The sequence below is a fragment of the Eretmochelys imbricata genome, chromosome 6 (assembly GCF_965152235.1).
Source record: "Eretmochelys imbricata isolate rEreImb1 chromosome 6, rEreImb1.hap1, whole genome shotgun sequence".
Classification (NCBI taxonomy): Eukaryota; Metazoa; Chordata; order Testudines; family Cheloniidae; genus Eretmochelys; species Eretmochelys imbricata.
The window spans coordinates 70,540,614-70,807,029 of NC_135577.1; the positions used below are offsets into that span (position 1 = coordinate 70,540,614).

The 266,416-nt window shown below is 45.1% G+C and overlaps 2 protein-coding genes across 11 annotated transcripts; both read right to left on the reverse strand.

Annotated features, from left to right (window-relative positions):
* Positions 1-5,223: 5,223 nt before the first annotated feature.
* On the reverse strand, positions 5,224-121,464 carry MAPKBP1 (mitogen-activated protein kinase binding protein 1). The gene is made up of 31 exons (XM_077820265.1): positions 121,348-121,464; positions 84,570-84,661; positions 53,313-53,375; positions 51,457-51,514; positions 47,992-48,162; positions 45,032-45,169; positions 43,886-44,068; positions 43,127-43,144; positions 42,440-42,600; positions 39,445-39,634; positions 38,608-38,754; positions 37,486-37,670; positions 37,249-37,340; positions 36,711-36,836; positions 35,444-35,514; positions 34,877-34,998; positions 34,091-34,166; positions 30,535-30,646; positions 29,825-29,888; positions 27,224-27,349; positions 21,147-21,295; positions 20,531-20,580; positions 19,210-19,446; positions 16,841-17,010; positions 15,019-15,164; positions 14,336-14,515; positions 13,158-13,236; positions 11,263-11,573; positions 9,148-10,188; positions 6,117-6,202; positions 5,224-5,517 (listed from the first exon to the last, which is right to left on the reverse strand). Exons 1-31 carry the CDS (start codon positions 121,462-121,464, stop codon positions 5,224-5,226), a joined length of 5,055 nt encoding a protein of 1,684 aa, XP_077676391.1.
* A 30,822-nt stretch (positions 121,465-152,286) lies between these two features.
* MGA (MAX dimerization protein MGA) lies at positions 152,287-247,256 on the reverse strand. 10 transcript variants are annotated; one of them, XM_077818844.1, is made up of 26 exons: positions 247,136-247,256; positions 227,279-228,428; positions 218,423-219,350; positions 217,965-218,052; positions 217,675-217,770; positions 210,100-210,231; positions 209,339-209,437; positions 207,731-208,380; positions 205,356-205,716; positions 203,998-204,221; positions 203,005-203,151; positions 202,489-202,561; positions 200,479-200,999; positions 198,340-198,637; positions 190,123-190,758; positions 189,199-189,495; positions 186,449-188,169; positions 175,143-175,220; positions 171,135-171,259; positions 169,792-169,843; positions 168,243-168,425; positions 166,102-166,213; positions 162,864-163,097; positions 162,193-162,372; positions 160,456-160,608; positions 152,287-156,953 (listed from the first exon to the last, which is right to left on the reverse strand). In XM_077818844.1, the coding sequence occupies exons 2-26, from the start codon at positions 228,340-228,342 to the stop codon at positions 155,644-155,646; spliced, it is 9,762 nt and encodes a 3,253-aa protein (XP_077674970.1). In that variant the 5' UTR covers positions 228,343-228,428; positions 247,136-247,256; the 3' UTR covers positions 152,287-155,643. The 10 variants fall into 10 exon arrangements, 8 of the variants coding, with proteins under 8 accessions (XP_077674970.1, XP_077674969.1, XP_077674973.1 ...); XM_077818843.1 differs by having other exon boundaries at positions 189,199-189,498; XM_077818847.1 differs by lacking the exon at positions 190,123-190,758 and having other exon boundaries at positions 189,199-189,498.
* Positions 247,257-266,416: the final 19,160 nt, after the last annotated feature.

The following is a 266,416-nucleotide window of genomic DNA, read 5'->3' on the forward strand; positions in this document are numbered from 1 at the left end:
GAGAAAGGATTTGAACAGGGGTCTCCCCAATCCCAGGTGAGTGCTCTAACCACTAGGCTGCAAGGTAGGCAGCAGTGCCTCTTCCTCGGGCTGTTTTGCATGGAGTTAGGCACCTCCCTAGCTCATTCTCACAAGGGGTCAGACTAGATGATAGTCCTGGTCCCGTCTGGCCATAAACTCTATTAAAGATGGGTTTGTAACAAATTATCACATTTTTATTGAAACTGTTTAAGACACAGAGTACAAATGAATACAGAGTTAAAAACAGGCCCCAGACGGGTGCCTCACAGTGCAAAAATCCCACAAACATAAAACAGTTTTTTTCCAAATAATTAAAAAAAAAGACATTTTAAAGATTTAATTTGTTTTTGCCTAAAGCCAAAGTATAAAAAAAACACACATTCATAAATAAAGATTTTGTTTTTGTGTTTTTAAAACGGTGGAGGAAAAAAGGTAGTGTTGAAAAACACGGGTAAAGAGTTCTTTGTCTGGTGCCTATGGCATAACTAAGACATGCAGAGTGGACATGGCTTGTTCCTAAAATTGCTGCCCCATGCATCTTTGTCCATGCTTTACAGCAGGTTACCCACACAAATATGCAGTCCAATCCGGTACATTATTTACAACACGCAATCCGGAATTCTGGACATCCTAGTCTTATCTACATCTGCTCAACAGCACTCCAGGGCTGCAAGAAGTCTTGTGTTTTTGTTTTTTTCTTCTAAATGAGGTTTTTATCATTTAATTTCCGGGACACTGCACCCCAAGGGAAAAAACTTACAAATGCAGGAGTATACCAACAGCGTTTAAATACCTCCTCTTCTGTTTTTGATTTTTAAAATGTACTTTAAAATTGAAAGTTCATACTGTTTCAACTCCTTTGGAGAAATATACTGCTTCCTCAGAGATTTGATGAGTGAGGAGAGTGCTAAAAGACCTGCCCCAACCTTTACTTGGGAGATTCCTCAGAAAGGAGACTACCTGAGAGAGAAAGTGAAAGAAATGCAGGCTCTTGTAAGAGCACCAGCTGTGCGTCTCAATGTTCGGCCAAAAACATGAGTTGGCTTTAGAGGGAACTAAACACAAAGGATTTGCTGTCTTGTCAGATTCAAGTACTTTCCACAGCACCACCCTGTTCACAGGTCTTTGTGCATTGTCCTAAGAGCTCCCTCAGGAAAAGTAACACAAGTTACAACAAGATGAGAAGAAAAAACTATTGTCATTTCAACCAGGAACATCCTGATAGGAGGGATGGCGTTTACGCAAAGAGGACAGAGTGGTAGGCCCAAATTCTTTAAAAGTTTTTGCTAAACAATAATTTCCTTTAATACGTTACATCCGCACACACACAAATCTATAAGGGGTCCAGGCTCCAAAATTGCCTCCTCCCACAATCTTCTTCACTTGCCAGCCACCAATCATTGTTCAGGATTTCTCCTGCCAGACTATGGAATGACCTATGATGTACATGCAGGTCAAATGTAAGCAGTGCGGCCTGCAGCTACCAACTGCACTATCTTGTTGAGGACTTTATGCTCCCTTTGTTCTCAAAACTGGAATTTTTCAGCACACTTCCTACTGCCAGCAATGGGAAATCATGAGGGAATTGCCATATATATCTATATATCAACTGAATCAAGTTTTCTCTCTGCAACACTTTCTCCCTTCACCCCTTCTCACCACCAAACTTGGGATATCACTTTGATTTATAGGTCTTTAGCTTCACAACTCCTCTTAATGCTAAATCTTAAGCAAATGGTTGAGGTTACATACCTTAACCTTCCCACACTTTCTAAGAAACAGCTGTTTACATGGGAGCAGGTGGGGAAAAAAGGGGCTCAATAAAAAGGCATTAAACAAAACAACTACCCCACCTATTCTTTAATTCACACCTCTAAACTCAGTCCTGGTTCTACTTCCCTGAAGCCCTGCCTCTGCTGCACTACATCTTTCATACCCCGTCAAGGCCTTTATTGGCCAGCCTGTGTTCTTGAAGCCAAGCCTATTTCTATTCCTAACACTATTCTCCTGGAGGCCCTGACTCTGCTTTCTAATTATTTTAAAGCTAAACACCCCACAGATTCCCCGCCCCCGCCCGCCGATCTACTTGCTTGAGCCTGCCCCTACCACAATTCTAACTAGACACTTGCCCCGTTTGCGGTTTTCCCACCTACACCCAGGACCCAGGCAAAGTCCACAGCCAGCACGCACAAAAATCCTATTCATCTTTTTTTTTTTTTTTAAATAAAAAAACCTCACTCTCTGTGAATTACTCTGAGGGAGCCGTATCTGACACTATTGTGAATCCTGATAGCTGCTGCTTTTCACCTACAACAGTCCGAGGTACGCCATGGATTGGATTACTGTATCTAACAGGAATGGCTTTGGGGCATATTCTATTCATTCCAACCATCTGCTCTGCAGCATTCTTTCCAATCCGGTGTCACCACCTCATACTTTAAATACAAATAATAATAAAGTGGAATCAATTCTACAAGGGAAGGCATATAAAGAACCCTCAAACCACTATTGCCGGTACCAGAAGATGCCTGGGTTGAAGGTACTGCTATTTTACCTGAGTGTCTGTGCCCCAGTACCAGCAAGAAACCTCCTGTGGACTGGCACATACGTTTTCACAGTCTGAAAGTGAAGGGAGAATAGCTGGTTGACCCACACAGTCAGCCTGACCCAGACTATCCCCATCAGAGAACCAACAGGATTGCCATCTCACATTCCATTCGTGAGCATCCCTGCCCCCTCCATCTAAGGAAGTTCCCAGAGATCTTCACTTCATTCCTATGCAAACAGCTCCTTTCCATTTGCCATAGATGCTTCCCACAAAATCCCAGCTCACCATAACCTTCAGCACAACACAATGGCGGGAGGGGACTAGAAGCCCAGCAATCTGAGGTTTAAACCTTGAAGTACAGTATAACTCTATTGAACTAAAGGTCAGAGAGGACACTTGAAATGTTTGGACAGATAGAGTCAGATGACAGGAGGAACCAGCTGAAAGGCTCTGAAAGGGCTTCCTACACCTGAAGTCACCAATTCTGTAGCTCAACGAACTGATGGCTAGCCAGCAAGCTCAGAAATGGCTGCCCTGCAAGTCCCCAGCCCTGGAGTTCAACAAACAGATGGGCCAGCTGGCCCCAGACCAGCCAGTCATGTAGAGAAAAGGCTGCACCACAGGTCCCCCAGCCCCAGAGTGCAGCAAACAAATGGGCCAGCTGGCCCCAGACCAGCCAGTCATGTAGAGGAAAGGCTGCACTGCAGGTCCCCCAGCCCCGGAGTGCAGCGAACAGATGGGCCAGCCTGGCCCCAGACCAGCCAGTCATGTAGAGGAAAGGCTGCACTGCAGGTCCCCAGTTCCCAAGTGCAGCGAAGAAAAGCCAGCCCCATTCCAGAGAACCACAAGACCAGAATGATGGCCAGCTTGCCCCGAAGCAACTACAGAAAAATCTACTTCAAGTTCATGACCACGGAACACAACTTTGGAGGCTGGCCAGCTTTAAAGGACCTTTGCTGATGCCAGCCAACATTTATATCCAGGGCTAGGCTAGATACTAGAGTTTCACACCCTGGGACTGTTCTGCTCTATGTTTTTTTAAGAGGAAGACTGAAGGCAGAGAAAGAAAATGGAATAATCTCCCTGGGTAGCCACCTGCTTTGATATGGATTCCCCTACACCACATCCTATTTTACTAGCTTACTGATACTGACCAATAGCAACACTGGATACTTGTAAGCCATGACAATAAATACATTATTGCCAGCTTGGAGAAGTCTGATAAGGCAAGAAGGCTATTGCACACACAATCTCACAGGGGCAAGGTTTTCTATTTCTCCATCAAGAGACGCATAAAGGGGTAGGGAAAGGATGGGGATAGTTACATCCCACAATATCCGATACTGGCTGCTCAGCACTCCCCGGAGATCATTTTCTGTAGTCCGTTAGAAAATGTAAAGTATTCTCTGCTCCCCTGGAAGGTTAAGAATATTCTGTTTTCCAGGTAGAGACAGTGAAACCTATTGACGGTCTTTCCTACCAGGACAATGAAAGCATCAAACTGGAAGGGAGCAGCAGTTGCATGGGTGATCACTCTGATTGAGGGCTTCACTCAAAGAGATGGAGGCCTTGCCTCCCACTTAACTTCTCCCAATAAAATCATTCACCTCCAACTCACCCCCTTCACCACAGTCTCATTAGAATCAAGAGATCAGTATCCAATTCCACTCTCAGAACATGGCTAAAAGGAATTTTGTAGCTGTCTTTTCATTTTCCTACATTATTTCAACCTTTTTCTTTTTAATGTTTGATGAAAACCCAATCTCAAGTATTTGAGCACAGATAAAATGCCAAAGCTCATTTAAAAAGCCACAATGTTCTTGTTACATAATCCCCACAACTTGATCCAAGGGGTAGCAAATCGTCCCCCCTCAGAAGAGAGTGGAGGTAAATTATATCCCAGACCGTCTTTGAAACAAAAGGAAAAGCCAACAGGGTCGTCATCACAACAGCAGGATTACTGCAGGAAACAAGCCAGGGATGGGAAAAGGAAGATCAGCAAGAGAGGTTGCAGCAGAGAAGACCAATTTGGTAATTGCACAGACACTCCAGCCTGCCTCTGCTGTTAGGGGTTACTATAATACAGAGATTGTGTCTCGCGGGGATACGGCAAAGGAGAAAAAAATTGTTCGTTTGAAAAGGGAAGGAAATGGCCACCAAATACTCGTGAAAAGGTTAGCGCAAACATCAGAAAAATAAATTAATAAATAGAACGTTTAAAAGTCTGCCTTTGGATTCTGATGAAGCCCTGGGAGGGAGTGATTGGCTTCATCCAGGCCCCTTTTGTTAGTCAGCAGTTCAGAGCTTCTTGGGCAAACTGAATTTATTTTTTGTTCTTATGGGAGATGCCAAACATCTAGCTATGGACAGATTTCCAAACAACTTCTCTACACTCCTCTTTCCAGGCTGTGTTCACAAACTGGAAGCTGAAGAGTATTGGGGAAAGTTATTAAAACTGTGGCCAGCACATTGCTAAAAACTAGGAGACACCTGTTCTATGGGGCTGAGAAGATCAGTTTAAAAAGGTCTCTCCCTCCATAGATCAGGGTGGCGACAGCACTTGTCTGAGGCTTCCACTGTGGTGGTCCTCCTGGGATTATTTCTATGGAGCTATCAGTTTTACTCAAAAAGTGTTTTTTCTGACCGCCACCCCTTCAGAGTTTTTTGTCCATGCGCCGTTCCACAGCTTGTAGTAACAGCTCCGAGTACTGTTCCAGCAAAGCCAGAGTCTGCTCATCCCCAAAACGCCTAGGACTGGACAGGGCAGCACCACTTCCCTCATTCAGCGACCTAATGGCATCGTGTGGCTTCACCAGCACCTTCTTGGCCCTTTGGAGCTCTTCTCCTTCCTTCAGGGAGTCCAGTTCTTTCTTCATCACGGAGAACGTTTCCGTTAGGAGGCCAGCAATCTTATCTTTGTCAGTAGAAGACTCCATGTCCATGGATACCTGAGAATTAAAAAAATGCAGTTAGTATTTAAACAAGACAAAAAGAAGGTGTTCTCAACCCTTTAGGGCCATTGAGAGCCATAAATGTGTCTAAGCAAAGGGTACAATACACTGCTCTAAGTATAGGGTCTGCCTTAAAGTGGTATTGGAGGGTGCATGTGTGCTCACATAAAGAGCCCAGCTCCTACTGCATATCATATTTGCTAATCCTTTCTCTGGGCATTAAAGGATTTAAGAGAAAAATCAGAGGATAATAAAACTTAATATTTCAATCGTGCTTTATATTTGAAGCCCTGTATAAATATTAACTGATCCTTTCCATACCCCTGCGAGGGAGTTACTGTTTACCCTTAGTTTACCGAGAAGACAATCAGGTACAAAGATTAAATGATTTGCCCAAGGCAATATGGCAAGCCATTGAATAAGCCAGAATTAGACTCCAGGAGTTCCTGACTCCCAGCCCCAAACTCAGATGCTGCCTTTGTCACGAGAACACGATCAGAAGAATGCCTCAATCCATCAAGCGTGTGTGTGTACTTAACTCTTGAGGTCTAGAGACAAGCTGACTGATTGGCAGACCAGTGTTTGAAGTCACTCACCATGCGGTAAAGGTGAACGGCCTTGCGCATGCTGTCCTGGAGCTCAGATACAACATGTTCACACTGCTCAATGCTGATGCGACGTTCTGAAGAGGGAGAATAAACAAAAGAACTAAGCCAGGAACATATCCCAGTCTCCTAGACCACCCCAGCCCCTGCACATTTGTTAGGAAATCCATCTGTAGAATAACCACTTCCCCAACACAATGGCTAATACTTATTTTAAAGGTTGCGTGTGTGTTTCATTCAACTTTTAAACGAGAGGCTAAACCAGACTGGCTTGAGCCATGCATTGTGTAGGCAAGCACTGCGCAAGCGTCCCTCACATACCTTTCCAGAGATGGTCCTCAGTTCTAACATTCCACACTCCCACTTTTCCAGTCTCAGCCTCTGCAAAACAGAGACTAACTGCCCTGATTTCTGTCACTCAGTGTGGTTTTGTAACTGTGGATAAGCTGAGGCCATCAAAGCCTCTTTCATTTGTGACCCAAGTCAAGGTCTCCAAAGGCAAAAGGCATTACTAACCTAAAGTCCCACTAAGCAGCCCCCAACTCCTCTATAACTCCATGTACTTCTCTTTACACCATCTTCAGAATGAGACAAGCATCTGATGTGTTATGAAGATGAATTACAATGAAGGTTGTTTTAAATCATCAAAATGTATTGCAGTTGGGGACCAAGGTAGAGCTGTCAAACAGCACCCATGAGAATGGGAACTGTACTTTTCAACAATACATGACGTTTACCATTACATTAGAATTATAAAAATACCAGAAAAGCACAACTTCAGCTATACTCTTAATATCCCCTATTAACCCAGCTGTCAAACAGCTGAAGGTGGGCAGTCTTTAAACAACACAAATAGACAGACACACAGGCATAATTGCAGCTATTATCTCCTGCTCTGAAAGGCACTGGACAGACTCCTTTAGTTACCTAGAAAATAAAAAGTGGTCATAAGAACATTGTAACTCTGTACTTCTAAACTAGAGATGCTGTCCTTTGAAAAGCTGAAGGGGAACCTAGCCACAAGCATCAAGATAAAAAAAAAAATACATGAAGAACAGATAAGCCAGTGGCATATGCTGATGCTCCCAGACAGCATCTCAGATCCATGCATTCTTCACCTCCTGAATCACCAATAGTTTGAACACAGTGGCTTCAATTTTCTTGTCAATGATCCTTACTAAATTAGAAACAAAGCTAAACCCTTTCTGTTCAGCACCATTTCTGGACTTCTCCCATGATCTTCAACTTATGTTGTCCTCCTGCTCTGTGAACCACCAGCACAAAGAGAGGCTGTAAATGTAGTAAAAATGAATGGGCATTTTCAGCTATAGGCTCTCAGAGGTGGAGACAGTACCTCTTCAGAAACAGACATAGGTCAGTTAACATGGTAACGACAACAATATTTAGTACTTCTACAACACTTTCCTATATCTAGATCTCACAGGACTGTGCAAAAGTAAATATCTTTATCTCCACATTTTATAGATTCTATTTATAGAAGGGAAACTGAGGGACAGAAAAGTCAAGTCATTTCCCTAATGTTACAGGGTGGTCAGTAGCAGAACAAGGATAAAAACTTCAGGTCTCTAACCCTCATTCTAATTCCCTATCCAGTAGATCAAACTAAGCTGCTGTATTAACGTCCTTTTACAAAGTGCTTGCTGTATATTACATATAAATAAAAAAATATGGCTGTATGAGCCTTTTATCATTTCCCGTTTGCTTTTTTTTTTGGTGGTGGTGATGGTGGTGGAGGATTTCTAGCTGCAGATCTGTGTCTCCCTTACAGATCTTGGGCTGAAACTTCCTGTGAACTGACCCCAAAAGTAATGTGACCTTTGCTCTGACTCTCAAATCTAGAAGAAAAACAAACACACCAGTACAAACAGCTGGTCTGTGACATTACGGTTGTAGAATCAGATTCCATAGCTCCAAGTAGGTGCTAGCTCTTGAAAAGCCCAGATATTCTCATTGTTCTGAAACTTAACTACTGTATAGTATTAAACTATACGCTCTTCAGGCCTAGGACCATGTGTCTTGCTGTAGATGTGTGTAGCATGCCTAATACAACACTGGGCTTCAATCTAGATCAGGGCATTTAGGCACTACTAAAATACAAAAAAAAACTCCACATCTAGATAAAAACCTCTCTTCACAAGCTTTCAATGGATACACTTTTTCTACATTTTATTTTATTTTTTATTTTTTTGATTGCCAGGCTTTGTGTGTATAAGAAATGAAGCTTTCCTTTTACAATCCACTGCTTCCATCAGACGGGTCATAACCATTGTTTGTAACCTCACAGTTCACCGCTGTAGAGAGGAAGATAGCATTACTGAAGGACCCTGACAAGCAGAAGATAATAAAAGGAGACTTATTTCCCTACACAGCTTGGTTAACAATATTGGGAAAGAAGATGGGTTAAGAGTTTGTCTGACCTGTCAGACAGTCCACTGCCCTGTACACTGTCCCCGATGACAAGTTAAAACAGCCAGGAAAGGGTTACGGACTACCCCACCTGTCACATGACATAGCAATGGATTCAAGGGAAGAGTATCCCTTCTTTCTGGAGAACAACAGAGAGGCAAGGGAAAAGTCACTGGGGACTGCAGCCACTGTGGAGAACGGAAATTGCTTTGATGTTACCCAGGAGTTTTCTATTGAACCAACCGATTGTGCCCTGAGGGGAAGGCCACAAACAGACTGGGGCATGGCATTAGTTCTTTCTCGGGCTGAGGAGTAACCCTCCAGCTTACTCCCTCCCATTTATAAATAATTCAGAAGTTATAGTTTATTAACCCCACACCTTTTTCTTCAACCCAAAAGCCAGCAAGCTGAGAATCCCCACGGTGTCTATATGTGTGTATTACATTCCACCTGCCATTCCCTTTAGGGAAACTTGGATGCTACCAGATCTGCAGAACATTCGGCTGCTATCTGACTAAACATGACGTAAGACACAAGACAGAGAGGAAACAGAAATTCAAGCCACAGTAAAAGATGTTAGACTGAAATGTCTCACCATTGAGGGGGTGACTTATGGAACGAGACAGGTGCAGACAAGACGAGACAGGCCAGAAGCTGGACGTAAAGAAATGTGATGGAATCGTGAAGCGGTTCACAAAGACAGGAGACAGAAGGGGGAAGAAGATTAGAGATGGGTATCCGTGCACACCTGAGTTCTGTGCCGAGGCAGCCACTGTTGTGGGAGACCTTGGCCTGATGGGGTCTAGTGGGCAAAGTCCAAGTGGGTTGTCTAGCACACAGCTAATGCTGGAGAACCTCTCTCTGTGTCTGGGCAGTGTGCTTTCAGGAGACCTTGGGTGCAAGCCTTCTGAAAACTCTTTCAGTTTTGGATTAGTGATCCCTGGCTCATCCTGGCGATCTATCCTCAGTGCTGGATTCTCCACTGGGCTCTCTTTAGCAGGTCCAACAGATACAGCAGTTTGGCTCTCCCTCTTGAAGGCCCGTCCCTCAAGAAGAGAAGATTTCTTTTTACAGACCCCAGCAGGTGACTGAGGAGACTCTGGTTCAAGTGCGGTTTTGGATTTGGTGGTGGGTGAGAAAGAAGCCAAGATGGGTCTGTCAGGCAATGGTTTGGGGATGTCAAGAATCAAGTGGGCGCGGTTTGATGATGCCAACTTGCTGTGAAAGGACTTGGGTGATGAGCAGCTTACAACTTGCTGAAGGGCTGGCTTCCCTGGGACATTTTCTTTTGTAGGTGGCTTGTTCTTCTCAGTCTCTGCTGTGGGAGTTATCTGTATCTTCTCAGGCCCCTGTGGGCTGGTCCTCTGCTCAGTCAGTGTTTCAACAGAGTCACCAAGGCATAGATTTTCCCCTACAGAGATGCTGCGTGACACCTTGGCCATGAAGCTGGTTGTGGGATTCATGTAGGACTTTGATTTTACAACCTTACTGTCTTTGACCAGCAGGGAGCTGGACCCATCCATCTTCAGCAGGCTTGCAGACAATGGCCTGCAATGATTAGGTTTTGGATCCTTCTCAACCACTACTAGTGTCTGAGGACGTTGCCTGATAGAGGATATCACTCCTGGACTCTTATCTGCAAAAATTAAACAGACAAACGTACAAAACTAGATAAAGGCTGCAGTGAACTGTGCAATCAGAAAGAACCACAACTGTACCAACCTATTAACTCCAGCTCAGCTTCTGGAACAGAGGTATTTAGAACGACTGCAACTGTATTAATGTAGCCGGATCTCAAAGATGAGCTCCTCCCCCTCCTTCACTCCCCAGAGGCACTGTTGCTTATCTTAAGAAGATGACCTTCCCATAAGACCTGAGGCTAGAAGACCTTAGAAACTAGGATTTTTAAGTGAGAGAGGAAATCAGAGGAAGCAGGTTAAAGTCCTCATTTCTCATCTCTCCTCAGCCTACTCATTTACATAGAGTACTGTGGTTTTAACAAAAAATAGTGAATTTAGTGTTGGTGAAAGGGCCACCTTGTTGCCCAGCCAATGTGCCTTAATCCTGACCTCCTCCTGACCAATTCTGACCTACTGCAACCAGCTCTGAGCAGAGAGGAGTTCTTTGTTCACGGCTCAGTCCATTCTTGGCCTCCCTGTTGAGACTGTTAGACAGTGCTAGTTATGAGGATGGCGGCTGTACACTGAGGACTGAGGGCTTGGCCAAGAATGCTGACTCACTTCACAATGGACACAGATTATAGAAATTTCAGGATGTTCAGCCTTTGCTACGGCAGCTTGGCCAACCCACAAAGTCATTAGTTCGGCATTTCCAGTTCACTGCCACAGGGCACTTCCCTCCCCTTGACAGAGTGCACCAATGATGACAAACATTGACTTTTTTTGTTTGGTCAGGGTTTTTTTGCTTTCAGTATTTCAGAGTCAGAACGAAAGTTGAACACTACCCCCACCAACCCCTCTATTCCTCCCACTCATTTGGAAGGCCAGCTAAGCCAATGATCCTGGCCAGAGCCAACAGTTGGTGGAAGCCGCAGACTCTGCTGAGTAATTAAGAATATTTTCCTTGACAGACCAGAGCCTGTAGCTCACCTACCACAAGAACTATGATTAATTTACATCTCTACTAAAACTTAGTCCGCCCACCCCCATTTACTCTTGGAGTTACACTGCAGTCCCATCCACTTCCTTACCATCGTGAATGAGGTCATGAACTGACTGGGACTTCCTCATCCCCGCATTCCCAGTACCCTCTGGAAAGGGTGCGATAACTCTTCCAGGTCCCACAGCAAGCCTATTAGTCTCCACTGCTGACTTCCGTTTTCTTTGGGTGTAAATGGACCGGTAACAATTTACACCATCCAGAAGGCTAGCATTCTCCAAGGCAGCATTATGATGGCTGTTCCCATTTTTCAGCAGGTCGACAGAAACCTTCTTTGATTGGGCTGAAGCCTCAATGGGCTTTTGATCCAGGATCAGATTTGATGAGGAGCGTGACAAACGCCTACAGAGATAAGGCAGAGATAAGACTCTCAAGGTGGCAACAAATGAATCACAAATCAATAAATAAATAGATGGCGTTGGGTAAAGAAGTACAAACTTATTAAGCCAGCTTCTCAGGGGCAAAGATCTCGGTAAATGGAGAGTGAAATGTCAAACTAACCTGTACTGTCGCCACACTGGTCTATTTTTCCCCCAAGGCAGTACTGGTCTCAAAGTATCCTATCCTGGGTGATACGATGAGCATTAAGTACCACCCATAGCCCTGGGTCAAGTGTTTCATGGAGGGACTTGGCAGGAAGGCAAGCCAGGAGAGAAGGAGAGATTCTATCAGGGGAGAAATGGGTCGGGTTGGGTCAGGTCAGGACTGGTCCCTCCCAGCTCAGTTTGCCAACACCAAAAACCCTCTCTCCTTCCACGAGAGTGTTTCCCAGAGGAACCCCCAGCACATTTGGTGATTGGTCAGTCCTGGTATAACACACATCAAAGCTGGTCAGGATCTTATGGGCTGCATGTTTGGAAAACCTTTTGCTCTCCTTAGGTGAAAGGCACTAGAAGTACCATCATTTTCATTTTTCCTCCAAGGCAGGGGAAAGTAGGGTTGTCCCTAACCCCAACAGGCTCTGCTCCACCTGACTGGATTGGCAGTTGGGCAGACAAAAACCCCATCACATATTCATGAGCGTATGCAGATTACCCTACAGCTGCTTTAAACTGGACTTTTCTGGAAATCTCCCAGTTTTGCTGTGGCACCACTGTAGCGCTCCTAAAACTAGTAACAGTAGAAGCGCTAGCATCAACCATGGTGGCACAATGCCAGTAGACGGTGAGTAACCCTGCCATGAGCAGGGGTACACAGTGACAAGAACACTAACAGTCAGTCTACGCTACCTCTGAGGTGGAACCTGCACTGCCACTTAAGCAATGGCAGGAGGTTTCTCTAAAACCCTTAATGTGGACACAACCTGTGAATGCTAAAGGTGAACCTAGCTCCGTTTTAAATGATGCTGTCAAGTCAATTTGAACCCAAAGTTTAGATAGAATCATAGACTTTAAGGTCAGAAGGGACCATTATGATCGTCTAGTCTGACCTCCTGTATATTGTGATGTTGTGTATATTAAAGCTTTTATAAAGCCAATCAGTAGACGTGTTTACATTATTTTTGTTTCATTTTAATTTCAATGGAAACAGTTAATTTTAGAGGAAATAAATTCCCCTGCAGTGTTTATAACCTAGACACTGAATGGAAACCAGAAATGAAGCTGATTAGGAACTGACTATAAACAAAAACAAAACTGACTAGCACATTTTCATTGTCCAAGCTGAATGAAATGCAGAAAATGAAACCGAACATAAATGTTGAAAAGCAAATTAGATAAGCAGCAGCATTGCTTTAGGCCGATGTAGAGTAGCTAGGATGATACAGAATGGACAATCTGATCTGTGACAGTTTGCAGCCACCTGCCCGGTCCCCATCCAAAGAGACCACTGTGACAAGGTATGTCAAACCCAGAAGGCTGCTGGCATGTTTTAGACCAGTGCCCAGGAAGAACTCTATTCTCATTACTAAAAAAAGCAGAGTTGTACCTGAGGGCTGGGGACTGGGAGAGAAAGCGAGAAGAAATGCTGATATTTTCAGTTCTCTCCAAGGTCCTACATGATCCACCTATGGATTCAGGAGGAAATGTGTAAATTATACAAGATGCAAACATTAGGACAAATGAAGTTTTTTCAGATGAATTCTAGAAGGCGCTACTCCATTTCAGAGGAGATGTAAGAACCGCTTGAGGCAATAAGACAACACAGAGAATTAATTTTATCTCCTGCTGCCCTTTTCTATTCTACTCAGAACATCACAATTCCCCAGCCTCAAACTATACTAAAAGAAAGAAGGGTTTCCTAAGGACATTGCTCTTCCTTTCCCCATAGATTCTTCTTATCCTGTATCTAGGCTCGTGGGAGACAAATAGACCGCATGCAGGGACGATGCTAGCTACAATCATTATCATGACTAGCAAGCCACTCTGATCCCTGAAATGACTGATACAAACTAAATATCTCTTTTTCCAATTTGATGTCCTCATTCTCGCTCTCTGCCCTGCTTCTCATCAGTCTTTTGTGACGTTTGCTATGCAAATATGCACCACTAGAGGCCACCCCATCTTATTATACAGACGCACTTACCACTTAATTCATTTACATGGCAAAGCTAGAGATGGGACAAGAGAATGGGACTCCAGATCCCAGGGACAGTGCTTCACCAGGTCAACAAGAACAGTTTCACAAACCCAGTGTTTCTCAACCTTTGCGTGCTGGTGACTCCCTTTGGACTTAAAAAAAAATTCGTGACTCCCCACCCCTACTAAGACTTGAAAAGATAGGGGACTGAAACTGCCGAGCCCCAGCTCTGTGGCCTGGGGCTGGGGCTGAAAGCCCAAGTCCACGACCCCCTTAAACCATCCCACAACCCACCTGGAGGTCACAAACCCCAGGCTGAGAAACACTGCAGTAATCCAAGAAACAAGGATTCCTTTCTATAGCCACATTTCCTTACACACATTCAGAGACCCTTTTCTTTAGGCCTTTCTACTTTGCTTTACCTCTACCACCTTCCCACCACACACAGGCAAAGTTCAGCAGTTGTAAAGTGTGAGCCACAGCAAGACAGAACCTTTGGGGTCTACTTGGTTTTATAAAGCAGATGGGTCTGGAGCTATCAAAATTTCATCAGGGAGAAAGTTCTTCCACTTGGTTTGAAGGCGTACCTTTTTCACCACCATTGACCAGAGTCTCGAAATGCTGCTTGAGGAACTTCTCCTGATCTGGAGTTTTGGGGACCTCTCCCTCCAGCATGCTAGTGCCTGCATCCTCCTCGTCCTCCCCATCCACCTGTTCCTCCAGGTCTGAGATGCCATCCACACTGAGGGGCTCTGTGCTCTCAGAATCTGGAAGGATGTGGCAAATAATGTACAGTCACAATAATGTCTGCATCCCAGCCACAACTGAACATCATTCTAAGAAGCAGTTACTCATGAAGGTGGCACATTAAGGACTAAGGTCAGAGCACACGCAAATCAGCATTACTGCCATTAGGATGCAATTCCCAGATGTACAATATTACACAGGCAGCACAGCCCACAAGGACAACAGCACAGAGTGGTCTGACTGTGCAGGTAGTTAAGGGAGCAGGCAGCAATCCACTTCACCCCTTAACCCTTCTCAAATGTATTCAGGGAAGTGCATAATCAGAAGTACCTGAATCTTTTTATGGTAATACCAGGGTGAGCTTTACTTTAATAGGAAAGTAGCATCATCCTAGCTCCCCAAAGATCACATCACGTCTTTGAGTCCAGTTTGCCACCAAGCCCGGCAGTGAACGATCCCAGTAAGTTTCGGCAGTGTTCCATGTGGTGTGAAAATGGGCTCATATCATGTATTGACATCTCACCTTCATTTGGATGATCTGGGCTGGAGAGGCGACTGCTACTGTAATCTACAGAGCAAGCACTGTCAGGACTGTGCTTATCAGGGCATCCGTTGCTGTGGTAACCTCTAACTAGCTTCCCGGGGGGCAGCGCTTTTACCTGGAACTCACTACAAGAGAGACAGGAAGAGTACAAACTAGAAGAGTTAAAGATTATAATTTTTATTATAATAATTTAATTATGATAATCCAGTTAAATATTATAATTTTTAGAGTCCTTACCTGTGTTAGTAACACCTTTGATTATTAAGGAAAAAAAAGTCATTTAAAAATTAAGTTTATTTCTTTTACCATTTATACAGTTTATTTTTGCATTTCATTAGGCTTGGACAGGAAAATCACACTGGTCTGTTTTACTTTCTGGTTATACTCAGTTTCACATTTTGATTTTCAGGCACTAACAGAGCTGCTGTGGTTGGGTTTCCAACACTGCAAGAAAATGAATGCGCTAGTCCATTTGAAAAAAAAGAAGGGGTATTTTCCATAACATTCCTAGTCACCGATTTTGTAAACTCAATTTTTCCAGAATTTGAGGCCTAAGCCAGTGTCTGTCTTTCCACACTCTTATGTCCTGTTTCTCTGAGGGTCTTAGTGTTGTGAAATAAAGCAGATTCTGAGGACAGCAAGACTGATTTTCATCAGTAAATACTGCATGGAAGTCAGCATTAGAAGATTCGAATCCTTGCTCTTGTCCCAGCTCCACATCAACGAGCAAGGCCAATGGTATCCTTTCGCCTTATTTGTGAAGATTACAGTGATCCATTTCATGGAATACTTTGGATTCAGCCCAGGCGCTAAGATCTGACTTGGAACATGAAAGTCACCATGACAGATATTTACTGTAAAATAACTGTACAGAGATTAGCCCTGACAGCTTGCAAACGGTGTGTGCTTTGTAACATGTCCAATCTGTATCCAACACCACCACAGGCCCCCCCTTTCTAACATGCTGGAACTGCACATGGGCCTGCTCTGTCTAAATATTATTACTATAAAATTAAAAACATAAATAAAGAGAAACTGGGGTGCGGGCAGGCGGGGGGGGAGGGGGATTAAAAGTTTCAGCTACATAAAGTTGGCTTGCACTATTCTTTGAGAGCTCACCAAAAACTCACAACCGTTACTCTGTAGTGGAACAGGAGTAGGGGAATTAAACAGCTCTAAGTGGAAGGAGAGGGAGTGTTATTCAGAAAATGAAATGGGGGAGTGAGGGGATACAAGGTGTAAAGTGGAATGGTCTAAAATAGAAAGGAAGAAGAGAAAATGGAAGACAAAAGGTCTTCTCAGTCTCTCTGATTCCATTTAGCTGATGTAGTCCAGCTTCCTGCCACTATGCAGTCATCGCATGAATGTTCATTAGTTTTGTCCATCCTGGTTTTAAAATGTCCCAAACAATAGGGTTTCTACCACATCCGTAGGGTGGCCATTCCACAGCCAAATACACCTCCACCATCAGGAGGGTTTCTAGCATAAGATTTTCCATTACTTAAATTCAACCCACACAAGGGAGGAAGAAAAAGAGAGGTTCTTCCAACTTGACTATTTTAAGGAGAAATTGGAGGAGTTTGCTGACATGCATGACTTGCTTGCAAGCAGAGACACTTTTACTGAACCCTAGGTTCAGCTCCCTTTAGAATCAGGAGTGCATTAGTAAAGTCCTTAACTAAACATGTCAGCATCGAGCTGACAATAAATCACCTCACCCAAGTTACCACAGCTGCAGACAAGGAAAATAATGCAGCAGTGGCTTAGCTATATACAAAAGAGATTGTTTGGTTTTTTTAACCTGCTACTGTCGGTGGGATGGATCTCATCTTGTTCAGGGTAGATTACACATTCCTCACTCTCAAAGGGCTCCAGTTCCTGAGTGAAAACCCCCTCTTCACAAGACACAAGCTGAATCATTTGGGGTCGGACACAAGACCGGCTGTCCTGAGGAGCTATGGAGTCTCCAACCTGGTGCAGAAATATAGAAATAGTAGAGGTTACTAGTGTATTTCCTTGACGTCCGCAGGGCATCTTGGGAGTTATACAGTGCTCACTACAGCAAAGGGTGCAATTAGAAAACAGCACTTTTTCCATGGCCCTGTCCCATCTCCCCTCCTACACACAAACATACATGCCCCATCTGACAAGGTCAACCAGCTATTACACACATTGACCTGGATTCTCTTCTCATTTAGAATCATAGAAGATTAGAGTTGGAAGAGACCTCAGGAGGTCATCTAGTCCAATCCCCTGCTCAAAGCAGGACCAGTCCCCAACTAAATCATCCCAGCCAGGGCTTTGTCAAGCCAGGCCTTAAAAACCTCTAAGGATGGAGATTCCATCACCTCCCTAGGTAACCCATTCCAGTGCTTCACCACCCTCCTAGTGAAATAGTTTTTCCTGATATCCAACCTAGACCTCCCCTACTGCAACTTGAGACCTTGTTCTGTCCTCTGCTACCACTGAGAACAGTCTAGATCCATCCTCTTTGGAACCCCCTTTCAGGTAATTGAAGGCTACTATCAAATGCCCCCTCAGTCTTCTTTTCTGCAGACTAAATAAACCCAGTTCCCTCAGCCTCTCCTCATAAATCATGTTCCCAAGCCCCCTAATCATTTTCATTGCCCTCTGCTGGGCTTTCTCCAATTTGTCCATATCCGTCTGTAGTGCGGGGCCCAAAACTGGATGCACTACTCCAGATGTGGCCTCATCAGTGCCAAATAGAGGGGAATAATCACTTCCCTCAATCTGCTGGCAATCCTCCTACTAATGCAGCCCAATATGCCATTAGCCTTCTTGGCAACAAGGGCACACTGTTGACTCATATCCAGCTTCTCATCCACTGTAATCCCAGGTCCTTTTCTGCAGAACTGCCACTTAGTCAGTCGGTCCCCAGCCTGTTGCAGTGCAGGGGATTCTTCCATCCTCAGTGCAGGACTCTGCACTTGTCCTTGTTGAACCTCCTCAGATTTCTTTTGGCCCAATCCTCCAATTTGTCTAGGTCACTCTGGACCCTATCCCTACCCTCCAACATATCTACCTCTCCCCCCAGCTTGGTGTATCCACTTATATCAACAGCAGGAGTAACTCCACTGAAGTTAGGTACCAGCACAGAATGATCCATCGTGATCCAAGTAGTCTCTGGAGCAAGGTAATTCACTGCTTACTAGGACCTATAGTCCTCACAGGCCACAGCACTGTGTTAAAGATAAACTCAACCACAGGCTGCACTAGAGCTCTGTGGGCCTCAGGTGACATGCAGGTCAGCCATTCCTGGAACTGAGGAACCATGGCTCAATGAAGGGGAGTGTTCTAGACCAAAGGTGAGCAAACTACGGCCTGCGGGCCACATCCGGCCTGCGGGACCCTCCTGCCTGGCCCTTGAGCTCCCAGCTGGGGAGGCTAGCCCCCAGCCCCTCCCCTGCTGTTCCCCCTCCCCACAGCCTCAGCTCGCTGTGCCACCTGCACTCTGGGCGGCGGGGCTGCGAGCTCCTGCCGGGCAGTGCAGCTGCCAGTCCTGTTGCTCTGAGGTAAGGAGGCAGGGAGCAGGGGGGTTGGACAAGGGGCAGGGGAGCAGTCAGGGGACAGGGAGCGGTTGAGTGGGGCAGAGGTTCTGGGAAGGGGGGGTCAGGGGATGGGGAATGGGGGGGGTTGGATAGGCGTGGGAGTCCCGGGGGGGTAGGGGTTGGGGATTGCAAGGGGGCAGGGGTGTGAATAGGGGGTGGGTAAGTCAGGGGACAGGGAGCGGGGGCGGGGGGGTCAGATGGGGTGGGGCCTGGGAGGGGGCGGTCAGAGCAGGGCGGGTTGGATTGGTCAGCGGTTCTGAGGGAGGCAGTCGGGGGTGGGAAGTGGGGAGGGCGGGGTGGATAGGGGTCGGGGGCCAGGCTGTTTGGGGAGGCACAGCCTTCCCTACCCGGCCTTCCATACAGTTTCAGAATCCCAATGTGGCCCTAAAGCCAAAAAGTGTGCCCACCCCTGTTCTAGACAGAGGTCACCTGGCTACCTGTAATAGATTCAAGGGAAATAAAGTGCAGGAAATCAAGCAGGCATTTACTACGTCAGGCTCAATTCCCATTGGCCAGCAGCGGTCAAAGAGCTCTAGGAAGGCTCCTGTGGAAAATCTTGGGTTTCCCATTGCCTATACGTTGAATCCACAGCCACTGTTACCTTGCTGACATGCAGAGAGAGATCAGCATGCTCTTCTCTGTCATCCCCATTGCTGGTCTGGGACAGCGAGTCTCGACTGGGGGATCGAGAGACTGAGAAAGACTCCAGCTGGCGCAAGTCCAGCATGGATTTAACTGTCATCTCTATGTTGCTGGTTGGCTGGGACCAACGGCCCCGCTGCCGGGGCATCTTGTTCATTGCAGTCTCTGAATGTTGGATCTCTGCAATCTCTTTCGCCTGGAGGAAGTCAAAAGAAAAAGATAAGAGCTTTGGAGGTAAAATTCTGGTTATGGAGAAATAGAAGAGAATACCAAGGATCAAGTCAAAATAGCTGTCTATGCATCCTCCCGAACCCAAAGCCCCTCAGTCATACAGAAAACTTTAGTTATAAGAGACTCATAATGTGAAGATGATCCAAGTGCACCCTCCTTGTAACAAGATTTAATTAACCAAAGAAACCAATTCAAAAGTTTTCATGTCAAGATAAAATGGATAAATTTCAACCTCAAGCGACGTATCCTTATAGAGGCTCATTATTCAGGGCTGAAGTGAAGGAGCATGATACCAGAGGTAAAGAATTGCCCCAAAGGGTTCTAAATATATATGGAAGAGTATCCAGCCTGTGTGAGCCGCTGAGAAACCACAAGACCCTCCAATATAGCTACTAGATGTATTTGTGTAAGGCGGTGTGAAAGCACGCAAGTGCTGGGTCTCGTGCTATTAGCACAAACCGAGACACCGAGACTGCTGCACTCAATAGTAACAATGGGTAAAGAGGTGGATTTATTATATGTACTAGGATTTCCAGCCAGATCCTTTTAACATTTTAAAAACTCTCCTTCACATCCTATCCTGCACCGACAATGGGACTTACTGACTAGATGATCCAGTACAGTTAGATCTATTCCAGGATTAATTTTTACGATGATCATGTTCTACAAAATCATAGGCCTCTGACTGCCAGATGCTGGGACTGAATGACAGAGGATAGATCACTCAATAACTGCCCTGTTCTTTTTTCATTCCCTCTGACCCATCTGGCACTGGCCGCTGTCGGAAGACCGGACACTGGGCTAGACGGACCATTGGTCTGACCCAGCATGGCCGTTCTTATCCTCTAGCCACAATCAGCACATGGTTGTGCTGGACACTTCCTCCCAATTGAATGCTTCCTCACAGAATGGCCACAGCAATGGGATTCCTGCACTGGGAGATTTCTTATTGCAGTATTCCTACCATCAATCAGAATTAGTAGTTTCTGGTCTCCATAGATACTCCTCCTTATGATGAGAAGAAAAATGTTAAAGAATTAGTGACTCACCCTCCTCATTTCCCAATGGGAGAGGCTTCTTGAGAGGGAAAGGTCTGGATCTGGAAAGAGAAAAAACTATATCAGGTTGGCATCCTGGCCAATAAGGCTATTTTATCCCCCTTTCTTTCCTCTAAAGCCTCATGGCTACTGCATTTTCACTTGTGATACCTGCCTCCAGTAATGATAACTCCTAGAAGCAGGTATGGCAGAAACCATTTGAAGACTGGATCTGGTTTCTTCAGGCTTCCACTGACCTCTGTGGCTTTCCATTGAAGAATCAGAAGCCCGAGGAGTCACTAGACTAATAGCCCCCATAGCTCTGATTGAAAACCTCTTTGGCCAACTGGAATCAGTAAGAACCCGTTGAAAATTCTCACCTGAAATTTCCATTAGGGAAGTCAGAATCGGCCTCTCTCCAGCTCAGCATAGGCAAGCATGGCTGTTGATCCCCCGTCTGCTCCCATCCCCAAAATATTCTTTTGGTATTTCTCTTCCTGCCTGCACTTGATTGTCACCTTCGCTATTCCCATGTCCCTTCTCTGACCCATACAGCCTCACAAGTCTGCCGAGGCTCAAGTCCCCTTCCCTTTTCTCTGTTCATGCCCCTTTCCTTTCCCATTTATACCTGAGTCTCTCTCAGGGTTGCAGTTGGATTGAATTTGGAAAGACTGTAGCCCATTTAACTCATCTTCATCATTCCCTTCATCTTCACCATCTTTGTCGCTGTCTGATGAAAGCACTGGCACCGGTGATAGGATAGAGGTGGATTCGTGCCTGGGATGAAGGAATCAGAAGGAACATTACAGTACATCGTAAGAAACCCCCATACGCAACCTGGTATTCCCACTTGACACACCCATCATACAGCACAATTAGCAAGGTGTACCAATTTCTCCACACATTTCCCTGATCCTCCTGCAAAACCTGACTTTGAGCCACCGTTCAAGGTATGCACCATGCAAAGGTGCGAAGAAATAGACCAGCCCAGAGGCAGTCCAGCATGTTCATGTGTTAGGAAGAGGTAGAGAATCCTGATTAGAAATGCACTCACTAGAGCTGAGCAAAGTAAAACTGTAGTTTCATCTTCCAATTTAAACTAATATTGAACAGTAATACTGCAGATAGCCAAATTTAAGGTCCAGATTGTCAGGACCTATTTAAGAGAGAGAAACAATTTCCTTTGTTGGAGCATACTGTGCAACATAAACATCACAAGATGTTCCTTTTGATGGCAGTTTGACATTTGAGAAACAGACGGATATTGTTGTAAAGAGACCAGTTTGATTCCTGGATGCAAACCCAGTGACCTCGTGTGCACAGCTCATGCACCATAACATATCCATGCTGTAGTGTCAGCCTGGGGGCACACTGAAGGATGTCAAACATACCTTGAATAAATCCTTAATCAAAATGGATAAGGGAAGCATTCCTGGCATGGATCCCAGAGGCACCCCAAGCATAAATTTCCATCAACAAAGGATTTATGAGCACAAGAGACGTTTTCCCCACTCAGTCAAATTAGAGCGGAACCAAAATCAACTGAAGTAACAAAGTGCAATTAAATAAATTAAGAGCCTTCAACAAATCAGTCAGCACAGCACCCACACTGTGACCTTGCGTAAGGGAGCCCAGTGTAACATTAGCAACCTTTACAGAGGGCTGTGGGTGGGTGTCAAGTGCAAGACATTCAGGAGACAAAAATAACTCATCTATCAAATACAGAAACATCTGGCTAGGGACCAAATTCTCCTGCAATTTACAAATTTCAGGCAGTACTAAAATAGGATCCTCTATACAATGATGGCACTTTAATTTCTATTTTATATGGAGATGTAGAGGGATCTTACTCACACCTTTTCAGATGACTTTCAATATTTTAGGAGTAGGGTGCAGAACAGAACTGAAAGTTTTCTTAGTAGATTCTTCCAGCAAAATGGTCCAATTGCAGATTTCCCTTCTCTGATTTATCCATCTGCGCCCATCAGTCTCTGCATCTTTCCTATTGATCTCCATGTCTCTCCGTTCTGTCCTTCTCAAGGCTTTGTGCCTCTTGTGCCTGAGCAGTGACATCCTGCCAGGGCTCATGCATTATAACACCTTTTGTGTATGTCCACACTGCAGCTGGGCACCAGTCTCCCAGCCTGGGTAGAGAGAGACTAGCACCAGTGGGGGCTCAACCTAGTGCACTAAAAAGAGCAATGTGGATGTTCTGGCTCAGGCTGGGAGTCTGAGCTCTGAATGCTAGTGGGTTGGGTGGGCTTAAGCGTCCAAGCTCCAGCCTGAGCCAGAACATCCACATTGCTAGTTTTAGCATGCTAGCTCACGCCCCACCAGCAGGAGTCTGTTCACACGGGTTGGAGACCTGCTCCCAGCTGCAGTGTAGACATATTCCAAGCGGTGATCCTGTGGTTTATACCACAATGTACAATTTTTTAAATATACTGGAGACAATGCTACCTTTTATGCACTGGTAGGTTTGATGGTGGTTTTTCTATTTGGTCCATCAAGGATTTTGTTGGCATTTTTTTTTTGTTTTGTTTATCAGGTTTTTTAATAACATCACTAGTCAGATATCTCAAACTTAATTGATTATATTGTGTGTCAAGTCACGGCTACTTTTTGGGAGATTCTTGGGCATACTGGAGTTGGTGGGAGTGGGGAAGGGCTAGTAGATCAACCAGAATGGATGAAATTTACACACACAAAGCTACACCAAAAGGTAGTCTCCATTTGACAAATATGGACTGACAAAATTAGTAGGGAAAGAAAGGACATATTCAAGCCTTTTCAGAAGAACGGAATAATGGGATGTAAATAAAATTTTAGAACCATGAGAGAGGTCAATGCAAACTGCACACAAGCTATCAAACACTTTATCAGGTTGGATATGTCTAATGCAACTTTAAGTCTTTGTCCTACATTATCACAACAAACCTTACTCTCTGGACATCCTTCTCTGTGCCCAACTTTATGCAGCCACTTGTGTTCTTCAGATATACTCCCATGCCTGGTCACTGTAGGTAATATTTTCAAAAGCACCTAAGTCTCATTGACTTGAAGTTTAGGTGCTCTTGAAAAGACAGACTCCCAAGTCATTTGGGTGCTTTGGAAAAACTATAACCTGTAATGTCTATTTTACTTGTCCAAACCACACACCGAATCACAACCTTTATTTCTTTCACCCATTTTGCTCTCCATGCCTTCTTCCACGAATTTTGAACCCTCTTCTTGACCCTCCTCCCACTCTTCTTCCAGCAGCCCTATATGAACCCTAATCTTCCTCTCTAAGTAACAGTAAAAACAAATCTCAAGATAAGTGTTACTCACTTAAAGCAAATTATTTTATTCCTCTACTCTTGTTCTCCTCCCTTCCTCCCCTCATCCAGCATTTACCGTCTCTCAAATTTATCATCCAAACTTGGGTCCTGAACATGCAGCAACTCCTTCCCTGGGGGTGGCCCTGTGCCCATTTGAAGTCCCATTGATGTTAATGGGGCTCCCTGCAGGTGCAGAAATCCACCAACTCAGTTACGGGATTGGGGCTTCAATTGTAAGCTCCCCGGGGTAGAGACATAGTCTTTGGTCTGCAAAATAACTAATACACCATTGTAACAATGCCATTTTGTGTTCTGAAGTTAATTCATACTTAAACAAAGGAGGCGGGGGACGGAATCTAAGAACAAGTGACTGTTCTTATAACAGACACACTTTTAAATGTTTCAACACTGAGCCTGTGCTGCTTGCCCCCTCAGACCTCAAGGACACATTCATCCTGTTACAACACGCTTAGAGGTAATGGATGCAGAACACACTGGCAGTTCTGTACTTCCTCTCTCAAAAGGTCTGTGGGTTGAAAGCAGACCCCTTTGTAATTATCACAATGGTATTGATTAAAATGGAGTTATATTGGTGTAAAACTGGAGTAACAGTAGTGAATCAGGCCCTGGTCTTGATTTTACATCAAAAGCCTGTCACATTCCTAGCCATGGGAAATACCCAGCTTTCCTGGAATGCACCACTACCTCATAGAACATTTGACAAGGGGCTATCAATTTAGAATAAATCCAAGGACAAACGGTGCTTCTCTAGAGCACATACAAACTCTTTACACTGGTTTTAGAAGCACTAGCCAAAATTAAACCAAGTTTATCTCCTGCTATTAAAGATAGATCTTCAATAAAATCATACAAAAAGGGGATTTAAAAATACACTCTGCTAACACATGCATCTATAATCCCTGAAACTTTCCAGAGTGAGATCAGTGTAAAACCTCTCTTCCAAATAACTTGGGACCAGGTGCTTTCCAAATAATAAAACAATGCATTCACACCAAAAATCAAAATATATTAAAAGCCTCTATGCAACTCCTAGTATGAAAAACAAAAATATCTCAAAAAAGCCCATAATGCACCAGCAATATGAAATGAGCACAGGCTACATTTCCCCATCAAATAAACAGCTCAAGTTAAATGGGGAGAACACATCAGCAATTCTCATGTCCAGAAGGAGAACCCAGAGGGATATTGCATGCAGTAGAGAAAACAGCAGCAGCATAAAAATGAAATGGCTCAAAGGAATTCATTATCACATAAGGTGGGGTGCAGAACAATAGGATTCCAGGACAATAGTCAGTGAGGCCAGTTCACAAAACTGCCAGTCGCAGCTGGATAGACACAGCATTATTTTAGATTATAAATCTTCAGCTCACCACTGCCTAATCAGTGCTCTCACTTCTCCAACTTTCTGACGCTCTTTTTTTGCTCATTCACCTTGGGACACTCTCAGAACATGGAGGCATTACACCAATTAGCTGGTGAAACAGATCACCTCCCTTGCTTCCTACCAAAACTGTAAACAATACAGCTCTGAAAGGAGCCTCACAAAATAAATACGTATCCCTGGGGATGGAGCATCTTAATGCTTCTGTGGACCTTGTACCTAGACCACTTATAAGACAATACTCTTACACCTCAAGAAGCAACCCAGTTCTATACAGCCGGTTATGCGCAGATTCTGAAGGCAAAACAAGAGCAGATATTACATATCTATAAAACATGGACTCTTACTCAAGACCCTCAGCTCCTCTGCTCCACACAGTGACTCCGGACCAATGGGCTATTCCTTCAAATTCAGCCAGCAATCCAAAATGCTCTGGAACTGTCTGCCGATATCCAGTGACCACACTGACAGGTCGAAACTGAAAACAAGCTGTAAGCTGACCAACCTAAAATGTTCCAGACTAGCAAAGAGGTCACCAAACAAGTTTTCCAAATTGCTTGTGCTGGTGTGGCACCCATTCAAGCCTCCAGCAAGAGAATGTGACAGAGACAAGTCTCACCTAATGCCGAATGAAATGGAGCGTCCGACACAGACTGCGCCTCAATAAGGCAAAGTTGCAGCTGCTGGAATGATAGAGAGTCTGCTATAAAAAGCACATTGCTTTACAGCTCTAGCATTTTGGCTAGAAAAGGCTGCTTCATGGCTCAATATTAAGGCATCCCAGAATAATTATTGCTTGCATGTCGGACAGGAGATACTTCAAGAAAAGGAAACCTTAGTCCATGCTCAGTGAAACTATGCACACAGACTTTCCTCCTGCCCACTCTGCTCCCAAAGGGAGGGGAAGGTTCTTGTAATTCTTTCAAACAACCAGTCTGGCAAGACCTTCATTGCTTTGGCATTTTTATATCCAGATTTTAACTCAGAGAGTCATTCGAGGAGGAAAGAGGGAAAACCCAAAAATCTTTATGGATCCAATTCTATTTTGATACCATGTGAGCCTGCTCAGGGCTGCAGATATTCCCCTCCGCCACCCCGCTCTCCCAAATTAATGTCCGCACATAAAGCCACATATTTTACACTGAACTGATCCACAGACCTAAAAGCCCAGACAGTCCTCCCAGCTGAGTTTGTTCTGTTTGAAACTCAGAGCTCAGTACTTGAGTACCATTGTTCAGAGGAGGATCACTGGATAAATTTAGATCTATTCCAGAGTTTCCAGTTTGTGGGGTTTATTTTTAGACACATTTTGTTTACTGTAAGAGCAAAAAAATCTGACTAGCCAGCAAAAGTCATTCCTTTGGAATGATATCTTTTAAAAGTGACCCTCCCTGAAACTTCCGCTCCTGGGGCTAAGTTAACAATGAATACAGCAGATCTTTAGGACCTACCAGTGCTTTTCACAAAAAAAAAAAAAAAAAAATCAACACTGCAAAAAACATATAAATGGCAGGTATTTTTCAGTATGTACCTTGCATAAAATCTAGCGGCCAATGTTTGACAGGGTGGGTTTTTAACATAGACCTAGAGCTCTCTAGCCATAAATTACCAAGTTCTTCTTGACAGGATGTTATGTACCTGTCTCAGTATTGCTTTGAAAAGTAGATTTCTGACACCATGTTCAGCATTAATAAAAGAGCTGTGACATTCAGTACAGATTACAACACAGAATGAAGCGATGCTGGATGTACCCTGCCATTAGATCATAGAGAAGATTTTAAATCCAAAAATCCAGAGATGCAGAACAAGCAGTACAAAAAACCAGTGTAAAGCCAACAAACAACAAAAGCAAGAGAAGCTGAAAAAATACTCTTGATGAGGAATAAGAACAACCTCCTGCAGTAAACCCAAGTCCACCTTTAAATGTCCCACACAAACTAATATCTAGCCCCCACAACTGTTCTCCCTCTCTGCACCCCTCACCTGATAAGTCCAGCTGTCTTGTGTGGTGGTGATTTCTCCACCTGCTTCCCTCTTTGCTTCATGTCAGCTAGCCGCTGCCGCATGCTGATGGTCATCTCAGAACTCAGGCGCCAAATGAAGATACAGCTGGAAGTGAGGAAAGAGTGAACAAGTTATGTTTCCTTTCAGTCCAGTGTCATTAATATTCTCCATCAGTGAGGCTAAGGATTTCCTTTCTGGTTTTGGGAACCAGCCTAAAGGGAGAAGACAGAGCCCAGTGGGCACAACTAGAGTGCATCGTACTTTGGAGACAGACATGTAAGGAAGCTCTTCTCCCACCCCTGGCCAGACCACATGAAGGCTCTCAAGCTGCAGGGACTTTTCTGTTGACAAAAGATGCTCTGAAGCTCCTCTTCTGGGGATGTAGGTAAGATTTTGTATATTTGTTAACTTTTGTATATAGCACCTAGACGTTACGGCCGTAAGTGCTAAAAAACCCTTTAAAGACACAAAAACTATGGGGCTTCTCAGGCTGGGGAGCATCGTATCCTCACAGCATGTCCAATTAGCAGGGAGTAAAATTACCTGCATTTCACCGATGTTCAACCTCTTCTCAGTGCTGAATGATCCTCCCCTCTCCCCCGCCCCCCCACTAATCCGCTGGGTCTAATTATACAGAGGTAGAAACAGGGAAGAAATGGTACTGTCATTAACAAAGGGCTACACTCCTTTTGGCCCTAAGCGGGATTTAGTAGGGTTCCTAGATCCCATCAAATGCCAGCAAGCTGGTATTCCAAGGGGGTGGTTGTAGCCTCCTTCCAGGCTACAAAGAAGTTCGCTTTGAACTGTCCAACTATGACTGTTTTAAAAAAATCCTGTTCTTCTTATCTCAAATCAGAGGCGCTTGCAACCACCACTGCAAGCACTGGTGCCCCATGATTTTTCTGGAGGCACAAGTTGGTCACATTTTTAAAGTGACAGCACTTATATGTCACACCTAGTTGCAAAGGTTATGATCTAGTATAAACTTTGTAGAGGGGAGCCCAGCCTATGAAGTTTGGATCTAGAGTCAAGCTTTCCCAAAGTTTACACAGGATCCAAACACACATTAAGGTTCACCTGATAATGAACTGATGCCTGTACCGTCTACGGAGCATAGGTGTAACAAGCAAGAAAGATGCAAGAAACATTGCTAAGTAAGTGGGGAGCCCATTCTACACAACCTGAAGTTTCCAAATTTCCTAGAGTGTAGCCTCATGTAGATGCCATTAGGGTAACACAATCCTATAAAAAAATCTTGGTACTTCTATGTACTGGTGACTAGAACTGGTTGAAAAAAATGTTGACAAAACTTTTCCCCATCGAAACATATTGATTTCAACAAAAGTTTCATTAGGAAAGTTTCTCAGGTCCTCAATGGAATTTCTGGTAGTTGGGGATCTCACCTGAGATGTGGGAGCCCCAGGTTCAAGTCCTTGCTCTACCAGATTTGGATCGGGGACTTGAACCTGCATCTCCCAGGGAAGTGCTCTATTCTGGAGTTGGGGTGGGCATTTCTCTCTCTCTCTCTCTCTCTTCCCGCCCCCTCTCCCCCCCCCGTGAAATTTTTTCATGGAAAAAAATCACAATATTTCATTTTGGTTCCATAGGGGAATGAAAAATTTCAAAACCTCAAAATGTTTTGCAAAATGGAGAAGTTTTGTGGCCAGCCCTAGTGGTGACTAGATTCAGGAGCATTGTTCTGAGTTATTGAAACCGTGCACATTTACACAGACTTCTCCTGAACAATGGAAACTCCCCAGCTAGTTTTTTAAACAGCAGAGTCAAAGTTATGAGATGCTGCAGCCAGAAGCTAAGGCAGTGGTCTCCAAAGTGGGGTGCGCGCACCCCAGGGGGTGCACAAGACCATCCCTGGGGGTGCGCGGCAGGAGGAGCACCGCCGGCACGGCGACAGCAGCGCTCCCGGACTTTTGATTTTTCGGTGGCACGCCGGCGGCAGCCCGGCTCCCCCCGCTCCATCTTCGGCGGCATGGCAGCTCTGTTTTTTGTTGGTTTTTTTTGCTTCCCTAGAGCTGGCCCTGGGGGTGCACGATCCAAAAAATTTGGAGACCACTGAGCTAAGGCACCCTTGGGCTGGCCAGCTGCATTCCTTCACAGGGCAGCTCTCTCTCTCTCAGACACAAAAACAACAATAGTTATAATTCCGGGATGTGACATCAAAAGCATGAATTACAACTGAGAAAGCAGACCCAGCCTGTTCATGAAGTATCCCATTAGGGCAGGTCAAACCTAGAGGTAACTCATGGGCAATATCACAGAGTTTAGGGACACAAAGCTCTGCATAATCTTGCTCCGCCTGCTACTCAGCTCCAATCTTCTCCACAGCTCTGCCCACTAAGATTTCCTGGGATGTGTAACACCTGTGTGGGATCCATGAAGCACAGAGATTGTTTTGGACATCACAACACACCCATCACAACATTGCGATGCCCTGAATGTGTGTGCTCCACCTTCTTTGCAGAGGCGGTTTAACTCCTGCATGAAATGGCACAAAACCACAGGCTGACATTCTACTAAAGGAGGAGAGGGAGTTAATATCACAACAGCAAACCCTGTGCTTACCTGTCGCCAGAGACAGAGATCAGGTGTTTGCAGTCATTACTGAACTTCATCCCAGTTACAATCTCTGTGTAAAACAGAACACAAGAACAACGCCTCTTGAAATATGCCACTGTGCAGCACAGATCATTGGCAAAATGGATTTGCTGGGCTCAGCTCTGTACTCAAATATTGATCAGATCCAACATGTTTGCATGGAGCAGAGATACCCAAATTCCCCTATCACATCTAGGTGGTCCCTCTAGGTCAGAATTAAGATTTATTGATGCATAATAGTGTGTGACAGCCCACGACTGAATGACCATGAAGAATCAGCAATCAGCCCACCTTGGAAAGTGATCCTTCAGGGTACTGTTGAGATGTATTGTACAGAGGATTAGGATTCCCTGGAAAAGGAGTGGCTGGTTTATAGTCCGTTTGACGTGGCTGATAAACAGTAAAACGTTTTGCAGAATTTTTATGAGATTTTCAAAATTAAAAAAAAAAGTTGGAATTTCAATAAATATTTTTGATCGTCAAAATTTCAGCCAGCTCTACTCCTGGTCAAAGAAACCCAAACATTTCCAAGGTTGATTTTTTTGTTTGTTTTTTAATTGAAAATTGAATCATCAATTAGAAGTTTCATTCAAAATTCAGAAAAATGTTGACCAGCACTATACGCCACAGTATAACCTGCAGCTGAAAACGCATTGGCTGAAGCTTCTGCAACTCACCTGAGTGCCCATACATTGTGGCCACACACTCTCCGGAGTAGAAATCAAAGATGGAGAGGTTCTTGTCAGAACAGCTAGTTGCAATGTAGAGACCCGAGGGATCAGTCTGCACCTGGTTGAGGAGTACAGGAGGCAGAACGGGCTGGTGAGAAAGTACCTTAGACATATGCACAAGAAATGCCCAGAATGCCAGAAAGAGGGGCACACGCACCGCAGAAAGAAAGGTTTAAAGTCACCCGAAGCCCTGTACTCCAAAAGGGCACCAGCATAGGTGCTGAAACTAGGGGTGCTGGAGGTGTTGCCACACCTCTGGCTTGAAATGGTTTTCATCTAGTTCCCTGAGTTGAGGAAGGCCAAGTAAAACTAGACCATCCCTGACAGATGCTGGCTCACAAGTTCTTTAAAACCTCCAATGACAGGGATTCCACAACCTCACTTAGAAGCCTATTCCAGCGCTTAACTATTCATAGAGTAAAAGTTTTTCTTAATACCTAACCTAAATCTTCCCTGCCACAGATTAAGCCCATTAGTTCTTCACCTACCTTCAGTGGACATGGAGAACAATTGGTCACCATGCTCTAATTAACAGCACTTCACATATTTGAAGACTTATCAAGTCTTCCCTCAGTCTTCTTTTCTCTAGACTAAACATGCCCAGGTTTTTTAAACATTCTCTCATAGGTCGGGTTTTCTAAACTTTGTAACCTTTTTGTTGCTCTTCCCTGGACTCTCTCCAATCTGTCCACATCTTTCTGAAAGCGTGGCATCCAGAAGTAGTCACTGTACTCCAGGTGAGGCTTCACCAATGCCAAATACAGCAGGACGAATACCTCCCACATCTCACATAATACACCCCAGAATATTTGCCTTTTTCACAACTGTATCACATTGTTGACTCATATTCAATACGTGATCCACTATAATGCCCAGATGCTTTTCAGCAGTACTACCACCAAGCCACTTATTCCCCATTTTGTAATGCGCATTTGATTTTTTTCCCCTATCGATAGTAATTTGCACCTGTTTTTACTGAATTTCATCTCATTGATTTCAGACCAATTCTCCAATTTGTCACAATTTTGAATTCTAATCCTGGTCTCCAAAGTGCTTGCAATCCCTCCCAGCTTGGGGTCAACTGCAATTTTGTAAGTATAGTCTGCACTCCATTATCCAAGTCATCAATGAAAATATTCAATATCAGACCCAGGACAGATCCCCATGGGACCCCACTAAATACATCCTCTCACTTTGACAACAAACCATTGATAACCACTCTTTGAGCAGTCTTTTAACCAGTTATACACCAACATTATAGTAATTATAGATAACATTACTCTCACCCATGCCCCTACTCAGCTGCCAAACCATCCAGCAACCTTATGACAAGGCCCCCAACCCAACCCACTTGTCAAAACTATCGCAAGAATTACATCTAGCCTCCTTCCCAAATGCCAAAATCCCCCACAGCACCCCAAACCCAATCTGAGACTAAAGTTGATGGTCTCTGAAGGCCCCCACCACTAACCCCCTTTAATTACTGATTTGGGGTCCACTATTTTTGGCTGATCCTGGTTCCTTTAAGGTTTAACCCTATCCCAGGCCCAGAAATTATAGTTGGGAAAGTTACATAAAATACCAAATCTCTCCAACACCCAAGATCCAAGCCTTCAACATGGAAACTAGCCATAAGTTTCGTGCTGTTGGGAACTTGTCCTAGCTAATATCATCATCAAACCTCCAGTTTACACAATTCCATATTGCCTGATAAAAAGCAATGCAATAAAAAAAAACTCAGGTGACTTGTCAACATGTCAACTGCTGGACTTTTACATTTGCTATGTTACCCTCCCTGCATGCTCGGTTCTGGAGCTGTTACTACATGCATGCTTTGACAAACTTTTGAGAAGCAAGAATACACAAGTCTCAGTTTGGGGGAGGGTGTGGTGTTGTTTGTTTTAAACTACCGGTAACAATTTTGGTTATTCTGGTTTGGTCAATGTTTTTCACAGGGTTCTCTTTTAAAATTCTAATTCTATATATGATCTCAGACTCCAAACAAGTTTAAATACCAGAGACAAGCATGATTGCCCAGTTACACAGTTACCTTCTAAAAAGTAAAAAACGGGCTGAAAGACGGAAAAATCCTTATGCTGCTATACTTTATTAGTGCTCAGTAGTACAGCACTCTCTCGAGGTCAGCCGAAGCAAATATTTAAAAAAAACAACAAAACCCAACATCAGTAATATTTCATTGTTTGGGGCTGCAAAGAATTGAGCACCTAATAAGATAGAGCAGCCATTTTTCATTTTCAGTGCCTTGGTTTGTAAGTGTAGTAGGGATGGGGGAACTATAGCAATTGCAGATCAAGTGTAATTACCTGTCTGAACAAAAGCAGAAAAAGGTGAATATGCAGGCATCGCGTTTGTCAGGAGAGGCGCAGGGCTAGGAAACAAGTGGGCATGGGATCCCAGGGTAGAGGTGTACTGGGCAGAGGTGCACACTCCAGCATGCACAGAACCTGCCTACACAGCACTGGGCTCTAGCGGCGTTCCAAGTCCCTCAGGACAGCAGGGTGTTTCAGCATGAGAGTGGCTGGGTTTAATCTATCCCTAAGCCTCTCATTTGTCTGAAGATCTCTTCCTTGGCGGCACCCTCTCATTTCCTTGGTTTCACAAATTTCTCATAAACATTGAATGCCAGCAGCTGCAGCATGTAATCGTAAAGCAAATAAATACACGGGCTAGAATGAGCTCTTTCCAAATGGAGCTCGGGGAAAAAGCAATCACATCCAGACGTCCCAGCAATGGCCAAGGACTACAAGGGAAAACAGAGCCAAGGCAGGAGTCCAAAGACTGCCTTGTATGTAGTATGACACTGCCGGCAAGTGCCTCCAGAGCCAACAGGAGCAAATGCCTTTGGTTCTTGTAAGCACCACATACGCCAAATTCTCTTCTGTTGTATATTGGTGCAAGTGCATTGAATTCAATGGAGCATGGCTAATTTAAACCAGCAGAGAATTTGGCCCAGTGTATCACTTGAAATACAATGAGAGAAATTAAACAAACACGTATTCATTTATCCTCACTTTGGACTGAATTAGCCCATGTGTGTTTACCCAGACTGTGGATGGGGCGTGATAAGGGCTAGTATTTGCGGGTAGGTGCTGGGAGGGATCTTTGAATTGGATTTCACCATTAGCTAATTGTTTTATGCACGTGGGATGAGGAGCAGCTGCTGCCTGAGTATTTGTCTTGGATACAAATGAATTTGTAAATGAATGTCTTGGGTCCCCAGAGCCTAGGATAGGCAGTTTTTAATATAAACTAGATATCAAACAACAAGAAATTCATGAATAAATGCTATCTATAGTCCACATTTGCACTTCAGAGGGAAAAGTTCATACACCAAAATATCCTGGATCCATCCCTCACTTCCCAGAGTACGAGATTCAGCTCCAAAGAGCCAGGAAAAGAAAGAGAGAACAAGGTGTGTGTGGGGAGAGGGGGAACTCATAGGGATGGAGGGGTGTCATGCTTGAATTTCTGGAGATCTTACTTTAATGAGAGTGCCGTCTTCACCTTGGGAGCCCTTGTACAGCTTCTTCTGCTTCCCACTGCTTATGTTGAAAATCCTGAAGGCGACACAAGCCAGAACTCATCACATCCATGCATAGTTCTCTGCTTTTTCTCACAAGCCTCCCTCCCCTCCCTCCAGGACAGGCCTCTCGCACAGTCACTGTACGGAATGGAGTGGCAGGATGTAGGGTAAGCGGCCACTTTAAGGGGAGCAGAAGTATGCCAGCCATAATTCATAAAGCTCATAACCATTTAAGTGATTAAAGAAATAGCCTGGGAACTAGCATGGTGGCCCAAAGATCACGTTATTCAGTACCAAGTCCAAGATCTGGGTTTGAATTAACGCTCTTTCTTGATTCTCATACTGGTACAGTGAAGAGTATGGAGCAATCAGAAGAGAGGGAAATGAACCTCCTAGCACTTAATGACAGCTATTGGCCATATATTACGAGTGACACTAACCAAACTCTACTCAGCTGTCCCAGCAGTAAGACAGCTGTGGCTAGGGGTGCTGGAACAATTTGTACAGTGGGGGTGCTGAGAGCTATTGAACCAAAGTGTAAACCCTGTAGTATATGATGGAAACCACTTAATGCTAAGGTGTGCAGCAGCAAACTAGTTCCAGTACAGATGGCTGTGGCCCATTCATTAAGAGGCAGGTTATATTTAGGAGCAAAGCTTCCATTTAAGCAGTGATGCAACCCAGACCACCTATCACTGCCCAACTCCTGGGAGCGCACCAAAATCCAACCACATATGAACCAACCTGATGTTACGGTCTTGACAGCCAATAGCAGCATATTTCCAGCTGGGGTCCACATCCATGTCATACAAAGTGGTCTTCCTAACGACGTGGTGTGTCCGGGTAAACCGGACCCCGTCGCCCGTCTGAGCACAGGGATTAAAAATTAGTGAAAGCCACGTAGTTAACTAGTCATAACAAACTTTCAAATGGGCATGACTTCCCCAAAAGCAGCTAGCCTGCATAAGCAAACCATGCCTTACAGTGACTCCTGCTGGGAGAGGTGGTGATTGGAGGTGCAATGAAGGTCTTCCCACAGCCAATGCTCTTGCACCATTCCCTACGATGACTTCTGCTGGGAAGAGGAATGGGTTCCCTAACCATTCCCTGCAGTGACTGCTGCTGGGAGAAGTTGGGACTGGAGCAGCTGTGCACTTCCTTGTGGCTAGCATATCTAACAATCTCCTATACTGTCACATTGGGAGAGGCCGGGACTGGAATAGCAACAAACACTGCACGCACACCATTCCTTGAAGGAGCTTCTCGGTGCAGAGATTATAGAAAAGCATGTGATGGCTATAACTAAGTTACCTTCTGTGCAGTACGGAAATAGACACTCTTATCCGCTCCACAGCTGATCATTCGCACCTTCCCATCGTTGGCTGGGAGAGAGAGAAAAACAGAAAGGGGTCAGTAAATGAACAGGAACCCAACAAGCAATGGAGGAGATTATGTTCTATTTACCCCATTCCTACTTGCCTATGCCTGCCCCCTGCTCCTATAAATCAGCCCTGCAGGATGGCACACAGAACAGCAGAAGCCCTCTCTTTCCTAGAGAAGGAACAGTCTCCACCACCACCAGCCCAGAAGGCACCCACAATGAATTCCACATAGGCTTCAGTGAGCAAGCAGACCCATCACGCAACCAGGTAGATATTTGATTCTGCAGCGTCCCTCAACACTTCAATATCATTGTAGTGGCATTATTCTCTGGACACTACGCACTCCCTGCTGATGTGGGTAGAAAAGGTAGCTCTGAGAACAGCCCAGGAACATATGCTGCACTAACTGACCAATCCAATGTTACAGTTCTTTCTTATTGCCACTCCCACTTCTGCCTTTGAAAGACCAGACTTTCCTGCACTGCCAAAAAATAACCTCCTTAGAAACCAACCGGAGAGCCTAGAAATTGCTTCGCACTCAGTGTGCAGAAATGACAATCTTTCCAAATTTAGTTAAAGGGGCCACATTCAGTCCTGATAGAAAATGGACATAACTTCAGCGTCAGTGAAATTGCACCTACATGCACCAGGGTCGAACCTGGCTACAGGGCTGAAATGGTAGTCATCGGTTACTGCACTGCCCTGCCCCCTGAGAGACTCAAGTACAATTTTCAGTCCCTGCCTGCCACTCCTCCAGCCATCAGTAACTAAGAGAGCTGTGAAGGCACAATGCTCTGCTGCTGAGCGGCATGAGGCACTCCATCCCCCCACAGTGACCACCTGCCCTATATTCTCGGCCAATTAATGCTGGTACTGCTACATTTTGAAGAGAACTTCAACCCAGTCTCTCTCAGCCAGGAGAACAGGAATGGGGTGTAGGCATTTGTGATGGGTTTAAAAAAAAAAAAAAAAAAGATCATTAGAGAATGCGACTCTCCAAAGAAATATGGAGGGAAAGGATAAGGTGATTCTGACCTTTCTAGCTATGGAAGGGGAAGGAAAGGTAGCCTGATCTGTCCAAGTGATTAAAAGGTTAAACATATCTACCTGCGAACTTCACAGCTGTTATGGGAGAGGAGCAGTATTCCTGCTGATCTCACTCCCGCCAGTACAGAGGGGAGTACAGGATCTCTTACCTGCAAACTTCACAGCTGTGATGGAAGATGAATGCTCATCTAGTGTCTGCTGCAGGCTGTACTCTCTCCCAGCATCCAAGACGTGGATCAGTCTGTCCCGACTAGCTGATGCCAGGAGCTTCAACCCTACCAAGGATTTTACAAGAGGGTGAAACCTTCACTCAGAAGTAATTTGCTCCTTTGGTCACGGTTTTAAACATCCTCTCAAGTTAGGCTACAGAAGATCATCATAGATTAGTGCAAGTAAACAGATGTGCACAAGGAAACGTCCTCAGGGTTTCCAACAGTGATAGAGGAAGTAATGATCTGTGTCTACCTGCGTCTACCTAACAGCAAGATGAGGAAGTCTGCTTCAAACTTAGGACCTTTTTTGCAATGCGAATGGCCTCTACTCCGCGAGCTAACGGAGCAGATGATCAGTAGAGCGTTGTTACACATGATGGTCAGAATGGAGTCATTTAGCAACACATACACAAGTCAGTACATCATAAGGGGTGCACAAATAATCAGTGGGAATAAAGGCTCTGCCCTATTTTACCTGTGTCAGATTTGGAGTACTCCAGGCAGAGGATCTCCGAGTCATGGGCTTCCACCTTCAGCATTTCCCTTAAGGACTGCAACTCATGGATCCTGAAATAGGACACAGATGGATTTCAGTGTGAAAGTGGAACCACAGAGTGAAAAATGAGAGACACAAACTAGTCTTTATGCCTATGCCTATCTCCACCCCCACCCCCACCCCATCCTAACTCTCCTCCAGAAGCCCTAGGGATACCTGAGAGTGCCTATCCTGTCGCCCGAGGCCAGGTGCTCTCCATTGGGGCTCACGCACAGTGTGCGAATCCCAACCTTCGTGTCCAAGGCCTGGATGTCAGCCTTGTCTGCGCTCCCGCCAGAGTTGTAATCAGTGTCCAGCAGGGCCTGAGTGTTGTCATCCACATAGATGATTTTCATCAGGTCCTTGGAAAGAGAGAAGGGGACAGTGAAGTATCGAAGCAAAGCGCGGCAGGCAGACTCCTCCTGAAACTGGAGCAATGGCCAGTCTATTCCTTTCAGTGGCAGTAATAGGCAATGTGTCCCATCTGGGAGGGAGGCCCACAGCAGCAAGCCACTCAGCAGTGACGGGGAGAGATAAGTTGAGTGGGGAGTCAGCACAGCAACGTCATATTATGGCCCTTCTACAGGAGTTGGACAAAACAAGCAGCCTCGGTGCTGGGAACAAGCTGCATTTTCTGTGTCACAGACAGACACCTCATGGCTAGACAGTACCAGAATGGGGTGTGGTGGAAACGACTTCAGGTGTTCTTTAGTGATAATGTGAGATGAGCCAAGTCATCAGGAATCTCTATTGCAAAATAGGTAGGAGTCTATTACACAGTGTGCAGATTGCTCAGAAAGGGAGCTGGAGAGTTGGGTGGTGTAGCAGCTCTCTTAGGTCACATAACCGGTACAGAAGCAAATTGCTTGACCCAACCACTGAGCTGCATGAGATTCTTCTCCTTTAACGTCACTGTTTATACATAGTGAGGAAATGAGAGTCAAATGGTTCTGAATCCAGATGCCCAATTTCCATACAACACCCTTTCATCAACCCTGACAATTAGAAGCATTACGGAGCTAGGAGCACAGAGAGAAACAGTTACACTGTCTTCTGAAGCATTTGAGATGAGACCCTCTGGAAGAGACCAGTGTTGGTGAAACATTGAACTGTTCTGGAATATGAAATCCTAAGACTCTTACAAAATGCTATTATTTATCTCTGCCCCTACATTTCCCCAGGTCTGAGTAACTTCCCAAACACACATCTCCCCTTATGTGAACTGTGGGCCCTAAAGTGGACACTCATGTGTAAAAGGGAGAAGGAAACCAAAGGCCACTGCAGAGTCTGGGGTCTTACATTGCTGAGGATGTTCCGGTGCAGAGCTGTGCCATGGATGTTGGAACTCTCTGTATTCCACAGACGGATGGTGTTATCAGAAGAGCACGTGATGAATGAACTTGGGGGCAGGCAAGACTGATTGCTGTCCTTCACTTCAGGATACACCTAGAGGCACATAACAAACAAACCGTAAGTGAGACATCATTGTGCCTGGTAGTCTAGTTACCAACAGCAAGTTCCAAAACAAGGCCAGACCAGATAGCTGCTCCCTCTGTATCAAATAGGTAGAAGAGGACAACAGAAACTCGGCATACCTAGAATCAATTCACTCTCATACTGGCTGGAAAATCACAGCTTCATGTTCATTCCAAATAAACTAATGCTGAGTGGAGTTACTTGGACATAGATGGTCCCTTGAATAAGACCCTCTGCTTTTTTCTAGCCCAATGGGAGGGGAGAGAGCCAGAAATCCTCACCACTTAACAGAGTCCAAACACAGAGCATAAGAGGGCAGCGCTGGACTGTTGCCACAATCATTTGGTACTGGAACACAGCTGGAGTTATCTCAAAATTTGATCCACGAGGAGAGGTTAGTTATAAGAAATACAAAAATGCAGAGGAAAAGCCCCTGCCTGTTCCCTTTTCACATGGTCTTCCCTCCATTTCTGACCAGTCATGAAAAACTTGTGCTCTTGCATGGTGTAAGTAACTCCATGAAGTTTCCTATCTCCCCTTCACAAACACACCCCTAACTACACGGGCTGGACGCAGTCTTTTATTGGGAAATACAGGCAGCCCCCATCTTACGCTGCCCCTCACCCCAGTACGTGGGCACCATTCCTAGCCCGTCATTACCTCAACACTCCACACACAGGAAGAGTGGTATAAGGCAGAATAAACCTTGCCCACTTTCTTCGGGTCCTTGACATCCCACACATAGAGGCTGTGGTCATTGTAAACACACGATAGCCACTGGTTGGTAGGGTCGAAGGTCAAGGCAATTGTATCTGGATACTTGGCATCCACCATACCAGAGAAGAGACGGCTGTGCAAAGACAGGACAACAGTAGGGTTAATTTCTGTAGCACTGGGGTGAGAGTGTGGACACAAGACTTGAAGCTAAAATCCTCTGGGAGGGAAGAGTTTGGCGCTAGCCAGAGGAAGGAGTATACAATGGTGTAGTGGTAGAGTGAGTAGTTGGGGAGGTAACCACAATCTGTGAGGTGGAGAATCTGCCTCTTGTGCCAGTCTCTTTCCACACTAAAACATAAAAGTCCCAAGAGGGGGCTGAACTTCCTACAGTGGAGAGGCCAGTAGGACTGACTGCAAGGCTTGATTCCCTTTACTTCACTCTCCAGCTATTCCATTCACAGCTCAATTCAGACTCTCGCTCTGCAGCATACTGAGAAGTAGACAAGACAAGGGAGCCATCAGATCTTTGGACTCCTAGTCCTTCCCAGTGCAGACACCTGGGAGCAACGAAGGGAAAGAAGGGTGTTGCTGGCAGCGAAAGGCCGCAGGCACAAACAGCTGGAGTTAGAGGTAGCAGTGTAGGCAGCAAGAATTCCTACTTGTATTCTAGTCTCCCAGCTGCTGGAGGGAACAATAAAAGCTGAAATTAAATGGAGTAAAATTCCTGATGGAGGAGTCCTGGTGCATCACACTGCTGTGCAAAACCATCTGAGATTATAGAGCCAGGGAAACTTCTGGTTTCAGTGACATTATGAAACCACCTTCCCATAGAAGGAGAGGGAGCAACCAACCTCGCTAGTTTTAAAATGGAGATTGGTGAGTTTATGAACAGGATTATTTGACTGGGTTGCTTGTGACAGCAGGAGACTGGATTTGAGGATCCAGAAAGTCCCTTCCAGTGCTATGTATTCATGTTTCTATGATACCAGGGCCATGTTGTGGGACTGAAGGAGTGGGATTGCAGGGTTAGGGTGCTAGCTCACAAGGAGAGAACCTCAAATGGTTGACATCAGACAAGATGCCAGCGGTTTGGTTATTTTTTACAAGCCTCTTTGCTCTGCAAAATTGGGCTGGAAGTCACATGAAAACAGGCTCACTTAGCTCTCCAGGCCTGAAGTTAGGAAAAATTATTTAAAAATAAAGAAAAATTTTGTGAACATTGCAAAACCTCAAATAAAGGTTCCACTCAGTTTCAGCTCTAAAACCCAGGTGTGGATACAATTAACCTCCCCTAGCATCAATCTCATTAAGAACCAGAGCCCAGTGCAGATTTAAGGAGGAGGAGACCAGAGAGCTGCTCTTAAATGCAGTAATTGTCATGCTGTGGTTAGAGCAGCAGACAAGGAGTTAAGCGATCTGGGTTTTATTCTGAGCACGACAACAGAATTGCTATCTGGCCTTGGGCAAGTCGTTTCTCCTATCTGTGCCTCATTCTCCCCATCTGTAAAATGGAGCTCACACGTACTGCTCTCATAGAGGTGTCGTGAAAACTGTTCGCAAAGTGTGTGGAGGTTGCAGACACCTTTATAAGGTGGGCACCTACTATCCTATCTTTACAAGTGGAAAAGGTGAGGCACAGACTGATTAAAGTGATTTAGCCAAGGCCAGGAGTCACTGGCAGAGCCAGGATTGGAGTCCAGGGCCTCTGACTAATCACTTGATCAAACTGCCCAGCCCAAATATACTCTGCTTCTACTGCAATGTCCTAAAATGCTCTAATGAGCACTTGTAAGAGGAGAAGCTGAATGTTCTGGGCAGAAAGCAGCTGGTGTCCAACACCCACTGTCCTCTGCTACAGGATGGTGGGGCAGAGGAGACAACATAGGATTCCACGGGAGTACAAGAGCAGCGTGGCAGCTTTCCATTGAAATGCATGTTTGGGTCAAAAACCACACCACAGACTGACATGTGTCCCCTCTGGACCCCCCAGGAAGTAGGATTAACGAGAGCCCACAGGGGCAAACATGACCATGTCAGTCTTGACCAGAGGGGAAATGGCAAAACTGGGTGGGAAAAAATCCATGTCAAACAATGACCTCAAAATAAAGTGGGGCTACTCCATCACCTCGGGGGTTCCCCAGGGCCCAAGCAGCAATATGCTGTCATTAATTGATATCCCCAATTACGGGAACATATATGCTTCCAGACCAAGGGGAAGTATATGAGCAGTGAATCACATTTCAACTAAAGGCATACGCCATCACCACAGACAAAGGAACAATTCATTCCAATATCTACATGTCCAGTATGAACCCCTCCCACTGCGGGTCAGAGCAGTTCATTAGACAGCCAGTCACTGACATGCCTAATCTAGCTGGAAAAGAAAAGTGTATGGGCTGTGGAAATGTCCATTTCCTCAGGTTGGATCCCAGAGGATGTTTGTTTCAGAGTAGTGCTGTAGGAAGGCAACAGAAGATCTGGTTGTGCTCACGCATTTGCAAGCAGGGAAGAGTGAAGGGCTCGCTCCAATTTCAGCCTCCACCGACAGAGCGATAATCATGCATAAAACAATTTACCTAGGAAGGGTCCACTCAAAGGCCAACATCTGCACTTCAGAAAGTGATACTCCTTTTAGCCAGTTTTACAGCAGGAGGCAGATAGGGGAGCAATGGGGACAGGAGAAGACAGAACACACAAGACAGAGGGAAGAAAGACTAGAGGGACAGGCAGGAGGTTTGAGTGCCCAAGGACAGCTGTGGAAAGCAAAACATCCCATGGAAGCCTGTGTATCTCTTATCAATGCCACTTTATAGTAAAAAGGAAAGTTTGCTGGAGGAAGAACCCTGGGATGCAAAGCAAAGGCAGGATCACAAATCGTTACTGCACCTGCTCTGCCCATCCAAGCTTCTCCAGTCTCCTACCACCCTTCCTATGGTACCTGGCTTCAGTGACGCTGGCAACATCCATTCCCAAGAAGTGCGGCTTCGGTAATGTAGTGACGAAGTGAAGATTCAAAGGGTTAAAAATCCGCACCGTGCCATCAGCGCAGCCACAGAAGATGTAGTCATGGTTCACAGAGATGCAGTTCGCCACAGTAGTCTGAGAAGGACACAAAATCAACCAAGACAAGTGGGTCTCTCTCTCCAAACTGCCATGTAAACGAGAGAGCATGAAGCACTCAAGATCAGAAAGAAGCGAAGTGGAGTGAAATGAAGTCATACAGTTTAAGGAAAAGCCTGAAATCTGGATTTCCTCTCTGAGGAGCATCAAGCCAAGGTCTGCTGCAGGATCTGCTCAGTCAGTCAGGAAACAGCGCTGAGGGTCCGCTCCACTCAGCAAATTATTCATGCAGCTCGATAGATCTCAGGGGAGCTATGTGGATCTACACCAGCTGGGGATCTAGCCCTGAACGTTTATTACCTTGTACTCTTGAGGGGAGATGTTCAGCATCATGACTGGGATGCTGCAACTAGACCCATAAAAGTGCATGGGCGTGCTTCCTGGTACAGAGGGGGCAAAGGTGGGAGAAATGGAATTGTTCTGCTTGATGCTGAGATTTGTACAAATGACAGAAAATGATGGAGAAATGGGGTGAGGTCTAGGCAAACACTTCATTCTAACTTACTGTGAAGCTGTCTGTGTTCTGAGCAGGAGTGAAAAAGGCAGATTTTAGAGCAGAAAGGAAAGAAGAAAAGACACGTTTCACTTGGGGAAGCATGGAAAGATTTTTCCCTGGTGTGAATACCCTGGATCCATCTTGCTTTACAGTTTGGGTTTTCTCCCTTTAATTGAATATTCAAATCTTTGCCAACAGGCCAGGCTGGTGGTCTTGCAGCAGTATAATACACTACCCCGACGGGGAGAGCTGAACTTGAGACTCTGGCAGAGACTTTTGCTTCTAGGAGGGCAGGGGGCACTGGAGGGGCAGCTTGTGCAACCCCTGAGGGGATGGAGTGCCTCACACACTCTGCTGCTACCCCATCCCCCCTCCCTAGACAACTCAGGAGTGACATTTATGGGTTCTCAAAGAAAGCCACACCCAGCCTTCCCACAGCCACAAGGACACATCACAATGTTAAGCCTTGAGGGCAGAAGCTTTTCAGGAATTAGAGGATCTCCTACGTAAAATCCCTTTCCCAACTGGCCTTTAAGCAAAAGACTCCATTTCTACCCCCAGGCTCTGGTTTCCCTACCACACACCACTGCTTTGTGCCATGCTTTAATGGAAAAAATTAAAAATCATAAAGAAGCAGAAGTCTCCTGCTCTCCTCACATGCCAGCAACTCTCACTGCTGGCAGCAGCTTGTGGCCTCAGGCTGTCCCCACCCCTTCCTCCTCCCATGTCAGTGGGCACTGATGTACATGGAGCAGACCTGGAACTCACCCTCAGCTCCACCCACTTGTCGAGCAGCCTCTTTTCATTGAATTCACAGAGGAGGCCAGAGGAGGTGATGCAGAAAGTACTGTCTGCTTTTTTACCCCTTCCGCATGCCACATCCGTGAAGAAGTTGTTCCTGAGCTCCCCCAGCAAACCAGACCGCCCTAGCAAGGGGACTGTGGCATTCACCTACCAAAAGAAATAACCTGTTAAGAGAAAACACTCCACACTGGAGTAGAGAGTTATGAGCGATCTGAAGAGACAGGCTGTGATGGGGTCACTTGCTGCAGCTCCACTGCTTGTAAAATGTATCAGGACCATCAACAACAGCAAATCAATGAGACAGAGCTACTTATGTGTCTGCCATTGGCTGACACAGGCCAGTTAGCCAGTCACAGGAAGAAACCTTGGGGATAGTGATGCCTGGTGTTCCCTGATGATCAAAACAAATCTGTGACTTGCACTGACGTATCAGTGTCAATGGAAGATTCATGGTGTGAAATGCGAAAGGCTATCCTTGAGTGGATGCACCTTTGCAATATAGACAGCCAAAGTACCACATGGGGATTTGGCCTCCCAACAGCAGCAATAGAAGCCACTACATGACACTTGGAAACATGCCCCTCGATATCTCAAGTCACACATGTCCAAATCAAAGACCCAAGTCCCTGCAGTGTGAGGGGCCCAGAGATGGCAGCCACAGATATGAAGAACCATTGCCACGAACAAATGGACGTGCTGTTGAAAAGCACCAATGCCCGGGTACAACAGAACCTGATTTGGCTGCCATGCACAGAATCTATGAACCACCTGCACTGGCATACAGGAAACCTGGGTTTGGGTGCCAGACACAACAGGCACTGGATAATGGCACACTGGAGGTTATGTCTTGAGAGTCAGTCAAAGACTAAAAAGAAAAGGAGGACTTGTGGCACCTTAGAGACTAATCAATTTATTTGAGCATAAGCTTTCGTGAGCTGCAGCTCACTTCATCAAAGACTAAAGCCGCATCACACAGGAAATCAAAGATCAATTCTGAACCAGAAGCTCCTGTTTCCCACAGACTGTGGAACTAACTTATGCCATTATAAAAGCCACAAAGGCCCCCACTCACTGCTTCTTCTTTATACATCTCCTGTCCCCAGCTCTCACCTTGGAGGTTTTGCTGTCATCCAGGTACCAGAACTTGATGTGGCGGTTGCCAGCTGTGACGAAGTAACTGCAGTCCTCTGAAAATGACACCGCAGTCACTTTGCTGGACACCTTGTTGGCCGCCACCACAATGTTTTTCTGGAAAGACAATTGTTTCAATAGCTCAGGTGTCTTGCTCAATAGCCTGCTTATAAGAAGGCTCATTTCAGCTACAGGTGTTATGCACGGTAGGCACAGATTCAAAGTCTGTCTGAACACAGGCTGGGAGGATGAACCATCTGCCAAACCTTCCACTACTTATGGTGCTCTGGCAGTTTGGACATCACACTTTTACATTCAGTCCTGCCACTACATTGTCTCAGCCACATAATGGTTCTCGGGTCACTAGTGCCTACAGTAACATGGTCATCTGCACCTTGGCTATTTCATAATCACAGGGCACTCGGAACAAAAAACATACTTCTCTTTCTAAACACTGAAAGCACATGAGGCCAACACTGGCTGGAGCTCTTCCAGCCCTAGGGCAGCAATGGGGCGCAGTGCTCGAGATGGGCAGTAGGTATTTTCCACAGGGAAATACCATAACTCTCTCCACCTGGGGAGTGGAAGAGAAGTTATAGGGCAAGAGAAGAGGTGAACATGCTGCTTCTGTCCAGCCCGAGGGAAAAGAAACAGAGCAGCTACACCTGCTGTGATTCTCCCCTTCGTGCGCATCAAATAACTGGGGGAAGAGGAGGAAGGAAGGGGTTATTTTCTGAGTATAATGGTTAGATTACAGGGGTTCCCTCTCCACGAGCCTGGTGCAGGAATATTATTTCCAGGGATTAGCGGCAGAGGGGGGATTCAAAGATCTTGCCTCTCTCTCCTCTCCCTTGTGGGTTTAAATTCTTGATCTATTTCCTGCAGTACTCAGTGGTCAGCCAGACACTCACTCTGATCAACATTTCAATTTCTCATTCCTCCCTCAGAAAATCATGAGCCCAACTTCCCCCTTCCTTCCACTAGCAGCCCTCCAAACTAGCCCGCCCTCAGCTCAGAAGTCATCTCATTCGGCTCAGAAGCGGTCTCATTGCAGAGGGCTTGTTGGAGGTCAGCAGCAGAGCACTGTCAGAGGGGCAGGGGCGTGGAGAAGGCTAGACTGTGCTACCAGGAGCAAACCAGCATTCTTGGGCCCAGACTCCAGGGCCTCTTGCTGAGCTTCCCCCCCAAACAGGAAATGCTGCCGGAGCCCTCCCTGTCCTCACCATCAGGGTGGCTGCTGTGGCCTTTCCCCATCTGGAAACTAGGGAGCACTTCAGACGGCACTTGGTTGCTTCAGCTTGACCTAACATCTTGGTCAGTCTCCCAGACTGCAAGACGGGGATATCACAGCAGCCATTCCTATGACCCTATGCCTGAGGAATGGGTGGTCTTATGGTTAAGGCACTGCACTAGGACTTGGGAGATCTGGGATCAGTTCCTGATTCTGCCACTGATTTCCCCTATAACTTTGGGCAAGGGCTCTGGAAGATGTGCTTTAGTCAAACACAAGTTAGGCTTTAGTCAAACAAGTAATTGGACTCAATACAAAAGGTAATGGTGGAAATTTAATGGCCTATGACAGACAGGTCAGACTAGATGATCTAGTGGTCCCTTCAGGCCTTAAACTATGAATCTATGAAAAAAAATCTCTCAGTGCCTCAGTTCTCCATCTGTAAAATGGGGATAACAATACGTCCCTTCTCCTGCCCTGTCTGTCTTGTCCATTTAGACTGTAAGCTCTTTGTTGCAGGCACTGACTCTAATTGTTTTTTGTACAGCATCTGGCACAATGGGACCCTGCTGTCAGTGGGGAAATCTCTAGGCACTACTGTAACATAAATAATAGTTGGAAAGCAGAGACCATAAAAATCTTGATTGTCAAGGTACAGCATTAAATCCCAGCCTCTCTCTACATTACATCCATCTTCAAATCATTATTTTTGTGTGCCTCATTGAGAAGAACTTGAAGACTGAACACTGGATTTTCAGTGACCACAAGGACGCCAATGTTTTAATGTTAAGTTACTTGTCTAGAAGAAATAGATGCAGGACAGAAACACTAGCTGATATAGAAGATGATCATGAAAAGACAGAATCTGAACCATAGAATGAGAAAGGTGATGAAGTGGTTAACAATATTTCAAGGGAACATTGACCTACAGCTGCATAACATGAGATTAACAGATATGGGTATAAAAAAAAATTTAAGATGGCTCCCAGAGAGGACTGGTTACCTGCAGAGGTAGAGGGAGCTGACTCAAACTTGTGAGAATGTGATTGTCCAGTTCTTTTACTAACATGGAGGTCCCCCTAGCAGATACATGTTTATCATTGTCATCATCAGATACTTACATAATGCTGTAAATTCACACAGTGCTTTACAGAAGATAAGGCAGGACCTTTATTCCAACATAACACTGCCCCTCAAGTACTATTAAGGCCACTGTAACAGTCATAATTGATCATCTCCATACACTCACGGTACTTTTTAGGTGAGTATCTAGTCCCCCCTTGCCTCAGTTTATAATGTTTCCATCTCACAGAATAAAAGCAAATTGTTCTCCAGGGTCTGTAACATGGATCCCACAACCAAAGTAAAACAGATTCCTGGTTTGTGAGAGTTCCCATTCCCCCCTCCACAATCTTAGTTTGAATCAGTTTCCAACAGTCCTCTGGAAAAAACACAAAGAGTATGACAAAGCCTAATAGCCTTCTGACTGGCCAGGAAGATGTCACATATTGGTGGGAACAATCTAGCACTAGCTCCTTGAGGATGTTCTAGATGACCCAATCTCCATCCATTTCTAACTTGTCTGATTTTATGAATGTCAAAAGAAGCAGGGAAAGAAAGAGCTATAACCAGATTTATTCCCAGACCATCTCTGGCCTTGCACAACGTGGCTTTTCCTACCAGTAAGCTGATCTTCTTGCACACTTACCTTCCATGACCACACGTTGACAATCATGTCATGCTGGTACCCCACAGAGACAATGTATTTGGAGCTGGGGGAGAATGCCACACAGGCCACGCCATACTTATGTTCTTGGAGCTCAGCCACCTGGGCCCGTTCAGCCACGTCCCACACCCGAACGGCTGGCATGTGCCCACTCTGAAGGGGTGATTTGGAGACAGAGAGCAGCGAACAAAACTCATAAGGCTAGTTGCGATGGATTCAGATACGCAACATCCCCATACATTTTTTTAAGCACACACAACTTGGAAGTGAATTCAGGACTAGATCACAGCTTAACCCTTAGGCATTCTATGGCCATTTACAGCAGAAGTCAGAAATCTAATGAATTTCCTGATTTCAGAAGATAACTGAAAGAGATAATAATAAAAAAAACCCAAACTAAGAAAGCGGATCAACATTTTTCACACACATCTCTGTTCTCTGTAATAGAAACCAGTAACACATGGTGACCTTTAGAGGTCTCAGTCCAGGTCCCAATGCAGGTGTTCACATCACAAAAACCGACTCTGTCACACTCATTGGCAATTTTTTGGGGGGAGGACCACAGGAAATTAGCAATCTTCTCATTCCAAAGGTAGTCATGCCATGTTACGTTTGAGGCACATAGATAGGGCAATGTCTGGGGGGGAAATGCACTCCCCTTCTTGCTGCACTTGTTCTGTGGATAAACAGTCTCTACGGATGTGAATGCAGCACCTTTTGCCAGCACTAAGTCTCCCTGAAAAATCATTTATTTAGTTATTTAAAAGTACTCTTTATTTTACAAGACCAGCAGAAATCCTTGCCAAGTACATGATTAACAGGGAAACCCTATTCAACAGCTTCCTCAAGATTTCACATGGAAGCCTGTCAAAAAGTAGCCTGCAAGATAAGATCTCCATGGCAGCAAGGCAAAATGGTGTCTTTTCCAGTCAGGGTAAAGCAAGTCACTTGCTCACGTGAAGGGGTGGCATGCCTGATTGAAAATCAAAGCCTCCGAAACACAGAATGCAAGACAGTTAATTGTCTTGCTTTGCAGCTTTACATAGAATGTGATTAGCCTGGAATAGCACAGCAGTCAGATTTTAATTTACTCAGCTCAGCTTTCACCCCAAATGACAGAGTTCTGTCCTCAAGGTTACAGTCAAGATGGTACAATAGTCATCAGAGCTACTCTGCAAAGCACTTACACGAGTTAAGAAACCAACCTCTAGATCTTCAGCCCCCGGAGACTTTAACAAATTGAATACACTTTAAATAATTGAGTAGATGCTACCATCAGTGAGCTCTATCAACTCCCATGGGACAAGCAATTTATTCCTCTATGGAAAGCTTCCATCTCCTCAGCATTTGAGATACTCAGACCAGAGCTAACACATATGGAGGGATGAGGGTCAGCCTCTGAAGAAAATCCAGCCATGCACCAATTTAGTGTCACTAGGCAGAATCGGCACACTCAGCCTGCGAGATTCAGATACTTCACAAGCTGAACACTCTTTAGTCAGCTATTACCAGTCCATACTAACTGCAGAACTTCCGAAGCAGTACTAAGGAAAGACTGAGAGCTGCCACCAGCAGGCGGCACTACATGACAAGAGAAACACTCAAAATTAATGCTTTTGAGAGGACCCACAGAAATGGCTGCAGAGCTGGTCAAAAAGGGTAAATTATATGCTGCAAAACAACTCAAATGAAATGAAAATTTGCCATTTCATTCTGAATTTTGCAGTTCTGTTGTAGTTTTTCTGCAAAAGTTTCTAATCAAAAAGTTGTGTCAGTGGGAAAATAACCACTAAAGTTTTTATTCCGCCCTTCCACCCCTCAATGGTGGGGGAGGGGAGAAGTGAAAGTGGTGTTTTCCCCACCAAAATAAAAAGGAAAAACTTTTCAAAACAAATCTGAATTTTCATTTTGAAATTTTTCATTGAAAAATGAAACGTCAACTAAAACAAACATTCTTTTGGTCAAAAAACAAACCCATAAGGATAATTTTCAGCCAGCTCTGCTCTGTAGGTATAACCCAATGGTAAAGTGTCTTTTACAGGTCCTCCTCTGTGCCTGGTGCATAAAGGGAGAAGCCTGTCACAGCCTAACTAACAAACTAACTTCACCAGCTTGGTCAACACGCTGGGGATTGAACCAGGGACATTCAGAGCTTAAAGCACGAGCTGCTACAGCTTGCGCCAGAGGGCTCTAGCTGAGGGAGTAACAGACTTGTATTTAGAGCTGGGTAAATAATTGATTTTTCAGTTTGATGGCTAAATCAAACCAAACCAACAAAAACCCTCAAAAATTTTCAGGGGGGCGGGGGAAGGAAGGAATCGTTTCATGTCCAAATATTTAATTTGACCTGAAATGAAACATTTTGTAAAAGGGTGTTTTACCCTTTTGTGGTATTATTTTAATTAAATTTAGATGACATTTCATTTTGAAATGTCATTTTGAAGCAAAGAATCAAAATGTTTTGACTTTTTCAGAATTTTCCCCTCTTTTTTGGTCTGAAACAATGAGCTGAATTTGACCAACCCTGCATTTTTCAGCAAATAAACTGTTCGCCGAAATTTTTTTTACCCACTTCTACTCATATCCTCCAAGAACTGGGCACAGAGAGGGACTGGTGACACACACATTCACCAGTAACTTACAACGTACTGGAGTCAGATGACAAGTAGTCATTAGAGACACATGACAGCAAGCTGAGCATGACCAAAAGGGCACAGGGAGACATTTGTGTGTGTTTCTAGCATCTAACAACTGCAAATTCATTACATGTACAGTGTGCACCTTGCACTTCTAATGCAGCACAGACCCCACAATACAGCCATCCTTGTTCTCCCTTTAAGCACCTTTGAAAGGGGAAAGCATGCACTGCCAAACCCATGGGAACTGGCCCCTTTATCACTGCTCTGGAAACTCCATTCCACAGGTACTTTTCACTCTCCACTATATTGTTACTGTCTTGGCTCACCCCCTGAAATCCTAAGGGATGCAACCCTAAACTCAATCCAGCCACTAGAAACTTCCAGTCCCCGTCCCTCACTTCTTCCCCTATGTTAATAGGTAGAGCAGCACCCAATATCCTCAGCGAATCTCCACCCTGCCTCTGGCAAAAGGAGTCTGTCCCAGGAGATTGACAGAACATTGGAAAACCCTTTCAATATGAGCTTAAGGAGACAACCAGTGACGAGGTTGGTTAATGCTAAGATGAATCAGTGGGTGAGAGCCAAAACCACATTTCCCCACATAAAGGCAGTGCAGAGGCACAGTTAGGGTCGCTCTTTGGATATCATAAGGGCCAAAACCCTGCCAAAAAGGATACAGGATTTAATTAAACCCAAGTTTCCCCCCCACATTGTCCATTTCCCGCTCTACAGCAGCCACACTTCTTCCCAGCCTGCAGTGGGATTGCCTGCAGACATGTACCTGTTTTAAACAATTTTCAGCACTTACCTCTCCAGTAACCAGGTACTTTCCATCAGGGGAGAAAGCAAGAGCTGTAATCGTCTTCCTAAAACAGAGACAGGAGGACACTGTGAGGTGGTGCCTGTATCTGGTTTCAGTTCTGTCTATCGTGAGGGGAGAGGGTGAGCAGATGTCCTGATATTATTGAAAAACGAAAAGGAGTACTTGTGGCACCTTAGAGACTAACAAATTTATTTGAGCGTAAGCTTTCGTGAGCTACAGCTCACTTCATCGGATGCATTCAATGGAAACTACAGTGGGAAGATTTATATACACAGAGAACATGAAACAATGGGTGTTATCATACACACTGTAACGAGAGTGATCAGGTAAGGTGAGCTATTACCAGCAGGAGAGCGGGGGGAGAACACAACAAAAACACTACCCCAGGAACCTATCCTTGCAACAAAGCCCGTTGCCAACTGTGTCCACATATCTATTCAGGGGACACCATCATAGGGCCTAATCACATCAGCCACACTATCAGAGGCTCGTTCACCTGCACATCCACCAATGTGATATATGCCATCATGTGCCAGCAATGCCCCTCTGCCATGTACATTGGTCAAACTGGACAGTCTCTACGTAAAAGAATAAATGGACACAAATCAGACGTCAAGAATTATAACATTCAAAAACCAGCCGGAGAACACTTCAGTCTCTTTGGTCACTCGATTACACTCCTAAAAGTGGCAATTCTTCAACAAAAAAACTTCAGAAAGACTCCAATGAGAGACTGCTGAATTGGAATTAAATTTGCAAACTGGATACAATTAATTTAGGCTTGAATAAAGACTGGGAGTGGATGTGTCATTACACAAAGTAAAACTATTTCCCCAGTTTATTCCCCACCCCCCCCGCTGTTCCTCAGACGTTCTTGTCAAATGCTGGAAATGGCCCACCTTGATTATCACTACAAAAGGTTCTCCACCCCCCACCCCCGCTCTCCTGCTGGTAATAGCTCACCTTACCTGATCACTCTCGTTACAGTGTGTATGGTAACACCCATTGTTTCATGTTCTCTGTGTATATAACTCTCCCCACTGTATTTTCCACTGAATGCATCCGATGAAGTGAGCTGTAGCTCACGAAAGCTTATGCTCAAATAAATTTGTTAGTCTCTAAGGTACACAAGTACTCCTTTTCTTTTTGCGGATACAGACTAACACAGCTGCTACTCTGAAACCTGATATTGAGACAGTCCCAATATTAGGGGATTTGTCTTATACAGGACCCTACTACCCCCCACCCCATCCTGATTTTTCACACTTGCTATCTGGTCACCCGAGGGCATGACTGGAAAGAGGCCCACAACACATGTAATAACTTGACAATGGTTTTGTTTCCTCACAGGGTGAACACATGGATTCCCTGCAGCCCAAACCTCTTGCAGGCACAGAAGGGGTTTCACAGCTATGGGCTTATGGTCCTTTGGCCCCTGCCTGCCAACAAGAGGACCAGGTGTCAGTCAGTCCTGCTCCAAACCAAGGCTTCAGCCTCAGGGAAAGAATAATGCAAGTCCCACGGAGTTCAAATATAACATCCTCCATGTCATTCCTTACAGCAATTCTGCATGGGAATGTAGTATTTATGGGCTTTTCCCTCGTTATCATTGCTACAACTTTCCCCACAGTAACTCATGTTAAGGAGGAGCTAGGGTTAAATTAGCAGGTAACTCCTCCCCACAGCCACTAGTCCGACACAAGTGAGTTTAGGACTCAGTAGCTCTGGGCACCTTTATCCCCAGAGACTCTTATAGTTTGCTAGAGCCAGAAAGAGGACTCCAAATTCACATCCCAAGTAATACGAGGCCAGCTGTCTGTGTATCTCTGAGTTTCACTCACCTGGAGCTGTTTAGAATATGGTGTTGCTTATTTTTCCTAGGGTTGAAGAGCACGACAACACACCTAGAAAGAGAACAGAAGAACAAAAAGAAGTTGACAGGACAGCCTGTGGGTATCATAACATGTTCTATCCCCTTGTCCTTGGCAGGAGAATCAACGACAGCCTGGCACGTCTGTCCCACCTCTACCCAGCTAGCTGAAAAATACAAAGGGAGGTTGGGGGATAATCACAAATCACTCCCCTGTAGAGTGCCATAAATAATCACCTTTCCAGGGACCGTGAGCCCTGAATCTCTTAACACTCACAAGCTAGACAGAAAGAAAGGGAAGAAAGGCTGTGTGTGACAGCCCCATGATTCTGTCCCATTTCCCCAGACGTAAGAATGACCCTACATTCTGGGCACCAAAACAGGATGTCTAGACCTGAGTGGGAAGGTAGGGAGCCAGGAAAGAGGGGTAGCATGAAGTAGAAGAGCTCTCAGAGAAAAGAGCTGGGCTTCTCCTCTCCAGAGACTTTCAGCATAGCTTTCCATCAACCGTATCCTGCCAGACACTGCCATTAGCCATTCAGATTCTGCCCTCCCCTCACCACCGCACCTTCATCCAGGCCCTGAACGTCAGGACAATGACATGGACCCAGACAGGAATCACCTTCTGTGTGGTGTGGCTCTTGCCTGTAACACAGACAGGACAGAAAAGGCCTCAGTTTGGGCCAAGAGGTCATTAGCCAGTCAGAAAACAAGATGCACAGTTAAAGAGCCCATTCGCTTTGGAGACAAATGAAAAAATAAATAGCTTCCTCTGGGGCTGTCCAGAAATCAGCCAGCAGGAGGAACTCTAGAAACAAACAGCTGTGACCTTCGCCCCACGGTAATCAATATAATCACCTCCACCACAGGTTCACCATTTTGGAGGAACAGGAAAGGGGAGATTCTCCCAAATTTACTGACAAAGCCAGGAGTCTCACTCTTAGCATGCCGTGATGACTCTGCTGCCACACAAGTCTGGCTATGATCCGGGATACATTCTTTCCCCTTCCCCACCCTCCATCAGTGAAAACCCTATGGATCATTTTCAACACAGGGCAGAAGAGAACGCAACTCTGCCAGGGCCCCATCACATAGAAGCAAAGGAACCAACCCTGTGAAAACTCATGCTCTCAGAAGTGAAACACATGCTGCTGCCCAGGAAAAACAACAATTCTCAGTGACAAGATGATCCTCCCTCCCAACTGGTGAGCAAACTGCATTGAACTGTACAATCAATGCCTTCAAAATGATTAAGGGGCTGGGGCACATGACTTATGAGGAGAGGCTGAGGGAACTGGGCTTATTTAGTCTGCAGAAGAATGAGGGGGGGATTTGATAGCAGTCTTCAACTACCTGAAGGGCGGGTTCCAAAGAGGATGGAGCTCGGCTGTTCTCAGTGGTGGCAGATGACAGAACAAGGAGCAATGGTCTCAACTTGCAGTGCGGGAGGTCTAGGTTGGATATTAGGAAAATCTATTTCATTAGGAGGGTGGTGAAGCACTGGAATGGGTTACCTAGGGAGGTGGTGGAATCGCCATCATTAGAGGTTTTTAATGCCTGGTTTGACAAAGTCCTGGCTGGGATGATTTAGTTGGGATTGGTCCTGCTTTGAGCAGGGGGTTGGACTAGATGGTCTTCTGAGGTCTCTTCCAACCTTAATCTTCTATGATTCAAAGAACTCAGACTCAGCAGGGTAGCTCCTGATAACTGCATATCTCTCTTCCCCATATGAATACCCCTCACACAGGGCTGCAACATGAGGGGGACCCAGTTCAAGGGCTGTAGGGACTTGCTGGAGATGGACAAATCAGCACTTGTGACATCCTTTGTCTTAGAGAGAGGAGTGACATTGACTTCTCTCATAGAAATATATCGCTTCTACTGTCTCCTGGCAAAAGCCCAAAGTGGAGGCAGCTGTAGAAGGGGGAAACAGTCAGGGAAAGTTGGGTAGGTCTGACCGTGGCTCCTCTCCAGTATTTGAGGATGCATCACAGCATGAAGAGAGTCCTCCTCCCCACAAACATGCAGGGAACACCTCAAAAGCTTCACCAGTTTTGCAGTGTTGCTACTTAGCTGTGTTGCACCCTATAGCTCCCCCCTCCACTGCTGTGCCATTAGGATGTTCGGCAATACATGACTCTCAGGTTCAGAAAGGCCTTGTCTACACCAGGGATTTCAGACAGGGCTGACTACACTAGTGCAAATCATAGCTTATACCCTGCCTGTAACAGGGGTTTGCACCAGCGCATGACCAGCCATCCATGTCTGTCACGGGGGAAATCCCTGGGGTAGATATGGCCTACAAATCAGAGTAAGGAGCATGGTACCAAATGCTGAAGAGATATTGCTGTTTCATTATGAAGCCTACAGCATCGGCTCACTCTACAAATGTCGCCAAAAGCCTCATCCCAATAGAAAAGACAGAAGTTCTCACATATGAGCTTTTAAACAGAACTAAGCGAGCCTCACTGTCACACCATTGGGCTCACGCAAGAAGAACTTTACAGGGATGTCCCCCTAATCTGTTTTTTTTTTTTTCATTTACCTCAGCAGCGGTAAGGAATCCCCTGCCATGAGCTTGGCGCCAATCGGAAAAGGCTGCAGACACAGCATTTCTCCAGGCACTGGCATGTCGTAACAAATTCTTGCCCGACCCATGCCGTTGCCTCTCACTTGGTCTACAGGGTTGCCCGTCAGGAGCATTACAAGTTATGAAACAGAACAGACACCATAGAGAGGCACAGACACTCCAGCACCTCAGGCCCAATGTTGCTGACTGATGCCGTCTCACCCAGTTAACATCACTGCCTCATAGCAGACACCACCATAGGGCACTGAAGTTTTAACCTCCAATTCACCAGCTTTCTAAATTCAGCTTCCTTCATTAGAACTAGTGCAAGTTTCCACCCAGTGTTTTCCCCAAAGGTAGCCTGCGTGCCTGCTAAATGTTCTAGCCATGCCCAGGTAAAATACATCTGCTGTGCTGAACATACAGGCATTCACCAACATTTACTGGTACGTTAGTGGGGCAGTTCTAATAGTACAGGTAACCTGGTCATCCAGCAGTGAAAGTATTCTTTAGAGATTTAGTTAAGAGTACAAAGCATCAAATTTAGCACGACCAGTCACTCCAGTTTCAGGTCTGATCTACTCTATTTTATTTCTGCAGGCTTCATGTAAAGAGGCAGGTGGTCTGTGACCCATTAACAATTCAGGGGAAGTTAAGCCCTTCAAATCATGAGCTATGAAATAGTACATTAGCAGATGGGAAAATCTGTGTAATCCTCAGCTTCCAGGCAATCAGAAAAAATAAAAAATCCCACTCTATGAAGCAAGGTAGGTTTAATGGACCAAAGTTGTTCCTTGCGCAACTCAGAAGAATTACACCTGGGAGAATTTTGGTCCATTAAGCTTCAGAAAACATTATGGAGAATTGAGGGTAGATGCGATATCCAGGTAGAATCATTTCTGTGCAGCAGGTTTTTTAATATTAAGTTCCTTTGTGTTTTATGACTAGGGACATTTGCATGAAAACAGGACCTTTGGGTATGTCCACACCTCAACCACTACAGAGGCATCAGCGTAGACACTACCTATATGCCAACAGGAGGGGTTCTCCCACTTGCACAGGTGTTCCACCTCCCTGAGATGTGGTAGCTAGGTTGACAGAAGATAACACTTTCTACACCATGGGTTAGGTCGTCATAGCTACGTCTCTCAGTGGTGTGCCCCGAGAGACGCAGCTATGCCGATGTACATTCCCAGTGTAGACAGCCCTTTGTGTTCTCTAAGAAACAATCTAAAAATTAAAGACATGCAAGACGACGCCATGGTCTTCAAACCAAGCAAGCAAATCTATAAATAAAGCATTTCCTAGAATAGCTCAGCAAATGGGTAGGATCCTGGGTTTTGCAGTATTCTTAACTTAAGCAACTGAGCCCGCAGTTACTTATAAACAAACTTAGGCCTTACACCTCCAGAGTTGGCTATTCCCAGGGCGTCTCTCTGCAGGACTTCCTGTCACTCCTTCTAGCTGTTTTCCCTCATCAAAGAGGCTCAAACTCCTGTGCTGAGGCTGAATCCCACCACCATGCCAGCCTGCCAGGGGGAGTCAGCCAAATAGTTTCTGACCTTCAGACAAGGGTGTAACATCTTACAACCAGTCACAAGCAGATTTTTTTAAAATAACTCTTAAATGTAATACATGAAAATATATGAACACATGCCACACCCACCCAAAAACACCACTGCCAGTTAACAAGGAGCAAGACATATCCTGTGGCTACACTGCCAGAGGGCTGAATTTCATTTCATGGCAGTCTTGTCACACTGTTCTAGTTTTATCAAGACTCCACCCAACTTTTAGGTTGTTTTAACCAATAGGATTGCAGTACGCAAATAAACCAACGTTAATTACATGGCAGCGACACATGCTACAAACACAAGCCAGGAACTCCTAAATTCTAATCTGGCTCTCATTCTGAATCTTTCTGTGGCCTTGGGAACCTCTCTAACCCTCTCTGTGCTAGATTGCTGCATCATTTCAAAGGGTAAAAGTTACAGTTAAAAGAATAAATTGTGCTAGCAAAGTTTACCTGTTCACCGTGGCCACATTTACCCTCCTGGTTTCTGCTACTCAGTTCAGCCTGCGTCCACACTGCAGTCCCGCCAACCCTTGACGTGCAGTGCATTACAGTTTTGCCGAGGCCTCATGTTCAACAGTGTCTGAAAAAGCTTCCCAAAGCAGGGTTTGTGGGAGAGCCTATAAAGTACTGTGGGATTGTGCAATGTATTAATAAAATATATTGCTCAAGTCAATATAGGAAAATAGAAATTGCTCTACTGGGACAGATCACTGGTCCACCTAGTGCACTATCTTGTTTCTAACCCACACAAGACTACATGAACCTCATGAATCCTGAGATAGATCACTCAAGTTTGCCCTAGTGACTTTTACTCTGTCAACAGTTCACAAGAAGCTTTATATGAACATTGGTTTTATTATTAAATACACAAAAGCCTCCACCTAGCCTTCTGCATGCTTTGTTTCTGTAAGATTCTGTTTGTTCAGTGTTTTGCTACCAGTGGGTGGAAAAAATAGTGCTGATATTTTGACACTTTGAGCCCACTTCAGCTGGTCCAAGTACATCAAACCACCACTTTTCTAGTGCCCTCCTCAGTTGCTGCAGAAATTAAGCCTTGAAATTAAAAATTAAAAAAAATAAAAAAATCCCAACCAATATATTTCTAAAGAAAACTTTCTAGGTCCCAATGAGAGTTTACAAATACAGACAAAACAAACAATAGTTCTGAAAGGGGCTTGCACTGTTTCCCTGCAATAGAGTACTTACTCTGGTGCCTCATGAGAGTTTAAAAGGTCAACATTATTAACTAGTTCACTGCTGATCATTTTAGCAGAAGCATCCAGCTACTCTGCAATTGTGGGCAGAGCTCACATAGATTAACTACATCATATTTTCCTCCCAGTCTGAACCCTGTTTTGCTGTCAAAGCCATTTATGAAACTATTCACTGCTGAGTGACAGGATTATTGCTGCCTAAGTGATGTCCTAGCCGATCTAGTATCTAGTTCCTTTGCATACTGAAGCTATTGGCAATAACATGCTCTTGTAAAGATTTTATTTCTAGGGCAACTGTGCCAGACCCTCAACCCCGCATTACACCATCCTAGTGACAACATGTAATCATGAACTGTGGCTTTAAAAAAGAGAAATCAGAAGCTGGCTTTGGAATCTCTGATAGATCTAGTGTATGAGGCGTTTTGTAGGTGCCTTGTTTTATTCCAAAGGAGCCCACCTGCAGAGTAGTAATTGGTTCTTGCTGCAAAGGGGAGGCAATACATCTGTGTTACCATCAGACCCTCCTCCAAGGCTCTTGCAGAGAAGTTGAACTTTCTCCAGCAGGGATGGCAGGGAGCCACTTTGGAGTAGCGGGTGTGTAAGTGGGAGACACTTTGGAGAGTTTTCCTGCAGCATGTTGCAGACAGGCCCCTTAGCACTGTGCATACTCCATGTGTGCTAGGGATCAGTGCAAGGAGGGTTAGCAGGAAATCTACAGAGAAGAAGCAAGCACCTCCGGCAAAGGGAAAAAACAAGGAGGCAGTTTCTCTAGGCTAAATTTAGGAGTGGAATGGAAAGGAATCAGACGTCAATATCACATTTACACACAGCATCTAACTCACTAAGTCACCAGCACTCCCCCCCACACACTCTCTCTCTCTCTCTCTCTCTCTCACTCACACATACACACACACACACACACACTCACACTTTCTTCTTCCTCTGCTCATACTAGTCCCACTTCTTGCTCTTCTTCCCAAATCCCTGTCTCCCTCGGTATTTCACTTTCCCTCCCATCTGTTCCCCTGACCCATCTCTCTAGTCTCTTCTGCCCCTTCCCCCAAATCTCCTCCCCTTCCCCAGTAAGCTAATAAAAAGCAGATTTTTGTGAGAAGTCTGTTTTCTTCCTCCCTCCCTGCCCACCCCCCCACCCTCCCTAGGGGGTATGAAAAGATTAAAAGTCAATTATGGAGTTTCTTTCCAAAGCTATTCATCAACTCTGCCTTGCTTTATCTCACAGGACAGATGACTAGAGGCAGAGTTCATGGGACAAGTTCCTCCCCAGTCCCTCTCAATCTGGGCCATAAACTGAGGTGGCAGAGAAGAAAGCAAGCTCCATTCGGATACCACTCAAACCCTGGCTAATCCTGGCTCCTCTTTCTAAATATTATCCCCCCGGGGCCCTTACACATTCCTGCAAGAGTAAATGAAGAGAACAAGCGGCCCCACCAACTTCTCACTGGTCACTTCCATGACTTCTTGCTCATTCACTGCTCTTCCAATCATGCCCATCTTCCCCCGCCCCAACAAAGTAGAATAGTTTCCTAATTCACAAAACACATCCGCAAGCCTTGATGAGAACCAAACCTTTTCTCCCGGTGCTAGTTGTCAGGGGAATCTTGATCAGATTAAGATGGTGTCAGTAAAAGCTGGTGATAATTTTCCATGTGACAACATTCCCTGCCAACAAATGTCTTTAATTCATGGCCAACGCTGTGTGGGGGTTAGCTGTGATGGGACGTGTCAGTGGGGAGGATGTGCATGCACGTCACATGTGAAATACCTATTAATCTATGTCAATGAAATGAATGGGGGTGGGGGGAAGATCTATGGCAAGATTAAGACATGAATGTCACAGCATGAGAACAAGGAGCCCTGGAGATCATTGCATCATACCGTGGCCAGGCAGATTTGCTGGAGGAGAATACTACCAGGATGGTTGCAGCCACAGAAGGGCTGCAGTTAGATTCAGGCTGCGAACTTCAGAGAGACCAAAATAGATTCGCAGGAAACAACAGCTAAATAAGAAGCCCAGCACAAAACAAAAGGGATTTTAAAAGTTGCTAAACTCATAAATTGGAGATTACACATTATTAAGCATGAGCACTGTGTGAACTAGGACAGTAAGGCTCCCAGTGGGAATTTATTGTTTTAAAAGCCTGGATGACACGCCAAATGTGCAGGACAAAGAGCCAGAGAACATCAAAGAGCAGGCCCTGCTCCATCTTCGCCATATCTTCTGGCTGCTTCTCCCAGTCTGCCAGCATCATCTCAGCCTTGTCCATGCCCCAATCTCCCTCAGACACTGAATTAAGGCAGGTGAGGCAGAGATCTAGAGCTGGGAGTCTTCAGCACATTGACAGCACCAAAGCCCAAACTCTCCTCACTAACTTTCCTAACAGTGCTGGCAGGAGGGGAAACCAAGATGGAAAGCTTTGGAACTCCACATAAGAATGCCATTAGGGAAGAGGAACAACTCCCCACAACTCCCTTTGAGAACGCTCAGGGAAGAGCCGTGCAACCACAACAGAGCAGCACCATCCACTCTTGCTGCAGTCAACTGGTCTACAGACCACTCCTCATGACCAAGCCTAATGAAAGCCCCACCACTCCTATCTGGAAAGGGAGAGTCCACCCATATCAGCCATTCTTGGCCCAAACAACTTGGGTCCACCAGGCGGAAGGGTTTCAATCAGAACGTCACTATGTTTGGCCACAATATACATCCAACTGAAGGTGGCAAGCCCACCATTCCATCATTCCCCATCATCATAACCAGGCAATGCACGACCAAACACAGAAGATATGCCTTTTTATCTTGGGCGACATGACTTTTTAAACTTACATAAAACACTTGCTTTTTAGAAGCAGTCCCAGGAACCCCTTTCCCTTCTCCTTTAGGCACCTCAGATGACTGCCCCTCCAGCCTTGCAGGGACCCTCCTCAGCAATGCCCACACATGTACACCGCCCTTCCTTCACCAGCCCTACCACTACAAAGAGCTTCTCTCAGCAGTGCTTCCAGTCTCGAAGGTAGAAGGAAAGCTGGAAGGAAAGAAAAAAGCACACTCGATAAAGCTAGTTCCAGGGGAAGGCAGAGCAGAGCTGATTTACAGGCCTTGCAGGGATAAGTCCTGAAAAGCTAAGGGCTGACTCTCCTCTTTCCACTCTCCCTGCTTCTGCAGAATCTGTATAGCTCATCTTCTCTCCCCATGAGTTCAGATATTTCCAGCACAGGGGTAATGGAAGAAGGGGAGGATTCCACATGGTTTCTCTCTCTCTTCACCCCAATTGGCAGGGGTACCATGGGGGGGGGGGGGACACAGCCCCCTTCCCCCGAGTTTCAAACAGGAGGTGTGGAAGCTCCCAGGTGGAGCTCTCAACTACAGCACAGTATTAGGCTATGTCTACACTGGCAACTGAACGACAAAACTTTTGCCTTTCAGAGGTGGGGTTTTTTTTGTTTTGTTTTTAAAAACACCACACACCCCTGAAAGACACGAGTGTTGCTGATGACAAGCGCCGGCGTGAACAGCGCTTTGTCAGTAGGCGCGCTCTCCTATCAACAACGCTAACACCACTCGTTGGGGGTGGAAATTTTTGTCGGCTGCGGCTACACTGCATGACTTTTAGCGGCACAGCTGTAGCAACACAGCTGTGTCACTAAAAACTGCATAGTGCAGACCAGCAGTTCTCAACCAGGAGTCTGAGGCCCCTTGGGGGGGCTGCAAGCAGGTTTCAGGAAGTCTGTCAAACAAGGCTGGCATTAGACTCACTGGGGCTCAGGGCAAAAAGCCAAAGCGCAGCCACTGTGAGCCCTGCCACCCAGACCTGAAGGTGAAGCCTGAGCATCTTAGCTTCGCAAGGCCTCCCCCGCCCCCATGGTGTGGGTCTCCAGGCAATTGCCCTGCTTGCTACCCCCAACGTCAGCCCTGGCTTTTATATGCAGAACAACAGCGGCTGTGGCACAGGTGGGCCGTGGAGTTTTCACAGCATGTTGGGGAGGGGCCACAGAATGGAAAAGGTTGAGAACCCCTGGTGTAGACATAGCCATAGTGTGAAATGTAAGTTCTGCAGAGGAGAGGTGCCCCTGGGGCAGGGAGTCAGTGTTTTGTTTACAAACAGAGGCAGGGTGATTAAGGTAAGAAAGGGCTGGTGATTAAGATAAGGATCTGGAAGTTTAGCCTGTAAAACAGGAATCCCTGGGGAAGTGGGTGGTTGGGAGGGAGGAGGGGTTATTTTAGAGATAACACACGGGATTCAGAAAAAATACAGCCAAGCCCTCTGAGCCAAGGTTACCTTCAGAAAAGGGGGAGGGGTTTGGGGGCATAGGTGAAAAGAAGGGCCCAAAACCAAGGGAAGTGGTACAGAGAAAAGTTCCTACTCTACCTGTTTCAGCGTAGCAGCCGTGTTAGTCTGTATTCGCAGAAAGAAAAGGAGTATTTGTGACACCTTAGAGACTAACAAATTTATTTGAGCATAAGCTTTCGTGAGCTTTCACTGAATGCATCCGATGAAGTGAGCTGTAGCTCACAAAAGCTTATGCTCAAATAAATTTGTTAGTCTCTAAGGTGCCACAAGTACTCCTTTTCTTTTCACTCTACCTGTGGTACTTATATGGCCCCACCATAGTATCTGAGCACCTCACAAGGTCTAACCCATTTCTCCTCACAGCCCCTCAGTGAGATAGAGCAGGGCTGTTATCCCCATTGTACAGATGGGACACTGAGGCATACACAGACTAAATGCCAGATTTTCATAAATATTTAGGCACCTCGTGGAATTTTCAAAAGTGCCTGGGTTAGGTGCTTTGTAACTCCCACTAGATGCCTAGCTGCACCTTGCCTAAAAGGTTTTGAAACTCTGCCCTTCAGGCACTGGCCTGAGGTCATACAGGAAGTCCATGGGGGGGGAATAGAACCCAGGTTTTTCAGGGCTAGCTCCCTATCCAGCAGACCAGCCTATGTCTCTGCTGCAATGCAGCAAAAAAGAGGACTCTGGTAGATGGGAGCAAAACCAAGGTGGCCAGTTCTTTGAGACTACAGCAAACGGTCTCAGGAGGTTGGGATGGATGTCATGGTTGACAGAATGAAAAGCAGCACAGAAGTCAGGAAGGATGGAGAATGAGAGTCAGATGAGAGGAGATCACTTAACTCCCAAGGGGTGGCAGGTTCTGCCACATGCTGAGTTGTAGAGCAATGGCTGCTGTGCAATTTTACATTTTAATGGAAAACCATTTTGTCAGGTTATTTTTTGTTTTGAGTTCGAGAAAAGGAAGGAATCAGAAAGCATCATAAGTATCAGATGTGTTTATGCCTCAAATTCCATAACGAAGAACAGAAATTGCATCCACAGAGTCCATAAAGTTGATGATTATTGTCATGATTTGTATTATTGAATGGCTACCATCTGTGTGCTCAGCGCTGTTCAGCATATGCCAGAAAATGTAGTCCCTGAGCCACCGTGTATGAAATGTGCAGCCCTGGATAAGATGGCTTAGTTATTTAAGTATGAAGTGTATAGTTATTAAGCACGTGTTTATATCTATGAGTGGAGGCGATGATGGCAACAGAAGTTTTACTAGATTAAGGACTAGAAGATTTGACCCTCCAACTTTCTTTCAAGAGGAAGAGCTACCCAGAACTCCTGTACTTGTTTATTTTCCTTTCCTGACTGCAGTGACCCTGATATACCTCAGAAGTCTCAATTTTTTTCCTCAACTTTAAAAGGTGGAATTTTCTTGGTGTTTGGTTTTAAATATTCTCCTGTGAGAACGGCAACTCAATCACTGTAGTACTGTATCTAACAGCCTTCTGGAAAGTAACTAGCCTTTAAATAAAAGTAAAAGCAGTGTTGCCAGCCCTCATGATTTTGTCATGAGCCTCATTATAATTATTGTTTTCATTAAAGCCCCAGCTCCTGGAATCAAGTGGATATGTGACGATTTCAGCCTTCATTCTTTAAGACAAATGAAGTTTCTAGTCCTTGCGGCTGTGGAGAAAGCTTCAAAATGTGACCCCAGTGCACCCTAAAGGCTCAAAAAGCAGAAAGCAAATAAAAAGAACCACCAGATCTGTTATTTTTACGTAACCTCATGATTCTAAAGCCAATCTCATGATTTTTGGAGAGACTGATTCATGATTTTTGAACATTTGGAATTGGCAGTACTCCTATTTAAGGTCAGCTTCTAGACATTTGTAGTGAGTAAAGCCCCTGGAGTCCCAGGCAGGTGCAGTATAAACTCACGGGACCTTGGCCTAGCAGGATGTTTCCCAAGTTAAATGATCTATTCCAAGCTTGGTGAACTGCAAAAAGTGACAAAGTCCTCTAGATTTTTCTACAGTTGTTCCAACTGTTGTATTTAAGAGTTAGTAACGAAGAAAGAATATACATTAAAATGTTAAACCTAACCAGTGTCCCTTAAGTGACTTGACACAAGATGTGAGAACACACAAGTATTAGAGCTGAGTCGGTCTAATATTTATTTAAATTCTTTTTTTTTTTAAATATAGGAATTAGATACTATCAGCTAATTTCCAAGTTATTATCTGGAAAAAAAAAGCCAAAAAAACCCCAACCCTAGTTTTCAGGTGCCTAAGCAGCCCCTGGAATCATGGTTAAAGTTGTCCCCCCTCCCCACATCTGAAATGGCGCCCCTGCTCATTGGTGAAATGTTCCTTGCTCTGCCAGACCACAGGATGGCACTCTGCTGACTTCCCTAATTTAGGCGGGGTGAATGGAATAGAAATTGCTCCCTTTTCCCTCATCTGCCAGATGATTTGAGCCAGAATAAAGGCACCATGCAATATAACAACTGTTTCCTTCTGGAAAGCCAGGAGTCTGAAAAAATGAAAGACGCCTGGGTGTTCCTGTAAAGTTCAGGCAGGTGGAGAGCTACACTCCCTGTATCAACATTACTATTGCCCCCGTTGCTGGAGTGTTTAAAATCTGTACATATGTAAATAGCTAGTTATAGATAAGGTCCTAGAAGATGGTGTTCAAGAATATATAGCACAGTTCCTGGGTTTTGTAGAACCAATAATAAACCTTCCCTTTATGCACTGCAAATGGATTCCACTGGCAGTTCTTAGCAGTCCCTAATGAAGTGCATCCATCAGAGACTCTCTCTAAGTACACGCAGCTACGCATCTGACTTCTGGGTCACAACCAGCAAGTAATGGATATTCAGATGTGAGAGAAACAATAAGGAGCCCGGTGGTACCTTAAAGAATAAACAGATTTATTTGGGCATAAGCTTTTGTGAGTAAAAATCCACTTCTTCAGATGCATGGAGTGAAAATTACAGATGCAGGCATTATATACTGACACATGAAGAGAAGGGAGTTACCTCACAAGTGGAGAACCAGCTTTGACAGGGCCAATTGGATCAGGGTGGATGTGGTCCACTCCCAATAACACATGAAGAGGTGTCAATTCCAGGAGAGGCAAAGCTGCTTTTGTAATGAGCCAGCCACTCCCAGTGCCTATTCAACCCCAAATTAATGGTGTTAAATTTGCAAATGAATTTTAGTTCTGCTGTTTCTCTTTGAAGTCTGTTTCTGAAGTTTTTTTGTTCAAGTATAGCTACTTCTAAATCTGTTATAGAATGTCCAGGAAGATTGAAGTGTTCTCCTACTGGCTTTTGTATGTTACCATTCCTGATGTCCGATTTGTGTCCATTTATTCTTTTACATAGCATACATATTCTTTTACATTTGACTGTCTGGTTTGGCCAATGTACATGGCAGAGGGGCATTGCTGGCACATGATGGCATATATCACATTAATAGATGTGCAGGTGAATGAGCCTCTGATGGTGTGGCTGATGTGGTTGGGTCTTCTGATGGTGATGTGAAAGAGTGAGAGAGTCTCCCTTCCAGCCCTATAATAAACAAATGCTGTCGTGATAACAGAGCTATAAGACAACAATGCCAAGTGGTTGTGAGAGTTTCATAGTAATCACCCAAGGAGTGGTTTGAGATGCCAATTGTACCCAAGGGTGGGGGAGGGGGGTTATAACCATAGCCTTAGGCACTGAGTTTGCCTGGATTAGGTGTCATACATATGAAATAACACTTTAAAACTGCCTAGCTGTGAAAACCCCTAAGAGGATGAAGTGGAGACAGAGGCCACGTTCCCCATCCGCCACTGAAGTTTTAAAAAGTCAGACAGAACAGATGGCCAGTGAAGAATCTCAGAGAGCAGAGGTAGCCTCCCCAGACCTGAAGACCCAGGGCCAGGGAGTAACCCAGCTCTGGCCCTGGACATGCATAAGAACCAAAAAACCATTTAGGAAAACAGACTCAGAATCCACACTTTTCACAAAACAGATGCAGGAAAGAAGTCAAGTCTAGACAGTTGCAAGGGCCTGTCTCCTGTATGGTCCATTGTACCCATTTGGCATGAGACTAGTGAGGGGGAGGCTCGTACCGGAAATTGCCTTTCTAGCAGAGCTCCAAGATAGGTAGGCACCTTCTCCAGAAGGCAGAGGTCTGTACCAGGTTGGGGTTGTGTGGGATATGGATTAGGAGTGGTGGGGACCAGAGGGCATAGAGAGAGAGAAAGAGAGAGAAAGGAGGTTGGGGAAGGCACTGAAATTTAAGCCAGTTTAGCAGCTGAGAGTCATTACAATTCACACCAAACTGAAAACTTTATACGCTTAAGGTTTTCAACATGGAAAACCACCTGGTTTTAATTGTAATGGCTCTTGGCTGCCTAGTCCCTTCAATCTGAATGCCTCCACCAGGGCACCCACCTCAAACCCCCTCTTCTCCCTTCAGAAGTCCCACTGTTGTTCTTTCTCCCAGTCCTAGCCCCCTCCCATATCCAGCAGACCTGCACCTGCAGAATAAAAATGCTTCCCTGGTGGAGCTTGGAGCAGGCCACTCCATACTGCTTGCAAAATACCCCACCTCTGAAAGCACTGCCTGCTCCCCCAGAATCCATCAGCACATAACTCTCAAATAGCCACTTGCCCTGTGGAACTGTCGAACCACACAAAGCAGATAAAGAGACAGTGAAATGTTAAGAGTTAGATAAACCTAAATAAGGAATTATGTGGCAATTTGTGTGGCTGCATTATTCCAGAGGACACAGGACAATGATCCTACACATACACGTGCACATAAAACACACACACCCTCCTGCACAGAGATGAAGGAAAAATATCAAACAATAAAACTTGCAGAAATGTGTTTTCAAAACTTAGTGCAACACTTACTCCCTCCCCACTTGAGGTACTACTTCAGAATACCCACTCACAGGGCCATTGCAAGGAAGGGCGACCGTTGGGAGCCAGAGTGATGGACAACCAAAAGACAGGAAGAGTCAAGGCAAGGAGGACCACCCAAGCATTCTGTGTTGGGAGACTGAGCAACTTGCTTATAGAAGAGAGAACTGGGAGGGTAAGAAAGGGAGCCTCGGGCAGACCTGTACCGGTTCAGATGCTGTTGAAAAGGAGGAAAGCTCCACTAGCAACAAACAGCAAGGATGTGACAAAGCAAAGCCCTGACAAGCTCGACGCCAAGACTCCCACACTCTGCCCTTTCTAGGAGGGTTCCTATAGAAATTCTAAGGGCTGTGGGTTGGATAGAGCATTGTGCTTTCGGATCACTTGGAAATCTACTTGCCTCAATTCACTGACGATTTCACCCAGAGTTGAAATTATAATACACGCACCACACACCGGGTTAACAAGCCTCAGTCTTTACAGACCTACCAAGATACCCGCTTCAGGGACCTTGGAAGAGCACTTGGCTCCCAGCCCCACCACATCTTTCACAGCTGTAGTGCAGCAAGCAGACGATCGTCAGAATGTATGTTCTTAGCAGAACGGCTGGAAATGCAGTTTCAGGGTGAGAGACACTCCAGTGGTGGCAGTGCCCAGGTGAAGGAGGGAGAAAGTGAGCAGAGCGAGGGTGGAGGATGTGGTGGAAGAGAGGGAAAAAGCAAAGGGAAAGATTAAAATTGGGGTAGAGGGGAGACAGTGGCAAGGGGATGGGGATTACAAATAAATCTACCACCAGGCTGCAACCAAATTCAGGGTTCCCTGGGAGACAGAGTGACCTCTCCCCAAAGGGAACCACACAGAATCCCAGCCACCCCTCTGAAGGGAGGCACAGAGTAGGCTTCCATTTTGCACATCTGGTTTTGGGTTTCCGGTTAGCTCTGGGCAGGTTTCTTATCACTCTGCACAGATCTGTAAGCTAGAGGAGTTTTCCCTGAACTGAAATCCCGAAGGAAAACATGTCCTGACTGTGAACAGCGAGCCTACGCCTCTCCTGTTCCAACAGCAGGCATGGCCAGGGCATTGTGATTTATCAGCATGGGGACACAAGGGAGAGGGTTTCTTTGCAAAATAAATCAACTGGGGTGTGGGGGAGGGGACATCTCATTGCAGGTGCCTCCTGCTGTAATCGCTTTACCACTAGCAAGCAGTGCAGTCAATATTAAACAGGCATCCATCAAAAGAAGACTTACAAAGAGGAGTACAATTTAATTTTCTCCCTAATTTAATCTAATTAACCCTTGCAGGGAAATGGCTAGGGATGGAGGGCTGGCTTGGAGCCCCCTTCCTGCAACAATCTCCCTCCTCACCTCCAAGAACCTTCAGTGGCAGAGTAATTAATGTATGTTGGCAATCCCCTCCAGGATCCAATCACCCCATTTTGCTCTTTATTCCACACTCCGAAGCGGACAACGAAAGCCCCACTGCAGCAAAGAAACTAGAGCAGCCCTTCCCCCTGAATGCCTCAGTGAGCATTATTCCTGCAGTAGCTATGCCCCAGCATCAGAGGCAGAGAGGATCAGCTCCCTCAGAAGCACAGAGCCACAGAACCACTGGCTAAGAACAGCCCATGGCTTCTGAGGAAGGGGAGGATCAGAAAGCAGCCCCGATGCAGTGACACCTTTGTGTATTATAGGATCAACTGTGTCAGAAGCTCAGCTATCCAAGACACCACCTTTTGCCTTGTAGCGTGTGTACATACCTGTCATATGCAGGCAGAGTATAAATAAAATGCACAACTTCTTAGCACTTCTGTTAGCAAGGGGGCTTCCCAAAACATCTTGTTAACAGACATCCCCTTGCAGCAGAAAGCGAAAGCCCACTACCAGCTTCAGTGCCAGATCTTCCAAGAAAAGGAGAGAGACTCTGTTGTTCACACCTGGTGGGGGGGGATACTTGATTTGGGTTTTATGCATTAAGTTAAAAGCCTGCCATCTATGTCAATGTTGCAAGGAGACATCGGGCTTGTTATGGGGTTCATAGGGAGGGTGGAAGCTCAGCTCTGGCAGTTGGCATCTCTGAGTTTTATCCCAGACTTGGCCAGGTTTCTTCTCCTCAGTCTTATGCAAGCTTAGAACTTGGCTCAAAAGCAAGTCACGTTGCTGCACCAGGCACTGGTTGCTAGGAGGCATAAATACCCAGAAGATGCCAAATTCTTCCCAGGTGGGGAGAAAGCGGGCCACTACCTGTAATTAGGCAGTTTAAGACATTCCTATTCAACTCCACCCCCACTCACTCTTCCTTTCACAAGCAGCTAAAAAACCTTGGAGACTGCAGAGCATCAGCTGCCTTACTGAGAAAAGGCCTCTTGTTCCACAACAGCTGAGACAGTCCAAGCTTTGCAAATGCTGCTCTTCCAGCCAGGGGAAGGAAATGCACATGGGCATGCAATAGCTTTCCAAATCTGCCAATGCTTCCTACCTGCACTGCTTCACTCCACCTTGTATCCTCATTAAACAAAACAGCTGTGCTTGTTCTTTTACTGCCATCCATTTGTACAGATACTCAAATGAAGCAAAACAGTACAGGCTGTTTGTGGGGGTGGGGAGGAGGATGGTATATAGTACCCTCCATTTAGTTCATTCATTTACTAATTGGGTCAAAGCCTCAGGTAATAAATTGTTTGGGTTAAAAGTAATACAAACTTCCCACCAAATTTTCTTAATCGGTTTCAATCACTGGAAGCAGATGTGAGTGGACAGTCACTACTCCTATTTACTTAAATGACAAATGGTGGGGTGGGGGGGAGAATACAATAAGAGCCTAGGAATGACCCAAGTGACAATTAAAAAAAAAAAAAAAAAGACTACAATAAAAGCTGTGCAAATTCTAACATTGTGATTGGCATAATACACACAACCACATGCTGTGTGAACTAGGATATTTACCCAGCTGGTCAAATGGACACAATATCAAATGCTCATAGGGGAGCAAGTAGTAATCTCTGTATTTGGGTTGCCTGTCACTTTCCACTATAGAAGATTCCTGTGACTTTTGTTTATATTAGAGGGGTAGCCATGTTAGTCTGTATCTGTAAAAACAATGAGGAGTCCTTGTGGCACCTTAGAGACTAACAAATGTATTTGGGCATAAGCTTTCGTGAGCTACAGCTCACTTCATCAGATGAAATGGAAAACACAGTAAGCAGATATAAATATACACCACATGAAAAGATAGGAGTTGCCTTACCAAGTACGGGGTCAGTGCTAACGAGGCCAATTTAATCATGGTGGATGTGGCTCATTCCCAACAGTTGACAAGAAGAGGTGAGTATCAACAGAGGGGAAATTATTTTTTGTAGTGACCCAGCCACTTTGTAGTTGACTGCATTTGCTCCAATCCCTCAGACAAACACCTACAGGATCTCTATCAAGCATTCTTAAAACTACAGTACCCATCTGGGGAAGTGAAGAAACAGATTGACAGAGCCAGAAGGGTACCCAGAAGTCACCTACTACAGACAGGCCCGGCAAAGAAAGTAACAGAACGCCACTAGCCCTCACTTACAGCTCCCAACTGAAACCTTTCCAGTGCATCATCAAGGATCTACAACCTACCCTGAAGGACAATCCCTCACTCTCACAGACCTTGGGAGTCAGGCTCCCTGCAGTCACTACCCCCAGACCCAGAACATGGTACCAGCAACTCATCCCCCTCTGAGATAACAACCTTCTTCAGTTACCAGCTAAGTTAGTCCTGTAGCTCGACCAGTTGTGCTGTGGTTCTGAAAGTTCAATGATGCATGCATGATGTGGCATGGAGGAATTTTTTACAATTACATGCCTTTACTTTTTTTACGTTAAAAAAAAAAAAACACTAGGAAATTACATACAAACCCCCCTATGTTTAAAGAATATTGTTTAGGGTACAAAGTCAAGCACTTGGGAAATGCAGAATTCAAGTTGCCTGTACAACCTTGATTTGGCCCCCTGGTGCATATACATTATGAAACAGTCTTTACATGATCACACACTATTTTTTCCACAAGGCCCCTGCCTCCTTCAGCACACAGGATGGACACACCAGGAGGGCAAACAAAGATTGTACAGGGAACTGTAAATCTGGCATTTCCTAACTTTTGACTGCATCCTGAATAGTTTTTATCCATAGTTTCAATGAAAGCGATAGGAATTAGCTGAACTGAAAGAAGAGAAAGGCACTGAAGTGTAATGTCCCCTCAGGTACCATGAGCAACGTAGTACTGAAGTGTGCAGTGTAGACGTGGCCTCCTTGGCAGTGTGATATTGTTGCCTACTATGCAGAGGACACTCCAAGTTGCTGCGTCTAGATGTGGGATTGTCTATGCCAGGGGTGGCCAACCTCTGGCTCCGGAGCCACATGTGGCTCTTCAGAAGTTAATATGCGGCTCCTTGTACAGGCACCGACTGCGGGGCTGGAGCTACAGGTGCCAACTTTCCAATGTGCCGGGGGGGAGGGGGGCTGGCTCACTGCTCAAACCCTAGCTCTGCCACAAGCCCTGCCCCCACTCCACCCCTTCCCGCCCCCTCCCCTGAGCCTGCCATGCCCTCGCTCTTCCCCCCACCCTGAGCCTCCTGCACACATGAAACAGCTGATTCGGAGGTGCGGGGAGGGAGGAGCTGATCAGCAGGGGTGGGAGGCACTGGGAGCAGGGCGGAGTGGATGGGGGCGCTGCTGACGTATTACTGTGGCTCTTTGGCAATGTACATTGATAAATTCTGGCTCCTTCTCAGGCTCAGGTTGGCCACCCCTGGTCTATGCTTTCCCAGTGCCTAATAGAGATGAGGAGGAGGATGGAAGTGAACCTGCAAAGGCTCACTCCAGGTATGACAGAAGTGAGGTCAATAGGCAGAGGAAGCGTTTGGGGGAAGTTTGCTGGCACAACATGCCTTCTACTTGGAGTTGGCGGGGGGGGGGGGGGTCCTATTCAAGCGTGCCACACACCTTGCAGTTTCAGGGAAGGAGCCACATTAGAACTATTGCTACTGCTGGATTCTCAGACAGTAACCGTGGGACGTAGTGCCTTTTTTCATCTATGTTTGGCCTGAGGCTGCAACAGTCCCTCTTTGATGAGGGCCTCACAACAGTGATCCACGCCTTTATAACCTCAGGCTGGATTACTGCATGCTACCTTTGAAAAGTATCCAGAAGCTCCAGGTAACACAGAATACAGAAGCTTGTTTCAAGTGGGGTGTGGCACCGGGAGTTCCAAATACCAGTGATTTAAACTCTGCCCCAACTAGCTTTTCACTTCTGTATGAAGTTCCAGGCGTAAAGCCCTACATGCTCTGAAACCCAGTCACCCACAAGATTCACTTCTGTCCCACCATAGCAGTCACATTGCACTCCACTGCTCATACTCTTTCTTCCTACTCCGTACAGCCAGTGGCAACGAATTCTCAGTGAAGAGCTCATGCCCCTAGAACATGCTCCTTCCAGCAGTGTGACAGCACTCAGGTTCCATAAGCTTCAGTGTACAGTGCAAAGAACAATCTTTTTGGTCAAGCTCTGACTGTCTGTTTAGTTTACTAAGTGGTTTGATTCCCCCACCCCCCGCTTTTCTGTTGTGCAGTATGGGCGTTGTTCTGGCCTTTAAATTGTAATGGTGATACCCCATTCTTTTGTAATTTAGTGTTTAACAATTTACAGCACCCAGGTGCTTGGCTTAACTACACATTTTTAAAATAAAGCAGCCCTTCAGAAGTGAAAAGGGGAGATTGATGGAAAATGGGAGAGAATCGGATTTTAAAGACTGGAATCCATTTTCCTACTGGCAGTCAAAGTGATGAGTTCTTCCAGCAACATTAAGTGGTGAATCCCATTGCTTCTTTCACACCTCCGCCCCTTTTAAACTCTGCACTGAATGAGACAACAGTTAAAGTGGACCAATTCACAGTGGGTCAGAAAAGCTGTACTTCTTTCTGGAGGGCTGCCTTCCAGTGATACAGACTCTAAGCTTCAAATTAAAAAAATAAAATGAGTGTAGTAACTCAAGCTGTGAAGACAATCCTAAAAATAGGAACGAATCATAAACCCAGGCAGAAATGTCTGCTCACATCTGCAAACAGGCTGAAACAATAGCTTAGAGAAGTGTGAAACTGTCCCTGTTCGGTTCAAGGGGGTCTAACAAGGCAACCACTTACTGCTAGCATGCCACCTTGCGTCTAGGTCAGGGAAGGCAGCTCTTGCTATGTCAGGTGCCCCCTTACTCCTTCCTCGCTCTGCAATAACCTTTCTTCTGGCCAGATCACCATTTAGCCCACCCCTTCCGGGATCACAACGTTCATGAAGACAACTGTCCACATGCCATCTCCAGATGGTTTTATGCCCCAACTTGGGCTCTGTGCCATTATTCCAGGGGCTGGCAAGGGAACCCAGGGCCCCCACTACACCAAGTTCCAGCCAAGGCACCCTAGAACCAGCAATCCAAGTCCTCAGTCCCTCTTGATATTTTCCTGGGGTTCTTTACTGCTTCTGGGTTCACCACTGGAGCTCAATCTACTTCCCCTTGGCTACTTTGCCCCTCCTACCCTCTTGCCAGACTCCTTGCTGCAGGACAGGATCTAGGGCTTATGCTCCCCCTGGACTTGTCCCTAATGGCATCCCTCATCCCGGGGAGTGCCTGCAGCCCCTTCCCAGGCAACCTCATTCTGCTCTCAGCTTCTTGGCTTTATAATACTGGTCCAGCCCTTCCCAAGCTGGGCTTCACTCTCAGTTAACCCTGGTTCTCCTTCTCTCAGGTGATGCCAGGTGACCTAACTGGCCTCTCAGGCCCTCATTAATCCTATCAAGGCTGGTATGGGGTGCACATCCCATCACAAGGTCACTACTCAGAAGTCTAATGACGGCAATTTAAAATGTCAAGATTCTTAGCTACTTCTCCGGGATGATCATATTATAAAGATCTATTGTGAATAAAGCCCCCTTCTGGTATCCCAAGCGGGTCAAGCTTGGCTAGTGGGCAGAACTAGAGAGAGTACTACCCCCCTTCCCCCATGCCCAGCCCCTGGGCAGGGTAGAGGGCAGGAAAGCAGACCAAGGCAATTTACTGTGAGTTGCTTTTCCTTCAGCATGAATACACTCCCCTCTCTCCACTGTCTGTCTAAAATGGGTGGGGGAGGGGAACTGAGGAGGTGGAAAACAAATGTTCCAGCTTCATTCCAACAGATCTATTTTTCCAGGGGGAGTTCGGCCATTTATCATCTTCTTGGCCAGAATCAGACAACGAAACCTTGGGTTGTAGCTTCTTGGCACAGAAAAACAAACAAAAAGGTGAACCCCAAGCCCAGCTGCAGAAATGACTCTTCACTTTAAACTGCATTAGTAGTCTGAACAACCCTCATCTATTAGCCCTCCATGGTGCCAGCTGAGAAGTCTCCCCAGATGGTGTCTAAGAGCACAACATCCCAAAGCCAGGGATTATTTCACAGCAGACCAGAGTCCCTGCAGGTGGGCCTAACCTCTCCAGAGAAGTCAATCCTCTTCAAGGGAAGGAGGATGAAAACTGCCTCTACTGCGATTGGCGTTCCCTTGAATATCTGAAGGCAGGGTTGTTGCCATCTTGGAATGCATTCCTAACTCAGGTCTTTACAGGCCACCATGTTCTGCTCAGAAAGGAATCTTAAAACTTAAGGCCAAGTACTGCCTGCCTCAGGAGCTTGGGCACAGAACAACTGGAGATTCTTCCCCTGAAGAATTGCTCGCAGCACACAGGCTACATGTCAGGAGAATTCCTGCACCTTTGAGGACAGCCCCAGTTCTGTTTGAGACCTTGAGCCCGTACTCCCTTGCCATGAACTTTGTGCCGTCATTTCCACCAGTGCAAAATGCTCTCACGTCAGAACGGTGGGATTTTGCACTCCTTTGCACATGTGTACATGACTACACAAGGTGCGGGGCCAGAGAGATTCAGGCCGTTGTTTGTGCCGAAGGTATTTCTAAGGCTTCTCTCAGTGTGTTGTTTAAACTCAGCAAACAAGCTCTGTTGAGGGAAACTATCCTCAAGGGGGACAGGAAGGCTGGTCACCTTATAGTTCGGGGTTTAAATGATCTGTTTCCAGACTATGCTTCCAAACTGGGAAGAAGATGCAACAAATGTTGGGATGTCAGAAATAGCTATGGGTTATGACACATGCCCCAGCGTGTCTGGCCTTATTGCTAGCTGATTTGGGTGAACAGGGGCATATATTCAGATATACAGAGATGCCTCAAGTCTGATCTTCCCGGAGCACCCCCCGGGAGAGGGTAAGGATAGTTCAGTCTCCAAACCCATTTAAAGCAGATAGGCCAAGGATTAACTGTTAACAAGTTTACCGATTACAGACACTCCCCAGGTTATGCAAGACCTGACTTATGCAAATTCGCACTTACGGAAAAAGTTCCGTAAGCTAGAAATAGGTGGGGTGGGGTTTTTTTGTTTTTGGGGGGGCTCTCTGGAACAGAATGATTGTGTAAGTCGGGGAGCATCTGTAATGCCAACTGTGATGGCAGTGTGCATTGTGCACATTTGTTCTTTGGAAGCCACCAACTCTACTCAGACCCCTATACAGCTATCACTACAAACCTGGACCAAATTTGAACCGGGGGGGCATGAAGTCTCCTGAGCCAATTACCAATCAATGATGGGATGTGCCTTGTCTGGATTACAGCTTGTTAGTGTTCCTCTGTCACTCCATCCATTTCCTCTCCAAAAATCCCTGTACTGGCAATGCCAGAGTCCCCCATCAAGGTTATGCAATAGTTACCTTCTATTTGGTTAAAGGGCATTTTTTCCTGTATGACTGATTCTCTACTGTGTTGCTTGTTGTACAATTAGCTATATACCAGGGAAAATCATGGTTAAAATATTCCAAGGGTTTCCAGATGGGGATCACTGGGAACTGCTCAGCCTTACAGGCCTGTCTATATGCAACTCAGAGAAGAATTTGGGAGGAAACCAATAACCACTGCTGAAAAAAAACTTCACCCTTTCAGCTTCCAGTGGGATTTACCACTCAGTCATTTGAGACAGCTCCACACGTGCTGAGCAGATTTCTGGCTGGAGAAACGCTGACTGTGGCTGATTCACTCACCCTCCCTCCCCTTAGCTGTGACACAGACTGCTGTCATCTTCCTGTTGGTTTATAACCTGTCAGTCACCTCCCTAGATTAGTGGGAAGCAGATCTTGCATGGCCATGACCCAGGAGGGTTGTCCAAGTTCAGGAGGTTTGCACGGAGTAATCCATGCCAAGCAAGAGGGAGAGAGATTTTGCCCAACTCACTCCTTGCAGAACCCAGTCTGGCATGTGAGTTTATCTAGCGAGAAAATCCTGCACCATCAGAGTCCAATGCTCCTGGAGCAGCAACGACAAAATGAAATTTGACCCAGGAGGGCACATGGCATTCCATTGATAACTATGGGACACCAGCTCCCACCTCCAAGGAGTAATTGTCATGCAACATAATTCTAAGGTAAAAAGCTGAAACAAAAGAAGCTTTGCTCCTATCCAAGCAGCTTTTATAAAAAAGCAGCAGCAGCGGAGAAGTCTTAATATTTTCCTCTTATCTTAAATCTTTGATCACATGACACCCTCATTTATTTCCTTCCCATCTGTGAACACAGAATCATGAAAATGTAGGTCTAGAAGGGACCTTGAGACCCCCTGCACGGAGGCGGGACCAAGTAAACCTAGACCATCCCTGACAGGTGTTTGTCTAATCTGTTCTAAAAAACCTCCAGTGATGGGATTCCACAACCTCCCTTGGTAACCTGTTCCTGTGCTTAACTATCCTTATAGTTAGAAAGTGTTTCTTAATATCCAACTTAAATCTCTCTTGCTGCAGATTAAGCCATTATTTCTTGTCCCACTTTCAGTGGACATGGAGAATAGCTGATCACCATCCTCTTCATGACATTTGAAGACTTATCAGATCCCCCGCTCAGTCTTCTTTTCTCAAGACTAAATATTCCCAATTTTTTCAACCTTTTCTCATAGGTCGGGTTTTCTAAACCTTGTAACATTTTTGTTGCTCTTCCCCTGGACTCTCTCCAGTTTGCCCACATCTTTTTCCTGAAGTGTGGTGCCCAAAATTGGACATAGTATTTCAGCTGAGGCCTCACCAATGCCGACTAGAGCGGGACAATTACCTCCCATGTCATACATAAAACACTTCTGTTAATTGCAATTGTATCACATTGCTGGCTCATATTCAATTTGTGATCCACTATAATCCCTAGATCCTTTTCACCAACTGACTGCCTGCTCAGTTATTCTCCAATTTGTAGTTGTGCATTTGATTTTTCCTTCTTAAGTGTAGTAGTTTGCACACGTCTTTATTGAATTTCATTTTGTTGATTTCAGACCAATTCTACAATTTATCAAGATCATTTTGAATTCTAATCCTGTCGTCCAAAGTGCTTGCAACTCCTCCCAATTTGGCGTCATCCGCAAATTTTATAAACATACTCTCCACTCCATTATCCAAGTCATAGGGGGAGGGATAGCTCAGTGGTTTGAGCATTGGCCTGCTAAACCCAGGGTTGTAAGTTCAATCCTTGAGGGAGCCATTTACGGATCTGGGACAAAAATTGAGGATTGGTCCTGCTTTGAGCAGGGGGTTGGACTAGATGATCTCCTGAGGTCCCTTCCAACCCTGATATTCTATGATTCTATGATTAAGGAAAATATTGACTAGTGTTGGACCCAGGACAGACCCGTGCAGGACCCCATTAGACATGTCCTCCCAGTTCGACAAGGAACCATTGATAACTATTCTAAGCATCAATTTTCAACCAGTTGTGCACCCACCTTATAGTAATTTCATCTAGACCACATAACCCTAGTTTGCTTATGAGATTGTCATGTGGGACTGTGTCAAAAGTCTTACTAAAAATCACCGTGTATTGTGTCTACTGCTTCCCCACTATCCCTAGGCCAGTAACCCTGTCAAAGAAGGAAATCAGATCGGTCTGGCATGATTTGTTCTTGACAAATCCATGTTGGCTATTCCTTATAAACCTATTGTCCTCTAGGTGCTTACAAATTGATTGACTGATAATTTATTCCAGAAATTGAAGTTAGGCTTTCCATTTCCTGCTCATGTGGACCCTATCTCTCCCCAGCAGGCCTCCTTCCTGGAATAGCATTCCACGGTGGAGGAAACCAAAGCTTTCCTGTCAATGCCATCTGTGCAGTCATCTCCTCTTCCTCAGCCACTGGGGTCTGCCCCTCACATCTTGTTGATAGTACAACATACTGGTTCTTGACCTTGATGGACAGGGGACCTGGGAGGGGGTGTGAATCATTGTCTAGTGACCACCTCAGGCAGCAACCAATCTCCTGCCCACAGAGCAGCCAGCTCTCCTTCCTCCTGGTGCTGCCATAGTCATCTGTAGTTGGCTAGCATCCTCCATCCCAGACATCTTCATGTGCATCCTGTCAATGAAGTCTTCACAGGCCCAGATGCTATGCAGAAGAGCCGCCAGCTCCTGCAGCTCTCTTACCTGCTTACTGAAGGATTCCACCTACAGGCACCTCCCACACCAGGTGGTTACACCTACCTGGCTTTCTTCAGCAGAGACATGCAGGCCACATTCCCAGCAAGTCAAGACCAGGTAGAAGCCTCTGGGGGCAGGATCCCTGTCTGGCCAGGGTCCCACCGGTGCAGGCAGAGGAAGAACAAGCAGTGTTGTTGGCAATGTTTCATTTTTCTCCCACTGCACATTCATCCTTGCGGAGTATCTATAAGCTAAAACCCTATTTCCCTGCCTTTCTCTGCTGGCAAACTCCATTAGTCTCTCTGCTGCTCCTGCCACTGGGAGCTGAGGAACCTGGGTAATTCAGCATCTGCACAGCTTCCGAATGAGGTTTCTGGATCATTTGTTTAGTGAATTTAATGCACGTGCATCTCACAAGCCGAGGGTCTATGTCTGCATTAGCTAAGACAGATTCTGTGAAAGCTCCCAGGGTAACTCGTTCAACACACCTTGATATGGAGGAATGGAACAATGAATTACTCTTTTCTTGAGCAGAAGCTACCAAGCATACAGAGCTATGCTGGTTTGTTGTTTTTTGCTCTTTTGGGTGGAGAGGATGGTAGATGTGAGAAAATGTCCAAGTTGAGACCCGCTAACTCAATACACTTGTCACTCAATACAGCTTTGAACTCAGCTTCCCCAAAGATACAGTGTAATGTGTTAACCCATGTGCCACTCACCTCTGTCACTGCAGCAGCCAGTTGGTAATAGGAGCTAATAGGAAAGAACAAGCTGATTAGATCATAGCAGTGCTTCTTACTTACTAGGAGACAGTGTTTAAAAACCACAGCGATTTGAACAGCACAGAACTTTACTACCCTCTGCCACAGGCTACCCTGGGCAAAACACAAGCCTACCAGAGTGCTGTGAACGCTCCCTGGCAGCTTGGCTGCTCCCTTGAGCAGGTAACTGAGTTGTCTGAATGGAGCAGAGGTTCATGATGACTGAGCCAAGAAGAGGGGTCAAGAGTGGATTTTTAAAAAGGAGAAGTAAAACGAGTCACTCAGTCACGCAGCCCTATAAGCTTTTGAAAAACAAACACCAAAGAGCTGACTCAAGTCATCGGAGCATCTGGCCTGGAATTCAAACAGACAGATATATTTTCCCCCTTTCAAAACATTTTTTTTTTTTTTTTACACTAGCCATCAGTAATCTCAGAGGATTTTCTTAGCTTTGTTTCCCTTCTTGTTTCCAGGAGACAGAACCACAGTGAGCTACTGCAGAAAGAGAAGCCAGAATGAAAGAGGGGCAGAGGAAACTGTCGGGAGACAAACCAAAAAGGGAACCAAAAAACAGGGTCTTGCCGGCCAAAAAAAATCCAATACGTTTTCCCCTTTAAACTGACAGTGCTATTCGCCGCACAATACACCACGCAGACATAGGTCAAGTTAAACTAGTCCGAGCTTATTTCACTCACACTCTTGTCAGCATAAGAACAAGAAGACAAGGATGGCAGATGAGAGACCTTCCAAGAAACAAGAGAAGTACATCCCCCATCTATTCATGCCTCCCCAAGCAAGACCATTACCAAAGGGTTATCCTAGAATATCTGCCACCTTCAGTGCATTTAGCCCCTACACACAGGCCCCTGGAATGGAGTGAAAACATTCCACCTAACAAGAGCTAGACCAGGAAGAAAGCAAACACGTACACTAGGGGCTAGAAGGCTCAGTGGTGAGTTAAGGAGGCTCAGTAGGGTCTGGGATGGGTTAAGGAAAAAGGCCAGGATTCAGATTCCACAGTAAGAAGGACCCAGAGGCAGGCAGGCAAAGAAAGGGAAGCTAATGGCAGCGCAGAACACAGCTGACCGATGCAGCAGACCTGGTGGGGGGGATTGGGCTTCCTCTCTCAGGAGGAAGGTCAAGGATGCAGCAGTCTGTTCTGGTCAGAATTAGAATAAGTGTGGTGCTTCCAATGTGGTCCCTAGTGAAAGCACAAAGCTGCTACATAATCGGTCCCTTCGGGTAGGCCACATTGGAAGAGTAGGGGATTTGCATCTCAGGCCTGGGATACACCAGCACATTTGTACAGTATTGAGTACACCACTGGAATATCTGGAGTGCAGGTGAGTGCATATTGGAGGTGCAAACCAGCTGCCTTATGTATGGCTCTAGCTAGTGAAATCAATATCAATTTGAAAAGCAATAACATTCGGCAAATTCAACCAAACAAAAATAAGATCAAGATAGTGATGCCAGGCTCCCTGCAAGCTGCCCAGAAGGGAGAAATCCACTGGGAATGAGATTGGAAAGTAATAACAAAACAAACTGAACTCGCAGTCCAATTAGGTCAGCACACTATTCCTCTTATGTGTTTTGAACCCATAACAAGCACTAGGGCAAACTAAGCACAAAAGATGGTCTTGACAGCCCCAAATCACATCAGCATCACAAAACAGCCAAGCCATGGCGTGCAAACAGCGATGCAAATAAACCATTCACGTTGCTAAACACACAGCTGGCACAGGCCATGCGTTTCTTGCTAAGGACCTATGGTGTTACCATAGTAAGTACAAGGAGTCCTATGCAAAGGTCTAAAGAACTGAATAACCTTTTAATTACCCAGAATAATCCCCACGTGTCCTTACATGTCTGACAGCACTGAGTAGGCTGATTCTTGGCATGCACGAGCTTCTCACAAGAGAGCACTAGCAACAAAATTAGTTTATTTTATGCTGGAGAAGAACCAAAAAAAACCCTAAGCTTGCTCTGCTTCTCTCTCTCATATCCCCCTCTTCAAATGCCAATGTATTCAGTGTTAGAAAACATTAGGGGGAGATAATATACATTGGAATCCATTTGCCTGGGTTCTGTGGGTTTAAAGGTGAAGGACACGGATCTGTACTTGGGTGCAGATCTCAAACTGCAGTCAGTTTAAACAAAATCATTTTTTTAAATGAAGTAAAGAGACATCACAAGACTTAAACAGGTTCCAGAGCAACCCCAGGACTTCTGCATCACAAGATGGCCTTCACACCATGAGAAGGCAGGCAATTTATGTTTACCCAGCTATGTTTTCCCTCAGGCCTGCCTCTCACACCCAAGCGAAGCTCTTATGAAAGCCCTTTTGCCTTATTATTTATATAGCAACATATGTTTACAAGGTGTTTTACAATAGATAATAAACGATAAATACAGAATGGAATCCCAGTCCCCAAGGGCTCCCAGCCTTAAAGGGCATGAATGACAGTACAGCACAGAACAAATGGGAGCAGCTAGTAGTCATCATAGCCAGGAGGAGGCTTCAATGGAACAGATGGATCTTATCTAGCAGACACCGGTTCCCCAGCATACCTGGCTCTTGAAGGGCCCATACATAAAAACCAGAACTCCTACTATAAATATATTGTATAATACAAATTACACTTCTAGTCACCCATACCCAAAACTTAAAAATTCACTTGCCAATGGCACCCAGGAAACTCTTGTGAGCGGGCAAGAATAGGAGAGAGCAAAATTTCAGGTCAGGTCCATTGCCTCCACCTATTACTTTAAGCAACAGTGACAGAGAGAGGACGCTTAAATTTCATTGACTTGCATCTTGCATGCTCCTACATGCCATCTACTACTGCTCTCCCAAGTTCCTCCTTCCAACTCCACTCTGGGTCCCCTCATCTGACTTAGACCCTTTTCTCTCCACACAAATTGCTCTCACCAAAGTCTCCAATTGCAACTTTCTGGCTAAATCTCAGGCCTAATCTGCCTTGGTACTTCTGTTGCATTTGACAATGTTCATCATGCCCTCCTTGAAATGTTTTCCTCACTTGGCTTTCATGACTCCATCCACTTCAGCTTCTTCTCCTATTTCTGAGGCACAAGTTTCTAGATATTGCTATCTCATCAAGCCAAACAGGCAGTTGCCTTCCAAAGAAGACTAGCTGGGCATGTCAGAGGTCATCTATATCTTCACACAAAACACAACTAATCTGCAGCTAATGTAGAACTCTGGTAAACGGAGGTTAGAGGTATTAGAAATGTGTGGGACAGTTATCAAAATATGGGCTAAAATTTCAGTGGAGACAGGGATTCGGTAACTAGTGCTTTGTCTTAGTGGATCACCTTTACAGCAGAGTAACCAGTCAAATTAGAAAATACTAAGTATTCTATGTTCCCAGATCATAACATTCAGGGAAATCTTCTGCTGATTTTGTCTGCCATTGCTCTGCTCCAGAGTACAGCCATTATAAAATAGATAAGATCAATATCATTACTAGTGTTAGGAGTCAGAACATAACCATCCCAATTCCTCAGTCTCAGTAACAATAACCGTATTCCATTTAAATTTACTGACCCTCTTGTGGCCAATAAGACAAGATAAAAGCTGTTTTATTGGGGAAATATTCATAAACAAAAAAGGCCACCGTGCTAAGGGGGCACTGTCCTTCCCAGGGGATCTGAGCTCAGTTTCTCAGGAGATGTGATGATATGAAGGCAGAATGCCCAATCTCTAGGTGCAGAGGAAGAAAATGTCTAATTATTCTTGAGTAACCTACTGTGACCAACCTTCAGAGCAGCATTTATAGGCTCCCGAGAGACCTAACCTCCTTATCAGGATAATATTGCGGGGTGGGGGGCGATTAGGGAAAAAAAAGGATGGGGGGTGCATTCCAGAGGATACCTGTAGTGAAGCTACCAGTGTAGTCAGACTGGATTTCTCTCTCCATGTCTGGGTGAAGAGCACAACGCCAGACATCACAGAATACATGCAAGAGGGTTATTCCATGCTACAGTTGCCATCTCTTAGAGAGCATCACTATTAGAAACACTGAGTTGAACATCCATTGAGTTATGTGCACGTTCAACACACTAGAGAATCTAATAAAAACGCAAGGCATTCAACACTTAGCTGAAAGTATGAGGAAGAAAAGCTGAAAAGAATCTAATTAAAAGATGTCAGTGAAAATGCAGTCCTTCTAACAAGCTATTAAACCAATGTTGTTGAGAGGAGTCGTCCTCACATTTTAGGAGACTACTTAGTGAAAATTAACAGCCTCCTCACCAAAGACTGTATTTGATACATCAGTGTAAAGATACAGTATTTATCAGGCAGGGTTAAGCTAAGGCCTTTCATGACGTGCGCAGTGACTCACCCTGCTGGATATGCGACAAGGCCGGTCCTGGGGTCGCAGGCTAATCCTCTGCCTCCCGACACAGTTATTCCTAACACTTTCTCCAAGGTCACCTAGTGCAAAAGGAAAACAGAAAGAGTCATGAGTGGCACTCACAGATGGATACATACGTGGGTGCCAATGGATTGCCTCATGCTGGCATTCCGAAACATGGTTCCCAGAGGGCAATGAAGAGAGCATCAAAAGTCACTCAGACAACATCCAGTGGAAGAGTACTGCCACTTTTAGGGATCCCAAGGGAGACCTGTAGAAAATGTAAATGGATTTGCAAATGCAAGCATCCCTTCCCACTCTGTAAAGTTGTTGTTTGCAATATCTGCTTTTTCCAGCCAAGGAGATTGGCTTTGGAAAGGAAAGAAACAGAACAGGAAACAGCCACTTGAAGGCTTTATGAACCCACCAAGACTTTGTCCTTTTGCAGAACCTCCTCTTTGAGGTTCTGAAGCATTCAGAGAGCTTTCCCTTACCGCCCTTCCCCACCCGCCCGCTCCTCTAATCATTTCCACATGCCTCTGTACTGCTGGGCTCCCACTGGGACTAAAACAAACGCTGGCAAAGAGTCTCTAGCCTGGTGGTGCAGGCTCAAGAAGTTCCTGAGTAGGCATTCAAACTCTGGGATTCACTGAGGTTCTGCTTTCACCTGAGGCTCAAGGCCACTTGTCCAAGGCCATAAGGGGATCATGTGGAACAGAACCCAAGATCCAACTAGCTCTCACTCCTGCGTTCTAACCATCAGACAAGTATTTCTCAACTTTCTCAGGGTGGCGACCCCTTATTTGAAGTCAGAAGTTCATATGACCTTCTCTTACATTTCTTACTCTTTTATAGAGGATGTATCCATTATAATAATGATAATCCTATATAAAATATAACTTCTTTGACTTCAACTACTACATTTGACATCACAAACTATGAAGGTTTTGACCGCCCCAGAGTTAATCTGGAAATTTGATTTTTTTTTGCTTTAGAATTGTAATAAAGTTTTCAATACCTCGCGACCCCCACCCACCCTCCCAACTGCCTTTGGTAACACCACCACCACCACCCCTAGTGGGTCGTGACCCTTCAGTTGAGAAAGATAGCATATTAGATCTTAAAACTGGTTTCCTTTTTAGAAATCTTTTTTAAAATGAATTTCATGCTTGTGAGGACAAAGTGACACAATGCTGAAGGCTGGGCCTTCTCAGTCAAGGGCCAGAGAGGACTTGAGAAAACCCTTCAGCTAAACTTAAGTCTGCTGTCCTCTCTGGTGTTCTCCTGACTGAAGCACAAAATGGTTCTCTTTCATTTACAGTTCATGCAATCTGGTTTTATTTATTGCATGTTATATGCATGTGTTTTCCCCAGCATCGCCATCCCTGCCAATTCTTGATTTTGTTGGGTCATGTTGTCTTCTGGTTTTGATTAACATAGTTTGAGTATATTTTGATATTTTGTTAAATATCCAGAAGCCTTCAGGCATGGGCGCCACGTAAGAAGTTATTATTGCAATGAATACTATGATCATCAATAGCTTCCCAGGAGATCAATGTCTTGTGCTCATCCAGACAACAGGATGCACAATAGACAGAGGTAGGGCAAGTTTTCCAGTGCCAATGTGCCCAACACAGAACTGAAGGAATCACCTATATGGTGGAGAAGTGTGGTCTCTTTATCCTTGAGTTCTCTGCTCAGGTTCCTAGAGAGGGTGCCAATAGCAACGGTGGATTTTGTGATATAGCTACAGCTTCCACAAGGAACTGGACTGAGACCCCACCACCTCGTTTCACACAAGCCACCAAAAGACAGCAGTTCCATAACTCATGGCTTTCTCTGTATTCAAGCTGGTGACCTAGAGATGGAAGATTTCATATCCCAATCCCCACAGCCATTCTATCCTCATTCTTGCAAAATGAATCTCTCTTTGGAAATGTGGCTTTTACAAAACTGTAACTAAATATGGTTATTAAATAAGAGCACACTATTAAAAATGCATCTATAAATCCACTAGCAAAGCAAGAAGACAGCTTTGCTCCAATTCCATTTTCCTTTAAAAAAAACAACAATGTACTTTTGCTTTGTTCAGGTTTGTTACAGTGGCTTCAAAATACACAGCAAAATGCTTTTAAAATTCTGACTGGAAATTAATTACACACACACACACACACACACACACACACACACACCTCCAGCACTGAAGCGCAGATCCCCAGCTCTCTGCCCCTCCAACTAACAGGGGTTCAGATCCCTAAGTAGATTGTTCTCAGCCCCAGAGATGGTAGATGGAAAGCAATTTACATCTCTCGCAAGTGATCCCCATCTGGCCAAGACTCCAGCCTTGTCTCATTATGAAAATTACCCATTGCTGATAATGGGCATCAACTGAGCAATTGCCACTTAGCGCCAGGTGCAGCCCAGGCTGCTTTTAATCACGGTTTCCAAAAAGGCAGCGTATACACTATTTGTCCAAAGCCAAATAGTACCTACGACAGACACACATGGTCAGCGATGGGTAATTTTCCCAGTGTAGACAAGGTTTCTGAGCAATACGTTGATAGGCCTTCAAGGAACTACATTCAGCTTCACAGGCTGGGGAGCATGGAGTTGGAAGACTCTTCCCACTCCCAGCTTTTAAGGAAAAAATGAACCAGAGAGAGTGTTACTTAAAATCTGTTCAGTCACCGTGAGCTCTCACTCTGCCCTACACCTCCCCCCAACCCCCACTCCCACACAGCCCTGTAGCATCACACTGCTCTTCCTCGGGTCTTCCTCTCCCATATGGAGTGTTGCAGACACCCCAGGCAGCTGTGTAACATATGGCAGGCTTGAAAATGCTTGCAGGCAACAAACAGGATTCAGACCCAAAGGGGATGCCCAGTCCACATGTTCCCGCAAAATTATTTTCCTGATGAAAAGCATCTTCTCCCCTCCAGCTAATCACACACCCAACTCTATTCCTTCCTTTAAAAAGGCAGAACTGTTGCTGAGGGTGTGATAGTTGGTCTTTTTACCACTGTATTTAGACCTAGGGCTACAAGAGGAGCATCCCGTGAAGCAGGAGCCCAATTTTCAAAGCTCCACAATTAACTGATTTTTAAAAATTGACTCCTCTCACCTCACCTCTCATCTCAGATCCAAAGCCTTTGCATATAGGAAGCCTGCTGCCATGATTATGATTTGCAAGGCAAGAATTCATGAACTCATTTAACAAGCAGAATCTTAGAGATGCTACACAGCCATAACCTTTCCTTTTTCAGCTTCACTTATTGCAACACTCCACTATCCCCCAGACAAAAGGAAGACTGTAATCACCTGTCTCCAAGTCCCAGTTAGACCTGAATAGTGTGAGAGTGAGGTGAACCTAAGATAGAAGAGTGGGGGTAAGGGTGTGGGGGGCACAGAGTTTGCATTCAGTGTTGGAAACTTGGGGTGTAGTTCTTCCATGGGTCCTTGAGTTGACTTCCCTTTTTGAACCCACACTTGTCATTTACACACATCAGTCCCCTGTTGGTACCTGGTATCAGGTAGTGGACACCTAACTGGCACCTGCAGATAATTACAAGATTGAGTTGCAAAGCTGTGCCTGAATAATCTGTGCCCTCAAACTATAGGCCCAGAGGGGAGGCTAGATTTTAGAAGTCGAGCCCTTTGCAGTCATGACATCATACTGTGGAGGGCTATTAATAATACCGGCATTTCCATCCAAGGATCGCAAAGTGCTTTACAAGTGTTATTGAATTTAGCGACATGCAACACTCTTACGGAGTTCAGGTTAGATTACACCCATGTTCCAGAGACCGAGAGATTTCCTTAAGTCCAATTATTTCAAGTGTGGATGCCTAAAACTGGGTACCTAAATCCACACTTAGGCACCTAAAACAGTGGCCAGATTGTCAGATGTACAGAGCACCTCTCACTTCACTGGGGAGTTGCAGGTGCTCAGTACATCAGAAATTAGCCCACTTTTTCCAGGTGCCAAAATTTCAGGCACCCGAATTTGAAAAAGTTTGCCTCAGTGGCTTGCCCCACGGTCACACAGCAGGCCTGGGTTCTACCAGATCTCCCATCTGCCACTCCTGTGCTTCAGGCCACACATTCATCCTTCACCTCTGCTGAATCCTCAGCCCCAGCAGCTGGTTAGCTCTCACAGCTATTCTAGCCAGCAAAGTAGTGCTGTAAAGAGGCCAGCACGGCGGCCATCTCAGTGCCGACACAGCACAGTTGCAACGAAGTTCCACCTGCTGGAACCCTAGCAGGACGTCCAGGAAAGGAAGCTCCCGTTGCTGAGCTGCCATAGCCGGCACTCTCAGAGCCCTGCAGAAAACAGCCAGAGCTTTCCCAGTTCTCCTGACCAGGGAGAACCAGCCGAACACTGCAATGCCCAGGCAGTGACCAAGTGGTCTCCAGGCCCCTCTGCTGCACCAGCTCCCTGCTCAATTACTGACAAACCTCTCCGAAAGACAGGTCTAACTGGTCAGCTGCCCTGAACAGGAAGAACAATCACAAACAAGAAGTGTGATGGACAGCTCCCAGAGAGGGGTTTTACCACTGGCTCAGGGAAGCTGAGGCCAGGTTGACACTACCGCGGGCGGTTGCTTTAGTGGGTCTAGTAAAGACCCACCAAATCACCAGCAGATTGCTCTCCAGTCAATCCCTGTACTCTACCCCCAACCAGAAGAGTAAGGTAAATCGACAGGAGAGTTTCTCCCGTCGACCTTCCATGGTAACTCGACCTAAGGTACGTCAACTCCAGCTACATTATTCACATAGCTGGAGTTGCGTAGCGTAGGTCGACTGACCGCGGTAGTGTAGACATAGCCTGAGACACCAGCCACCGGCAGTTGTTGCTGCATTTGAGGGCTAGAACAAAATGTTAAGTCCTAAGAATAACCCCAGCTGCCCGACTCTCTCCCACATGCTGTGTTGTGCCAGCCTTGGCATGCTCCCTTTGGGCTTGTGTGCACAGCAACATTTATGGCCAGAAGTGGGAGAGGCACAAAATGTGGTCTTGCTTCTTACAGAGGGCATCAGCCGGTGTTACAGAACCAGTGCTACAGGCTCTGACTGGGACCCTACCATTATAACACGCTCCTCCACCACAGTACACACTGCTGTGTAGATCCAAAGAAGCCAATCAAGCCAATACTATGGCTGAACCTGAGACGACTGTGTCTGAGCTGGGGCTTGCAGAGATTTCCTCTCCATTGTGAGCAGGGACTTTCCCCCCTGAGAACCACATCAGTCAAGCCATGCTATTGAATCCTTACCTCCTTCCTTGCACCTCTTAGGCCACAGGATGGCAAGAGCTGTGTTAGGATCATACTGTGGTCCAACCAGTGGGAGTGTTCTACAGCATAGCTTGATGGCCACTGTTCTCAGGAAAACAGAACCCTTGCCCACACTGGTCAGGGAAATCGTCTGTAATAGACACTCGTAGCATGGTTTCAACTGTAGGTTGGACAATGCCTTCATGTTGCTTCCAGACTTGATAGAAATACTACAGCAACACAACTGATGCTTGTCACATCACTCATCCCAACACACAAGCAGGGAACTGACTAGGAGTCCAAGAGCAATTTTGCCTCCCCCCTCCATCTCCCCAAACACCAAATGGAACTCTTAACTGCACTACTGTTAACCCACCAGGCTAGCCCCATTTCCAGCCTTTCAACGCCATCCACATCTTCGGAGGCCCATGGAGCTACACATTCCCCATGAGAGCAGAGCTATTCTAGTTCAGAAATAAATAGCTGGAGAATTTAAGAGGAGGGAGAGGAGCTGTGTCCAACACCTCAGTACTTGAAAACGGCTCCCAAGAGAAGAACATCGTGAAGTCAGCCACAGCTAACACACCAACAACCAATTCCTCAAGCAACATCAACCAGCAGCTTACAGGAGTCAGTAACTTAGAAAGGCCACTCCCAGTGATGACAGAGTCCATCACATACCTCAGCCATTCCGAGAGGGCAGCCCAAAGCTAAACAATGGGTAAGAATTACAACTGCTCTAAGGACTTGTCTATAGCTGGAAATTAACTGAAAGTTATTCCAGAGCAATTATTTTGCTACAAGTTAGTCTGGAATAGTTATTCCATTCCAGAATAGCTATTTCAGTCAGTTTCCAAGAGTAGACAAGCCCTTAGTTAAAAGCCTAATGTGGGCCAAGAGATCTACAGTAATACAATTAATGGTTTTAGTCCATTTCATTAACTAACAACGTCAGGCGAGCAAGACAAGACTACATCCTTCCCTGTCAATACATCACCTGCTCATCTAATTCACTTAGCGGTACATCAATAACGTATTGGCACAGCCACATGCGTCTATGAGAGAAGTGGACATAGAAAAGCCAGCGTTAAGAAAACAGTGACGGAACTTGGTCATTGAATTTTGGAAAGACTAGAGCATCTTCACCAACAGTGCAGCAGTTGTCAATAACTAGTAGCTGTTTTGTCTGAAGAGTCAATATAGAATGAATTTTTTTTTTCCCCCCTTACAAAAATCAAGGCTAGATTTCATGAAAGCCCCAGTTGACATGACTGTTCCCTCTGGATTCTGCCACTGTAGCTTTCAGCACCATTACAGTCCTGAATTTATTTGGAATGTTGCAACACAGCAATATGACATGAAGTTGTTGACATTGGGGTGTGATGACACATGTGAAGATGCATCTTGGCCATGCATGGACAATCAACAGCTGAGTACGCACAGGCAGGAGTGCGCTATGGAGGCTACATTCAAATGGTGAGTGCCAAGCCCCAAAGCTAGCCCAGCTCTCAGACCACCAGCTTTCTCGCCAGCCCCCCAAACAGTGCACAAGTCCAAGTGTGCGTAACCATCAGGGACTGGTGCATACCACACAGCCTCTGATCTACTGTCTGAACACATGCTCTGATCTCCTGTTACTGCTGCAAAACAACAAAGGATTGAGGTATTCCACTTACCTCCGCTGTGCTTCGTTTGGCACATTAAACATGTAACACTAATTACAGTGCGTTGTTCTGCTTAAGGGGTTGTCAGCATTTCCATTGTAAAGCCTTCATTTCAGGGGTTTACAGTACAGCTGTGAAATATTCTCTTTGGGCTGAAGCTTGATGTGCAAAGGTTTGGCCCCAGACCAAGTTTGTCTGTTTGTTTGCTGTTGAGTGTTTGAGGTTTCTGGTTTTGGTCTCAAAGGTTTTTTTGTTTTGTTTGTTTTGGGGGGGGATTTAAGGAGGGAGCTATTTCCAAGTTATCAGAATGCAAAACAACAAAAACCACACTGCTCCACTTGATTTCCTCCTCTCCCAGCCACCCCCTTTGTTGATGTGTTCTAACTTTAACAGCTTCATCTTAGAGCCATTTTAAACGTACTTAACTCTATAAAGCTAGAGGATCGTTTGCCTTCTCCCTGCTCTTCCCCAACTATAGTTTAACTTGTTTTTCCCTCTCAGAGTCCAGTGCTGACGAAATGTTCCGGCTTGACAGGCTGAAGACTGAAATCCCTCTACCCCAGAGGAGGCAGAACAGCAGGGCAAGCTCCCACACACCCACCTTACTAATATACCTCAGCCCTTCCCAGGGTGGACCAGTCTCCAGAGCCCATTCAAACCTTGGTCATCTGACATTGTTGTCATTTGTCCTGCTGGACTCTTTGTGAACACTGACCCTCTAGGAGTCGCACTGGAACCAGCAAATTTGTTTCACACAGGCCACCATGCCGACCTGTTGCAAAATTTTGAACACTTCCAACCTCTGCTCTGTTTGAGCCGGCATTCATGAGATGAAAGGCTTCTTATCCCATTTCCAAGCCACTGAGTCAGTCTCCACCTCTCTGAAACCTCTCCACCTTCTGTTTCCTTACCAAGTAGGAATAATAATTCTGTAAGGTTCAAAGCAGCCCGGATATTGACATCTTCAGTCAGTGATGGCGGTTTGCAAGGTCAATTTGTTTGGTTACCAAAATAGCCACAATGCTCTTTTTGTTTTTAAAACCCCAGGGAACACAGTCCCACAGTCTAATTACATGCCTAACGCACCTTGGAACCACCATGGCAAGGGCTGTAGTGAAGTTACTTGGAGACTTGAATCATTATAACGCACAAAGCCATTATATTATAAATCCTGCAAAAAAGCAGGAGGTGGGGGTGGAGATGGGCTTCTAATGGAAGCGCTGACAGAGTCTCAGTTTAATGGCTCTGCCAGGTGCCAAGACAACGTGTGCGCGTGGGTGTGCGTTATACAGAATACATACAGGCTATAGAATGGAGAGCAGCACAGAGAGGGAGGCGGAAGGCAGGAAACGTGAACAAGCTAGCTCCCTATGGATTTTCTTTCGACATGCACCCTCCCAGTCTCTCTCCCCTGCTCTCCCCACACACCACACTAGCCGTTTCAGTCCCATTCCAGCTGTCAGGATCACATTCCTGACCCGCCAGCCCCAGCTGTCTGGGGCTACACTGCTGAATCTGCACTTTCCCTCCCCAAGAGGCACCTGGAGTAAAACAATCCCATACACAGAGTCTCCCAGCCCTCAGGGAAGGGGAGGGGGCAGGGAGAGTCTGTTCAAAGTGCCTGTGTCAGGAACCAGATAGGGCGTTCAGAACAGGTAGCAGCAAGCAGCTGCCCCCCATTGCTCTGTGAAAGAAGATACATGAGGGTCAGCTCCCTACTGGCTTCTGAAGCACGGTGTAGTAGCCATTAAATCACTGCCCACAAGTCCCAGTTTCTCTGTTTAACCCAAAGCCGAAATCTCCATCTTTCTCCACTCCTCACCCCCACACTAATGCCTGGGGTCTAATTTCCCTTTAAAAATAAGTGCCCTTCCTCACCCCTGCAGGCCTTATGCTCCTGAGAAGACATGGGGAGCCCTAGGGTGACCAGACAGCAAATGTGAAAAATCGGGATGGGGCGGGGGAATAGGAGCCTATATAAGAAAAAGACCCAAAAATCAGGACTGTCCCTATAAAATAGGGACATCTGGTCACCCTAGGAGCTCCAGGCTCTCTTTGCTTCTCCCACTCAGCTAGAGTCCTTATCTGCCTAACTGCAGACCCAGGGCCTGAGTTGCAATAAGCTTCTGTGGGATTTGTCAGGCCCTCATGCTGGCCTCTCGAATCTCAGGACTTTCAGAGTGGAAGCTGAAAAGGCGACACTGACCAGACTAAGGGCTTATCTACACATGGTTACTCTGGAACACCTATTCCGTGGGTTAAGATAAATAGGAACAAGGCTCCCTTATTCTGGAATAAGTGTGTCCACACATGGAGTTAATCAGGGATGAACAAGTCCTAAGCGGAAGGAGAGAGAGGTAGATCTCATTTAGGCAGACTACAAAGAAGACAGTTCTTAAGCTCTTGGGACCCACGGTTGTCCAGAGCCACTTAACGTCAGGAATATTTTATTTACCCAATTTTTTTTTTAAAATAAAACGTTCCCTTTATGTTATTTGTCATATGGCAGAGAAAGGGGATGGGGGCAGATCTAGGTTTCAGGCTTTTCAATTTCTGGCTGTAAAGGGTATGGTGGACACTCATCCATTCATCTGAGCTAGCCACCACAGTGCAATAGTGCTTCTCTGCCACTGATATCTATCTGGTCTATCCTTGGAGCCAGTAAAGAAGCTGATCCAGCCTTCCACCAGTCTGAAGTTTGGTAAACCATTTCCAGGAGGGCAAAGTGCAACTGAGTACTTCCAGTGTTCCCCTGACTGTCCACATTCTAGCAGCTTCTGTCCCTGGAACCACTTCTTGCTGAAAGTGGGTCAGGGCTGCTAACCACCAGTCTGCTCCAAATTCAATCACTAAGATCAGAGGTAGGCAGAGAAAGTGGTTTTGGAGTGAGAACGAAATGGAAGTAAACGGGATTCCCAAGGGCAATGTTTCAGTTACTCATAAAGGGATTTGGATTAATTCAGCAACAAAAGGGTCTGAAAGTGTAAGGGGGCATTGTTTATCACAATTAATCATCACTTCACAGGAAGGGAAGGCCCTTTCCACAGTCATTTTCCTCTGTTTCACACAAACGTTAGTCATCACAAGAAGTGAGGAAAAGAGGACACAGAAAACAGCCAGGAAGAATTTGAGCAAAGGCTGCACAAGGCCCTACCAACACAGTTCTGCAAATGCACCATCCCCCATCCCAATCCCAGTCCTGGGCCTACTCCTAAACGGAGAGGGATGATAGTTAAAAGTTCGTTATGGAGACAGACATCAACTGTAGGCCACAATGAGAAGCAACTCATTTCACTTGTGACAAGAGAGATTTTAAAACACAGGCCTCTAAAGGGGAAAAGACTATTACTCCTCATGCTACCTTAGTAAGGCAAGATTCAATGCTCAATTCCAGAAGATGACCGCCAAACTCCATGCACATGCAGACTCCCAAACGACTATGAGGACACACTGAGAAGGAGTGCTCAGAAAGCCCTCATTACTCCTGACCCAGTACACTGTCCAAAAAGTCCATTCCACACCAGTAAGAAACAAACTGCATAGGCCCAAGGAGACTGAAAGGAGCTGAGATACTTGAGAGTGAAATCAGAGAAAGAGAACAAAGTCCCAGCCCTGGAAAAAAGAGAGACAGATTGAGATTCAAAGCTATACTTTCCCCACTGCTCCTCCTCACCTCCCCCCATTTATTTTAGACAGGAAAGGACCAGGACACTATTTGCCATGAACCAATTTTTTGGTGGGATGTAACTGACTGTTGGAAGTAATTGACTGTTGGAACTTTGTGGGCAGAAGGACGAGAGAGAATGAGAACACACATGACTGCAGCCAATGGGGTGATTCTAAAAGGCGCTGTCAGCACTCACGTGGGATGACCTGCATAACTCATTGCTGGCTTCCGTATTTATGAATAATGTGGGCATCCCAACTCCATGCCAATCAAACCCGCACACCTCACCACCATGTGTCCTGATCTATCACATGTGGTATACGCAAACTCTTTTAGAGATGGACGAGTTTGTTTGTTTTTTTTAATTTCTTTTTTTTTAAAAAGAGGAACATCTGTATCTACCCTATAAAGCCAGGTGCTTTAATTGCCATGAGGCTAACTGAGCAGGTCTTGCAGAGAAGAGAGCAGCTGTAAATAATCAATTTAAGACAACTCTAGAAGAACCTTAACAGTTTTACTATTCACAAAAACCTTACAGATTTAAAGCCCGACATCTCAGGAGCTTCAAGGAACAAAGGCGAGTTCTCTGCCCCACTGGAAAGCTGAGAGCTCGTCTCCATTCATTGGTATAAGCTCCTGCCTCAAACAATTAAACTGGTCCCGGACTGACTGTCACCTGCGCTACACCTCAGCCCAGTTTGATTTGGGGGAAGGAAATGTACATCTGTATCTATATCTGGAAGGGGAGAATTAGTGGCATTTTACGTACCAGGTTAACTTAAATAAAAGAGTGGCGGCAGCTTAAAGTTTCTCAGGGGTTGGGAAAGCTGGAATAAAAATACCAAGATCAGAGATCAGGTGAGGCAATCAAAGATGTGCGGAGAAGGCCATTTATCACATGAATTGCACCGCTTGTGGGGGGAGGGGCGTTTGTTTCCAGTTAGCACTGAATCCTGCCATAAAGATAGTGTGCACAATTATTAGTTACTATTTGTATTTCAGTAGCACCTAGATGTTCCCCATTGAGGTCATAGTGTGAGGCACCAACACACACAAGTATTAAGGAACAGTCCTTGACTTGAAGAGCTTGAAATTAAAGTAGACAAGAAAAAGAGAGGACAGGAGGGGAAACAGAAATATAAGAAGAGCTGCAGTGACTTGCACAAGGTCACCCAGCAGGCCAGTGGCAGAGCTGGGAATAGAACCCAAGTCTCTTGAGTCCCAGTATGGTGCTCCATCCATTGGGCCAAGCTGCACATCTCCAGCACTTAGAATCACAGAAATGTAGGGCTGGAAAAGACCTTTAGAGGACATCTAGTCCAGTCCCCTGCACTGAGATAGGACCAAGTAAACCTACACCACCCCTGACTGGATGTTTGTCCAACCTATTCTTAAAAACCTCCAGTGACAGGGATTCCACAACCTCCTTAGGAAGCCTGTTCCAGAGCTTAACTACCCTTATAGTTAGAAAGTTCCTAATGTTTAATCTAAATCTCCCTTGCTGCAGATTAAGCTCATTACTTCTTGCCTTACCTTCAGCGGACATGGAGAATAATTGATCACCATCCTCTTTATAACAGCCCTCAATATATTTGAAGACTGTTACCAGGTCCCCCTTCAGGCTTCTTTTCTCAAGGCTAAACAAACCCAGTTTTGTTTTGTTTTTTTAAACCTTTCCTTATAGGGCAGGTTTTCTAAACTTTTTATCATTTTTGTTGCTCTCACCTGGGCTCTCTCCAGTTTGTCCACATCTTTCTTAAAGTCTGGCGCTCGGAACTGGACACAATATGCCAGCTAAGGCCTCATCAGCATTGAGTAGAGTGGGACATTTACCTCCCATGTCTTGCATACACCACTTCTTCCCTTGCCTTCAGCCAAAAAACAGGCCCAAGACAAGTATAAGAAAAGTGCTTCCAAGCAAAAGCAAAGGAAAATAGGAGAGAGTTTAATTCCACTCACTTTTCCATACATCTTTCAGATGAGTGGTGAAGAGGCCCCAAGCACCCATGTGCCCTTCTTTTCAAATCTGTGTGCCTAAAGTTAGGCACTTAAGTCCACCCGAAGGTACTTAAACAAATGGTTTTCAAAGGTGCTGAGCTCCCACAGACTTTAAAAGGTGTTCAGCACTTTCGAAAAACCAGGCCATTTATTTAGGTACCCCAGAACGTAGTTGGTTTGAAAATCTTGGTCAGCGTCCTGGACAAATAACACCACCTAGTATTACATTCTGCCTCCTGGGATATTCAAGGGGACCCACCACCCTTACCAGCTTTGCCTGGATCTCTGCAATCCTCTCCTTCATTCTCTGCCCTTTACCCTGCAGAATAAGCTCCTTACAGAGGAGGCCTTATAATCAAGTGCCCTTTGTATGTCCAAGAATTAAAGAGCTCTTCCCGTCTTCAGTGCTCAGTGTGCATGTTAATCGAAAGAGCTCTCTGCTGTCAGCTGGAAGGAGATTGTGTGCGACAGGAAAAGCATTACCTAGAGATACAGAAAATGTCTTTAAAAGAATGGAGCAAGCACTGACTTCCATTGGTCCCTCACCACCATCCCCAGTAGTGCTTTCCAAATTCTTCACCTGCAGCACGATGCCCAGATTGTTCCAGCCTGAGGATTCCCCTGCCAGGCGTAGAAAATTCCACAAAATCTCTACGTGCCAAACCAGGGACATAGAGTATGTGATATTCTGTTCTTTCAAAAACTGCACAGCTCTAACAGGCAGGCCCTGACCCACTGTCCATTGAAGTCAATAGATATCATTTCATTGACTTCAATGGGGTTTGGATCAGACCCTAAGAACAAGTGAGAAATCAATTTTTTTTTTAAACCCAGGATCAGATGGTTTAGGTTTTGTTTCATTGCCCCATCTAAAAAATATGTTCATTCTTCCAGGCATGCTGGACACTATAATTTTCAAGCCCAGGGAAGAACACAGCTGGAAGCTTAGCAGGTACACGGGCACAGCTGCTGAATCGAGAATCTCTGCTTCATAGACTATTCTGTTTATGACCTAAGCAAAAGGCAGCCATTACTCACAGAGCAGCGATCTGGAACTCTTGACTTGGTTTGGATCTTCCTAACAGTCTAAATTTTTGCCGGGCAAATGAATCCATCATCTCAAAATAGTTCCTTACAAATCAGCAGAAATAAATCATCTGTTCAGATGCTCACAGATATGCAAATATGAATAGAGAATACACAACAAAGGGAGACAAAATTAGAGAGAGATAACCACAAGTCAATCCTGAACGATCATTCTCAACTTGCTAAATAGCTTGTTTATTCCACTTCACCCCACATGCTTTGCATTAGATTACTTCCTCCTACGACTTCTTGCAAATGTGTTTTAGTTTGTTCTCTTTAATGAAAATGAGTAAGTAAATGACAGGCACAATAGTTCAAGCAAGCCAGTTTATATGAGGACTTAAAAGGGGACCTACAAAAGGAAAAAAATGCACTAGTCCCCATCTCACTGATGTATTATGGTAGCCTGGAAAAGGCTCCCTCTTCACTCCACTTGTTTGCTTTGTGTAGTATTTTTAACACCATAAACACAGGGCTTGTCTACCCAGGAATCCAGGCTATGGATGACTTGACAAACAGTAGGATCATGAAATACAAATACCAAGGAAGTGAAACCTGATCAAGAGGAAGTGATTTTTATTCAAATTTTTTTAAAACTTGTTTGTGTTTAACATCCAATTCCTGATATTTCTAAGGGTAGGAAAAACCCCATTATTTTGAGGCCTTCTTATACATCGGAAAAAATTAAAGATGGGCATGTGCCCAATTTCCATCTCTCCTTGACAGATCACTATTTTTGCTTTAAGTTTTTAGTTCTCAGCAAAATTATTCTGCTGAGAAGGTAGAAAGAGGCAGATTCAGGAGATGCAATCCTAAAAGCATCTTACATTCCTGAAGCAGGATTTGCTTATAAATATTTTAGATACACCTTTCCATAGTGACACTTATTTGTCAGGGAGTCTGGGTTTCCAAAAGGTATGCTCTGGTCAATATACATATTGGTAAATACCTTTCCTACTCATCACAGGGCCATTTTGCCTGTTTAAAATAAGGACCATTAGAACTAGCAAAAATATTCAAAGAACACATTGTAAATCTGGGTTGTGACATCTAAGAATGTCTGTAGTTAAAACATCTCAATCTTTTGGAAGCTGAACCTATCCATTGCTCTGGTGATCATATTTATGCTGTATTTCACAATTTCTAGAATCACGTTGAATATAGAAACCTAGACAGAGGATCTCTATACATCACTGTACCTTAATGCTTAGACCAAGGGTTGGTAAACTTTTTGGCCTGAGGACCACATCAGGGTTCCAAAACTGTATGGAGGGCCAGGTAGGGAAGGCGGTGCCTCCCGAAACAGCCTGGCCCCTGGCCCCTATCCGCCCCTTCCCACTTCCTGCCCCTTGACCTCCTGGGACCGCCACCCTCCCCCAGGACTCCCCCCATCCAACGACCCCCGCTCCCTGCCCCCTGACTGCCCCAACCCCTATCCACACCCCCGCTCCCTGAGTCCCTCCTGGGACTCCCACACCTATCCAACCCTCCGTTCCCCATCCCCTGACTCCCCCACCCCCCGGAACCTCTTCCCCATCCAACTGCCCCCTGCTCCCAGTCCCCTGATTGCCCCCCAGGACTCCCTGCGCCTTATCCAACCCCCTCACTCCTGGCCCCCTTAACATGCCGCTCAGAGCACCAGGACTGGCAACCGCGCCGCCAGGCCAGAGCCAGCCACGCCGCTGCACAGTCTAGAGCACCGGAGCAGGCTGGTGGCTCTCGCAGCCATGCTGCCCGGCAGGAGCTCACTGCCCCGCCGCCCAGAGCGTTGGCAGCACGGCAAGCTGAGGCTGCGGGGAAGGAGGGACAGCAGGGGAGGGACTGGGGGCTAGCCTCCCCGACCGAGAGCTCAAGGGCCGGGCAGGAGGGTCTGGCGGGCCGGATGTGGCCCGCGGGCCACAGTTTGCCTACCTCTGGCCAAGACAATAGTAAATGGTGGGATACTGGTTTTATGCTTACTGGTTCATGAACAAGGAGAGGGTGCAAAGGTAGCTCCTCCATAAATTCTGTAGCTCAGCTGGTTATCCAGGGAACAGCTATAGTATTAAATATGGCTTATTATTTGTCAGAATAAATCAAAGAAGTGCAAAGTATATATTGCATTTATTGCAAGTGTTGCAGCAGGATAGGAAGAAGCAAAATACAAACACTTCACTCGACTGAACTTTGGAAAGACTCAATAGCAAGTTAGTCAAAGGTGGACAAGTTCTTGCACCTTGAGGCTTAGGAAAGCATGTAAAACTAGGGCTGCTCTTCGCACATTAACTGTCTCTGTGCTGCTAGCTCTGTGGAGGACATTTCCGGTATTTCCTTTGGCAGCAAGATACTTATCTTTGAACTTCGCTCTGTTACCCACGGTACAAGAGACCACGTGACAGCAAGCTTAGCCGGTATCCTCTAGGGTGGCTGCCACGTGGAAGGTTATGTAGGCGGACATTTCTACTGCATTGTTTAGCATGACACACTAGGTGACACTAGAAGCCCTAGGAGTAGGGTGACCAGACAGCAAATGTGAAAAATCAGGATAGGGGATGGGAGAGTAATAGGAGTCTACATAAGAAAAAGACCCAAAAATCGGGACTGTCCCTATAAAATCAGGACATCTGGTCACCCTACCTAGGAGGCCAGCCACCCCAATTTTAGAGATCACCTCAGTTGTGTCATGCGTATTCCACAACCCCCCCACATTCTCTGTGGGACAGTTAGGGACTTGAGTCTCCCACATCTCAGGTGTGCACCCTAACCACTGAGCTATTTATATGTGACCATACCCTAAGGGGTGGTCTAGCAATTCATCTGGTTGCAGTGGGGAAAATACCTCAGGCTACTGTGAGGAGGAATTCAAAAAGAATTCAGCTGCAAGGTTAGAATTAGAGAGCCCCAGGATAGCCACGCAAAGCACAGATCGCAGGTTGTGGGATACAAAACTCTACAGCAAACCTCATGGGATTCCTGACAAAGTCCCCTCCCCCTTAGGGGAAAATGGGTTTGTGCAACCTTCACACTTTTCCACAGGGAATAGAAGCTATGGCCCCAGAGAGCCTACCCTTTACACACGATTCTCTGGGGCTCAGCCTGGTATTCCAAAGAACTGTGTTGCCATTAGCAACACTTCCCACCCCCACCCCAAGACAGCAAGCGGAGTTGACTCCAAAGGACTTCCTACACCTGGCAAGGGAAGCCTACTATATTGGTGCTACCCCCTTTCTTACTCCCCCATCCCAAACACACCGAGTTGGGGGCTTTTCCACTCCTCCATGCATCCCAGTGAAAGGAAGCAAAGGAGCCAGAACTATTTATACCAACAATTTTATTGCAATGGTTCTATAGCATATAAAAAAGGCTCCATGGTTTATTTCCAGCCAGAAGTAACCCAATGCTGGTGTACATATGTTTCGACCACAGTGACTGGAAAGAGCGTCCCATAAAGGCTGTTACTCTGCAATTCCACTACGACTGGTGTGATTACTATCCTTGCAGAAACACAAGCTGTGTTAGAAAAAAAAAAAAAAAAAAAACACGTCCAAGGCTCTATCTACACTTAAATCTCTGCAGCACTTCAGTGTAGACACTCACTACAGTGGCAGAAGGGGTTCTCCCATCAGTGGAGTTAATCCACATCCTCAAGAAGCAGTAGCTAGGTCAACAGAAGAATTCTTCTGTCAGCCTAGCACTGTCTACGCCGGGGGCTAGGACACCTTGACTACATCGTTATGGGGTGTGGATTTTTCACACCCTGAGAAACGTAGCTGGGTCAGCCTAACCTGGACCAAGAAGCTAAATAAGTCACTTGCCTGAATACCACTGACAGATTTCTACTCCAGCCCCATTGGTTTCACAATATGGTAGTTAACAGTCAGTTCTTGTCATTTGTAACAAAGTTCTGATTGCCAAGAGATCAAGCAGGGAGGGCCAGGTTGCGTGACCACAGAGGGGCAGATCTGCAGTGCATCATGTTTGCAGTAACCCTAAACCCTTAAAACCCAGGCAAACTGAAATGAGGCGCTTTACACCGCTAATTATGGGCCAAATCCTGATTCTACTGAAGTCAAAGACAAAACTACCATTATATCAGTGGAACCAGGATTCAGCTCAACAGCTATAAACTTCCACTAATAGGAGAAGTAAAACCTTGGGGCTTTTCAAAAGCACTCCGGATAAGCCTAAGTCTGCTCCCATTTATGTTACTGGAAAAGCTCCCACTAACTCCATCAGGTGCAGCTGAGGGAGGAGCCAGTTACAGACATCTAGTTCTAACCCAGTTCCATGGTGGCACAGCATACTTAAGGGCAACTGTCTGCCAGCCAGGGATTGCTGGAGCGAAGTAGCCATGAATGGCATCATTATGCAGATCATCCCAAAGGAAGCCAACAAAGCCCTTTTACCACATCATCACGTACTCTGCATATTAAATGTATTTCAGAAGAGTTTTGGAAAGTAGTTACAGATTTTATTGGTACTGCTTTACACATCCTTCTCCCTAAAGAGCCAGTTTACACGAGTCAAACAGTACAGGACTCCAAAAAGGAGGAAAGTTACCTTCTGCTTTTGAAGGGCAAGAGAGGTGATTAGCAAAGTTCAAATAGCCAAGTCCAGATTAGCAAGCCAGTGGGTAGTTTTGGGAGTGGCTTGATTCAAGTCTAAGATGCCACTTGCAAATGATTGAAGCAGGCCTGGCTTTGCAATGTGGTCCATAGTACACGACTGGTGTCCACAGTCACACTGTGCATTGTCGCTCATCTTCCAAAGGCATACGAGATGACAGCATCTGCCATGCACTGTTCTAAAATGGTTCAATGGGGACCATTATTTCCAGGGTAGACTGAAGCGTGGAAGTGCTTTTCTGGGGTTGGCAGTCAGGTGTTTGTGGGACATTAACATTATCCCAGAATTCTTTCCAGTGTGCCTCAGGATGGAATGAGGACACTGTAGCCTGATCCCAAAAAGGCTTGTGAGATTTCAGACATGTCTTCGGAAGGTGCCAGCAGTTCTCAGTTCAAGCTAGCCACGGTTGGACTGTGCTCATGACCTGCATGTCTCTCTCTCCAGATTCTGGATGAGGGGTATATGTGCCAGAGTGAGCACCAGTTGACCAGGTGTTGATTTTACCATTCCAGGTCTGATTCTCATCATGACACTAGGCCACACATCCAGAGATTGGCACGTGAGCTGCCCACCCAGACCAGTGCACAATAATCAGCAGCCATGCGTAGCAGTGCTAGAGTTGCTGTTCGCTGTAGCTCACGAAAGCTCACGCTCAAATAAATTGGTTAGTCTCTAAGGTGCCGCAAGTCCTCCTGTTCTTTTTGCCAATACAGACTAACACGGCTGCTCCTCTGAAACCTGTTCAAAGTGTGTGCACATCTGCACTCCACGTAGTGCCTGCAGGTTTTCGGGCAAGGTTAGATCTTGCTTTTAACCTTTTGTGCCTGTTTTCTCCAGATGGGTTTAAAGCCAAGCTTCTGTACAAGGCTACAGGTAAGCACTTCACATAGGGCATGTTTCGGACCCTTTGCCCACAAAGGTGACGAAGTGGTTACTTGGCAGCCTGGTTGTCTAGGCGACAGGCTATTACCAAGGTTCTGGAGGCGCTGGGGAGGAGCTTTCAATATTGAAAGCATTCCACCATTGAAGCTGGAAGGAAGAAAGGCGAGTTGCAACAAATACGTTTTGGTAATCTCTAAAAATTACCTTAAAATAATCTTTTCTATACCATGTTACAATCATAAGGTCAGGGACCTCAGACTTCCCAGGGCTAGAAGCAAGGACTGCATATCCCACCGGAAAGCAGCGCACCTCCCCTATCCAGGAGTATGAATCTCCCATCTCTACCCTTGCAAGATATCCGTGTGGTTTGGTTTTGTTTTTTAAAATGGTGGCTGTTCCAAGCTGCTCATGGATTGTTAGCAACAGTCCCACGCAAGATAGATCAGTGGGCAGAGTACAGGTGAAGCAGTCAAGATGACATGAAGATGAAGAATTACATGGACATGTGCATGATTATATATATATATCTCATGCACACACACACACAGTGGATTAAATGAGCTATCATCATGTACAGGACCTGATTGTGCAAACACTTATGCATGTTCTTAACTTTATGTCCATCAGCTTGAACAGGACTATTCACATACATAAAGTTAAGCACATGTGTATATGTTTGCAGGACTGGGGCCATAGTTTGCATCTCGGTTATTTTTTTTTTTTTAACTGGGATCAGAATCAAATTAAGTTTGTAAATATTACATACATGCAACAATATTATAAGCCACTCTGCAAGTTAGTGAAAGTACGAGAGAGCGCACGTGTGTCTATTTTAAAATACGAGAGAGAGAGAGAACACCTACTTCCTCTGAGTTTATATATAAAATACATTTTTTTCTGGTCCCATCATCCACCCAAGGCAACATCATCCACCAAGCAACACTGTTTAAATATCCTTTACAATCCAGGATCCTGCTTGGCAGCTGTTTACAGCTCTTTCCTTTCTGGGGAACTGGGTAGAGGTATCTAAATTAAATCACCCTGGAGAGCAGCGTGTGGGACAGAACCCAGGCAGGCAGACAGACCTGGAGACCTAGAAATAAATCCCCTCTTCCAGACAAGGGACTGCATCATAATAAGCATTCTTTCTGCTTCTAAGAGGCAGAGCGCTCATTCTGAGAGTGGCACCCTCCTGGTTTCAGGAAAATCCATGCTCCCCAGCAAGGAGAATCATCCACTTGGACATTTTATAATGGATTTGCCTTGTAGCTCTTCCTTCTGCCCTAACTGCTTCTGAGGCTTAGGCTGATCGCTGATGATTTACAGTTCTGCTGTCTCCCCAGCATGAGAGCTCCCAGGCACAAATAACCCCAAATGCTAAATGCTACACAGATAACAGGCTCCAGGCCCACAGCTCCTCTCCGTGCAGCCTGGGCCAGCCATATCAGCTCTGTTCTGCCTGGAGAATTACAGCACTGTTTATACTGCCTTAGCCTCTGAGAGGGTGGTTGGTGAAGGAGTGTCGGGCCGCTCCTCCCAGTAAGATGGGAGCCTGGGTGTCAGAACAAGCCATGCACAAAGGGGGGAAAAAACAAAACAAAACAACACTCTCCCATGATTGCCATCAGACCTTTAGGGCGTAAGTGAGGCATGAACTGCGGAGTTTCCCTGGTTCCTTTAAGTCTTCTGGAAACAGTAACATAAGCAAAGCCACAAGTCTCCTTGCAGTGAGCAACCCTTCTCTTCCCATTGAGATGCCCCAGAATTCTCTATGGTCAAGTAATATCCCTGCAACCCCACATTCCCTCAGGAGTACCCCACACCTGCCCCAATAGCAAATTCCCCAGATCTTCCTTTAATATTTTACTTGACTGCGGGGGAAACTCAGCTGTCAAGTCAGGACAGCAGAGACAGTGGGTGGGTGGGAAGTGTTTTTGCTGCAACTTTAGCCTTTGTTACCAAGAGCATCACAGGTATTTTAGATAAGCTATTACCAGCAGGAGAGTGGGGTGGGGGGAGAGAAAAACTTTTGTAGTGGTAAACACTCATTTTTTCATGCTTTGTGTGTATAAAAAGGTCTTCTATACTTTCCACAGTATGCATCCAATGAAGTGAGCTGTAGCTCACGAAAGCTCATGCTCAAATAAATTGGTTAGTCTCTAAGGTGCCACAAGTACTCCTTTTCTTTTTGCAAATACAGACTAACACGGCTGTTACTCTGAAACCTTTAATAACATTGTCTATCATGACACAGAGCTCACCTCGCCTCTCATTCCACACTGCTCAGTACAGAGCCTGGGTCAACAGAATTAAAAAATATTGTGTATATAATATATAAAGTGTATATAATCTATTTTAATACATGAAAATATATTGTGTATTGTATATACTCAAATACACGCACTGACGTGTGTTCATGGAGGATAGGTCCATCAGTGGCTAGTAGCCAGGATGTGGCTAGTAGCCTCTATTTGCCAGAAACTGGGAATGGACGACAGGGGATGGATTACTTGATGATTATCTGTTCTGTTCATTCCCTTTGGGGCACCTGGAATTGGCCACTGTTGGAAGGCAGGACACTGGGTTGGATGGACCTTTGGTCTGAGCCAGTATGACCCTTCTTGTGTTCTCATGACGCTCGCTCTCTCTCACAAGTGGCCTTCAGCTAGGCCAGCCACTCTCAGGAAGAACACTCCCGCCCACAACACACAAACCACCACCCAAACCTGGAGAGTAGGGAAGAGAAAGGGGGAGTAGGGGCACATTAATGGGCTTGTTTACACTAACATTTTTTACCTGGAATTAATTGATAGCTAAGGTGAACCACAAACTTGTGTCTGGGGAGTGTCCAGACTAGACTGCACAAACTTGTTAACCACCACAGTTAATTGGCAATCACTTCACAATACACCAGCCCCATGTGCATGTGTCCCCCAGCCCGTGCAGCTCAGCATTGTGGCACTGCTCCAATGTTCCACTGTGGAAAAAACCCGCACATTTGGGCTACATTCAGTGGCGTGTAGGGTGTGTGTAACTACGTGCAGCAGTCTGCGTCCACACTGCAGTGTGTAGCTACCAGTTCCAGTGAAAGGCTCTGGCAGAGGCAACTTGGCAGCAGTGAAAGGTCCAGCCTCCCACCCTGCCAGAGCCTTCCCACTGCTGAAGCCTTTCCCTGCATCGGGGAAGGGCTCCAGCAGCTGGGAGCTGGCAGAGCCTTTGCTCACTGCCTCCCCCTGCCAGAGCCTTTGCCCGCTGCCTGAGTCTTTTCCAGGGAAAGGCTCCAGCCGCTGGACACTACTCTGTTAAAATCACAGTGTAGTCGGGGAGGCAGGGCTCGGGCGAGTAGAGAGCCTTTCAGGCGTCTCTTTACTCTACTTGCCTAAGCCGTGCCTCGCTGTCTACAGTCCTATTGATACGTGTGCTCGGGGGCTACACAGGCTGTGCACTAGACACCCTGAAAGCAGCATGCAGCTCCAGACACACCCTTAAAGTCCCGGATCCTCCCACTGAGACAACACAGCCCAGGGGCCCTTCAGATCCTCCCCATTTAGACAACACAGCCTGGTGGGGGGACAATGGTCTCCACAACAACAGATTATAATGCCACAAATCTGGGGACTTATATGAGTCCATTTATAAGCCGCAGCAGCAGCAAGGAGGAACACTTCCAAAACAGCAGGTATTCCAGAGGACTGCTGAACACCCGCTGGGAAACGTCTTTTGCAATAACCACTTGCAAAAATATCAACATGTAAAAACAAATTACAGTAGTAGGAAGTACTTTCCCCATAGTCCCATCTGCACAGTAGATGTTACCATGGTGGGGGCCACAGTTATAATAAAGTAGTCCCCCGGCGGGGCTTGGCCTTGCACTGTAGCTAGGAATTAAATTTGTAAGCACATTTAGCAGGTATGTCGCATGGGAGCAGTTATCCTAGTATTACTAACATTCGAATATGCTGTAGTGTGGATAGGCTCCCACGTTAGCTACTAGCCGTCATATTCGTCCCAAGTAGTCAGGGAAAATAAAACAATAAATCAGACCACAAGTCACTCCATTGACAGTTGTGTTCACACTAAGTTCCTGGGTACAGAAATTCATTCTGGGTATCTTGGATAGGCCCCGTTCACAACTAAGACATCCTCAAACACTATGCTCTCTACATTACACTTGCAATAGACCTGTTCACTTACTGTATTTGTCAGCAACAAGTCTGCCTGCAAAGGTTGGAAAATTATTTACTTCGTAACACAGACGAAACGGAACAATCTTCAGCCCCATTGCTCAAAGCGAGCTGAAACTTAGCAAAGCGAGTGGTTGTGGGCCACCCACACTAGCAGACAAACCATTTCCAGCAACAAAGCAGGGAGACCAGTGGCTGACAAGTCATCTATGTATGCAGTCAGGGGTGGGCAAACTACGGCCTGGGGGCCACATCCGGTCCTTTGGACATTTTATCCGGCCCTCTGAACATTTTGTCCGGCCCTCGAGCTCCAGCCGGGGAGTGGGGTCAGGGGCTTGCCCCACTCCATGCGTGCTGTGGCTCTGCGCGGCTACCGGAAGCAGCAGCTTGTCCTCCATCTGGCTCCTATGCGCAGGGTCAGCCAAGGGGCTCTCCGCATGCTGCCCCGCCCCAAGCGCTGCCCCTGCAACTCTCATTGGCTGGGAACCACGGCCAATGGGAGCTGCAGGGGTGGCACCTGTGGATGGGGCAGTGTGTAGAGCCGCCTGGCTGCACCTCCATGTAGGAGCTGGAGTGGGGACATGCCGCTGCTTCTGGGAGCTGCTTGAGGTAAGCGCTGCCTGGAGCCTGCACACCTGACCCCCTTCTGCACCCCGACCCCCTGCCCAGCCCTGATCCTCCTCCCACCCTCCGAACTCCTTGGTCCCAGCCCAGAGCACCCTCCTGCACCCCCAACCCCTCATCGCCAGCCCCACCCCAGAGCCCTCACCCCACCCCCCAGCCCGGAGTCCCCTCCCGCACCCTGAACTCCTCATTTCTGGCCCCACCCCAGAGCCCGCACCCCCAGCTGGAGTCCTCACCCTCTCCCGCACCCCAACCCGCAATTTTGTGAGCATTCATGGCCCGCCATACAATTTCCATACCCAGATACGGCCCTGGGGCCAAAAAGTTAGCTGCAAAACCACTGCATACAGGGGTGGGCAGTGTCAGGCCCAGGATATTAGAGAGACAAGCTGGGTGAGGTAATATCTTTCACTGGACCAACTTCTATTGGCGAGAGAGAGAAAGAGAGAGAGAGAGAGAGAGAGACAAGCTCTCGAGCTTACACAGAGCTCTTCTTCAGGTCAAGAGCAGCTCTGTGTAAGCTCAAAAGCTTGTCTCTCTCACCAACAGAAGTTGGTTCAATAAAAGATATCACCTCACCCACCTTGTCACTCTAACAGTTGTCTATGACAGCTGATTTGCGTACATGGCCATTTTCTGCCTACTACAGAATCTAACCATCAAGGTGATGCTATTGAGTGATCACACCAATGTGTAACCTTGATTTGAGGGGAAAATAGCAGCACAAAGCGAGGCTTATCATTCAGATCTAAACTACAGTCAAACTGCTCACAGAGGGTTCAGAGGTACATGAACAAACCGAGGCCTCTATATGTTTGCTTGGTCTCTGGAACATTTCACAACACACCCAAGTCAAGATGCTGGCTATAAATTAGGTCCAGAAAACCATTCCCGGCACGACCAGCGTGCCCTGCCTTTACCCTTCTCCCCTCTCAGCCACACAGTGCCAGGGTATTTGCACTGCTGATTGCACATAAAATACATCTCAGCAGCTTAACGGCAGAGCTACGCAGCACAATCTGTGGATTATCAACTAGGAAGATTATCCTCCCAGTGCTGGAAAGAGATGGATTCCCAGTTCTCAAAAGGAGCTCAGGGGTTCATGAACAACGGTGTCCAGTGGGAAACTGCACACGTGTATATAAGAATGAAATATTTGCCAAGATATGTTGTTAAAAGCATTTTATGCTGTCCTGAGCCCCAACAATTCTAAAATGACATGTAACAGCTCTAACAGTGTCCACAGCCCCAGCTATAAGGGCTTTGAACCATTTTTTGAAAACGTAACTTGGACACTGTTTAAACATGGTTCCAGTCAACCTGGTTTCCAATGACTGCAGATATAGGCTCCAAAATGAATGGCCCCAACTGAGGCTCAATCACAACTTTTGACAGACCATTTGAAAACAGCCGGGCTCCGTTTGTGTTGGCCATCCAAACAACATTTGAAATTACTTTGTCTGGGGCAAGGTGTAAACCAATTTAGAACAAACAAAATACTGAGCATTTGTATAGCATTTTATCCATAGACCTTGAAAGATATTACAAGATGTGGTAAAGTACCATCTTTATTTGACAGGTGGGGAAACTGAGGCACAGAGGGGAGCGAGCCAGCCAATGGCAGATCTGGGAAAAGAACCCAAACTTCCCAATTCCCTGATCAATACCCAATCCGTGGGACTATGCTGCTTCCCTTGGTTCAAATCCCACTTTAGACAGGGCCCCTGAAACCCCATCTATAATGCAACTATAACCACATTTGGGGTACTTCTTAAAACTAGTTAGAAATGGTGGTGAAGACTGGACTTATGGTTTTCAGGGACACGATTAGGTCCCATTTAGAGTAAAACTTGGAAACTATGTAGTAAGCAAACCATAGGACAATCAGACTGTAACTAGGTCCCCTGACTGTATTAAGAGTTATAGCACAGAAGAAGCCTAAACCAATACACTACTCCCCTATTTAACCCATCCTTCCAAAAAACGGTAATACCAACTCTCCCACCCTTAGGGGGACCGCCTGCATTTTAAGGAAATAATAGGACAACCATATGAGAAACAGACTGCCCTATATTTTTGAGGGCTGGGCTGCATTTAAAAGTTTTGCCAGCAGAGATACTTTGGTTCAGAGTGGAAAAAAAAATAAAATAACCACACTCACTACTGACAAGCTAGACCAACAAAAGCCCTAGACCTGGTCTATGCTACAACTTTTAGATGCAGCTAGTGTAGACACCGTTATATTGTCAAGAGAGTCATTTTGCCAGTACAGTTTATTTCAGGCAGGTAACTGGTCTCCACTATATTGGCAAAAGCACTCTTTTGCCAGCACAAGCTCTCTCTCTCTCTGTTAGGAGGCATAATTATACCAGCAACCCCTTTCTAGTGTAGATAAGGTCTAAGACAGCACCTTCCAGCGTCATCCACGTACTCTGTTTACTTTGGTACCATCATCACACGCTTATACCACAGTGCATGGCCCGTTCCCAAATTACTGCTGACAAAGCGTGCCCTGCTTTGACACTGAGAACAAGCCATTGCCACCAAATAAGGAGACAAGCCTGACTAACAGAAGGCTTTTCCCTCTGGAAAAAAAAAAATTCTATTATTTAACATTTCCATGATGACAGCGCCTAAGAGTCTCAGTTAGGTCACGCGAGGCATTGTCGAAATACACTAACTGTAAGGTTCCTAGGGAAGGGACTGTCAGTCTAAGGCCCCGACCCTGCAATACTTCATGCACATGATGCTTAACTTTATGCACTGTAAGTAGCTGTATTGGCTTCAATGGGATTACTCACAAAGCACAAAGTCACACATGTGTAAAGACTTGCAGGATCTAGGCTTAAAAGACCCCTGCTAGCCCGTGAGAAGAGTCACTGGTGGTAGTAGCACCGGAAGTGCTGGAACGGGCAAGGCTCTCCCGGCCACTAGCATGCGAATTAGACCTGCTCCAAATCAATTTGGGGAATGGTGTTAAAAACACTGCCCCGTCCACCAATAGGAAATTTTTACCAAAACATCCCTTCTATAAACAGACCTTTACAGGCTGTTGGTCCCTTACACCATTCATCTTCATCAAGTGTCAACTTCAAAGCCTTCAGGGAACATTTAAAATCTAACGCTATTATGCACAGGAAATGTTAAGCACAGCCACTTTCAATGCTGGCTGCCCTCTTCTTCTGGGCTCTAGAGCGGGGAGGGGTTTTTGGAAGGGTCAGGAGCCATTGTTCTCCACAGCTTCTAATCAAAACCAAATACAAGGAGAGAGGTTAAACCAATGGGTTCCTCCTTTTATTCATCTCAGAGCTCCAGAAAATGGTTTGCTCTCAAACTGAACTGATTCTGACAAGTGGTTCTTTTATCAGAAACTGTTATATGTGCCTGTTATCAAGACATTAGTTAATGTTGTGACTAGATTTCCATTATAAACCCAAATTTCACCCTCTTACTTCCAGAAGAAAGAGGCTTTCTGGCTGAAATTTCTCATGAGTGCTCTCTGGCCAGAAGAGAATTTTGGGGGAGATTTCAGAATAATCCAACAGGGTGTTAGGAACATAATTATTTTCTAAATAAAAAATTGTTTTCATTCTTGCAAAAGTCATACCCTTTATTACGGCTGGAATGTCATGTATCAAACTCCATTGAGCTAGAAATTCCATGTTAGTTAGCAACCATTGGCCTCATTGACCAATGCCACACTATGTTGGGGAATGTGTGGGATTGACTTTCAGAGCCCCTAGCCTGGAAACACTGCATCAAGAGCAGTCCATAGCCTCATCTACAGTACCATTTCCTGTAAAAGCTTCACTTTCCATTGAGGTCGTGGCAAAATTACAAAGCTTACATTAACAAGGTTCCTGGGACTGCCTCTGGCCCTCCAGTCTAATTGATATGCCTCTTGCTGTACTTGATATTGCTGAAAACCCATCTCATTGACGGCTCCCAAATTGTTAAGATCAGTGAATCAGGGTTACCAAAGGTGGAAATTGAGTTTTTTTAAACATCCGTGACCTCACACAGAAAGGGAGCTTAGCCTGGTGGTTAAGGCAATAAATTTGGCATCAGGAAATCTGGATTCAATTCCGAGTTCTGCCACAGACTTCCTGTAGGACCATGGATCTTAGGAACGCTGTGTCTCAGCTCCTGTAATGTGGAGATAACAATTCTGCCTGGTCTATTAAGTTCTTTGAGATAGGGACCATCTTTTACTAGGTGTCCATAAAAGGCTCAGCACAATGGGGCCTATGGGGTGCTACTGTCATGCAAATGATAACATTAATGAAGCTTTAGAGAGCTGTGTAAGCTCAAAAGCTTGTGTCTGTCACCAACAGAAATTGGTCCAATAAAAAAAAAATTACCTCATCCACCTTATCTCACTAATATCCTGGGACCAACATGGCTGCTTCACCACTGCATGCAATTAATGAAGCTTTGTCTACACTAGCATGGGCTGTGGGGGGGAAATAGGTCACTGGTGCACCACACAGCTCCATCAGTTGTACCAATGGCAGGTGCGTAGACAGGCCTTCAGTATTTTTACTATTATGCGGTCTAGAGGTGATCAAGACAAGGTTAAATGGCCCTGTGGTACTGAAATTCCCAATCCCTGCCTCCAAATCTCCCACTGCTGTTTTCACAAGTGCTAACATAACAGTGGGAGAATTGCTGAGCCAGGATGTGTGCCAGCCTCCCTGGAATTCTCATCTTTCAAAGTGCAGAGAACAGGTTATGTCTGGGGAAAGAACTCCATGAGCGGAGGGAGGTTCTGGTGACTGGCACTTTGCAGGAACCCTGGAGGACTTCATAAGCCACATAGGAGGCAGATGAATCAGACACAATGAAAGCTTGAAGCGGATGACGCTGGGGGTTGATTACTATTACAATAGTACTGAAATCAGAATGCCATTCTGCTAAGCACTGTAAAACACATGGTGACAGCCAATCCCTGCTTTGAAATCCAAGAACACTGGCTACATTTCAACAGCTGGAGAATCAATATCATGAGGGATAGTGCACTCAGCTCAACTCCAACCGCTTCTTCCCAGAAGCAGTTTGGCCAAAAAGCGGTGTAGTCTCATTCCACTCGAGTGCAGACACCGCTCTATGATATAACATGGTTGGGTCCACACTACGACTAACAGCCCTGTATGACAAAGGGTATCAAACATGACCCAAGCCCACCCCTCCTTCAGTTGGCCTTGCATGTATCTTTCTCGCTTTTTGACCAGGTCTCTAGCAGAACTGAAGGTGCTGAACTCTTTGGAACCTGTCAGTGCCCCAGTGAGACAACAACCGAGGGAGGCAGGGGCTGTATTTTACATCTCAGGCTCATTTTCATAGCACAGAGACCACATTTAGGACCTGGCAGGCTCCAAACAGTTACTGTGGTGAGCACCAAGACTCAGCCCAACAGCCAACACAGCACCTGGGTTGTGAGGACCAGGCAGAACCTGTCGAAGTCTCACAAGCAAGGTTATATTTCCAAGTTCCACACTCTCTCCAAATGCCATTTGACGAACATAAAGGAGATATACAATCAAACAATACATGGTTTAAGCTCTGTAAGAGATCATCCAGGCAAGAAGTGTGTGAGCACCCAGAGCATGTAGCAACCATTAAAACCCACACAGCAGATGACCCTGTTTGTGTATGTTACTCATGCTCTCTGCTCCTCACTTGTTAACATGACATCCCTCCCTTCCCCTAGCAAGAGGATCTAATCATGGATCTTACTGACCTTCCTCCCAGGGTAAATACAGGACATTCCGGGAAACCCAGCATGGAGAGCATGTCCCCGGACTGGTATAGAAGGGTAACCGTACCCTAGCAACACAATCATTGTCCTACAGGAAGGACTACATAGCTACTTTCCAAGATCCAAAGGGCAATATCTTTTCCGTATCCAGGCAGAATCCATTCGAAAGTGCGGAGCTCCTACAACTCCACTTGAAGTAAATGGGAGTTGCAGATGCTCAGCATCTCTAGAATCAGACTCTTATTCTAACTGTAACAAATGCACAAGTTTGTTCTACTGCCTTGTATCTTCCTTGCTCCAGGAACAGGAAGTGATCAGTGCTGGAGTTCCCTAGCAAAGAAACATTGTTATTGATTAACCTTGCACTCCCCCTGTAAGTACAAACTGTGTTTGGCTTTCACCCTGCGTACCCCAGAATTTCAAGGTGGTGTATAACAGGTAGCACAGAGAGGAGAAATGTGCATGTAAAAATGTTAACACAATGTCAACTACAAGCAACACGTATTTATGGGTTATATCTAAAGGAGGCAGCATGGGCCAGTAGATGAAGACCCAGCCTGGGAGCCAGGAAACCTGGGTGATATTCCCATTTCTTCTGTTGACTCGCTCTGTGGCCAAGGGAAGTCACCAAAGCTTGGTTTCCTCATCTGTGAAGACGGGGCAATGACACTTACTCACCTTTCTACTGTGCCTGGAGATCTACAGATGTGCCATTATGAGATTTATCAAAGACAAACACACAATTTCCTTTCGCCTCTCTCCTGTGCGGCCCAGGCTTCAGAAACAGCTGACTATGTTCTGTGGATCTTCCTTTCTAGGTACAGACGTCACCACGACATGAACATGCAAAAATTTACTTTGGAACAAGCAACACTCTTGAGAAGGCATATACGTCCTTTACAGTATTTGGATGCAGCCAACAAGCAGGAGCTCCCAAACTTGGGCTCACCCACGTCCTCCCTGGCCAAACTTGACCACGACATAAGCTTGACCCTCACCTTCCTGAAGCAAAGACTAGGGGGGAAGCTGGTCTCTAAGCCCCCACTTCATTCCAGGCCTCCTTATTCCATTCATACAACATTCCAGAATCATCTGCACAGCCAATGGCAGGGAAGAGGAGCTGGTGATGATGACAGAATGCAAGGCAAAGAGCTCCTTCAGGAACTGAAAGCATAACCCCAGGGCATGTCTACACCACTACACCACAGGCACTACAGTGGCACAGCTGCAGCTATGTCACTGTAGTGCTGTAGTGTAGATGTTTCTTACATTGATGGAAAGGGGTTTTCTGGCACTGTAAGTAACCCAGCTCACGAAGCAGCAGTAGCTAGGTCAGAGGAATTCTTCTGTCAAGGTAGCTGCATTTACACTAGGGGTTAGATTGGCTTAACTATGCACTCAGGGGTGTGAATTTTTCACAGCCCTGAGCAACACTGCTAGATTGAGCCTGGGTCTGCATGTAAAATTTAAATCAGTGTCACTCCGGATGCCTGCCAGGAACAAGAGTCCAGGATTGTCTCAAACAAGCTCTCTTCCGTTGCAAGACACAGAGCCACTAGAGACCAATCCCAATGACCAACTTGCTGTCTAAAATACCGTGCATAGGGAAGTCAGTGTGGGCTGCTGCAGGATCAAGGCTTTGTCTCAGGATTTAAGAGGAGTCCTGTCCCCAAATAAACCCCCACCGGCACTTAGCTGGACTTCAATCATTGAAAGAAGCATTACATTTTTAAGCATTTAACTTTCCAAGGCCTGGTCTACATGCAATTTTTGTACCAATTTACAAATATTAGTTTAGAAATAGCTCGAATTCAAAAGATTAACACCCCCCCCTTTTCCCAGGGTGGACACAGTTATACCAATATAAACGTGCTTATGCTGGTATAGCCTATTCCCAACCATTTAAGCACCTTTACACACTGGTTTAACTGCAGCCACACTAAGGATTTCACCAATTTAACTATATTGGTTTCTAACCAGATACACATAAATTGGTACAAGAATTGTGTAGACCAGCCCTAAGATACCACAGCGATCAGTGCATTATAGTACAGAGACAGAACATACTGCTGTTCTAACAGGCCTAGAGATCTATATGAAATCCTCTGTTCAATTAATAGGTTCCCTCACTGCCCTGCCAATGTTTCTCTCAGGGATCATCAGTGGAGATAGGTGGGAGTTCAACCCCCAGGCCTATTCAATGCTCAGCCTCTCTGCTGAAATTTCTAACAAGGGTGCCTACTGCAGGGGAGGTTTTGTGGACAGCCAGCCACTAGAAACTGGACTAAGACCAACACACTTATTTCAGATAACTTACTAGCCAGCCAGCAGTAAAAACTTGCATTCACTACACTCAGTGACTTGGAGATGAAATGCTACATATCCTAGGTCTGGGCTTGTTAATCTCAAAGAAGGAACTCAACAAAGGGACCTAAAATGGAAGCAGGGGAGGAGAAATGGAAAAGGTGGCCTAAAAGTAGAGTTACTAAACAAAAAAAAACAAAAACAAAAGTTAAATTCATGATTTTGACAAATGAGGGCTTCGTGTTTTGTTTTTTCTGCTGTTCTGGTTTGGTTTACAAACAGTTTTGCACAAAAAAAAAAAAATAAAAAAAAAAAAACCCACTACATCCCATTTTTCAACCAGTGCTGCCTGAAAGAGTTTTCTGTTATTTTACCTTTATTTTATCTTTTTTTTCCTAATCTTACAAATATCAGGACTATCAAGTTGGTCTTCCCTGTTTCTGTGGGAAGTCTCCTTGGAGGACCAGGGTACAAACACGTCCTCTTTACAGAAGAGACAAGGGAGCTACAGATTTAACAAATAAGTCTTTTCCCCTACTTGTTTGCCAAGCACTTGAGTTTTAAAAGTTATCAAGCTATTTGTGTTTTAACAACATTCTGACTAAAATGTCCTCTCTTCCAAAGGCTTGGATTTTGCTTGCCTTGGTACTTGTGATGTCATATTCCCAATAGTTCACTAGCTGTCCATAGAATTTTCTACAAAAAACAGCATAGACAACGACCTTTCACAACACCCACCCCCACACAGACACCCCACACACACCTTTTAAGCATTCATAAAGCAACAAAACCAGGTCACAAATCCAGTTTTTCCTTTTTTTGCAATTCCCATTGAGCACACTGCAGGTTGTTCACACCCCTCCTGCAAAATGTTTATTTGTACTTGCGCCCACTCCTCCTCTCAAAGCAATACAGGTTTCAGCAGAGCAGTCCACTCACAGCCGGACCACTTTCAGCACAGGATTATAGGTCTGTACCACAGATTGGAGCCAGCTGGCACAAAGCTTCTCCTCCTCCTCCCGCTCCCCTGATCTATTCAGACCCCTTGCACAGGCATCTCTAATCACCTTCCAAAGCCCTGGAGACAAAGAAGGTCCCACACCAGCCTGGGAGGCCTCACCCACAGCCCTAGCTATACTTAGCAGATGGCACGGCCTCCCCTCATTGGGAAGACCACAGCACTCGTATATCAAGGCAGCTGTTTGCTGCAGGTTTTTACCAATTCTAAAAGAAGTTGTTGGAGGGGCTTTAAGGACTCAGCAGAGGAGATGTGGAGCTGAAGGGATCTCACTTTTCTCCTACACCTAGTATGGTCGTCCCACGGCCCTTTGGGGATATTGGTTGGTAGCTCCTCCATGGGACTATGAGCACGGGCATGTACCTGGCAGGTTCACGAACTCCCCTGACACTGTCCCTTTTGTGGTGAGAGGGAGACCCTGGTGCATATCTACATAGAGTGTGTCAGGTTCCAGCCCTCTTCCAGCTCCTCCAGACCCTCTTATGAGGTTCTGGCTGCACTTTTCCCTGCACTTCCTGCTCTATGCACACTCCATCCCTGGTCCCCCAAAAATCACAGGATGTCCTCGCCATTCATCACTCCAGGAGAAGGAAGCTGGATGTGGGGGGTGCTCTGTGACTGTGAGGTCTATTTCCATTCCCTTGTCAATTCATGTCTCCAGGCAGAGTTCCTCTGGGAAGAATCCAGTGAGTCTCTGGATGCCTTTGAGAAGCGGTGGGCGCTGTCAGGGGTTCTCTGCTCCGTGTCCCACTCTGGATCCCTCATTATTAAGCTTTGACCTCACTCTTTTGTCATCCCCAGAAATCACTAGTCGCCTGGGCTCCGTGGTTCTGCCCTCTTACCTGAGAGGGGCAGGCCTCCGCCCACTCACCCCATACTAATAGTACACCTAGTGTGGAAGGTGTGGTCTCTCCTTCCAGGTATGGGACCAGAACAACAGTCCTGCTCCCTCATACATAAGCATACAGCATTTACTAGAAAGAGTCGGCCAATCACTGACATAAAGCCCGTACACCACCATACTCTGGTGTTACTTACGGCTTTGCAACAATACACATGATCACATGGCATGTAACCCTTTGAATGCTGACATTTTCCAGACTGCCCAATGTACAAGTGCAGAGAGTTAACTGTCTCCTGGGAGCAACCTTGCCTGTTATCTGGAGGAGGTCACTGGACAGTGCACAAACAAGGGACCCATTTAGGAGTTACATGTTTAACACCATCATTCAATGCCAATGGATTTACAGTTGCGCCTTCCAGTAGAAGGAAGGTGCCTCATACAGCTTTATGGTGGTAGAAGTTGCTTGTTACCTCAGGAAGGCATAAGAACATGCATGTGGCAAGAGAAGGCATCTCCAGGGATACATACAGGAAAGCATTTCCTACTGGACCTCTGACAAGGGACCACATCCTGTTTGCCTGTGTACCAACAGTCCCACTGAAGTCAGGCAAGGAGACGAAGTTCAAAGTCAGATTAATTACACCAGAGGGCAGGCACACCTACGCCATTTGCCCAGAGCACTAATATGTAGCATTTCAGGACAATAAATTGCTTCCACTCATGTTCTCCCCACAATGAGGAAGGATCAAGGAGATGCCACAAGAAGCAACCCCTACTGCCTCACACAGTTGTTTCTCTGCATCTCACTGACCTATTGCACTGATGCACTTGTTAATAAGATACCAAAACCTAATTTAATGGTGTGGGATGAATCTGTCATTCCCTGCAGGGATCAGACAACTCACAGTGCAAGTGCATTGGCAGAAGTACCTCACAATACTCAACTCAGAAGGATACAATGAAGCTCTTCTGAAAGGGCTGAACTGGTACAAGGGTGTGGCTAGAGGTTTACCAGCAGCCGCTTCCAGCTCTGAAAAGGACCAGGCAGTGTTCAGCTGAGCCTGGATACCTTTTCCATTTACTGAAACTGAATCCCAAGGGGTACAGCACACGTGTCCTTTTTTATGGTTTGAAAAGTTAGCAGTGGACACAGACTAACCAAGAACTCCTCGTCAGCAGATAAAAAGTGTGGTCCATCGGCAGGCATCAGAGTCCAGTCAGGCTGTTCTGAATGCAGCACATACACCTTATACACAAACAGAGAGGACTCTTCCCCCAAACAGTTGGGAGGAAGCAGAGTACTGTTTATCCTATAGCGATATGGGGGAGGAGAGGAGAGAAGAGAAGAGATCAGAATTGGGCTTATTGGTAATCAGCAGCTACCAGAGAAAGCCCATCCCTGATCCACACTTTTAAGAGCAGGATTTCGCACTGGGGCAAACTTGACAGAGAGAAAACATTTAAACTAATTTACTTCACCTGCAGTTGTATGGGCCTTCTTCGCTTCTGTGGCTAGATTTTTGAAGCTGTTGCTTTTCAACAAACACAATGATAACACTTTTCATCCAACAAATTTCACATTTATTAGTGATGCCTCACAACAGGGAGGACTAAGTGGCCTTATTTCATAGATGGGGAAGCTGAGGTATGTGAAGCTTAAGTGATTTGCCTGAGGTCATGCAACGAGTCAGTGGCAGAGTCAGGAATAGACGTCAGTCCCCTGACTCACAGTCCCCCCTGCTCTAACCACTAGGCAATACCGCCCAGCCTGGTTTCTCCTTCTGTTTGACATGCAATTAAGTTATCATCCTCTTTTTATGACATCAGTCAATTCCAGAGGAATGCTTGTTTCTGTCACGAATTCAGCCTCCTGACTTTACTGATACCAAGAGGAGAATGGGCCACGAGGAAAAACTCCTTTCCCCCATCTCCCCCCTCGCCTCCCCCCCCCGGCTTGTTTATAAGCTAAAACATCCCTGAAAACTATTCTTGCTACTTTTGTTAATTATAAAAACCACACAAAGTAGGGAAAGTTAGTTCAAGGGTTCTCACACTTCTCTGGCTCATGGACCACATCTGAGTAGAGAATAATTTCACAAACATCTCCTCTCTGATCTGTCATCTTCCATTTCTCTCCCATTCACAATCACATAAACATAGGCACCAACTTTTCCAGGCGCCAGTGGGTGCTCACCCCGGCCCCGCCCTCTGCCCCACCCCACCCCAACCCCTTCCCCAAAGTCCCCACCCCAACTCCACCCCCTCTCTGTCCCTGTTAGACTCCTTCCCCAAATCGCCGCCCCAGCCCTGCCTCTTTCCAGAGCGCACCGCGTTCCCCTACTCCCCCACCTCCTTCCCAGCGCTTGCCTCCACAAAACAGCTGTTTCGTGGCAAGAAGCGCTGGGAGCTAGGGGGAGAAGTGGGACACATAAAGCCCTATGGCACCTACAACAATTCCATGCATATTTTTAGTATTTATGAAACAAGGAGGAGCCAGCCTAATGGGACCAGGCAGCTCTCTGTGAATGACCAGCAACAGACCATTGACCAGAGCGTAGGAACTACTGGACCCATTTAATATTCCCCCCAAAGTAAACATTCTTAACATGATTTATTCTGAAGCTGCTACATCAGTTACATCCAAGCTGTGCAAATACAGTGCTTCCGTAGAAGTGACTTGGACTTTAGTGAGATTCAGAGACACAGTTAAGGTCCTGTTTAATACAAACCAAAACTATGCTCCAGTTGTACTGGGGGATACTGTCATAGTAGGCCAGGTGTCCCAATATGGCTGTATTTTTAGCAGACAGGGCCTTAGGAAACAAGGTTAAATGTGTTGCCAACACATCACTCACTCACCTTACTGCTGATGTCCTCTCGCTTGCTTCTAGGCTTGCTCCTTCTCAATTTAATGGATGGGGAGCGAAGCAGGTTTTTTATTCTGCTTGTTATCGTAGATCCTTCAACCGACATCATGGCTGGGTGAAGGGAGAGTATCACCCCACTCAAAAACAAACTCCAGTAAATCAGCCCAACTTTGTGGCCAGGACGCCCACGAGCTCAGGGCCAACTCACGCTCCTTCACATGTCTCTCACTGACTCCGTTTTCTGGGGACTCCCCACTCTGCTTCACCAGAACTCGTGGGCTTCTGGGCCAAGGTGCTCGAGTATGTTTTCAGGTTTCTCCTTTGCAGATGCTAGAGCATCAGACCAGCTCTAATCTAAAACACAAGGATTCATGGGTCAAAAAACCATCCCCAATAAATTGTACTTTTGTATTTCTAGGGAATGCAGAATGAAAACCAGACACCATATAAGTCTTTGTGGGATATGGATGGATGGGGTATCATTCATTCATGGTGGCAAAGAAGTTTTTTAAAAGTTGCAAATGACAATTTTGTATTTATTTGTAATTTACAAATCTAAAGAGACACCATTTTGATGCGTTTGACAAGAGAAATTTCAGGATTTAAGTACAGTATTAAACACAGATACTTTGATCCTGCAGTTGGATCCAAGCAAGCAGCCCTTTGGAACTCACATGGAGCCCATTACAGTCAGCAGGAGTTCATCCACATACATCCAATTGCAGAATCAGTGCCACAGACTAGTGCAGAGGCCAGGGACCATTTCATTTTCTGTGGTTTATAGGATGCAGAGCATACTGTTGGTGTTTAAATAAACAATAACAAATACAAACTATAAGTCACACTAAGGTACCAAGAGTAAATAAGAGACAGACTGCTGGTGTTTTTAAAGCTCCCATAAATTTACCTCTGCTTTTTAATATACTGTACGTTATCTAAATATAAAATAAAATATTACACACACACACCCCTCTATTTATAAAGGAGGTTAGCAAGGAATCGTGACTGCTGGCAAGGATTAGAGATCTCAAACCAAACCTTCTACACCTTTGCCCAAGCCACCGAGCTGGAGGGGGTGGGGGGAGAGACTCAAGTCAGGTTTCTAACTGAAGTAGTTTGCACTAAAATATCCTCCTCGCTTTCATACAAGATGGGGGGAAGGAGGGGAAAGAATGCTAGAGTCAGCAAGATCGCGAGCTCTTTCAGAGCATTGCCCACTCATTATGCAGAAATGAGATTGTGGGGACGGGGTAATTTGGTTCGTTTTAATTAAATCAAAACGTTGCCACCCCAAAAATAAAATGAACTTTTCAAGCAGGCGGTTGCACGGGCCGATTTCTATTACCTTGGTGCAGCAGGAGCGGTGTCTGCTGGAGGGGGCGGGGGGCAGCAGGGAAGTGCGATTAAAAAGGATTTATCCAAGGCTCTGTCCATCCAGCCAACCTTCCCTGAAAGAAAAGCCAGCTCCGAAGTCGGCGTCCCTGGTGTCACGGCTTTGCAGGCATCGGCACTGGTACACGGGGAGAGGAGGAGCGAGACCCAAACTGCAGCGAGAATCCGGAGTTCGTCACCACTTCGGAGAGGTTTTTAAAAACGCGGGGGGAGAAGTGCGGGGAGGGGATGGGGGAGGAAGATCTGCGGCTCGGCTGGCGAATTTCCCCGCAGCCCGTAACGGGGCTGAAACTGACCAGAGTCGCTGCCCCCAGCCCCCTGCTCCGTATCCTCCCCCCGGGATCCGATCGCCTTCCCCGGCTGGCTCCAGCGTACCGCCTGCGCGCTCAGCTGTTTCCGCTCTCGGAGTTCCAGGCTGGCTCCCGCTCGCATCCCCCCGCGGCAGCCCCAGCCTGTGCGGAATCGGATCGTCTCTGCCCGCAGCAGCCTCTCAGCGCTCACACACAGCCCCAGCCAGGCGGCTTCGCTGGGCTACGGTGGCTCAGGCAGATCAAAACGCGAAACTGACAGACCCAAAAGGAAAATAAATAAATAAATAAATAAAAGGTCGGGGGAAGCTTGAAATTGCAGAGAGGGAGGGCTGGGAAACCCCGCAAAGGCGAAGGCTGGCGCAGAGGTTGGCGGGCTGCAGAGCTGGGGGCGGGAGCAGCGGGCTGGGATGGGCAGAGGAGGAATTAGAGAGCGATTGTTAGATCTCCAAGGGAGAAGCAATCTGTACTTCACCCTGGGGGTGCCTGATGACGCCTTTGCAGGCCATGAGCCCGGTCTGTTCTGTTCTCTATAGGGTCTTATACCACGCGCATCTTCTAGTAGGGCACTGTGCATTGCATCTGTCAGGGGGGGTTGTTCACCTCCAGTTTCCCAGACCCTGGCCTCTGCCTCAGCAGCCAGCCTCCTCACTGCCTCCCATTCAACTGGGCACGATTGAACCCACCAGGGAGCTTGGGCTGTTATCTGAGAGAAGGGGATTCCACCCCTGTGGGTATCATGCTGCCCCAGCTGCAGCCAAGAGGCTCAATATTAGACCAGTCAGTGCTTCATTTGTAATGAAAGAGGTGCTGCGGGTCAAGCTATTTTTGTACTTTCATAACTGAGGTGCCAAACCTAGAGGTGCCGGGGCTCAGCCCCAGCAAGCCCTGGCACAAAATAAGTGCTGGAGCCGGATGGTAGTTGGAAAGGAGAGGAGAGGAAAGTGATCAGGAACAGTCAGCATGGATTCACCAAGGGCAAGTCATGCCTGACCAATCTAATTGCCTTCTATGACGAGATAACGGGCTCTGTGGATGAGGGGAAAGCAGTGAACATGTTGTTCCTTGACTTTAGCAAAGCTTTTGACACCGTCTCCCACGGTATTCTTGCCAGCAAGTTAAAGAAGTATGGGCTGGATGAATGGACTATAAAGTGGATAGAAAGTTGGCTAGATTGTCGGGCTCAATGGGTAGTGATCAATGGCTCCATGTCTAGTTGGCAGCCGGTATCAAGTGGAGTGCCCCAAGGGTCGGTCCTGGGGCCGGTTTTGTTCAATATCTTCATAAATGATCTGGAGGATGGTGGGGATTGCACCCTCAGCAAGTTTGCAGATGACACTAAACTGGGAGGAGAGGTAGATACGCTGGAGGGTAGGGATAGGATACAGAGGGACCTAGACAAATTGGAGGATTGGGCCAACAGAAATCTGATGAGGTTCAACAAGGACAAGTGCAGAGTCCTGCACTTAGGACGGAAGAATCCCATGCACCACTACAGACTAGGGACCGAATGGCTCGGCAGCAGTTCTGCAGAAAAGGACCTAGGGGTTACAGTGGACGAGAAGTTGGATGAGAGTCAACAGTGTGCCCTTGTTGCCAAGAAGGCCAATGGCATTTTGGGATGTATACGTAGGGGCATTGCCAGCAGATTGAGGGACGTGATCATTCCCCTCTATTCGACATTGGTGAGGCCTCATCTGGAGTACTGTGTCCAGTTTTGGGCCCCACACTACAAGAAGGATGTGGAAAAACTGGAAAACGTCCAGCGGAGGGCAACAAAAATGATTAGGGGACTGAAACACATGACTTATGAGGAGAGGCTGAGGGAACTGGGATTGTTTAGTCTGCGGAAGAGAAGAATAAGGGGGGATTTGATAGCTGCTTTCAACTACCTGAAAGGGGGTTCCAAAGAGGATGGCTCTAGACTGTTCTCAGTGGGCGCTGATGACAGAACAAGGAGTAATGGTCTCAAGTTGCAGTGGGGGAGGTTTAGGTTGGATATTAGGAAAAACTTTTTCACTAGGAGGGTGGTGAAACACTGGAATGCGTTACCTAGGGAGGTGGTGGAATCGCCTTCCTTAGATATTTTTAAGGTCAGGCTTGACAAAGCCCTGGCTGGGATGATTTAGTTGGGGATTGGTCAGGCTTTGAGCAGGGGGTTGGACTAGATGACATCCTGAGGTCCCTTCCAACCCTGATATTCTATGATTCTTTGATTGTATGGTGCCTGTACAGCCTGGGCTGCAGGCAGAAGGGGCGGAGCCGGGGACTAGCCTCCCCAAAGGGGGCCTCCACCCACCACCCATGCTCTGCAGGTACACAAGGGAGCACAGCCAAAGTTCCAGTCCCTGCATTCTCCTAAACACAGGGATTGCTGCCTGCTGGTGCCACTAGGGGCACTAATCCCCTCAAAGTGGGTGGGGAGGCAGGAGAGCCATAGTCCCTCCCACCAGCACTGGCCAGGAAGAATGGCAACGAAAGCAGGTGTATCTAGGGCAGTGATACTCGGACTGAGGCTCAGGAGCCGCACATGGCTCTTTAATGTGTCTGCTGCAGCTCTTTGCAGCATGTGATACCTAGGGTGTAGCAGTGGATTCACTCCTTCTGTGTGCCTGGGAGCTCAGAAGAGCTTGTGAAACTCCACACTGCTCCCGATTCAGGGCTGTAGCTAAAAGCCACAACAGAGGCCTAAGGGAGGGGATAGGAACCTACATTACCTGTGATGAAAGCAGGGGTAAAAGGGGTGAAACTCTACTAATGCCCTGCTTACCATGGCTCTCCCCCTCCCTCTGCCGTACCCCCATCCTATCTCTTGGGAGCTGTTCCTCCACACCCTTCTCCCTCCCCATCTCCTTTGATGGCTGCCCTCCTTTTCTCTTGCTTGATGACTACTTTGTTCCATCTTTGGTGGCTCCTGTCCAACCCTGGGTGTTAATGGGAATTATAGCTCCTCACTGAAAAAAAAAATAGTGAAAATTTGGTGAAGTCACTGGGATTACTCACACTTGTAAAGTTACGCATGTACAAAAGTGTTTGCAGGATCAGGGTCTTAAAGCTGGACTGGTCAAAACTCTGTCCCTACTTTAGGTAAAAGTCCTGCATTGACCCCAGTGAAATAACCTAATATATCTTTTCAATCTCTAATTTCTATGATATCCAACCACATTGGATAAGCAAATTAGCTGGAAGTTTCGGCTATAATGACCATATTTGTCTTCTGTTTTGAACACATCAAACCTGTCCTCCGCTCTCTACACTGGCTTCCTATAGAATATTGAATTGAGTTCAAGGTCTCAGTCCTTAACTTCAAACCATTCCATGGCCTGGGCTTATGACAGCTAAAAGATCCCCTAAAGCTCTGGGATGAAGACTGTGGTCAACAGCACACCTTTCTGACACAATGGAATGCTCAACCCCAAGGGTAAAGCTCTACTGTGCAGGAGACAGAACTTTCTTGGGGGCCATCACCATCAAAAGCCACCTCATCTTCCACTCCAGGGCACATTTCCTTGATCTGTCTTTTCTAATATAAACACAGCAATTGGTATATTTTAAACCAAAAAAAACCCCCTAAAACCTACCAAAACAACACACTCCACTGCACATTCCTCTCCCCCCAGGAAGTGGATGAGAGAACAAACAGTGGGTGACAGATGTGTAGCCATTTTGCTTAATGCCCTAGTGGAAGTTACTCAGATATAAGCAACTGATGAGTGATGGTATAAGAACTTGATGAGTGTGGTATAAACTTGAAGAGAACAAAACCACAAAATAAAAGAGTTAAAATGTCAACATTTTAACCATCATTAGGTTTCAGTGTGAATAGCCCATGAACTTCATATATCATAGAGCCGCAGCTTCAGTCTCTACAGACTAAGAAACACACTCCTATATCATTCAGAATGTTTTCTACACAAGCAGAAGAGCTAGACTCTATTTATTTAATGAAAGATTCATTTATATGCTGTGTATGCCTAAGGACAGCCCTGGCCGCACTGCAGTAGCATATCTAAATCTAAATATTTTAGGGTTTGGATGAAATATTTTGGTTTTGGGGTGGTCAGTTTGACAAAAAATATCTACATTTTCCACAGAAAGCAGCCACTTTGTGTGTGTGTGTGTGGGGGGGGGGAAGTAAAACAAAAACAATTTTCCCCAGGAAAACACATTCAGTTGGAAGTTTTCAACCAGCCCTACTTTCATCTACTTTGGTGGCACACTTGTATAACAGCCTGACCTACTGGTACAGGCGTGTGTGCACTGGGGATTGTGAACCACTGCCAGATGAGCACTGTATCTGAGCTCTGCCTTTGAAATCGTGGGGGGGGAGACTCTACAGATCTACTGTTTTCATTCCCTCCCCCCAAAACTGTGATAGATTGTCATTATTTTGTAAGACGAAACAAGACTACCATGGCATGAAACTTTGTAACTGCAATAGGGCAGAATTTTTTTAATCATATAAAGCACAGTACCACAGTGGGAGGTAGGGAACATATCTTTCAACTTTCAAAGGCCCAAACATGGCCCACAACATGTGACAAAAATCCAGAATGAGGAACACACACTAGGCCTTGTGCAGGAAACTTAAAATGCTGTGGAACTCCTCACCTTAGTGTAAATAACTGTGGTATGTATGAGTAACAGTGCCTGACTGCACAGGAGAGGAAAAATTAATAATAGAGATCAGAGCTGCTGCAAACAATTAAAGCCCCAGTCCTGCAAAGATTTATGCATCTGCTTAACTTTATCCCCTGTGAATAGTTCTATTGCAGTGAATGGGACTACTTACAGTGGCCCAGACCCTCAAAGGAATTTAGTAACCTAACTCCCACTGATTTAAATGGGAGTATAAAATTAAAGATCTGCATGACTCTTTGCGGGATTGGAGCCTGCTATTGCATATACAACTATAATGTTTTTCTAGGACCTCAATTCCATGAGTCTTTATTTCTGATGTAAATAATCTCCAACAATAAAGGAGGGGGTTGCCCAATTTGTGTGGAACATATGCAAGTTTGGGACTAGAATGACTGATGCCTTCAAAATGGGCGTCAGCTGAGATATTTGTTTGGGAGAATTTGTTCAAATGCAATTAAGCCTATTTGCTTCTTTTATTTGAACACTGAGCACATGCAAAATGCAATTTGTGATTGGCCCCCCTGGCATGTGTTTGTAAAATGGTTTTTTTTAAAGGTGAATTGCATCTCCAAACAGCAGTGGAGTTTTAAGTCCATTGAAAAGAGACTGGTTGAGTGGGGGGTGCTGGAATTTCTGATATTCACTTTGCAAATATTTTGAAACAAAACGCAGAACTTTCCCAAATGTAAACAAACAGCCAATGTAAAATTTCACTCGGTTTCACCAATCCATCATCAGTACAAGAATTTTTCTGAAATTTTTAAATTAAATTTTTTAAGGGATTTACCACCCCCACCCCTCCTTGCGGGTTTTGGTAATATAATGGCAGATCAAACAGCTGGGATACCAGCCTTACTCCTGGATCTTACTTACTGCAGCGGGGAAACAAGCAGAATCACCAACCTTTTGTTGGTCTTTTAGGAACTGAAGTGAAAGGTGTATTTCACAACTAGTGTATCCTACAAAGGGCTGGATTTCCTGGCTCTGACATAAAAACTGTGAAATGAGAGTATGAAAGTTTAAGACCAATGTAGAACTCTTGCACCCGTTTTAACAAATAGAAGTGAAGTCAAGGGTCTGAGCATTACTTCTGATGTCAGAATCCTGCCATCCAATAAACTGTGCATAACTGTCTTGATATTAAGTGAAATGGGCCTATACTTTTGGAACACCCAGGATCAATTGGCAAACCCACCACTCAATCAAATTGCTCCTTCTGATGCCTTTCTACCATGGTGCTTACAGGAAACTGCCTAATGACAGTGATCAAGCAGATGGCCTGTTGGAGATTGATTAATTATCTCATACAATAGCCTGTAAATTATAAACATGTGTAGCTTGTGAAACCACAGGAGCCTATGATTTTTAGCCTCCTCTTCTTCTAACACCTCCCATTGTGTGCTATGCCCATGTGCTACATCTTGTCTTTATTTGGACTGTGCACTCTCCAGGACAGGGCCAGGTTCTTTTATAATATTTTTGTCCAGAGCACAATGGGTCACCAATCTTGATTGAGGTCACTGGGTGCTAGAGTAATACAAATGACAGTAACTATTAGAGGCAGTGGAATTTTGATTTATTTAGGGGGCCAAGATTTTCAAGTAGACCATACAAGCTTACACTGCCCTCACCTACAGGAAAGCATGCCATTGTTTTGCCTGCAAAGCCTACTGCTGAGCCCCTTGCTCAGCCCTGACACGCTCCCTAATTCCCTTCCCAGCAGGGACAGAGGGTGCTTGGTGCACCCGGAGCACTGCCAGCTCCGTGATTTGACGGCGCTCCGGCAATAGTTGGGGGTTTGCTCCTGACGTCGGTGGATTACCTGAAAATCTCAACGTTCAGTTCAGAAAAGGGCCTTTTTAGCCCCCAGGGTTCTGTGTGTGTGTGACCGCTGCACGCTCGCAGACTAGAACACTGCAATTGCCTCCACCACCTGTCTGCTAGCTGGGAGAATGCTGTCTTGGTTATCGCTGGCTGATTTATGACACTTTGCATCTGAGCGGACCATGAAAAATGTGCTTAGACCGAGGGCCCATCTACACTGTCATCTTCAACGCCAAGAGATCGGGACACACATATAACACAGCTGGTCTTATCTATCTAGACACTAATGAGATGAGAGAATTATAAATACAGAGACAGGTAGAACTCAATCGGGGCATGCTCATGGGCACATCAGTCCTTCGCCATAGCACATTTGACTGTTTAGACAGGCCCTAACTCTCTACACCTGGCCAAACACCCAGAGTTTTCTTTAACCCTTATCCTAACACAATCTGGTCCTATCCACACACCCTCATTTTATAACCTGGCTGGGCCCCAGTGGAGTAACAACTGTACTTAAGTTCATTGGTTTTCATAGTGTGGTTATTTGGGACCTTAGACATTGGACGCTGACCAAAATAGTGATGCTTAAGGTGAGGTGGTCACTGACTCCTTGTAGGAGGCCAGGGCTGGAAAACACACAGAAAGGCTAGGTCTGGGATGGGAAGGTCTCTGGCTCGACTGGGGGAGTCCCAAGCTGAAAACTGCCTCTGGGGACTGTTTAATTGAACTCATGGAGATGGCATCTGAGTAAGGCAGAAGGAAAGCTTCCTGAATACCAGCACCAAGCTGGAGGTCTGTAGCTGAGCTATCCTTTATCAGGCACTTCGGGGAAAGGAAAGGAAATTGCCCAGTGTGGTACAAGAGCCAGAGGCTGTTCCCTGAGTGAGAGGTGTTGGGGACAACTTCTCGTAGGCGCACATAAGGACCACTTACCGGTGCTATTTAAAAACATTTATTTTCCCTCCTTTTTCCTGGGTTGCACCAACTGCAAACCAACTCATTGTCCCATTTGTCCGCAGTGGTGCATCCCAGGAAAAACAGGAAAGCAATGCAATTTTTGCCCCAGTGAAGATACCCCGTGTGGAAAGTGGGGTTCTGCTTTCTTCCAGGGGCTGTTACCAGGTGTGCTGCAGCTGTGCTCCAAGGTGAAACTCCCCCATACAGAAAGCCAGCCCACGGCCTCAGCCTCACTTGTCCTTTGGGGGGCGGGCAGCTGAACCGTAGGTGTGGCGATGGTAGGAACGCCCAGGGCGACGCGTTTCACCCACTTCTGTGCATGCTGCACCATAAAGCTCCTCACGCTGGCAGAGGTAGCTTCAAAACACACAGGCTGTCCTGAGCACATGGTAGCTGAAGGGAAGGGGATGTGCAGATCTCTGACTGATGCTGAGGTATGTAAAGTGGACTGGTTGTGTGACACATAATGCCTGTTAATCACCCAGCACGCAGGAACCTGGGTATGGTGCTATTTCCGTCCATCATGCAGTGTGAGGGAATCACACAAATGGCCCAGCCCTTTGACCAGCATCTGTGCCTTCTTGACCTTCCACCACATTCTTGCTAGCCACTGAGCCATGCGCCTTGCTCTCGGTGTTGGTTGTGGTCAGAACAGGACTCCCACTCCGTCCCATGTCAGAACAGAGCGCAGCCAGCTGCGCTCAGCTGAGTACACTAGACATAGGGTTTGAACCCAATTGCTGCTGTTCTGCCAATTCTCCGTACTGCCAGCAGGTGCATTGCACCCATCTATACAATTAAGTATCCTGGCAAATGCATATTTTCTTGCAGTGAATGGAGCGGCTGGGCCTGCAGTAGCAGAAGCTGGAACTTTTAAGACATTGCCATGTCAATTTCCCCTTGCCAGGTCTGGGCACGCTGGGCTCCAAGGGACTTCTGCTTTAGACAGAGATTCTGCAGTGTTTGCTGCCTGCTTTAATGAGGACAATGGCCCACAGGACACATGCTTTCTTGTGTGTGCTCATTTCCCCCATCCCTTGTTTGCCAACCCATGCTGGGAGGATGTTGGCCATAGTGTACATTGTTTTCCTATGAGCGCAGTCTAGTCATGCATGTTTCTAGTACCTACTTAGCCCATAGTTTTGTAATTGACCTTAATAAACATGTTTACTCCATTTCCCTTCATCCTGTGCTTTCCAGGTCTAGGGAACAGTAATTAAGGAGAACAATGGCACATGCGTAACTGCTATAAACCCAAACTACACAATGAGCTGGCTGCTGGAGTTCTGGATTTTCTTCCTCTTTAGTTGTTTAGCACCAGCAGCGTGCTCCGCTGTCACACAGCACAGAGTGAGACTCCATCCCTGCCCTGTGAGACTGACAATCTAGGAGCTCATTACTCAGGCCATAAAGTTATGCGGCTTCCGGCCACCCAAATGCTTTTAGTCGCTATGAGCTAGTGCCAGAAAAATAAAAGGACTGTCTATCGCTTCACTTACCTAAATTGCCATCGACAGCCCTGCCTCCATTTGGAACATGCCTTTAATGAGTATTGCACAAACCCTACTGCTGGCAAGCAAAAGCAAGGCACAGCTCATGACAGTGGTGTCACCAGAGGTTTACATTGCACGAGTTGAAGCACATTTGTTCAGATCAGTTTTCACAATATATTAACTGGGATTGCAATAGCCACAGGAGCTAAAGTTAGCTGGGTGCTGATTTGCTACATTACCACAAATGCCATCATAATCTCACTCTCCAGCAATAAGGATCGAACACAAACATCTGAAAATCAAATGGTTGAAAGCATGCAAGTTATATTTGTGATGTTTCCTATATCACACTATAGCAGGGCTTACCTGCGCTGGCTTTGGACCCCACCACTGCCTCAGTTTCCCCTTCTTCCCCCCGTAATCAAACTTCATGTGGTGTTTTCAGAACCTGGTTTAGTGAAATCAAGTTCTAAATATAAGAGGTCTTCCTCCCAGCCTCTTGATGAGTCACAAACCCTGGCATGGGGCTCTTACAGGGTCCCATTTGAGGCTTTCATCCTGTACACCTGCTCTTCCCCATCCACCCTGCGTAGCTGCTGCCAGCTCCCCACAGGCTTGCACTCCCCCTAACTCATGCAACCTGCCTGAGCCTGCAGGCACTTTATAATCCGTAGCCCCGTAAGACGTCTGAGTCTTACTCCCAGGACTTCAGTTGGAGCTAAAGGAGGCACAGGTGGGGCTAAGCCACTGTCTTTAAAGGGCCAGACTTGGAACAGGTGCACTGAGACATGTGTGTGCTCCAGAAGCAGAGCCCTGTCACAAGCCCCCATTGCATTTGTCCCTACAGGGGACAAGCCATACAGAACAAATGGGTTCCCGTAACGTTCAGGGGCTGGACAGCACTGGAACTGTTTGTTTCCCTGCACACTAATCGCCAGTGTCAGTGTGACTGGGGTCCCAGTGGAGGCCAGCTCTGGTCACTCAATTTGAGTGAACTGCAAAACATGGGACAGACAATCCCCCGAAAGCTGGTGGATATTCCAATACTTAGATTTACCAAGCCAGCATAAAACAGCTTCTTTATTACTTTTCTAGTTACTCAGAAATCCAAACAACACAGTTCCCTTAAAGTGATCCAGCCTCAGGCCTCCATCCAGGTACCTAAGTCAAATATGATGATTTCTGAAAATCTTATTTCATCATATAAAAAAAAAGGGGGGGGGGTTCTACCAATCCCAAAGGACCGGACACATTACCTCCCAGGTTAATGAATGTTTCAGATCTTACCCAATACATGCTACAGCCAACTCTTATTAACTAAACTAAAATTTATTAAAAAACAAAAGAAAGAGTATGGTTAAAAGATCAATATACATACCGACATGAGTTCAATCCACTGAGGTTCAAATTCATAGCAGAGATGGTGAGCTCTGTAGTTGCAAAGAGTTCCTTTAGTTCATAGGTTATAGTCCAGTGTCCAAATATCATATTCGGGGCATACCAGCATAACTGGGACCTCAGTCTGGCGACTCAAACTTCCCTTGATGAAAGCTTAAGCAGATCTGAGATGACAGAATCAGGACCCAAGGATCTTTTATACAATTTCATGTCTTTTGACAAATTGGAGTTCAAAAGGTAATTAGCATGACTTTGAAGGAGGTCCATCACTGGTACTTAGCTATAGAATTAACATAAGGCAATTTGCTTGTTCCTCCACCATTCACAGATTATTTGTTATACGTTTCAAAGAGAGATGAATACCGAGATATCCTGTGTTTACAATTAAATTAAATGATAGGATGTTCTTTTGACCTCTGAATTATCAGAATACAGCATAGACAGGGACTGTTGATTACATTGTCGACTCTACTCATACATATGTAAATAAACAAAAACACGAACATGATCTCCCCACATGTCTTTTGAGGGTTATTTATTTTGCAGGATGTTTAACCCTTTCTAGCCAGGCGTCACAGTCAGACTGTCACAGTGTGTCTACACTGCAGTTAAATACCCACGGCTGGCCCATGTCAGGTGACTCAGGCTCGCAGGACACTGGCTCCAGGGCTGTAAAAGTGTGGTGTAGACGTTCAGGCTGGAACCTGGGCTCTGGGATCCACCCACCTTGTGGGGTCCCAGAGCTTGGGCTCCAGCCCGAGCCTGAACGTCTACACTGCAATTTTCCAGTCCCTCAGCCTGAGCCCCAGGAGCCCAGGCCAGCTGTGGGTGTTTAACTGCCATGTAGACATACCCGCAGTACCATCTGGGACAAGCACGTACTGTAACAGTGCTGACAGCACTAGTCCCCCTGCTTCCAGGAAAGTCCCAGCTCCTCACTGAGCCATAAGAAAGAGGAGTTGTTCCAGGGATGCAAAGCATGAATCTGTCCCAGAGGAGACCGGGACCTGAGCCAGGCTTGGAGATAGTCACAATAAGAGCATTGTTATTTTGCAGTGGGGCTGAGATTTTCAAAGAATTTAAAGGGAGGCAGGTGCTCAGCTCCTATTGCCTTTCTGTGGGGGCTGAGCACCTAATTACTGCAGGCCCCTGGGGAAATCCCACCCTCATCTTTTCACCAATTCATCCTTTTCCTCCTTGTTTGTTCCTCCTTGAAAATGCACAAAATGCAGAGAACCTTCTCTAACACTGTCTTGCAAAACTCACTGCCAGCATGAAACATCACCTTTGCTTAGCCACGGCAGGAGAGAACAGGACAGATCTTGGAGAACAGTTGCCAGTAGGACACACTATACTAAATCTGATCCAAGCAGGAGAAGACAAACATGAAACACCATATGGTCCTGTCAGAGTAGGTGGGTGCCCTTCCAGACAAGGACAGAGAGACACATCCCAGGACAGTGCCCTTTGTGAGTCTGGTGACAAAACCCAGGGTCAGATCCAGGACAGCACTTTCCATATATCTATCCCTACAGCACTCAAGCACATGCTTAACTTCAGGCATATGCTTGTTGCCTTTGCTAATGTGCTGTTAGGACTGGGGACACTTTCCTGAATTGGGGCCAAGGTAGGCAGCAAATAAAGGCCAAATTCAAGAAAACGCAGCCAGGTAGTCATCCGACAGGAGGACAGATCAAAGGAAGGGCAGACAGGACACTGCAGCCAGATCCTCTGCTCACGGGGAGCAATTCCTCAGGCACCATGGTGTTGAGCATAAAAACTAGACTGATAAGACAGAATTCTGCAAGGCAGAACAGCCTACACTAACATTTCAGAAGCGAGGAAAGGAATCGAAGTGGAAGGCTGGCTGCCCTTGGGACAAGGATACACACAAATGGAAGTGATGAAAAATAAAAACAAGGGGCACAGCAAATAAATAAAGCCAGCAGCGTGGCACCCAAACTATTACCCGAAGGATCGATATGACATAAGGAAGGCTGGCCGGTCGGTCACAGTGGCCTAAGAAGGAGCTCACAGAACAGGTATCAGAGCTTGGCTAACATCTAGGAATAATTGCTCAAATCAAACACTCCGTTTGCTTCCGTTGTCTCTACTTACTGCCAATATACTAGGGAGCAGGTTGACAGGAATGCTCACAAAACCAGTGAGCTTTAGTGGACTCATATATTTGAACTCAGTTTTAGATTTGACGGGAAAAGTAGATTATCAGTTAGTTACCACTGCTGTTTTCATTTTTTTTCATCACAATTTTCCCTGGTATCTTGCAAAAGAAGAGGAATTACATCCTCAAGGAAACACAGTCAAAATGGCTTTCATTAACATTCGTAACTACATGAGCTATGGTCAGCCAGTCAGAGGATGAGGACCAATACTCTGTGACCAATCACAATCAACCAACCCAACTCTAAGTTAAAACACGTAACTCAGATGTTTGCGCCCTTGTTTTAATAAGTGAAAACTTATGACAAAAACATTGCCAACATTTAGCTCAAATACTGTGAAAAATGTCAAAAAACTGCTGCCGGCCTCAGTTCAAAACCAGGCAATTTCTAACAGTGCATCTCTTCCCCATGAATATTTCACCCAACTCTGTACTGTATAGGCTGCTGCTGCCATATGCCAGAGTCAGAAGCATAAAGGGAGGGAGCTGGATTCTGTTGGTGCTCGTGATTCTTTGAGAGCTATAGCATCTCTTGCAGCCAATCCCCCCTCATACTAACTGAGAAGTACTTGGGGGCTTGAGGGCAGGACCCTGGAGACATGCTTGTGAGGCTGGCAGGCCAGGTGCCAGCTCATACCAAGGCCCCTAGATTTCAATGAACACTGACAACTGCACAGCTGGAAACCAGACTGGCTCACCTGTGTGTTAGAGCTGTGAAAATAGATATTAGGTTTTGTAAGAATGTGTTGAGCGTTTGGACTTTAGGAAATGCTTGTGAGTTGCTGCCTGCATTAATTTGATTTATAATATCTGTAGCCTATGTTATAAGGTAATATTTAAGTGTTTGCTTTGTAACTACGAAAGGGCTTGCTATGAGACTGGAAAACCCCCCAGTCAGGAGAGAAGCATTACCAAGTCTGAAACACTAGTTTACTACACGAGGTGTCATCTCCTGCCCAACAAAAGCAGGCCCATAGACACCAGATGAACCATTGTGGAACATCAGTGGACAAAAGATTGTTGATTGCTCCCCCCACGCCCAGTAAACAGGGACAAGCCCTCATCCCATCCCAGTTTGAACTCTGGGGGAAGGGAATAAAAACCCCTGACCAGAAGGCACTGTGTCACTGTGCTGCTTGGAATTCAAAGAGGGCAATATTTCTAAGCATACTCAGGGATCCCCGAGCTGGTTCACTTGGGTTAGCCCTAAAGGATTTACAGCATTTGCCCATTACAGCAGCTTCTATTACTTTTTCAAACCTAAGATATAGCTTATTTGTGTGTGTACGTTTACCTGCTTTAACCTTGTAAATAACTCATTTCTTTTTCCTGGTTAATAAATCTTTAGTTAGTTTATTACAGGCTTGGCTACAGGCGTTGTCTTTGGTGAGAGATCTAGGGTACAACTGTCCGGGGGTACATGGCTGATCCTTTGGGACTGGGCATAACCTGAATGTTGTGATTTTTGGTGTAAGGGACCATCTATCACAAAGGCAGGCTTGCTTGGGTGGCAAGATAGACCGGAGCGCCCAAGGGGAGTGTCTGTGACCCCATGCCAAGGCTGTTACAGTGCTTGAGGAGTTCACACTTGATATTTGGTTGGTGAAATCTAAGTACAGAACTCACAGCCAGTCTGGGGTTTGCGCCCTGGTCTGTAGCAACCTGCCCTGAGCTTGGTACCCCATTCTTGAGCCGCTCTGGACAGTGTGACTACACTGCACCCGACAGCGAGCCTCCCCGCCCAGTGCACAGACTCACCATAGCACTCTAAAACTAGCAGTGTAGATGTTGGGGATGGGGCTCGGGCTCCGAAGCCTGGGGGTGGTGGTGAGCTTGAGAGCCCAAGTTCCAGCCCAAGGCACGACGTCGAAGCCCTATCTACGTAGCTATTTTCAGAGCTGTGGCTAGAGCCCTGCTAAGCACAAGTCCCAGCCACAGTGTAGACAGACCCTGGCATGCCTCCAGCCAATGGTGTTGTGGTAATGCAGGCGGCTGCCATGGCAAATGCTCCAGTTAGTGAATTCCTAGGTGTGAGAGCCTTGGAGCCTGAACAGATTGCTGGTGCGGTGTGTACGTCTCTCATTGTTCAGGTGGCAATGAGTGACCCCCTTAGGCTTAGCCCTGCTGTCTGAGCCACTTTTCTGCTACTGTCTCATGCCTTGGGACCAGCTGTACACCAGCAGCTCCAGGCTGGGAGGTGTGTGAAAAGGAGCTGTACACACACACCTTTCAGCCTGCACTGTGTGCTCCACAGCCAAGGTGCTGAGCCCAGACTGTACCCTCAGCGAGGGATACAGCTTGCTCCAAGGTTATTGCTTTCGGGCGCTGGTTGCTGCTGCTGCTGACCGTCCGCCTGGCCCAGCTGCATGCAAATCAACTTCTCTTTTGGTCATGAATGTGCCCGTTGTACAGGAGTTTTCAGTGTAATTATTGTCCCCCTTAGTCAGCAAAGTTTGTGAAGCTGGACGTTTTCCCTGTGAGAATCAGACAATGAGGCCTTGTCTACACTAAGGAATGGGATTAAACAATTCCCACTGGTGCTCCCACTGGCTCAGCTGGTCTGGTGGGAATTATTTTCTAAACTTCCCTAGCGTAGACTAAGGCAAACAGTGGTTGGTTCGAACTGATTGACACGTATCTCAGCGCTGGGATATACAAAATCTAGAGGGCCTGGGTACAGCAGAGATCCTTACTCCTTTTCCCCCATAAAATTTGAATTATGCTAGTTACAGTCAAGTTGGGCAGCAGCTTTTAAGCATGGTCTCACCACCCAGTGAGAAGAGGGAGGTTTTTTGTTGTTGTTTTGATTTCCTTAATACGGGCATACTGCTCTTCTTTGTAAAGTGCTTTGAGATCTATTGACGAGAAGCATTGTATAAAAGCTAGGTATTATACATTATTAATTATTATTATTATTATTGCACAACCCTTGCTATAGGCTACCCCAGTCCTCCATACCTGCAAGCAAAAGCCTATTTCTTAACTCAGATTATAACAATGTTAGATCCCGTCTACATTACAACACTCTGCATCAGGGAAACCAGTTGGAATGCAGGTCCCCTCCCCCTGCAAACAGTTAAATCATCTTGTAAATATATATGAGCCTGTGTTTGAATTGTGTCCCTGAACTGTGCCAGCACTGGCCTATTCAAGATTAGATGGGCCTGTCTCCACCTAGCCAGTGCCCATCTCTAGACAGTACCAGTTGTAAGTGGAACCAACCACTAGATCCCTCTTGATCCTAAGCCAACTGGGTCTAGGCAGAGCCAGGTCACTGTGCCAAGATCTGGCCCTCTAAGGGTACATCTACACAGCAACTAGACACCCATGGCCAGCCCGTGCTAGCCGACGTGGGCTCAGAGGGCTCGGGGTTGTGGGGCTGTTTCATTGCTGTGTGGACTCCCAGCTCTAGGACCATGTGAGGTGGGAGAGTCCCAGAGCTCGGGCTGCAGCCCGAGCCTGGAAGTCTACACAGCAATGAAACAGCCCAAGCCCCACGAGCCCGAGTCCAGATGCAGATTTTTCTGTGCTGTGTAGACATACCCTAAGGGTACATCTACATTTGAGCTGGGGGGGGGAGTGATTCCCAGCTCACATAGACATGCCCACACTAGCAAAATAGCAGTGTGTCTGCAGTGGCCCTGGCAGCTGCTTGGACTAGCTGCCACCCTAAGTACAATCCTGCCCAACCCCCTGAGTACATATTCAGGCAACTAACCCAAGCTACTACCCATGCCATTGCAGCCACATTGCTATTTTTAGGTACTAGCTCCAGCAGAGCTAGCATGGGCATGCCTATGCAAATTGCAATCACACAACCCCCCCCAGCTCAGATGTAGACCTACCCTAAGGCACACACCCAAGTACAGATCTCCTGTCTGCCATGGGACATGAGGTGCTCCAGCCCACCTACCTTAATCCCCAGATTCAGTGCCTCAATCCTCCCGAGCCCCTTGTTGCTTATACACAATCCCTCAGAAGTCCACCTCACTGTGGGCACTCTGAGCTTCTTGCCTAACCCTGTCAGGGACAAGAAGGCAGGCAAGCAAGGAGCACATGCTTATCCAGGGAGTTCCTTAACCACGGTCACTTTACTCTTGAAATGACCAGAGCTACAGCTCTTTGCAGAATAACAGTCCTAAGAGGCAACCCCCCTTCGCCGAATCTGAGTTCAGTTCTTCCATGAGTCTGAGATCTGGTCAGCATTTCAGGCTAGGCAGAGTTTCTCCTGCCTTGTCTCTCTCCTACCCGCTATCCTGGCATATGGCAGTGGATGGCTTCCCTTCAGAGAGAGCATTCTCCCTTAAATATAGTCTCCAGCCCCATTGGCCATGTGCCGAGGCAGAGAATTCCCGCCCCTTCCCTCAGCCAGACTTCTGTGCACAGAGCTCATTCTTCTTGTGCACAGGTAGGTAGTTGAGAGACAATCAGGGTCAATGGCTCTTTCATTGCAAATCTTCTCCCAGGTGTCCCACTCCCCTTCTGGATAGGGCCATGTCTGGAATAAACAGCCTTGGCAGGGCCAGGCTGGTTTTACAGCACAGAATGCAAACCGGCAGTTGGCACACAAAATGAAAGACTCAAAACAAAATGGAGTTCACACTTCAGTGCAGACATATTCCCCTATATCATGGAGCCATTCAATGGTATACAGAATCATGCTGTAGTCTAGCTCCAAAACATGATTTTAGGCCAGGGTTAGGTCTTGTGTATGCAATCCTTCTGCCAGGTGGAGTCGGCAGCAACAAGGACTGGGTTCAATATCCAGGGGTCAATCTTAACAATTCAATTCAGAACTGGCTCAGGCCCCCACCCAGTAATCTGGGAAAATTACACACCACCCACTGGGCACCTCTAAGAGGCAATGCTTCCCCTCTCACAAGTGCAGAGTCTGAGTGCAGAAAAGAAACTTTTAATAGAAGGAAGGAAATAACCTGGCGTTAATTCGGGAAAACACCACAAGCAGGATTCATGAGCATAAAACTATGGGCAAAATACCCACCCCAGAGTACGTTGGGAAGTGTCTTTTGCCTCAAGTTCTTGAGTCCAAGCAGCAAAATTTCCTTTAACGTGCCCCTCCCTTTTCCCTCCACCACACCCCACTCACAGTGGTTGTCCTTGGTCAGTGAAGTCCCAGAGTTCAGAGGTGCATCTGTGTGAGTTCACCTCCCATGCTTGTGGGGTGGGGGGAAAGGCACCTTGCTCGCTCTGCTGTCCAGGCACTTGTTCTGACATCAACCTCCCTGCTGACGGTTCGCCTCTCCGCTTCATCGGCCGTCACCAATGCACACCATCACCTTCTGCTGCCACCTGCCTCTCTACTGTGACCTCAGTGGGTTGGTCTCTTGAGGTTCCACCCAGCTCTCAGTGATTTTCAGCTCTTAGTGGGGGAACCTCACTGCTGAAGCAGGCTGGGCAGAAACCCTGTCCCACAGCAGATGATTTCAGCTCTAGAGATCACTTAACAAAGCAAAAAGATTCCTAATGGAGCCTTAATTAGCTCTCTCTTTGAACAGTGGCGAGGGGCAGGTTAAGCAATGCCAAGGACTCTTAGGCCATGTCTACACTACCATTTATGTTGGCAAAACGTATGTCGCTCAGGGGTGTGAATATTTTGCCCCTCTACGCATCATAAATTTCTCTGGCATACGTGGTAGTGTGCACAGCACGATGTCAGCAGGAGAGCTTTTCCTGCTGACATAGCTACCGCCATTTGTTGGGACTGGTTTAATTATGGCAGCGGGAGAGCATAAAGCGGCTACACGAGAGATCTTAAGGGTAGCACCGCTGGACCGGTACCTGTGCCGCTGTCAGGTCTCGAGTGTAGAAATAGCCTTAGGCAGAGCCCACGCCTCCAGGCAGGAACACCTGTCCCCACCCCCTCTTACCTTTCACAAGGGTCTGAGTCCCCTGCTTCGCCAGTTCAGTTCAGTTGAGGGGGACCCCCTCATTCAGGCAGGCTAAGCACAGTTCTGCTGCTCTTTACCCATACAATAAGGATAACATTTCATGACCCCACCCCACCCCCACTCAGAAAGTGATTTGTAACCCACCACTAGCCAAAATTGGTCACTTTGGCAACACAGCTCTGTCTGCTCATACCTAGGCAGAGTGGGTACGTTCATGTAAATACAGACTGGTCCTGAAGCTTCCCCGCTCCCCCCGCAGCTCATCACTAGTTGTCAAGGAAAAGCTCGTTCAAATCTTGCTTACATCTACATAGCCAGGGAAACAAATCATGGGAGATGCTCAGCATTTCTCAGCGTATGGCCTCGTGCTAGCATGAACCACGTTCCTAGAAAAGTGCCAATGACGTTTTAAATCTCAGTGAGGTCAGGGCCCAAGGCTTTCATTGTGTTTGACAATCGTTTCTAGCACAGCTATGAGCCCTGCTGTGGAAAGGCTAAAATGACTCCTCCCATTGCTGGGAACTGGGAAGAATGTACATAGGTGCAACAGGAACCATTAGCAACAAGATGGACAAATAAATAAGGAGCCTTTACTAGGTCATTTGGAATAGGAGCCAAGTGTGCACACACCCAAGCGATGTAATAACTGCAATGGCGGGATGCCAGCATAAGTTAGGTTGACATAGTTTTGTAGTAAAAAGAAAAGGAGTACTTTGTGGCACCTTAGAGACTAACCAATTTATTTGAGCATGAGCTTTCGTGAGCTACAGCTCTGAACTCTAGGGTTCAGATGTGGGGACCTGCATGAAAACCTCCTAAGCTTATCTTTACCAGCTTAGGTCAAAACTTCCCCAAGGTACAAAATATTCCACCCGTTGTCCTTGGACTGGCCGCTACCACCACCAAACTAATACTGGTTACTGGGGAAGAGCTGTTTGGACGCGTCTTTCCCCCCAAAATACTTCCCAAAACCTTGCACCCCACTTCCTGGACAAGATTTGGTAAAAAGCCTCACCAATTTGCCTAGGTGACTACAGACCCAGACCCTTGGATCTTAAGAACAATGAACAATCCTCCCAACACTTGCACCCCCCCTTTCCTGGGAAATGTTGGATAAAAAGCCTCACCAATTTGCATAGGTGACCACAGACCCAAATCCTTGGATCTGAGAACAATGAAAAAGCATTCAGTTTTCTTACAAGAAGACTTTTAATAAAAATAGAAGTAAATAGAAATAAAGAAATCCCCCCTGTAAAATCAGGATGGTAGATATCTTGCAGGGTAATTAGATTCAAAAACATAGAGAACCCCTCTAGGCAAAACCTTAAGTTACAAAAAAGAAACACAGACAGAACTAGTTATTCTATTCAGCACAATTCTTTTCTCAGCCATTTAAAGAAATCATAATCTAACACATACCTAGCTAGATTACTTACTAAAAGTTCTAAGACTCCATTCCTGGGCTATCCCCGGTAAAGACCAGCATATAGACAGACCCACAGACCCTTTGTTTCTCTCCCTCCTCCCAGCTTTTGAAAGTATCTTGTCTCCTCATTGGTCATTTTGGTCAGGTGCCAGCGAGGTTACCTTTAGCTTCTTAACCCTTTACAGGTGAGAGGAGCTTTCCCCTGGCCAGGAGGGATTTCAAAGGGGTTTACCCTTCCCTTTATATTTATGACACGCCCCCCAAATCTCAGCTAGGTTGAAACACTGGCTGGGATTTCTTCCTGGAACTCTAGGAAAAACAGAGTTAATAAGACACATGCATCTCTAAATATACTACCAAGTACATAAAGACTAACAATATTTTGCACATCTCAAGGACGATTTTAACCAGTTGATTCTGGGAAACTTTCACGGGAGAGTGCATCAGCCACTTTGTTAGAAGCTCCTGAGATGTGTTGGATGTCGAAATCAAAATCTTGGAGAGCTAAACTCCACCGAAGAAGTTTTTTGTTAGTTTCCTTGACGGTGTGAAGCCACTTCAGAGCAGCATGGTCGGTTTGCAGGTGGAAACACCGTCCCCAAACATATGGGCGTAGCTTTTCCAGAGCGTAGACAATGGCGTAACATTCTTTTTCAGTGACTGACCAGTTGCTTTCCCTCTCAGACAGTTTTTTGCTGAGAAACACTACAGGGTGGAATTCTTGATCAGGTCCTTTCTGCATTAAAACTGCTCCCACACCACGCTCGGACGCATCTGTGGTTATTAGGAACGGTTTGTCAAAGTCTGGGGCCCTTAGTACAGGGTCAGACATGAGTGTCGCTTTAAGCTTGTTAAAGGCCTTCTGACACTTTTCGGTCCACTGAACAGCATTTGGCTGTTTCTTTTTGGTTAGGTCTGTCAGTGGGGCAGCGATTTGGCTGTAGTGCGGTACAAATCGTCTGTAATAACCGGCCAAGCCTAAGAAGGATTGAACCTGTTTCTTTGACTTTGGGACAGGCCACTTTTGGATAGCATCCACTTTGGCCTGTAGGGGGCTGATAGTTCCTTGACCCACCTGGTGTCCAAGGTAAGTCACTCTGTTTAGGCCTATTTGACACTTCTTAGCCTTAACAGTTAGTCCTGCTTCCCTTATGCGCTCAAGGACTTTTTGTAGATGTTCCAGGTGGTCTGCCCAGGAATCCGAAAATATGGCCACATCGTCAAGGTAGGCGACTGCATATTCTCCTAATCCCGCTAGGAGACCATCTACAAGTCTTTGGAAAGTGGCAGGTGCATTTCGCAGCCCGAAAGGGAGTACATTAAATTCATACAGCCCGAGATGTGTGATGAAGGCTGATCTTCCTTGGCAGATTCATCTAGCAGTACCTGCCAGTACCCCTTGGTTAAGTCCAAGGTAGAGATGAACTGGGCCCATCCCAGTTTCTCTAATAGTTCATCTGTGCGTGGCATTGGATAGTTGTCTGGGCGAGTTACAGCATTTAGCTTACGGTAGTCCACGCAAAAACGTATTTCCCCATCTGGTTTGGGAACTAGAACCACTGGAGATGCCCATGCACTTTCAGAGGGGCGGATTATACCCATCTGTAACATATCTTGGATCTCCCGTTCTATAGCAGTTTTAGCTTGAGGAGACACCCGGTAAGGGTGGACCCTAATTGGGTGAGCATTACCTGTGTCAATGGAGTGGTATGCCCGTTCAGTCGGTCCTGGGGTGGCTGAGAACATTGGCGCGTAGCTAGTGCACAGCTCCTGGATCTGCTGTCGCTGCATACGCCCAAGGGTCATGGAGAGGTTCACCTCTTCCACACCACCACCACATTTCCCTTCGTAGTAGACACCTTCGGGCCACTCAGCATCGTCTCCTCCCTGGGCTGTAAACTGACAAACCTTTAATTCTCTGGAATAAAAGGTCTTAAGAGAATTAATATGGTACACCTTAGGCTTTCGGTTGGAGGTGGGGAATGCTATGAGATAATTAACAGCTCCCAGGCGCTCCTGGACCGTGAATGGCCCTTCCCACGATGCTTCCATTTTATGGGCCTGGAGCGCCTTTAAGACCATGACCTGGTCTCCTACTTCGAAGGAACGCTCTCTGGCATGTTTATCGTACCAGGCTTTTTGCTCTTTTTGAGCATCCTGTAAGTTTTCTCTAGCAAGGGCTAAAGAGGTTCGGAGGGTGTTTTGTAGGTTGGTTACAAAGTCCAGAATGTTAGTTCCTGGAGACGGTGTAAATCCCTCCCATTGCTGCTTTACCAACTGCAATGGCCCCTTAACCTCATGGCCATATACAAGTTCAAATGGGGAAAACCCTAAACTGGGATGTGGTACAGCTCTGTAGGCAAAGAGCAACAGCTGCAACACTAGGTCCCAATCATTGGAGTGCTCATTTACGAATTTACGTATCATGGCCCCCAAAGTTCCATTAAACTTCTCCACCATGCCATTTGTTTGATGGTGGTAAGGAGTGGCAACCAAGTGATTTATCCCATGAGCTTCCCAAAGGTTTTTCATAGTTCCTGCCAGGAAATTAGTCCCTGCATCTGTGAGGATGTCGGAGGGCCAACCTACCCTGGCAAAAATGTCTGCTAGTGCCTGGCACACACTTTTAGCCCTGGTGTTGCTTAGAGCTACTGCTTCCGGCCATCGGGTGGCAAAATCCATGAAAGTCAGTATGTACTGCTTTCCTCTGGGTGTCTTTTTCGGAAAAGGACCCAGAATATCCACAGCTACTCGCTGAAATGGAACTTCAATGATGGGGAGTGGCTGGAGAGGGGCTTTGACCTGGTCTTGGGGTTTTCCCACTCTTTGGCACACCTCACAAGACTGGACATAGGTAGAAACATCCTTGCCCATTCCCTCCCAGCTCACGAAAGCTCATGCTCAAATAAATTGGTTAGTCTCTAAGGTGCCACAAGTACTCCTTTTCTTTTTGCGAATACAGACTAACACGGCTGTTACTCTGAAACCTGTCATAGTTTTGTAGTGTAGACATGGTCTAATTCTGACCTAGCTTTTTACAGTGATAGTTAATACAGAACTCTCCTGTTAAGGTTGTCAGTTTTGTGTAGGTTTTTTTTTTTTTTTTTTTACAAATTATGGTTTTACTTTCTTAAAATAAATATTTAAGTGGGTGTTTAAAATGGTTTGCCATCAAATCCACAGCTGGCCTTCTCTGCAGCTCTGCACTCCTAGAGAGTGTGAAGGATCTGGTGGATACCGTATATTATCCATTATTGCTGTTTAATATTGATATTAATGCAATGGCCAGAGGCCTCTTTCAGGACTGAGGCCCCTTTGTGCCAGGCACTGGACAAACGCATACAAGGGCATGCTCCTTGCCCAAGAAAGCTTATGACCTAGAGACAAGCGATGCGCTATGGATTGGAGGATAGGGGTGTGATCGTTAGGTATGTTATCGTTAAGTACACATGTGCACTTCTGTCATTTCTTCTACATTTTACTATAAACAACATGTATAAAATGCCAGCTAGCCTCATCTGCCCCTCAAGCCATCACTGACCCCTAATAGGGATCGCTGGAGAGGGGTTGAAGGAGTCGAGGGTAGGGGCCTCACAGGTCAATTCACAGTGGCTGCTCCATACATGAATGGGGTAGGAAAAGGAGCCATTGGAGTGAGGTTATAGCAAATTTTGATAGCCACAAAAAATGGTCTAATTCTTGTCTCTCTTTACAAACCCCATACTGCCATATGGTTAATCGATTAGGTTCCAACCCCAAATCAGGAACCCTAGGCCCTTGAACTTCAGTTTGCTAATGGTGCCCTCTTGTGGTAGACATTGAGAACTACATGCCCTTTTAATGCTTTAAATCCCCACCACAAAGCCTAATCTTGTGAAATGTCAACCAGTGAGCATAATAAGATGTGCCAAACATACATGTCTGGTTGCAAATGTTGCTCCAGGCTCAGTTTACCCTGCTCAGTGCAAAACAAACACATTTTAAAACATCTTTTCCCTACTGTTCAGCTATGGTTACTTCCCACAACATGCTGCACCACGGAAATATGTTCAGCTTTCTTCTTGAGCCCACTTACAGTTCACCGGCCAGCTGGCCACCTGCAGTGCTGCTCATACAACCCAGAAAGATTTGCTTTCCTCAGCCCCAGTAAGAGCAGCACTCAGGCTTCTGGGACATATTGGGTAAGGTTACAGACTAGATGGGAACTCCTCTTGTGTGGAATCAGCTCCCTGATCTTTGTTTCCCAACAGGTTTCACACCCTGTGAACTCTCACTCCTCCCTTTCCCCAGCCCTGATTTAATCCCACCCCTTTCCCCATCTTCCCAAAATCCCGCTGCAATTCCTGTCCCCTCCCTTTTCTAGCTAGCTAGCTTGTCATGCCACACTCATCACCATGCTGCAGCCTTTGAGTCTGGCTATTAGGCCACAGTGCACTGCTAAGCTGCGGGGGCTCTGTTTCTCCCCACAGAATGCCCCGAGACCCTGTAGGCTCCTATCTGAAGTGACCCAATTTCCAAAGGTGCACAGCACTTAGCTGCTGAGCTCTTTAGAAATTCTGGTGACTCCATTTTTTATGTGCCCAAATGGGAGCTGAGCACTTTTGATTAAATCACGGTGTAGCAAGGCTCCCAATGAATCGAGAGATGAAACTGACGCTGGTCTTAGTCCCCTCAAACTTCAGGAGAGTTTGGATCAGACTCAGGATCTGACCTTTATTCCTGGCCCGTCATTTGTAATGGGCCAAAGCAAAACCCAGGATTCAAACCCCTGGGCTGTCAGGAAATTTCACCTTGGACTCCGCAGCTCCAGCTCAGCAGTAATTTAAATGGGAGAATGTAACAAAGCCTGCAGCCCAGACTCTAGCTGAACTGGGTCTTTCGTTGGTTTACAGAGATTCCCGTTCACCCCGCTGGGTGGTGATTGGCCATCAGCCTGTCTGTGCGAGCAGGTGGGGCGGAACCCAGTGTGTGCGCTGTGTCAGCCAAGCCCCAGAGCAGGACTCAAGGACTGCTGTGTTTAATAGGGAGCACCTAAAAGAGGCTCAACGGTGGAGGGACTATGCTGACTCATTGGAAGCCAGTAGCTTGTTCTCAGAATATTCCAAAGAGAAAGTTCTCGATGCCACTATTCTGATAAAAAAATACTTTAAAAAATGTTGCCATGTCCCTTCCTCCTTCCCTTTACAGACTGAATAACATCTGTCTTTTTCTCCATCCATAGTGAAGATACTGCAAGTAGTCTCCTAACGTCCAGTTGTCAGAGTGCTGGCCATGGAGTTTTACTAGGCAGTTCGCAGCCACCCTCAACTTCCATAGAGATTTCTCTTGCAGAGACTAAACTTCCAGCATGTGATGATGTATCATCTCAAATCAGGGGCATCCTTCCGCTCCCATGAAGAGAGATGGATGCATATTGGAACCAGTCATCTGTTTGGACTGCATCTCCGGATCAAAGACGACGGCAGCTGCTTTCTGCTCCATTTTATGCAGAACACATACATCCCAGATGGAAAGCAAGCTGCTAATATAGGATTTAATTAGTCAATGTTTAATAATACCGTAGTATCTAACTCTTACATAGTGCTTTTCATTCATAGAACTCAAGAGTATCAATGGCTCCATTTTACAGATGTGGTAACTGAGGCACAGGGATGTAAAATTACTCACCCAAGGTCTCCCAGCAGGCCAGTGGCAGAGCTGGGACTACAACCCAGGCTTCCTGCCTCCTAAAGGATTAGGCGCCTCTATCCCAAGCTAAGCTTCTTTTCGTTGTGACAGTGTTACTGTGTTTTCGTTTTAATGAGCGAAAATCCGTGCCACTTGCTGTTGACCTAGCAATGCCACAAACTAAAGTTCATGATAGGAGAGCTGCTTGTCAGTGTGATGTGGGGAAAAATGGATCATGGCATTGCTGAAGGAAAGTGGCAGGAGGAGCAGATTGATTAGACAGGAGAAAGCTGAACCAGCTGAATGCAGAATTAGCAAGGCATCAGCAATGCTAAGCAAAGGAAATAAAGAAATGCTACAACAGTGCAGTGGGAATTTGAGTTAGATCATTAGCTGTGAGTGCCATAGGCGCTCCAAGAGCTGTTGCAGTTTTTAATTGACCACAGGCAGCTCCCCGCCCCAGCTAACCTCCACTCTGCCTCCTCCCCTGAACGTGCTGCCCCACCCTGCTTCTCCGCCCCCCCCCGGCGTCCCACAAATCTGCTGTTCGTGCGGGAAGCTGGGGCAGGCTGAGAAGTGGGCTGCGGCTTCCCGCTCAGCCCCAAGGAGGTGGAGGTGAGCTGGGGCGGGGCGGGGCGGGGCGGGGGGGGGAGCATGAGGAGGTAACCCAGGGGGGCGGGGCCCCAGGGAACCGCTCCCTGCCCCAGATCACCTCTGCCACCCTCGGCCTGAGTGTGAAGCCGCAGCCTGCTTCTCAGTCCTCCCAGGCTTCCAGCCGAACAGCTGATTCATGGGAAGCCGGGGTGGGGAGGGAGGGGGAGGCTTGGAGAAGCAGAGCAGGGCAGCGCGTTCAGCGGAGGAGGCAGAGCGGAGGTGAGGTGAGCTGGGGCCAGGTGGGGAGCTGCTGGTGGGTGCTCTGCACCTACCAAATTTTCCCCGTGGGTGTTCCAGCCCTCGAGCACCCAGGGAGTCGGCGCCTAAGGCACCACTTTTGATGTGATCAGTGGAGGGAGCGGCCGCTCCCCCTGCTCCCGCCCCAGCTACACTCCCCTGCCCCTAGGAGCCAGAGGGACCTGCTGGATGCTTCCTGGGAGCCGCCCCAGGTAAGCACCGCCGGGACTCCCCACCTCACCAGGTGCCTCTGGCTCTTGGGGTGGGGTGACTACCCACTACATTGGCCCACGAGACCCTCCTACCCGGTTCTGGGGGCAGTCAGGGGACAGGGGTGCATGGGGCAGGAGTCCCGGGGGTAGGCAACAACCCCCTCGTGGGGTGAGGAGGGAACCCGCTGTTAAGATTTTGGGAGAATCATCACTGGTTCTAAGCAAGTGTCACAGGACAGACGTCCCAAGTCCTAATGGGGAACTGCTCTTTGTCCATGGGAGATGCGTCAGTCGATGTGTTGGGGAGAGGAACGAGGATTATATTTTCACAGCACTATTGCTTTGCTTTAACTAAAGGGAAGACTGCAGAAGGAAGCGTTCAAGGCCATATCCTGAGTAGAACAGCTCATCACAGGAGTGCTGCCTACTGCCAATCCAGCAACTGAAAAAAGGTCAAGCCCTGAGCATTGGCACAGAAGTGAACAGCGTGGAAAGTCTGCCATCACAATGCTTTTTGACAGAAAAGAGCTTTGTCAACACAGCAGAAAGTTTTGCAAGGAAAAAAAACCAGCCATTTAAAAATATTTCTTTTTCCTAAGAAAACCCAAACAATTCAAAGAATTTTTCTTTGCAAGGAAAAACATTTTTGCAACCGGTTCTAGTAAATAATAATATAGGGCATGAAGACTGATCTTCCCATGCTTTGGGACAGTAGCTCCATGGGACTTTTTAGGCCCCGAAATTTACTTCCTCCAGCTAAGGGTTTGAAATGTGTGAAAATTGTGAAATTAACTTCTGGGTAACAAATAATGAATTCTAGTGGATTGCTGAATAATTTATTTTCATCCTACTCTACAGTCAAACTGGGTTTTCTTTTCTTTTCACCCAGTTCTTTTCTTTTCACTCCATAGTTTTTCCATTTACATGGTCACAGCCTTATTAAAATGACTGGTGATATTCAAATCTCTTCCAGTAATTGTGTCAACCTTTGGCAAGGATATGAGCTGTTGTACCTAATATTAAATTAGTATTTCTGGCTAGAGTCTGTGATGGGGTTTTATAGGCTCTTTGGATCTCAAGGGAAAAATCCTTCCGGGCTGAGAGCTCTCATCATGAATTGACCCTGAGGAAGAAACACCAGTTTCCCTGCTTCCATTACAGTAGCTCAGAAGAGACTAGGGATAAAAACATGAAGTTTGTTAGATAGGGCTTGGGAGCTGCTCTCTGGACTTCTTCACTCCCACCCAAAAAGATAGCAGCAGGGTAGATAGCCTTAATTTAACTAGTTTAACAAGAGCCACCTGCCAAAGATCCCTTAAACACAACCTTCAGTCCATACTGGTTCTGCACGAACCGGAAAGCAAAAATCTGGAGTTTTCTCTACAGGGCTCGTTTAAGACAGGTGCTGTTGCTCCAGAAGGGTTCCTCTCTGAGCCCTAAAGGACACTGCAGTATAGCCCATTAGAATGACAAAGTTAGCAGAGCCAAATGCAGCCTCATTTATACATGATGTTTCTGAAGTCCATACAAGCGTGGGACATTGTGACTCAAAATGCCCTGATCTGCAGGATGCTCGGGGCTGGAAGTAAATATGGAAAGCTACAGGGCTATGGACAGAAAAAATGAACCAGCAGACAGACTCCAGCACACTGCAAGAGTGCAGGTAAATGGCAAGGAAAAGAACGCTTGACCTTGAGGCTGAGGTGGGAAAGGAGCGGAAGAACAGAAGAGAAAAGGAAAGCAAGAGAACAACAGATGAGACAGAAAAGAGCACTGAGATAACAAGGAGCAAATAATAGTGGAAATTGATAGGACAGAAAGAGGAGAAAAATAAGATACATCTTTCTAGTTTATTCATTTTCTTGTGTTTAATAAGTAGTGTGTGTTTTTAACTTGCATATATAAATGTAGTAGTCTTTGGGCTTCTGAAAAGCTGCTTTTGCTGCACTTAAATCCCATAAAATTTAGGTATTCCTGGCTGAGGACAGACTATTATTTCTAATGGTTTGCTGCTGCAATGGACAAGCCAGCCATTAATGCATCTGTCCACGCCAGCAAGACAAAACAGTCAAAACAACTGAAAACAGACTCTTAAAAAAAAGAGCATCACTGTCCCCCCTGCTTATATTCTTGCTCTAATCTCTCAATCTCTCACCCCAAACCATTTGTTTTTAATTTTTTTTATGCAGTTCGAAAAAATGCTCACATCATCATGTATACATCAATATCTGTACCACTGCAGTAAAACACAACAGTAGAGAAGCAAAGCCTCCTTGGAAACTGTCTGATCAAATCTTTAAGACTTTCCATTAACAAAAACAATCCCCTTTTATATGAGAAGTTGATATTTGTTTCTGATTTATTGGAGAAGCAGAGAGATGAAAATTAAGCCCTTTGGGAGAAGGACTATCTTTTTGTTCTGTGTTTGTACAGCACCTGATCCATGACTGGCACTCTTAGGTGTTAACGCAGTACACATAAAATAAATACAGAGTGTGAACTATATTTAAAGACTAAATATTTCTAGCTTTGTTGGTTGTGCAATTCCACACACCACCACCAAGGCAATTAATACTTTATTATTCATCCCATTCTCCCTCCCAATAATAAAAGCTTCCAAAGCCAGTCCCTGGTTGAACTTGATTGGTTTTATTTTAGTTTTACATTTCCTCTCTCTCACATACAGTCATTGAACAGTCCCGTACTGTTAGATTTCTACAAAAATATCAATTTTTCAAAAGCTGAAAAGAGGGAAAGATATATTTTTAATATATAAAAGGAAAAAAGCTAAATCTGACATTGCATTATATTCTTAAAAACATTTGTCTATTTACAGACATGTCTAAAAAACCAAACAAAATTTCCAGGATACTTGGTCTAGTGAGAATGTGCTCTTTGCAGGGGTTTCTATTGTTCTCCTGATTCCAAAACCCACTCGCTACCAAAGTAACACATTCTTGCATTATTGTCTCTTAAAAATAGTGTGCATAATTTCCAAAAGGTTTGTTCCCAACCAGTTGATTTGGGGGCTGTGGGTGGGAGGGGATTCGACATTCAAAATGATAGTGAAATGCAAAGATGGGATGTGAGGGTTAGGAAAAGCAAAGGCTAATGAGCTTTTCAAAGGGGCTTTGTTGCTTGGCAGAACCTGCCAACATCTTTCTTGGCTGTGTGCCTATTGGTTCTTTTGACTTTGGGGTCTGTTCTCAGCTGACTTACTGATAGTTTTCTGGCATCAGGCAGGTCAGCTTTTATCTCAACAATATGCTTTTGTTACAGCAGGCATTCCTGACTGCCCACTGCCAAACAGTAAATATATATCTAGGCATTTTCTATCATCTTGCCCCTCAAGGCAGAAGGGTTATTTTAAAAGAGTGTTTGAGTGACTTTAATGCTATCTGTGTCCCATGAAATGTGAAAGGCATATTTTTCTTAATGTACAGACATGGATTAATGCACACTTAATTATAACACGAAAGTGAACAGCAGCCATTTTGGATCAAGAAGCGATAGGGGCCAGAGAGGAAATTTAGTGGCTTTTTTGTGTGTGTGGCACCGTCAGTGCAATGCTGATGGCTGTTTCACACAGCAAGGAGTTGAATTTAATGGCAAATCAAACTGTCTTGGGCATAATGACAAGCAACCTCAGCCAATTTAAAATACCCAGGGCCAACCTCTCAGGTACATCAGTGTGTAAATCTGGTGTAACTCAACTGAGATCAATATAGTTACTCCAGATTTATACTGGTGTAAATGAGGTTCGGATCTAGCCTTTAATCTCTAAGGAGTAGATGTAAACATGTATTTATAGGCTAGTTCCCCTTTATAAGGCATTGAATGATATCCGTAAGGCTTTGCATGGCTCTCATACTAACCCACACCCTCTTCTTCAACCCTTTAGTGCAGGAAGGAGATTAGCATTTATGATACAAACTGAGGTTAAACTGTAAAATATGCAAAGGCAGTAGAAGTGACACACACCTCTCCAACTGTTTTCCAAAATGCCTTGTAGAATCCCAAGGTGAAGACATCTCCATTACACAGTGTCTGGAGCAACTTTATGCATGCCCATCTTAAGAACCCTTTCTTTGCTCTGAAGCCCAACAGGAAATTGTAACAAAGAAAAGGAAACAACACAAGATATACATACCCAGTGACACAGCCATTCTAGACACAGGTCCAGAAGCTGCAGCTTACTGTATAGGGCATACTTTTGCAAATGTAGAGTTTGACGCTGCTTCTGAAGAGTGGAAGATCATCACTTACAGCACGTGCATGTGACTGTCAGACACAGGCACAGCCTTGGCGCTGGGAGAGATGGAAGCTCCCGCAATAGTGCATCACGGCGGGGTGGAAGGGGTGGGGTGGATCACTGGGGGCACGTGGAATCCCAATTTCTGCTGCTGAGGCATTAAGAGCAGGGATTACATTCCTAAATACAATTATGCAAGAAAGGCAAAATGCGCTGTTTTCCAGATTCTACACAATTTTCACAGCAGTGATTTTCACTTTTGAGGAGCATCTAAGAAGCCCCTGAAGTCCACCATAATTCCTATTATTTACAAACTAGATAGGAAAAAATCATTTACACACATTAACAAATAGTCTCTTCTCGGCTGAAAATTTCATTCTTCAAGGAAGCTAAGAAAACAAAAATTGTGTACAAAAATATAAATATCTTTACAGTCTGCAGGCCCTTCACTTCCAACATCTTAACATTGAAGAGTAACTACAGTTTATTGAATAAGTGGTGGCAGAAGAGAATAAAAAATACATCTTGTGATTCAAATACTGCCTGATTTCCCTGGTAATAAGCATTTTTTGTTTTTTTGCTATACACATCTTGCGTAAATGCAATGAGAACCTCTGAGTACCTTTCCTGAATTCATAAAGAAATGGACAGTTTGGAAGGACTCGTGCATACGCACGCACACACACATACTTTCATGTCCTAATAATTCTGAAAGGGTCACTTCCTGTAAATGTCTTCGAGGTGTATATGTCTTCAAGAACCATGAGGAAGGGAGGAAATAGGGAAGGAAGGAGAGGAGAATGGAGACAAATGACACTCAAACTACCTCAGCGATGCTTTTAAGGAGTTAGCAATCTGGTACTCAGGTGGATTTCTCCTGTCTGAATCTGTTCGTTCTGGATGCAGTCTCATTCCCAGCACGCTCAAGGAAGAACATGGCAGGGTTTTCTCTTTTTAAAATTAGCTAACTAAAAAAACAACACTGGGGTGTTGCAATCATCACTATGAAAATTTCTTTCTTCACCTTAAAATGGGAGTTTAAGATTTCATACGGAAATGATGTGGGCAGAAACTACCAGAGAGTCTGAGCAGGAAGATAATTCTCACTCACTGAAGAACGGAAATTTTTGACATTAGCATTCTGGGAAATCTATCCCTGACCTCCCATTCCTCCACCCAAGGCAACCAGTCTGAAAAAGCTTGCTCCAATCTCATTTACACAAGCTCATTACATTTTGTGGGCTGTGCACAAACTGCAGCTGTGAACACCCCTGCTTCTGCATAGATACTTAATTTGGCTGGTACAAACACTAGTACTCCTGATTTCTCCTCATCCAGAAACAACTGCATCTCTGTTAGGGTATGAATCTCTCAGTGGCCCGGGTCCATCAGACCTCTAGTTTCCTAAACTCTTTGTGAAGGACCCACTGTTGGAAGGATACCATATGCCCAGCAATGGTAATACATCATCATCTTTCTTTCTGGGGGATGAACATCCAGAACACAATAGTGAGGTAAAATTTATGTTAGCACAATTAAAGTTTCATAGCATTGATTTCTCAGCTTGGGGCCTGCCCTCAGTCAGAAGAGTGCACTGATACCGTATTTTCTTTACAGGGATATAGGAACAAGTGTCTGGAGACAAGGGAAGATGTTAAAACTCAAGATACCAATTCCTTTCATAGTCCAAATTGCTCCAGATTTTCCTTTCGGTCTCTAAAAAATCCAAGTATTTATTTGCCTGCAGAATTTGAAGGCAAGGTCCCAATACTGTTCAATTTTGCAACCACAGATGCTAATGTGGGCATTATTTTACTGTCCTGTCCTTCCAGGTCAGTTGCAGGTAATTTAGTTTTTAAACCAACGGGTGCCAGTTTTGCAACTACAGGTGCCAATACTGGCATCACCTTGGTACTCTGCCCTTCTGAGTCTAAAGGAAGATTTGCAACTTTTAACCCAAGTGGTGCTAGTTTGGGCATAGGCCTCCACAGTGTGTCAGTGTTACCAGCTTCTAGATTAGTTTTCATCTGCAGGATTGGAGGAGACACATTGATCTCTGCCAGGGGATCTAAGGTTTTACCACTTCCACCACCAGTTACTGAAAGGTTGGCAAGTGGGTCCTTCATTTCAGAGCCTATCACTATCTTCAAAATATCTGCTTGAGATGAAGGCTCTGCAGAGTTCCTCTCACCATCAGTAAGGTCGTCATCTTCCAGGTGAAGCAGGAGGGGACTTATGGAGCCACTACTCTCTCGAACTTCAGAAAGGCCCTTGAAACTGCTACCCAAGTGACCAAACTGGAAGGAGGCTCCAGCTGCAGTGGTCAGTTCACTGGCAGTTCCCCTCCGAGTTTCAGAGTCTTCTGGAGAAAAGTCTGAGCTCAGGGTACTGGGCAGCTCTGACATGCCAGAAGTGTCATCATTCAGCTGCTGATTGAGAAAGGCAATTTCATTGAGAAGTGAAGTGAGGGTTTCATCAGTGTCATCACTCTCCTCAATGCTGCCCAGTAACTCACTTGGGTCTAGTTCTGCTTCCTCTATTGCAGAGGCTACCTTCCTCAGTTCCATTTCTATCCTGGAGTCTTTGAGATCTTTAACCTTCAGCTTGCGGAATGGAGAATCCTTTGGCTTCAACCTTTCCCCTCCCTGATCAGTCTCTTTCCTCCTCCCCTGGCTTCCAAGAAACTCTCCAATGCAAGACTTTTTAGCAAAGGACTCTGAGGAGTCCTTCACACTGGGTACATTCCGAATCTGTGGAAAGCTGTTGTCTTTATTTTCAAGGAAAATTTGTGTGGGCCCTGTGGCACTTCTTCCATCTCCACAGCTGTCTCCAGGAGATGCCTTGTTTTTTTCTTCTGAAAGGATGTCCTCATTCCGCCTACTTTCATGAGGTCCTGCTTTCAGGGACGGCTCAGATGTCTTGGCACCAGCACCTGGGGTTACATGAGAATTCTTGTTTCTATTCAGGTTTAAATTCACACCCCCTTCAGCAGCCAGTGATGTCACATTAACAATCTTTGGCATCATGAATGAGTCTTCACTCTCTGCAATACCAAACAAAGCAAAACTCATCAGGATCACTGGTGACTGAAGCTGAAGACAATCTGCCCCCCCCCAACAAAACCACCCTTACAAAGAGTTTAAAGCATCTGCTGAAATAGAGTGTCTTGAGCAGTTTGTACCTTCTTTTTTACCCCTACAAACTTAACATTCAATCCACTCTGAAGAGTGAGTCGTATAAATAATATGAAATCCCATGATGTCTATTGTCTAGCAGAATTTTTGTTTTTCAGTTGAGCATGTTTGATAGAGGTTTTCCCCCCTAAGGCCAACCCTTGCAAACTCATCTTAGGATCTTTTCCCATCTGTCAGTTGACTACCAATAGTAAAAAGAAAAGGAGGACTTGTGGCACCTTAGAGACTAACAAATGTATTTGAGCATAAGCTTTCATGAGCTACAGCTCACTTCATCGGATGCATGCAGTGGAAAATACAGTAGGGGGATATTATATACACAGAGAACATGAAACAACGGATGTTACCATACACACTGTAATGAGAGTGATCAGGTAAGGTGAGCTATTACCAGCAGGAGAGAAAAAAACACCACCACCTTTTGTAGTGATAATCAAGGTGGGCCATTTCCATCAGTTGACATCTCAGGCATTGGCACCCTGACAGCAGTATTGTCTGGCTATGTAGACTCCCTCCTCAGGCCCTATGCTACCAGCACTCCCAGCTATCTTCGAGACACCACTGACTTCCTGGAGAAACTACAATCCATCGGTGATCTTCCTGAAAACACCATCTTAGCCACTATGGATATAGAAGCCCTCTACACCAACATTCCACACAAAGATGGACTACAAGCCGTCAGGAACAGTATCCCCGATAAGGTCATGGCAAACCTGGTGGCTGAACTTTGTCCTCACCCATAACTATTTCACATTTGGGGAGAATGTATACCTTCAGATCAGTGGCACTGCTATGGGTACCCGCATGGCCCCACAGAATGCCAACATTTTTATGGATGACTTAGAACAACGCTTCCTCAGCTCTCATCCCCTAATGCCCTTACTCTACTTGCGCTACATTGATGACATCTTCATCATCTGGACCGATGGAAAAGAAGCCCTTGAGGAATTCCACCATGATTTCAACAATTTCCATCCCATCATCAACCTCAACCTGGACCAGTCCCCACAAGAGATCCACTTCCTGGACACTACTGTGCTAAGAAGCGATGGTCACATAAACACCACCCTATACCGGAAACCTACTGACCGCTATACTTACCGACATGCCCCCAGCTTTCATCCAGACCACACCACACGATCCATTGTCTACAGCCAAGCTCTAAGATACAACCGCATTTGCTCCAACCCCTCAGACAGAGACAAACAAACACCTACAAGATCTCTAGCAAGCGTTCTTACAACTACAGTACCCACCTGCTGAAGTGAAGAAACAGATTGACAGAGCCAGAAGAGTATCCAGAAGTTACCTACTACAGGACAGGCCCAACAAAGAAAATAATAGAACGCCACTAGCCATCACCTTCAGCTCCCAAATAAAACCTCTCCAGCACATCATCAAGGATCTACAACCTATCCTGAAGGACAACCCATCATTCTCACAGATCTTGGGAGACAGGCCAGTCCTTGCTTACAGACAGCCCCCCAACCTGAAGCAAATACTCACCAGCAACCACATACCACACAACAAAACCACTAACCCAGGAACCTATCCTTGCAACAAAGCCCGTTGCCAACTGTGTCCACATAAATATTCAGGGGACACCATCATAGGGCCTAATCACATCAGCCACACTATCAGAGGCTCGTTCACCTGCACATCTACCAATGTGACATATGTCATCATGTGCCAGCAATGCCCCTCTGCCATGTACATTGGCCAAACTGGACAGTCTCTATGTAAAAGAATAAATGGACACAAATCAGACATCAAGAATTATAAAATTCAAAAAACAGTCAGAGAACACTTCAATCTCTCTGATCACTCGATTACAGACTTAAAAGTTGCAATTCTTCAACAAAAAAACCTTCAAAAACAGACTCCAACGAGAGACTGCTGAATTGGAATTAATTTGTAAACTGGACACCATTAACCTAGGCCTGAATAAAGACTGGGAGTGCATGTGTCATTACACAAAGTAAAACTATTTCCCCATGTTTATTCCCCCCCCTGCACTGTTCCTCACACGTTCTTGTTAACTGCTGGAAACGGCCCACCTTGATTATCACTACGAAAGGTTGTTCTCCCTCTCCCCGCCCCTCTCCTGCTGGTAATAGCTCACCTTACCTGATCACTCTCGTTACAGTGTGTATGATAACACCCATTGTTTCCTGTTCTCTGTGTATATAAAATTCCTCTACTGTATTTTCCACTGCATGCATCCAATGAAGTGAGCTGTAGCTCATGAAAGCTTATGCTCAAATACATTTGTTAGTCTCTAAGGTGCCACAAGTATTCCTTTTCTTTTTGCGGACACAGACGAACACGGCTGCTACTCTGAAACCTACCAGTAGTAAGAATTCTGCAGACAAAATTCAGCCCTCAATTACACTTGTGTAACCCTGTATTTTCAGGCTATGTCCCTCAGTGCCACGTGTGCAATTCCTCCTGTTTTCAGTGGATTGACACAAGCAAAACTGATTGGAATATAGCAAACAATTCTTCTGGTGATACACAAGACAGAAAATCCTCACACAGTCTCTCTTAGCTGTGCTTGCTCTCCAGAAGCAGAAGTAAAAGCAATATATTTATTCATTTGTCCTGAAGTCAGTAGATATAACTACTACAGAGCAGGCCTATGTAGAGTGCCACTTCTACATTAATTTTTAGAATATTGATTAGTTCATTCTAATTAATAGTGGAATTACTGCCATCATTCACTAAGCTAAGTTTACCAGCCTCTCCTTTTCCAGAGCTTCTTCAGTGAAGAGGAATTTTCTAAAGTGGGTTGGTGAAAGCCATGTAATGCTCGCTGCCATCAAGAAATATTACTGTATTTGCACAATAATCTGCTGTACACTGCTACACTGGTAGCATCTGCTTTGGATTCCAAAACAGTTCCGAAACACGGCAGTCAGATTTTCCCCAGCCCTACATCTGAAACTGACCTTTTCCTTTCCTCCTTTGCTCCATATGCCCTATTATATGGGTATCTCCAGTAAGATGGCGAGTGGTCGTCTCTTGGAGTTCTATGCACTGGATGACAGGAAGCTCTACTAATATAAACATCCACTATCTCTGCCTAGACCCCATGCACAATACTTCTGTCAAATGGTTCAGCTTTAATAGTGTCAGACATGAGACTTCCAAGATGGCTCAAACCTTAAGTGCTGCTGAATAGGAGGTCAAATAAATGCCCCTGCCCCCCACACATAATTTTACTGAGAGCTACAAAACCGTGAAGGTGAGATGCAATGTTATTTACTATCCTGAAGAAAAGCTGAACCTAAATATTTGCAAAGAGAGCTTTCCATACCCCCAAACATAAGGATTTGTGATTGAAGAACTTACCTGAAGCAGGTTCTGCAGCTGTTCCTACAGCGGGGGGCACTGGGTTACTGGCAATGGTTGACAATGTAATGGGAATGGCTGAGTTAGTGAGGATGCCTTTCACTTGGACAGGAACTGTTGAGCCTGGTAGCTGAATCATCACGGATGCAATACCTTATTTGGGAAGAAGAGCAATTCTTTTTTAGATACCGGCTCAAAAACAGGAAATACAGCACTACAGCTCCATGCTGTATCTGATACTATACTACCATCTGAAAGCAGTCTATGAAATGGTTATCTGATTGTTCTATTTCTAATACAAATCAGCCCGATACTCTCCCTTCTACACAACATTTCAGATATTTTTCCTTTCTCTTTCATTTGGAAATACTAACATTCAACAACAGATTCTATTTACCTGATGATAAAACCATAAACAGCTCAATTGACTTGGTTAAGATTTTGGTTGTATAATCAAGTACAGTAACTCCCCGCCTAACGTTGTTTTGATCTTATGTCCCTGCTCAATTACAGAACATGCTCCATTTAAAGTTGTGCAATGCTTTGTCATAATGTAGTTTGGCTGTCTGCTTTGTCCACAGCTGGCAGCTCCCCTACGCCCCCCCACAGCACCTCCCGCCTGCTGGCAGATGCCGCGGATCAGCGCCCTCCCCCTCCTCCAGCCCGCAGCAATCAGCTGGTTTGTGGCATTCAGGAGGGAAGGGGAAGGAGCAAGGACTCGGTGCGCAGGCTCCTCCTCCCTCCACTGCCTCTTGAACGCCACAAACCAACTGATTGCTGCGGGCAGGAGGCAGGGGAGGGAGGGGGGAAGCTGCGCACGGAGTCCTCGCTCCTCCCCGCTCCCTCCTGCCCCCTGAACGCCGCAAGTCAGCTGACTGCCGCAAGCAGGAGGGAGCGCGGAGGAGTGAGGACGTGCTGCGCAGTCTCCCTCTCCCTCCCCTGCCTCCTGCCCGTGGCAATCAGCTGGCTTGTGGTGTTCAGGAGGCAGGGGAGGGAAGGGGAGCCTACGCGCCATGTCCTCGCTTCTCCTCACTCCCTCCTGAATGCCACAAGCCAGCTGATTGCCATGGGCAGGAGGCAGAGGAGGGAGGAGCGAGGACGCAATGTGCAGAGTGAAGGGTGGCGAAGAAGAGGCAGGTTAAGGGTGGGGGCTTGGGGCAAGGGGTGGAGTAGGCAGGCCGAGGGTTGAGCCCCCCGACCCCTGACGCTTGCAGAGTAGGGGAAGCTGCCACTGCTGCTGCACAACATGCTTCTCCTAGCTTACAGCACCTTCAGCCTCCTTGCCTGCCTCATTGTCTCCAGTGCTAGTGGGCTGTTCCTGTGTGAGGTAAGGCAGGGGCACCGCCCAACTATAGTATGTATGTACTGTATGGCAAAAAACAATTTCCCTGGAACCTAACACCCCCCCCCCACATTGACATTCATTCTTATGGGGAAACTGGATTTGTTTAACATCGTTTCACTTAAAGTCGCATTTTTCAGGAACATAACTACAACGTTAAGTGAGGAGTTACTGTAGCTCTGTTTTATGAAACACGTATATTTCCGTAAGAATCCACCACACTCCGTGAAGTTGTGAGAATACAGAAAGAATGATATAAAAGGACACTATTGGTGAGGCACACGCCTTCTTACAGGAAAAAATGTTATTTTTATAAACTGAAGTGCATAAATGAACAGAGATACAGATTCAATACCAGTTCTTACCTTCCAAAACCTGCTATCATGTGACTTTACCTGGCTGTGTTGTCACTGTGTTGCTGGCAACTTGAGGCTTTAGCTCAGCTTGCAGGAGTGTAGAAGGAACAGTGGCTACCTGTCCTGGCATCAGGGGGCTCTTCAGTGTAAGCACTTGCCCTTGTGGAGTCATCACTAGGCTGGCAGTAGTTAATGTAATAGGAGAGGATGTAGTCTCGACTGTATAAAAACACAAATATAAATCATACGCTGTAAGTGATATTTCTGACACTGCATGCCAAAAGGCCTTTAACCAATATAAACTTACTAGTGAACAGCAGTTCTCTTTTGGGTGAGTATCAATGTTGGTGTCCTCAGCCCACTTTGCTCAATTTGGACAATTTTCTTGGCTACAATCGGCTAGTAACTGGCAAACTCAGATTATCTTAATTCCCCCATGTGCAGACCTTAGACCCCACATAACCAATCACAGAAGTAGTTAATGTGATTTCTGTAAACTGCCAGACTCTCTTAGACTGTACCTTAGAACGTACAATATACATAACATACACAAACATTCTTGTTTTAATACTTCACCTTTACTTTGTATTAAATTAATAAATTTATAGCAAGATGGCTACACAAAGCAGGCTGCTATTTCCCACCCAAGAGATCCAATGATATATGTTTGATCTAGTTGCAAAGGGAAAAATATATCTTTCCCAGCCTACCGGCAGCCTGGCCTCCTTTCCTGGCGAGTATCAATGGCTTCCCCCGCCTATTTGTCACAATCATTTGTTCCAACTCTTTGGAGGAAGTGGAGGATTCTTCTTGCTGTCTGCTGGGCTTGGTGGACACAACAAGTTCATCTGGCTCAACTTGTTTCCTCTTCTTTTGTGCTTCTACTGCTTTCTGTTTGGCATAAATATATTCTAGCTTCTTCAGGACCACCTCTTCTGTCTTACCTGTAGAAAGGTTAACAGAGACAGAGAGTCAACATGTCTTCAGATTCTATTCGCTTGCAGGACTAAGAGTTGGAATGGAACCACGCAGACCCAGCAGGTTAACCCCAATGCAAATATTTTGGTGGGGGTGTGGGGGCGCAGCAAACCCCCTTCAATCTCCAAAGAACAGTCTAGAGCAGAGGTGGGCAAACTACAGCCTGTGGGCCACATCCAGCCCGCGGGACTGTCCTGCCCAGCCCCTGAGCTCCCGGCCGTGGAGGCTAGCCCCCAGCCCTTCCCCTGCTGTTCCCCCTCCCCCAGAGCCTCAGCGCACCGCACTGCCAGTGTTCTGGCCTGCTGCTCCTCTCGGGCAGCGCAGCAGCATGGCTGGCTCCGGGCGGGCGGTGTGGCTGCAAGCTCCTGCTGCTCTGAGCAGCATGGTAAGGGGGCGGGGAGAGGGGGGGCTGGATAAGGGGCAGGGGGTCCCGGGGCAATCAGGGGACAGGGAGCAGTTGGATAGGCATAGGAGTCCCTGGGGCGCTGTCGGGAGAGGTGGGGGGTTGATAGGGGCAGGGGGTCCCGGGGCAATCAGGGGACAGGGAGCAGTTGGATAGGCATAGGAGTCCCTGGGGCGCTGTCGGGAGAGGTGGGGGGTTGATAGGGGTTGGAGCAGTCAGGGGACAGGGGGGGTTGGATAGGGGGTGGGGTCCCGGGGGGCAGGGGTATCAATAGGGGTTGAGGCAGTCAGGAAGCAGGGGTGGTTGGATGAGGCAGAGGTTTTGGGGGGGGGTGTCAGGGAACAAGGGGGGTTGGATAGGCATGGGAGTCCCGGGGGGCCTGTTTGGGGGTGGAGGTGTAGACAGGGGTCAGTGCAGTCAGGGGACGGGGGGATTGGATGGGGGTGGACTCTTGGGGGGCAGTTCGAGGTGGGGATCTCAGGAGGGGGCAGTCAAGGGACGGGGAGCAGCGGGGGTTGGATGGGTCGGGAGTTCTGAGGGGGACGGGAAGTGGGAGGGGAGGACAGGGGGCGGGGCTAGGCTGTTTCAGAAGGCACAGCCTTCCCTACCCGGCCCTCCATACAGTTTCGCAATGCCGATGTGGTCCTCAGGCTAAAAAGTTTGCCCACCCCGGTCTAGAGCACACCACAGAAACAGGAAAATGTATCAGCATTTACCCAAAATTTCCTTTCTTCAAGGAGAAACATTAGATCTTAAAATTGGTCTTCAGCCTGTCTGCAGCTTTGATAGACAGAACTCAGACCTAACAACCAATGGCCCAGGGATATATGTCCCTCCCTGATGGACAGGTTGCCAGCTGAGAACTTTCACAGCTACAATGAAAACTGTGTTGTCCTTAACTATGAATACACTGACAGCTGGGCATGAGAACATTATTTACTTAGCTATGAATGGGGATTCTTCATCTTACCCAAAGTTGTTCAGATCTGTTGATCTTACTATTCAAAGAAAGGAAAATTTTAGCGTAAGCTCATATAATTTTTAATATTACTCAGATCAGTAAGATCCACAGACTGTACAATGGGATTTACAGTGTGTAAATACAGTGTGTAGGTACGGTGAGAATTTACCTAGAAATTTAGCTTAATACATGATCAAAACTGATATAACTATACCCAGAAAGACGAAGTGGGTGAGGTAATATCTTTTATTGGACAACTTCTGTTGGCGAGAAACACAAGTTTTTGAGCCACACAGAGCAGACCGACACAGCCACAACTACACTATATATAAAACTGTACACAGGCTGTTTCCCAAATCACAGAGGTACTATATAGTCAATACCATCCTTCCAACTACAGCAGCAGGGGAGGCTTACCTGCCAGCTCTGAGGCATATTATAAAGGACCAGGAGGCTGTCTTGCAGATTTCTTCTTAAGAACAGTATGTCTCCATCCAGAGGCATATACTGCATTTACGGAGTGTGACCAGAGTTCGCTAAAAGACAAATTCTTTCCCTCATATGGCTCAAGTATATGCCACCTGATCCACCTAGACATGTAAGGTTCTGAAAAACGAACACTCTCTCTTCCCTGCTTACACCCAACAGATAGACTGCAAATACTGAGCTTGATTGCTTTAATGTTTTACGTTTGTCTAGATAAATTTTGTGTGTTAGGTGGACATCCCATATGCCACAGCTTTTCCATGAGGCACAATGGTTTGGGACAGAAGGACTTTAGTCCTATCACCCATAACTTATGAAATATGAAGTTGACTTTACATGCCTAGATGAATATCAGGATCATCCTGAGAACCAATTTATCAGCATGGAATATGCAATACTTGTATTCTCCGGACCGTGCTAATTCCATATCCCAGCTGTTATCATAAAAACCAGTAGACAGTTGATAGTATACGGACAGAGCCTTTGGAAGGTTGAAAGGATGTCATGAAAGGAATTAGCAGCAGACTGATGTCCAAAGTTGAAGCCCTGTGTTGCAGTTGAGGATATAGGAGAAAGGCTCTTTGGACAAAACTCTATTTCTAGAGGAAGTGAAATATTCTTCTCTCTGGATATCCCAGTGCACTGGATACTAAGATCCTAAAGCTCTGCAGCAGGAAGGTATGTCCACACTTCCTTTACCCGTGGAGGTGAAACAAAAGTAGCAGGCTCTTCAGCAGGAAGGTTGTTTCCCTGAGCCAGTGATTGACAGGTCTGAGTTCTGTCCTCAAAGCTGCAGATGAGCTGAAGATCCACTGTAGAATCTTTGGCCCTTGCTGCTTGAAAAAATAAATACTTCCTTTTCTGTACTTATGACACTGTACCTTATATTATCAGAAATACACCCCAATCCCAAATCAGTCTTCTTCTTCCTTAGAATCTATGGGCAGATTCTCAAAGGTATTTAATGGGAGTTAGGCACCTATGTATCTTTGAGGAGCTGACCCTAAATCTCGTATCTGCACATTCTACCACCTCTGTGTATAACCACTAATGGCCACCCCACTTCCTCAAGTCCTTTTTTTCACTATTCCAACCACTATGTCCCCTTAAACCACCTCACCTGAAAGTGTGGATACTTTACGGATCAGAATGTCTTGTTTGCGAGTCAGTAAGTTCTTCTGCCCAATCAGTTTATCTGCCTGATCAGTCAACCCCTGGATTTCTTCGTAGGCCTAGAAGCATGTCAGAATACCAGTTTAGAGACCAAGTTAATGCAGAATAAGTAGTTCTCCTTTCCCAGTCAAAAAGGCATTTTGAAAGTCTCCCTACAGACATTTCCCATCATTATTTTAAGAAATCAGGAGACAGAAAAAAAGTTCAGTCACTGTGTTGTAATGTTTCTCTGAATGCAATTCAAATAGGATGAATGTTGGTTTCTTCCACTTCATCTTTACGCACATCTAGTTTCACATCTAGTCTAACCTGTATAACAAAAGCCACTGAACTGCCCCAAAATAATTCCTAGATCATGTATTTCAGAAAAACACCCACTCTTGATTTAAAAATGGTCAGTGATGGAGAAACCATCATGATCCTTGGTAAATTGTTCCAGTGGTTAATTACTCTCGCTGTTAAAAATGTATACTGTATTTCCAGTCTGAATTTGTCTTGCTTCACCTTCCAGTCATTGGATCATGATGGTTTCTCCATCTTTTCTCTGCTAGACTGAAGAACTCAATATTAAATATTTGTACCATGCAGGTACTTTACAGTGTAATCAAGTCACCACTTAACCTTTTCTCCTATAAATTAAATAGATTGAGCTTTCTTCAGTCTATCATTAGAAAGCACATTTTTCTAGTCCTTTAATCATTTTCATGGCTCCTCTCTGAACCCTGTCCAATTTCTCAACATCCTTCTTGAACTGTGGACACCAGAACTGGACATACTATTCCAGCAGCACTTTCACCGGTTCCAAACACAGAAGTAAAATAACCTTGCTACCCTATTTCAGATTTCCCGTTTATGCATCCAAGGATTACATTAGCTCTTTTGGCCATAGCATCACACTGGGAGCTAATGTTCAGCAGATTATCCACCATGACTTCCAAATCTTTTCCAGTCACTGCTTCCCAGGATAGAGTTCCCCATCCTGTAAATCTGGCCTACATGCTTTGTTACTAGATGTATGCATTTACATTTAGCAGTATCATACTGCATATTGTTTGCTTGCACCCAGTTTGCCAAGCGATCCAGCTCACTCCGTATCAGTGACCTGTCCTTTTCATTATTTACCACTCCCCAATTTTTGCCTTACCTGCAATCCTCATCAGTGATGATTTTATGTTTTCCTCCAGATCATTAACAAAAATGTTAAACCACATGGGGCTAAGAACCCACCCCTGCACAACCCTCTTAGAAACACAGCCATTTGATGATGCATCCCTACTTACGATTACATTTTGATTCCTATCAGTTAGCCAGCTTTTAATTCATTTAATGTGTGCCACGTTAATTTTACATCTTTCTCATTTTTTTAAATCAAAATGTCATGTAGTACCAAATCAAATGCTTTACAGAAGTGCACATATACTACAACAACAGTCTTACCTTTATCAACCAAACTTATAATCTCATAAAAAAAAAAATATCAAGTTAGTTTGACAGGATCTATCTTCCATAAATCTATGTCTAAAAAGTTCAGTCACCGCGTTGTAATGTTTCTCTGAATGCAATTGAAATAGGATGAATGTCGGTTTCTTCCTCTTCATCTTTATGCACATCTAGTTTCACATCTAGTCTAACCTGTATAACAAAAGCCACCGACACAGCCCTAGGAATGTAATGTACAGATGAGCGTAATTATTTATGGCTCTTCATTATGTGCTGTTTGTTTCCTTTCGTTTACAGTTTTGCATCTAAATGCTATGCTGAAATAAAATATTTCACGAAGGGCTCTCTCTTCTTACATTAGGGAGATTTGTTTTCATTATATCTCAAAACTGTCTGGTTGTACAATTTAAAATTGCCAAGGCACACTAGCAGTTACTTTCCAGAGTTAAATTCACAACCTAAAATTTTGCTCTTGAATGAATCCATTTCTCCCCATTGTGAAATGACTACATTCAGGTGAACAGAATTTCTACACTCACCACTAAAATATTTTTCATATCACTACATTGTTTCTCAAAGACCTGATGTCAGTTTGCCCCACTTTAAAGGTATTTTTCTCCATATGAGCTTGGGCTGTAAAATGCCTACCTGTTTGAGGATGTAGCACTTGGAGACCTTGGGAAGGCTATGCAGTCCCAGAGCTCTTTTCAGCTTTTCAAAAAGATCCCTCATTTCATTGCGACGTCGGCGTTCATTTGCTGTGTGTGTTTGGCGGTAATGAGCAAAGGCCTCTGCCTCATTCTTCTGCTTTCTGTTCCAGAATTGGGGTTTCTGTTGGAAAAGAAACAAGGAGAAAAAATGCAAGCCTGATTTACAGAGTCATTAAGACACATTTCTACGCAAGTCACATCACTACTGGATAAAACTCTACTGTTTAGCTACAAGGTCTTAATGAAATCTGAATATTCTTGAAAGCATAAAACACTACAGGATGTGTGGAATATAATGAAAGGGGGCCAGAATATCAGAGTCACCAATGAAGGTGAAGGTCCAACAACCTTTCCACTCAAAGGCATTCGGAAGATAACAGCTTTTCATGTATGGATACATTATATATCTTCACATAGGACAGACACTGTGCAATACAAGGCTTGACTTTAATATTATATAAAAAAACACTTGTAACCTCCTCTCCCCAAAACCTAACCTTTGTCTAACCTTTCAAAAAACCAGTAAACCTTGAAAACCATCAAATCGAACAAAACATATTAATTTTCCTTGCATCACAAAACATATTAATTTAAGCCAATTTCATTCACATTTAGGTGAGTGAATATGGAGGGATGGGGACAAGAAGGCACCTCAGATAAGACTGTGGGGGGAAGTTAATAAGCAAATTAAACTTAAGATACTAATTACTTCATTCTATGATTAAAACTAAATTAAAAATGTATCACAAAGCAGTCTCTGATTAAGTCAGCTGCCACAAAGGCAGATATCCATCATGCTCAGGCATGAATTACTAATCTCTCCACTCTAGGCTGGTAGGTCTGTTATTTTATTGTTACTCTGACAGGTGCAGTATGTGTTCTATTACTTTACCCTGTGAAGCAGTACTGTACTCCTTACAGGCCTCTTCAAGCAATAGGAAGTTAGTCTAAATTTCTGAGGTCATTTTGAGTCTACAGAGACTCTTTTTGAGTTCAATGGTCTTTGGACCAAAAGATCTTTGTGAGATCACTTTAATTTTGCCAAAGTGTAGGCCATTTAAACTAAGCTATCATTTTCAGCAATCCAGTTTCCTTTTGACAAGCAGCAGTCATGTTTATAAGTCCTATACTCCCTTCCTAGTCACAAAAAACATAATTCTCAATTTGATACATAATATGCATTTTCACTGCAAATTACACATGCCAGAAACAGAAAATGTAAGACATCTTAAGAGTTAATAAGACACAATGGCAGTGAAGGCAATTATTTCTTACTGTTCAAATTTAAGCCCTGATCCAAAGGCCATTGAAGTCAATGGCAGTCTCTCTTTTAATATTAATGGGCTTTGGAATTAGGCTCCTTCCCAGTATTTAACCATAAATATATACAGAAGATAGGGAAACTCAACAAATGTTGTTTATGTATGAAAGTTTATCTTTAAAATGGAAATGTGATACTAAGAGGAAAAAGAAGAGTAAATATATACCTTAGTAGACTTGTCTGCCACCTTCTCATCCGAAGGATTATGAATACGGTGCCTGGAAGAGATGCAAGTTTTCCCCAACATTACTCTATTCTCATTAACTACATTCCCAACAGCCTTAGAATAATCCCTGTTTCTCCCTTGAAATGAATTTTCCTTGCAACTAGGTGGAGGTGGTATACTGCTGCCAGTGCTGCTAAAAGAGAGTGGACTCCATCTTTAGACAAATCTGTTTCAAAACTGTAAAATTACCTTGTAGGGCAAAATGGCAAACTTATGCTTCTCTATGTGTCAACAAAGATAATAAAATCTGCTGATGTCTGCCAGTAGCAATCTCAGTAATGCACGGACTATAGAGCAAAAACAGTATTTCTGGTTTATTACTACTATCTTATGTCATAAAAATAGAGACCCTAAATCTTAAGATTTTTTTTTAAACATTAGAAATATTCACATTTAGTAATACCATATCTTCATTTCCCCATTTTTACTAAAAGATTTTGGCAATGTTTAGAGAATGGTCACATCACCGTCTGAGGCTGAAACATAAGCCATATCTCTCTAAGGAGGAAAGGAAATGTTTTGAGATGTGCGATACCACCTATCAGGTTCTTCAAAGATCTTGCCAAAATCCTTCAGCAAACAGAGGGAATTCAGGATCTGATATTCCTAATGTAGCAAACCAAAAGAAATAAAGGAAAACATCTGAGGCCACCTTTATACACCGTAAATGAGCTTTTTTTGGACTGTGCTTTGTATTTAAAAGTAACAGCAGCAACAAATAATGAACAAACCAAGGTGGATTTTAAAAGCAGATAAAAACCGTTTGTTCACTAAGGTTCTGGTCTCCCAACAGAGTCAACAATGCCCTGCTCTGTTCTTTCTGTAGGAATGGAGCCTAAGACAACAAAATGCCACAGCCTGAAACTATCTGGCAATTCCTCAGCTACAGCAGCATATCTACTAATGAAGCCAGAGGATCAGCAGAAAGGGGGCTGAAAAAAACAAACTAAAAATCTCAGACTTTTCTGCTTATTTTCAGTAACTAATTAGACAGACCCTTGGCCCTGTTAAGATAAAGTGTTCATAAGACAGATCTCCCTAATGGCCGTATTGATTAAAATGAAAAACAAATAGAGAGAGGCCTCAATTCTTCAATCAGATCTGAATGGACCCCTGAGTCAGTCAATGCGGAGTCCCACTGCACTGTGGGATCTGACTGTAGGATTGAGGCCTCACTTTGTCTTACAATTTCTTAAAAGCTCTCATTTAACCAGTTCATTTTCATGCCAATTCATTGGTAAAACAGAACTTTAGTTCTCTTGGCTGGTACAAAAGATGCTTACTTCTGTTTGGAAGATCCGATACTGGAAGCTGTAGCCTTCAGACGGGCAATGTTAATCTTCTCTGAAAGCTCCTCCACGGTCTCAATGTCCACAGGCTCATCATTCTCACTGTACTCACAGTCATTCTGAAATAGTTAATTTTTTAAAAAGCAAGCATGAATTCCGCATCTTAGCTCAGGCCAGACATTTTGTTTCACTCCAAACTCAAGATTGTTTCCTAATGTTATATTGCAATCTAAGTCACCAGCTGCATCTGCCAATAAACAGATATATTAAGCAGGTGATTTATGACAGACCCTTAACCATAAGGGTCCCATTTGGTGATTTCCCCCCCACTACTAACTCTTCACATTGGATTGGAGCTATCAGGAATACCTACTTCTGCCATTGACACTTTTATTGTGAATTTACACAAAGCCTTTAAGAGGCAGAGTCCTCCAGCTTGCATTTTCAAATGGGCTACGATTACATTATCCTTAACACTAAAAGCAACTCTCTGGACTTCTGCCACTGACTAACACTAATCTGATTCCAGTTAAAATGACACCATCAATTTGAAGATTGTTGGAAATACCAAGATTACTGTAACTGGCAGAGATTAGGGAGACTATGTTCGTCTGTTTACTTTGTGAATTTAACAGCAGTTAATGCATAGCCAGTTTTACTCATTGATGATCCACTGCTCTTCTTTCTCATGCCACTAGCATGTTATCACCAATCTTGTACACTACTGCAGAAACAGCTTGTGCCCGTGGTCTTCTCCATGCCAGGCAAGAGGATGTTTAACCAGTGAAAGAGGCAGTAAAAATGAAACCGAATAGTTAGCAGGCAGGCACATTAAGAAAAGAAGGAGGGTAGGAACATGGGTGGGCTCCAACTATGTCTGGTACAGTTGCTCTTGGATGTACCATAGGACCCCCCAAAAAAGATATCAACACTGAAAAGAAAGAGACATAATAATTTTTTTTAAAACGACATACTATTTGAAAGGTGCTTTGTCAGAAAATTTGAATTTTTTGAAATTTGTTTAAAAAATTCAAATTGCCAGTGTCCTTTTAAAATGTGCTAGGATGAAAATTAAAGGACACAGAAGTCTGCTGGTGCTGTCAGGCACAGAGAAGCTCTCTACTGAAGGATTGTGGAAGTAAATGCATAGCAGAGTCACCCTTCACTCTCCAAGAATAGATTGTGTTCATGTTATAGGTAAAAGTTCTCAAAGCACCTAAGTGTCTAAATTGCTTAAGTCCCACTGAAAAATCAATTAGGTTCACTTTAAAATGTTTTCCTACAGCTGTTTTTAATAAGCACAATTCTCATGGATGATGCAATTTTAAAAAATACTCCCAAGAATATAGTCATCTCCAAATTTCTTCAGTGACCTTAAAAAAAAACCCCAAGACCACCAGCTGCAGAGATGAAAATCTTTGGCCCAATGGCTAAAGGGGCTGGAATAGTGAAGTTTGATGTGGCAGCCATGGAATTAGTGACATATAAAAACAAACAAACAATTTGCAAAAAAAAAAAAAGTCTTTATTTTTTGTATTTATGACCAATAGTCTACTTATACACTATAACACTCTTTCTCTTAATGGGATAAACTATAATCATGTCTCCATTCTAAATTTTATTTCACTCAAATACACTGAACCACCCCTATCTCGCTCTCTCTTCCTGCTTTTCTCTTCTGTCTCTTTCCTTCTGTCTCTCCTTTCCTTCTTTATGAGCTGCTTCGTCTCTTCTGTGAATTGTATACTTACCTGAAACCAATGCAGACATTTAATCACAACAAATAGCAGTCCACAGATGGAATAAAAGAGGTAATGCGCACTTATTACAACAGAAAAGTGAGGTCTGTAATAACTAGTTCTCACTTTTTACTTCACCATCATAACTCGCTAATTATTATTCACTTATTACTCAGAATATGCAGAGCTATAAATCTGCTTTAAGAAATTCTTGCTACTGATAGGTAGGAAAGAAAATTAAAATGTTGTATTAAATCTCAAGTTATTGGCAATTGGCCATGGATGAAGCTAAACTACGCATTAATCAGCAAACTTGAGATGCTGCAGCACAAAGCAACCACACCATCATTTATTAATTACACTACCCCTTGATGCTTGCAGTGCAGTACTTCCAATTGTCAATCATAGAATTTATGTCAGTGAAACCTCAGATTATATGGATTTAAAAAGTGATTCAATTTATAAAAGGAAAAAAAAAAATTTCTTAGCTGATAATTTCCCTTCTACTAGCAGCATCTCCCACAGTTCTGTGATGCATGGGTTTTGCCTCCTTTCTGCAGACACCGGAGGCTGTTCAGCACTATTTCTAGGCTATGATACTTGGACATGCCCCCTCATGCAGTCCCACCACAAGTGTTGTCTCAAAGTTGAATAAGAAACTCCCAATGGGACATTACTGACCAAGGAGGATAGAACTGTAGGAGACATTGAGGGTAGAAAGGAAGGTATTAACAATTTTTCCCCCCTTCTGCAGCCCAGCTTCTCCCACAATTGTGAGACACATGGGAAGCACCAAGCAGTTAAACTACGGAGTAGGGAGGAAAGAAGGGAAAAAAACAACAACAAGAAGAAACAGAACCCCCGTATCTCCCCTCCAGTACAAAAATGTGTCTGAACGGGAGATCACAATATGCAACACCCTCCTACCAATGGATGCCCTCCACAGAAGACCAGAAACATACTTTGTAGAGTTTGATAAATGTATTCTATTAAGACCAAGATGGTGCTCTGCACATTTTCTCAGTTGCTTTCTACTCACAATGCCATTAGGAACCTTGTAGAGGGAGCCTGGATTCTCCCTGGGATTATGTCCTCAATGCCTAGTATGCCAACAAGCAAACTATTTTAATGTCTTACCTGCAGCAATTTTGGGGTCCTAAACATGTAATGAACCTAACAAGATTGTGATGGGGTGTCCAACTCATAAAAGGCCTAAGTAGGTTAAAAAGGGCCAATTAACCCCATGAAAGGCTGCACCTGGAGGACAGTCAGGGCTGATAAGGCCTAATGGATGAAGCAGCCCAGCTGGGCAGGGGCAAGCTGACTTAGTACCAGGAAACAGAGCAACAGGGGCTGCAGGAAGGAACTCTGCAGTCACTCCGTAGAGAGGAGGGGAGGTGGCAAGAGACAAGGAGGAATTCTAGGGTGGAGTAAACCCTGGACCCTGCCTGGGAATACAGACTGGCAAGAACTAGGGTGAAGGAGCTGCAGGGAACAGTGGTAACCCAGAGGGAGGCCAGATAATAGGGAAGAAAGCAGGAAGGAGCCCAGGGAAACAGTAACATGGTCTGACATTGGGTAGACTATGGTTACTACAGATAGGGTCCCCCTGGGCTGGAACCCACAGACCCGGGTTCCCCATCAACCTCTGGGGAAGTGGCACAGAAGGCTGCCTGAGCCAATTAATCCAGTGGGACTTTAATATCCTGGACGGAGAAAACTACACTGGCCTGGTGAGAGGGCCATGCTGTGAAGAAGGAGCACCTCAAGCCATGAAGAGGGAATAACCTGACTCCAAAGAGACAGAGTGCGAGACAATGGGGCGAGAAACTGATGGAGGAGACGCCTAACTGGTCGAGAGCTAATCTCCAGATGAGTCACAGTGTCAAAGCCCTGTGCCCTGGCAGAGCAAGGGCTGGCTGGTAGCAGCCTCTGACACCCTTGAAAAGCTGTAATCACTCCTTAGACTTGGCTCAATACTTGCAGGGTTTCTCTGATGTTATGGTGGGGCCTGCAGAGAGACCTTTGTAGAAGTACTCAACTGGGAGGACCCAGAAAGCTAGAGCCTCAATGCTCCAGTGATTCCCCAACTAGGGAGAGGTGATTTAAATTGAAATGAACTCACTACTGTGTGAAAAATGAATAAAAATTAAAGTTAAAAAAATGGGGTTAAGAGATACTGAACCACCAACTTGGTCCACTTGCCAGATAAAAAATTTCTGATGGGCTTCACAAGAAGATATTGCTAAGTGCCATAGCTTACCAACAATGCTGAACCACCTATGGTATCTTCAGAGAGAAGGTACAGCCCATCTGGAACAGAACTGTGGGAGACCCTGGGCTGCAGAAAAGAAAAAAAGAAAACTAACCCTGTTTAACATATACAGTTATTAAAAGACACACTGGTAGTGAACGGATATTTTTTGCACATGAAACAAAAGGTCCAAAATAATCTAGGTATAAACAAGTCAGGGAAGAAAAAAAAAACTTATTTCCCATAATGGAGCTGCAATTAATGCTATAGATGGCACTCTACTCCCTCATCCCTTCTCCTGACGTGTCTGGTGAATCCAAACTGACCTTTTTCTACAGCTTTCCCAATTTCTACAGAACGAACATCACTGTGATTCTAGATGCCAAGGAGACAGGTGGGTTCTCCAAAGCAAGCAGCAAGGATGTATTTAGGCACAACTGTTCTGCTGCAAGGAAATGTCTTCAAAAAGGGATGCGAGGATCCAGAAAACCAGAACAAGAAACGTAACCTTTGTAGCAGGGATACTATCTTACAGAATGTGGTGCAAGAAAATCTCAACTTGCAGTTTGATTAAGGATAGCCAGAATGGTTCAAGACATCTGAATCCAATCTAATGATAGTCTTAATAGATATTAATGCAGTGACAGATAATGAAAGTTTACCTTATGTACTGAACTGTTTTTCAAAAATCATCTGATTAATGCACCTTGGCAGAGATTAATGGTTACAGTAAAGAATCATGAAATTAAGATGGGAAACGAATACAAAACAGGTTTAACAGGCTGAACGCTGGCCAGTTCTGATGTGTTTTATACCTCCAGGACTGACCAGCTTCCCCGAAGGGGGTGGGGAGAGGGGGGTGAGAAAAAAAAAAAAGAGTGTCTGGGGTACTATATCAGAGAAGAACAAGTCTCTGTGGCTACTAGGAAGTACAGTCAGATAGGAATTCTTGGGTTTAGTTAGTCACAGCATACCACAGCACCATCACCAGGGGAACCTCCATTCCTCATCCCATTTTCTGCCCTCCTTATTTTGCTGCTACATCCTCCTACCTGAGTCACATGGAGAAGAGGCTGAACAGAGATTCCCTGACATGAAGCCCAAAAGCTGCTCCACACTAGGAGAAACAGAACAGGAGCACCCTGACAGTCACTGACTGCTGAGGTTTCTGATGGTGGAGATAGGGAAGGAGTACAAGAGAGCTCTCTCATTTGTGAGGGAGACAGTAAAAAAAAAAGAGTAGAGAGATGGGTTAGATTGTTGAGGGAGAGCACTTGAGAGAGTATGGAGAAGGAAAGAGAGAGAGAGAGAGAAACAGCCCAGTTTTATCTGCTGTGGCCTCTCACTTTAGAATTTTAAAAGACAAATACACTCAGTCTAAGAACTAAGAACAAAAAGAAAGTGTAGCCAGACTGAAGTTTTTCAAGTTGGAACAGAGTAATAAACAGAACACCCTGATTATGTTCTGCTTTTTTCCCCCCACAGACACAGTGAAAGTTATAGCAAGTATCCAAAACATTGGAGCCTCCTATCTCACAAAAAACCCACCACCAATAAAACATGAAGGTGAGTGAAGAGTGCAGACACATATCAGTTGGCTGACTGCATGCTACTTTTCAATAAAGTTAAAAAGAATTAAACTATTTTAATTGTACCCCTCATTACCATCTTAGCAATATCTGTCTCTGCAAAAACATGCACTATGTAACACACTGGTTCTATCATTGGTTTCATACACTGATTCTCCCCTACCATGTGTGATTATATATAACGACATAACTTTTGCTCTTTTCATGTACATGTTTTGACAGCTTGTTCTGAGCGTATGAAGTTTATATATGGAAACACACTAGTTCTGTGTTGATGACTGGATGCTACATGAAATAATATGGCCCTATTCTATGAAGTCCTAAGCATCTTTCCATGAGGAGCGGGATACTCAGCATCTGGCAGGATTGGGCTTTTACTGAATAGTGGGAAATGAATGCTTTCAGTATGCTATTTGTATAATCAAGAATTTGTAACGTGCGTGTGCATGGCCATAAACAGAGCCTTACCAAATTCGTGGCCATGAAAAACTTGTCACAGACTGTGCAATCTGGTCTTTCCCCCATGAAATCTGTATAGGATAAAAGCACAGATTTCACGGGGGAGACCAGAGTTTCTCAAATTGGGGGTCCTGACCCACATGGGAGTTGCAGGGAGGCCACAAAATTATTTTAAGGGAGTCGTGGTATTGCCACCCTTACTTCTGCGCTGCCTTCAGAGCTGACCTGGTGGAGAACAGTAGCTGTTGGCCGGGTGCTCAGCTCTGAAGGCAGTGCCCTGCCAGCAGCAGCGCAGAAGTAAAGGTGGCAAAACCATACCATGCCATCCGTACTTCTGCACTGCTGTCTTCAATGCTGGGTAGCTGGATTGTGGCGGCTGCTGACTGAGGGCCCAGCTCTGCAGGCAGCAGCACAGAAGTAAGGGTAGCAATACCATACCATGCCATCCTTACTTTTGCGCTGCTGCTGGTGGTGGCTCTGCCTTCACAGCTGGGCTCCTGGTCAGCAGCTGCCACTCTCCAGCTGCCCAGCTCTGAAGGCAATGCCACTGCCAGCAGCATCAGCACAAAAGTATGGGTACCAGTACCACAAGCCCCCTACAATAACCTTGCAAACCCCCTCACCTCCCCAACTCATTTTTGGTCAGGATCCCTACAATTACAACACCACAACATTTCAGATTTAAAGGGCTGAAATCATGAAATTTACGATTTTTAAAATCCTATGACCATGAAATTGACCAAAATGGGCCGGTGAATTTGGTAGGGCCCTAGCCATAAAGCAGTCCAACCAGGGTGGATAAAAATCAAATAAATCCAATTTTTTTTAAAATTTAAATTGGATTTTTTTGATAAAAAGCTTTTTGAGGAAAAAAAAACCTATCTGAATATAGTTTTAATTAAGATACATTATAGCTCAAAGATATCTGATCATGGAATAGGGATTGTAAATTCTAATTCTATAGTATGAGACAATATAGTCATGTAATGTTTAAGAAAAGTTGAAAATGAGTTCCAATAGTTCATGGATTAGGGACCCAATTTTATGGGATTCCAAGGGCTTCTGTATAGATTATTTAGGTTAATCTTTCTATCTACCCAATGGGACTCAGTGCTCAGTCTAGAAGATACCATCAGAGATGCTTAGTTTTACAGTTCTCAAACAAGGCTTGGTTGCCCGAATGAAACATCATGAGAAGTGTTCCTTCTCAGGAGGAAGCTGTGTTGAAGATGATGAAAGGAACATGTCTGAACATGCAGGATCTTCAGGTTGGTAAACTTTTTTATTTCATACTTCTTTCTTAAGGACTGCCTATCTTCCCTCTGGACTATTCTTGAATTCTCATGTTTGAGCAAAAAATATAGTTGTTACTCTATGGTACTATCATTTTAGATACAGTTGTGATAAAAAATAAATAGAGGAAATAGGCAGATCTTCCTTTTACAATTTCACCTTTAAAGTAGTACTGAGCGTCAATGAAAGCAATGAGTAACACTAAATGAACAGTATGGTAATAATAATTAAATAATTACATTGACTTATTTTGTTTAGGAGAATCCATCCTCAACATACAGGATTCTGAAGACTATCCACCTTCAAGATCACCATTATTTTCTATATTTTCAGAGTTATCTGCCAGTGATAGTGTTTCTGTCACATAGCCACAGTATATCACCTGTAGCAAAAAAAGAAAAGAAAAAAAATCTCCATCCAGAAACATAGATAAGTTTGTGATAAGAACCAGAAGATTACAAAAAGAGGTAATTGATGAAAAAATTGCCCCGTTTGTTTATGCAACAAACTCTCCTTTCCGTATGATTGAGAACATGGTTTAGTCATTAAGACCAGGATACAGTCCACCCAACAGAGCAGATGTCGCATGCAAACTGCTGGATAAAGTGTATGAAAGAAAAATTGAACAGTGTGCAAAAGGTCTAGAGCAGGGGTCGGCAACCTTTGAGAAGTGGTGTGCCAAGTCTTCATTTGTTTACTGTAATTTAAGGCTTCGTGTGCCAGGGGCCGACGGCTGGAACCCCAGACTGGCAGCAGGCTGAGCGGGGCCAGCGGCGGGGACCCTGGCTGGCAGGGGCCAGTGGACGGAACCCCAGACCAGCAGCGAGGGCAGCAGACGGAAACCAGACCGACAGCGGACTGAGCCGCTTAGCCCGCTGCCAGTCTGGGATTCTGTCCGCCAGCCCCTGCCAGCCGGAGTCCCGGCTGTCGGCCGGGCTCAGCCCGATGCCAGCCCTGGGTTCCGTCCATCCAGGCCGGCAGCGGGCTGAGTGGGGCTGGTGGCCGGAACCCCGGCTGGCAGCAGAGTGCCACTAAAAATCAGCTCGCATGCCACCTTTGGCATGTGCAGCAGGTTGCCGACCCCTGGTCTGGAGGGTGAAATTGTTAACCTGAGTCTTGATGGGTGGTGCAATGTCCACAATAATCCTGTTGTATGTGCTTGTGTGACAACAGAAGACGGGAATGTCTTCCTTAGAGAAACAACTGATACATCAGGAAATGCACACACAGCAGAATACTCACAAGAAGTAGCAGTAAAAGCTATAACTGTGAAAAAAATTCAAATGTCTAGTATGTAGCTTGGTCACAGACAATGCTGCAAATGTATCCAAGATGAGAAGAAATTATTTAAAAGAGAGTCCCAAGCTAATAACATATGGTTGCAGTGCTCATTTGATGCACCTCCTAGCCAAAGACTTAAGTGTTCCAGAAATAAAGGCTAATGTTGTTGAAATTGCAAAATACTTCCATAACAACCACTTTGCAGCAGCTGCTCTGAAAAAAGTGGGAGGAAACAAGCTAACTCTCCCACAAGACGTGTGATGGAACTCAGTAGTGGACTGTGTTGAGCACTAGATCAAGAACTGGCCTAATCTGATGACAGTTTGTGAACAAAATTGTGAACAAAATAGATGGCACCGTCACACCCAAAGTTCTCAACACTGGGCTTAAGAGAAATGTTGAACACATGCTGAGTACCCTGAAGCCTATTTCTGTAGCCTTGAACACAATGCAGGGAAATTGCTGTTTTAGTGCTAATGCTGTTGAAATTTGGAAGGAACTGAGAGAGATCTTAAAAAGAGAAATATGCAATGACAGAGTTAAATTACAAGCGGTAAAAAAAAGAATGGGACAAGCACTATCTCCAGCTTATTTTCTTAAAAATATTCTCAATACTCGGTACCGGGTCAAACCTTAACTGCTGAAGAAGAGGAGCTGGCTAGGACATGGACATCCAGCAATCATCCCTCCATAATGCCAAGTATAATAAACTTCAGAGCTAAGGGTGAACCATTCAAGAAATATATGTTTGATGATGATGTTTTAAAGTCAGTCACACCAGTGAAGTGGTGGAAGTCACTTAAGCACTTGTCAGAGACTTGTGAAGAGACTTTGAAGTGATAATCTCACTTTTAACAGCAGTAGCTTCTTCTGCCGGTGTAGAAATATATTCTCTCTTTGGACTAATTCATTCCAAATTGAGAAATCGTTTGGAACCTGAAAAAGTAGGAAAGCTTGTACTTTCTTTCCCAGATTATGAACAAACTGGAAAATGAAGGTGACGATGACTGTTAGCTGCAGAAGCCAATATTTTAAGCTTCTCATGTTGACCTGGCTGACATGGTCGATGAAATATTAAAAAAAAAAAAAAATAAAAATTAAATTTAACTATTTTAGTTAAAAACAATTTTAACAAAACCAAACCTGATTTTTAAAAAACTTGAACGTTTAAATTAAAAAATTCATATGCTTGTTTTGTTAAAATATTATATGTTTGCTGTTGAAGAAAAAAATCCAGAATACATAACATTGTTTTAGTTAAATAAAGCAATTTAAATGTCTGTCTGGTGTTGTTCTCCTCCTAATACAGCATGGCAAGAAAATCCTCCAAATATTAATGATTAACCTGTTGAATTGGAGATAGATATTTATGAAGTCTTTGGGAGGTGAATTGCTTCAATTACCCTTGGTAAATGAAATAATCAATAAATCATTAATTTTCTGATATAGCTGTAAAACTAATCTGAAAAGTTTTCAAAATAATCACTTAAAAATGTATTGTGTGTACCTTCTAAAAATGAAACCTACATCTATCACTGAGCTGTGAAGAATATGTATTACGGTTATAACAAGCAACTGGAATGCACTTTTATGTAGAAATCCATGATTAAATAGAGTTTTCCTGACTAGTAATTTAGATCAAATACACCCTGATCCAAAAACTATGCAATTAAACTGGGATTCTAGTTTTTGTGGCCTCTGATAAAAATGAAAGGTCTTCATTACAGACAGATAAGGTACTATGTTCATATGATTTTTTTCCAAGATGTTGCTATAGGAGTACAGTTAAGGTAGTTTGGGTACCTTATTCATGAAGTGCAACTTTAACTCTGCATTTCATAGATTTCCAGTATCTGAGGTTTAACAACATTCTTGAAAGGTAATATTCCTGCAAACCACCCATGTGGATATGCCTGCAACCTTAACTTCCCTTCAATACATTGTGTATGAAACTTTCCTTAAAAGAAAAATAATAGTTGTACCAGAGAACTAGGCAGCAAAGGAAGCTTGGGCATGGGAGGCCTTCCCTCCCTTTTTCCTGACCTCGGCAGAAAGGAGGCCTCACTAATGCACACCTCCTAAAGACTTCAGGAGGGGAGTTTATTACCTGTGAGCATTAGGAGTTGCACAAGAGAAGGGTTCCATCTGGATAAGCATATCAATCCTTTGGTGAGGCTTGTCAAGGGCTCAAAAGAGCTTGTTGAAGACACTCCTAATGCCATCCTCCCCAGGGGATCCTCGCCCCCCAAGAGGCCTAGGAACTTGAAAGGCAGGATATGTGGGGGGAAAGGGAGTGCAAGGACCAGAAGAGAAGCTCAGAACTGCAAGGAAAGGTGATGAGGAAGTTAGGGAAGCATTAATACTCCCCCCAACTCTCCCAAACACTTCAAACCTTTTACTAAGCACACTCTAATAATGTGGATCCCCATGCTCCTGGCAGCCCATCCATGCCAACAGCAAAAAGAACAGCTATTGTAACTGTGCTTCTTTGAGATGCTGTCATTAGTATGGATTCTACTGAGAGACATTAGTACCTCATGCGCACAAGAGTGGAGTATTTTGTATAGTAGTGTCTGGGGCTGTACATGTACCTTCTGCCTCACTGTGCTCCCATGCAATGGCACAAAGCACAGGGCATCTGACCCTCCTTCAGTTCCTTCACAATTTAAGATGCATGTTAGCAGAGGACTCCAAAAAGCAAGGATGATGGGTGGATTGTGGACATCATCTCAAAGAACTAGTTACTGTAGGGTAAGTAACTGCTCTTTCTTTCTTCAGTATGTTTGGGTGGGTGTCTCCCTCTAAATGACTGACAGGCAGTATCCACTCTGGTTAGTGGGGAGGAGCATCAGCTCCTATTTTATCAGTCAAACAATAACAGTGCAAGACTCTGGAAATGTCCACACTAGATAGCTTCTTCTCTCTCAGCACTGAGTGTTGTTTCAAGAATGCCATGGGTGAGTTTGATTGATTGGATTTAGGCATAACTGTGAGACCATTTTAAGGTCAAACTCAGGGTGTGGTCTCAGGACTACCTTATGCCTATGAAAATATGCACGAGGTCCAACTCAGGGTGTGGTCTCAGGACTACCTTATTCCTATGAAAATATGCATGAGGAGGTCTGGCCATAAGGTCTTGGAGCTCACTGATATTCTGCGCTGAAGAGACAGCTACCAGGAAAACCATCGTAACCATCTAAAGTGATGTATCGAACAGTCAGAAGCTCCATGAATTTCAAGAGGATGATGCTGATCCCAAGTAGGGGTCAGATCTCCGAGAGGTAGGTAAGTATACAGGAAACCCTTGAGTAACCGGGATCCTGTGGGATGTGAAAAGATAGAGCCATAGGTGAAATCTAGCAAGCAGCATCAAGTGTGTGCATACCAACATATGCGTAGTCCCAGACATGCGCACACAGTTGTTGCGCTTGAGTTTAGGTCCTCTACTATCAACTGAAGGGACCAGAACCTGTCCTCTGGCAGGTAGGCTCTCGCCGATCAGGAGTCCTAGGAACTCTATCTTCTGCAATGATGTTAGACGATTTCTTGTAATTCACTAGAAATCCTTGTTGGGAGAACAGGGAGAGGATGCACTCTGCTGCGGGGACCAGCATCTCATTAGCCAGTCATCCATGTACAGATAGATGTAGATTCCTTTTCTCCTTAAATCTGCTGCCATTAGTGTCAGGCATTTTGTAAACACCTTCAGTACCAGGGAGAGACCGAAGCATAGAACCCTGTACTGGTAATGAGTGGGACCCATCATGAATCTTAGGTACCTCCTCAGGGCTGGATGAATAGCTATACAAAAGCATGCTTCCTTTAAGTAAGAGCCACAAACTTAGAGAAATTGAATGATGGGGGCAAAATGTTAGTAATCTAAAACTGAGATGGAGTGTGTATTTGTTGAAACTTCTTCAGATAGGATGGAGACCCTTTTGTTTCTTTGGAATGTGGAAATACTGGGAATAGAAGCACCTTCCCCTGATGTCTGACGGCAACTCTTCTACGGTTACTAGATGAAGCAATAAAGTTAGTTTTGCAAGATGATCTTGTCAGAAGGGTCCCTGAAGGGGGATGGAGAGGGGAGGTGGGTAGGAGGTAAAGCAGGGGGTTCTCAAACTGGGGGTCGGGACCCCTCAGCGGGTCATAAGGTTCTTACATGGAGGGTCACGAGCTGTCAGCCTCCACCCCAAACCCCGCTTCGCCTCCAGCATTTATAATGGTGTTAAATATATAAAAAGTGTTTTTAATTTATAAGGAGGGATCGCACTCAGAGGCTTTCTATGCAAAAGGGGTCACCAGTACAAAAGTTTGAGAACCACTGGGGTAAAGAGTGGAACTGGATGGGGTAGCCCTGGGTGATTATCTCCAGATAATCTCATTCATCTGTCCAATGTTATGGCAGACGGAACCAAGTGGAACAGGGTGAAGCAGCTTTCGAAGGTCATGCTCTTTGGATTGGATTTTATGTGGCTCGTGACAGCCCTGTAAAATTTGTCGACTTGTCACGGGAGTGATTTGTATGTATTGCTGTCCAAGAGGAAGGCTGGCGACCCCTGCTGTAGCTTGATGTGATACTCAGGCTGCCTGGAATGGTAGGATGATGTCTCTTGTCTTGACTGGGATTAAGGATGATACAGCTTGTGGTACAAGCCAGGCTTGTAAAACTTTAGGGAGCATGGGGTGGCTTCAGATTCTTTTAAGGAGCACAGTGCTGTCACTTCACTTCCTCAATTAAGAAGTGCAGGTCCTTGATCAACTCCCTCTGTATGACCAATGCTTGGAGACAATACTCTGTGCATGTTTACTGCTGTGGGCCATGGATCTGGCTGCAGTGCCGTCTGTAAGATCATCTTGAGCATGAACTTACCACCCTTAACTATTTCTCTGAGCTCCTCCCTGTTGTCATGTGCAAGCTTCAATTAAAAAGATGTCACCCTGTCCCAGGTTAAAGAGTCATACTTGGCCAGTAGGACCTGGCAATTTGCCTCTCACAGATGTAGGGAAACACAGGAATAAGATTTCCTTCCAAATAGGTTGAGTCTTTTGGGTTTCCTGTCTTCAGAGGTACTCTTGTTCAATTTAGATTTTTCCTGTACTACCAACACAACCAAGGAGCCCAGTCTTGGGTTGAGCAAAGAACTCAAAGCTAGTTCAAGGGTACCATTTTTCTACTCGTTTTACCATAGGTGGTATAGTGGCTGATGTCTGCCAGGAGGCTTTAACTGAGTCCAAGCAGTCCCTGATTTATGGGAAAAGTGATTCCAGACAGACCAACAATTATCAAAATATTGATCAACTTATGACATTTCTCAGATATTATTAGAGTTTCTGCTGTTCTCATAAGGAGCTTCCAGAATGACTAGTAGTCACCCGGTGCCAGTATTGGTGCCAAGGACACAGCTTCATCAGCCAACAATGAGAGTTCCTTTGGTGGTGAAGTAGAATGCTGGTGTGGCTCAGCCACCATGTCTGGTTCTTCCTGGTGGTCCTCCCTGTCTAGCATAGGTGATCTGACCAGAGAAGCTGATGGGGAAAGTGATCTCTTTCTTAAATGGGAGACCTGCTCCTAGCAGCACGAGATTACAGACCCAGTAAGCCCAACATATGGCCACAGTGACATGCCTTAGCAAGCTAGCTGGCTAGCATGATATTGACTAGTCCAATGCTGTTGCTGTAAGAATGGTGGTCAGATTGTGTAGGGAGGGCTGGCAGGCCTCTAAAAGACATTGATCACAGATAATAGAGGAGAGTATATCTGCTAAGATGGTGAGAACATATGCCCCGGTGATGAAGAGGAGGAGTAAGACCTCCCCTAGGGACACCACTGAAATCTAGCTATTGGAGAGTGGGAGCAGGGCTGCGGGTGCCCACCATTCACCAGGCTCCAGCTGCTAGTCTGCTGGGCTAGGGAGGCACAGGACTTCCTCTTCCACTGCAAGGCCACTCTCGGGGGGGGGGGGGGGAGGAGAGGGGGGAGATCAGACCCACCTTTGGGTACCTCCCCGCAGCTGCAGGAAGCTCCGTGGCTGCTGCCAGCTCTGAAGGCTCCCAGCAGCACAGGGGAGATCAGACCCACCTCCACCTCTGGGAATCTCCCCTGGCTGCAGGAAGTGCCGTGGCTGCTGCCTTCAGAGCCCGGCTCAATGCAGCACAGAAAGACGGTGGCAATCCCATGACCCCCCTACATAAGCTTTGTGACCCCCCATGACCTCCTTTTGGGTCAGGATCCCCTCAGTTACAACACTGACATTTCAGATGTAAACATATGAAAATGCTAAATTGACCAATTTTAAAATCCTCTGGCCATGAAATTGATCAAAATGGACTGTGAATTTGGTAGGGTCCTACCAATGAGCAATATTCATACTAGAGCTCTGCCAATTCATTTCAATCCTTATCTGTGAAACAGACAACTCTATTTCCAGTCTTGTGAATTTCTCAAACAGAAGAAATGTCACTAATAGTGCCAAGTTGTGTCTGGAGTTTGTATAACCAGAATGAAACCAAAAATATATTCACTTGAGACCCGTATCCAGGTCTTCTGAAGTAACAGAAGACCAGTGCATTAACTACCAGTAAGCCTTCTAGGTGCCTGCTGTGTCTGGACACACGATTAGTTTGTTGATTTTTTAAGTTATCTTTCAAAAATCGGAGGATTTTTAGTTTTAAGAAGAGATAGATACTCACCAATTTTTCCACATCCACTTCCTCTTCACTCTGGAAATCAGAAGCTCCATCCAGCATCTCATCAGCAGAATCATCAGTTTTTTCATCATCATCTTCCTCCTCCTCTTCCACATCATCAATGGTAATATCAACAGTAGGAGTATAACCCTTTTTGTGGTGTTTGGGTTCTTGTGATCTCTGTTCTGGGGTCAGGATATAACCTTTAACAGATTTCTCAATTTTGTTCTCTCTCTCAGTGTTACTTTTGTTGTCTAAATCAGTTGTCTTACTAGATATTGTGTTCCAAGAACTATTGACATGAATTGAGTTACCCTTAGCATTTTCACTTGCTTTCTGAAAACCAGTGGTGCCTTGTTCTTGGTTAGGAGAGTTAAGTTTTTCCTGGACATCTAGGTTTCTTTTACACTCATCTGTACTTTCCACAGGCATCTCCCCTGAATTATTATCATGTTCCTTTGTATAAATGATCTCTGATTTATTTTCCCATTCCTCCATTATGTTCTCGGTCTCTATAGAGTCCTCACATTCCTTCCTTTTGACCTCTGGCTGAGCACTGCTGTCCTGGAGCTCTTTTTGGTTCTGAAGTGGTTGAGTCGCTTCCTGCTGCTTGTCTTTGCTTTCCAGCTGTGCATGAATCTCTTGCTTTTCCTGTGGACTCTGTGACTGTGCAGCATTCCCCTTCTCTTCCCCCTTTTTCTGTGGCTCTGCATTTCCCTCCTGTTCAGTATCTGGACTCTCTGCTTGTACAGTGCTCGTGTACTCCTCCACATGGCTCTTTAACATTGCAATCTCCTCCTGCTCCCTGGGACTCTCTGGATATACAGTATTTGCAGGAGCAACTACTGCTTGACCTAGTAATTCTGCAATAGTCTCTGAGTTATCTGAAACTTCCTCCAATACTTCTTCAGAATGTACAGAGTCCCCTTTCTTTTCAGTGATCACTTTGTTTTTCTCACTGATTGGCTTCTCACTGATGTATGAGTGGTCTGATGATATCACATCTGCAGAAACACCATGCTGGAAGGTGGGAACATCATCTGAGTAATCCTCCAGCATCTCCGGATCCTTCTCAGCCATCTCTGAGACAGTGGAGTTTCTGTCAGATATGATCACATCAGCTGCAGACTCATCAGTACTATTTGTCTGATTTGCTGGCAACTCATTTTCCTCTTGTTTGCTATCTGACACTGTGACCTCTGACTCCATGACTTCTACATCTTCCGAATGTGAAGACTTCTCAGGCTCTTGCTGCTTAGTAGGACTAGACTCATCCTTTTGGCTTACATTCTGGGAATCTTTCTTTATCTGGAGGGATGCAACATGATGAAGAATAGAGTTTGGGACAGACTTCTGTCCTGGGAGCTGAAGCAAGGCAAAACTGCCAGACTGAAGGGGTATGAGACTGGCAGCATTAGTTGGTTGACCACCTGAGCTACACGTTATTTTAGATTCAGAGCCTGTCTGACCTGCAGCACTGCTTGCTCCTGGAGGAGAGATCCGCAGAGTCAGGGTGCCTGCTTGTGACACAAAACTGGGTACCGATGGAAGGATGGATGACGCTTGAGTGACCAAATTAGCTGTAGGTACAGACTTGGATCCAACCGTTTGTACTGTTGGGTTTTTGACAGGGGAAACCGAAGGAACAGAAATGGAGGACGTAGGTGATACAGGTGTCTCAGGAGGCTTAGAAGGCCCAGGCAACCGGATTCCTACAACAGAACCTATGAGAGAGATGAAACACTAATCACTATTTCCTAGAATCACTCCTCCTGATTCTAGTATTTGAGGTTATATAAATTAAAGCAGAAAGATCTTCTTCCAAGGATTATAATATAATTAAGTACTAAACCACAGAATTACAATATAACAACTAGTGCTGCATAAAAGGCATGCTACCATAAGATTTCCACGAAGGACACTCTCTTCCACATTTTGTCAGTTAATGCACAAGTTTCATCAATGTGTTGAAAAGGTGGTCATTAGATCCAGTGAGAAAAAAGTTTTCATAAAAACAATTCAAAATAAATGAACTCTCTCTCCTTTACAAATTTTGTCAGAAAATTTCAAAACAATTCAAATTTAAAATATTTCATTTCATTTTGGTGGTGATGGGAAGGAACACTCACTTTTTCTTTTTTTTTTTTTTTTTACTTGTCCCTCTCTCTCTTCTTTAAAATGTAAAATAGTGTAATTTTCCTCACCAAAACAAAATGAACAGTTCTGAAATTTGATGAAAATTAATTTTTCACAAAATTTTTCATTTAATCTAAAAAGCCATTATTTGTCAAAACAATTTTGGCTAGTGGCAAATGGTCAGATTTATACTCACTGAAGTGATCAATCCAATTTCTTTAAAATAGTGCTGAGATAATACATTGACCCTTTGCTAGACATAAAAAAGTCTTTACCTAGCGCACAAAATTCCTAAATTTTGTGTAAAGAAAGTACTGACACAACATTTTTTCAGTTGAAGACAAGTGATATTTCATCCAACATCACATCATATCTGAATGATTAGACTTCACTCTCCCAACCTACACAAACAAGACACATTATGGGCATTTTTTTCTTGGCAGTGTGGTGGTGAAATCTCAAAACACAAATAATCCTAGTGCCCTGTACTAGTTCTATGCAATTACTTTGACTTTCAGTGGAAAAAGGGGCACGTGACGAAGGAAAGCTCATCTGCTACAAGATTTACCGCAAACAATACGCTGAAGATTCAGGAAAGAATGGCAAAGACTTTGTACCTGGATTGCGGAACATTACTGGCTGAATGTTGGATTGGGTGCCAGCAGCTCGGAGCTGATGCAGTGGAACAAGTTGGATGATCTGTCCGTTGGGATGTCTAAATAGGTTTACCCCACCAGGGCTCCTGAGAGGCTGCAGGATCATCCTATGCCCCTGAGCAAGCTGCATATTATGGAGGGGTCGTAAAGCAGGAGAACCTTGATGCACTGGAATCAGCAGTAATCGAGGTCCTACACGCTTCTCTGTTCCAGAAGACAGCCCCTGGGGGCTTGCAGTTGTAGTCTGAGAAGAACCATCTTCTGAAAAGTTAGTACAAAAATAGAATTCATAATATGATTCACAATACTCCTTGATAGAAACAATCACATAAATTATTTGGCTTTACTTGTCACAAAAGTAGGTAAGATGTTTTCAGACAGAAGTGTCATTTTTCAACTAACAATATCCCTTTAAAAACTATTTTATAAGAGGTAGTTTCAACATCCTCCATTTATCCACAAATCACATATAGCATGGACCAGGGCAGTACAATCTTCTCCACTCTACTCTGTTAATAATTTCCTCAACCATGTGAAAGAATCATGGACTGAGAGGGTAATTATCTGCTTTCGTGCCTAGTTCTTAGCCTTTGTGGTAGTGATGGTTTTGTGATAAGACATTTATCAACTAGGAAATAGTCTGAAACCATCAACTCATTTCATATTACACAGTGAACAATCACATGGCTACAGTTTCTGTTTACTAACAGCCTGACCTGAATTCAAAGCAGAAACTTTAGAGGTGAAGGCTCCACACCCCATTCCACTGAGCAGCCTCGTCCCACTATTTTCTCTCTGATGGAACTGTACAGTTGCAGACTTATTCCAATTCTGATGCAACCAGTGTTTCCAGCAACAAATTAGCCAGTAGTGCCTGAACCTTACCTGGTCTTGGATTCAGTGAAGGACTTGTATTAATTCCAGAAAGTATAATAGGAACAGAACCAACAGACGAGGTTGGAGTGGTCACCATGGATGTGACTGCAGTTGTTGTCACCACAACTGGGGATGAGGTGGTGGTAAGAACAGGATGATTAATGGTTGGCGTAGTTACTACAGATTTAGGGAATGATATGGTAGCTACTGGTGTAGTCATTCCAGTTGCTTTTGCTATGTTCACAGTGGCTGCAGGGGTAGTCGGTGAGACAGTAGTACAGGCGCTGGTTTCAGGTGTTCCAGGAGCACCAGTAATGGCAATGCCAGGAGGAGAGTGGGTAGATTCATTCGCTCTTGTATGGCCGGTAGTGGTCACAGTAGATGATGCCGCAGTGGTAACACTTTCTAAAGTAACTGGAGAGGTGGTGGTAGCTGCAGTGATGGGAGAAGAGACAGTGCAGTAAACTGGAGATGACCTTGAGGGAACCACTGGAGTGACGACCATTACTGGTGTAGGCCTGACATTGAACTTCTGTGGCCCTGTCAGGGGTTGGGGTGTGCTAACTCCAGGAATCTTCTGCTGCAGAGCTCCAACTTTACTCATCACAAACTGTGTGAACACACCACCAGGTGAGGGTCGAGCAGCTGCAAATAAAAACTTGCAGGTCAAAATCTCAACAGGTTCCCTCTTTGCCCTGCATGAGGTGCTGCAGTAGTCAATTTAGCAAAAATTAAGGCCCCAATGTTGTTAAAGAGCACCTTGTATATGAACTGAAACATTTCAAAACATGGCCATTCACTTTATTATAGTCATGAACAGGCTTTACATTATTAAAAATTTATGTTTTATTCAAGATTTACAACTTTCTGCTGCATTTCTTCCTAGCCATGCAAAAGAATCAGGCTCTATGACATTACGATCTTTATTGTGACACTACAAATAGAGAATTACAATTTCAGTACATGAAAAAAGGAACAGGAAATAATTGGCTCATAAGGGATTCTCTAATTCTTAAACTCTTCCCATAAAAGCTTCTCTGTGAGGTCTTCCTCCTTTCACTGCTTCTTGGTCTCCATCCCCTTAACAATGCATCCACTTGTTACGCCAGCCACTTATTTTTAAGTTGGGGTAGGGTTTGCCATGCCCTTCACGTTGAAATCATCACCCTTCCAGCTGAGGAGTGGATGGGACTCCCCTTTGACACAATGTTCAAGCAAGCAGAGGGAGTCACTATTGAGAAGCTCCCTCCCCTCCATCCCTTGCTCTCCAGGGTTCAGAATGCTGTCTCCATAGCACCCCAGACCCTTATCAGCTGGGGAATAGAATCTGGTTATCTAGTGTGACAGCACAGAGGATTACCACAAGGCAAGCCTAACTCTTAATAAAAAATATCATCCTCTTTCATGTATGTAGCACCTTCAGTCCAGAAGGATTCCAAAACAGTTTTTATACATTAGATATGCAAAAATTACTTCACCCACCACTGAAATGCAGCCACCTCTTCAAAATTGCATAGAAATACAATGCAAGGTTTACTACAGAAAGGAGAAAACAGCACATCCAGTTTACACTGCAGGGGGTATTTAGGTAGGAAGAACACAATTAACCACAAATCAGAATTTTGCCAAAACACAAATTAACACCCCCTTCTGTTGCCCAGAGCTTCTTGGAATTGTTAATGACCAAGTTGTTGGGCCCCTGGATTTCACATCTTACCCAAAAGATAGCACTTCCTATAGCACAGTATCCCATCACGCCATGCTGAAGTTCCATTTCAGTACTGACTCAGATAAAAGAGTGCCACACAAGTCTTTCAGACGAAGTAGTTACTCACATTGTGCAGCAATGACCGTTCTTCGAGATGTGTGTTGCTATGGGTGCTCCACTGAAGGTGTGCTTGCGTCCCTGTGCTGCTGATCGGAAAACTTCAGTAGCAGTGTCCATTTGGCCCACACATGCATCGCCTATCCTTGTGCCCTGCCATGAGGCTAACCAGCACAGGCAGGCTAACCCTCCTCAGTTCCTTCTCTACCGCAAAGTCACAGACAAGAACTATGAAGTAGAGGAGAGGAGGGTGGGTTGTGGAGCACCCATAGGGGGACACATCTCGAAAAACCATCATTACTGCACAAGGTGAGTAACTTCTTTTTCCAGTAATGTCCCTACAGGCGCTCCACTGTAGGTGACTCCTGAGCAATATCCCTAATGGAGGGCTGGGTCTTTGGAGTTGGGTCAGTTAAAAAATGGCAGTACTGTGGAGCCGAAGATGGCGTCGGAGGTGGAGCCTCCAGCAATCACAGTGCTCTGTGAAGGCATGGACTGACGCTCATCTCACCACTTTACAAATTTCTGAGATAGGGACATTCTTGAAGAAGGCAACGGATGAGGAGACTGACCTCATGGAGTGTGCGTGGATACTACCCGGAGAGGTCATGTTGCAAACCAGATAATTGTCCTAGCCTGGTAAAATGCTAGGGCTCTCCTGACATTTAGTGTATGCAATATAGCCTTCCTGTTGTCACAGTGAGGCTTGGGGTAAAAAATTGGAAGGTGAATCAACTGGTTCATGTGGTGCTGGAAGGTTACCTTAGGGATGAATTTTGTATTTGGCCTGAGCTTAACCTTGTTCCAAAAGAATACTGTATAGGGGGAAATGTGCCATCAGAGCCACTATTTCTCCTCTTCTCCTAGCCGAGAGGATTGCTATCAGGAAGGCCATTTTCATTGAGAGGTATGTAAGTGAACAGGTGGCTACGGGTTCCAAAGGAGGTCTAGTTAGGCCTTTCAACACCAGGGTTAGGTCCCATGTAGGGTTGGGATGTCAGGGTTATGAGAAAAGGTTTGCTATACCCCAGAGCAATCGGTTAGTGGTTGGGTGTGATAGCACTGAGTATCCCTCTACTTGTCAGTGGAAGGCTGCTATAGCCACTAGGTGGACCCGAAGAGAACTGAGAGATAGTCCCGATATTTTTTGGAGTCAGTACATAGTCTCGGATCTTTGGAAGAGCTGCAGATGTTGGGGAGATTTTTTGGGAAGTACACCAAATCCGGAACCTGGACCATTTTTGCAGGTAAGTACGGCATGTCAAGGACTTTCTACTGTGTAGCAATGCCTCTTGTACCTCCTTCGAGCAGGAGCTCTCTATGCACTGGAACCATGAAGGAGCCACGCCCTGAGGCGAAGAATCCCAGGTTGGGATGTAGAGTGCGTCCTTCGTTCTGCGAGAGGAGGTTAGGAGTGGCATGTAGAGAGATCAGTGGGCAGTCACAAGTTGTGACAGGTAAGGGCACCAAGTCAATCTTGGCCAAGTGTGAGTGATCAGTAGGACATGTGCTCCTTCTCTTTTTATTTTTAATAGGACTTTTGACAGCAGGGGAAACAGAGGAAATGCATAGAGAAGTTCCCTGTCCCAGGGAAGGAGAGCATTGCTCAGGTAGTGTTGCCCTATCCCTACTCTAAAGCTGTAACGTGCACATTTTCTTGTTCAGGTGAATGGCAAACAGGTCTGTGGTTGGTGTTCCCCACCGCCTGAATAGGTTGTGGAGTACTGCTGGGTTTATCTCCCATTTGTGGTTGTGTGGGAACATGCAACTGAGACTGTCCGCCATCGAGTTGTGTGCACCCTGAAGGTAAGCCTCTGATAATGTAACATTGTGGGAGATACACCAATTCCATACTCTTACTGCTTCTGCCCACAGGGAGGGTGCTCTAGCTTCCCCCTGTCGGTTTATGTAGTACATGAACGCTATGTTGTCTATTACGACTCTTGTGTGCAATACCTTAATCAGCGGGAGGAAATGGGCGCAGGCATTCCTGACCACCCTGAGCTCAAGGAGGTTGATGTGAAGGGATATTTTCATGGATGACCACTTGTCTTGTATTGTGAGGTCGTTTAGATGCGCGCCTCATCCTATGAGGGATGCATTGGTGGTGAGAAACAATGACAGGGGATGGGGTGAGGTTTGTGAAAAGGGGATCTCTTGGCAAACATTTTTGCAGGTAAGTACCAGTCCAAGGAGTTTTTGATCCTGGTGGGTAGTGACAGGGGTTTGTCTAGTTGGTCTCCATTTGGTCTGTAAATCGAGTCAAACCACATTTGGAGACATCACATATGAAGCCTGGCATGTGGTATTACCACTGTGCCCACTGCCATATGCCCCAAAAGTTGTAGGCAGTGTCTTGCTGAAATTTGTGGGTTGTTTTGAATGGTCTCTCTAAGTGTGGCCAAAAAGAGGAATCTGTGTTGAGGCAGGAGGGCTCTGGCCTGTAACAAGTTGAGGTCGGTGCCTATGAATTCCAGTCGTTGCACTGGAGTGAGGTTGACTTCTGGCCATTGATCTGTAGGCCCAGTTCCGTGAACAAGTCCATTGTGGATTTGGTGACATGGTGAGCCTCTTGGAAGGACCGGGCTCTGAGGAGACAATTGTCTAGGTAAGGGCAAATCATGATCCCTTGGGAGCACAGGTGCATGGCCACTACTGAGAGGACCTCGGAAAATACTCTTTAGCTGATAATAGCCCAAATGAGGAGTACTCTGTACTGTTAGTGGTTTTGTCCCAGGGTAAATCTGAGGAACAGTCTGTGGGACGGAAGGACTGTGATATGGAAGTAGGTGTCCTGAAGGTCGAGGGCCAAAAACTAGTCTCCCTGTTCCAAGGCTGGAATAATCATAGCTTGAGTGACCATCTTGAATTTTTGAGCTCTGATAAACTTGTTGAGTGCTCTGAGGTCTAGTATGGGTCTCCAACGTCCCTTCCTCTTGGGTATTAGAAAATAGCGAGAGTAAAAACCTTTGCCTCGTAGATGCCGAGGTACTGGTTCTATGTCTCCTAACTGGAGGAGACAAATCTATCTTGTTGTAGTTAACTCTCATGAGAAGGGTCCCTGAAAAGGGCCACAGGGTAGGGTGCTGCAGAATAGGGAGGGAGATAAAGTAGATGGAATACCCATTGCGAACAATTTCCAGGACCCATTGATCCAATGTTATACGTTCCCAGGTGCTGCAGAACATTGCAAGACGAGCCAAATGGGTAGGAAATGTTGGTCAGCTGTTTGGGGGTGGGGGGTGGGTGGGAGTGGCCCATTGATGCCTTGACCAACACATCAAAATTGGTGTTTGGAGCTGAATGGCTGTGACATGGAAGGCTGCGGGCCAGATGGTTTACGCCTGGGGAACCTAGATTTCTTCTTCTGAGATCTGTAATAGCACTGACTTGTGTACTGGGAGTTGCGTAGTTTGTGCTGGGGCTGTGGACTGAATTCTCTCTTTTGTCCAGGCATGTAGATCCCTAACAAATCAGAGAGTGGCCGTAGAATCTTTAAGGATATGAAGAGAGATGTCCATCTTCACCACAAAGCGCTTGGTGCCTTCAAAGGGAAGGTCTTCAACAGTCAACTTCACCTCTTTAGGGAAGTCCAAAAGGTGTGACCATGACGCATGTTGCATAACCACTGCTGCGGAGATGGACCAGGCCACTGTATCAGCTGCATCAAGGGCAGACTGTAGCACTGTTTTGGCTACTAGCTGTCCCTCCTGGATGATAGCATCCAATTGGTCATGCTGTGACTCGGGAAGCTGATCAATAAAGTTGCTACGTTTCGAATAGTTGACAAAGATAGCTTGATAATAAGCGATTTGGAACTATAGGGTGGCCAAAGAATAGGCTTTACTGGCAAAGAAGTCCAAGCGTTTCCAATCCTTGTCGTAGGGAGTGGACCTCATTTTGTCTTGACGGCCCCAAGAATTTACAGCATCCACGATGATGGAGTTGGTGGGAGAAGAGGAATTCCGTCTCCCTAACCAGGACATAATATTTTTTTTTAATCAGCCCACGTACAAGTAGGCATCACCAATGCTGGGTCTGCCATATGTTTCTTGCGGGGTCCAGGAGAGCCTCATTAATGGGGTGGGCTATTTTAGAGGATGAGTGTACTGTGTCAACTAGTTTGTAATGGGTGTCCTTGACTTCCAAGGGTATCTGCAAAGTATCTGTAATTTTTTCTGCCAAGTCCTGGAAAAGCCGGAAGTCATCAGCTAAGGACAGTGGTGGAGGCACGATGGCCTCATCTGGGTGGGGAGGAAGATATGTTGGTCTTCGGAGTCACCTCTTCCTCAGTGCCGCCCTCCTGTTCCTCCACAATCTCCTCCAGAGGTTTCGAAGTTCTGGATGCCATGGCCGAGGGGGAATATCTCGGGGCTTCACGGGTAAAGCTGGAAACCTGAGAAGTGTGGGGATGATATACAACCCAAGGATCCCAGTACCGCCACTGGGGAGGTGGAATAGAGCCCAGTGGTAGTGCCTATGGTTAGTGTACCAAGGTGGTGGTGGTGGGGCCATCTGAGGGTGTGCTCAGGAGACCTCTTGATAGTGGGCACCATAGGGAGCACAAGAGGAACAAGGGGAAATGGCCTTCTCTGGCTCGCTGTCTGAGTCCACAGTAGAGAGTGAAGTGGGTGGCAGGGTAGCAGAGAAGAACTGGTGCCGAGATCCCAGTGCCAAGAAAAGGAGCCTCCGGTACATCAGATACTGGAGGTCTCTTGAGTGCGGGAATTCCAGTGGTTCTGACCAACCTTGTGCCACTGGTGGTACTGAGGGCATCTGGGATCTTGCCTGTACCAACCACGCTGGTGCTGGATGGGGCATTGATGACAGCACCAATGGTACAGCGTGTACCGGCAGCATCTTCTTACTGGAGTGCTGGCTCCTACATTTGTTTGTCGATGCTGTTGACCCTGTGCCAGTGCCTTAAGCATGTTAATGGTACCTGCCATTCCAGATCTTCGTGAGCTGTGGGTACCAGGCTGGGATTATCTCAGTGCAGACAATATTGATAATACCTAACATCCCTCTTGGGGCTCACTTCCCAGTCTCTTTTTCGATGAATTACAAGATGGGTTTGCGACTGATTTCTTCGACCCACAGTCCTTGGATGTTGAGGGCTGTGGGGAAGACTCACATCTGCCAGGTGACTCGTGCTGCAGGTCTGGGGGGGTGGGGAGGGAGTTTGAGGGCTGCGTCCATGAAGATGATCTTTTGTCTCAGCTTCCTGACCATTCAAGACATGGGTCTGAGTTGCTGGTGGACACCACACTTCTGTGGGATGTGGCCTTCCCTGAGGCAGTGTATGCACCAAGGAGTGCTTGTCTGCTACAGGGACAGCTTCTTTGCAGGAGAGGCACTTCCTGAAGCCCAGTGAACCGGGCACACCCTGTTGGGGGAAGGGTCCCCAACAAAAAAAAGGGGGAAAATACAGTCTTTTTTGTTCGGAAAGAGAAAAAAAACTACAGCTAAGATTGGGGAGGCTAACTATAGAAATGTTAAAGAAGCTAATGGTCACAAACAGACTGCTAATGGCTCCATCTCTAGCCAGGGGCAATTGAGAAGGAACTGAGGGCAGGTTAGCCCACACACGCTGGCTAGCCTTGTAGTGGGACACGAGGAAAGACTGCACATGTGCGGGCCTAACAGACACTACTACCGAAATTCTCCCATCAGCAGTGCAAGGAGGCAAGCACACACATAGTGGAGCATCCATAGAGACACTACTAGAAGAACCTTTCATTTACACTTTGGAAGGTCTCCCATCCAAGAACTGACTAGGACCAACCCTGCTTAGCTTGTGAAACCTAATGAAATTAGAGACCAGTGTGATATGGCTGCTCACATGTTGTTCTCTTAATCCAGATTTGACCATCTTGCTTTTCATTACATCTCTTCATGTGTCTTTGCTGTTTTCATACCTTACACTGACATGACACCTGAAGTTCAAGCGAAATACCACCATTAGAAAAATAAAAATACAAGTGAAGAACAACAGACTAGACTCATCCTAATTCTTTTAACCCTGGGGTTTAAGAAAGTCTCACCAATAAAGGCCGATGACAAAGATAAGAAGGTTCAAATCAGAAACATCCAGTCAGAACAAAAAGCCAACTTTAAACACTTAATTTGTGCTTTTCCACTCAACCTCCTTTGTCCTGACTTTTTATTTAATCAATACTACCACAGCATATTTTCAACCTTTGCAAACATAATTCTAACCTAAGACAAAATTTAGTGTTTTAGGTAAAGAAGTTATTTATTGCAGAGGCAGTTTAGGTAGGCAACTGTAAGAGCCAAAGGCAGTGTGCGCTCTTGGACAGAAATCAACAGCAATGCTGTACACTCATTCTCTATTTTATGCTTCAGGCAATTTAAAATACAGTAATTAAGTTCCAACCTACCTATCTGTCTCTGTGCTGGGACATGAGCTTTCAGAGTCGTCACAGTGGGGGCTGAAGTAGTGCTGATGGAGGATGTAGTTTGGGGAGTTGATGTGGTGGGCACCTGGACTGATGGTGTCCCGGAAGCAGCTGCCTTAGCATTGGATGCTACCTTGGAGATCACAGTACTGAGGGTTGAGAGATCAAGTACTGTGGGTCGCAGCCTGCCTGTGATATAAGCAGCTAGCCGATTGGCTGGATGTAATGCCCCCATCAGTCCCAAAAGGAGTTTGGCCTGAGGATAACTTTTACCATTAACCTGAAAGAAGTGGAAAAGGGAAATTCTGTGAAGGAAAAAAAAAAAACTTGCTAACTTACCACCTTTGGACAAGGTGTTTCATTCCATGGGATTTCCAGAAGTGCTTTTCAGAGTAACATTGCAATTCAGAATGGGCATTATTAATCTGCTTTCTGCTCAGGATAACTCCAAGAAATTATTTTACATCTCTACATAACCCATAGATTTTAGATGCCATTCAGACTCTAGGAGGAAAGATATTCAAAGAACCATAGAGTCTAAAGATACTGAAATGAAGTAGAATGAAGCTGGCACATATCTTTTTTGCACTTCGTCTTATGTCTCAGTCTTGACTAAAGATGGATATTCATACTTGGTGAGGATGAAGCTTTGAATGTATCACTCTTTAACTAAACTAATTGCCTTTGGTGGCTGTCCGGAAACACAGAAGAAAGAATACTTAGAGTGCCATGCACATTGGGACAAGTCTTTGAAACGAGACTGCAAAACAATTTACCTTGGCAATATTTTTCATGATTACTCTTGCTATTATTTGTTATTCTGATAGGATGCAGGATGCCACTTGGTCCCATTTGAATAAGGGGTTAGCTCCAGCCCAGCTTCTCCCTCCCGTTGCACAGGAGTTAAAAGGAAGGTCTACAAGAGTGGTTGTTTGGGAGACAGATGGAGTAGAACATCTTCAAGAAGAATGGACTACACACCTGTGGTCACTGCACTGTGAAACTCTAAGCTGTAGAGCTTTATTGTTTATTTTCTGGCTATATTAAACTATTTTAATTTTCATCATGTCAACAGCACCCTCTAAGCTTTCAAAATAAATCTAGAAGAGGCCCTACTGACTAAAGTCAATATTTTAAAAAACAGACTGGTTATTTTCGATGCCCAACTTGAGACACATTAAAGGGGACTGATTTTCAGAGAGATGAACATTCACCTTCTGAAAATCAGGTCTACTTAAGGTGTCCCAAAAATGGAGGTACCCTAGATCACTAGTCACTCTTGAAAATCTTGGTCTAAGACTGTTTTTGCTGATGAATTATTCAGTCAAGTTAAATATGTATATATTTGTTCGGCTTCTCCTTATGCTGGCACTGTATTTGTATAACTTCACGCAAACACAGTTTCCTCTTTTTTCATTCATATGCTTTTCCCAACATGTTCTCACTGCTTTCTCTATCAAAGATATCTATATTTAACAAGAGGCTTCACCTGACTTCACAGTTTATCCCCTCCTACTTGATCCTACAGTTAATTCATAATACTGAATTTGTGATACCAATAATTTCCAAGAAACCAACTGATTTCAGATTCAGGACTATGACATCACTTCAAGATAAAAAACCTTGTCTGAAAGGGATAAGCAGACAGATAAGGATGATAAGTTATTGCACAAAGCAATTAAGTTTGTTCAGTCTCCTTTTAAATATCTTCCCCAGCGTGCATCTCTCTCTAAGTATATTTCTTCTGTGGCCCTGGGCACTCATTGATTAAAGACAGAGCCAACTGCATCTGTTGTAAGTTTTCCAAATACAGTATCAGAAAGACCCTGATAAAGTTTTTGCACCTTGGCTACCCAACCCACAAAACAAGCAACAGGACAATCTAAATGACTAGGCTTCAGACTTCTAATCTGCATACAGAATGTTAGGATTGACTGACTCCTGAAAGCGACAAGCCTGTGTAACTGACTGCAGACTTAACCGCAACATCTCCCAGATAGCATGAAAGTCTATTTGACAGACAAAGGGCCAGGCAGTCAGTAAGTTCTTGTACCATGAAGGAGTTCAGGAACACTGGAGGAAATGGAATCTAATCTCCACAGTAAAGGCAGAAGGACCCACCTGAATCAAGCCTGAGGGGCTCAAATTAGCTTTGCGTTTGTAGGCGACCAGCTTTCCTGCAGGAGAAAGCCCTGTATAAAAAGGCAAGCCTTTTCCCCCCTGCAACTTCTCCTGTAGTTTGTCCAAGGTATCTGCCCGCAAGAACTTTATGTTTTCTGATATTTTGCATGATGACACTGCACTAGCAGGAGTCTCCAAGACAGGCATCTCAGGCTTCTCACCCTTGTCCTGGCAGGAAGGCATTGAGATTTTCACTCTGGAGGAATAGACGGGAGGATTCTTCTCATCCCGGGACTTGTGCTCTGAAGCCAACTCAATAATGAAGCTACCCACTTTGAGGGACTGTGGCATGTTACTGTTGATGTGTTGTGATAGGATGCTTAAGATCTTATTGCGATCCTCCTCCCAGTTGCAGTCAGAGATAATCTCGATAAGTTTGGTTGGCCCACCTGGAGTAGTGTGACGAACATAGGAGGTGGAGGAGGATTCCCCCTCACTACGGGAAGACCACCAGCTTTCCTCTGAGAAAGAATTGAAATAGGTTTCTGCAATACTATGGAATTTTAATACCTGGACATTCAATATAGTTTTATTCTCCCCACCTCCACCCTTGTATTAGCAGCAGGGAAACAGAAGTCAAATAATAGCTCAGAGTACCACTCCCCACTTCAGTGATACAAAAACCGATAAAATCTCAATGGAGAACTAACAATTCCATCCTCCTTATGGTTCATTCCATGCAGCCATACCACCTTGTATTGCAATCCCATCACATCTCACAAGCTAAACAAGGCTGGGTCAGTTCAGCACAGAGAGGCAAGAACTCCAAGGAACACTAACATGCAGCAGAGAGTGGTGTTGGTGATTCAGTAGGTGGCACTTTCCCTGGGAGTCAGAAAAGAACCAATGTCCCATAATGGCATTAGGGAGCAAGCACAGTGCTATTTTAGGTCTCCTACAAAAGACAGAGGCTTGACCTTTTGTTGTCATTAGCGATTCAATGGCACTTTTTGAAAATAGTAAGGATGTTGAGCCCTATGTCCTGGCCAAGTTTAAATCTGGTAATTAATTTCTGCCTACCTAAATTCACCGGCATTTTCAAATGGATGTATTTTTTCCACTTCCCATCCTTAACTGTAGAGTGTTGCTATGCACTGTAAATAGTTGCCACATTTCACCTCAAAGGCAGCTTATTCAGTGGTGGATGATGTGTTCTCTTTAGTCTGTATAACATTTTTAAAGCTCGTAGCACCCTATGGGACACTCTGAGTTGAAAGATAACGTATAAATGCAAGATATTATTCCAGACACTTATTTAATCTACTTCTTTACGGACTGGAAGTTTCAAATTCAGTTTTATATTATTCACTGAGAAAAGTCAGTTTATCTTAACCTTTCAATTCAAACTAATGGAGGTTGCTGCAAAACAGTGCCAAGCATAATGGTGAAGGCACTCCCTTGCCCCATATAACTCTAGCTGGAATATTCTACGAAGGACTCCACAAGCCTGACAGTGTTACGTGGGTATCTGAGCCTTCTGGAACGAGTGTGTATTAATAAAAAACCCCAAGCATCTTATGGTCACTTGCGAACACAAGTCTACTGTGCAACAAAGCCTTGTACCACTAACCAAGCCATTATAATAACTGTCATTTTAAATTTTAGAGCAGCACTTGGTCTAGACATTTAACCTGTTTTGCTTCCCACTGTACTCATATACACTTCCTGACAAATCAGGTGACTGAATCAAGAACATAAGAATTTTATTAATAACTGTAACAACACAAGACCTGAAGTGTTGAAAATTACAAAGAGAGTACTTTGGTATACCATTTAAAGGTACCATACCCGGTTAAATGGGTCTCAGATTGCCTTATGAAAGTTCTAGGCATATCACCTTCTTGGACTCTCCCTGCATGGCTGCCCTTGGTTTCATCAATATCTACAATATTTTTACCAGAAACTTACAGGTAGCAGGCAGTTAAGTTAAGCTCAAAACTCAAATCTTACCTCCTGATTTATCAGTGTCTTTCTCCATCTCACAAAGTTCTTTTTTAAAGGTCTGATGCTCAGGATCATGCTCCTGGGAGAAGGAGAAAGAATAAGTTGGGGTGGGGAAGGTGAAGAAAGAGAAAAATTTTATTTTAAACATGACATGACATTTTCTTCAACATTAAATCATGTTTTAAAATAGACTAGTTCACCACTCTAATGTCCAGAGCTTAACAGAGTAAAGAAACATATACACTAGCATTTCCAAAAATACAGTCCCAACCTCAGGATGGCTCTATGAATGAATGGACATTTAAAGCACTACACATAATCCTACATCTGGCTGCAGGAGGATTCCAGATAAGACAAATTTCACACTGAATCTGTGGATAAATTTTTCAAAAACATTTAAATGATTTAGGAGCCTAAGTCCCATCTTCAAAAATGACTTGGGTGCTTATGAAAATATTGTCCAACATCTTAACGCATGAAATAGTCAATACAGGAGTTTGTGGTCAAAAGGTGACATCTCACCTTTCTGGTACAATTATTTGAATTACAGATGTATGGGTCCTTCTGCTGCTTTTTTTCCTCCCTTTTGCATTCATACGCTCGGACCCGGGCACAAGTCATCATCCTCTCAAAGTACAAGTAAACAGGATCCTTGTCCTCATCCCGAATCTGCAACTCAAACAGAACCACTTCATTCGAGATACATATCCAAGCTGTGAAACAGCTCCACATTCTAGTGTCCCTTACCTCCAGCAGTGCTTCAATAAACAGAAAAAATAGCAAGGAGTGCTCCTGCTTTCAAAGGGGCAGTTTCCTTCCTAGTACCAGACCTCCATCTAGGTTTTACTTCTGAATTAGGTTTTATTTTAAGTAAAAAATCTAGGTGCAAAGACAACTATTCTGCTTAACCTGGCAGATGATAAAGAGAGAGATTCTGCTTTGAGGAAACCTGCTGAATTCTGGTCACATCTCTACATACTTCTCTATCAGTATCCCTGTGGAAGGTTTTACTTTTCACATTTTCATGGGCTAAAACACAAAGCAGACTTTTCAATGCTTTGGCACTGGAAATCAAAATGTCTTCACGGTCTAAAACAAAAAATCCATTAGTTTTAAAATATATTTCCTCATTTGTCTTGCACATCATTCATTAATTATATAAGCTACATTGAATAGCTCAAGTATTTAAGGAAATGGAATGTTCTGTATTTTGCAAAATAGCATGCATTATTGCTAGAAATTCACAACCCCTTTTGTCCATACTTGTACTCATGCAATAATGTGTTTATAAAAGACCAACGGATTTTAAAATTGGGAAGAAAAAAAAAAAAATCAACCCCACCTCACCAAAATTCTATTTACAAAAGTATCCAATTATGGACTTAAATCTCATATCAACCTACTTCAGATACTGATTTGTACAGATTTTTAGTGAAGGCTGGTTTGTTTTTTTAACACACAAGGAGGTTTTGCCCTCTTCCTTTGAAAATAGAGCATCTTCCTTTCCTTGCTTACCACTGGGTTGGGTTTGGGAGTATACACTCTCCCTGGTTTGACTCCATTGGAAGATTTGTTCTTACTGGAAGGCAAGAGCTCTGGGGTAGGCAGCACCAAAGGTTTCACTGGTTCAATGACAGATGGTGTTGGGATGTAAATTGGTTCTGGATCTATCTCTCCTTCTACTTTTATCCACAATGGGCAGTTCCTAATAGGCTGCTCTGGCTCTGTATCACAGATAGCTGAAAAATGAAAGAGGAAAAAACGTTTTTTAAAACAGCATATTTTTGCAGTGAAAATGTCTCATCTAATGCTACAGTAATTACAGAAATATCCATCTAAGTCTAAGCACTGCCTCCTATTAGTTAAGCACTCACATTCCCAGGAAATAGCACTGGTTCTCTTTCTGGGCTCAAGCTCTAGGCAAGAGTGGCTGGTCCTTGCCCACACCAAGGGGAAAGGGAAAGGAACCAAGGTAAAAATTACATTAAACTTCATCTTCATTTACCAAATGCCAACAGTAGTAGAGAATGCTGTCACTATTTAAATATTAAACAAAAATAAAGAAAGTAGTTCTACGCATTGTGCAATCTTCTTCCGTATTGTGTAATAAAATCAAGACACCCAAGACTTTGTGATGTTTCTCTGTAGCATGAGAATCTTATTCATTCCATAAATCAAACTGACTGGAACATGATGAGACAATGCCATCAATATTTAAGAGTACGAACAAAGTACAGTCCACATCAATTTCAACCTCTCTTTGGTGTTTAATACATTACTGACAGCTGCCATCTTATTTCCCCAATACACATTAGGGGACAGCCCCTCAGCTGGTATAGAAGTCAGCATAGCTTCATTGAAGTTAGTGAAGCTAAGACAACTAACATCAGCTGAAGATATGGCCCTAGATGTTCAGTTGTTGTGAGAGGGATCAATGAAATACTGGGCAAAGCAAACAAAGGAGTGAATAATACTGAAGTCCCAAATTACATAATGATCAATGTGTTGTGACTCACATCCTGGGCCTCTGAACTGATTTAGGATGATAATCAAGCGACAGACTTTTTACAAGTACCCTGAATGATACCTGGCTATGTTACAAGTCATAAACCCATAAAAAGTTCCAAAAATGTCAACCACGCAGCTAAATGAAAGGCAGATTTCTAAAATATCAATAAAGTAGGAAACAAGATTTGCTTCTAGTTAGTTTCTGGCAAAGTAGGTGGAAGTTGCATGTACAGAATCTCTTAGAACTCACCCTACTTTCTTGATTCAGCAAGGTGTTTGCTATAAATTCAACATAAAAATCTCATGAAAAAGCATATGGCTTTGAAATTGTTTTGAGTGATCACTCTGCCCCTGGTAATACTCACTGTATTCCACCTTCTTTCTCCTCCTCCTATCTTTCTGTTTCAGCTCATCTTCTTCCCCATCACCCTCTTCTTCCAACTCCTCCTCTTCCTGCTGCTCTTCCCCTTGTGGCCCATAGAATACAAGGCTTCCACGCACAGCTTTCTTCAGGATTTTCTTGTGTTTGGATCCTCCCTTTACTACTAACACCCTTCTTTTCAAGCAAGTGCAGCCAAACATACAGTCAGGCCTGCGACAATGGGTAGGCTGACGCTTTTCCAGTGCTAGGCTAGCACAGACACAACCCAGACGGCAGAAATCATTGTTGCACGGTGGTGCTCGCCTTCTGATTATTTTGTGGATAGGTTTATTTTTAAGAGAAGCCTAAAGTTTAAAAAAAATACATACGTATACATTTGAAATTCTACTGAGATAAAAAACATGCATGCATACAAGATCTGCATACACAATCAATGCCACCACACAATTAACATCAGGTACAGGATTTGCAATTTAAACTGAATGACAGGACACAGAGTGGTGTCTTCAAGGGGATGGTCATGCCCACCCCACCCTGATTGACAGGCCTGGTTCTGCCTCTGAGCAAGCTGCAGTCAGCAGAAGACCAACTATAAGGAAGCTGAGGACTTGCCCTGGGCAGAAGAAACTGCAAATTACACTGAATGACAGGATAGAGAACAGTTGCACTAAAAGTTGCTGTGCGGTCATGTCACCTGATGTTCTACAGTGGGTAATCCAAGAAGCAGAAGAGCTGAGATTCATACTTAATGAGTAGGGCCCTACCAAATCCATGGTCCATTTTGGTCAATTTCACAGTCACAGGATTTTAAAAATCATAAATTTCATGATGTCAGCTATTTAAATCTAAGATTTCACAGCGTTGTAATTGTAGGGGTCCTGATCCCAAAAAGCAGCTGTGGTGTGGGAGGGTCGCAAGGTTATTGTAGGGGGAGTTGTGGTGCTGCTACACTTACTTCTGCGCTACTGCTGGCGGTGGTGCTGCCTTTAGAGCTGGGCAGCTGGAGAGCGGTCGCTGCTGCCCGGTCCCAGCTCTGAAAACAGAGCCGCTGCCAGCAGCAGCGCAGAAATAAGGATGGCCTGGTATGGTATTGCCACCCTTACTTCTGAACTGCTGCCTGCAGAGCGGGGCCCTCAGTCAGCAGCCACCACTCTCCAGCCGCTCAGCTCTGAAGGCAGCAGCGCAGAAGAAAGAGTGGCAATACTGTGACACTTCTAAAATAACCTTGTGACCCCCCTGCAACTCCCTTTTGGGTCATGACTCCCAATTTGAGAAACACTGGTCTCCCCCCATGAAATCTGGTCTTTTGTATGCTTTTACCCTATACTATACAGATCTCATGGGAGGATACCAGATTTCACAGTCCATGAAGCATTTTTCATGGTCGTGAACTTGGTAGGGCCCTATCAATGATACACCTAGGAATTGATATAAGCAGGACTTATTTTCAATTAAATACATTAAAGCAACGTCAATTCTGTGCAAAGTTAAAAAAACAAAACAAAACAGGAAATGCCAAGTTACCATGTATGTACCTGTATGTTTTATGGTACATAGTTAACAAAATTAACCGAATATATTAAGATACATATCAAAAGTCTATGTTAATATAACATTTTGTACACTTACAATTCCAGGATGTACAAAGGTTATGATTCCTAGAGCAACATTAATTCTTGCACTTATCTAGTATTTTCTATTCCTCTTTTCTTTCTGATATATGTATCTTTTCCCATGCTAGGGGTCTTGCAACTGCCACTTCTACTGGGCAGACAGTAGGCTTTCACTCTGTCCCAGGTGGGCAGTGCCTCTTGCCAATGACACTGGCAAATCCAAACACCACTATTGGCAATGTAGCTCCCAGAATAGCAGAAATACTATTAAACAAAAAAAGATGGCTTCTCTGGGTTAGAAATTCTTCTTGAAGTGGACAAAAGCATCTCCACTGGGGAGTTCTGATTAAGAAAATTATATTGTATCAACAATTTTTAACTCAAATAATAGCTGTTGCTACAATAGAAACATGAGTCCAAGACAAGAAGTTGATTCAATGTGGACAAGGGTGGGGACTGCCAATACAACTATATGCTTTTCCTGGTTAACTGTTCTTCTGAAATGGCAAACCCCATTTCTATCTCCAACTGTCTAAATTGCTGGTACAGATAGACAAATTAAGAAAACATTTTCTTGACTTTTTCTACAGAGCAATACATCTAACCGGTAAGAAAAGGTGACCCCGCACCCTGTATATTTTTATTAGTATCATTATCTCTTTGTTAAACCCTAGCTACGAAGCACTGGAGTGCAGAAGTAGTAGGTTTGATAGGGAAGAGAAGGGAGGTAATTACAGTAGCTTACCTGAGCAGTGAGCAGAGTTGCCAGGGATATGTCTGCTCGTTCTTCTGTGATGTAGGTCCGTGGTTTCCCATCCCACAATGCACAGTCCTCTAAGTCCATCAACTTCACCTGAGATTTAGACAAACCTGGTGGGCGAGTAGCTTGTTGCTGCTGGTGTGCCTGACGCAGACTGATCTGCTTTGGCAACATGTTTTCTTCTAGAGCTGGCACCATAAAATTATCCACCTGATTAGCCATGTTGCTACTTGGCAGAGACTTAGTAACCTTCTCCCCTGGGACTGAAAAGCTGTGTTTCTGCTTTAATACAACAGGTGAAGGAAGTATGGGTTTGTAGGATGGTTTTACTCGGCTCTTTGAAGCTGTCTGTTTATTCTGAGTTTTCATCTTCCTAGAGGCAGAAGACACAGCGAGAGGCTTAAAAGTATAAGAGGTGGATGGAGTGCTGGTGGATTGCTTCTTTAGAACACTGTCTAGTGTTCGTACATAGCTAGTGCTCTTGGTTGGCAGCTGATAAACCACAGGAGAAGTGGAAGTGCTAGAAGAAAATCCCATGCTTGTTTCCATCAGCTTCCCTTCATTTTCCAGGTATTCATCCAGCTTGTCACTGCAGAAAGCGGAGCGATTCTTCAAAGACCCTTCTGAACCACTACCTGAATAAATATGGAATCCAAATACACAGGAAATAACTCCAGAGAAAGTACACTGTCAGTTCTCCTAATAGGTAGAGTCAATAGAGAACAGTAATTTCTTTAACTTTCCAAAGCTTTTATACAACATCTGGGTATGAAATGGGTGATCATAGCACAGCATGCATGCATGCCAAATATGGCCACTCAGTTCAACAATGCACCTAGCAGCCACTGGAATTTTTGATATGGATGGGTGGCTCATGGCAGTTACAAGTCTCAGGGTACAGTGTTCCATCTCACTCTGAATGGGTAACTATGAAGACCTATTTGGAGCACTACAAACTAGGATATGTAGTCTCTCCAAGGTACACCTTTGCATTAAAAAACTATTACAGTGGTTGCAATCTAACTACAGTTTATTTAAATTCAGTGTAGCCTTCTGGCTCCTGGCAAGTTGCCAAAAGCAGCCTCCCATTAGGCAAAGGTTGGGTTTCCTCAACCTATGAAGTATCTACTCCCATTATAATTTTAAACATATATACCCAAGAAATTGCAGATTCTTCCCCAAAGAACAGTCTAAAGCAACACTGAAGATAAGAGTTCCCACACCTCTCTAAACAAGGGTTGTTTATATAGAGTCCAAAATGGATCAGTAATAACAACCCTATTTCAGTTAGCTTTTGCCTTTTCTCAGCAGTCATTTGTACAAAATAAAAATCACACTTTTATCCTATTTCAAAGTAGAATAAATCACAATGGGAAAATAAAATCTCTCTGATTCCACAAAACCCCATTCAGATCTTTGAAATCTGTATCAGTGAAATCACAGTAACCAGGGGATTCTTTACTCATGACCATTTCTGCTCCAAAAATTTCACTAAAAATTAAAATAAAGCATTAAGTAAACTGAAAGGATCTGCTCCTAGGACAGAAAAAGGGCCACATGTATCACATGGAAACACTCTTTTCTACCTCTTACCTTCATTTCTAGAAGCACTGTGAAACTTCCCTCGCCAGCCCTTGATCTTGGTAAAATCATTCGTTTTCCCTGTCCTGGAAACAAAGGGAAACCCAGCATCTGGAAAGAAAACAAGCCAGCCTCACCTTATCAACCAGGTGCAAAAACATTACACATGAATGAATAATGATCCTCTACATGTGGAACAATACCACTTCTAACTCAGCCCCCTAACAACATGGAAGTCTAACTGACTGTGACTACAGCACCCTAAAGCAAAGTAACAGAAAAAAAGGCTTAGAATCGACATGTGGGGCCTCAATTTCAGGAGTCCGGTCTATATGAAATATCACCAATACCATACACACAAATGACTCCATGCGTACATGTAAACTGCAAATTTTCTTTGAGCTCATGGCTAGACAGGCAATCTATGTGTGTCCATTAGGGAAAACCCAATTTTATACACATACATGAGTGCCTGCACTAAGCAGGTGTACAGCTGCATGACAATGCCATTACTGAAAATCAGAGCCTGACCGTCACATGGTAGACCACTTGGCCAAGAAGTTCATAGTAATTTAAACAGCAAGTTTATGATATATGGCTTTCGTATAAAGATTCCTCATTAAAAACAAAAAATTCCTATGTGATACCTTCTCATCACTGGCATTCAACTTTATTTAAAACTCCTATTCCACATACACAACTAACCCCAACCCCTCAAGCCCTCAACAATAATGCTGAAAGAATAATGTATTTTGAAAGCATGGTTTACCTACCCGAACAGCCAGGATTGATTCTTGGGTAGTTCCACAAAGAGTAGTTTTTTGAGTAGGAGAGCGGGAGCTGCACACCCAAATATTTCAGGTCAATGCTCATTGTTGGGTCCACAGAGTTCAACTTTAGTCCCACTGCAAGAAGCAAGTACCAGTGAAAATCACACAGCCATGCAAACTATTAGCAAAAAGAAGCAGCAAATCTTTTAAGATGATACATTTCTCAGCTTATACAAGTAATAAAAAGTTACTTTAAAAGAGTTTGCATTCATTCTGCGTTTTAACAGACTTGAAAACAGAAAAAAGAATGGCCAGGGGCTCCAGTTTTCCACCAGACTTCAACTCCTATGCAGTTTAGATACTACAGTATCTGAGATCATACCACCCTATTAAGATGTGCTTGGGATGAGATAAAAAGGAAAAACCACTTTCATCTCTCTCTGTCCAGGGAAGAATGTAAAGATCCTATTGCACTTTTTGAAAAAGAAGAAAGGGTCAACCTCTGTTCTCCTGGGCAACATTCCTTATCTCAAAACAGGTGCTAATATCCACAAGCTGGGTGTAAGATATTGCTTAAGTTTTAACCGGATATAATATTCCTTACTTCTTATCTTAAAACTGTTACCTACTGTTGTTGTCCACCACTGAACAGTTGTGCCAACCGTTGTAATGGGTGAAGTGATTCCTGAATATTTACATACAAACACTAATGTGTTTTTTGGAAGAAAAGTGCTATAAAATAGAATTAATTATGATTATGGCTATTGTGTTCACATATACAGTCACCGCACAATCAGTAAGATACTGATGGAATTCTCATTCTTTTGCAAAGTATTATGGAATACCATTAGTATGAGAAGCACTATATAAAAATAAATTTTCTTAGTAATTGAATAGAAAAACAAAGTGAAAGAAGTAACAATTGCATAGAATAATTTAACAGAGCAAGCTAGTAGGTACAAAGGAATTTCTAGACTCTTATCCCCTTCCAAGTCCCCACGTGCTTTTCCTCTAAGGAAACTTGCAATGGTTGGGATAAAATAAAGGTATACCAATCATAATAGTCACTTTCCCTCACTTTAAGCAGCAGCAGAAGGGGGATACTAAGTGAACAAGTCGATCAATAAAATGGTTCATCTGGAGATGTATAGCTGAACAATTTAGGATCTAGGTAATAAAAGTGACCTTTCGTATGTGCATGATCATTTAAATTTAAATGTGTACATATTGTGCTGTGGAATTTTTTTTCTGAGAAGCCCCAGACTGAACAAGCTTGGGGAAAGTCCCTATCTCATCCCAGAATACATCAATTCACGTCAAGATTAAAAATGACAAGAGATGAATTTAACAACAACAAACAGAACAGAGTTCTCTTGAAGCCTCCAAATTAATGAATCCCAAGCAAGATCTTTTCTTTATTTCATGTGTAACATTCATTTCCTCACAACCATGAAACTGATAATCTGCATGAATCCTGAAGATTATTTTTATTGGTGGGATTGAGGTAATACCCAGAGAAAGAACAGTTACTGTACAGTAACTGTGGTTCTTTGAGATGTTGTAATCAAGTGTGAATCCCACTGTAGTTGCACGTGTACCACATGCACACTACCCGAGTCCTTTGAGTAGCAGCGTCCTTTAGGGCCACGTGTGTGCCTGTGCCTTGTTGCATGCCTGTGTGAAGACATAAAAGGCAGTGGCCACCACCTTTCCTGAGTTCCCTCGCAACTCGAAGCCAGTGACAGCTGAGGATTCCAAAAAGCAGGGATGAAGGATGGGTCATGGGATCCACACTGACTACAACATCTCAAAGAACCACAGTTGCAGTAGGGGAAGTAACCTTTCTTTTGGAGTACGTGTGAGTGGATCCCACTATAGGTGACCAGCAAGCAATATCCTTTCAGGATGGTGGGAAGAAGGCGTTTCAGCTGCATCCATTAATATAGTAACTGAAGAACTGCTCTCCCAAGCTTGGCATCAGACTTGACTGCTAAGCCCAAAGTAAAACGCTTGACAAGGTCAGTGGTCCACAGTGCTGTTTTGCCGATTTCTGATATCAGCACATTACTGAAGCAGGAGAAAGATGTTGCTTGCGATCTGGTGGAGGGAGCCTTAATGTTGGCTAGGAGAAGTACATCAGCCACCTGGTAACACAGTGAGTTGCATTGTGTTATCCATTTCTTATTCTATGTGAAGAGGTGGCCTGACCTTTAGAATGCCTGGCTAGTGCCAGAAATACACTGGGAGACCGTCTGAACAGTCTGGTCCTGAATATAATAAAGCAAGGACCTGGACACATCTAGCATATGCAACTTCTCTTCTCCCAGTGTGGAGTGTGGCTTTGGGAAGAAGACTGGTTTAGATTAAATTCTAAGACCACTGTGAGGATGAATTTTGGATGAAGTTTTAGCACCACAATATCCCTATGCAATGTTGTATACAGAGGTTCAGCCATAAGTGCTTGGCACTAACTCACTCCTCTAGCCACAGTGATTGCTCCCTATATTTCCTCACTCCAAAGACAGGCTTCATAGTGGCTTTCTGAAGGAGGTTCAAAGGGAGGCTTCATAAATCTAAGGAGGATGATGTTGAAGTCCCAGGCAGGAGTAGGTTCTAAGACTGGTTGGTAGGTACGTAATAGCCTTCTGAAAAACTTTGATAATGTTCAGTGAGAAAAGACCAAGCAAAACAGTTCAGGTAAATGGCAAGCTGAAAATGCTGCAAGGTGGATCTTAATAGAACTGAACGTTTAAGTGCGATAGTCAAAAATCATCAATACTGAGGTCTGGACCAGGTCCAGGCCATACTGGACTGCCCATATAGAGAGTCTCTTCAATTGAGATGAGTAAGTCTTCCTGGGCAGTCTCTTCCTGCTCTGTATCAGGATTTCCTATACCTGTAGGGAGCAGTCTCTGTCTGCAATACTCAACCAGGCAACTACCACACTGCAGGCACAATGACTTTGCGTCTGAATGGACTATCTGGCAATGGTGCTGGGAAATCAGATCTGGCCAATCTGGGAGCTGGATAGGCAGCAGAATGGATATTTGTAAGAGGTCTGTCAACCAAAACCATCTCAGCTACTAGGGCAACACAAAGACAGTTTTGTCTTGTTTGATTTTGGCTGTTACCCTGGGATACAGAAGTCCTTGGGATCACTGCAGAAAGAAAGCATGCAGAAGCAACCCCAGGCTTGTGCCCGGTCTGGAACAAATCATCTGGCACTTGATGTTGGTGGCAAACAAGCCTATCATAGAGGTCCCCCAACAAAGGAATATCAGCTCTCTGAAGGACCTCCGCAGTGATCACTCATGTGTGGTAAACAGATTATCTGCCAGGTTGTTGATGACACCCAAGAGGTGAAGAATGAATGGTTTATCATATGTTGGAGCGACCAGAACTTAATAGTTTTCAGACAGAGGGGAGGCCAAGTGTGCACTCCCTTGGTTGTTTACACAGTGCATCACGTACATGTAATCTACCAAGGTCCGCACTGTGTAATTTTGAAGGAGAGATAGGAAGGCCATGCAGGCTAGCCTGATGGCTCTAAGCTCCAGGACACTGATGTAGTGCCCCATGTCTTTAAGGATCAGGTCCCTCGTATTTGTGGACAGCCCAGGTGGACTCTCCAACCTGTCCCTGATGCATCTGTGGTTAAAGTCATTGTCAGGGAGCAAAGAACAGTACCCTTCCATGCACTTTTTTGGGTTCCTTCCACTCTCTCAGTTCTGAGATGACATGGTGAAACTACAACCTTCTTGTTCATCTGGGGTATTGTTGAGAAATAGATTCACCAGAGACAGAGCTGAAGGGACTACTGGTGAAGTCTGGCAAGCAGCAACACATACATGCTTGCGACATAGGGCCAGCAGACCCAGACACACCCATACCATAGCAGACTTTGACTCCCTCAGGGAACTGATGGGCAAGATCCACTGGGAGAATAACATGAGGGGGAAAGGAGTCCAGGAGAGCTGGCTGTATTTTAAAGAATCCTTATTGATGTTACGGGGCAAACCATCCCAATGTGTAGAAAGAATAGTAAATATGGCAGGCGACCAGCTTGGCTTAACAGTGAAATCCTTGCTGATCTTAAAACACAAAAAAGAAGCTTACAAGAAGTGGAAGGTTGGACAAATGACCAGGATGAGTATAAAAATATTGCTCGGGCATGCAGGAGTGAACTCAGGAAGGTCAAATCACACCTGGAGTTGCAGCTAGCAAGAGATGTTAAGAGTAACAAGAAGGGTTTCTTCAGGTATGTTGGCAACAAGAAGAAAGTCAAGGAAAGTGTGGACCCCTTACTGAATGATGGAGGCAACCAAGTGACATAGGATGTGGAAAAAGCTAATGTACTCAATGCTTTTTTTGCCTCTGTCTTCACGAACAAGGTCAGCTCCCAGACTACTGCACTGGGCAGCACAGAATGGGGAGGAGGTGACCAGCCCTCTGTGGAGAAAGAAGTGGTTCGGGACTATTTAGAAAAGCTGGACATGCACAAGTCCATGGGGCCGGATGCGTTGCATCCAAGAGTGCTAAAGGAGTTGGCGGATGTGATTGCAGAGCCATTAGCCATTATCTTTGAAAACTCATGGCGATCCGGGGAAGTCCTGGACGACTGGAAAAAGGCTAATGTAGTACCCATCTTTAAAAAAGGGAAGGAGGAGGATCCTAGGAACTACAGGCCAGTCAGCCTCACCTCAGTCCCTGGAAAAATCATGGAGCAGGTCCTCAAGGAATCAATTCTGAAGCACTTAGAGGAGAGGAAAGTGATCAGGAACAGTCAGCATGGATTCACCAAGGGCAAGTCATGCCTGACTAATCTAATTGCCTTCCATGACGAGAAAACTAGTTCTGTGGATGAAGGGAAAGCAAGGGACGTGTTGTTCCTTGACTTTAGCAAAGCTTTTAACACTGTCTCCCACAGTATTCTTGTCAGCAACTTAAAGAAGTATGGGCTGGATGAATGGACTACAAGGTGGGTAGAAAATTGGTTAGATTGTCGGGCTCAACGGGTAGTGATCAATGGCTCCATGTCTAGTTGGCAGCCAGTATCAAGCGGAGTGCCCCAAGGGTCGATCCTGGGGCTGGTTTTGTTCAATATCTTCATAAATGATCTGGAGGATGGTGTGGATTGCACTCTCAGCAAGTTTGCAGACGACACTAAACTGGGAGGAGTGGTAGATACGCTGGAGGGTAGGGATAGGACACAGAGGGACCTAGACAAATTGGAGGATTGGGCCAAAAGAAATCTGATGAGGTTCAACAAGGACAAGTGCAGAGTCCTGCACTTAGGACAGAAGAAGCCCATGCACCGCTACAGACTAGGGACCGAATGCCTAGGCAGCAGTTCTGCGGAAAAGGACCTAGGGGTTACAGTGGACGAGAAGCTGGATGAGAGTCAACAGTGTGCCCTTGTAGCCAAGAAGGCCAATGGCATTTTGGGATGTATAAGTAGGGGCATTGCCAGCAGATAGAGGGACGTGATCGTTCCCCTCTATTCGACATTGGTGAGGCCTCATCTGGAGTACTATGTCCAGTTTTGGGCTCCACACTACAAGAAGGATGTGGAAAAATTGGAAAAAGAGTCCAGTGGAGGGCAACAAAAATGATTAGGGGACTGGAACACACGACTTACGAGGAGAGGCTGAGGGAACTGGGATTGTTTAGTCTACAGAAGAATGAGGGGAGATTTGATAGCTGCTTTCAACTACCTGAAAGGGGATTCCAAAGAGGATGGATCTAGACTATTCTCAGTGGTAGCGGATGACAGGACAAGGAGTAATGGTCTCAAGTTGCAGTGGGGGAGATTTAGGTTGGATATTAGGAAAAACTTTTTCACTAGGAGGGTGGTGAAACACTGGAATGCGTTACCTAGGGAGGTGGTGGAATCTTTTTCCTCAGAAGTTTTTAAGGTAAGGCTTGACAAAGCCCTGGCTGGGATGATTTAATTGGGGATGGGTCCTGCTTTGAGCAGGGGGTTGGACTAGATGACCTCCTGAGGTCCCTTCCAATCCTGATATTCTATGATTCATTGCAATCAGGAATAATTCTAACCTAAGTAATAGCAACTGCATCGACAGGAACCTGTCCTTTGGAAGGTATGCTCTTGCTAACCCAAGCTGATCAGTGCTCTTATGAACTCATTCGGAGATGGGATAAGACGATTTTTTGTAGTTCACTATGAGACCTGGCTGAGAGAACAGAGAGAACATATTTCAGGCTTGCCGCCATGTCCTGCTGGGATCTGCCTTCCCACAACTGATCATCCAGGTAAGGGTATACATGAATGTCTTTCCTTCTAAGATGTGCTGCTACTACCTTTGGACACCTCATGAAGATTCTTGGTGCCATGGAGAGTTTGAATGGCAGTACTTTCTACTTGTAATGATTTGGCCCACCACGAATCTGAACTATTTATTGTCAGCTGGGTGGATGATTATATGGAAGTACGTGTCCTGTACGTAAAAGTTAAGAGTTAGAAACCAGTCATGGGCCTGAAGATGTGGGATTACAGAGGCAAGCGTTATCCTGAATCTGAGATGACGCATGTATTTGTTCAATCTCCTCATATCTAGGATAGGATGAAGACCCGCTTCAGGATAAGGAAGTGACAGGAGTAGAAGCCTCTTCCGTTGTACTACCCCACCTACCTAAATGAAGTAACAAGTCTGCTTGTCTTTGTAACATGCAGTGTTGTAGCTGTTTCAGTCCCAGGGTATTAGAGAGAGAAGGTGGGTGAGCTAATATCTTTTACTGGACCCACTTCTGTTGTTGATTGAGAAAAGCTTTTGAGCTTACACTGAGCTGTTCGGGTGACCTCTCACCAATAGAAGATGGTCCAATATAAGATATTACCTCCTTGTCTGTTTGTAACAGGCTTTTGTGAGAAGGGAAAGGGTATGGAGTGGGAAAGTACAGAAGAGCCTTAGGATACAATGTTTAATGCCCATTTGTCAGTTGTCCCAGTGGAAAGGGGCCAGGCAGTTGCTGAAGGTGGAGAGAGGCTCCAGAATGAATGCAGTGCAACTCTTGATGCTTCTGTCAAATCTGCGGCCTCTGAGAAGGAAGTAGGTTAGCCAAAGAGGTGGGAAATGGGCATCCCCTGGAGCACCTTGTCCTCTTTCTTTGTCATTACTCTGGTCATTAACTCAAGGAGTAAGATAATGTCCTCGGTCTCTGCTGGGGCTGGTACCTATATGTTTTTCTATAGGGTGTCAGTATATGGTCATTGAGGGAACTGAATACCGTTTCTGGCTGAAGTGCTCCATCACTGTCTGCTCCCTTCTGGTTTTGGAATAAATGAATCTCACTACCACAGCCAGTAAAGGGAAACTGAAGGAGGGTTGCTGCAGCTCTGCCATTTATGCCCTCACACAGGCGCAAGAGGAAGCATCAGTGGCCACATCACACACTTCTGTTCAAAAGTCTCTGATTCCATTCACATGAGCACCTACAGCGGGATCCACAGTGAAAGATGCTTGAAGAACCACCCAAACTCAGGTCCCCACTGTGGTAAGCACAGTATTAAAACACAGTAGGAAACAATTCCTGCCCCAGAGAGCTTTACATATATACCTTCCTGGAGACTCGGATGTATCACTTGCTTATGCCGCAAGGACTTCAGATCTTCCAAGAGTTCTTTTTCCAGCAAGCATATTCTTGCTCGACAACCTGCTCAGAGAATGAAAGATATTATTGTGTATGCAATGAGATTGCACATGCTATGCAAAATTCTGATACACTGTTCATTTAAATACTTATCTCCCACTGTATCCTTACACCTTCTTTTATCAAGGCCAAACCACCCAAATTCCATCCCCCCCCCCCTTTTTTTTAAACTATTATTAAAGGTTATTGAGTGTTACCTGGATCACTTGTAGCTAGCAAGGAAGTCTGCAGATTCTGTGATTCTTCTCCTCCAACTCTATCAACAGTGTGAATGTCGAGAGCTTCCTACATGCAAAAAGAGCCTCAAATAAATGTAAAGTGCTTTAAAATCAAATGCTCATCTCGACACAAGCTAGACAGCCATATCATTAAAACAGGCTATTAGAGTGGCCTAATTATAGTGCTTTGCATTACTATGCACCAAACTCCAGATTCTAATCACTCATTCTCGCTGAGCCAGTGATAATCAAGAGTGCTATGAAGGTAGAAAACGCAGACAGTGCTACAACTACAAATTTTTTAAATAACGTTTTCAGGGATCCCAAAGGAGAAAATTATTATTTTCAGCTTATGACCACTGAGAAGCTAAGTTAAGCCACTGCTCCTTTTGAGCATATTAAGTTTTATTGAGGACACTGAAGGAAGAGTGATTTACCTTGGATGCAAAGGACACAAAGAGGACTCCATCCACATCCTCAAGATCTGGCTTAACATCTGGAAGGATACTTCCTGATCCCAAGGAGGCATTCTTGCTTGTCACTGAATTCTTCCCTATGTTTTTAGGGGGTCGTCCAGCCTTGGAGATCTTTAGCTTTCGTGGCCTTCCCCTTCTACTTGGGCCGGATGACATAGGATTTTGATTAGTACCAGTACCCTTCTGGGACATGGGATTCCTTAGTACACCTGCTTTTTTTCTTCCAGCAACGTCTTTGGCTGAAAAAAGGCCACCTGTAGAGCTCCCAAGCTTGAAACTAGATGATTTAGATATGGTCCATGGTGCCTCTTTGATGGAACAGTATTTTTGTGGCACTTTGTTTCCAGAGTACTGTTTTTTCACAGCTACTTCCTCAGTTTCCATGACTGTGTGTAAGCAAGAGTCCTTATGATTTTCAAAACAAATAGGCAAGGAGTCCAATATTGCACTCACTGGGGATTTATCCTTCTTACAAGAGGAGAGCATGGTCTGTGGCAGCTCAGAGATCTTTACCGTGCTCTTGGTGACTGCACAGGGCTCTAAATAGACTACAGGCATCTTCCCACTATCCAATTTTAACATTTTGGCTTTGGCAACACCTGAAGGGTTGGCCAGCATTCGTTTGGTGGACCTGACTCCTGCATCTTTTCTGTCCATCTCACTGTGTTTTCTCAGCTGTTTCTCTAGTATGGGATCGTTATCACTATTGGAATATTCATCTGTTTCCTCATCTGTGTCTTCCTGCTTCACAGTTATCCCTTCAATGCACACACTTGACCCATAATCATAGTCATCTACCGGCTCCTCTTTAATGACTACATTGAAGTGTCCATTTGGGTCCAATGGGGATGCTACCCGGGAGCTGCTTTCATAACTGCTAGCGATGGGACTGGAGAAAGTAAACAAGAACTTTACCACACAGATGAAAGACACAAAATTAAAAAAATATCCTGTCATATTATATTTTCCTTCCCTAAAACAGATTCCTCAGTACTGCACAATAAATGGTTATCACAGTAGGAAGATACTACTGTAGCAGGACGTTGCTCCCTATAAGGAACAACACTTAGGTCAACTGAGCTTGACAGTGACTTTAGGGCAACTGCTGCTAGTTAGGACAAGCTTTCATTTTTAGCATACTAGTTAGCATTCAAGAAACATTATTATGCCATCTCATATGTTTTTTCATCATACAGACTCCAGAGAATATAGTAATTTCTTATTTTAGGTAGCAGGACTCTCTCCTCTGCTCTTATATGAGAATCATATTTAAAAGTAACTGGTATTCTAACCCGTCCCATATGAAATCACCCCATCCATTTGGAAGCCACTGAGCCAGATTCTGCTCTCAATTACTCCAGCGTAAATTCAGAGTAACTCCACTGAACTCAACTGACTTAGTCTGAATTGAAATGGATATCAGTGAAAACAGAACTTGGCCAGACATTAGAGAACTCCAACTGTAGATGCAATTTCATTCTTATAAATAGTTCTGGGAGGTATTGGTTGCTTCCCATCAGTTTTGCTAACATTATCAAAATCTGGCAGCCAGCCATGAAGAAGAAACGCACCTGAAAAATATAATTCCCCCCCCACACAATACAGCTCAGAGAATGATAGTTGAAATTTCAGAAGCAAGCCTATAGGTAGGGCCCTACCAAATTCATGGTCCATTTTGGTAAATTTCATGGCCATAGGATTTTAAAAATCATAAATTTCAAGATTTCAGCTATTTAAATCTGAAATGTCATGGTGTTGTAATTGTAGGGGTCCTGACCCCAAAAGGAGTTGTTTGCGTGTGTGTGTGTGTGTGGGGGGGGGGGGTTACAAGGTTATTGTGGGGTGGGGGTTGCAATGCTGCGACCCTTACTTCTGCACCGCTGCTGGCGGTGGCGCTGCCTTCAGAGCTGGGCAGCTGGAGAGCGGCGGCTGCGGGCTGGGAGCCCAGCTCTGATGGCAGAGCCACCGCCAGCACCAGCACAGAAGTACAGGGTGGCATGGTAGGGTATTGCTAGCGGGGCGCCGCCTTCAGAGGTGGGGGCCTGGCCAACAGCCACCGCTCTCCAGCCACCCAGCTCTGAAGGCAGAGCAGAGTAACGGTGGCAATACCGCAACCCCCCTAAAATAACTCTGTGACCCCCCTTTTGGGTCAGGACCCCCAATTTGAGAAACACTGGTCTCCCCTATGAACTCTGTATAGTATAGGGTAAAAGAACACAAAAGACCAAATTTCACACTCCGTGACATGTTTTTCATGGCTGGACCACTTAATGATCTTTCCAAATGTTATTTGTACCGTTACTAACGATTGTAAAGCGCTTTGGATAAAAGTGCTAATCAAAAAAAGCGGGTTTTTTTTCTACAAATAAAAGCACACAATTCATATTTTAATATCAGTACTCTCTCCCCCGCCACGGCAGCCACCGAGATGGGCTGGGAAGGACAGGGTTCTCTCCCCGGCAGCCACCGCCCTGGAGATGGAGAAAGTTGGTCTCTCTCTGGCTGCTGTTGCCCTGCACATACTCCCCCTACCCACTCTTCTCACCCCACTGCCCCCTCCCACCTACCTCCTATTCCCCCCCAAGGCCATCACCTCACCTGACATGTGCATCTCCTCCAGGGTTCAGGCACCTAATTAATGGAGCCACGCCTACGTGGCTCCACTAATTAGGTGGGTGACCCTTTATTCTCTTATGTGTGGCTGCCCAGGTGTGTACCTTAGAAGGAACTATCCGCAGACCACCTGAATGGAGCTCGCAGACCAAGTTTGAGAACCTCTGGTCTAGTAGATTTTCAGGTTTCCCATACTAATGTGGGAAAGAGCACAATGCTAAACTTTAATTGGGATGGTAAAACCATTGCAAAGGAAAATTATGGTTAACTGTTCCTTAAGATATTTAGGAGTAGTTGCTGCCCATAAAATTTATGAGTTACAAAAACTGAATTAGATAAACCTCTGTCTTTTTAGAGAAGGAGAGAAAAAGGAATAAAATGGAAGGATTACATTTTTAAAAAGGGAGAGAGATATTTGTGGACAAGGAAAGTCCGAAAAATCTAAAGTAAAAAATATAAAAAAAACCCCACAATGCAGAGAAACAGAGGAAAGAATTTCAGGGGATGGAAGGAGAGAGAAGCAAAAACATACTTTCTGGACAATGCAAAAAGAGACACAACATAATCCAAAACAGGAATGGCAGAGGGCAGTAAAGCCACAAAGTAAAGAGAAGGTACATCAAAAGTGCAGGACACAGAGTAAATTACATTTTTAAGCTTATTAGATGAAAAGTTGATTGGCAATACAGTTATGTATGGTAAAATACCTCTATATTATTGCTTTATTTCTTTAAAATTCATGGCCATGATTTTGGGGGGGAGGGTTTTTTGGGGGAAGGGGAGGTATGGTGGCATCTGGGCTCATAGGCTTAGTACTTTAGTTAGGTGCTGTTTTGTAAATTTTTCAAGTCTTGAACACTTCATTCATGGAGATCTGAATATACACCACTTTTAATTGAGTAAAATTCTTCTTCTTCCTAAAACACACTTGATATAACTAAATTTTTTACTCATTATAATAATTTAAATTACCATCATATTGATACAATATCAAATCATAAAGCAGTGGTCCCCAAACTTTTCAGGATCGCTCACCCCCCCCTTACCCCCATCATAGAATCATAGAATATCAGGGTTGGAAGGGACCTCAGAAGGTCATCTAGTCCAACCCCCTGCTCAAAGCAGGACCAATCCCCAATTTTCGCCCCAGATCCCTAAATGACCCCCTCAAGGATTGAACTCACAACCCTGGGTTTAGCAGGCCAGTGCTCAAATCACTGACCTATCCCTCCCCTCCCTACCAGAGCTGGGCCGGGAAACAGCAGGGCCGGGAACGGAGCACCAGGGCCAGACGCCGCAACTGGGGGTGAGGCCAGAGCTGTGGGCAGAGAGGAGGTTGGGTGGCGTTCCCTGCCCACCCCTTCTGGGGACTGGCCTGGGCCGCAACATGGCCCCTACGCAAATATTCCTCCGTTCCCCCCCGAGGGGGGCATGCCCCATAGTTTGGAAACCATTTCCATAAAGAAATGTATGGGACACATATTTGAGACTCCCAATGCCTTGGAAGAATGCGAGAATTCTTGTGCAAACATGAAATGCAGCAATAAATGAACTTCAAAAACATGATCAAAATTCTCCATAAGGATGGTTCATTATGGTAACCTTCTAAAATAGGATTCCGATTCTTCTCAGAAACAAAAATGTATGCAAATATTTTCTTCTTGCAATTTTTTTGTATATCACACAGCAGTGAAAGTTAAAAGGATACTGATGGTATCTGAATAGACTTCAAACATTTTACAATGTATCACCAGTGAGAGAAGGATTCGAAAACCAAAGCCTTATCTATACTAAAGCGCTTTGTAAACTGATTTCAACCCATCTTAACATAAAAAACAGATACTAGGCCAGCCAAAAGAAAGGAAATCAGTATGCTCTCCACCTCAAAACAAAAGATGTTGAGATGGTCAAGCCGTTTATTTAAAAAAAAAAAAGAAATGTGGTTGTAAGGAGCCTAATGCGGGTGCTCCAACTGAAAACCAGTTGATGGAGACTAGGCTACCTTAGAATAGTCATATGCAGCAGAGACCTGAGAGATGTATTAGTAGGATGGCTTTTGGAATGACTGTGGACAGAGGACAACCAAGAGGTAGACCAAGGACTCGGTATGTGGGCTGGATATCAACGGACCTCCAAGAGACCAATCTGCACAACAGCCTGGCATATGATCATGAGTTTTGGAAGAAAGCTATAAAGTCACCGACCCTGAATAGGGAAGTGGCAAGAAAGAAAAAGCTTTTGAAACTGATTTTAAATCAAAAAGCTTTTGATTTAAGTAAATTAGTGGTAACACCCTGTGGTACACTATATCAATTTAAGTGTACCTTATATCAATTTAGCTTATGTTGCTATGGAATTAATTTAATTTTAATTAATTTAAATCACAGTAAGGCATTCTTAAAACGAAATAAGAATATCCATAAGGGGGGCTGCACTCATTTAACTGAATCAGTTTCTAAGCAGATTTAATTAAGTTAGTACAACTTTCTCATGTAGACAAGGCCTGAGAAACAAGAAGTTGCAAAAAAAAGTGGAATTAATAGCTAGTTACAATGTTGTAAAATAGATCCTTCCTTACAGTGTACTTCCTTTAGTTGTGAAATTAAGACCCCGCTAGATTTAGCAAAATATGATACTCCTTGTATACTCTAGTCCAGGGGTTGGCAAACCTTTTGTCCCAAGGGCCACATGAGGATTGCAAACTGTATGGAGGGCCGGGTAGGGAAGGCTGTGCTTCCACAAACAGCCAGGCCCCTACCCTCTATCCAACCCCTCCCACTTCCTGCTCCCTGACTGCCCCCCTCAGAACTCCCGACCCATCCAACCCCCTCTCTGCTCCTTGTCCCCTGACTGCCCCCTCCTGAGACCCCCTGACCCTAACCGTCCCCCCGGGACCCCACCACCTATCCAACCTGCCCCAAACCCCCACCCCCAACAGGCCCTCCCACGCTTATCCGCCTCCCCCCCCCCCCCCCGTTCCCCATCCCCTGACCGCCCCCCAGAACCTCTGCCTCATCCAACCATCCCCTGCTCCCTGTCCCGACTGCTCTCCAGGACCCTTATCCCCCCCCGACCTCCTCCTTACCATGTCGCTCAGAGCAGCATGTCTGGCAGCCGCACTGCCCGGCCAGAGCCAGACATGCTGCTGCGCTGCCCTGCTGCCCAGAGGGCTGCCCATGCAGTGGCATGACTGCGGGGGAGGGGCCCAGCAAGGAAAGGGCAAAGGGCTACCTCCCTGGCCGGGAGCTCAAGGGCCGGGCCAGATGTGGCCCGCAGGCCATAGTTTGCCCACCTTTGCTCTAGTCAATACAGAAATTATGGAGATGTCCATCATGGCATCATAGTTAAGACTGAATTACATTTCACACTTAAAAGCAAATATCTGTTAATGTATTAAAAAAAAAAACACACACACCCTTTCCTTCCGAAATCACTCACATTTTTAAGTACTGAAGGAATTTTTTGAAAATTTACAAGGATATCCATTAATTAGTTTATGAGTTAAAATTATGTCTTTTAAGAAATGCAACATCTTAGAATATATATATTACACACACACAAAGTCCTGATCAGCCATAACACGTGCCATTTCTGCACAGCCAACAATAAACTATGAAAAATGATAGACCGTAATTGATAGACAGTGTTTCCCCTTAACTGCAGGTCATGAGAATGATGAACAGATTTAATGGAAAAGGGAATGCAAGATTCTTGATACCTACAGAACATAAAAAAGATAGAGTGCAGCCATTTCTTGAATGAGTTATGGAATATTTCCAGTTCTCAATTTTTTTTTCCATAAGTGAGAGAGTGAATGAAGATTATCATTCCTGTGTAGAAGGCAGATACTAAAAAACTAAAGAAAATGCCGGACAACGTTCTGAGCGTAGCACTAGGACTATGGCAACAAAAATATTATATAGCTATACATATATAGTGTCTTTAGTTTTTAATAGAAATGTACTAGCACAGAAGATAGAAAAAAGAAGAGGAAAACACTGTATATCCTAGTACAGTATCCCCTTTTGTATGAATTTTTAGTATGTTTTTGGTCTGAGGTGACAACTGTTCTGAAGAAGAAAGGAAAGTGTTTAATTTTCTCTTAAGACTTAAGATGTCCTAAGTCAGCAAATCTACATTATCTGTCATTGAAGAAGTACCTGTGTTGCTCTCTGTCCCACAGAGCTGAAAAAAAAAAAAAAAATTCCTGACTCCAAAATAACAAAATACCTGGAAGAATTGCTTGTTGTTCATCTGTACATTTGATACAAGGGGTTTTTTTTATCCCCGAAGAAACAGCTGGATTGAAGAAGCAAATTTTTCAGTTTGAACAAATCCCTTGAGAATATCTCCACATCACTTGCTAACTGATTTCTGTCAATGACAGAACCATGAGAAAGATCTTGCTGGCTTTAGGGAACTTAAATTTCTTGGAGAGAGAGAGCGCGCAAGCGAGCGAGAGCGAGAGGCCATTTAGACCAGATAAAGTAGTTTTGCCTACAATTATGCAGGACACTCCTACAGCCCCAAAAGAGAGAGAACTCAATAAAACCACTTGTGCCTGAATGCGTCCAGCTGCAAGATTGGGGTTTCTTATAAACTTATAACATTTTTCCAAAGACACCTCCTCCATGTTCTAATCAAAATCTTTTGGGACTTATGGTGGCCTGGGCTAAAGAGGAAGAATCACTTTTGAGAAAATTTTTCACAATCTTAGTTTGATTATTTTTTTTTAATCTGAATTTCTGAAAGGTGATATTGAAAATAAAGCAGCAAAAACACTGCAATAAGAAACACAATTGACCAACTCCTTTCCATTTTGGTCATAGGTGCTCTTAAAAATTAGAATCCTCGTACTCTAAAGAATTAGTTTGGATACAGGTCTCTTGACCTAGAGGTTCTCCTCAGGAGACTTCTGCCTTCTGTTTACGAATACATGAGAAGTTTAGGAGAAACTCTTATTTGTCCTGCCTCAAAACTGGAAAAAGTTGCAAAATAAATATAGTAATAATTCCCTTGGTCCCCACGTGATTCCAATATTCTCGTGAGGTATTACTGCTGCAGGGTTCCGGCGGTCTTATGGGGTGAGAAAACTACCACTTCTACAATTATTCATTGCTGCCCAGATCAAGGACTACCTTGAAGGAACTGAGGAATATCTTCTGCAGAAGCAAAAGCTGAAATTAGGGAAGGAGCACTGATGTTTGGGAACCATTCTTGGTTCTAAAAGGCACTGTGTGTAGTAGTCTCTACTGCAGTGGGTTTACAGTTATGCCACATGTGGGACAATTTTTTCCTTAACAGTGACCTTTCACTATTATTTTGATTGTTCACTGGTAAACTAGTGATATGAGCTATTGGCTACTCTCTGCTGCACTGATTGGCAGAGAACTAGCAGCAAGCCCAGTAAGGTGGCAGCCTAGGCTCTGGCACATATGCCAAGGAATCTGAGAGGAGAGAAAATCAGATATACCTCATTCTGTAGGTGCCAGCTAATATGCTGGCACAAGCAGATTGAGAGAATGTGTAGACCGTTCTGCTGCTTTACTTAGGGAAACCAGTGAAAAGTGCGGTAAAATGCAGGACTTGACTAGGCTGCACTAACACATGCACACATAATGGGAACTGTTAGGAACGCAGAGGTCCACTTGGTACAGATCATCTGAGAGTATGGGCTAAACTGCTCTGCTACATTGCTAAGAGAAGCCAGTGGAAGACGTCAGAGAGTGGTACGCTAGGTAAGACCACATGAATACATACGCTTTATGGGAGTTGGAAGAAGAGTAGATTCAGCACACAGGTGCCTCAAAGGAAGATGAGTAGGCTCTGATTACTAAAAATCTGATCTATTTGAAGTTCCCGGCAGTTTATGAGATGAAATTTTCATCCTCTAAATCTCTTTGTTGCGGGGAACAGTGATCCCCCAGCTTCTCTCTCAAATAGTCACAGTAAATGAGTCAGAGTACAGTACTGCAGAAGTCCAGCAGAACGAAGATGAAATATCCAGATCAATGGATGCCCACGTATGAGAAAAAAGACCTTCTGTAAATCCAAAATGTTCTGGAACATCAGTTCAACCGAACTTTGGTTGTAAATCCATCTTCCCTCCCACCCCCCACTGCCAAAAAACACACCATTTGACATTTTACTGGGAGTCCAGCCCAACGCAGCCCCCACTAGCCAAAAAATGAAATGTACTCCTACCTTTCAGATACCTCTTGTTTTAACCTGGGCATATCACTAAGAGGCAGGTCTGCATCCAGGAAATCCAGGAAGTCCCGTTCTGCATTAAAGGATTCTTTCTCCAGATCAATGTCTGATGGATTCTGACCACTAAATGAAGAATCTAGATCTCTCTGCTGTGACTCTAATCCATCGGTTTCAGTATGGCGGCCACGATTGCTGGGAGAACTGGAAACGCTACCTCCTTCATGCTCCGAGCTACTATTTTGCTTCAGATCACGCTGAGGTCTACTGTTCAGTCCATCATCTCTGAATCCTTTAGCAAAAGGGTTGTAATCTATCTTTAACTGGGTAATCTGGATGTTCTGATAGGCTGTCACCGCAAAGAACTCTGTCTGTGGGAAGGTGAAGGTGTGTACATCAGGACCATTCAGCTGGATAACCTCTGTGGCTTTGTCTGCAGGTACCAGGTGAAGCCGTGGCAGATAGCGGTGCATAGAGTGCAATATGATATGACCTTCTTGGTCCAGAGTATTGTTGGTAAGCTTGAGTTTGTAGAAGGATACCGGCTGGTGCATCCAGTACTGACCAGTGGAAGGTGATTCCGGATGAATAAACACCCGCCCCAGAACATGGGGTTCTGCCTTCCCACTGGGCTCCCACCAACGACCATTCCATTTATAGCGGTGATTGTCCACAGGAGAGATGTCCATGACTAGGATGTATTTCAGATTGGAGTCTAGGCCTGTAATCCAGTACCGACAGTATGGGAACATACGCCTCCCCTGTTTGGTCAGAATCATCTCTGTGCTGCGATGGTAGAACTCATTCCACATACTGTTGTTGTCCAGGGTGACAGTGATGCTACCTGAGGTACAATCAGCTGGAAGGCAAGTCTTTACTTTGGATTTTACTGGAGTTGGCACGCTACTGGTGAGAGTACAGGCATCCCGGTTTGCTACTAGAATTCCTTGATCAGCTTTACCATTTCCCTGCTGCTGTTTCAGGATGACAAAAAAAGCAGGTGCTGCACCAGACACTGTCCCACTGTCCCGGTTACCCAACACAATTTGTTGTTTCTCCATGATGATAATGGGCACTTCTGTAAATTCTTTTACATTAACTGCAAATTCGAAACGGTTCCAACAGCCTTTCCCCTGCGTTCACCATCCTGGAAACAAACAAACAGACCCAATTAGCACTAATCAAACGCAATATACCAAAAAATACTCCTCCCTTTACTTGAAGGAACTGGGTCACTACACACAAAAAACTACATTAAAAGGACATGAAGGTTGCAAAGTCAAGCACCTAAAGTTATGAAATGCCAGAATTAGTGTTGCATGGGAAACTAATTTGCTCCCCTTTTGCATATGTACAGTTGTTAATTACATGATCACACACTATTTTTTCCACAGGACCCAAAGCCTCATGCAATGCACAGGATGGACTGTACGCCTAGGATGAATCAGGGTTATGCAGTGGAGGAGACAGTTGTCTGTAAGATCCTGGCCTCAGTTTCTTGCAGAAATTGGAATATGTGTAGTGAATGATGCAGGGAATTGCAGGAAGAAAAAGAATGGTCTCTTGGTAAAAAGGGGATTCTATGCCAGCCTCTACCAGAGAGTTCCTATGTAATGCTGGACAAGTAATTTAAATCAGACTTTTCAAGGATGGTCATTAACTATGTTTCTCCTTTTCTAGGAGCTCAGTGTGAGTCCCTGTTCTGTCTGAGTTGCAGAAGTGCTGAGCACTCACAGCTCCAACTGAAGTCAATGGGAGCAATGTTTTGACTATATAAAGTGGTTTTAGTGCTAACTATTCTCAAATATCAGGCACTAATCATCTCGAATTGATCATCCAAAATTAGTAGACACTTTAAATCTTACTCTCTGTGTGCCTCAATTCTCTATCTGCAACATGGGGATAATACCATCCCTCACCTCACAAGAGCATTCTGAAAATAGATTCATTAATGTTTGTGAAATCATATACTACTGTGATAAGTGCCATAGAAAAGCCAATGAGAAAATAAAAAAATTGGTCTTCAGAGCAGGGTTGGAAAAGTGTGCAGTCAATAAGGCATTGTTGTGTGTCAGAATTAATGACAACTCAAGATTGTGGAATTCGAATAGCGTGCAGTAAATAAGGCATGGAGCCACCTACCGACAATAAGAATAAAACAAAACATTGGGTATCTACTCATTAAGCGAGCACCATCTATCTTGTGCACTGAATGAGGTAGCATCCTATAAAAACAGATACTATGTGTTCATGTAACTACAAATTGTACCATAATGCGTATGTACAAAGGGGGCAAATTAAGGTCACAAAGGCAACCTTAAAACTGACATTTCCTAATCTCCAAGTGCTTGATCTTGCAACATTAATGTTCTTTTAACATAAGAAATTACACACAAAAAACTAAGATTTTTAAAAAAGCAAACTAAGGAAAAAAAACAAACAGAAATATCGTTATGTGGAATCATACTGACTCCTACACATGGATTAGCAGCCAGTTGGAAACATTTAGATTCACCACACAGACCTCTGCTACTAATGGTGGTGAACAGATAACAACAGTAGGTTAACATCCTCTGGGTAGAACAGCCACTAAAGGGGGATGAGACACACTTTGCCAGTGCATTGCACAGATATCTGAAGACGATAGAGGAATGGTGAATGTCAGGAATCTTGGGTTTCATTCTAGGTTCTGAGGGCGAGTTTGGCCTAATGGTAACAGATCCTTCTTCCCTGATCATCCATGCTTGACCCCTTCTTGCTCTGTCCTTTTGCCTCCCTCCCCTCAGCTCCTTGTCCGATCTCATTCTCCCCTCTTCACTAACTCCCAGCTCAATCTACTCCCTCTGCCCTGTTGGTTCAGACACTCTCTCCTCTTCTTTTCAAGTCAAGATGAAAGCCTCAGTGCCAGCAAAAAGGATACTGAGAGAACAAGAGAGAGTCTACCTGCTCTCACTTAGAGCCCATTGCCACAGAAGTCCACAGCAGCCAGGAGTACACCTAGTATAAACAGAATCTTCAGAGAACTTAGCTGCCAAACTCTAACATGTTGCTACTAAGTATATGCAAGCTGAGATTGTGGAGGGTTATAACTTTGCCAAATTTGGATATTTTTCTACACAAAAACAGCAAGAGGCACATCCCTCCACAAAGGCAAGTCCATGGCCAAACCTCAAGTCTCTGCTCCAAAGCAGAGAGGTGCATGCTAGGTCTTCTGAACAAAAGATTTTTTTTTTTTTTTTAAAGTCTGGAGAAAATGTTGGGGTTTTGCTTAACCTCATTCTTGGAAATGGCAGAACCACTTCTGCTGAAACCTTCCACAAAAATTCAGCCAAAGCAGGCAACCAGCATGGAAATTTTCAGCCAAAACTATTAAAGAGTGGCAAAGTTATAAACAAACTAAAAACAGAGATCTTATGGTGGCAAGCATCAGGCAACCTCAACTATAAGGCAGTGCTATCAGTTCTGCCTATAATAGTGTCACTGTAAGATTATGAGATAGTTATGCAAATAACGAAAATAAGGAGCCACTGTCCTGCTGTAATTACTCCCACAGTTATACATATACAGGGAATGCAAGAGACCCTATCTGCATATTCAAGATTTTACCTTTCTACTCGCCCACTACTCAAATGTCTTATCATTTTGAAAAACATTTTTTTTTTTAAATCGAAAATCCACAAGCGAGCTTGTCAAATTTTATGGTCATTTCCACCCTATCATCACTTTGTAGATGCCAATGGAGTTTTTTAAACTTTATTACAGAACAAAAACTGAACTTCATCTTGATATGGTGTCATTCCTATACTTTTAGTTCAGCCCATCTGCTTTTCATATTCTAGAGAACACATATTTGCAGCTTTCATAGTCCACACTAAATATCAGGGTTTTTCACACTTACATTAAATATGTAAGAAATGTAGTGTGGTAAAATATAATACTAACTCAAAATTCATTCTATTATGTACATGCATAGTCTGAAGGAACCAGAACAAGGGAGTGGAGTTGAGGTCACTAGCACTAGTTCACTTGGGGAAAGTGATGTCTCTGCCAGACACTTTCCTCAAATCCAAACATACTTTATATAAATTAGATATTTAAGAGCAGTTTCTTTAACTGGTATAACACTGATAACTGTTGTTTGTAATCTGATTTCAAGGGTGGCAAAGGTCAGAAAAGTGATTAAGTTATATCTTTCCATATAACAGATCAACTCCTGGTGTTTCTGCTAGTGGAACTTTATAATACAGAGCAACTCAGTGTGTCCTGACTCTTCAACAAACCCCGCTCCAACAAATGCAGGGACGCAGTCTCCCTCCAAGAATAACCAGCTGCAGACCTCAATCCAGAGTAGGTGCATGAAATTGCATCAATTCCACTGTTTTTGAAGACTGATGAACTTGTACAAGGGGGAGCAAGACTCGTCATATGCAATATAATAGGAAATGTCTCATTAATTGGGATGGCTGTGCCTGTGTTTCAAAAAGGGATTAACGAACTACAGTAAGTTCCAACAAACTAAAAAAAGAGAGAACTACGTGTACTACTTCCAACTTGTGTTATTCATATTTATCAGAAAATACTCAAAACTATTCTCAGCTTCTGATTTAGCAAGCAATCTCCCCTTCTCCACCCACACATATTTAGATAATTATATACACAAAAGCTAAATTGCTGAACTACTGGACTATAAATTTCCATTTCTCCTACATAATCTACTAAAATGAAAACAGCAGATTTCACGTATGGTGTATTTCTCAAACTGCAAGGTTCCCAGACTTTTCATGGATAATCAGCATGCCCATGCCACTCATGTGAAGAAGCAGAGCCAGAAAAAAAGACAGTCAACCCCAAATTGTTCATATTCTCCTTTCATAAAAGGAATTTGTTTTATTTATAAATGCAGTAGTAACAAAGTTACATTTAAGTTTGAGGATACATTTTCATCCTGGGTATGTTTTCAGATACTTAAGTTTCAACTTCTTGTGGTTTTATGTTTGGTTTTTGAAGGCACAGGAAGATGAAGAATGGATAGTGTAGGGGTTTTTCATGCATTAAAAATTTTCCAGATCCTTTTGGGGGATTGAATAATACAAAACCTAATTGATTTTCAAGTTTTGCGCAGTTGTGTTGTGAAAATTTTGCCCTGATTCTGCAATAAGATCTGTGAAGGCTGACTCCCATGAACACACAAAAAAGGATAGGAACCATTGTAAAGTGGATTAAGATTCTTATTCAGAAGATACTAGAGAAGTGCTAAGGCCACATATTTGAAAATCACATGCCAAATAAATAGTTTACTAATCTACAAACAGACAACAGGTGCTAAGACCCAGAATTCCCTATATATGACCTTGTACATGTGTTCAATCCATGCCACCGTTTTAGGACACTTCTCACATGCACATTCACAGAACACATTCATAATAATACTGTGCATTTTATCTGCATGCTCAATCACAAATCTCTCCCAGCGTCCACAAAAGCAAATGACAGTGGGAGACTGGCAACGAGCTGGACCTCACAGGCCCTGTAATGGCAGGAGCTGAGAGTATTTATCTCCAGCTGCCAATGAGAGCCAGAGAGATGAGCCCAATGACAGCAAGAGATGTGCGCAGAGCGCTGCTGTTGAAGTCAGCGGGAACATTTGTTCCTGGCTGCCGCAGGGTGGCTGAGTCGGACGGCGCCGCGCTGCAGCCCGGCACACTCGGCAGCACCTCGCTCTGCGAGCCCGCGGCTGGCAGGACTGGCGCAACAGGTGCCGGCCCCGCACGGAGCTCAGCGGGAGCAGGTGGCTTCTCGGCCAGGAGCTGGTTGAGCAGACGCTGCTTTCCGAGGCGGAGACTGAATGCCCGGAGGCCTCGGGTCGGCGAGGCTGGGTTTCCTGGCGGGCGGGCGCTCATCGGCTTCTACCAGGAGTCGCCGCGGCCAGCGAAGGCGCAGCGGCCCTAACCCGGGTTTTCGGGACGGGGAAGATCCACAAGCTCCGCCTCACTGAAGCCCAGCGCACAAGCGGGGCCCGGCAGACACCCCGCGCTGACCTCTACAGCCGCCGCCGATTGACCCCGTCATCAGCGGGGCCTAGAGGCCCTGCCCACCGGGCAGGGGGAGGCCACAGGATGGGAGGCGCATCGCGCTGCAGCTCAGGCCGCAGCAGTGGCGCGAGCGGGCAGCTGGAGCCAGGCCCGCTGCTAGCGCGCAGGGCCTGGCCCACCCCCAGACACTCGAAGGCGCTTCGCGCCTTGCAGCCCCCGCCTCCCGCCCGGGCTGCACCGAAGAGGACACGGTGCGAGGAGCCGCGCCACGTGCCCGCTACAGCACAGGGCCGGCCGGCGCTTCGCGCTGTCACTGGGGTCTGGGGCAGATGCCTGCGCACGGGCCCTGCAGCCTCGTGGCTGCGCCTGGTGTTAATTTTCGCAGCTGGCACGGCCAGCAGGAGGCGCATGAGAACCTGCGTGCACCACCTCGAAGGCGGGGCCCGGCAGTCCCGGTCCTGGCACCCCCACCCGTTCACCGCAGTTACCGTGCGCCGGAGAGAGAGGGCTCCCCCCCTTCTCTTCACACGGACCGTGTGTCCACCAGCTGGGGGGAACGTGCGTGCGCAACCGCATGACGTCACGACGCTGTACTCCGCGCAGGCGCACTGGTGACTCGCGTTTCCCCTCCCTCCCGCCTGGTTGCCCACCCGTCACGTGCCAGGGTCGGGCCCCCCCCCCCCCAGACATTGGGCCCGGGCCTACCCCGCCCCCAGGCGAGGAAGGGGGAAGATTCTCGAAGAGAAGCCGTCGTAGGGCCCCTGCACGCGCTGCGCCACCCCCAGGAGACGCTGCCATCGAAGCCCCGGCCAGCTCCCGTGCCCCCCGCCGCCGAAATCATCGCGCCACTCGAGGCTCCGGAGCTCGCTGCTCCCCGCACCAGAGAGCGGCCGCAGGTCGGCCCCCATCCCCTGGGCGCGCTCCGACAGCGAGGGGCCGCCTCTGCAGGCGGAGCTGCCCCTCCCCATACCCAGGGTCTAAATCTAACCCCGGCTGGCCCCCTTGCAGAGCTCAGCCCGCTGGGCGCCCCACTTGTCTCCTGAGCATTTACTGGGCGCAGAACTACTGTCAAGTCAGGCAAACATGCAACAGAGACAACTATCATACACTGCAAGGTCACAGAATCATAGAATATCAGGGTTGGAAGGGACCTCAGGTGGTCATCTAGTCCAACCCCCTGCTCAAAGCAGGACCAATCCCCAATTTTCGCCCCAGATCGCTAAATGGCCCCCTCAAGGATTGAACTCACAACCCTGGGTTTAGCAGGCCAATGCTCAAACCACTGAGCTATCCCTCCCTCTCTTCTGTATGTATTGAAACACTGCTCCTGTACAGGTCAATACAAATTTGTGTTAGGCTGTTTTGTAGGGCTCTCCAACAACGTATTTCTTCCAGGGATCACTTCTCTTAAAAAGCATATTCAAAAAGGGGTGAGGGGCCAGCATAGCCCTTGCTGCATGCCCCAGAGCATTCTTTTCTAACAAATAGCTTGTAAACCATGTTTTAAATTAAAAATCATTAGCCATTAACTATTAATCTGATGGCAAATATCTCACAACGTCTACTTTTGTATTTTAATCTGTATTTGCATGACATACAATTGCACATTACACACTGTAGGCATTAAAATTCCAGTCTATATTATAATTATCTATATTTTATATTATCTAAAAATTCTCCTAGGCCACCTCAAGGCTGGAAGTGCTTGGGCATCTAGAAGAAGCCAACATCAAATTCTGTGATCAAGAACAAGCCAAGTGCTTGTGAGTATAAAGCCAGCAAAGGAAAATTTTAATAGGTGAAAACCTGTTTAATGTCTGAAAAAAAATTCTTAGCTTTAAAAACCAGGGTTAATAAAATACACCTTGATATATTTTATCTGCAAAACTTGAACAGCCCTAAAAAAAAAAAAAAAGTGTCAACCTGGTCATTTAACCTTAAAAACACTAAAAGAAAAGGAGTACTTGTGGCACCTTTAGAGACTAACCAATTTATTTGAGCATAAGCTTTCGTGAGTTACAGCAAAGTGAGCTGTAGCTCACGAAAGCTTATGCTCAAATAAATTGGTTAGTCTCTAAAGGTGCCACAAGTACTCCTTTTCTTTTTGCGAATACAGACTAACACGGCTGTTACTCTGAAACCTTAAAAACACTATGCTCACAGCCTTAGAGAGACAGGGTTATTTATTATAGGGTGCCAAAAAAGAAAGTTGAGGGAACCTAACGGACAGTTCAATGTCAAGCTACCAAAGCACCAGCAACCTAGACATTTGCATTGAATAGATGACCAATCATAACAAGTAATGTTATCAAAGCATCTATTTCAGTTCTGTTAGCATTATTTTCTTTTTGCCACTCAAATCCAATTTTCAATACTGAGAGTTGGCAAGCTGAATATAACATTGGGGAAGGCCAGCCCTCCCATGACTGTTTCTAGGCAACAGAAGCTTATTCATATGCATTTGGGATAATCTCTCATAGTTTGGATTCCAAGAGCATCACAAAGAAACTGCACAAACCAATCCATTTTTTCAGGCACAATAGACACATATGCATCAGATTTAAAAACCTAGATAGTTATTCTCTCCAGAGCAGATAAAATATTTTCCTTTGCCCTTTTAGATCAAAAAGGCAGGAACGGTGAAGTAAGACTTGAAAGTAAAATGCTAGGAGACAGCAGACTAAAGATTAAATCTATCACCACTGTACAAAAACTGTTTAAATACCTAACATCATTGCAAAAGTCAATGTGAAATACCGGTTCTACTACTAAAACGGAGGCCCCTTATTATTAACATATCTTCACCAGAAAGACACACTGGGTTTTTCCCTTTTTTTGTTTCTAAGATTACAAGAATCATGCAAATCACAAGAGGCTGCTGTTATTTATTTAGCATGGGTGTGGTGCCACTGTCTTTGGAAAGGCGTCAAATAATATTCTTAGAAGTTACTAGAACTTCTCTGCACAGAAGACCATTTTCATCTAGTAAGCAGTGAAATGCATCAGCGGTTGTTTTCCAAATATCAAGGGGAAGTAGGATGAAAAACTGGAAAGTCAAGCAAGTATTCCAGTAGCCTTAATGTAGAAGACATTTATTTAAACCATATGTAAGTTTAAAACCTATCACTGGGTTAAGAGTCTTGTATGCCTCCTCTTGGTTTTGATTCTTTTGCATTCTTTTGTTTTTTTACTCATTTTCCTCTTTGTTTTTTTCCTTGTGTTTATTCTTCTATTTTCTCTGAAGCTATAAAATTGCTTAAATAAATGTAATTAGTTATAGTGTACCTTCCTAGGCAGCAAAAAGATGTACCCAATCTAGTATAAAGGCTCTACTTAGTTGTAAATCAACATGACTTAAATGGGTATATTAACCAATGAGAAGGCACCTTTCTTTAGCAGATAACTGAAGTACAAATGGAAAAGTTGATCAAAATTCATGATTTAAATGAATGATTTAAATCAATACATGCCCTTTGATCCTCATATCTCATATGTCTGTTTCACTCTTCTTTGTCTCACCTCTGCTCCTATCCTCCTGTAGTTTTCCCACTTCTTTCCTCTTTAAATAGGTCTACTCCCCTAAGAAGTTGTACCACACAGCTCTTATTCTATATGCCACAGCATAAATCTAAGGCCTTATCTACACTGGCAAATTTTTTAGTCTTAGGACTTTGTTGGTGTAACTCCACTGGTGGTACCTACATTGGGAGCACTAGCCCAGACATGTCTAAGGGGTTTTTACCACCATCATCTAACCTTTCTCTGTATTAAAGCTTCCATCATTGCTAACTCCAGTGGTGAATTATGGCTACAAAGTTTGCTAGCCTAGAGGAAGTATCAGGGTCATGCTATTCTAGTCAGATTCAGTTTGCTTCCAGCACTACTAGACACCTCCTTTCAAAGAAATGTTTTGTGGCACTATTGTGCTTCCTGGCACTGGAGAAAGAGAAAGAACCGTCCCCTTGGTATAGTGTTAGGGCTTGTCTACATGGGGAAATTGACTAGGATGGCTATTCTGGAATATCTACAGCAGAACAACTCCCCATGTGGACATTTTTCCAAAATAAAAAGTGACTTTATTCCAGAATCATTACTCCACACTTACAAAGCAAAATAATTATACCAGAATTAAGTGACTTTATTACAGAATCCACATGGGAGAGGTATTTCAGAATACCTTAGCGGAATAGTGATGCTGGTCTATTTCCCGCAAACAGACAAGGCCTTACTGTAGAAGACAACCCAACTGTTGTAACTGATTACAGCAGGGGTGGCCAACCTGTGGCTCCGGAGCCACATGCAGCTGTTCAGAGGTTAATATGCCGCTCCTTGCATATGCGCTGACTCCGAGGCTGGAGCTACAGATGCTAACTTTCCAGTGTGCTGCTCACTGCTCAACCCCCTTCTCTGCCCAAGGTCCTGCCACCACTCCATCCGTTCCCCCAAGCCTGCCATGCACTCCCTCCTCCCCACCAGAGCCCACTGTGAAACAGCTAATTGCAGCAGGCAGGAGGCATGGGAAGGGGGAGGTGCTAACCAGCGATGGGTGGGAGGTGCTGAGAGCTGGACAGGGGGTAGCGGATGGGGGGCTGCTGACATAATACTGTGATTCTTTGACAATGTTCACTGGTGAATTCTGGCTCCTTCTCGGGCTCAGGTTGGCCATCCCTGGATTACAGGATACTACTATTTTGGAAATTTACAGAATAAACTTTAAAATGAATATAGAGTTGTTGGAGACGCTACAGTGAAATTAGACCACCTTTCAATCAGGGTGGATTGATTTACATCAGGGGTCTCAAACTCAAATGACCATGAGGGCCACATGAGGACTAGTGCATTGGCCCGAGGACCGCATCACTGTCCCATCCTACCCCCACTCCACCCCTTCCATGGGGCCCCGCCCCTGCCCCACCTCTTTCCTGCCCCCATTCCAACCCCTTCCCTGAACCACGGCCAATAGGATCTTCGGGGGAGGTACCTGGAGGCGTGGCTAGGGCAACACTGTGCCCCTCCTCCCCCAGGTCCCAGCCGCTTCCTGGAGCCGTGCGGGGGCAAGGCAGGCAGGGAGCCTGCCCTGCCCCCAGTACGCGCCGGGCCGGAACGACTCTAGATAAACGCCGCTGGGTGCCATGGGGAGCTGGTAGGCTGCAGAAAAAGTGGGCCGTGTGTTTGCGACCCCTGATTTACATCAAGGTGATCTAAATCATGGATTTTGATCAACTTTTCCAGTTGTACTTCAGTTATCTGCTAAAAAAAGGTGCCTTCTCATTGGTTAATATAACCATTTAAACATGTTGATTTACAACTAAATAGAGCCTTTACACTAGATTGGGTACAGCTTTTTGCTACCTAGGAGGGTATACTATAACTACATACATTTATTTAAACAATTATATAGCTTTAATATTTTCAGACTCTTATTAATTGTGCATTAGTATATTAAAAATGGCGATGGATATATTGCTTATTTGCTAGATAATTAACTTTGTACTCATGACTTGTGTCAAGCTGCATTAGGGTGATAATTGAAATTTAATTAAAAACAAAACAGTACATAATTTTGTATTAACAAAACAAGACAATGTAGTACATGACCTATTATAAAGCATGACCTCAAAAGTTAGAATTGGGGGAAAAAACATCTTTCTTTATATAGAAAGGAAGCGTTTAACACAAAGAGAAGAACATGGAATGGAGTCTTACTTGGCAATCCATACTGCAGTACTAGCTGAAGAACTGTATGGCACAAGTGGACATATGCTACAAGGTCATTTCTGAGGAGGGAGATACTCTGACAATACTACCGAAAGGGGCATGGTGGCACCAGGGGTGGCAGGTTTGTAGGAATTTTGATGGTGCCCAGAACCCACCCCTCCCCCCACCTGCCTAAGGCCCTGGGAGGGAGTTTGGGTGGGGGGAGGAGGTCTGGGGTGCAGGACCTGGGCTGAGGATTAGGGTGCAGGAGAGGTGCAGGCTCTGAGGTGAAGTTTGGGTGCTGGGTTTAGGCTCTGGGCTGGGGCAGGGGTGCAGGAGGGGATGAGGAGTGCAGGCTCTGGGACAGAGTTTGGGTGGGGGAGTGGGTCTGGGGTACAGGCTTTAGGCTGGGGTAGGGGTGCAGGAGGGGAAGAGAGGTGCAGGGTCTGGGACGGAGTTTGGGTGTAGGCTCTGGGCTGGGGCAAGCGGTGGGGGTGCAGGAGGGAATTTGGATGCAGGCTCTGGGCTGGGCTGGGCTGGGGGTGCAGGCTCTGGGAGGGAGTTTGGGGTTAGGAGGGGGTGTGTGGGAAGGGATGCAGGCTGTGGGGCTGAGGATGAGAGGTTTGGAGTGTGGGAGGGGGCTCAGGGTTGGGACAGAGGATTAGGGTACGGGGGGGAATGAGGGCTCTGTCTGGGGCTGGGGTTGAGGGGTTTGGGGCGTTGGAGAGGCTCAGGACTAGGGCAGAAGGGCAGGGTAAGGGCAGCCTGCCCTGCCATTAGTGAGAGGGGGGCACTAGGACCCTGCAGCAGCAGTTGATGCAGGGAGCCTACAGAGCAGAGTCAGCATGAGCTGCAGGCTCTGGGGCACCTGAGCAGGGGGCAGCAAGAGGGGGCTGGGGAACATTCGGGGGAGGTGCGGGGGGCAGTAGACAGGGCCAGGGGAGAGATCCGGCCCCAAACATTAGTGGAGCCAGGCCCCTGGCCCCTGAATATTGCTGGAGTCCGGGCACGAGTGTATATAACTCACCGCCCCTGGGTGGCATTGAAGCAGAAGAGAGACTTTCAACTAAGGAGATTCAAATGACTGCACTTATTGTATCAGTGCGATGCCTCCGCAATGGCAATCGCTTGAATCTCAGTCAGTTGAAGATTTACCTCTTCAAGTTGTTAGGTAACTTCAATCAATTATTGCATTCCTGATAATCAAATGAAGCACTCCTGTGTGAATTCAGAGTGGATTTGAGGTATATTACAGTATATTGATCTCTTTAATGCAGACCAGAACTAAGAGTGTTCCATCCTATATAAGCACTAAAAAAAATTATGTAACCCAAATAGCTACATTAGTTAATCTTTTGCCACTTTGGAGAACCTGTAACAAACATATTACAAGTAAGTTTGTCACCTCTGGATCCCAGATATATTAACATAAGAATGACATACTGGGTCAGACCAATGGTTCATCTAGCCCAGTATCCTGTCTTCCAACAGTGGCTAATGCCAGGTGTTTAAAAGGGAATGAATGCAATAGGCAATCATCGCGTAATCCATCTGGTCGTCCATTGAAACTTTTGATAAACACAGGCTAAGGACACAGAGCATGGGGTTGCATCCCTTACCATCTTGGCTAATAGCTGTTGATGGACCTATCCTCTATGAACTCATCTAGGTTTTTATTTTGGTTTTTTTTTTTTTTTTTTTTTTACTGTTATAGTTTTGGCCTTCACAACATCCCCTGACAATGAGTTCCAAAGGTTGACTATGCGTTGTGTAAAGCAGTACTTATTTTTGTTCGTTTTAAATGTGCTGCCTATTAATTTCATTGGGTGACCCATGGTTCTTGTGTTATCTGAAGGAGTAAACAACACATTCTATTCACTAATATTTGGAGATATTATATTTGAAACAAACTGATCTAAATTCATCCTTTGGTTATGCTCACAAAGCCACATGGACTTTGACAGGGCATAACTTAGGGCACATCTTGCCCTATCATCGTTATATGGTGAATCATATCAGAAACTGGCATAAGTAAGGGATTATTGTATAGAAATTAGAGCAGGAAATCACCAAAGTATAAACCATCTTTTTTTATACAGAAACTAAGCCGTTAACACAAAGAGAAGAGCATGGACTGGAGTGTTAGTTGGCAATCCACACTGCAGTACTGGCTGAAGAACTGTTCAGGTATCTACCTGGGCATTGCAGGATTAGGGCTTACAACAAACCAGTGTGCACAAAAGAGTGGAAAAAATGGTAAGAAGTTAGTTTTCACTCAAAACTGGTGATTATTTTTACATATATAGATAAAAAATACAACTAAAAGAGCATTCTATTTAAAAGATATATCATTGTATATTATTTTCAGCAAATTTTATCATAAAGTCATTTGTACACTCTCTATTCAGGGGGTCACCATAAGCTTGCTATATTTTTAACCACTCCTTACCCTCTTCATTCTGAAAGTTATAGAACAGAGGAATAAAGCAGGGGAAGGTCATGTTTGTGCTTCCTGTCATAGCTACTGTGGCAGAAGGAAAATGAAACAGACAAGAATCAGGCAGTTCTCATCAGTTACACTTTCTTACTACAAGCATTATCAAAAATGTACCATCTGCAGGGGGCACTCACCCAAAGACATAAATGAAACTGAAAGAACAAGCCAGGAGTGAAAGAGGAACAACAAAAACAAGTGAGGAGATAAGACACAGACATCAGCAACCTCAGGAACAACTCTGACATCTTTCAAAGTAACAGCCATGTTAGTCTGTATTCGCAAAAAGAAAAGGAGTACTTGTGGCACCTTAGAGACTAACCAATTTATTTGAGCATAAGCTTTCGTGAGCTACAGCTCACTTCATCGGATGCATACTGTGGAAACTGCAGAAGACATTATATACACAGAGACCATGAAACAATACCTCCTCCCACCCCACTCTCCTGCTGGTAATAGCTTATCTAAAGTGATCATCAAGTTGGGCCATTTCCAGCACAAATCCAGGTTCTCTCACCCTCTGCCCCCCCCCCCCACATACACAAACTCACTCTCCTGCTGGTAATAGCCCATCCAAAGTGACCACTCTCTTTAAAATGTGTATGATAATCAAGGTGGGCCATTTCCAGCACAAATCCAGGTTTTCTCAACCCCCGACCCCCCTCCAAAAACCACACACACAAACTCACTCTCCTGACATCATAATCAAAAAGGCTGACAAAGGAGGTGCTGTCGTCATCAGGAATAAGTTGGAATATGAACAAGAGGCTGCTAGGCAGCTCTCTGACTCCACATTCTACAGGCCATTATCCTCTGATCCCACTGAGGATTACCAAAAGAAACTACACCCTCTGCTCAAGAAACTCCCTGAAAAAGCACTGGAATAGATCTGTGTAGACACATGCCTAGAACCCCGACCAGGAGTATTCTATCTGCTTCCCAAGATCCATAAACCTGGGAATCCTGGACACCCCATCATCTCAGGCATTGGCACCCTGACAGCAGGATTGTCTGGCTATGTGGACTCCCTCCTCAGGCCCTATGCTACCAGCACTCCCAGCTACCTTTGAGACACCACTGACTTCCTGAGGAAACTACAGTCCATCGGTGATCTTCCAGAAAACACCATCCTGTCCACTATGGATGTAGAAGCCCTCTACACCAACATTCCACACAAAGATGGACTACAAGCCATCAGGAACAGTATCCCTGATAATGTCACGGCAAACCTGGTGGCTGAACTTTGCGACTTTGTCCTCACCCACAACTATTTTACATTTGGGGACAATATATACCTTCAAGTCAGCGGCACTGCTATGGGTACCCGCATGGCCCCACAGTATGCCAGCATTTTTATGGCTGACTTAGAACAACGCTTCCTTAGCTCTCATCCCCTAGCACCCCTACTCTACTTGCGCTACATTGATGACATCTTCATCATCTGGACCCATGGAAAAGAAGCCCTTGAGGAATTCCACCATGATTTCAACAATTTACATCCCACCATCAACCTCAGCCTGGACCAGTCCACACAAGCGGTCCATTTCCTGGACACTACTGTGCTAATAAGCGATGGTCACATAACCACCACCCTATACCGGAAACCTACTGACCGCTATTCCTACCTCCATGCCTCCAGCTTTCACCCTGACCACACCACACGATCCACTGTCTACAGCCAAGCTCTAAGATACAACCGCATTTGCTCCAATCCCTCAGACACCTACAAGATCTCTAGCAAGCATTCTTAAAACTACAATACCCACCTGATGAAGTGAAAAACTGATTGACAGAGCCAGAAGAATACCCAGAAGTCACCTACTACAGGACAGGCCCAACAAAGAAACTACAGAACACCACTAGCTGTCACCTTCAGCCTCCAACTAAAACCTCTCCAGCGCATCATCAAAGATTTACAACCTATCCTGAAAAATGATCCCTCACTCTCACAGATCTTGGGAGACAGACCAGTCCTCACTTACAGACAGCCCCCCAACCTGAAGCAAATACTCTCCAGCAACCACGCACCACACAACAAAAACACTAACCGAGGAACCTATCCTTGCAACAAAGCCCGATGCCAACTCTGTCCACATATTTATTCAAGTGACACCATCATAGGACCTAATTACATTAGCCACGCTATCAGGGGCTCATTCACCTGCACATCTACCAATGTGATATATGCCATCATGTTCCAGCAATGCCCCTCTGTCATGTACACTGGCCAAACCGGACAGTCTCTACGCAAAAGAATAAATGGACACAAATCTGACATCAGGAATCATAGCATTCAAAAACCGGTAGGAGAACACTTCAACCTCTCTGGCCACTCAGTAAAAGATTTAAGGGTGGCAATTTTGCAACAGAAAAAGCTTCAAAAACAGACTAGAAACTGCTGAGCTTGAATTAATATGCAAACTAGATACCATTAACTTGGGTTTGAATAGAGACTGGGAGTAGCTGGGTCATTACACATATTGAATCTATTTCCCTAAAGTTAAGTATCCTCACACCTTATTGTCAACTGTCTAAATGGGCCATCTTGATTATCACTACAAAAGTTTTTTTCTCCTGTGAATAGCTCATCTTAACTAATTAGCCTCTCACAGTTTGTATGGCAACTTCCAATTTATCTTTATGTCTATATATCTTCTTACTATATGTTCCATTCTATGCATCCGATGAAGTGGGCTGTAGCCAATGAAAGCTTATGCTCTAATAAACATGTTAGTCTCTAAGGTGCTACAAGTACTCCTGTTCTTTTTGCAGATACAGACTAACACAGCTGCTACTCTGAAACCTGAGACAAGGGAGAAGGCTCATTTGAATTCAGAACTAAGTATGTTCTCTCCAGGTTGTTAATGTCTAGCAATCAATTTGAGCCAACTAAATAAACAGTATAGACAAGCCCTATGGCCATCACTTTTTAGCTGGAGGAAGAGTTGCCCTGAGTTTTTAAGGGGTGAGAAAAATGAGAAAGATGGTCTTTTGACTAGTGCACCACAGGAGATCTGGATTCTATTTCCATCTCTGTCACAGACTTCTTATATATAACCTTAGGCGAATTACTTTATTTCCATGCCTGTTTCCTCATCTTAAACTTGAGATAGTTAGGTGTAATGTTTGCAACGCATTTTGAGATCATTGGATGGAAAGTGTTACAGAAGGAAAAAAGTATTAATACTATAAAAGCGTGTCAAAGTGGGACAGTATTCCACCAATTAAAAAAAAAAAGTAAAATTTTTATAAGGCACATGTTCTCCTACCTTCTGTCATAAACTCAAATTAGGTCAACAATCCTTTCCCTACTTCTCTAACCCTCCCATTTCCCTTTTCTGGAGGTAGTGGTTCTTGTGATGAACAAATGCTTTTCTAGAGGACACAATTTTATTTAGGTCAGTTTCATGTATCTATCCCGATTTTCTACATCCTCTTTTTCTTCTCTGTTCCTTTTCAGATTATTCCCTCCTATTATCCCTCTTACTACTTCTTACCCCAACCCTCCATCATCCTTCCTACTCCCATCCCATTGCCACCCCCTCTTCAACTCACAGAAATAAAAGAAAATGGAAAGGACTGAAGTTTTTTAAAAAATCCACAGGAATATAATTGTTTGGGATACATCATCTGACTGGTTTCAGAGTAACAGCCATGTTAGTCTGTATTCGCAAAAAGAAAAGGAGTACTTGTGGCACCTTAGAGACAATCTGACTGTAGCAGACTGTCCGGCTCCAATTTTCCAATTTATTGGAAAATGGAAGAGGACCCCCATCATCATGACCAGATTCTTGCTAACAAAGTCACACAGCCAAAAAAAAACAAAACACACCCCACTCTTCAACCCCAAATCTGACTACCAATTTAACCCAGAACATGTCTTGAAAAAAAGGTACAGTGGTTTAATATCTAGTCCCATCCACCTTCTCTAGGAACCCTAATAAGGTAGAATGTGCCAATACCCGAGACTGAGAATTCCAATCACTGATCACCTGCTGAAAGAAAAATCCCATTGGATTTTTTCCCACGGCATAGGTCCAATAATGCTCCATCAACTTGGGATCCTCACTGTGAACTATAGAACCTAGATCGCCTTGCTATTCTCCCTCCCCACCCCAAGCATCGTAGGGCTCACATGAACCGCAGAGGCCGATACACTCAATACTGGTAACACTGCTAGTAAGTATTGCTTCTAACAATCCCCAATAGGAAAGGATATCATAATGCCCAAGGGAGACAAAATTCATGCAGTATCTCTGATCAGGACTGTACATCCAAGGAAGCAATCTCACAACCTGAAAAGAGATTTTTGAAATATATCAACATATTCTTCACTCTATGCTGCCATAACCTAACCTATGAAAATAAAGGAGCAAAGAATATACTAGAATGTGTGGCACACAGAGCTGCAAAGTACTAAATAGAATATGCAAGGTAAAACAAAAATCCATGCAACAAAAGAATGGAAAGAGTGGTTACAGCACAACAATAAATGTCAGAAGAAAAGTGTTTCAGCAACACAGATGAAAAGAGCAAGAATCACCATTTTAATGAAGAGTCAAGCTACATACAGGATGCCACATGCACATACACCGTACAAAAGGAGATCTGTGGCCCTGTTATGCCTGAGACTAGAGATGTTCTCGCTTCCTCACACGTGCGTGTGGTTTCAGTTTGCAGTTGGGGCATGCCAGAGCTGTGATCTTCAGAGCAGACTTCTGAGGAGGGCGTTCACTGTTGACCATGGAGCCTTTGCACACTGACACTCTGCTGTGGTTTCACCTGTTAGGGCTCCAGCAGCACAGGAGGCCCAGGGAGATCTGTACAGCTCAGACTGTGACCGAGATAAACCACAGGGACTGAGCTGAAGCCCGAAGCTCCCTCGATCCTCGACTCGCCCCTCACATCCGCAGCCCCGAGCCCCGTGGAGGTAGGAGCCTCAGCGCTTCGCGCTCCCGCAGCCACCCAGCCCGTGCGGAGCAGGGCGCCCTGCGCTTCTCGAGAAGGCTGTAAACTCAGGGTCCCATCTGCTCGACGGGGACATCGACAGCAGCAGGGCGGCTCCTGGCGAGGGGCCAGCCTCGCCGCAGCAAAGCCCCCTCAGCCTCCCCCCGCGCGCTTAGGATCACTGAAGGGGTGATAGCTCCTTGTGCAGCCGCCTCCCGGAGCGGGGCGAGGTCAGGCCGCGCTCCCCGCGCCGGTGCCCGGATGCAGCCGGCGGCGGCGTAGCTACTGTCTGTCTCTCGGCTCTGTCCCCGTCCCCCTTCCGCCCCTCGGCAGCAGGGCTCGGTCACGTGATCGCTCTCACGCCCCTCCCGGCGCCTGCTGTTCGCGTGCTCGCGGGGGCCGTTTCCCGGGGGCTAAGGAGGGGCCCAGCCTGCGCGAGAACCACCGCTCCCTCACCGCGCCCCCTCCCACCGCCCAGGGAGTAGCCCACCTCGCTCTCGCCTCAAAAGCGTCCCCGAGAACGGGAGGCCGAGCCGCCGCTGGCAGGCGCAGGGGAGAGCGATCCCGTGTGATTGGGCCACCCAGCTCACGTGACACCCCTACCTCACGCCACCTCCTCGAATAAAACTTCAAAATGGGGGCGAAAATACCGGGCGGATCCCGTCGCGCGCTCCGAGCTCCTACCTGCTTCCCGCCGCTAGCTCCACGCGGCGCAGGGCCACACCGCAACCCACGAGCCCCGCTCGCAGCTCCTGAGGCCTTCGCCTGCCACGCGCAGCCTCTTCGCTCATTGGCTGTCGGCCCTGTCACGTGCTCTCACCCCCCCTCGCCTGGTGGGTCCGCCCCCACACCGTGGGAGCTGAGCCTTCCGGCGCGAGGCAGCAGCCTGGAAACAGGCGATGTTTGGCGCGCGTGCTGAGGCTACAGAGGCCGCAGCGGACAGGCAAAGCAAGAGAGCCTCGCGACGGCCGCACAAGCGCCCTCCTGATTGGCTGGGTGACCAGTTCACGTAGTTTCCGTTCCTTCTCTTGACCACGCCCTTCCTGCCCCTCCCCTGCGCGAGGGAAACACGCTGTTCTCGCGTGGGCCAAACAGAACTCGTTCCTCATTGGTTGCCTGTAGGGCTCACGTGATTCTCTCCTTCCCGGCCCCAAATAACGGCTTGGCCCCGTTAGGTTGTCGCTCGCCGGGTGAGGAGCGGGCGGCGAGACTAGGCTCGGCGTGAGACTAGCTGGCAGGGAGCAGCCGAAGCCGCGGGGCGAGCCGACGGGCCGGGCGTGCTGAGCAGGTGTCTTCATGTGCCAGGTACTTGACAGCCTCCCGTCATTCCCCTCTCAGCTCTTGCCCTGCCTGGATCCCTCCCGACGTGGTAGCCCCCCCGCTGCCCGTCTCTGGAGCGCCAGCCCCTGGGTCTCCCCGAGCGCCGCTCCCCCTGAAAGCCCCGACTCTGCGCCCCAGGAACGGGCAGGACGCCTCTGCCAAAGCCGGAGATGACAGAGGACCCTCCTGGTGGCTCAGACACATTCCCCCGCCCGGATGGCACCTCCGCGTAGATCTGTGGCACCAGCATTGGAGGTGCTGCTTTACAGAACATCGGGATGAACATTCCAGAAGACCTGCAGCCTCATCCGGGACTCCACTATCGATTGCAAAAAAAGAGTTTAAGGGAGTAAGGAATGAGGCTGGTGATGCTTAGCAGTGACTAGACCTCCACAAAGCAGACTAGCAGGGGCTTTGCAAGAGAAGGGCAGGTTTATGTTATAGCTTATGTACATTTATCAGATGTGTAATATTTCTGAGGAATCTCTTAACTTTTTTAAACACTTTATATATTGCACATGAGTACATCATTTGCACCAATCAGGGGTGGCCAGCCTGAGCCTGAGAAGGAGCCAGAATTTACCTATGTACATTTCCAAAGAGCCACAGTAATACGTCAGCACCCCCCCCCATCAGCTCCACCCCCTGCTCCCAGTGCCTCTCACCCACCGGCAGCCCTGCCGATCAGCATCTCCCCCCACCTCCGGATCAGCTGTTTCATGGGAAGCAGGAGGCTTGGGGAGGAGCGAGGGCATGGCAGGCTCAGGGGAGGGGGTGGGAAGGGGTGGAGTTGGGGGCAGGGTGTGTGGCAGAGTGAAGGGTTGAGCAGTGAGCCACCCCCCACCCCCCCCGGCACATTGGAAAGTTGGCACCTGTAGCTTCACCCACGGAGTTGCATATTAACTTCTGAAGAGCCGCATGTGGCTCCAGAGCCACAGGTTGGCCACCCCTGACACCAATAGTTACATATCCAGTAAGAAATGGAATGTCACAAGTTGGGGGGATTGTTTGTTCATAAAATACCTCAGTTCTTTGGCTATAAAAATAGTTTGGTTTTAAAGGATATAGGACAAAGGACGGACGAGGTGAAGAAAAAATACTATCGTACAGCCAATAAATTAAAGACTTTTTAGTATAAAGAAACACTTTAAGAAATGTCAGGCTTTAACTGAAGGTTGCACCAAATATATGTTCTCATACAAGCAAGAGAAAACTCAATATAAGACTACTTAGTGAATGCATAAATATATTAATAGCTACGTATAAGTGAATTTTCACATGATTTGCGCACTTAACTTTCATTTGATTATGCACTTGGCTTTCAGTGGGAGTAAGACTATTTGAAAATGGGACATAGCCTGGTCTACACTACACATGTTGACATATGTTGCCTTATGTTGAACTCTGCATGCATGTATCTACACTCAAATTTGTCTCCAGCCAGCAACCCCATCACAAGACATAGTAAAACCACCTCCTTAACAGCACAGAGCCATGGTCAACCTATTGAGGTTGGTGCAGTGTGAGTGTAGACACTGCATGACCTGTGTCAACCCTAACAGTCGTCCAGCAGCTGTCCCACAATGCCCCATTCCCTGTGATATTTACCAATCTGGAAACAATTTTAAACTCCACTGCCCAGGGCCACCAGAAGCCACATACCAAGTTAAAAATCCCTATGTGGTTTTGAAATGTGTTTTCTCAATTGCCCACCTTAGGGTAAATCTAGCAGTTCTTCCTTTTTGTGTGCAACCGTCCATGCAGATTCCACACACTAGATGCACTTCTGCCTGGCGTAAACAGGAAGTATTGGATCTCCTGGGTCTGTGGGAATAAGTGGCTCTGCAAGCACAACTACAGATCAGTCATAGAAACAGGGATATCTATGAGCAGATTGTACAGGGAATGCAGGAAAAGGGGTACAACAAGGATCAACAGCAGTGTTGCATGAAAGCAAAAGAACTTCACCAGGGATACCACAAGGCCAGGGAGGCCAACAGTAGATCTGGTGCTGCCCCGTAGATCTGCTGCTTTTACAGCTAACTGCATGTCAAGCTTGGCAGAGACCCCACCAGCACCCCATGGACAACTCTGAATACCTTGGAGGCGCCTGAGACAGAGATCCCTGCCAAGAACTGTGAGGAGAGGGAGGGAGGGGGAAGACCTGAGTGGGGACTCAGACCCTGCCACATGGCATGGCTGATTTGCAACTCCACTACAGGCTAGCCTGTCCTGAGCATGGATGAGCCTGATGAAAGGGAATTGAACTCTAGTAAGTGTGTGCATGTATTTTGAGTAACAATGGTTAAATTTAAAGATGGCACCCAGCCCACCCCCAAATTAACAAGGCAGAGGTATTAACTTTTCAGTGTTCTATTTGTATGAGAAGAGATAGAGATACAACAAACAGAGGTAGAGTTAGCATCTGTTTTTCATTCCCATGTTGGATTAGGTGGGGAAGGGAGTCATGCGAAGCACTTTGTTTATGTACATGGGGATGTCCCTTTTATATTCCAGAGAAATATCAATGAAATTTTCATGTAGGATCTCTGTAGTCCTCTCCTGTAGGTTTCTAGAGATGGCTCCTTATATTTCTTTCTCTGCAGTAGGACACTTTCCCACTCTGCAGTGAGTTCGGCTGGCACCATTGCAGTAAACAGGCTAGCAGCATATGGGCCTGGACGGTTTTGGGACGCCAGTAGCAACTGTGTTCTCTGTACTTTTGTGACCCACAGGAGAGAGAGATCAGCTAAAATCACCCCCACCTGTGGAAAACAGTGCCAATATTCAGTGCCGTTGCCCTATACTCATACCCATGAAATAGGGACCAAAATTTTATAGCTTCATGCAACAGAAAATCCTTCTCCGGCCTTGCCCCTCGTGGGCCATACTCACCATGACGGGGGCTGGAGAGCAGTGCTGTGTAGAGGCGCTCCAAAGCTGAAGTGTTACTAAGTGTGTCTAAGTAAAAGCGTTTATGGGAATAAGGGAAGAGAGTTTTGAAACTTACCTTTCACTTGTAACTGTAAATCCAGTGGTACATCTGTCTGGTTTTATCAGCAGCTTCTGACACGGAGGGCTTGAGGGATGTGCCTGACCACAATGAGGAGGAGAAAGAAGAGAACTGGAGAGCACGTGTTCTGCAAAATCCTGCAAGCTAGTGCTGTATCGGACTGTGAACAAAGGGCTTGAAGGGCCAATGTGATCGACAGTATGGAGAAGGACAGAGAGGACATGAAAAGGTCAGGAGTCCCAGCTAGACAAGGAGAGGGAAATGCACACAGACATAATGGATTTTCCGAGGCAGCAAACCCAAATGCTACAGACCTTTGTTGACCTACGGGTCCAAAAATCCACAATTCTCTGCCCTTTGCAGTCTTTGGAGAACTCCGTGGTCGCTACTTCCTAGACCCGTCAACATACCAGATGGCAACACAGTGCACATAAGAACCCCTGCTACTACATGTTTGGGGGACAGCAAGGAAAACCACTGCTTCACATACACTGACCTGTGAGAACCACAGTTGGTGTATGCATAGCCACAACGGTCTACATTTGTGCACTCAGATAGACATGAATGTTTCCTCCCTTTCAAGTTTAAAATTTTCACCAAGTTAATTTGTTAAAAATTTGTATAACATTGCCTGTGGGTTTATTTGCACATTGATTTTCTGCACTGTTTTCTCCCACTCAATAAAGTTCTGTTTTTGGAAGATCAAATTATCTTTATTCGTTCACAACAAATTTTGCAGAATTCATAGTGGTATTCAAAGCACCACCTAGTTCATAATTTCAGAAAACTCCCAGTTATATTTATAAATGGACAGCAAACACAACAGTTCTGAGAAGCACCCAAAGCTACAGGCCCAGAGCATACTCCAACACAGAACCCTACTGTGGCTTACTATTAAAGTGCTCTTTCAAAGTGTCCCTCAACTGCATAGCTCCATGTTAAGCTCTTGTAATGGCCCTTGTGACTGGTTGTTTAAAGTCAGTGGAGAACTGCTCCATCTCTGCTGTCCACCTTGGTGGCAGCTTTTCCCACTTTGCCTCACAGATATTATGCAGGACACAACATGCAGCTATAACTAGGGCCCTACCAAATTCATGGTCCATTTTGGTCAGTTTCACAGTCAGAGGATTTTAAAAATTGTAAATTTCAGCTATTTAAATCTGAAATTTCATCCTGTTGTAATTGTAGGGATCCTTACCCAAAAAGAAGTTGTGGGGGGAGGGGGAAGCTTGCTGTACTGCTTCCCTTACTTCTGCACTGCTGCTGGCGGCAGCACTGCCTTCAGAGCTGGGCAGCTGGAGAGCAGTGGCTGCTGGCAGGGAGCCCAGCTGTGAAGGCAGAGCTGCCATCAGCAGTAGCGCAGAAGTAAGGATGGCCTGGTATGGTGTTGTCACCCTTACTTCTGTGTTGTTTCCTGCAGAACTGAGCCCTCAGTCAGCAGCCACCACTTTCCGTCCACCTAGCTCTGCAGGCAGCAGTGCAGAAGTAAGGATGGCATGGTATGGTATTGTCACATTTACTTCTGTGCTGCTGTTGGCGGGGTGCTCCCTTCACAGCTGGGCGCCTGGCCAACAACCGCTGCTCTCCAGCTGCCCAGCTCTGAAGGCAACACAGAAGTAAAGGGGGCAACACCGTGACCCCCCTAAAATAACCTTGTGACCTCCTTGCAACTCCTTCTAGGCTCAGGACCCCTAGTCTGAGAAATGCTGGTCTCCCCTGTGAAATCTGTATAGTATAAGGTAAACGCACACAAAAGACCAGAATTCATGGTCAGTGATGCATTTTTCATGGCTGTGGATTCCGTAGGCCCTTAGCTATAACCATTGGGATATTTTTCTCACTGAGATCTAATCTTTTGAGTAAACACTGGCAGCGTCCCTTCAGTCTACCAAAAGCACATTCAATTGTGGGAGCTGGGATTGTTTAGCCTGCAGAAGAGAAGAATGAGGGGGGATTTGATAGCTGCTTTCAACTACCTGAAAGGGGGTTCCAAAGAGGATGGCTCTAGACTGTTCTCAATGGTAGCAGATGACAGAACGAGGAGTAATGGTCTCAAGTTGCAGTGGGGGAGGTTTAGACTGGATATTAGGAAAAACTTTTTCACTAAGAGGGTGGTGAAACACTGGAATGCGTTACCTAGGGAGGTGGTAGAATCTCCTTCCTTAGAGGTTTTTAAGGTCAGGCTTGACAAAGTCCTGGCTGGGCTGATTTAACTGGGAATTGGTCCTGCTTCGAGCAGGGGGTTGGACTAGATGACCTTCTGGGGTCCCTTCCAACCCTGATATTCTATGATTCTATGAATTGTCATTCTGCACCAGCAGAACCAGCAGTTGAATCTTTCCTTCGTGCTGTCAAGGTGGCCATTGTATGGCGTCATGAGCTAAAGGAGCAACGGGTGGGCTCTCCCATTTCAATATCACCAATGGTAATCTGCCAGTCAGAAAAGAATGTCCCTGTTTACAGCTTTCTGAACAAGTCTGTGTTCTTAAAGATGTAAACATCATGCACCTTCCCTGACCAGCCCACACTGATATCGGTGAAGCGTCCCCAGTGATCCTCCAGTGCTTTCATAACCGCAGAAAAGTAGCCCTCCCTGTTGATGTATGTGGTGGCAAGGTGGGCTGGTGTCAAAATAGGGATATGCGTGCTGTCTATTGTTCCTCCTCAGTTCGAAAACCCCATTGTTGCAGATCCATCCACTATGTCTTGCACATAGCTGAGAGTCACAGTCCTGTGTAGCTGGAGACAATGGCCCTGCACACTTGCATGATAACAGTCCCGACTGTGGATTTCCCACTGACTAGTAGTAGACTAGCATTACAAGTTTCCACAGTGTGACCACTGCTTGTTTCTCCACTGTCAGTGTAGCTCTCATTCTGGTGTTCCTCTGCTGGAGGGCTGAGACAAGCACACAGATACAGGTATGTGGCCTTTCGCATCCAAAAGTTCTGCAACCACTGCTTGTCATCCGAAACCTGCATTATGATGTGATCATGAGACAAGTCAGCTACCCATTTCTCGGGCCTAGAAGCGGCGCTCCACCATCTGCAGCTGCTCCAATGCCACCAGCAACCTTGAAATTTTTTTCTGCTATATCCCTCAGCAAACTGTCTTTGAAGACATTCTCGTGTCCTTGGTTATTGTGGCACTTCCTGTGGGTGTGAAAATACAGAATATTCATGCATCCTGTATTTGCAGTGTTCATGAGAATAGTGCAGAGCTCTTTGGGCTCCATGCTTCTGTCAGACACCGAAAAGTGCCACACGAGTTTGTGGGATTTTTTTTTTTAAGTGCAAAAATTATGGGATACGGTTGGAATCATGGGATGGAGAAAGTTCCATCAGGCTGATGTCTTGAAGGCTTCTTGGTGGGCTTTAGCCTAGTTAGAAAGTTTTGAAGGCTAAATTTTTGGAGGTTTTAATTTTACCTACATTGTAAATTGAAACTTGTTTGTAACCAGGTTAAGGGACAACCATGTTTTAACCAGTTCCTTGACACAATTGCATCTGTAATGTAAATGGGACCCAATTCCACAAGAGACAGATGTTAGATCCAATTTTATTTAACAAATTCTTTAGTTATCAAGAAGAACGGAGGAAATAGCATATGTATTAAATTTGCAGATGATACTAAATTGGGAGAAGCTGCGAACACCAGAAAGAAGAGAGAAGTAATACAAAGGGACCTAAAAAGGTTATTTGAATTGGACAAATGCAAGCTAAGACATACAGGGGAAATAAAATAGGTCACAAATATTTATTGAGAAGGAGACACTTGGAAAGCCGCAACGCTGAAAGAAATCTGAAGTCAATCATGGACAGCATATTCGAAATGAGCTTGCAGTGCAATATGGCTGCAAAAGAACACAACATGGTTTTGGTTTGTAAAGGCAGAAGAATCCCATCTCAGAGAAGGGAAGGTCTTTATACTGCTCTGGTGAAAAGGTTCCTAGAAAACTGCATTCAGTCCTGGGAACCTCAATTCTAGATAAATTGATGTTTGCAGTGTTGTTGGAGCCATGTTGATCCCAAGATATTGGAGAGACAAGGTGAGTGAGGTCATATCTTTTATTGGACCAATAAAAGATATTTCCCTTGGTGTGAGAGACAAGCTTTTGAGCTTCAGATAAATTGAAGGCATGGTGATGCTCAAAATAAGCCTGTACCAAAGCCCACAGTCCTCACCAACTCCTTCACTGCCCATTCCTATCTCTGTCCCTCACAACCTACCTTCCCTCTGTAGGCTGATCAGATTTTCAAAGAAAAGTGCTAGGAGACTAGTAGGGTTGTCATGGAAAAGGTTTTGGTGAGGGACCAGGAAGGTTGATAGGACAGTGGGACAAAAAAGTAGACCTCTTGTCCCATTCTCTGCATTTTAGAACAAAGAACTGTGCACACGTCACAGTAAAGGGAAAAGTAGGACAAAACTGTATTAAGAATTAATACATAATTAATCAAACGTGAGAACACTCTAACAACTATTTGGGGTTCCTACCTTACACACACAGGGTGGTGTTGTTCATAGACTCAACAATCCATAGTTCCCCAGAGCATTCCCTGTGGGAGTCTGCAAGGCTGTCAATGTTCTTTTATCCTATGGGTTTCCCTGACCAGCTAGTAGAGATGGTCCCCAGCACTAGTGTTGCATGAGAAAGAAGTCTCTCATTCCTATGACATCACAGGCCCTCTTTTGCCTGACTTGAGGTTCCCAATATAAACTCCAGCTCTTTCTGCTTTTGTAGAAATTAACTCACGTGGCCTAGCATGGTTGCCCAAGGAGAGGAAAGGATGCAAGGAGCCTTCCCCCTTCACAAGCTACCCTCTCCCCCCACCCTAGCACAGGAGTCAGGGACAACAGCAGTTCCTGAACTCTCCTAAGCACAGGGATTGCCCCCAGCTAGTGTCCTCTGTGGTGCTGGCCACCCTATAGGAGGTGTGGGGGAGACAGAACTACTGCCCACAGAGGGGACCACATGTAGTACTACCAAGAGGGAATGGATTAGTGGGTTCACTGCCCCTTTGTGCCAGCTTGTTCATGGAGGGACTGTGCCTACTTGAAGCACAAATCTTCTGGAAATTCCCTCTGTGGTGGCATGACTCAGCAGGGCTCCCACTGTGGGAGTCCCTAACACAGGGGTGGGGAACCTACAGCCCACAGGCCAGATCCATCCCACTGCATCATTTCATTCAGCCCGCAGCAGGTCTCCATGCCACAGGCTGGAAGCCCCGAGCCTCGGTGCTCCCCCACTGCAGGGCTGGAGCCGCAAGCGCCAGGTTGCCAGGCCATTAAAAGTCCAGTCGGCTCTGCGCAGCTCCCGGAAATGACTGGTATGTCCCTGCAGCTGCTAGGCACAGGGGTGATAAGGGAAGCTCCACACTGCCCCCGCTGCCAATGCTGGCTCCACAGCTCCCATTAGCCGGGAACCGTAGCAAATGGGAGCTGCGGGGGCAATGCCTGCGGGTGCAGCCAGCATGCACCGTGCAGAGCCCCCTGTTCCCTCCACCTGGGGGCTGGACATGGTGGGCACTTCTTTCTGAGAGCCTGCCTTAGCACCCTGACTGGGAACTGACTGAGGTAAGTGCTGCCCAGCCAAAGCCTGCACCCCAAACACCCAGCCCCAAGTCAGAACCCCCTCCTGCACCCTAACTCCCTCCCAGACCCCACACTCACACTCCAAGCCCCTGCCCAGAGCCCCCACCTGCACCCCTCATTTCTGGCCCCACCCTGGAGCCTAGGGGAAGCCCTGAGCCTCTGTGCCCACTCCCCCACAGGGTTGGGTGTGGCCCGCAACTGACTTTTTCTGTGGGTCAGTGGCCCCTGGTAGAAAAAAGGTTCCCCACCCCTGCCCTAACAGGTACAATCCACCCTTATTATTTGACTAAGCATGATTGTTCCCTGAGGCAACAATAAAACAAATCTCCAAGCAGTGCCCCCTATTTTTTGCCAGTTACCCCATTCCCTAGGGGGCACTTTACATCTCCATAGGGTTTGTCTTTGCCCCTTTATCAGTTGTATTTAGCACTTTCCCCCACTGATCAGTTTTCCCCCTGTTCAGCTGACATTCCCCAACTGCCACAGGACCTTCCAATCTCCTGTCCTTTTTCCAGTAGAAGGGGCATCAGCCAGCTATTCTGTTGCTGTCTGAATAGCAAGAGAGAGGGATAATATACCACAGGGATCCCATCATACTACCCTTTAGTTAACATAAATGATGGATCTTACATTTGTGGGTGAAACATTCCTTCCCCAAATAATACCGCAGCTCTATAAAAATTCATGTTTGCTTTTGCTTGCAGGCATGTTACCTGCAGGGAGATCATTATTATTCCTTGATTACATGGAGAGAACTGGCTAAATCTGAGATCAATGAAAAATTGCCTATCCAGTAACATACTGCAAATTGCAGCCACTTTCAATACCTCACACGCTGGAGGAATTCCAAGCCAACCATTCCGCTTTCACACAGGATTCTTAAAGTACATAAATGCCCTTTAAGTTAAATCTGCCTCACTGTTGCCGCTTTTTAAAAATTGCTTTTCCATTCCATTATTTTGCTCTACGGAGACCGACGCACTCCAAAAAGCAATACGCAGGCTTTCCTCGGCTTCTCCACACCACCACCAGCAGTTCCCTGGCAAGCACTGTTCCAAGAGCTGTGCACCAACAGAAGGGCAAATCTACAGCTTTGTCTATTGAACAAAGAGATACAGGGCAAAGTGACCTCTCAGTTCTCTTAGTGCATCTCCAATGAAATGAGTAGAATTACATTGGTGTAGCCGTGTAGGTGAGACGAGAGAATGTGGCTGTGAAAGTCTGGGCTACAGGCATCTCTCCTTTCTCAACTGCCCTGGATTTTTTTGATCTGTACTTCGTCCTCCCACCATTCAGGAACGCACAAAGAGCACATGAATATTTGTTTAGGATTATGTGTGGTGGTGTCTTGTAATGGGTGAAAGATGCTGACTAATAAAATGGCTGGCTCCAAATGTGGATTTTTTTTTCATTTGTTTATTTATTTATTTTAACGCTGGCTTCTGAGTCCTAGATCGTAATTGCCTTGAATAATTGTGCAGGCTTCCAGAATGCAGCTCTTTGCCTCTTCCACCACCAACTCTTTGCTTTTGTAAGTACCACATGTTTGCCACTGGGGGCATTCACAGTGCCTGGCTAGCAGCTTCTCTTCTTTACAGTGATGGCTGCTTCTGCCTCTAAGCACTCTCTTCGTTGGTGCAGATGTAATTTTTCAAAAAAGCATTTGCAGCCCATTTATAGAAGCTTGGAGGCAGTTAACTTACTTTGCTGGCATTTTGGTGGCAACCCAAGAGAATGGCTCTTTGAACGTTCCTCTGGTGACACATGCTTCCTGTAGCACCTTATGCAGACTGGTACATTTGGATGAGCCAGTCTTTGTTTGCAGCCAGGATGTGTGTTGAACAGACTTCTACTGTATTTATAGGCAGAATCCAGAATTTCAGCAAAGCCTGAGATTTCTGACCCTTACAGTGAGCTCTTTCTTTGTCAAAGGCGCACAGAGACAGCATTTCATTGTTTAAGGACAGCAAAACGGGCGAAAATGTAAACATTTCCCTCACACTTTGCTTTTCTTCCAAAGGCGATGAGCAGATACACTGGAGAGCTAGTTTGAAGAAGCTATCAGTAAAATAACGTAGAAGTATTTATATTAGCATCTGTTAATTTTAGTGCAAAAAGAAGCTGCCTATATACATATCAGTGTATATAATTTTCATACTCCTAGCTGACCTCTGCTTGCAGTCCAAAACTGCTAACTTGTTGCTAGAAATAATTGCTGTAAATGCTTTTTTGTGTGTGCTGATTTCTCAGATTTGTGAAAAATTATTTTACAGCAAATATTATTAAGTCTATAATAGTCATGTTTTAAAATAATAAGAGCTCTGGAGCCCTGTATAAATTATAGGGTTGTTTAAAGACAAGATTCAACCTTGGCTGCACCGGTACCAAAGGGCCATAGGGCTGGCATAACCCTCTTCTGTCAGAAATATCCCTAGCACATGGCACCCTCTATCGGATTCCTAGTTCTGTGCTTTCACTATCCCCTATGCAGCCCCTGCACAGCAGGCATTGTGCAGGAGGGCAGGCAGAAGGGACAGTGGCCAGCACATTCTTACAACCCAGCAATTCTGTGCTTCTGCAATGGCCCAATTACCGAGTGGATTTGCCCTCAGTTCTTCCATAACCTGTGCCAGGGGCTAAAGGGGCCCCTGACAACCTCAAAATAAGGGAGGCACTTGGGCTGATGTGGGGATAAATCTGTGCCTGTTTCAGCCCATCTTCTGGATGTCCTTTGTTGGTGGATCTCAGTTCCCCTGGCTGGGATTTAAATCTGCCATCTGCAGGTAGAATTCCCAGCAGGCAAGTCACCGCTCTGGTGCAGCTCCCACTGTAAGTGCAAGGAGGTGCAATTTGCATCATACACCTACAGGGGTGATGTGGAGATAAATGAATGATTGTGAGGGGCTCAGATGTTATTGGTAACGGGGCCCAGGTAAGTAAACAAGATAAATAGTCTACACCAGGTGTGTATCAGTGGAGAATCAGGCCTTCAGGCTTTTGCTTGAGGAATTTCTGACGGTGAATGTATTCTGGGGAGTTGACTTAGAGCTGACATTAGTCAGCATATCGTGTATTTTGTTTTAAAATTGTGTAAATGCACCAGATAATTTTTGATGGTTCCAGTCAATACATCTATAAGAAATGAAACTAAATTAGGTTAAATTAGTAAATAAAGAGACCACTGAATAGACAGTACTGAAAGGGAACAAAGGAATCACATCATCGTCACTAACATTTCTAAAAACATCCTTTGTTGTTTGTAGTGTTGCTGTAGCCGTGTTGGTCCCAAGATAGGAAGGAGACAAGGTGGGTGAGGTAATATCTTTTATTTGGCCAACCTCCATTGGGGTGAAAGAGACACAGTTTTGAGCACCTCAAAGACCTGAAGAAGAGCTCTGTGGAGCTTGAATACTTGTCTCTTTCACCAATAGAAGATGGTCCAATAAAAGATATTCCCTCACCCACCTTGCGTCTCTACGAACATCCTGAAAGACAAAGAACCAGCAAAAGCTGCAAAGAATAAAAAGTGACAATTGTAGAATGTGTTTGGTAATTGCTGCTTTTTCTTCCTTGTCTATTTCGGTGGTGACCTTATAAATGAGTCCTTTAATAGTTTACATGTGGATGTCTCTCTAGGCTTTGCATGCAAAAAGGTTAATGCAAAACAGAATGACAAATTCTGCTCTCTGTTACACCCTGTAGCTCCACAGAAGGCAATAGAGTAACTGAGAGCAGAATTCAAATTAGTGCCATTGAAATCTCTATGATAAACATCCATTTTTTCATGGTCTGTGTGCATATAAATCTCCTCACTGTATTTTCCACTTTATGCATCCGATGAAGTGAGCTGTAGCTCACGAAAGCTTATGCTCGAATAAATTGGTTAGTCGCTAAGGTGCCACAAGTACTCCTTTTCTTTTTGCGGATACAGACTAACACGGCTGCTACTCTGAAAATTGAAATCTCCCTGATTCAACATTCCATGAATATGGAGAACAGGGTTTTCTCTCTAATAACAGATTATTATATCTTCTTTACAATTAACCTGGATAAATATATAGAGAGAGTTAAGTATATTAACAGTGTTATTATTACTACTAGTCTCAAACAAACTTATTGTACAGATTAAAGCATTCAGATGGTAAAACTGGCTTGGACAGCATGCACTCTACTATGTTGAACTAAGATGTAGGCGATCCGTATAGACAAAACAGTACAGTTAGATTAGTATGGGAAAGTTATTTGATCAGTCACAATGATCAACACTCCATCCGGTCTTGCACAGCCTCCTACCAGAACAGCTTAAAGGGCCTGAGTTGAAAGCCCACTGAAGTCAATGGAAATCTTTCCATTGACTTTAATAGGCACTGGATCAGGCCCAGTGAAAGCCATTTTTTCCCTCACTTATACTGGTGCTTCCTCACCGAAGTAACAGGGTTGTAGTCACGTAACAGAGGACAGCATGGCCCACGGGAAGGTGTTCAGATTACCCAGAAATTGTTAACTGGGAGTTTAGGGATAGAAAGCTTGGAAGGACAAAAACAAGCCTGAAGGCAGGTTCAAAAGAAAACAACCTCTGGCAAATATTGTGAAGACTTTTGCCTCTATATCGTTGGACCATTAAATTAACATCTTCTATTTTTTAAAAGGCCCAAATTTAAATGTTTTTACAGGCATACTTCTAAGGAATGTAAATAATGAAATGTGAAAGATTTGAAAACCGGAGGCCAAATTCTGCTCTCTGTTATATGAGTGAGGATAAACATTTAAATAAACCCTTTTTCTTCAGGGCATAAGCCAACTACTGACAGCCTGGAGTGAGGAGGAAATTTCCCCTCTCGGCATATTATGCCATAATTGTCCATTACAAGGTTTCTTGCACCCTCCTCTGAAGTATCTGGTATGACATTTCCTATGTTCCTAACCAAGGACAGAATTTGGCCCAGAATGTTTTAAAATTAAATTTCAGCAGCTGTAAGTATGTATTCTTTGTGGAGAAATATTTTAAAGTTATGCCAGAGTTTATGGCAGAGCAGGTTTAAGTCTCAGTTTTGAACCCCCTATGATCTCTGTAACCATGGGTTCAAAATCCCAGCAGGATTGACTCTTCCCTTAACCATCTCAGGAAGAAAACTGGTATCATACTGTTTACTCTATGGGTGCATCTACACTATAAAAATGATGTGTTTTTACCTCATGTTAGCTCACCGGATGTAAACCAGTGAAGACAAGGCACTTTATAGCTTTCATACATTAGCAGGTTAAGGTAAAGACTCTGGGGGGAGCGAAGGATTTACCTTTACCTGTTAACTCATGTGAAAGCCATAAACTGCATTGTCTTCATCAAGATTATGTCTCATGTTAGTTACCACATGTTAGCGACCACAAGGTAAGAACACACCTTTTTTCATAGTGAAGTCACACGTCTGGTGATGCTTTGTTGCTGTGATCATTTACAAGAGGTTTACTGAGTAAAAACCATCACTGTATTTTTTTAAATGAAAGCTCAGAGTCAGTGGGGACACTCCAATGTGCAGATTTTCTGATGTCAATAAAAATTAATCTAGCAACATGCTAGGCATAAGGGGTGGGTTTCATGAAGGGATTTAGGCTTCTCAGTCCCATTTTTTCGGCACCACTGTGATCCACAAAATTCCTGCTTGACTGCTGCCAAATTCTGTAGACGTCTAAGGGCTACAGCCAGAGGTGGCGAGTTATATGGGCCCATGGTGCCCAGGCTCCACCAATATTGGGAACATGGCCCTGGCTCCACCAATGTTTGGGCTTATATTTTCTGACCCGTCCATAGGGACGGGACGGCTCTGCTTGGACCAGTTCTGGGCAACACCAAAAATTATACAAACCTGGCACCCATGGCTACAGCGGCACAGCTATGCTGCTTCAGTGTAGATACCTCCTAAACTGATGGACGGGATATTTCCATTGCTGCGGGTAATCTGCCTCACTGAGAGATGGTAGTTGGGTTGACGGGCAAATTCTTCCACTGACCTAGCTGTGTCTACAATGGGGGTTAGGTCAATCTAACTACATTTCACAGGGTTTGAAATTTTTCATAGCCCTGAGCAATGCAGCTAGATAGACTTAAGTTTTAGGTGTAGACCAGGGATGTAGTTAGGTTGACGTACCCACACTGTAGATGCAGTGTAGACCCAGCTACGTCGACAGAAGGATTCTTCCATCAACCTAGCTTCTCTCAGAGAATTGAATTATCTACCTCAACAGAAAAAACCTTTCCATCAATGCAGGAAGTATTTACACAATGGTGCTACAGTGGCAGAGCTGCAGTGCTCTAGCTGTGTCACTGTAGCATAGACATACCCTTAGTTTTTTCCTCTGTGCATGCACACCGCAGCCTTGCTCTGGGCTCCCGGACACCTCTCTTGCCTAAGCAAGTCACAAACAGGGAAAGATAGGTGTTTGGCTGCCCAATCTAGTAGGCAGTCTCTGCGTATGCCTACCAAATCAGGCCCCTCAGGCAAGTTCACACAAACCAGCTGTGGGAGGGGAGAGCTCCCTTAGAACCTTTAGCCAAGTGGATCAGGGTACTCATTGAGGATGTGCTTCAAGTCTCCCCTCCTTCTGAGGGGGAGAAGGGATTTGAACAGGGCCCTACCACCTCTAAGGTGAGCGTCCTCATCACTAGGCTATGGAATAGTCTGATGTGAGAGCCCCCTCAATCTCGCCTATTGATGTTGTTCCACTTTAATTAAACAATGGAATACTTAAATATTACCTGAGCCAGAAAAAAAGAGTTAGAATGACTCATAGCCTAGTTAGCCACTAAGCTACACATTATAAAGGAGTGCTGCTGCTGCCTCTTTTGTTTCAGGTCCTGCACGCAGCTTCGGCAGTCAAGCGCCCATCCTTCCCCCGGTCATGGGTCACTAGCAGAGCTAGGTGCCTCTGTGCAGCCCAGGCTTAGGCTACCTTTAAGAGAGGGGTGAGGCTTAGCACACAGATCTCTGGTCAGTATCTCCCACTGGCTAGCTTAGGCTGCTCTTTGCCTAATGTGCTGGCTTTGTGAATCACATTCTTAGGTGCAAAAAGAAAAGGAGTACTTGTGGCACCTTAGAGACTAACAATGTTTCATGTTCTCTGTGTATATAAATCTCCCCACTGTATTTTCCACTGCATGCATCCGATGAAGTGAGCTGTAGCTCAGGAAAGCTTATGCTCAAATAAATTTGATAGTCTCTAAGGTGCCCCAAGCCCTCCTGTTCTTTATGCAGACACAGACTTACACGGCTGCTACTCTGAAACCTATTCTTAGGTGCCTACTTCTCCGTGTTCATGGAATAAGGAACCTAGGTGCCTAAGTCAGACTTTGTGGATCACAGTGTTGCTCCTGTGGTTTCCTAGGTACATGAAAGCTAGGCACTGTGATGCTCACTATTGCAGCCTTAAGTCCTTTCATGGATCCCATTCAAGGTCTGATTTTGAACTCACACCAGTTTTACGGTGATGTAATTCCATTTACTTCATTGGAATTAAACTACTTTCAATCTGTCAGCAGCTTACATCACAGTCTGCATGGATGGATTGCTACTAAAACTGGCCAAAGTGATCCCCTGCCTGTGCATTCTCTGGATGCTGAGCACCATGCTTAGCAGCAGAGCAATGTGTGTATACCTCAGAGGTCAAACCAGCAAGCCACTCTCTTTGAATAATGGGTTACCACAAGGCTCTGTAGTCACTTGGACACTCTTCAGTGTTTACATGAGTGATATGCCTGAAAGGATAGTGCAGAAGTTTGCATATGCTGATGATTTGGCATTTGCAATTCAGACCCATAGCTTTAAAGAACTTGACACGACCCTGACATCTGACCTTAAGATCATGGAGGAGTATTTTCAAAAGTGGCAGCTGAGACCAAATCCAAGAAAATCAGAGCAAATTGACAATAGAATCACATAAAACACTCCAACTGTTGAAACTGCGCATTATGACATTGTGTCATAATCTTGATGTCATTCTTGACCACACACTCACCTTTCACGACCACCTCAAGAAAGCAGCCTCCAAAGTGAAGACTCGCATTAACAGGATCCAAAAGTTAGTGATAACAAGCTGGGGATCAACTGCCCTGGTGCTACGAACATTGGCTGTGGACCTGGTGTTCTCAGTTGCAGAGTACAGTGCACCAGTGTGGACAAGAAGCTGCAATACAGCTGAATCAGACCATGCGAATCATCATGGGAACTTTAAAATCAACACCTCTGCTGTCTCCAGCTATCTGTCAAGCTATAGCCACAGCAAAGTAAATTACTGTCAGAGAGAGAAAAGGGAGAGGGGATTCCTTAATTGACGCTTGAAGAAGCTGCTAGACAGAGTAGCCAAAACTCTGTTCCGTGGCCTCGAGTAGGACTGTAAGCCAGAGGGGTTTCCTGGCAGCCAAGGCCTTGCCTTGAGGGAATTCGAGACAGGCCAGAGTGCCAAGGAGACCAGACCTGGAGGGAAGAAGTCATCCATAGACATGGTAACCACCTTCTCTGTTTGCCAAGCAGGAACTGTGTGAGGCTGGTACAGGGCCTGTTTGTGTATGTTTGTGAAAGAGTGGCTCACTAAGAGGAATGTATAGCTCTTAATGTATAGTTCTTTAAGCAGATAACTCCTATGTTAGACATTAATGTAACCCTTTACCGCTTGTGTAATTCCTTCTCAGTGTATGCAAATTAATTACTGTGGACCTTTTTCAGTAATCTGCTCCACTGGGAGCCATTAAAGATACATTCAGGGGTAGTAGCCCCTGGGGCCAACAAAGACTACCTGGAACTTCCCATCCAGCAGGTTATGGACAACATACCCCAACAATGCCTGAAATCACGAAAACCACTATGGACTCCATGCGACCACCTCATGTCTCTGGATCTGGCCAGGGAATGGCAAAGTATCAGAACCTCATCCACCATTCCAAGCAAGCACATTATCACAGGCCCAACAAGCCACCCTCCCAGTTTCAACCTGCCATGTAGACTTTGGACTACACTGAACCACATCCAAACAAACCATGGAACCTGTGGCTACTTTGTGCACAAGTGGAAAATCAAAGACTCCCCTGCATGCAACTGTGGTGAGAACTTCCAAACCATCAAACACATCATAACGTAGTGCCCCAAATATGGATTCAAAGGTGAAATGGAGGATATTATCAGTGTCACAGAGGCAGCCTTGAAATGGCTTATGGACCTGCAACTGCGTCTAAAGAATGTTGCTCTGCAGACACTATACGCGCACGTGAGACAGAATGGAATTACTATTGATTGACACTGATGTGATATCAAAATCAGGCCTCAGTGATACTAAATGATGTTTGATTAGGTGAAAAAGCATAAGGCTGATTCGATCCTTACAGGTCATCTTCATACAAGAGAAGTCAGAATGTGATTTCTGGGAAGGCTATTTGAATGGTAGATTATGGGCTTGATTTCCCCTCTCACTTATGTTGGTTTTACACCATTGCATTGTCTGTGACATCAGTGGAGCTACCCCTTATTTACAGCAGTGTGACAGGAGAATCAGCAGGCTGTAAAAGATCCTGTTATATAAGTCACGCTTCAGTAACATAATGATTCTCTGGTGCAAGTAGCATATGCCCCAAGAAGAAGTCTCTGTGGGTCAAATTATTTTCCTCAATTACAGTAGTGCAGCTTCACTGACTTCAAAATTGCAGAATTCAGCAGACTAGGAATGTTTGCCCACGTATATTTAGTTAGAAAAAAGAGAAAACTTTGAGCCAAATTCTCTGCTTGTGGAAATGGGGCTTTGTCCACTTGTGCCAACAGAAAATGTGGCCCACTGGCAGTGCAACAGTCCCAGGAAACTTTAGTGATGTCCCAAATAGACTTCATCAATAGATGTATTTGAAGCTGGAAAATATTTCAGGTAATGGATCAAATTCTTCTCTCAGGTACACTTGTGCAACCCAATGTATTAACTTCAATGGAGCTGCACTGGCATAACTAAGATCAGAATTTGGCACAATATCTTTAAAACCATACAGCGGCCTTCTGAGCACAGCT

Coding starts and splice junctions, on each gene's coding strand:
- MAPKBP1 (XM_077820265.1), bottom strand. CDS start 121,464: ATGATGTCGGTTGAAGGATCTACGATAACAAGCAGAATAAAAAACCTG. Junction 39,635..42,439: donor GCCAGCGTCACTGAAGCCAG/GTACCATAGGAA, acceptor GTCTTTGCACAG/CCGTCTCTTCTCTGGTATGG. Junction 11,574..13,157: donor TCCCAGTCCCCAGCCCTCAG/GTACAACTCTGC, acceptor TTATCTCTGTAG/GCGTTTGTCACGCTCCTCAT.
- MGA (XM_077818843.1), bottom strand. CDS start 228,342: ATGGAGAAACAACAAATTGTGTTGGGTAACCGGGACAGTGGGACAGTG. Junction 208,381..209,338: donor CAGTGCTTCTAGAAATGAAG/GTAAGAGGTAGA, acceptor ATATTTATTCAG/GTAGTGGTTCAGAAGGGTCT. Junction 202,562..203,004: donor CAAATAATTGTACCAGAAAG/GTGAGATGTCAC, acceptor TCCTTCTCCCAG/GAGCATGATCCTGAGCATCA.